This window comes from Anser anser (assembly GCF_964211835.1).
Source record: "Anser anser genome assembly, chromosome: 2".
Lineage (NCBI taxonomy): Eukaryota > Metazoa > Chordata > Aves > Anseriformes > Anatidae > Anser > Anser anser.
The window spans coordinates 46190100-46478457 of record NC_139721.1 but is presented as its reverse complement, the minus strand read 5'-3'; the positions used below and the strand labels follow the sequence as shown (position 1 = coordinate 46478457).

General features: G+C 38.2%; 4 protein-coding genes, 3 long non-coding RNA genes and 1 pseudogene across 20 annotated transcripts; 3 read left to right on the top strand and 5 right to left on the bottom strand.

Moving 5' to 3' along the window:
- Nucleotides 1-33035: 33035 nt before the first annotated feature.
- On the bottom strand, nucleotides 33036-57534 carry LOC310894928 (desmocollin-1-like). Of its 2 annotated transcripts, XM_083825605.1 has the most exons (17): nucleotides 57279-57534; nucleotides 54956-55040; nucleotides 51975-52177; nucleotides 51401-51526; nucleotides 50051-50206; nucleotides 48987-49131; nucleotides 47732-47898; nucleotides 45977-46111; nucleotides 44842-45027; nucleotides 43210-43469; nucleotides 42859-43001; nucleotides 40589-40804; nucleotides 38964-39191; nucleotides 38407-38528; nucleotides 36876-37115; nucleotides 36201-36246; nucleotides 35979-36116 (listed from the first exon to the last, which is right to left on the bottom strand). In XM_083825605.1, the coding sequence occupies exons 1-16, from the start codon at nucleotides 57315-57317 to the stop codon at nucleotides 36211-36213; spliced, it is 2487 nt and encodes an 828-aa protein (XP_083681731.1). In that variant the 5' UTR covers nucleotides 57318-57534; the 3' UTR covers nucleotides 35979-36116; nucleotides 36201-36210. The 2 variants fall into 2 exon arrangements, with proteins under 2 accessions (XP_083681730.1, XP_083681731.1); XM_083825604.1 differs by lacking the exon at nucleotides 36201-36246 and having other exon boundaries at nucleotides 33036-36116; nucleotides 57279-57532.
- A 22955-nt stretch (nucleotides 57535-80489) lies between these two features.
- LOC310894763 lies at nucleotides 80490-83139 on the bottom strand. 2 transcript variants are annotated; one of them, XR_014580144.1, is made up of 3 exons: nucleotides 82951-83139; nucleotides 82055-82114; nucleotides 80490-80625 (listed from the first exon to the last, which is right to left on the bottom strand). It is a non-coding gene; the product is annotated as an uncharacterized lncRNA (long non-coding RNA). The 2 variants fall into 2 exon arrangements; XR_014580145.1 differs by lacking the exon at nucleotides 80490-80625 and adding an exon at nucleotides 81871-81959.
- Nucleotides 83140-88465: 5326 nt separating this feature from the next.
- On the bottom strand, nucleotides 88466-102032 carry LOC310894764. The gene is made up of 3 exons (XR_014580146.1): nucleotides 101677-102032; nucleotides 90851-90893; nucleotides 88466-89922 (listed from the first exon to the last, which is right to left on the bottom strand). It is a non-coding gene; the product is annotated as an uncharacterized lncRNA (long non-coding RNA).
- Nucleotides 102033-160014: 57982 nt separating this feature from the next.
- On the top strand, nucleotides 160015-222995 carry LOC310894085 (uncharacterized protein). Its single transcript, XM_083823788.1, has 32 exons — nucleotides 160015-160227; nucleotides 166971-167006; nucleotides 167430-167558; nucleotides 168763-168918; nucleotides 169072-169219; nucleotides 170062-170225; nucleotides 170493-170627; nucleotides 170914-171099; nucleotides 171279-171538; nucleotides 172554-172696; nucleotides 172859-173077; nucleotides 174227-174640; nucleotides 176497-176645; nucleotides 177141-177201; nucleotides 178827-179035; nucleotides 180929-181890; nucleotides 189461-189564; nucleotides 195773-196185; nucleotides 202928-202963; nucleotides 203930-204064; nucleotides 205370-205528; nucleotides 208066-208210; nucleotides 209996-210156; nucleotides 210984-211118; nucleotides 211265-211450; nucleotides 212333-212592; nucleotides 213483-213625; nucleotides 214471-214698; nucleotides 215186-215416; nucleotides 216428-216552; nucleotides 217654-218022; nucleotides 220219-222995. Exons 1-32 carry the CDS (start codon nucleotides 160180-160182, stop codon nucleotides 221233-221235), a joined length of 7266 nt encoding a protein of 2421 aa, XP_083679914.1. The 5' UTR covers nucleotides 160015-160179; the 3' UTR covers nucleotides 221236-222995.
- On the bottom strand, nucleotides 182699-196029 carry LOC310893542. 9 transcript variants are annotated; one of them, XR_014579071.1, is made up of 4 exons: nucleotides 195757-196029; nucleotides 192353-195636; nucleotides 186629-191338; nucleotides 182699-185639 (listed from the first exon to the last, which is right to left on the bottom strand). It is a non-coding gene; the product is annotated as an uncharacterized lncRNA (long non-coding RNA). The 9 variants fall into 9 exon arrangements; XR_014579072.1 differs by having other exon boundaries at nucleotides 182699-186950; nucleotides 191057-191338; XR_014579073.1 differs by having other exon boundaries at nucleotides 191057-191338.
- A 19915-nt stretch (nucleotides 222996-242910) lies between the features above and the next one.
- Nucleotides 242911-250633, top strand: LOC310893540 (transthyretin). Its single transcript, XM_083822683.1, has 4 exons — nucleotides 242911-243068; nucleotides 243851-243990; nucleotides 248304-248439; nucleotides 250340-250633. The coding sequence occupies exons 1-4, from the start codon at nucleotides 243000-243002 to the stop codon at nucleotides 250445-250447; spliced, it is 453 nt and encodes a 150-aa protein (XP_083678809.1). The 5' UTR covers nucleotides 242911-242999; the 3' UTR covers nucleotides 250448-250633.
- Nucleotides 250634-250770: 137 nt separating this feature from the next.
- On the top strand, nucleotides 250771-259122 carry LOC310893541 (transthyretin-like; annotated as a pseudogene). The gene is made up of 4 exons (XR_014589221.1): nucleotides 250771-252764; nucleotides 254585-254715; nucleotides 257304-257439; nucleotides 259007-259122. The product of XR_014589221.1 is annotated as a transthyretin-like (transcript).
- A 381-nt stretch (nucleotides 259123-259503) lies between these two features.
- Nucleotides 259504-287544, bottom strand: B4GALT6 (beta-1,4-galactosyltransferase 6). Of its 3 annotated transcripts, none has more exons than XM_083822682.1 (9): nucleotides 286963-287543; nucleotides 275903-276019; nucleotides 275428-275541; nucleotides 269704-269828; nucleotides 269117-269233; nucleotides 267632-267819; nucleotides 266264-266386; nucleotides 265255-265356; nucleotides 259504-259872 (listed from the first exon to the last, which is right to left on the bottom strand). In XM_083822682.1, exons 1-9 carry the CDS (start codon nucleotides 287075-287077, stop codon nucleotides 259866-259868), a joined length of 1008 nt encoding a protein of 335 aa, XP_083678808.1. In that variant the 5' UTR covers nucleotides 287078-287543; the 3' UTR covers nucleotides 259504-259865. The 3 variants fall into 3 exon arrangements, with proteins under 3 accessions (XP_083678808.1, XP_083678807.1, XP_083678806.1); XM_083822681.1 differs by lacking the exon at nucleotides 259504-259872 and adding an exon at nucleotides 260371-262218 and having other exon boundaries at nucleotides 286963-287544; XM_083822680.1 differs by lacking the exon at nucleotides 259504-259872 and adding an exon at nucleotides 260371-263994 and having other exon boundaries at nucleotides 286963-287541.
- Nucleotides 287545-288358: the final 814 nt, after the last annotated feature.

Genomic DNA, 288358 nt, shown 5'->3' with positions numbered 1-288358 from the left:
AATTAAGAAAAATTACTTCAGCTATGTGAGGTTTACTATAAATATTCAGGATGTCCAATAACTCCTTCTGTTCCCAAATGTGCTGCTTCTTTACTGGAAAAAAACTGCAAATCTCTCTTCTGTGGAAGCACTCAGACCTCAGCCGTAAGAGTAGATTCCATTTTTGTATGTTTTTTTTCTGTACTTTACTTTACTTTTAGAGGCCAATTTCATCAAACTTTTTCAAGGACTTCAAATATATTCAGTCCTTATAGATTTTAGGAAAAGGATAGATATGAGAAACATAACTGAATCATTGAGAGAAGCCTGTTGCTTAGCTCAGGTATGTATGAATCATGTTTGCTGAATAATTCTTTGAATAGCTCTTTGAACGGCGAATCTTATTTGTAAGTGACCCATATTCTTAGTTGTGAGGTTTTGCATTTTTTTTTCTGAACAGTTTTATTGCTGGAAATAATATCTACTTGAGTGAAATAACTATGCAGCTTTTTATTATTATTTTAATTAAGAAAATTGTACTGGACATCAGTTTCTCTCAGTGATATAGCCCCACTCTAACAATGCATTGCCTTGGCTCTGGCTATAGAAGATTACTGCTTTAAACAATTTAAATGGAATAAAAGCCATCACTTCTGTGTGAAGCATCTTTATATGCTCACAGAGTGAACTGCGTATGTGCTGCAAACCGAGGCAAGTGGAAGCTTACAGTAAACTTCACAGAACATTTTGCTTCTACATTAGCTTTTCAACAAAAAGGCAACACCAGAAATAGGAAGCTACTGAACTGAGTTATTAACTTTGTACCAAATTCAAGTTGTTAAAATTTGCTGCAAACTTGGTAGTATAAAAATGGTCCTACTTCCCAAATGCAAGGCAAGCAGTGATTATATTTTTTCCACTCTGCTGCGTGAGACTGTTTGCACCCTCTTCCCAGTTTCTGATCAAAGTGTTCAATAACTTCAGTAAATACGTGACGGTATCCAGAAATACAGATTGAGATTCTGTATGTGGAAAAGAGCTTAAGTGATTAGGAAATTGGATTAAAAAGTTGAATTCAGCTTGCCATTTTGTGGCAATATTACAAAATATTTTTCAAGTGTTACTTATGGTCTTATGGACAGAAAGATATCAAGAACCACACTGAAACATAATTGATGGGCATTGTAGTTTTATTCATAACAACAAGTTTAAAGAAGTAAATCAAACAAGAGTTAAGAAATCACACACACACACACAGGGCTGAATTTTCCCTGTTTTAATGAACCTACAATTTTCCAGATGATTTTGTCTCAAGACTGATTTGTCCAAGGGAGGTAGAAAGATGACATCTTAGTTTTAAACACTGTTAAAAATATGAAAAACCCCTTTATAGGTGTAATGCAAACATTCTTGGTTACAGGGTCAGTAAATTGCTTCAAGGAGCCTTTGCCCTGATGATACGTTTGAATTACAGCTAAAGATGCAACTAAAGTTTAAAGGAATCCTGTAAAAAAAAAAAAGTCAAATATCTATATGTATTAGCCTCCTAGTCTTATTGTTGCTAGCAGATGCTATTAGGATATGTTTTAATTCAGCTGTTTGTAAAAGATTAGTGATATCTTTATCATCGAGAAAAATAAGACGATGCAGTGATTACACAAAGGAGTAAACACTGGCTAAAAGTGTAATGCACTCAGTATGTAAACTACATCACAGATTGTGGACATAGTTTAAAAATTCCAGGTTTATCTGTAGTGTTAGCCTGCACTGGTTCCCTTGCTAAACATTTTCCTTTCCATATTACTTAAGACATAATTAAACAGTCATGAATTCTTCTGCCTTCAGCCACACATTACCTGGTATCTGAAGGGCCATTTCTTTCTCTTAGGCTGTGATTCTTTGCTGCAGAAATGAAACAAAAGCTATAATCTAGTTTTGAGTAGATCTCAGACAAATAAGCTATTTACTACCTTCCAGCATTCCTTTGCTATGCATCATTATCATAAAAGCAGAGCTATTTCTCCTACCACTTGTGTACAGAACTAATGTGATTTCTTGATGCTAGCACTCACAATCACTATATACATTATTTAACCTTCTTCTTGACTTTTCCTGAAAGTCTTTTCTTTTCAGATTTCTGGATTTCCCCAACCCTCCCAGCTGAGATCAGTGAGACTATGTCAACATAAAAGCCATCCCTTTCAGAAGATCCCAGTTTCTCACACCAGTGCCTTCTCCTGTAATATCTCTCCAAATTATTTAAATAAATCTGTTAGAAATGTTCAGAACTGCAGGTCTCTCCTGTTTTGTTTGTTGTTGTTGTTTTTTGTGGTTTTTGTTTGTTTGTTTGTTTGTTTCTCTCCAGCTTTTCATCTAACATCCTTATTCAAAGCATCCTGGTGATAGTAGGAATGGGCTAATAGCAATGAGTCAATTTAAAGATTATAGCTCTAACCAAATAATTTTACTTGCTTTCAGAAAACAATAACACAGATGTAAAGGGACACAATCGACATAAGAAGTCTAATAAATTTTCCTCTGTTAAAAGGAATTCCTTTCTCTGGAATTTATTCCTGCAGGAAGCTGAGGTGAACAAATCTGCAACAGGTTTAAACATTTTTTTTACTTTTCAGTGTTCTAGACACAAATATTAAAGGAATACTAATTCACCTTAAAACCATTCAATTTATATGGTATCTCTGTTGTAGTCTGCGACCTTTTCTGTATCTGGTATTGGAATAAAATTGGACTAAATGGCCAGTGGGATGAACAGAATATGGGGGTGTTGTATTAGGAATCTAACCTAGATTAGAGCTATGAGTGTAAATACCTCTCCAACACTTTGCTGTCGTGGACTGTAACTAATAAAGCTCTCCAGATTGTTCAGCAGTTTGCTGTTATCTCAACAGTCTTTGGGATATAACTTCCTTGCCCATCCTCCTCCCTGCACAGATCTGCACCCTGCTTTAACTCAACATAAAATAAACCCTTTCTTCTCTGAACTTTCCAATCAGGTGATCTCCCATAACTCCCAAAATGGTGACTGCAGATCATCTATTCTTCTTTCTCTGTGACCACAACATGACAAAATTACACTTGAATGATATGCTGGTTACAGTAAGACATTACAGAGAGAGGTCAGAACATTTGCTTTAGCTTCACACAGGTGAATAACTAGTTTGAAATGGATCCAGCTAATCTAAAAATGATAAATTTTACTTGGACTCTGTTGATAAAATCTTGGTAAAAAATAAATAAAAATCTTTTGGTAAGGGTGGTAAGGGTGTTTCCAGCCAGACAAACACAAAATAACTTTAATATGAGAGGCAAGAATAAGTTATTTGTTATGTCTTGTGGATTGAACATTAAGTTCAAATGTCTCAGAAATAAGTTCATCCACTCAAACTGGCTCAAAAATCACTTGTAAGAATTGCAGAAATCAATAAGCAATTTGTAGACTGTCCTATTTGTAATTATTTTTAGATTCAGAAAAATGTCTTCAAAGCTAAGGTCTGCCACTAAACCCTGATTTACACTGCCCCCCCCAGATTTCCCACGGGGATATGTTCAAGACTGAGGCAGGCCTGCGGCTGCAAACACCAGACAGAAACCAGTAAAGAATAAGGATAAATTTGATTTGACTGAGCTAACACTTAACATTTATCAGAGAGGCATAGATTTTAAAGTAATTATAGAGAAATGGGAGCAATGAAGAAAATCAACCTTAGAATATAAACTAGGTTAGTCTGTAACAACTGGAAAAAGGATTGTCTCATATCGTCTTTGATATCCCTGACACGTCCCACCTATTCTGGGATAATAACTGACATTAGATGTCCAGACTGTGCTTGTCTCTGAAGTCCAACCACTAAGTTCAAGTCTGTGCAAAAGTTCATCCATGTGATATTCTTCTAAAATACAGCAGTTCCTCTTGTAGAATCAAATCAGTTTTCCCTTCATGAGTTTCCTTTGTTTATTTTAAACTGGTGGGAATACCCAAGGTTTGTTTCAGGCAAATTTGCTGCCCTTACTTTGACATGGTTTTCATAATTTCTGTTTGCTTCTTCATAGGGCATATTGTATGGGAGTAAATGCTCACTGCACTTTTTAAATGCAATATTTAGCTTGAAACTCCTGAATAACTTTTCCTCTGTAAAACTGTGACTTGTTTTCACTTTATTTTCCCATCATATGGTCAGTCATGAGGTTCATATGCTCTGAGGCCAAGTAACAGTCAATGGCTTGTTCGTGTCTGTTTAACCAAGCTTCAGTTCACAAGACAATAGCCATTTTCTATATAAACCTGAAAAATCGCCAAGTAGAAATAGCTGAAATACATACATAAAAAATATAGAAATCACTAGACCTAAAGGGAAACTGTTGCTTTTATAGTTAGGTCATTCAAAAAGAAATTAAGAGATTCTCCCTTAAGGGAAGAACCTTCTACACAGTGAACTTCAAAAAAGATGATCTATAAGAAGCGTTTTATTACAGTGGCTCAGTGAAATCTAGTTTCTTGATTTCACAATGTAGCTCTGAGCAATAGTTCAAATTGGTTCCTGCCTCAAAGGTTCTGTAACCTCTCCTGATGCTATTGAATATTAGAATTCTCTGACACAAACTTTCGAAAGGGTTCCCAAAGGCAACAAACTTCTATAAAATAACATTGTTCAAAAAACGTGGAGTACCTTAGTTTTCTTTTTTCATACAACTCACGATAAATTATTATATCGAAAGGAATATAATTTCCCAACATAGTAGGCAACAATAAAATCCCAAGATATAGTATTCTGTATAATAATCGATCTTAGGAGATTGTTTTCTTAGCTGCCTGCTATAGACTTTGAAGTCCTTTCTCCTAAAAATCTGTGGTTTAAAACAAACAAACAAACAGCAACAAAACAGAAAAGTATAACTTTGACTTGCTTGTGATTCTTGCTTCTTTTTCAGCTTGATTCTGCTCAACACTGGCCTCATCTGCTACTGATGATTTCTCCTCAAAAAACATTTATTTTGGGGTGGGATATAGAAGAATGTGAGTTGATTACCTTTTCAGACAATTTTTAATCATTATTCAGAGGAAATACTTTTACATAAGTTACCTCCTCACTCCACATGTCCTCCTTTTCTATAGTGTAATAAAATGAACAATGGTACTTAACCATTTATTCTGCATGTTACAGAGACCCATCAGAAACCCTGATGCTTATTTGACAGGGTTGATGAGCAGCAATAGTTACAACTGAAGTCAGTGAGAACTGTGCTGTAGACCACCAAGTGGCTAAATGAGGAATAGTACTACAGAAAGGTTAGTTCTTACTTGTCATTGATTGGTCACAAAAGTTACGAGTTTTCATGGGTTTTAGTAGGTGCTCCTGTACTTCTTCATCTCTACTAATTTCAATTAACCCTTCTGAATTCTGATTGCATTGTATACAGTTCTACTATATAACTATATAGTATACTGTTATACTATATAACCATATAGTATAACACATATATAAGCACGTTATATACATAGCACATTATACATTAGTTTTAATTTGAATGTGTTCAATTATCTTATTCTAACTGCATTTTTATGCCTGCCACTGTAGATCACTTTTAAAGTCACTATCTATGACAGTCTAGAACGACTTGCTTTTATTGAGCAAAGTTGAAAAGGCACGAAAAAAGCAGTGATATTCTTTAATATTTGTTGAAAAAAGTACCAGAAGGAAGATTTAACATTTTTCCACGTGTCTGCTTTGAAATGCAAATTAATCTCTATAGACATTGCTTTCCAGAGGAATTAAATTTGAGCAAAGACTGTACAGTTAAGTTGGCTACTGAAAGTAGTATGAGATATGAAAATAAACATATAATAGTATATAAATTTACATGATTTTAAATTTTAAATTGAAAGTCTGTGCCAGGTTCTCTCTGACCATGTAATAACAAAATCCTTTGGAGCTGTTCCATAACTATAGGTATGTCCTTAATGGCTTTCTTTTTTTCACTGATAAATCAATAAATTTCTGAAAAATTTTGAGTTGCTGAAGGTCCAAAACCAATAATGTTTTATTTCAGCTGTAATTGCAAACACAATAATGTAATGTTTAGCCTTTGAAACTACCTCTTTTCTGACAATCTGACTCTCTCAAGTTTTGTTTGTGTTTTTTTTTTTTAAGTTCCTATCATCATAGGTATGGAATACTGAAGTGGGTCTGTGTTGGCCTGAACCTTATTTTTAAATACGAATCAAGCTTCTGAACATACTTAATCCCATGTGGATTTTTTTTAAGAGGTGCAGAGGTGGCATCTATTACAATAGTTGTCAATTTAGAGGCCAAATTTCAGCAATGTGTTTTGAAGTAAGCAGATGATTTTTATTTTTTTTTTTATATGCAGTGTTTCTCTAAGAAATTATACAGAACATGATTCTTCTAGCATGTCCTAACACCTCCAGGTTTTCCAACTTTATAGACAAAGTTATCTAGCTTGCTTCCTTAAACTCTGTAACTTTACTTTTTTATGTTGATGATAAAGGTTTTCAGGGCTGACAAGCTCACAAGGTTACTGATATGGCATCTGCAAATATGTCTTTGGAGCTTAACAAAATATGCCTTCTTTGCAGAGTGTGGTGCAGATAAATACCTCTGCTGAGGAGCTGGCTTCTTACAGCTTCTTGAATACAAACTGGGAAACAGGGTCTGAGAAGTGTGTAGAAAGGGAAAAGGGAGAAATGGCATTTTCCCTCAAACAACAGATAGTGGACTTTGTAAACAGGGAAACAATGAATGGAGCTAGAATAACCATTGAGCAATTCATCCTGAATTCTATTACTCAGAGAAGCTTTTTTCAAAATGGATGGGATTTGTTCATCAGATGGGTGCCTTTCACTTCAGGTGGAAAGCTGTGACATGAGCGCACTCATGTCAGGCCATAAATATCTAATTGTTTTCTTCCTTGAATTACAGAAGTAGAATTATTGGGACACCTGTTTCTGAAGGCCAATTACCTCTATTGTGTCCTGTTGCCTTGGGAGAATGATTGTTCCTTAGATACTCACTCATTAGAAATGTTTTGTCTGGAAATTCAATTTGACTTTGGCCTACAGCTCAGAAAAGGAGGGAAAAAAAAAAAAAAAAAGAAAAAAAAAAGAAAAAAAAAGAGCATTCATTAAGGTTACAAAGGATGAAGTTTTAATTTTGAGAATTTCTCAATACCTGTCTTATTAGATGGAAGTGTCACTTCTGTAGTGTAAAATGCATCACATTTGAGATCATCTTGTTGGTAATTTGAGCCTACAGGGATACTGATTGTCTGGTTCAAATGCCATCATCCTGGATAGATGAGATTTATTACACTGTAAAACTTTTAGCAAGAAACAGGGACGAAAAATAATTTATCATGCTGCTTTTCAGTGATATCATTTAGATGCATCATTCCTTCTTTGTGCATGGTGAGTTCTAGCATTGTTTCTCATAATTCTACCCATATAATGAAAAAGAAGCCTTTTTATCTTTTTATCTTTTTGTCTTGTTTTTCTTTGTAAGTGATCAAACATCCAGTGATATTTGATGGTTTTCCTTTATTGTTCTTAATGTGAATACTTCAACAAATGTTGTTCTTGTTGTTGTTGTCTTTTATAACATTTCATGTAATAGTTTTTAAATACAAATAAGCATACCAACTCAAAGGAACTACTATTTAAGATTTTATGAACTTAAAGTACATTATATAAATATTATCCATTGTATTGAGTGTTTAATTAAATAATAGAATCGTAACTATGTATACCACAGATCTGAGGTCTTACTGAACTGATGTTGTACCTTCAATAGTTTAGGTTTTAATTTTTCAAGTGCCAATTACTTTAAGTTGCTTAAAATGATGAGTCCAAAAATAATAAAAAAATGACTATTGATTGCAACCATTACTGTGCAGTACAGGCTAATAGAGATAGCAGATCTAATAACTAATAGGCAATTACAACTTAAGGTGCTTATTTTGAGAGAAAAAAAAAGAAAATATATATATATATGAAAACCTGTTCTCTATTTCATTCAAGTCAGGAATGGAGCCATCAAATCAAATTTAGTGTGAAGAAAATCAGAACAAAATGAAATGATTCTTCATGCAAAATAAAGAAAATCTCTGAAATATCTCACTAAGAGATGGTAAGGAGATATATATATATAAATATGGCTTCAACATAAAACTTCATAAGTTTTTAGAAGAAAGATCATTAAAGGTTATACAGTAGACAAACTACTCAGAAATGTCAACAGAGGTGATCTGTTTTCCCAGAAATAATGAAAATGTTTTTTTCCTTAGTAAAGCAAACCTATGAAATACATTTAGGTTTTCAGCCAAATATTAAAATCTTTTTGTCATAAAATAATTCAGAGGTGCAGGAGAGTATTTCAGATGCACAGTCACAATGCTTTGAGAAAATTCATGATCCAGTGTTGTTTGACTTATCTGGGACTCAAGCTTTTTGGCTGACCTGTCTCTTATGATCCATCACAGTACTTCTTTACAAAACACAATAATAGGAGAACATAAAGGCTTTCTTCAAACTAGTTTTCCAGAGGGCATTGCCAAAACAAGGGACATTGAAGTGTATTTCTTTTTCTATAAAATATGTATTTATGTTAATTTCAGTTTTCTGAATTTTGTGTGAAAAATTTTGACTTACATTGTTTAAATCCTTGAAGGGAGCTAAAGAGGAACATGAGCATGGCTGCCACTTCCAGCCCCAGACCACTCCTGTCCATCTGCTGGGACCCATCCCAGTGCCTGGGGTCACTGTCTGGCTGGGTCCCTGTCAGGATGAGTCCCCTTCTACAATTGCAATTATTTCTCCAGGTATCGGTGTTGTAGTTGGAACCTAATTAGACTGCCTTTTTGGATATTCATTTTTCCAATTTCCCTTCTACTTACAGTAGGTGTGCTGATTTTTTGTCAGGGAGATCCTAACATCTGATCTCCTTCCTATTCCTCGACCTCTTCCTTGTTCTGGCATCTCCCTGAAGCCTTGATTCCTAAATGGTGCTTAAGCCCTTACATGAGCAGCTGCCAATGTTGCTGCATTTTGTTTCCTTGTTCTCAGTTTCTCCTGTTCATTCTCTTTCTTTACAATCTCCTCCCTATAGTTGTATACTTTATACGTAATCTCAATCAATTGAGATATGGTCATCCCTGACATCCCATCTACCTTCTGGAACTTTCTTCTAATATCAGGAGCTGATTACCCCACAAATAAGGTGATAGACGCCACGCTATTAGCCTCATCCCTTGGGTTCAGATCTGTCCATTTTCAAGCCACCTCACACAATCTTTCATAGAAAACAGATGGATCCTCAGTTTTACCTTGCAACACTTGGTATAACTTGGCAAGGTTCTTCGGTCGAGATATTCCATACTTAATTACATGCAAGATTAGCTGCTGATATTGCTTAACCATTAATCTCCCTTCATTCGTATTTGGGTTCCAGTTGGATTCCTGTGTTGGCATAAATTGCCTGGGACCATCTCTAGCATTCTGCTTCTTATTCTCTTCCCTTCCTTTTTCCTTAACCATTCTCTTTTCTTCTGGATTGAATAAATTATTCAACAATACTTGAATATCCTGCCAATCTGGGTTATGGTTTTCAATAATCATCCTAAAGGATAGATACATTTTATCAGGGTTATCCCAATATTATTATCCCTGTAGATTCCCTCCAGTTCATTAGATCTGATGTTGTAAATGGTACTTTTACGTATACTAGTGATCCATCTGGCCCTACTGCCAGACGAAAAGAGGCTGAGATTACAGGACGCTGTTGTGCTCGAGTCCTTCGTGACACTAGGCTAAAGGTTGCATTACCCTCATCTAAACCACTCGTAACACCTTCTCCATCAGGAGCCACCAGCATCCAAACATCCTCCTCTTCATCCTGTAGCTTTACACATCTTTTTCCTATGCCACATATGGAACAACACTGTGAAGGCTTCTTTATATCATCCATCATCATCATTACATTAGAATCTGAAGTCAATAATATACATTTCTTTTGAGTCTCATGATCATTTCTCAAAGTAAAGAATACATCCACATAAGGTACCTCATCCCATTTATCTAACCTTTGACGAAACAACATCAGCTGCAAATAAATCAAAGTCCTGTTTTCAGGCCACTTTTCTTCTTTGTCCAGTTTGTACATCAGCCACCAACAATTACAATATTCAATCATTTTTCTTTTTGTCAGGGGATCCCCTCAAAACTCGTTTCAATGTTTTAAAACACAACCCAAAGAGGAGTGAGGGGGTATTATAGATCCTTGGACACCCCTATCTTTCTTCAAAAAGAATATTTTCAACCAAAATTTCATATCATCACAATACCTATTCCCAAAATTTACCTGTGCATGCATATATACACATACCATATACTCCAGTCATCACTGTCTAGCGCATATGATTACCAATTAACCAAGCAATATCTGCCACAAGCATTGCACCATTGTGTCGCTTATCCACTGTGGCTCAGGGAGAATATTCAGAGTCCCTGATCAAAAGGTCAGTGCACACTGAAGTCTGGAGAGCAGAGTCTCCCTGACAGCAGCTGGTAAGTTGATCCCGGTAAGGCCTTACAGCTGTCCCATCTGGGTCACCAAAAACTGTTATATGAAAAAGTGGATCCTTTTACCTAATGTACAATAATCCAATTCATACACTCTGGAGAGATATTGTTTTTATTGAAGCCTGGGTGCTCGGTGGATTCTCCTCAAATTAAGCACACCCAATGCCGGCTTCTTTGTTACATTTATACATTGTATTCATGCATATTCTATCTATCTAATATATTTTCATGGTAATCTACATGGGTTGTATAATTGTGTTGCATCATTCTTCTTGGCTGTTGTGTTTTGATGGATTTCTCCATTGTCATTGGATGCATCCATCATTAACACACAGACACAGAGCAAGTAAAAATTTATTTCACATATGATATGTAATTACAAATCATCAAACTAGATTTAAATAGAAATTCCATAATAATTTTTAAGTAAGTCAAAATGAAAATTCAGTCAATACATTTAAGATTTTTTTTTTTTAAGATGTGTTTCAAATCATGAACAATTAACCTTCATATAAAAAAGAAATGGTAAGCAAAAATATCCCTCACAATGCATAGCTAACCCTTACTTAAGACTTGCATACAACAGCATTTCACAAATTGTAAGTCAGGCAAATCAAAGATAACTATTGTAAAGTAAACTAGCAATGAGATGAGTTGTAATGTAATTTTCTGTTGGCTTCGATACATCAACAGATTTAGTTGAATTTTTACATAGACAATACTTGGAGGTAAAGGCCAGAACTTTTATATGAAATTGCTTGTCACAGAAGTGTAACAAGAAATACAGGATGAAAATCCATGTTTTTTATTAAACATACGCTCCTTCTCCTTTTTACCTCCTCTCACTACTGTATTTCCCACTGCCAGAAGCAGAATGGCTGACATGTCTATAGCTAGTAGGATTTTCTTCTGTGGGCTTGCTCTTTAGAACAAAAGAACCACAAGGCAGAAAACAGAGAAAGTAAAATAGTTGACTGAGCAATTTGTTGTGCCAGAAGAACCCACAGTTGAGCTCTATTACTGTAGGTACATTCACTAAATACCCTTACAGTCTCTAACTGAAAATGCATAAACACGTAAATAGTGAAATGTGGCATTTGTATGATTCTTCTGAAAGATTTGATGTGGAAATTAATAAATAGAAATGGGTATGGAAGCTAATAAATAGAAATTAGCAAATGGAGAATAATTTATATCTGCCCATCACCTGAAAATGCATCATCAGCTATGTATAACTTTGATTGATTAAACCTCCACAGCTGTGATGTGACTCACCAAATAAATGCCTACAGTAGAGGAAGGCTCAGTGGGGATGTGAACATGAATAATCACATCATAATAATTCAGGGTGTAACTGACCACATCTGTTGCAATGAAGCTGACTTTATCAATACAAAGGGAAAGTGAGGGGAAGCTTCATTTCAGGCGAACAGCTATGAACAACTGAACGGATCAGCTACAGGTGTAAACATTTCTCCTTGAGATCAGTAGGAGAATATGATTATCTCCCTGAGTATAGGGGAAATGACTATGTGGCTCAGCCCAACAGTATAAAAACTAAACTAACTAAAAGTATTCTATGTGGCGGAGTGCAGCAGCAGGCTTCAGTCCAGGGATGCATTGCTGATCATTGGAATGCCTGGCATCATGATGGTGAGTATATAGAGACCATACTTGTGCTGGGATATAACTATGTATTTTGATTGCTGTATTGCCTTTGTATAGTGATTTCAGTATACTACTTTGCCACTCCCCTAAATGGAAAAAAAATTCTTCTAAAGGATAAATTTGGTATCACTGATTACATCCTCTATGAATGACATATCTAAAAAAACCTGGTCAGAGGAGATTGGACTCTGACAATTATTAATATTTTACAGTGTTCTTTGAGTTGAAAGACTATCTCTTATGGATTGAGAGACTATCATCTATGTGCTCAAAAAACTATTTTAAAGACACACATGGTATCAAGTAAGATAACTTGGTTATGAAGAATGACTGGTATCACAGGCTATATCCACAGCTAATAGTATTTAGTTCCGGGAAATACTGAAAATTGTATTTAAAAAACATCTAATCAAGAATCTGATTCTGTAGTCAGTGACCCTGAGTATTAGGGTGCACACCACAGAACTAGACAAAGCTTTTTCTAGAATGCAGTAAGGTGTTGAAGTTCTATTTGTCCTACCTGAAATCAGTGCCCTATGAGAGGGAGAGCCTATACACTATCACAGTTCTGTGTTTCCCTGGTTTAAAAAACATGTTTATTGTGGATACTTTCTCCCTTAGAAAGACAGATATTGGAGCACAAAACACCACTTTAGATAAAAACGCTGTCCTGGATCATGGCATTAAGTGCATAGGATTAATGGGATGAAAGACGTTGAAGGATGGCTTCAGGAAGGGAATCTTGCTGAAGCTGTCCATGGACTTCAGTGGACACTGGCTCAGATGCTGACACACGTAATGTCGTGCTGCATACTCTCTCAATCAACTAAAACAAGCTACATTTTCTAATGGATCTCTTCCTCAATAGATCTTAATTTTTTCAAAAAAAATAAGGGCTTACCTAGCTTGAAAAGGATCCAGTACAGAAATAAATAGTCTTTATTACTTTCCTGGAGAGAAAAAAAAAAAAAAAAGGCTTTTTTAAGTGTAGTCTGGTCACACTAATTTTGTTCTATCTTCTTCCATGAGGCTGTCAAGCATTTTATACCAGGCCCATACGAGTCAGCAGCACTGACTCTGGTTAAGAACATTACATGCTCCTAAGTTGTATTTTTTTTTTTTTTTTAAGGGGAGAGAGGAGCCTGACCGTTCATGTTTTATCATACAGCTCTGTTTTTATTGACATCCCAATGTGTTTTTTAATGCTTCTCTTCAAATAGGAAATTGCTTACATAAATCATTATACCTTTAGAAGGCTACTAACTGGTACAACTCACTTGTATGTGTGTTACAGGTATAAGCACATGGCAGCCTACTGTGTTAGTGTCTGATCTGACAAGAGAAGCTTTGAGTCTCTGAAGCAGCTGCTTGTTAGGAACAACCATGGCAAGAAGGAAACTTTCCAAATGCTCACAGTGCTGCAGTCAAAAATGTGGATTGAGGAGAGAGCTGGAGATCAGCTTTAACACAAGCTTCGGAATGCGCCTTCCCATCATGCCCTAAGAAGTTACAACACCAATGTAACAGAGAAATTCTGGGCTGTGGACATGTTAAAGGGAGAATGGTGTGCATAGCAAGAACAGGGCAAAACAACTGCACTGAAGGTCAATGGGATGAATACTGAAGCTTTCTCCCTCCTGATGAACTACGCTGCTACGCCAGTGATCTTGCAGTAACTGAAAAATGAAAGACAAACATGAGAAGAACCCATGTTAGCTTTAGGTTCATGCTTGGTGTGCCTAGCCAATAAGCAGACTGTTGGAATCCACAAAGAAGGCCTTTTAATTCTGTGCAGAATCAGGTGCTTGGCGATCTGTGAAGCAAGCATACCTCTGACTTGAAGTACAGCTATTTATACACAACTAACTTGTGAAACTATCTCTCTAGCTACTTCTGATGGGGTTTTCTAACTTGTCTAGCTTATCTCATATTGTTCATTGCATGCTGTGAATCACAGAATAACCAAGTTGGAAGGGACCCACGCGGATCATTGAGTCTAATTCCTGAGTCCCCGAAGGAAGACACAAAAAATAAGATCATGTGTCCGAGAGCATTGTCCAAATGCTTCTTGAACTCCGGCAGGTTCAGGGCTGTGACCACTGCCCAGGGGAGCCTGTTCCAGGCCTGACCACCCTCAGGGTGAAGAATCATTTCCTGATAGCCAGCCTGAACCATGGGGCCCATCCGTCAGGAGGAAACTGCTCCAACACTGGTCCCCCACGGGCGGCAGCTCCCCCCAGACCCCCTGCTCCTGCGTGGGCTCCTCTCCACGGGCTGCAGCTCCGGCCCAGGGCGTGCTCCTGCGGGGGCTCTCCATGGGCCGCAGCCTCCTCCAGGCCACATCCACCTGCTCCACCGGGGGCTCCTCCACGGGCTGCAGCGTGGAGATCTGCTCCGTGTGGGACCCATGGGCTGCAGGGGGACAGCCTGCTCCACCAGGGGGCTCTCCACAGGCCGCAGGGGAACTGCTGCTGTCTTGCCTGGAGCACCTCCTGCCCTCCTGCTGTGCTGACCTTCTTGGAATAGAATTAAAGACATTCAACCTTGGGGGCTGCTTCTCACTCCTCACTCACTCAGCTGCTGCTGCACAGCAATATTTTTTTTCCCTTTCTTAAATATGCTCTCAGAGGTGCAAACAACATCACTTACGGGCTCAGCTCTAGGCAGCAGCAGGTCTCTTTGGAGCTGGCTAAAACTGGCCCTTATCTAACAGGGGGCAGCTTCTGGATTCTTCTCACAGAATTTATGTGACAAACATTGTTATGTGACTAACATTATGTGGTGTTTCTTTTATCCAGTTTTCATATGGCACTGCCAGATTTTTGAAGACGTGCACGTGTTGTCAGTCATGTCACAAGTTAAGTGGTGGTGTACTTATGCACAGATGTGAGAGCTGCAAGGAATACTTTGAGTTATAGAAAATAACTGATCGGGATGCACCACACCGTCCTATTTTGAGTCAAAGATAGTAGTTGGATAGTTTGAGACACTGTTCTTGGCAGTTTAGGATAAATTTATACAAATTAAAAGAAGTATTCTAGTTGGAGGGTTAAAATTTACCCAACAACATTTCCTTCCTACTTTCAAATATATGTGGAGGTATTTTCTGCCAATAAGTATTTGCAGTACTACATTACTACTCTTTTAGCTTCTGCAGTGGAAATCAGAAATAGCTATGCTTCAATGATGGTAGATGACACGATGTTTGAGTTTTGTAAGCTGCCTTGGGGTCCTGTGAATGAAAACTTTATAAAATGTCAAAAAAAAAAAAGTAAAATTCTACTAACTATTTGGGCATTTAAAAGTAATAGGACTTTATTTTTTACTTTTTATTTTTTATTTTTTTAGGGCTTCTGCTACTACTATTCACCCCACAGAAATATTAAAATTATCCATTAGTGAAACAGTAATATCCTCTGTGATCTACTATGTATCAGAAGAAATGGATGGCTGTGATTATAGTAGAAACATTACATGGAAAAATTTCCATTAAGATGCAATGCAAAATTAAAAAAAAAAAAGTCATAATAAGAAAAACTAATGAAACATAATAATATGTAATTACTACAAACTATTTTTGTACAAAAAGTTTGTATACCTGGATAGTTATATTACTGTGATAAAAATATGTTAATATACTAATTCTGAGTTATGTTCCAGAATTCTTTGAAGATAAATGTATTTTTTTTTTGTCTGTAAGACTTTTGTCTGGACTAGAAAGAGAGGCATCACAAAGTTGTAAGTATATTTTAATTGAGGGATGTTTTTAAAAGTGTTAGCATCTACTATGATAAATATTGAAACCTTCAAAAGCAATTTCAGTGCCTACTGGAACAGACTCTAATGTTTATTCTGATTGTATTGGGATGAGAGGGGATGCTTGCAAAAGGAAACTTAATAGATCTAAGAAAATAAAGTGAAGTTTCAACATGAACAGGCAAAGTAAAAGCAATGCTATTTCAACAAGTGTAAATACATTAACAGTTGTTATTCAACCCTTTTGCTGTTCTGTCATGTATTTTCTTTATTTAAAATTGCTTATAGTATTACATCATGTGAATAGTTTTTATCTGCTGATTTTGGATGAATCATTTACTGAGACTATTAGAAAGCAGAATTTGTAGATACTGATGATAGTATTTTTATTCTCCTGAACAGATCACTGTGAATTTTAGAATCAAGTTTTAAATACTTATTCCTCAGTATGTTTTCCAGTCTGGATGAGGCAGATAGGGCTATAAGTAATATGGAGATCACAGAATCATTTAGGTTGGAAGAGACCTCCGAGATCACCGAGTCCAACCTCTGACCTAACACTAACAAGTCCTCCACTAAACCATATCATTAAGTTCAACATCTAAACGTCTCTTAAAGACCTCCAGGGATGGTGACTCAACCACTTCCCTGGGCAGCCCATTCCAATGCCTAACAACCCTTTCCATAAAGAAGTTCTTCCTAATGTCCAACCTAAACCTACCCTGGCGCAACTTTAGCCTATTCCCCCTCGTCCCGTCAGCAGGCATGTGGGAGACTAGACCAACCCCTACCTCACTACAGCCTCCTTTAATGTACCTACAGAGAGCGATAAGGTCGCCCCTGAGCCTCCTCTTCTCCAGACTGAACAATCCCAGCTCCCTCAGCCGCTCCTCGTAAGACTTGTTCTCCAGACCCCTCACCAGCTTCGTCGCCCTTCTCTGGAATCTCTCAAGCACCTCCATGTCCTTCTTGTAGCGAGGGGCCCAAAACTGAACACAGTACTCGAGCTGTGGCAAAATACTCAAGATGACCAAATAACTCCTTGCAACTGATCATTATGTTGTACCAAAGGAGCGCTGTCACTGTGGAGTAATTTTAAGGAGTTCTTTACCTTAGAAAGCTTTAAGAGATCTTCACTGTGTGGCCAGGACCAATATAAGATACCTATAGTCATTTTACTTATTTATTTATTTATGAAGAAAGAGGGGGGAAAAAAACAACTATTCTGTTCTATACTGTTAAAGTGATGTAGTTAAAGCTACATTCAAGACCTTAATCATTTCTTTCTATGGTTACACAGATGGGCATTTCATACATAAGGGCTGTCTCACTGGAAGACTGGAAGAAAGTTCTGATTAGCCATGATGGAGCTGGTCCAGGTAGAATTTAATTTCCTGAAGACTAGGCACTGTAATGGAATGGTGAAAAACAGTGGTAATGGCCAGCAAAGAGGATATGAGTTTAATGTCAAATAATATCATTCTACTATTTGTTTTTGGAAGCACTATTTATTTATATATAGAAACTCATGAAACTGTTGCTCACAGGTAAAATGATCTTTCGTTAGACAAAGAGTAAAGATTGGATGGAATAGAATTAAAGACATTCAACACCTGCTTTACTACCAAAGCGTAAATAGCTGTAGCATTAGTCTTTGCTACTTTGGGCAAAGGAAGAAGATTTGTTAATTCATTTAATATATGCCAGTCAATATGGAGCTGCTCCAGTGAGTGATGTTGCATTCAATTTGTAGGGTTTTTAGGAAAAGAAAAAAAAAAAAAAAAAGATTTGTGGTGAGATTTTTGATACAGGCCCTTGAGCTTTGCATCTCTGGAAAGATATAAATGAAGAGAAAGCTGACACTTAAAAGCACTGAAGATGTAAGGCAGGTTAGTAGCTATGAAGAGGGTAAGTGAAGACGAATATTTAATGCAGTTCGGGGCCACATTGATACTAGACTAAAAAAAGCACTTTTACTCTGTTCTGAAATGGCCTCAAGTAATGCCCAATTTGCTGGCTGTCTATACTGTCTAAGGCTTGTGCTAAGCAGACTTGTGACTATTATTGAAGTAGCCTTATGAGTATGGCCTTGGTATGGGTTGTAAGCTTGATTCTTGTATCTTTGTAGTTCTTCAGAGTTTGCTGCCTTCATCAATATTCTGATTGTACACTTGTGTGCTTCATATCCTGGTATGCCCAAGACATAGCCCAGAAAGCAATGTGGTGGAGCTTACCTTTACTGTATCATAGTAAATAGTAAATACTGTATCATAGTTTATAGTGCACCATGCTCTCCTTCTCTTCTCTCATCTCTCACTCCTTCTCTTCCCTCATCTTCCCTCATCTCTAACCGTATCACGATATCAGCATTACAAATTTGCAACCAGACTCAGCTGTCTTGAGCTATCTTTTGATGACGGATTTCAAAATCTGAGTTTTTGAGAACTGTCTAAACAGGAAAATGGATTGTATTCCATGCATTACAAGATTTATGCCTAGGGAGTTAAAATTATTTAAGATGATTGTCCATTGCACTCAGCGCAGAGAGACCCCACACGTCTCTTTTGAAATGTATCCAAAATGAGCCCCATATAATCCTGGCTGTGCTGACTGAGGGGGCTGAGAGCTGGAAAAGGATGGTGATTTAGAATAGAGGCCATCTAGAGTCCTAATCTTTTGGGGGGTAAGAAGGAGGAAAGAGGATTTCTTTAGAGGTGGGGCTTTCCTTTGTTCTAATCATGTCATTTGATGGAGAAATATGGCAGAGGCTCTTTAGTCTTGATTTGGAAACTATTCTGGAAGGATCTCAGTTAACTGCATAGTCAGATTTGTCCTAACACATTTGTGCCAGATCATAAGGAATCAAAAGATGTAGCCTGCAATGTGAATGGTGTTGGTAGTTCACAGATGTATGCACATACTTGTCTTCATGGGGAAAAAAAAAAACAAAACCTCTGTTAAAACAGATAAAGCTTTCACTGTGTTAATTTATCTCATCTATTTAGTTGAGCTCTGCCTTAACAGGACCTGTTTTTCTGATTTAAAAAAAAAAAAAACTTTTTTTATTTTAATTTATTCAAAACAAAGGGTTTACTGCAGATGACAAGCTTTTGTCATGAAACATGAAGAAGGAAAGGAAGAACAGGAGGTTGTATTTCCTTGTAATAGGTATGTCATTCATAGGAAAACAGAATTATTTTGTTATACTACTGGCAACCTAGAGAAAATATTGCAGAACAGGCATGTTACACAACCTAGATTTATGAGCAATGCTCTAGCTTTTTTCAAATAACAAGGGATGCAAAATTTTGTTGTTGAAGGCAAAGAGCAAAGTTTGCTGGATTGGTATGGGAAGGAGTCATAGCTTAATACAGAGAAGCCCAAAGCTAAATGTGGTAAAAGAGAAAAAGTGCACTGATCTTTCCTTTATCTAGATTATACAGAGGACAAATGAAAATAAATATGCTTTCAGTTCTTGATCTTTTTAAAAGTATTACGTGAGAATATCTAGCTATACTGATTTTGGTCAGTTTTTCAGTCAGTGAAAACCTTACATACATACCAGAAATCTTTGGAAAGACAGTTAACTTTCCTCGTAAAGAAGAGCTAAAATATTTCCTTGCATTTAGTAAATCTCTATTTCTTTCTCTTCATAGATCTAGAACTTTGCTGTCAGGGACAAAATTGGAAAATGTCTAACTCTCTCTGTTCTAACAATTGCTAAATATACTATTCTACCAAATAGTTTATTACCTGAGGCAACTACAACGTGAACTTTGCGTACAGATTTACTTCTCTATTATTATTTTTAATACAATAGAAGTCATCTGAAGGAGTAAAGTTTAGATCTAGCAAATTATATTGTGTACATTGTGTTTTTCAGAATTTGTGAATTTTGGCTTGATGACTGAAAAAGTTTCAATGTTCTTCTGAGAACTTTGCCTAAAACTTTGAAAATCTTTAGAGGAGCTGTACAGGCAGCTCTCCCTCTCTAGGAGAAAAAAGGAAAAGAGAAAAGAAAAGGAAAGAGGAGAAAAGGAGAGAAAAAAAAAGGAAGAAGAAGAGAGGAGAGGAGAGATAAGACAAGACAACAGGGTTTCAGTTTTTGAGATTCCTGAAAATTATTGGTTAAGGGCTGTATGCTCAAAACTATTACTCCAACTATGTTTTTTGTTTTAGTTTTGCTTTTTAGCTATTAGGCTGTTTAACAGGTTTGGTGTGCCTTAAAAAATGTTTATTGGAAGAATAAACAAATGAGACAATTTTTTTTTTTTCAATATCAGGGAGATTTTATGAGACTTCTTCCACCAGAGGAATACTTAATGAAGACATCATGGTCTTTATAACACTACCTTGTCAAAGGAAATTATTAAGCTCTTAGAAAAAGATCAGACATTACTTAAAGAACTAGAGGGGTTCTGTCATTGTTTGCCTGTAGTGTAAGCATGTAGCCAATGTGCCAAAGTTTGCTTTCTATTTTAGAGACTACTAATGATCATTTTTTTCTAAAGAGGAAATGAGGAGATACTTCATGAAATTTAATCGAGCGATTTATTGTGACAGTAGTTGAAATACAGTGGAGTTTAGACTTCATGCATGAAGGTATATTCATGCATTGGATATATCTACGTAGTGTTGTTATAAACACAAAATATATTATGGTTCCTCAGGTTTAAATAAAGGCTACATCAATGTGAAGCAAATCAAATAGAATCTGATAGCAAACATATTTTTAATTTATTTTTGAATAAGTGAGATTGTTAGTGGCTGTAAAATGTTATTTGTATTTGAAAGGATACATAGGTGTGTTTCCTTATACTAAGGATGAGCTGGACTATGTTCTTGTCCTGAATTTATGGAATAAACTACAATTTTGATGTAGTCCTCAGCTGGTTTATATTAAAATAAATATTAGTAGGATAAACCTTCTGCGCACATGTACATTGGATTTCTAACACAAGTCAAGGCGTGAAGTGAAGTCTACTCTAATTTTTTGGATGCTGAATAATTCTGTCTTTATATTTTCTATCTTCTAAAAAGTTGTGAACAACCCCAAACAATTTCAGAGTAAGCTAATGACTATTAAAGTACAGTAATAAATTTCTCATATGGAAACCTAAATTGAAACATGAAATTTAAAAAGGAATGTTACAATCAAATTTCTATATCAAAGCTTTCTTCCCACTCCCTGCCATTTCTGCATTAAAAAAAAAAAAAAGGCAAAGAAAAATTACTTTATTTAGTATATGAGAATGATGTGAGATGCCTAAGATCATAGCTGGTTGTGAATGCATAATTACCCTAAGTAAAGTACAGACGAACTATAAATTATATGTTCATACCACAGAACAGCTTGTGGTTTTGCTGTTTAAGATGGGTGTGTGCCTGTGAAAAGGTGACTGGCAGCTGTAAAACTGAACATTATTTCCCACTAAATCCATGAAGCTAGTGAGGTGCCAGTAATCTTTGAGCAAAACCAACCCACATTGTTTTGTCCCTGCAAAAAGGCCTTTGTCCACAGCTGACAGCACAACTGACACCTGTCAGATCTGTCGTGGGATCTGTGGTCTGCACCGGGTGAAGTTGCTCCTGGTACTTCACCCTCCTGTTCTTACTGATGCAGATTCTTTGGCAGTCAGCCCAAGAGATGAATGCTGCAAGCCTGAAAGGGCACAAAACTTAAGAGAAGTACTGCCAACTTGCTCCTGCCTGCATTTGTATTTTAGATGGCAGCAAAGTCTGTGCAGTCCATCTTGGTTCACTTCTCTGTGGAACCTCAAGGGTTATTACTTAGCCCCAAGGGCTGTTTTTCCTAATGTTTCTTTTGTTTCTAGTCTTTGCTTCTCCTCTGATAACTACTATACTACAATCTTATTATTTTCCATGAACATCATAAGGCATTTGGGTTGGCAGATGATAAAAAGTGCAATGAAAAAATTGTGATACGGCAGCTCCATCTGCATAGCACAGTGAAGAAGAACAAGAACAGATGTGTAGCACAAGCCCATTGATGCTGAGGACCCAGCGTCCATGCTGTGTGTGTCTCAGGGGAATTTATACTGAACTATGTCAATTCTGATCCTGTGGACTGTATGTTCGTATGTCTCACTCGCCAAGGTGAGTAGCAAAAATAGGATGATGAAAAAGAAGATTCAATGGAAGAACAAAGAGCTTTCACAAGAAACAGATTATGTTGATGACGTGTAGCTAAGCATGCTAAAGATCCACACCTCAGCTTCTGAACTCCTGCTTCCAGGCATTCGCTGATCACATTTATAATTGGGTTTCCTGTAATAGATTATTCACTTTGAAGAGTTTATTTTTTCCTTATAGTGTAATCTTCATTTCAAATATCGTTTTCTGACTACTATGCTGGTCCAGTTTCCTCACAGGCCATTTTAATGTTAATTTCCAGGAGAGTAAACTAAAGAGTCTTTCCTATTTTGGCAAAATAGTTTTACTGTCTCGTGGCAGGAGTCAGCTTTAATTGCTCAACATCTCTCTTCTTCTATTGTAGTTATGTTCAAGCTTGTCCATGCCTGAGTCATTGTAGAGAGAAATTTTGCAATCATTGTTCTTTCAGAATTCTTATTGTCATAGCAATTTTGATGAGAACCAATTAAATCATGTTGGTAAAACATGTTTGGACAGTAAGAGGAGACTGCCTTGTAGCAGCAGAGCAATATTCAGTAATAGTGATGATAGTAATTCCAATGAAGTAGGAAACCTCATGAACAGCTTTATGAAGCTCAGCTTCCTTTTCAAAACAGGTTGCATTACCAAAATAGAGACTGAAAATCAAGTCAATATAAATCAGATGTTTGTACATCTTCTGATGGATGTATAGGTGGAAGCAATACTTTTAAATGTATTTCTCTTCTCTTCCCCTTTTTCAGAAATTTTCTTCATCTATGAAATTTTAGCATTTTGAAGAAGTTGCTGAAATATGTGTTGTCTCTGCTCATTCTCTCTCGTAGCCTTTCTCTTTCCTGTGTTTGCCTGGAAGGGAAATTGGAGTCTTATTAAAACCTAAACGAAAAACAAATTGGAAATACTGCTTTGAGAAATGGAAAGTGTTTATTTCAGAACACAAATAAGATTAAATTAATTCTGTAAATATGAAGAATTTCTTTCTGAATGCATTTTAATTGTAAGGATTTTTTATATAAACTCAAAGATGTGGTCAGTGTAATATTATTTTTTTTCCTTTTAATTTGGCTTGAAAATTGTTTAGAACAACTCACATTCACATAACCATTATCTACATTTAAGCTAACCACTTTTGATATGTGCCTTCTGCCTTGATCTTAACTACTTTTAATATTCTCTTCATTCTTCATATGATGCTATCAGTTGCCCCAGATTCTGCACCTACAATGTCATCAAAATTTTTCTGTGCTTCCCTAGTAAGATGTTTAAAAGTTCCTGCACAGCTATAGACTTACAAGTTGATCCAGACAAACAAATCCTCTTTTCCATGTTCATTTGAGTTTCACAGCCTGGGGTGGATATGACCTTGACTTAAATGATATCAACAATTTGTCACTTGTTCATTTTATAATATTAAACCTGTCTCCATTCTGCTTTACTGCAATGAACCTGTCTTTCTATGTGGAAGCCACAGACAAATATGGTAGCTGTTGCTGAATGCAACTAGAAAAATATTAAATCACCATGTAGCCATTCTAAATTTAGTGAAATGTGGCAAGAATCCCTTGAAGAACCAGTCTCCAGGTGGAGACCAGTGATGAGTGGCATCCCTCATCTTTGTCACCGACATGGACATGGACAGTGAGACTGAGTGCACCCTCAGCAAATTTGCTGACAACAACAAGGTGGGTAGTGTGGTCGACGCTGCAGGGAAGGGATGCCATCCAGAGCGACCTGGACAGGCTTGGACCCCTGTGAACATCATGAAGTTCAACAAGGCCAAGTGTAAGGTCCTGCACCTCAGTAAGGGCAATCCCAAACAGAAATGGGAGGAGAATGGATTGAGAGCAGCCCTGAGGAGAAGTGGGTATGGTGGTTGAAAAATTGGACATGAACTGGCAATGTGCATTTGAAGCCCAGGAAGCAAATTGTGTACTAGGCAGCATCAGAAGAAGTGTGACCAGCAGGCCAAGGGAGGTGATTCTTTCCCCCTACTCTGCTCTTGTGAGACCCCATATAGAGTACTGTATTCAGCTCTGGGACCCCCACCACAAGAAGGACATGGATCTTTCCATGAGTCCAGAGGAGGGTCACAGGGATGATCGGAGGGCTGGAGCACCTCTCCTATGAAGACAGACTGAAAAAGTTGGGGTTGTTCAGCCTGGAGAAGAGAAGGCCCTGAGGAGACCTTATAGCAGCCTTCCAGCACCCAAGGGGGGCCTACAGGAAAGCTGAGGAGGGACTCTTTGTCAGGGAGTGTAGGGATGGGACAAGGGGGAATGGCTTTAAACTAGAAGAGGTTAGATTTAAATTAGATATAAGGAAGAAATTCCTTTCTATGAGGGTAGTGAAGCACTGGAACCAGTTGCTCAGAAAAGTTGTGAGTGCCCCGTTCCTGGAAGTGTTCAAGGCCAGGTTGGATGGGGCCCTGTGCAACTTGGTCTAGTGGTAGGTGACCCTGCCCATGGTAGGGGGGTTGGAACTAGATGGGTCCCTTCCAACCCAAAGCATCCTATGATTCTATGATTCTGTGCAATCTTCATGTAGAGATAACTTCTTGCTGTGTCAGGCAGAAGAAAATGGTTTATAGTAGATCCCAGATCTTTCATTCCTTAGACAAGTTGCTGGGTCATAGAGTTCCTACATTGGGCAACAGTGGCACAGTCATAGGAGCAGTGTCTACGTCGACATTTTGCTCTGGAGCATTTTGAAGTGAATGTCCCAGTCATCCCCACTTACTGCATACTGATGCAGTTCTCAGACCAGTTTTGGTACCAACAGACTGGATTTGTTTAGGAGGAAACTCAATCCAAAGCTCTGCTCTCTGTGTTCATCAAATGTGCTCATCACCCCTAATGGCAATAGGAAGCTTCAACCACAGAGCAGCCCTTTGAATAGCAACTAATCACAGGAAAGGAGGGTACATTCAGGTCAAGCTACCAGGCTAAATCTTTACTGAGGTCACCTGAAACCACCCTAACCATCTTCAATGTACAAGCAGAAGCCTCGGTACCAAGTGCTTTAAGCTGCTGATTCCGTATTAGTGTGCCATGTTATTTGGTAGCATAGATGTAGTCTGAGATTCCTACAGACCCTTCTGGATTAGTCTTCTGGGCTCTGGTCTTCCTGTTGTGGAGTGAGAAAGGAGATTCTAGAAAATGCACCTTTGCTAGCAATTTCCAGTGCTGTCTTGCAATGGCCTAGCTGCTGGATTTTAAATGAGATTTAAAAAGGGAGGGATTGTTTGTAACCAAACAGATTTATGCAGAAGACAAATAATTTCCACACTCCACTTTTACTCCACTTGAGCTTTGTCCTGCAGTAATTAACTTGTTCCATGTTTCGTTTGTGCAAAAATGTTTTTTCTCATTACGATGTTTATTGATCAATGTTCTCTCTGACTCATTCTCTCTAAACCAGATTGTATGGAGATTCTTTTTAAGGCATAAACGTAGAATGATTTGCCTAGTTATGTTGCAATGTCCATCACAGTGCAGAGCACAGACAGAGAATAAATATTCTACATAGTCCAGGATGGATTTGTTGACAATCAGTTGTTATTCCAATGCTGAAAAGAATCAATTAATATGTTTATCTTTTATCTAAATTTCAATGCATCATAACACATTGATACACTGTGATTTGATCAATGTCTAAATAATGGTATGTTTCTTTTCTTGTAGACTGGCTTTTACAGTGTTTCTATTCTAGTCATGTTCCTACCATTAATGAAACCAGCTGGCAGTTGTAGTTGTGGTCCTTGTAAACAATAGCAGGGCTACATTAATGGTTTCATTCACAAATAACAGGGTGGGGAGTTTTTGGTCAGTCAAGTCTCTGTACTCACAGATCTTTATGTACATTAATGCGTGTGAAACTGATAGTCACTGCCTGACGCCTTGTTACAAGTCTGCAGTGGGAAACATAACCACCGCTTCCAGGATCAGCTGTTTAGACAGATTATCTCCTTAAATCAGATTGTGTGATTGTGCTTTTCCACTGCAATAAGAAGTAATCAACTGTAGTTTATTTTGTTATTTTGTTACAGTGCCTACCCTGCTTTCTTTCTAACAAAAGCAAATGCCTTGGAACTACTCAGCTGGCCGAAAGCTTACAGGAAGGTTCATCCTCCCTGCTAAACTCACATCAAGCAAGTTTCATCCTGTCTACCTATTTTCCTCCTCTTTTGCATAGCTATCAAGATGTGTGTGTATATCTCCCCACACATGCACACACAAAAATAGGAAGGTGTAGAAAACGTGTTCCAAAATTTGTGTTTGTCAGAAGAGTGGAATTGTGGTTTACTCCAGCAAACTGTCAAAGGAGACTTCAGTGTCAAATGACATTCAGAAATGAGTTCCAGCCTTATAGTAACTACCAAATTTCAGAAAATGTAGTGCTGCATTTCTGGCAGGCATGCAGTGCATTGCTGGCTGGCCCTGCTCTTCCTTGGGCAGTATTGCCCTTCCCTAAAAACCCATTTCCAGAAACACAATGCAGGCCTGGCATGTTCTCCTGGACTTTGCACCTCTCGCAGTGGATCAGCATCCAGAGCTAGCTTGCCAGGACACTGAGCTGAGAATGGTGTGGAGATGCACACCCTTGCTGCAGGGAAGGATGCAAGAAATGAGCCAGATATTGCTGCCAGAAACTCTCATTCCTGCCAACAGGTTGTACTTGAATGAGAGTTTCAATTGACCTGTTCTCTCACACACTTCCTATTTGAACGGATGAATACTATCAAAGGAGTAGTTAGGAGCACTTTTGTAAGCACTCGATGAGATACTTAGAAAGAAATGCGTGTTTATCCAAAAGTGACGTCTCAGAGATCTTTTATGTTCTGTTTATACTTTATTCTGATACAGGAAAATAAAATAACAAAAGAAGGGCATCAATCCAAACAGAAATCAAAATAAACTTTGGCTAAATTAAATAATTTCAAGGAGAATTGTTAGGCATCTCTCAGTGTTTACACCTGACCATTCAATGATGAGCAAGCCTTATAAATGAACAAAGAAGTCACATCTATTTGTAACATCATCTGATCACCATTTTTCTGGTAAGAGAACCGGGCTTTATTTTTTTCCCAATAGTCACATTACAGACTGGTGTGATCCATCCTATACAGTCATCAGTACACAAATAGTTAAGATTGAATATAGCTGTCTTAGGAAACAATCTCATTAGGCAGAAAAACATCATTAGTTAAATAGTTGTCTTTTTTGTACTGAATCTATACTGCACACAAAGCTTCATCTTTATCAATATATTTTTTTCTCCCATAAAACTTCTGTAGGATAGATAAAAACGAAAAATGCTAACACTGCAGAGTTTATAGCTGTCTTATTATGCTAACTCACATAATGCTATGATCTTTAAATTTTCATTTTGATATTTTTATTTTCTTCATCATTTTTAAAGTGTAAAAGATTAAGTGTTGTATAAATGCTTTCTGGCTTTTTAAAGCACTGTGACTCTGTAGATCTAGCTGTCATCAGGTTATTTCAAGTTGTGAAATAACAACTAAAAATTTAGTTTCGGTGACATATACAGCCACCGATCATCAGCAAAGGCCCTTTTGTGTTACTAGAGAATTTAATAGTGGCATGGGAAAATTATGTATCCTTTGACTATCATCTAAAGGCTTTCTGTGTTTGCTGCATGTTAGTGTTGAATGTTTTTCCCCCTTTTTGTTGCTGATGTAGTGACAGCTTGAGCTGTGTACAAAACAAAACGCAAGTTATGAGGTGATCTAAAAAACACGTGTTAGGGTGGCAAGGAAAAGTTGCCAGCTGCTTTTGTGTTCCAGAGCAGAGGTGGAGCATAAAAATTCATCACATACTCCTTGATCTGGTCAAATTATAGCCTCCTTAAAGTGGGAAGAAAGACTTTGGTCTTTATGGATCTATTTGATCTGTTAAAACATTTATGTGATAAGTTTGTAGTGGCTTGGTTGTAGTTATTTGAAATGGCTTAATTACAGGTTGATCCAGCAAAGCTACCTGTACTTAAAGAGTTGCACAATGCTTCCTTGTTTGCCCAAGAATGCTTCCAGCCACTCAGAAGAATTTTAGCAGATGAAGATTGTGTGCGTTGAAAATGTAAATTGTTGGGATCAGGTAGAGGCTGTTTTGTTTGTTTGGTTGGTTGGTTTTTGGTTGTTGTTGTTTTTCCCTAAGAGCCTAATTACTTTTAGTTCAAAAATATAATGCTTTCCTAGAAAGTGATAATTAAAAATAAATAAAAAACTGTCCCCTCACACACGCGCAATCAGCCTGTTCAAAAGATATCTGTAGGTTTTTTTAACAAAATCTTGTCTATCTACTAGGGATTAGTCTGCTGACAGTTGTGTGTTTGGATATTAGATAAAACATGGTCATGCCTGTCATATTTGATCAAATTGTGTCTGATTTCCACTCTGCAGATAACTTGTTCATTTCTGATGGGTAATATGTAAAGGATGATTTGTGAAGCATATTTCCTGTAATAGTCTTTGAGGCTGAACAGGGCTTTTTCCTTTCAGTTGTCACTGTAACCATGGGCCTCATAACTGAAGTTAGATACATGGGTGAGAACCATCCAACCAATGAGAAGCCTTTGTCTCCAGTTTAAATGAATCAAGGCCAAAACTCTCTTAGGAGTCTAAATCTCTGCTAACTATACATTCACTGCAGGATAATTAATTACTTCATTTGCTTATACTAAGTTACTCGTTTTTTGCTTAAAGTCCCTGCACTGCCTTTCCTGGTAGTCCACACAGATGAAGATAGCACAGGAGCTGAACTGGAATACAAGTAGAAGAAGAGCGGGTAAACTGCAACAGAAATGTTTGACATATGAAAAGGACAAGCCTTTTGGGAGATAAGAGATTATACTAATATTTACACAGAGGCATATCCCGGGGCAAGAGCTAAGAACAAAGAAAGCAAGGGGGAAGGGAGAACTAAGGTAAGAGGGGAATCTAGAGGCTAAAGCTAAAGAGAACAAGTCCTAAATTAGTGTGGGGAGTCTGTGCTCAGAGAACAGAACAAATTATTCTGGGAGTTGTTTGAAACTAGTAGTTTGGGCTTGCAGATTTCTTTAAGGCACTTGCTGATGGAAAGCCATTGTGTACAGAGTTTTCAATGTATTCCAGCTAACACAAGACCAGCAGACGTTTGAAAACTGTACAAAACAGTATATTGCTTCTGTAGATCTCCTTGCTTAGTTTTGCTCACCATCAGTATTACATGGGCAGTTTTAATCTGGCAAATCTGACTTCTACATATACACTTTCTGTGTGTGTGTGTATGTCTGTGTTTGGTATTTAGTGCCACAAATTTGTCTGAAGACATTACAGATTTCAGAGCCTTAAGTGAATATTCGTGTTGTTCCACCTGAAGTGCCACATGATAGTCCAACAGATGTCAAATGACATGCCACATGCTGGTCCAATAGATATACTGAAGGATAATAGTCAATTAATATTTGGGTGGAAATCAGTAATACTTCATGGGAAATCACATACTCTCCTCTAAGAAAGATAAATCTATTAATATTGTAAGGCCAAAACAAAAAACATGGCACAAGATAGATTTAATGGTAAGTCTAACTGCATTAGACAGGTTGGCCCCCTTTTCATCTCGGGTACCTCACTGTTCTAGTAACACAATGTTTTGAATAAAAATAAAAATTAAAAAAAAAAGACCCAACCCTTGCCTTGTATGCATTCAGAAGACACTGAATAGGATTAAAATAGCAAGAACAAAACCTTCTTCTGATAGAAGAAATATTTTCCACATTCCCCTCTAGGGAAAATCATTAAATCCAGGAAAAAAGAAAGGGGGGGGGGGGGGGGGGGGAGGGAGGGGGGGGAAGCAAGATCCAGGTATCAGTAGGATACACTGAATCCCATTTACATTGTAGTGCTTAGGTATAGCCTCAATTTAAATGACCCAACTCAGTTTCAGGCCTTTCTTCTCTCATCTCCCGAAAGTTTTTCCCCAGCTTAATTGCACTGGCAGTCAGCATTGTGGATGTATCAACTGTCCATCCCACAGGTGTGGCCAGCATACAAATGCTGAGCTCGGTGCTCTGATCACTGCTGCTCAGTGGTGTATCATGGAGTGCCAGTACACAAAGACCTGCTGCAGACTGTCTGTGTACCCACACTCCTCCTCCCTTTACAGGCCTTGGCTGAAGTGACCGTGAGATGGTGGACTTCAGCATCCTGACAGGAGGGTAAAAAGCAAGAACATAACCCTGCACTTCAGGAGAGTAGACTTTGGCTTCTTCAACAATCTGCTTTGTAGAGTCCCATGCATGGGATAAGGCCCTGGAGCAGGGTTCAGGAAAGCTGGATTCATATTCAAGGATTACCCACCCAAGTCCATGCCAGTGAGTAGAAAGTCAGGCAAAAACAACTGGAGGCCTGCAAGGATAAACAAGGAGCTCCTAGAAAAAAAAAAGAAAAAGAAAAAAAAAAAAAGAAAAAAAAATCAAATACAAAAAGGAAGCATACAGGGAGTGGAAGCAAGGACAGGTAACCTGGGATGAGTACAAAAACACTGACTGAGCATGCAGGCGTGTAGTTAGGAAAGTCAAAGCCCTAATGGAATTGAATCTGGCAGGAGATGTCAAAGACAACAAAAAAGGTCTTCTTTCAGTCCATAGATGACAAAAGGAAAAATAGGGAAAATGTGGGCCATTTGCTGAATGAGTCAGGGGCCCTGGTGACACAGGACATGCAAAAGGCTGAGGTACTGTATCCCTCCTTTGCCTCGGTCTTTACTAGCAAGGCTGGCCTTCAGGATTCCCAGGTCCCAGCGGGAAATCTGGAGTGAGACAGATGTACCCTTTATGACAGAGGATGACATCAGGGAATACTTTAGCAAGCAGGACATACACAAGTCCTGGGACCCTGACAAGATATGTTCATGATTGCTGAGGGAGCTGACATGTCATTGAAAGGCTATTCTCAGTATCCTTTAACTGATCTTGATGACTAGAAGTGCCTGAGCACTGGAAGAAAGCAAATGTAACTCCTATCTTAAGAAAAGAGCAAGGACAACCCAGGGAACTACTGGTTGATCAGTCTCACCTTGAATCCTGTGAAGGTGATGGAGCACCTAATCCTGGAAACCATCTCCAGACACACAAAGAACAAGTTACCAGAAGCAGCCAGTATAGATTCACCAAGGGGAATTCATGCTTGACCAACCTGATGAGCTTCTACTATTAAATGATTGGCTTGGTAGAAGAGGGGACAGCAGCGGATATTGTCTGTGTTGTCTTTGGTAAGACTTTTGATACCATCTCCCTTAAGACCCTCAAGGAGAAGCTGATGATGCTGATGAAGTATGGACTGGATGAGCAGATATTGAGGTGGATTGAAAACTGGCTGAACTACTGGGTCCAGAGGCCAATGTTCAGTGGTTCAAAGTCTAGTTGAAGGCCAGTAACTAGCAGTGTACCCCAGGGATCAATACTGTGTCCAGTCCTGTTCAGCATCTTCAGTAAAGATCTGGATGATGGGTCAGAGCATACCATTAGCAAGTTTGCTGATGACACAAAACTGGAAGGAGTGAGTGGTGCATGAGAAAGTTGTGCTGCCAGTGAGAGGGGCCTGGAGAGACTGGAGAAATGGGTTGAGAGGAACCTCATAAAGCTTATTAAGGAGAAGTGCAGAATCCTGCGAGAGTGAAACAGTACCAGGCACCACTACGCACTGGGGTCCAACCAGCTAGAAATCAACTTTGCAGAAAAATAGCTGGGTGTTCTGGTGGACACCAATTTGAACATGAGACAGCAACGTGTCCTTTCCACAAAGAAGGTTCATAGTATGCTGAGCAGCATTAGAAGATTGCTAACAGGTTGAGGGAGGTGATCATTCCATTCTACTCAGCACTAGTGAGGTGGTGCATGTGGTGCCAGGTCCACTTCCAGGCTCCCCATTACAGCAGATACATGGGCATCTTGGAGAGTCCAACACAGGGTCACAGACATGACGAAGGGACTGGAGCACCTTTCCTGTGAGGAAAGGCTGAGAGAGCTGGGACTGTTTAGCCTGAAAAGTTTTGGGGGGATCTTACTAGTAGATATAAATACCTGAAGGGAGTGTGCAAAGAAGTCAATCTCTTTGACACACAAGTCAAACTCTTTGACACACAAGTGGTGTTCAGTAAGAAAGACAGGAGGCAATGGCCCCAACTGAAACACCAGAGGGTTCCTCTGAACATCAGGAGACACTCTTTTGTGGCAAGAGTGATCAACTAGCACCTGTGACCTACTAGCACAGGTTACTCAGGGATTTTGTGGAGTCTCCATCACTGCAGATACTCAAAAGCCATCTGGACATGGTCCTGGGCAAGCAGCTCTAAGTGGTCCTGTTTGAGCAGGAAGAATTGGACCAGGTAACCTCCAGAGGCCCCTTCCAACCTATACCATTCTGTGAATAGACCCCTTCCCCTGAATCCAGGTAACAAAAGCTGATAGTCCACTGTTCTTACAAGACCTACAATAGAATACCCTATACCTTTACAACTGCTGAACATTAAAGTATGGGTTATCTGCTGCCATTACAGTTCCTGAAGAGGTTTTGAAAACAGGCACTGTGTATTTTTGCAATTCATCAGTGAGATAACAAGACTAACACTTCGTGGTTTTCAGATCTTGAATTCACCCTGTGTTCTGTGATTTTATAAGCATTAAGAAAGCCACACAAAACAACTGGACAGCTGAAATTCACCACTACTCATGCTGCAAGGACAAATACTCCTAGTGTTACAGTAGTATAACATCATAAAAACACATGAAAATTTAAAAATCCAATCTTCTGGAGAAATCTGCATGTTTATCTTGTACATGAACTAGTTTATGAAGAAATGAACAGTTTTTGTAGAAGTTCCTTTTATTTTGCAAAAAAAATTATTAATCACTGTTGTACAAAATATTCCTAGAACATGATGTTAAGATATTGTTTACACAACTACATGGTTTGGATGTGATCTAGTTGAAGAGAACAAATTTTCACAATTTTTAAGGTGATTCAAGACAACAAACAGTGAATTATACAAATGAAATATTTCAAAATGTAAGTTTTATACAAATGTTATTTGGTACTTAGTATTTATAAACTGTAATGCTTTATGCCAAGTTTCCATTCACAGGATTAGAAGATAACACGGAAAATAGTATTTTTACAGCTCGCTTTTTAAAGCATCTCAATTACCTTTCTACTCTTAGTTTTACAAAAATAGATAGTTAATTTTTAAGACAGACAAACAAGTGGGTTATTCCAACTTTTTGCTTTGTTTAAAAATGGACAAAAAATGAATATAACTAATTATTCTTGTTGAAATGTAAAAGAAAAAAAATATATTGAATGTAAATTCGAGTAGAAAACATTATTTTGCTTTCAATAAATTACTGCAACTCCAGAGCTGGAAAGCTGGCAACCATCTACTTAAAATAGCCCATTAAAGCTCAAATAAATGTAGTCTATTCCTTTCAAATAGCACTACTAGTATATTTTATAAGGAAAGAAAACATATTTCTAGAGGTTTCTCTATACCACCCCCCAAGTAATTTTCAAAAGGAGTGCATTTCTGTTATTTATCTCAGGTCCTTCTGAATTACAGGACGTTTATAACTAAAAAAATAATAATAATAAAAAGGGGGGAAAAAGGATATTAACATTACCTTAAAAAGTGTATAGCCAATAACTGAAGATACAAGACAAGAAAGAATTAAGGAAATCAGTAGGGGACAGATCTTCACCCGGAATGAATCAGCACAGCTTCACTGACATCAGCAAGGCCATCCTGACTTGCACCAGCCACAGGTCTGCCTAAACGTACAGCAAAACTCATTTATGTTAGTGATAAAGAAGAAGAGTGTGCATAAAAAGCGTTAACGTTTTTTTCATAATGTAAGTTCATAACACCTTGTTTCTCATCTAAAATTTTGCTCTTGGTGACCATCACTCTTACCACTCGCTGGCAGTGAATGTAGTTCATTTCCAGTTTCAAATAATAGACTAAAATACATTTAACGTTAATAACCATAGCTAATTCTTACCATAAATAGTCTGAAGCCCATTTACAGTGTAAGGAAGAAGGTTTTAATATCTTATAACTTTAACTTTTTATACTGTTATGGGTTTTCACTGACCATAATCTGGAATGAACTTCAATCACTGGAAGTCAACAACAGCTGTGCACTGGACTTGAGGGTAGTGTGACTCTTTGTTGCTACAAAATAATTTCTTTTACAAAGAATAAGCTACAGTACATTTTTAAGAGTATCTCCCAAAGGCTCACGTTTACAAAGCAAATCCTAAAAGCAGAAATACAGATACAGAAATAAGTGATTGCACAAGTTTGTCTTTCTCATAGGCAGGAAGACGTTCTTCTAAGGCACAAGAGAATTCCCAGAGTGCAGAGTACTTAACCAGGAGTGCAAATATTAAAAACATACAAAACGGGGGAAGCAGAGGCTGAATTCCAGAAATAGCTTATGACAATACTCAGGTCACACTACTGTCATTTGCAATATATATTACAGAGTTTTGTATATATATATAGTGTATATGTATGCTTGATCTAGTAAAACAACAAATGGGATTCAGATAATTTCTGCCAGAGATCTGTGAAAATGCATACCTCTACAACCACCACATAACAGGCTTTAAACAGACATTTTATCCTGGTGCTATTTTTGTGTCTCAAATAGAGCTATCTTTGAAACATGCTATTATGCAGTACATGCTCAATCCATTTGGGCTGTATCTTCTGTCAGTTCTATTTATGGAAAGAAAGTCTCATGACATCCACAGCTAAAAGAAGTAAAAAAGGTAGTGGTAGCTATGCTGGACAAAACTCTTGGCAATGTTCATTTCTATAATGATGCCACGTTAAAACTCACAAGAAACTGAGGTACAAACTTATGTCAAGTAAGCATGAGATTTGTCTTGTATTCATTTAAAGTACAATAGTTACCCCTGTTTCCTGATTTTTTTCATTTCTCATTTCCTTATAAGAAAAATATATACTCGCATACAATGCTGATATCCTATGTGTTGTTGCCATAAATCCCTTAGGATAGCAAGTTTGATGGGTAGCAACCCATTAGGAGAAAAATATATTTTTGAATATTATTTTACATATATACAATATATATATATATTTAATTTTCAATCAAAATATAAAATTTTCTAATGTAGTCATTGGTATTTTTTATGTGAAAAATGAGAAGTATCTCATATACATTTCATTCATATATGCTGAAAATTAACAAGGTATTTGATATCCACCAGTAATATTTTTGGTTTTATTTCTACAGAATTAAAAGAAAACAAAGGAACAGTGAGTGAAAAAAGCTTTCCTTCTCCAAAGCCAAATACAAGAAAATTTTGAAGCTGAATCAATCATTAACAGCACTAAGTTTTGCATTTTAAGCAATCACAGAGAATAGGAAATGTAATCTAAAAAGAAACTAGCATTACTATATGAACATAGTCTAAAGAAAAAACGGTTTGAATCCCTTACTTTTGATGGAACGTGTCTAGTAGAGACTAAAAAAATCTGCTATACATTTAATGTAAGAGTTACTTACACTCTCACCACTCTAAATTAGTTTTGATAAACCCCTCCCCCAGAAAACAAGCAGTGGAAGAATCTGTTGCATTCAATTCCAAAATACCCAGTGTCACAAAAGTAGGACAGCCACTTATTTACAGTGTGGTGTTTTTTTTTCAGCACTGTGAAAGGCACATTTATCTTTTAACACATGTTTCTGCTAATGTCCTAAACTTAGGTTCCAGCTGATCTAAGAAGTCAAGTGCCTCTTCTTCATGCTGATCACTGCAGCAGCCTACAGAACCAGCCAAGGATCCTTTTCCTTCATAGTTATATGTAAGGAGATAATCTTCAGAATGCTTCTGTTCTTCATCCTGTCTGCATAGGTGCACCTTCTGCATAGGAAGAGAATGCACCTTATTATTTTCTTAAATTGTTATCCTAAACATATTGCATAAAAATAATTTCTTTTGATTTACCTTTCATTGATTAATTTTTAATCAGAGTGTGTCCTCTAATGGATTCCTATATACAAAAAATGCACATGATTGGTCTATATCAGTAAGACTATAAAATATAAATATTTAATAAAGAAATAATTTCTACTAATCACATATGTAACAACAATAGAGGAAGAACCTGTTTAAATAACCTGTCAAACAACTAAAATCCACTCAAAATTGAACGACTGACTTACATGTAACCAGTTAGGCAAGTAGAGTTTCTGATCTCCAAAGCATGGAGTAACTATATTTCTAATGCTGTACATACATTCCTACACCATTGCTAAGATAAATATCAGGTCTTAAATTAGTACAGAGCAAGCAGTTAGAATAAAAGCAAACTAAACTCACAAAAGCTTGAGTAAGGTTAATATTATTAATGAAAGTAAATACTCTAATGTAAAATAGCATACTGCTTATAGTTTAAGCCAAGAGAAAGTCATTTATGCTTATGTCTCAAAATATTTAAAGGATGACTTTTTGAAAGTCATATTCCAAAATGGGAGGCAGAGAATCAAAAGAAAAAAAGGAAAAAGAAAAAAAAAAAAACAGCAAAAAAACACCTTTCTAGCCCAAACACATCTTCCTTGAGAAGTCTGCATACATTTATCATAACCTACACTGCAGGAAACTTAGAGTCAGAATACTTACTTCACCTAAACGAGGATGTGTGAAATTATGCCATTCTGAGTAAGAGTATCTACATGTGTCCATCACAGGCTGTCCTCCTCCTCCTTCTTTGACTGATCCCAGAGTCTGATGTCCACCTCCCCTGACTGATTCCAGGGTATGACCTCTTCCTTTTACCATTTCAAATGTTTGTTGATCTCCTGTTTTTATTCCACATCCTACTTGATCAGCTGTATTTTGTAGAGGAATTATATTGTGATCCTAAAAAAAATAAAGTAAAATAAAATAAAATAAAAACAGTAATAGTGGAGAAACCTTTAATTTGTTTTTATTTCTATTGCATTTGTAAAATTCAGCAATTGGGAACTGTCAATACTGAAAACTCAAGTTTTCAGTCTTGCACAGTGACATTTTGAACAAAAAGCCATCCTTAGCACTTCATACATAAAAATCAATGGGTGGTCTTTGGAGAGGGATATTAGGACAAGTGGAAAACAATAATCTGCAATTAGATATGATACGAGATCCAACAACTGAATCTTTATCCTGACGAAAGATGCACTATAATCCATATACGTTAGTTTCTCAAAATATCACATAAAATAATGCTTGGTTTCCAAAGTTAACAACCTGTGACCCATTAAACCAGATATATAGTCATATTCATAAATTTCATTCTATTTTATTCTACGTTAAATCTGCATACCAGATGAAAAATGGAAAAACTAGTACGGGATCATATAAATTAAAGATTATGCATCAATTTATAATGGCACTACATTTTATGCTTCATAGGCAATAACAAATATGACATTTGTCACAATTAGTATAGTTTGTCTTGGTTTCTAATGTAAGTAAGCTAAATATTTTTAAAGTAACCTTTTTCTGAGGAGGCAAAAGTCAAGGGGTGAGGGAAAGAGAAGGGAAACAGTATGAAGAGGTAAGTCCTTGTATAAGAATGCAGACCTGGGCCCGACTATGTTCATGACAGACTGAATCTTGAAATAGTTTAGTCACCAAAGGCAAGAACATATTTTGTGAACATGGACTGTTCAATACTTTTGCCACTGACTCAAAAATCAACTACACTTGGGTTCATTTTTTACGGAAAAAGTATAAATTGTACTTGTGACACCTAAAGTAATTATTGGCTAAATTAAAAATTTTTTCTCCAAGGAACAGCAACAATGTTTTGCTATAAGCACATATTCAACGTGGGCTAAAGAGTAAACTTCCATCTAATCTCATTGTTGAAAATTACAAGACCGATTAAAATATCCACCTGAAACTTCCAACCAATCAGTTAAAGTCTGGAAGAATTATTAACAGCTGAGAAGAGGCTCCTGGAATAACAGCCACAGGATATCTTTAAATATATATGGTACAAACAATCACCTAAAGTAAGAGCTTTCAAAGTCTTGTAAAATAGCAAAGCACATCAATGATTCCTGCGTTCATTGCATGTTCATTGCATATTTCCTTTACTAAATCACTTATTTGCAAATGCAGAATCTTCATTATATTACTACATTGAAGTAAACAGACAACTTACCATCACCTCTTCTCCTGGAGCTTCCGTATTTGAAATGATTAAGTTGTGATTGGCACAATCGTCAGTCACATGCCTGCGCATTACCCCAGAGCCACAACAACCACAGATTGTAATCAGGATTACTGGAGAGGAAATAAGGGATGAAGATACTCTGAACTTTACCTCAAAATGGTATCTAATTTTGTTTGAAAATTAATTTTCTTATATTAGTCTTTTTAAATGCTTAAGCATGAAGTATCTTTAAAAAAGATAACCCACAACACTTCACTCAAGAGGGTGGTGAGGCACTGAATGGGCTCTCGGAGAAGCTGTGGATGCCCCATCCCTGGAGGTGTTCAAAGCCAGGTTGGATGGTGCCCTGGGCAGCCCACCACCCAATGCCACCCAGCAGGTGGCATCCCTGCCCATGGCAGATGGTTAGAACTAGGTGATCGTTAAGGTCCTTTCCAACCCAAGCCATTCTATGATTATATGAATCAAGTTTGAGTTGGGCATTCTCAGCTAATTGTAAAAATGAAGTGTTTTGCACTCAACGTTAAAATAAAAAGTATACTTACACAGCAAGAGTAGTGATCCTAAGATCATAGCAAGGATGGCCCATACACCAAGAGTAACACTGCTGGAGGCATAAGACATCCTTTCACATTCGCTTGGAATAACACAGTTACAGTAGTTAACTGTTATTTGGGTGACTCCTTGCTTTCCTGATTTATCAGACACGGTTACAGGAATAGTGTATATTCCAAATGGAATATCACCCCTTGGTGAAAGATACACAGACTTCTCTGTAAAAAGACAAAAACAAATATACCGTTAACAATGCCTGAAACTCCATTTACATTTACTAATAAAGACTGTCAATGACGTTTATTAGAAGCACTTCCAGTAGTGTGATTGGAAAAATTAATCCAAACCTCAATGCATATCCCCTTCCATTCTTTAGCTCTGTTGCTATATCCAATGGGAATAACTATATTCAGTGGGAAGTGAAATCCATTTAGTGTGCTGCTCTGCTTAGTAAAATACCTGGTCACTGGTCATTGTTAAAGGGGAAAATATATCATTTGTAAAAATACATACATCAATGATTATCTTGTACATAATGGTTATTTTATGTTGAGGTGCATGAAACTGTATGTCCCTTTTAATTTCTTTTTTTTGTTGTTTTTAAATTTGCCTAGTATAAACCTTGAAACTCTCAGATGTCTTCAGTCTCAGACTTTGCTGTCTTTTGCCTTTCACTAGTGCATGTTTGTCTAGACACTTCAGAATCAGATCCTTTTCAGGCTAATTACCTACACATGACAACTTGGTAGTAAACATATATGCTGCTCTTGATACAGCACCCACCAGGAAACCACCACCAGCTATAACTTTTTGTATCAGCAAATTTTAGAGAACAGGTACTTCTTTTCTAGCAAATCCTTTATCTACTTCTATGAAAATATTTAAAATTAACATAAGTATATAAAGAGAGGTAGTAATGTTTGGAGGTTGTTGTGGTGTTTTTTTTTGTTGTTTTGTTTTTTTTTTTTTTATCCATCTCTGTTTCACCTAAAATGTGCTGGCTGTCAGCAGTAGTTAAAAAAGAAAAACCTGCCTCTAATCAATTTGAGGTAAAGTTTCAGTTTTCCAGTCCTTCACCATAACAGCAGCCTCAAAAAAGTTGTACTTTTATTTGGAGTATTGGCTATTTCATTGTTAAATTCTGTACAAATTATGAAATTATGAACGTATACTTTCTACTCCAGAGGTGTTGATCCAATTTAATACACTGATTTTTGTTCTCACACACAATCTTTTTACATCACAATTTCAGACAGCAGCTGATTTCTGACCCAAGTAAACTGAGGACAAATTCTTGTTTATGCTACAAGAGGCAGAATATAGTAGCCATCTCCTTGCCTCTGTGATGCCAACAGTACCACCCTGCTAACTTTTGCAAACCCAGGACAGCTAAGACCTCTTCTCTTCAGTGTTTTCCCTTTATTCATGTTATACTTTTGATCTCCCATACAGCAAATGAAACTGAGGGACTGTTATAGATGATCAAGTCTACCTCATCAGCTCTACTGACCAGTTTCCAATGTGTATTTATCAAGGTATCTCACAGTCCACCCAAGGCAGCTGTCCCACAGCTGCCTCTGGCAACCTACAGCTAACTGAGGAGGAAGTCTCATACCATTGTGTCGTGTTATCTTCCATGAGGAAGCCAAGTTACGGTCAGTCACGCGATACACAAAAGGCATACTGTAAGAAGAAATATCACCATCCTCTGCAGTGAGGCAGATAGGTTTTCTGTCTCTGCACATTATATAATCAGTTTTAAGTATTCGTGGGAAATTCCTGTTGCAAGGCTGGATGACAACTTGCAGAGTTCCAGTGCCTGTTTTGCCATCTATAAAATAAAAGAGAATTAAATGGTAAAAATAGTCAAACATTCATTCATTTCTTTATTTCTAGTCCCAATTTTCATGAATATCATCAACTGTAATATCCAGGTTGAGAATTAAGGTGGAAAGAAGCTATTGGTTTAGCCAAAAGCAGATAGGAACTTCTCATAGGTTTCTTTTGGCTGCTTCTGCAGAGTTCTTATATTTGCTTAGGAATGAACTCATCTTTTCGGGCAACAGGGAAGAAAGTGCTGCAGTCTGTTTCCTCCTATTCATGTGCTGTCCTCAAGTAAGACTGCAACAATGAGTAAAGGAAGGAAAAGAAACAGAAAAGACAAAGCAGGTAGAAGAAAGTCTGCAGCTGCAGGTTCATGAAGTGCGTGCTTTTATGCAGTTCAGGATCCCATACAGAAACTCCTTGACTTGCTTTGAAAATCATTTACTCTCAGCAGTGTGATCTGGTCATAGTTAAATGCACCAATGTGTATTGGTACAAAGAAAAGAAAGAGCTATACAGAAGAAAAAGGTTCCAAAGCTCCACATTTTGTGTATATGGACAGAACATATTTTATTGTTCTTACATATCTATGTGGGTACACATACTGTCTAACAGGAGGATGAGAGGACAAGGAGCCTAAAAATCCGGGGTAAAGGAGGCTAAGCCAAACTGAGAGTCAACAGCAGAAAGGTAAAGACTCCAGAATTTTTACTCCTGGAAGGAGAAAATACATTACACTTTCCCTAGAGCATACTTCCCCTTCCCCTGGGAAGGCAAACACTTTGGGATACAGTGTACTTTTTTCTGTCCTCTTCCTTCTGTCACCATGCAGTAGCAGGATTCAGCCATGAAACACACTACAACATCAAAGCCTACATGTAAGAACTGAATGGGCTCTCCCTCCTAATTTGACTTTTTCCAATATAGGAATGGTCATTGCTAGTATATACATTACAGTGAAATTACATCAAAACAGCTTTTTAAAACTGTCTCTAGAAATGCCTAATTGCAGACGCTTGTATCACACTTATTTTAGATACAAGAGATGCTCTAAACAATTCAATTGTTGTAATATACATGTAATTTTTATATCCAAGCTTTGGACAGAGTTGTATTATTCAACTGTAAAGCTACTTCAAGGTCTGCTCTTTATTCCAACTGCTCTAAATTTATTCCAAAAATTTAGTCAGGAAATAAAAGGAATACAATCCTGCTTTAGCACAGAAGGGCTAAAAATAAATCCTGCCATTGGACTTACAAAAGCAATCTATTTTTTTTTGATCATATTTTAAAATTAAAAGCATGATAATCTATTTGCTACATTTTTTGCATTTAGATGTGAAAAGTGTATTTAGTCATCTTGACTACGTGATATTGAGGAATACAGGGAAACCATGTCTTTCCCTGCAATAAGCACATATACCTAAATTGATCAGAAAGAATAAACACTCAGTTTAAGTCAGGACCAAAATCTGTTTCAGAATAAGAACCTGAGTGTGCAATTCCTCCTTATAATGAGAGTAATTTGTAAGAGCTCTGTACCTCAGCAATACATAATGTGAACACTATTACAGAACATAGACCTACTGAGGATAAGTGCACAGTAACACATATCAGTGAATACAGCTATTCTTACAGGTTCTTTTAACTTAAAGGTTTCCGGAAACAAGACACCAAAAAGAGGAGAAAACAGTCAGAGTTTCAAGGACAACTTATTTTTGAAAAATTCTCTCTATTTTCTCTGTTGTCAACTTCATGGCTGTTACATGACATCACTTAAAACAAAAATTTAGTCAGGAAATAAAAGGAATACAATCCTGTTACTGCAACCCTGCTTTAAATGGGAGCAGATAACTTTTGAAAATACTGAGAATTCGCCCTGTTTTCTTATATGCATGCCCTGCCGTATAATATTCCTTAAGCATTTGATAGTCATCCCAAAGGCAAGACAATGCACTGGATGCACCTCTGGCCTGAACCAGTATAGTTGCCCCTAAGTTAAAATTGCACATAAATATCTTTCATAGACTACATATAAAGGTGACAACATTTAGTACTCACTTCTGTCTATTGCGAGGACTGTGATATTGCATTGACCTCGTTTCATTTCTCCTAGATCTCGGTCCAAGGCTCTAATGGTTCTGACTTCACCTGATTTTTCATCTATGTTGATCCAATTACACTGTCCAGGTGCTATCTTGTAGCTGTTAAGAGTATTTTTTTGTGTTTAGGTAAGGATCTCAAATACGTACTCATGCATATATTTATGCCTATATACACATACACACATAGATACAGGTATTTATGTTCACACACACACACACACACACACACACACAGCATCAACATTCCCCTTTCTTGTATCCCTCCATGCTTTACTCCAAATAAACTAGAGATAACATTGTTTCATACCAGATGCCTTCACTATTTCCAGTTTCTGGATCTTCTGCTAGGTATTTCCCAATACTTGTCCCAACCTCATCACATTCACTAGCGTCCATGCGGAAGAAACAGGGTTTAAACACCGGCCCCTCATCCACGTCTAAGACATTCACTATGACAGTGCTGGTGCTCTGGACAACTTGTTGTGAATGTGGTGCCAGCATGTAGGGTGCCTCATTGTTGACTGCAATCACAAGGATCCTTTGCTTGGCGCCTTCATAGTCCAGACCCTGAAACACAGGTTTTTGTGTGTGTTTTTTCCCTCTTTCAAGCTAATACAAAGTTGGGCATTGTTTTCACAGAACAGTTATTAAATAGGTAAAACTGTATGACATTTGTTTACAAAACACAACAGCTTCTGGAACATCCAGCTAGAGACACAGTAAAGAGATAAGATTTAAACAAGCAAAGAAACCCCAAAATGTTAAGTTCTAAATCAGTCAAAGAAAAGGACCAGAGGAACTATCCCTAATAAGGTAAGCAGCATCACTAGATATTTTCAGATTAATACTCTGCTAGTGAATCACAAATAGAATTGACATAAAAATTAAATGTGGCCTGAGACTTTTTCCTCCCATACCTAACTGACCATTATTTTAGGCTATGAATATCTTCCTTCCAGCACAAGTCAATCACTCTTCTTGTTAGCACCTACATTTATTTCCTAGTAAGAGTTCACCCACTTCAAATGTGTCTTAACTTGTGGGGCTGATCAGTCTGTATCTACACATGCAATTCTCCAGACACCTTCTCAAAGGACATCTTATGCCAGTAAAGCTATTTATATCCTGAAATTACAATACTCTCTGGTCTACTACAGAGTTACACTAAATACATGAAATTTCAGCTGGATTAGTATACCACGGACATAGCTTAGCCTTCTGACTTACATCCTCAAATGTTAATATTAATTTTCTCTGCTCCTTAGAAGTTACCTGCTATTGCACGGTTTTAGCAGATAACGAACAAGAGGCACTAAAAGACAAAAGGATGTGCCGGAGTCCAGGTAGAGTGGTCCTTCTGTCTCACACCTGCAAAGTACCAGTTATAAGAGTAACTTCTTACATGTACATGGACTCCCTTGCAACCCAGAAAAGCACACCTAAACTCACTATCTAAACTCATTCAAAATAAAGCCTGGATAGTTTTAAGACAAGGTAATAAGTTTAATCAACTCCCAGAAAGAACAAGGCTGGAGGAGGTGCTCATCACTCTCCTCTTCGGCCATGCTCCCACTTCTGTTAAAATCCCAGCTGTGAAGCGTTCTTCAGTTACATCCCTAAGTATCAACAATTCAAACTGTGGAATCAGGAAAAAGCACCAAGCTCTGCTGGATGATAAAGCAAATGGAGACTCTTGAATTCTGAACACACAAAGGAGGAGTAGTCTGGAAGATGAGCTATGCAAATTCTGTCAGTTATGCATTACACATGAGCCTCATTTGCAGTGTGTTAGTCTGCTTAGAAATAGAGTTCAGAATAAGAATAAAGTATGATGTGCTTGATAGAGATTTTTTTGAATAAAAACTAGGCCTAGGTTATTGGTTTTAAAAGTAACACCTGAAGACACAAATTTTGCTCTAGCAGTCCCATTTTCGCTTACCTTAACAACACACAGTATTCCTTCATTTGTGTTTCTGTCTGTTGTAATTTCAAAGGAGCGATCGTCATTTCCTCTTATGATTTCATACACAGCTGTGGAGCCAGGCGCACCAAGTTCATCAAGATCAACAACAGAAACTCTCAGTATTTCTACATTCACTCTGTTTTCCTCCACTTGTGTTTCGTACTTGGAAGTATCAAAAGAACAAAAAAATCAACCTAAATCAGAAAATGCTGTTCTACAATTCAAGAGTGAAGACAACTGTACTTAAACCCTGATTGAAACAGGAACCCTGTCCAGGCAGCAAAGCTCCCTTTTACTTCCCAGCAATCAATGACATAATGAAGTCTGGAATTCTCCTTCCAGGAATGGTAAATTAGCACAGCTCCCTTATTTAACATCAGCTGCAGATGCTAATTTGCATACAATGTCATCAAGGCACAGCATTAAAAAGAGGCCATGGGTTATGGTTGATACCAGTGTCCCACAGCACTTTAGCTGTATATATGCTTATTGAGATATAATCTGTCCTAAAAAGGGAAATTTTAAAGGCCCTTGTTTCCGTGAAAAAAAAAAAAAAGAAAAAAAAGTTAGAGCCAGCAATTTTTAAGTTAAAATGTGAACAAAGGGAAGATAATTTAGATGGCTGCAGTAAACAAAGACATAAGGCTGATTTATAGCTATTGGTGAAGAAGTGGTTTAAATACTACTCATGTATAGAAGAAGAATAACAAAGAAATTCTCAGTGAAATCCTTGCATCTACTTCACTGACACTAACAACACACAACTAGCCAAAAGCTGGTCAAAGATAACTGGCTCATGGAAATGCTTCAGAGTGAATATGTCCCCACCCTAAAAATGGTTACATTACAGGATTTCTGAGATAACGTATTGCAGAAGTGAACGAATTAATAACGTTCGTTTTCTCCCAATAAGGCCATTGACTCACAACAACTAATATAGCAATAAGTCTAACTACCAAATAACACAACAACCATGTTCACAAAGGTCTATGTTGGTATGAACTGTCTTGGGGCACTAGGCATCATACTTGATGGCGCGCCCTTGGGAATATTAGAAAGGTGGTATGTTTTTATCTATTTTACTCTTTACAGACAATTTATGAAAACTTACTTGTATCTGTTTAAAAGTTGGTGCATTGTCATTTGTATCTTCAATTTTAATGATAGCTGTTCCTGTAGTGCACAAACCAAAAGGTTGACCTCCCATATCTCTCACTTCAATTAATAAAGTGTATGTGGACACCAGCTGCAAAGAATACAAGCATACAGAAGTTTTAACACACTTTTTTTTTAATCAGTTGCACACATCAATAAATGTTTTATTCCTGTTCCCCAACTCTGCTCCAAACTCATCACTGTCCTCTACAAAATATGACAGTTTGCTTTGGAGCTATTTTCGTTTACTTCCAAAAGGAAAAAGAGTAAAATATATTTCAGTGGCTAAGTAGCACTGAGTTCGGCATCTGTCAGTAATTTGTAAGCTATACCCAGTATCAAAGCTCCCCACAATGGCCACAGACACCTTTGTTTTCCAGTATCTGATGTTTTGGAAGACACAGATGATGTGCTTTGATCCCCTAATCCATCCTCACAATCCCTCTCCCCTCGCCCTCCCCATTGGAGTGGCAGTTTTCTTTTGCATTTCCAGCTGATAAAGTGCTTCGGTCCATGGCTACTTTTTATTAAGCTTCATTTCTCACCCTGTTATTTCAATGAACGTTCCTGCAATCAGCCTTTGTTTGGGATATATGATGTAGAAAGAGGGTGCCCTCAGCAGTTCCTACAGAACCATCAATAAGTAACCCACTCAAATCAGTGACTGGAATGGCAACAGCAGAATGCTTTTTCTTAGCCTTACAAATACCTGAACAACCTAGGGAAGCTGGAGCTGGGCACAAAAGAGGGAGCTTGAAAATGAAGAGAGTAAACCCAGTTCTGAATAACTGCATTAGGTTGCATTAGGTTTCCTGGGTGGAGAAAAGAAAGCTCCTGTTCCACTTCATAAGTTTCTCTTTAAAAGACAGGTAGTGGACTCATTTTTCAAGCTTTTCTTCCCTCAGTGGTCTCTGTGACCCTAGTAGTCGTGGTGATACTCAGTCACTGCATTTTTCTCTTGCTGAAGAAGCTTAGTGATGTACCTCTGAGCATACAATTTTGCTGCTCACCACTAGGGCGTATTTTCAGCCATTAAGTGACTAAGTGTTCCAGAATGCAATTATTTTTATCCTAAAAAATATGTGCCTGCAGCCATTTTCTAGTATGTCTTATCCAAGAAATATTGTTTTGAATTACACATGCCTGTCAGTTTTTCTAATGTAAACACTCTCGCATGACCTTTTATCCAAAAAACATTGAACATGTTAAAAAGTAAAATCTCCTCGATCTTCTTACTTGAAAGATATCCGATAACAATAAATGGTTTGTGCATAAGTTTTGAGAAACACTGTATTATTGTTCAGGTTTTATATATTGGAGATATTTCTGCTGAGTGCAGAATGACTGACTACTTCCAGTAAAGTTGGTTCATCTTCCCTGTAAAGAATCAGGGAACACCTCAAGTAGATCTTGACTGGGAGGAAACAGCGGCCATGGGATTCATGAACAGAGAAAGAGTAGGAATCCAGAGAAAACTGTTTGGTGTCAAACAGGAGTAGCAGGCAGTCTCCCTGCCAAGTTTAGCTAGAGTATGGTAGACCTATGCAGAAACATTTTGGACAAACTCTGTTGTAAGCTTTGGAAGCTCCTCAGAGAGAGAAATACAAGTGGTAACAAATGTTTTGTCTGATGATTCCCATGACAGGAATTCAGTTAGGAAGTTATCTGTGTGCACTAGATCACAGCTAAATAAGCTTCAAGGAAAGATCACCTCTCTATCCAGCTGTGGCGATAACACACTAATGACACCCGTTTCACCATGTAAAGAAAATGCTGGGATTATTGGTGGGTTTTGTGACACAATGCGGTATCTCAACAGAGTATGCAGAGTTAAAGGCTCATCTCTGTCTTCTGCAGTCACCGTTCCAACGATTACACCTGTAAATACAACATAGCAATTTTAAATTCCAGAAAAATCTATAAATAGGCAACAATTATTTGAACAGATATTTCTGTTTAAATAATATCACAATTGTCAAATGAACAGAAAGAATAATCAAGAGAAATATTAGAAGTCTTGATTTCAGCTAGAGTTTCTGCCAATGACTTCTAACTGAACATCCCAAATACAGATGAAGAGGAGCTGCCAGGGAAAATGAGGAGGAACTTCAGTGATCTCTGACACAGCCCATATTGTAGCACCGCCCCTTGGGGCTTGCTGCTGTCCTGCATCCCCAGCCTGAGTGGTTCTAGACTTCACTTTGAAACCATAACTCACCCAGTCGAAAGTGGAGGAACTCAGAGAACGAAACGCAACTGGTGCTTCGGGGGTGAATGTGAAGGCAGTTTGCCGCCTTGTCTGTGAAGCAAATTAGACCCCCCTTCACTCTGCACCCCTAGTCTAAGAGATGGTAAGGAATGGCAAACCACTGTTTTTCCATTACTTGTTCTCTATACCCCACCTGTCTCTCCACTCTTCTCCTCTGTTACACTGACGTGAACTCAGCAACAGGCAAATCCCTACCTGTCCATGGGTATGGGCAGAAACAAGCCTTTCATGTGTTATCTTGCCTTCCCTAACCAGGAAACGTCCTACCTTAATTCAACACCTTGGACACACACTGTAGGCTTAATCAACAGTGTTTTAGACCTCAGAATACTGCCAACTTAGTTTTCAGGAAACTTACCTGTTAAGAACTGCTGTTTTGTGCTTTGCGATCTAAACATTTAATGCAGATAAGTGATTCTGGATAAAATGAAATGTTTTGAATTTCTTAAACTGCTTTAAGAACACCGAATCATCTCAGTTTTAAAACATTTGTTTTACACATTATTTTTCACTATTACTGAGATGACATTCTGAAATTCCTAATTGTTAAGAAATCTTGGGCTGCCCTTTGAAAACTCAGCCTTTGATGTAAAGAAACACTACTCAGGAAATCCCACTGAAAAATGTCAGGATCACATCGGTACTTAACTGAGCTGAGTAACAGTAAATGTGTTCACCAGTTTGAAACAATTCTTACCAGGCTTGGAGTTCTCAGGAACACAAAACTCAAAAACTTCCTGTGTAAAATATGGAGCATTATCATTGTCATCCTCTATCCTGATTGTATGCACAAGTGGTACCTCTGGTGAATAACCATCTGGAGTACTTGCAAAGCAAATGATCTGTAAGACAGAAATTCAGTACTTCACTTCATACTTGAGCACCATGTGGTATTATTATACTTTCAGTTCGGCGGAGGAGTCAACAAAATGAAATACAGAGTGTCAAGCACACAATTCTCAAGACGAGACTTTTCACCCACATTGAAGGAGAAGTGACCGCTATCTAATGATGACAGCTACACAAAAACTGTGACTGCTTCCCAATCTTTCCCCTTACTAGAAGTATTTGAATCACTTTGCTTTTTTCTGTCAACTTTGTCAAACATCTTTCCCAAGTCTCCCGAACACAATTTTTTGAGGTGTCTATGAAACAACATCAGCGTTACCAAAAATTTAGATGCAATTACTACTATTTAGAATAAAATCAAGAATAGTAATAAAACTATCTGGCTGTTATAACATAATTTGATGAAATTAAATAGCAGGTATTGCAAGTTACCTCGCTATTCAGGAGCTGTTTATTTTTATTATCTGCCTTCTTACACTTCTCAGCCAGTAGAGAGAGCAGTGTACCTTGTTAACAAAATACAAAGATTGAGCAGCTTGAGAAAAACAGGCTCGAAAAATATAGCTGGCTGGAGTTTGTCATGATCGGTTTCTTATGCAGACCTTTCCGACCCTCCCTGAAAAACTCTGGGATAACTTCAAATTCTTCCTAGAAGTGATGTAAATTCAGTAGCTCACTGCCATTACTGTTGTAATTAGAGTTTAAGCAGTGAAAAACAAAATTCCTCTCAAGATCTACATGACCAGGTATTTCTTTGTCACTGGTTTCATCTCTCGAAGACCAGAGATACTACTCTAAACAGACAGCTGACTATAGATCTTGTCTGCTTCCTTTCTCCCCTGTAACCCAACTTTCAAATGTGTGCATGACAGAAATAAAAAAAAATATACTTAACACAATTTAGGCCTGTACCTGGAAGCTTGGATACTGTTCACGGTCTACTGCACGAGTAGCAAAGATATTTCCAGTTTCTCTTTCTATGTAAAACAAACCCTTTGGATCTTGATCAATTCCTGGTCCACTTGCAGAATAATAAATGGTGTAGTTCTGAGCCGTGTCTGACTGGACCTACAAAGAATGAATTTTTAAGCCCAAAGGAAAGCGTCAGCATCATTCTCATATATTCTTCCGCCTTTTCATGATCACACATAGCAGAAGCATGAACTCTTCAAAAACAAAAATAAAACTCAATTTACTTCTACTTCTTTACCATCTTAAGATTCACAGCTCACCTTGTGACTGCATTCCTTTATAATGTGGGTGCATGAGAAGGGATAATTAATTCAAACTTAGAAATTGTTTAGCATTATTGAACAACTAAATAAACGAGAGTGTGCCTAGAAAAGTTTAATTTTAAAATTTACTCTCTCTAGAATACTGCATGCACAAGGTACATTCAGATACAGACTGCTTCTTACTTTGTTCAAAAGATTTTGGTTTCAGTGCACTCACTGAGAATACGGCTTGTAATTACTGAAGAAAAAGCAAGGGAGAAATAAAGAAAAAGAAAACAACCTATAGCACAGTCCAGAGACATGCCAATTCAGATAGCCTCTTTGCATCTCATTACAGGCACTAAGGAGGTAACATCAGCAGTTATCTACTTATAAACAACCCCCTCCCCAAATACTTTCCTTACCTACCAAATGCCAGAAGTTAGGAAGATAAGATTAGTAGAATGATTGCTCTGTACAGACTATGTTATTACACTTGTCTCTACACATCTGCTACCAGCCACTCTGTAATCTAGTGAAGGCTAGATGCATCCATGATAACTGTAGTTCTTGCATTTCTCTTCCACGCCTACTTGTTTTCTTACTGTAAGAACTTTTCCTAATAACATAGGCCATACTAAGTCTTCAATTTTACAGGTATACACCACAAACACCTAAAAGGATATAGACAAGTAGGTAAAATTTTACCCCCCACGTCTATGCAATCTTTTTCTAAGCAATGTTTTGGGATATTTTTTTCTTTAAATTACACACTTCATTGACCTCCATGCAGAATAGCTCTCTTCTCATAGTATGCCTCCTCCTTGTTACAACTTTTACAGGTTTCCAGTTCATCCCAACTATTATGGTCATAAGTTATTTAACGTATGAGATCAGAAGATACATAATGAACAGAACAAGATAGGTATAATAGCAAGAATGGCATCAGTGGAGAACACAAGAGAGCTCACTTTCATTCTTCATATATCATGAAAGTCACATAGAAAAGTAGCTTGTGCCATAAAATTAGGATCCATATAAAATATACCTGCTGAATTTGTAGTGGGAAAGGTCCAAGAGAGTTCTCCATCATAACAGATGGAATAGGGCCCCATCTTCTTTTGGTTCGCTTGAGAACTGTATCTCTAGCCTGCCTGGTCTTCTGTGCCTGGGTCTAGAAGATAAAGATATATGAATATACTTTTAACTGTGTACATTTTTGATCAACTATTGTCCTTGCTTTTTCCATCTCCCCACCATTTTTCCCACTGACCATTTGTTTTTCCAAGATCTTCATTCCCGATTATACTTCCTATAGCATTCTAAGAGGGTTTTCATTCATTGTAGTAATTTGCATAAATAAAATCTGCTTGGATGCCTCATATATGGCTTTTAAAATTCTTGACATTCCTGATTAAGCTCCTTGCTAGCATCTCCCATTTCAGAATGGAAGTCTGCTGATTTAACGCACACTGTAATCACAACTGCTACAAAAAAAAAAAAACACTACAGAAAAGTACTCTGCCTGAATTCTAACAATTCATCTAGAGCTACCCAATGTCAAACTGTATTCTGTAAAACTGCACCCAAATAAGGAAGGTACCTTGGAATCAGAGGCCCACCTTTTTTTCATCTGTCACCAAACTGACTTGTATTTTCTTTTCTACATGTTCTTGAATATCTTTAAGTACTATGGTAAAAGTCCTTTCCTCATCAGACAAAGAAACAGCAGATGTGGTATATACAGAGCCATCTTCCAGAACTTTAAAGTTCCCATCACTGGAACTGATAAGTTCTGCAGACTGAAGACACTCGTTCAAATTAACTGTAAGAAAAAAAGATGTAAACAATAAATGAAACAATAACATACCTCTCAAAGTGAAAAATCATTCACTAATTAAAACTTAAAATGATATTTATTGGCATTTGGAGTTTTTTAGAATCAGTCATTTGATAAGTAAGCTCCTCAAATATAGATTCTCGTACCCAATTATGCACTCAGACTTGACCGAGTTTACTTGAATTTCCACTACTGCGTTCATAAAAGTATCTCCTAAAGGACATGGATGCTTCATGCCTATCTTTCAAAAAAGACTCTATTCCACTGGTGAAATTATTGAAGCATCAGAGACAAACTTATAAGTTTAAATGCAATAAGCACTGCAGACACGCTCATTATTGGATCAGTAGGCATTATCTTGTGCTCCATGGCCCACAAAATCAGTGAATATGATTAATTAATGCAAATTCCCAATGGAGCTATTACTTCTTGGAAGCTTTGCCCTCAGGAGGAAAGCACTGACTGGTTTTATGTGATTTAGAAGTCCTGGGAGGACAAAGGCCTTTAAATTATGAGGCAGACTGATCAGAGAGATACAGACTAACTCTAGAACAAATGATTGACATTTTTTAAATATATACATGACAGAGTCCCACAGGGTTGACAGGAAGTACCAAGTAAGGTCAATTTACATGCTTCCTCTTTTTTTTTTTTCCCCCTAAGTATTTTTACTGTATTTGGTATAAACTTGTGGCTTAAATAAATTTTAATACACTTCGCTCTTTACTCAAATTGGTTCATCAGTGAGTAATTCTTCACTACAGTTGGGGGAAAAAAAAAGGCAAAATCAGGATAATCATAATGAACTGCAACAGCACCATCACACTAAGAAAGAATTATTTGACACCCTGAAAAAGATGCAGGCCAGAGGTCCAAACTCTACACAAATCACCCTTGCAGAGTACATGGAGGTGTTAGCGTCATGTTTTCAAAGTCAAATATCCTTTTTCTTGTCTTAATAAATTCCAAAATGCTGTGTGTGTGTACAAAATCAAAAGGCTTTAAAATAAAGAGAACTATGTACTAGCATGCTTCAATACTTTTTTAATGGTATCATAGTATACTGGGTCTTGCTACGAAAAAAATAAAAAATAAAAAAAAATGGCTACTAAAGCCAAGTGCAAAATTCCAGATTAGATTCAAAATTTTGCCCCACGTATGCAGATGATATCTTTAATAAAAGAAATTTAATTTATCTTCCAACAATGTAAAGACTGATAGGAAGTATAATTTTAAATATGGCTTTTTTTCTTCCTCCCTCTTCTTAAGCCCTTCTTTTAACTGCACAATTAAACATTTAATAGACTTCCTATAGTATTGCAGTGACTCCTCACCTTTGCCAATCTGTGAACAAAAAAAATTAGTACTGCACAGAATTATAACCTCCTCACTTTAAGGTGCATATTATAGCACTGCTGCATATTAGAACACTGTATTTCCAAAAATACCAGAATGGAGATCTCGTTTGCGATCATTATGTGAGTCAACATTATGCTCAGTATGTCACAGCTTTGTGGGATCTTTTTCTTTACAGTTTCTCGTCCATATCACGTAAGTCAGAAATATATAAAACCTCTTAACAACAAGGAAAATCATGACTCATTTCGTTGTCATGCTGTGATCCCTGATATCAATGCAAAATGTATTACCCTTTCTCAATAAATGTTTAAGGAATGCCACCCAAGCTACACAACCTTCGTTAAATGTTTGGAAAGTTTAAGTTCAGTGTTATGCAATTTCTTTCATGGCACTGTAATAACAAGAAGTTTTACTTTAAATAAATGAAAATTGATTTATATAAACAGAGAAGTATTGAGAATGCACAAAAACTTAAACAGCTGTAACCTTTCACTGTAAAGTTTAACAGGAAGGTCAATGAGCTTTCAATTTTAGAGTTAGATTTTCTGAGCACTGGTATTATGAATAATTACAAATCTCCTGGCTTTGTTCATTCTGTAGAAATTTGGGGAATGCACCTCTGCTGCCCTGGGACTGACACAGGGCACCTCTGAAGCCTCAAATTCAGTCTCAGGCAGCACAGGAGATAGCAGCTCCCACACCCTGCCTTTAAAAGCTGCTTTTCAAAGACAGGAAAAAAAGGAGATGGGGTGTTTTTTGGTCTCCCCTTTGCCTGTCTATCAACCTAACTGAGACAGGTCAGCTTAAAGTGAGACAGACACCCAGCCAGCCAGGAGCACTCTCCCAGCCGGGTGTGCATGCAGGATGCCTTTCCAGCTCGTCTCCTCGTGTGTCCTGAGCACCCCAGCACAGCCGAGAAGTCACAGACGTATTTCACACTGGTCACACAGCAGCAGCTTCTGGGTGCTTTGGTTGTGTGGGTTGTTTTATTTTTTCCTTTCCCATTATCCAAATGACTTATTGACTTCTTCGTATGACTCCGTGGTTTATAGGTATGCTTTGGAATATTAAGCCACATATTTAAATACTAAGCCTTAGAACTCCGAACTTTGAGAACATTAAACTCTGTCATTCTAGTTTTAAAGCACATACTGAAAGCTGACGATAGCTGTTTACGCAAAAGTCAAATGGATGCAAAGAGTCAGTGTTCAAATCCGTAACAAATACAGGGCGTATCCTTCTTAAAAAAGGCTGATCCAGCTATTTAACTGGCTGTCCAGTCATCCATTCATTCCATTAAAATAAGAAAAAAAAAAAAAAAAAAAGGTCTCCTCTACTGTGAACAGCATCTCCAGAAAAGGTACAATGCTTTATTGTTATGATGGGCATCCTGCAGTTTCTCACCTCTGCCAACTAACGTGCCAGCCTCTAATGCAGAAGGAACAAGAAAAATGACTTTCTTGCAAGCATCACAGCACAAACTCAATACCTAGAAAACAAATAATGCAGTTAGGAAAAAGAAATAATTACATGATATTTTGAATAATAGCTACTGTTACTGAAGCTGTCTTTGTTTTGTTTGTTGTTGTTCTGTTGTTGTTTGTTTTTATAATTATTTTTTTTGAAAGAGTAGCTAGTCAAAAGATCCAGAAAACACCCTTCAGCCAAAAAGACAGGTACTGTGCAACACAATGTGTGTTTTTTTCTGAAATCACAGCAGCACTGACATCAGCAGTGAGACTTTGACTTTTCTTAGACAAGATGTCGCCTACACTACTACTTTCCTGTAAACATGAAGTACAGCTCCACAGTATGCTTCCTCCAATAGCACTCCTGGTCAATTTAGGTTCAAAGCCCCCGAGAGTTAAGGTTCAACCCATCTAATTCAATCTGGTAAAACCTTGGCGATGCCTAACATTAAAGGGACAAGTGTCTTATTAAAACCACATGACAACACTTGCACTTACATATCGCTTTGCATCTTCAAAGTACATTCTCAACTGGTTAAATCTAGCTTCAGCAATTAGATATGACATAAATAAAACGTTGTGCATGACAGCAGTCCACTCCCATAAAACCAGTTACAAAACGAGGTCCTTCTCAAAATTCAAATGATGCATTAACCAGATAACCAGAACTTCTTATAAGAATCATAGAGGTACAAAGATACTACTCAGCACACACTAATTTAGTCCTGACCTCAGATTCCGTGTGTGTGGATGTATATCTTCTGTCTAGTTTTTATCCATATGTTTAAAATTTTAATCCAAAAATCACACAACCAATTCAACAAAGAAACAGAGAATGTGAATAAATGTATTCATCCTTTTAAGTACATTTATTCTTTCAGGATGAAAGTCTAGCAAAAAGGAAAGTCAACTTTATTTTGCACATCTCCTTAGGATTAAAGGTATAAAGAAGTAAATAGCTAATGGAAATTCTAAAAATGACTTATTAACTTATTTAAATTAACTTATATATTAACTTATTTAAATAAAATACTTTAAAATTTTTAAAGGCATTATCAATCTTTATAAAAACTAAGATCAGCTAAAAATTGAGTTGAAATGTGGAGTGTAATGATTGCATTAAAGCAATTTAAATGCTGTGTCTGTATAATAAAAGCAGTTCATACTGTTTCTTACATATATACGCACAGATAAAAACATGTATACACAAAACACTTTAAACATCCTTGCTTATGTCTTAAAAGGCATTTTCCTTATTGAAAGATACTTAATAAAACCTTCTCTCCTGATAGTTACTGTATAAATTTATAAACTATTGAAGTCATACAACTTTGCTGCATTGTTCTAAGATATTTTCTGAATCAGTAGCATGTAATTCTGAATTAGTAATACCAAGCTAACCTGATGTCAGTATGAGGAGCTACTGGAGTTAAACAAACTTAAGAAATAGGTATTTGTGAATATCAAGACATAAGGAGGTGCAAGGTAAAAATAAGTTTTTGTCCATTCACTTTATATGAAGACGACACCTTAGGTTTTTTTTTTTTAGGTCTGGGTGTGTGCAGGCTTTTTTTCCCCTACTTGACAGGGGAATTTCGTCTTCTTTTTAATTAGATGAATTAATAAACTCATTTGGGATTCTCTGGGTTTTATTATGAATATCTTAGCAAAGGCAAGAACGCATAGCGCATCTGGAATAGTACCACTCTCATTAAAATGTACATATCTAATGACGCAAAAATAATGAAATCAGTGATTCAATGCTACTGATTTTTTTTTTCCTGAGCTCAAAGTACCATCTGCCTTCTTTCTAAGAACGCGGTGATAATAAAGGGGAAGGGGGCAAGAAACCAACGACAAATTACTTCCACTCATCCATAAAATAAAGACCGTAATAAAAATGAAATAAAAATTAACTCCGCCACTCTCTGCCCGACAACAGCCTCTCGGCAGCCGATTCCTGCGCACCAACCCCCGCAGAGCAGGGGGAAGGCAGGCAGGGGAAAGCGCTGGCTTCCTCCAGCCCGCAGCCAGCCCCGGTGGGGCGCTGGGGGTCCCGGAGGAGGGTACGCACGAACCAAACCGGGCCGTGCTCGGCTTTCCCCCCCACGAACCGGCGGCACCAGCGCCTGCCACCGGAGCCCGGTCCCCAGCGCTCCCCTCTTCCGACGGGACCCCCAGCCCCATCTCAACCCCGCAAGGGGGCTTTCGGAGCCGGAGCCATCGCAAAGCCCCGTGCCAGCCCTTAACCCACTCACCAGGAGGCCGAGGACGAGGCGGGGGGCGGCGGGGGCCATGCTGCGCTGCGCTGCGCTGCGCGGCGGGGCGAGGAGTGCGCGGCGGCGGCGGTGTGTCTGCGCGGAAAGCCGTCTCCCTCGGTCCCCTCCCGTCTGCCAGAGGAGCCGGCCGGTGGGGAGGGTGGGACCGCGCGCGGCAGCGGCGACTTTAATTACCTTTTTTTTTTTTTATCCCTCCCTCCCTCTCTTTGGGTAATGCCCGTCCCGGGCACGGCGCTGGGACACCCCGCCCGGCCCCGCCCGCCTACCTGCGCGGCGTTACGCGGTCTTGTCCGCGCCCCTTCCCTTCCCTTCCCTTCCCTTCCCTTCCCTTCCCTGCCTTTCTTCCCTCCGCGCTCGGCCTCGCCTGGCCGCGGAGCAGCGCGGAGACGCGCCCCGGGGAGGCTGAGCCCCGCGCGGGGGGACGCGCAAGTTGCGCACAGGTTGCGCGCACGCGGCTTCCTGCAGGGCGGCCCGAGGATGGTTAATTTTTTTCCTTTCCAGACGGATTTGGCTTTCTGCTCTCTCTCTCTCCCTCTCTTTTTTCTTTTTCTTTTTTTTTTTTTTGGTCTCTTTCAAACCACATGCGCTCACCTGTTGCAGGCGTCTTTTCCGAGCGGCAGTTTCAGAGAATCACGGAATGGCCGAGTTCGGAAGGGACCTCTGAAGATCACCTAGCCCAACCCCCCTGCTGAGCAGGATCACCTATTTTCACCACTTTTTTCACTAGTTTCAGATGAGTGAAAGAAATTTGGTTGCACACTGCTCTCCAAGCAGTATGGATTTGAAGACTTGTCAGCCTGAGCAGGAAGTTGTGTTTCGTTTTATTTATTTATTTATTTATTTTAATTACCAGTAATAAAGCACTTCAAGAAGGTGGATCAATAGAAATGTATGAATACTTTTTTACATTCAAATGCACAATTGAGAAGCAAAAAAATCCATAAAATCTTTATGCAGCCTTTGCACCTTACAGTTTCTCACTAATTCAAGCTAAATAAGGGGGATCAATGACCTGATAGAGTCAGGAAGTGTAAGAGACCACTGATAATGTAAGTGGCAAGAAGGTATAGAGGGACATAACCATCAGGGGGTTGCAGTGGGACACTTGTACAGCTGCCTGGGCATGAGAAGTGCTGGAGTGGCTGAAACAGTGGCATTGTTCCCCTTTAGTCGTGTGGGTAATCCATAGGGTACATGCCTATGTATTGGTTACAAACAAGTATATCCCACTGGCACACAGGGAAGGTATGAGATGGATTACAACAGTTCCGTGGGTGTGGGGTGCTGTGATAGCCAATTCATGATGCTCACAACTGTGTGCTGCAGTACCCCATGGCACGGTGACGTTGCAGCCTGGCCTTGCTGATGGTTGCACCATAAACACACAGCATTGCACCAGGCTTCGTCATACAGACTCAGGGGAAGCAGGGAAAAAAATGGCTGTGATGTTTTTATTTATTTATTATTTTTATTTTGTGTGTGAGAACTGGTAATGCCAGATCTGTCTTTAGAAGCAACCTTGTGTCCCTGGCCTTCAGTTAGCTTCACCTGCTGCATCCCCACCCCAGGTATTCCCATAAGCACATGATAAGAGCTGGCAGCCCCCTGCAATCCAGAGCACTGCACGCAGCCATTCGCTTTTCCGTGGCGGGTTTTGCAGCTAGGTAGGAAGTGCTGGGCTGTGAAGATTGCTAAGCATTTTAATTTATTATGCTCCATTCAAGTAATTGTGAACATAGAAAGGGAGTGAATGTGTCTGGACCTGCAATCATTTCCAAACATAGTAATTGGGAATACCAGCCTTGTGGTCAGAAATTAGTTTCTTGAGCTTTCAAATTCTTTCTTTAGTGTCAGTGTGGGACAAACCCACATCTGTCAGAGTAAGTACCTGGAGTCAGATGACCCAGACTGTCTTTTCCAAAGCCCTAATTAACAGTCTTAAAACTCTGTCCTGGCTTCGTAGCACTCTTGCTTTTGTGCTGCCATGTACAGTTCTGCCCTTGCAGTAACACACTGGACATAGAGCTCCTGCTGCGGTTGTCAGATGTCTGTGGGAGTTCAAGGGAAGAGTGGGCAAATGCCAGCAGGAGAGATACTGGCAGGACTAGCAACGAGGTGGGTCATGGTACCCTCAGCCCAAAGCTGTTGGAAATGTCAGATATGACTGCCTCATTCTTACTTTTCTTCAGCATCATCTTACGGCCACTGCTGGAGAAAGCGCAGCTGGGTTGGGTAGGCCTTTGGGCCTGTCACAACATGGCCATTCATGTGCTCCTGTAATTCTGAGAGCTTCTCCCTGAAAATCTGGAGCCTTCCTCAGTGTCGGTAACGTCAAAGTTTCTCTGCTGTTCAAAAATCCAGTTGGAAAATCCACCCAAGGGAGTAAATGTCTTTTTGTCACAGCACTTGCAGAGTCATTCATCCCTTCTTCATCTCCAGGAAGCATCTGTGCAGTAGAAAGGTTATTTGAAAATGGGCTGACCTGCCCATCAGAAGAGCTGTATTGCGTAACTGCAGTAAATCCCTGCCCCATTTGCTAAGTGCCTGTGAGTTTATGGGCACATTTCAAGGCTTTGGTTTGAACGTGAGGAATCCGGCATAGCTGGAGTGCTGAATTACCTTTCTTCCTCTGCAGAGCTTTTGACCATGGATGTGCATGGACGTGCTTGTATTTAAAACTCCCTGAGTACATTCTTAGGGCTAGAGTCAAGAACACAAGGGGAAAGGTGATCCTCATTTCAAGCTACTTTGGATGCAGAGGCCCTACAGATACAGATGTCTACAATCACATTACTGCAGAATGACTCCTCCAACAGTGAAGTCGAACTTTAGCACTTTGATAGCATTATGAGTCATAGATTGGGAGAAAAAAAAATAAAGAGGGGAAAAAAGATATGACATAATTTGGATTGCTTGGAGCTCCTCTTGCGGTGTGGGGAATACTTATTAAAGGGTAGACTCAGTAGTCACATGGATATATATGAAATAGTGGAGAATAATCAGAATGGCTTTTGTAGAGGAAAGACATATCTCACAAATAAAATGGAATGTAATGCTGCAGCTAGTAAGTGAATTGCTAAGTTTTGCCTAATTAGCACTGGAGGGTTCAAAAATTTGATAAAACCCAACACCAAACATGCAAGTGAAAATTACAATAGGAGGAAAAGTCTTGCTATGAATGGTAGTTGGTTTAAAATGGGGAAAAGAAGAATTAGGGAAGTTCAGGCAGTAGGAAAACATTGTCAAGTGGAACCTGAGCTTTTCCACATATTCATAAACAATGTGGAAAAGAAAATTAATAGTAACACAATAACAGTAGAAAATTAGCCATATTAATGACTGCCTAATATCAGGCTGACTACACAAAGTTACAGAAGAATATTACCATACTGAATGAACAGGTGATAAATTGATAACTGAAATTTTAAATTCACTAAGAATATATTTTGGGTAGTTCTCTGGAGATACCCTGAGCTCAGTGACCAATGTCAATTAAAAGGAAATAGAAGGAATTATTTGGAAAGACACAACAGAAATGTTTTTTATGCTCTTTTATATATTCTCTGTGACCACAGGTACCTTTATGTACTAAAAATAGTTTGCAATTCTAGTTATTCATTTCATAAAAAAGAGTAGTAGAACCTTAAAAGATACAAAAAAGCAGCAAGAAAATATTGCAGTTATAAAGACTAAGTAGAGCAGTATTCTTCGTCTCTGAAAGAAGTGGATATGATGTTGTATTCAATTTGTAAAGATACAGGGAAGGTAAGTTAGGAATGACGGCCTACTGTTTCTTACAGTCCAAGTACAAAATTAATTAGACCATGGGTATTAAAAGCAGTGCCACCTTTGGTTCAGAAAGTCATGATTGTTGGAAGCTGGCAGGGTACATATGATGTGAAGAAACATTCAGTATACTCTGATTTCTACTCTTTTGCCAAATACCAGCTACTTTCTGCTGCTGAGAGCAGCAGACCATTGGGCCAGACGAGCAAGCCAGTTCTCATTATTTCCTTATGTAGTTTAAAATACTTTCATGGCTGGCTGTGGTCAACTTTCAGTGCTTGGAGAAACAAAGGACTGGGAGAGCACAGAGGTCACTTTTCCCTTTACAGCAAGATAGTGAAATTGGCTAGCCAGGTAAGCTAGGACCTGCAGTGAGATGTTCATGTTGGAAACACCCTTAGATATGAAATTTGCCTCTGCTGTGGAACACCACAGGAGAGGTCCAGTATGTATTTTGGTCGAGGGGGTCTGTTATTATGCATAGTCAACAAAATGTGCTAAGTGTTCTTAATTTAGGTCAGGCATGCTAATTACCCTAAAGGTGTCTGAACAATAAACAACAATGATCCTAACTAAGAAACTAATTAGCTTTGAAAATTTGGCTTTCTTAATCATCAAAGAAGATTGGACAGAGCTCATCCTTAATTTAGAGAATAATTACTATCAGTGGTCTGAAGCTTTACACGTTAGTCATTCCCACACAAGGGCTGGACTGAAAGAAATTGCTCTCTGGAGCCTACAGTCCCATGCTTTTACACTTATCTTTTTCTTATAATAAAATGCAAACCCTCTGAAAGTTTAGATGAAATCTCCTATTTTGAAATTGCTAAGTTTGTCTAAATTTTAAGTTATATCAGCTTTACATCTCAGAATAATAAAATGCATCTTCTGTGCTTAAACTAGCTTTTCTTGTTTGCACTTCTCATTATTATTCTTATACGAAAAACACCATTTGCCTAACAAAAGGTACACTTTTTATGATCTTGAGTGTACCCATTGTCACAGCAGATCTTGATTTTCAGCTGCTTTTTTTGGAACTGGGAAATAATCAGATATTTAATTGTACTATTTCAAACAAAAGCTACGTAATTTATTTATTTGCCATTTAAATACCTCTACTTCCAGATCTATAAGTAAAAAATATTTTTAGAAATTGATACATTTTATTAAATACCTTTTGTTTTAATAAAATAAGCTTAAATAAAGATAATGCATGCTTAATTTACATTGAAATAATTTACTTAAAATTGCATGGATGTATCTAATACTTGGATTCAGAACGTCCCTTCAGGTGAAATCCAAGAAGAATAGTGCCTCCCATGTTTTGAAGGTCAGTTCAATTGGAAGTGAGGAACACTTCCAATTCCTCCAAACTACCTCGAAGTGACAACAAAGGGAACAATCAAGGTGGTTCGTTTTTTTGTTTGTTTGTTTTTTGATTTGCTTTGTTTTTTGTCCCTCATGTTCAGGCCAAAACCAAGAAGAAAAGGAAACAAAGAATTAATGTTGCAAGTAGCTTCTTCTAAATTATAATCAAAACCTTGGACCAAATCAAATTAATTTAGATGGTATGATCTAGACAGTCAAAGACAAATAGTAGCTATCATAAGAATTAATGTTATTTATAACAAAGTAATCTTCACTATTAACAAAGTAATCTTCACTATTATCAAAGCATAAGTATTTGTTTTCCAGAAGTGTACACACTCTGTCCCAAACTGCAGGAGAAAGCATAAACAGCTTTCAGCACAGAAACACCTCACTGTGAAACTTACTGTTGTTTCCCAGAAAATCTTAAGCCATTATTCACGGGCATTTGAAAAATGAGTGGAATCTTAAAAATTGTTGGGAAAGGAAGAAAGATCTCAAAATAGAAATCTCAATATGTCACTGCATATATCCATGAATTTACACTTTGAATACTCTATACTCTTCAAGTCATCTCAAAAAGCAGCTACTAGAGGCAGAGAAGATACCAAGAATGGAAATAAAAATGATTGGTTTTCATGTAATGAAACTAAAAGTAGTATCAGCTGTGGGAGACAGTGGGTGGAACAGGAGACAGATCTGCAGTTTCACAAATGACATATAGAGAAAAACAGGGAAAGATTAGTCACAGTTTCTCACAAGCTGAAAATTTGGAAGGTACTGAATGAAATGATCAGGCAATTGAAATAAATGAATGCAGACACTGTTTGAACAGCAAATAATCAAATGGTGCTATTCAGAGCTGTGTCGTATTATGGAGGACAAAACCATATATACATCAGGAAAAGAATAAGAAAAAATAACACGGAACATTGGTGGTTGCTAGAGACACTGACTTTGAAAGTCAGTGAAATACTGATTGGCAGAGTTGGAGAGCATACAGGGAAAAGACCACACCAGTCATGCTTTGCTTCTTATACTGTCTCCCTAAATATCAGTTACAATCTGCTGCTGGAGATAAGATGGATTTTATGGACTTTCAATGGGATGTGGTAGAGCAGTTTAATTTTCTCTCTTCTCATAAAATTTGTCTGCTGAACTTTCCTAGAGATTTGACAAAGATGAGAGTGTTAAGACACAAATGGGATTTCTTGCTTTTTGAAAGACTCCTAAGACATATGCAAAGTATGGATTTAGTTGTGTATCATGCTTTCTTCTCTATTTGCCTAGTTATATACTAAGAAAATTATTTAAGGAAGTAGTATATCTAGGTGGAAAAAAAAAATGAAGCATAGCAGAACGAAAACAGGTCTTTAAACGTTTTTTTAAACAGGAATTATTTGTTCTGCATGGCTTTATTTAGTGTTACATCAAAGATGTGTAATAAAACTGCATAGGAACTACTGATGGGAGTTGCTTGAGTATTACTCATCACACATTTTTTTCACGTACTGTGTTTACTAATCCTATTTTACTCATTCCTTTTTACTCATGTCAGGTATCAAAACTGAAATTTTCTGTATCCATATTCACTGTGTGTAAGAGAATGATTAAGTAGAAATCACACGGAGAAGAGGTTATTTTAAAAGAATAAGAGCATTCCGTAATGCAAGAGAGATTTTATAATATCCTATTCAGATTTGAGTATGGATAGAAACCTCTGTGGAACTATAAGAAAAATACATAACGGTCTGAGTTATGGGGAATTTTAATTATCCTGGATACAGTTTTGAGCCCAAATGCTAACAGATTAGAGTAGTAATCAACAATACAGTGATAGCAGGTCAGGTATTTTTAGGAAATACCAGACAGATTTCATTACTAAAGTATCACTGAACTATAAATACTGCTGTGTTATGTTTACTTTAAAAGTTGTGAATCTTATTTTTTTTTTTGAGCAGGGAGTAAGCAGGGAGTGAAGCTGTTTGAGAAAGGAGTCTTGGGCTGAGTGATCACAGATAGGCTCAAAACTGCCACAGTAGTTTCAAGTGCAGGGTAGACAACAGGTGGATAAATAAAGCTTCAGTTTTCAGAGGACCAAACTTTGACACTGCGAAGCAACTAAGAGGCATCCATGGATTGAAATGTGAAAGAGATGAAGAGAAAATTCCAATAATCTGGCCTTGAGTGGCAATTTCCTGTTACTTGCAAGGCACTGTAAGAAATCAGGGTATTTGCAGAAATGAGAAGGTTATGGTCTTCAGCTAGAAAGTGCACAAATACAAAAGTACAGTGAGAGTAGTAAAATGTCTGTCTGAATGAGGTATTCTGAAGACACGGATGGAATTAATAATAAGGTTTCTAAGCATGATACTATTCAGGCAAGCAGGGCCATATCCTGAGGATCAGGTGGAGATTAAGGGACAGTATACACCACAGATCACAATACTTTGCTCCAGTTTTAATAGGAGAAATTATGTGTAGGATTAAGGAAAGATTATACAACGAAGATAGGAAATAGAAATTGTCACATGCATACTGAATACAAAAATAAGCATGTGTTGTGTGAAATCTGAACATCCTGGACAATGTCCAGTAGCAGTGATTTTAAAAGAACCTGCAGCCTGGGGAGTGATACTTTACTTATTCCCATTAAAGAACAGTAAGTATGATAGACATATCTGAAAAGAAAAAGTGGGCTATCTGAAAAAAAATCATTTATCCTTAATACCCTACAATAAACTATAATGGATTTTGAAAGGAAGAGTAATCAAGAATGTGGAGATTAAATAATGTAAATTCAAAGTGATTTTGGTAAAAGTAAATTATGCCGTCTAATAATATATCTTTCTTTGATGTCATTTAGATGGGGTCAGCACAGTGGATTTAGTAACCTAGATTTAAGCTAAACATCGATTCAAGGGAATTAAAATTAATATCAAAAGAAGAGAAATTAAAGTGGAAATTAAAATGAGGAATATTTAATGATTAACATGATAGCTAAAGGGAAGACTATGATGAGATACATTGAAAAGAGAGTTGTCCAAATGAACATAGGAGAGCAATGATGTTTTCCAAGAACCAGTTTTGCTTAATATTGTTATTCATGATACTGCTTTAAAATAATGATGATGATAATAATAATAAAATTAGATTGTTTGCGTTAACAATCTATGGTATGGATGATGCAACACTTGAAAAGTCCTGCTAGTGATGATAGGAACAGGTGGGTCGTACATTGTGAACTAGAATTACAGAAGCAGAATAAAAATGACATAGTAGAAAGTAATGTACATAGAAACTTAATCTAGAATTTTTATTCTAAATTGAAGGCTTATCAACCAAAGTTGGCACTTCAAGAGTGGGCACTGGATTTACTGGCAGGTCACATGAGGACTATTCTATCTAGAATATCAGGAGGTCATTTTAAGATGAACTTTTTCCAGTAAAAAACAGGGAATTTTAGTATTGTGGTACATAATATTAGCAAGACGTTCTTTAAAAATATCATGTTAAGTTCTTACATCTATGCTCATAGAATGATATAAATTCGAAAAGATGTAGAGAAAGGCTAATATAAAATAGGATAAGGTATTTCAGAATGTTCAAAGTCTATTTAAGTTATCAAAGTGGAAGTTTCAGAGGTGTTAGTGTTTCTCTTAAAATTTCACCTGGATAAACATTGGAGCTGGAGAGAAATGTTTACCCATAATAAACTTATGAAAGGCATTAGATGTACAAGGTCTGTAACTATTAAATGACTGAAACTGAAGGTGTTTTTCAAATGAAGTAAAACAGGCAAGAAACCTTAATTGTTTAAATATGACGCTTGTGAATTTTATGAAGTGTTTTATGGACGGTTACTTGCTTTTAATATTCTGCCAGTATTTGTTGCACTTGATTTTATTGTATTCAATTAATCCCATGGATCTTGTATTCACTTCATTTTTGCACGAGACAGGAAGAATCTTTTACAAGTTTTGATGCACAGTTTTGACTCCAGGGGACTTATAATTCTCTTCCTTTGTAGATTGGAATGTATAAAAGACTAGCAACAGGCAGGTATAAGATATTATCAGTCATTAGATTTCGAAGCAGAAATCAACTTTCCCTCAGATTCCAGTATCATAAAGCCTTGTTTTGGAATTCTTCCTTTATTTTTTGCATATTTTTTCTAGATATTTCCTGATATTTTATTTCTTTGGATCATTTAAGTCTATTTCATGCTCTCAATCTTTATTGTGTCAGACGCCAAAGCAATATTTTCTCTCTCCCCTAGTACAGAGAATATGCCCCGAGACATGGCTTTATACTAAAAATCTAAATTTTTATTAACAAATTTCAGGAATTTTCCGATGTCCTCCAGTGGAAGAGCAAGAAGGGTAGATGAAATACAGTTTCTAATAGATTCTTCTGGAATTAATATTGTAACTACAGACAGTAATGGTGTTTTCCACTGTGATACCGGTTAGCTAATTAGAGTTTACAATACAAATGGGACTCTGCAATGCTCTACTGCATTTTGAGGCAAACACAGCTTTGCTTTGTACACCATAGACAGATTTTGCATGGTTTTGATTATTTTTATGTAACTTTGAACAAATATATATGTCATATAATATTTTATCAATTTCACATCTGATATTGATACTTTTTAATATGTAGATACCTCATTCTACTTAATGCTGAAGTTTTGGATCACTACTAATCCTGTCTTACACTACATTGTTTCATTTATTTAATTATTAACAAAATCTTTGTTTGCCAGTTTTGTGCAGAGAGATAAGTTTACAAATTGCTGTTTTCATGACTGGCTCCTGAGAAAAGCAGCACTCTTCTTCATGCTACTTTGGAAGGTTTTTTGCAGTCCTGCCCTGGGATGCTCAGGGTGCCAAACCTAGATGTGATGGTGGGCTGTGCTGCAAGACGAGCCCTCAGGCTGACTGAGGTGGCTGGGGGCACCTGGTTGCCTTCTGCAGTATGCCCTTTGTTGCTGCCCTTTGTTCTGATCTAGCTAAAACTCCTGTCCCTTGTTGCTTCCCTCAGAGGAAGTATGACTTTTTTGCTTCCTGGCTAGCTAGGAGCAGCTGCAGCAGGCAGAAGGCTAGAAGTGGAAAGCTGCTGTAGTGGTGTGGTCTTGCTCCACAGCTGTGGTTATAGAAAAGGCAAGAGGTTGGATGCCTAAGCTCTCTGCTCTTTGAAGTCTGGCTGTGCAGGTCTCGATGGTTAGGACTCTGCATGGCTTCAGGTATGAAAACCTGTCCCTGCAGCAGTCACTGGCAAAAGCCCAGGATTTTACACCTGGACTTCAACTGCAGCATTCATTTGGTGAAACACAGTGATATGATGGAGCAACTCAAGAGTTTTCTTATCTCCCAAAGCCACAGAAAGTCAAGCCCGAACAGGACAGATTAAGAAGGCAACCAAAACAGGGGAATGGGATTGTGTGAATGTGATATTACGGCCATAATACAAATATTGCTGTGCTGTTCTTTAAAATGATACTGCTCATTTTCTTCTAATATTCCTTACTGACTAAATCATATTCTTGCCTCCTGATTGTTCTTTCCCTTTGTCTCCCACCCCTTCCCTTTTACCTTTATCTTCTTTCTGATTTGCTGGTGGTACCACATCAGGCAGGGTATGTCCTCAACCCTCTAGTAAACCAGGTTTTGCTAATATTTTTACAACCAGCATATGAGAGTCTTGTATTCATGGCACTATATGTATTCTGGACATTGCTTAAAACTTTATTAGATGCCTTAGAATAATAATAATGATAAATAAGTAAATAAATAAAGGACGTAATTCATCTGTCTTTTAGTCTGGTGCAATTTCATAGAATCACAGAATGGTTTGGGTTGGAAGGAACCTCAAAGATCACCCAGTTCCAACCCCACTGCCATGGACAAGGGCACCTCCCACCAGACCAGGTTGCCCAAAGCCCCGTCCAGCCTGGCCTTGAACACCTCCAGGGATGGGGCATCCACAGCTTCTACGGACAACTTGTTCCACTGCCTCACCACCCTCAGAGTAAAGAATTTCTTCCTTATATCTAATCTAAATCTACCCTCTTTTAGCTTAAAGCCATTCCCGCTTGTCCTAGCACTTCACTTCCTGACAAAGAGTCCCTCCCCAGCTTTCCTGTAGGTCCCCTTTGGGCACTGGAAGACTACTATAAGGTCTCCTCAGGGCCTTCTCTTCTCCAGGGTGAAAAATTCCAACTTCTTCAGCCTGTCTTCGTAAGAGAGGTGCTCCAACCCCTTGATCATCTTCATGTCCCTCCTCTGGACTCGCTCGAATATGTCCAATACATAAGGAGTGTATTTATGTATACGTGAGATATATACATTTATAGATACACACATTCATTTAAGATTAGCAAATAGTGGATGATTATTTGAACATACAATATAGAATTAATAATGTGTTGTTAAGGGAGCTTTTAGAATGTGGATGATTGTAGAATAATTTCCAGCTGAAACATTACAGTGAATATTAGGGCATTATTTTTAACAGGAAAAATGATTAACCTATAAACTTCTCTTATAATATTTTTTTTGCTTTCAATACACTCAGTATAGCAATGTGGTAACTAATATGGTACATCAATAAAATAGAAGAATATACAAAGAAGGTAATAGAATAGCAAAATTATGATGTGGACAGGGAAGGTTAAGAGAATTTAATATCATAGACCTAAATCTAAAAATGTATTTTAACAATACAGAATTTATATCAAAATATATGAGACAAGTAAAACAAAAGTGTAATAAAGAACACTGCTGAAATACAACAAAAGGCTAAAATGACAGTTTGACATTGAAAGCTTGCCAAAACAACTATTGTTTAACTCCAATTAATGAATCAAATACAATTTGTTCAGGCAAATGAGGGACTCTAGTTCAAAGCTGCATGTTATTATTTTTCTGGTAAAAGATTTGGCTATGTTCCTACTACATTAGTCTATCTTTCAGACTGGTTTGTGGGGAAGACAGAACTATAATCTATGCGCATATCATTGAACTGTAGACATGATCTCCAGTTCTCTTTCCTTCAGCATCAGGTCAAAACTTTTCCTTTAAGGTAAAGTTTCCTAGAAAGAGAGCTCTCTAAGAGAAATTTCTGTATTTTTTTATATGTTGGTAATATCATAAACAAAACTAAACAAACAAACAAAAAACCTTAGCAATTACAAATGAAAGCCAAAATGAAAATAAGACAAAAACATTTGGAATTCTCTCTGGAAACAGAGAATTGCCCAAGAATGTTTTATTTTGTTCTCCTTTCCATTTCTGTGTGAATTGATTCTTTATATCATATGATTATTTGGACGAAATTACAGAGTTAATTTTACAAATTAATTTAAAAATGCAAGCATGTGTTCAAATCTCTTTTTTTATTATTATTTTAATATTATCAAAACATAATCATTTGGAGGCTTTTATATACATGTCAGAAAAATAAACAAATATTACAGACGCAAGGAAGAAAGTAGAATGACTAAAGATGTTTTGAAAATATTACTACATCTAGTACTAGTTTTGTAGCTGTATTGTTTTGTAATTATTTTACTACATCTAGTACTACTCCCTCTAATACTGCTACATCTGGTCTGTTTCTGTGCTCTGCCAGGTACAAATATCCTAGGGAAGGGTATCTATAGCTGTATTAGAGAGAGGTGTGCAAATAGTATACAGAAAATTCAATTAAGTGTTGTAGAAGTGTAATGCTCCAACTAGTCCTAGAATCATAGAATGGCTTGGGTTAGAAGGGACCTTAAAGATCATCTAGTTCCAATCCCCCTGCCATAGGCAGGGACACCATCAGGTTGCTCAGGGCCTCATCTAACCTGGTCTTGAACACCTCCAGGGATGGGGCATCCACAACCTCTTTGGGTAACCTGTTCCAGTGCCTCACCACCCTCAGAGTGAAGAATTTCCTCCTAACCTCTAATCTAAATCTCCTCTCTTTTAGTTTAATACAATTCCCCCTTGTTCTGTCATTATCTGATTTAGCAAAAAGTCACTCTCCATCTTTTTTATAAGCCCCCTTCAAGTACCGAAAAGTTGCAATGAGAACGCATAACATCCATTAAACAAGCCCCAAGAGTCTAAAAATAGTCATTTACATTGGTTACTAAAAAAGGCCTTTCCTTCAGCAACTGTGCCTTGACATTTTCATTCTATGAAATTCATGTATTTTGGAGTCTTTTTTTCTCATAGGTGAAGGTAGCAAATTGAGAGGTTGGTGGTCCTGCTTTTGAAGTGCATTGTATTACAGCATTTTATTTTTGGTTAAGAAAGAAACAATTCATGAGATTCCTGTAGCTGATGCTGGGAAATCTGTGGAACACTGACATGCTTCTTAATTTTTTTCTCAGATAAATAATTAGAATTTAATCAGTTTCCAAGGACGTTCTCTAAAATGTCCTTGAATATGCGCTCCAATTGGGAACAACATAAATGCCAAGGGCTTACTTTCTCCCCAGCCTGCCTCTCCACCCTACCCCCTTACCCCCGTCCCTCCCCACCAAAAAAAAAAAAAAAAGTAAAATATGCAGATACGTATGAAGGATTTCTGAGAAATATAAAATCTGGAAAAATCTCTGTGCAGGGGACTGGGAGTTTTGAAGGGGCAAGGAAATGAGGATAAATAAACAGATCACTGTTGAGCTCAAGGAGAAGAAGGAGGGAACAGAGAGTTTTGAGACCAAAATTCTGATGTTGTCCTACTGAAACAGTGCAATATGGTTTTCTATTTCATGTATTCTGTAGCAGAAGGTTGCACATGCTCCTAAACTGGTAATTTTGTGATCTACTGGTGGTGTGAAAGATCCAAAATATACAGACCTTTCATTTCACAAGTACAGTTTTGACTTCTTACAAAATGTGCCTTGCTTTCTAACATTTTTTTGTTTTTTACTCTTAGCTTTTGTGAACTTCTATAAATGTGTTAATACTACTGTCATTAGGTCGATCCAATTACTGTAAATAAGAATGTAGGCAAAGTGCCTGTGCCCTATGTGTTTTAATCAAATGGCATTTGGAGCTGCTGTGAGTACAGTTGAACAAAATAATGGCACCAATGCAGATGACAGCTTGAAATACTACTAGTACTTTGGCTGTCATGGTATTACTGTTCTGTGGGCATCTAGAATTGTTGAAATGTCATCTATGTGTGCCAAAAGTATTCAGAGTCAATCAAATGGAGTCTTGAAACCTATATACATTCTTAGTGATGTACGTAAAAATGTAATCTGCTACATAGCTTGCAGGGAATGCCGTGTAATGTTCCGGCATCCACGCAGTCATATGGGTGACTTCATTGGTGTTTAGGACATCTTAATCTCTTACCAAATTTTGTTACACACAGGAGTAGATGTATGATATTTTTTATCCAATTATTATTATTTTTTTAATTGCATATGTTTCTAAGTTTTACAAATAATTACTGGGCAGCTGGCTTTAAGAAAGAACAAAATAAGCAGGTATTTAGGGTGAAAAACTTCTGGGACAGTGTAAAACAGCCCTTGTAAGGAGCAGAGGAAATGAGTGACTGTTCAACACTGCATATCTGTCCACCCCATATATAACTCCATATGTGAGGATATGAGAAAGGGCTTTCCAGATTTTTAATCCAACCATCTGATAAATGAAAAATTTTCAAGAAAAAATAATGGAAGAGAAAAATAAGGTTCCGGGCCTCTCTGACACTTTCTACAGCCTCCTGAATCTTCCACGGCCTGTCCCAGGCCTCTCCCCAGCTTCACAGCCTGGACAGTCACTGAGTTATTCCAGTCCCAGAATCCACATAGGCCTTTCCTCTTTCCTTTGACATGGCTCCCTGAGTAACTCATGTATCTCAACTCTATCTCATCATACACAGGTGATGAAGCCCTCTGAGCCTTCCTACCCTGCCAGATCTCCCATGCCCCACCAAACTCCCATTTTCCCCTATCGTATTCCACTTGCATTTGACATGTCCTGTGCCACCACCAGGTTTTGCTTCCATTGCTGAGGTGCCCCAGGCCAGTTCTGAGATTAGTTTTGAGATATATGTGCCCAGAAATTCGTTAATATCCAGTCTTTACCCTGCTGTAAGGAAGATAATTTATTATCTCAAAACAGCATTCATGGAACCATGAATGATTCTTTTTTTTTTTTTTTCTTTTCCAGTTACCTGACAGTTATGAAAAGCTTTTAACTCTGCTGTGTGTTGATTTGAAAGACTGGCCAAGAGACTTTCTACACTATAGATACTGAGGTCTCATTAAGACCTGAACACAGTGTCACAAGTTTCTTCCTGCAGAAGGGTTTAGTGGTGAGGGGATTCACCTTTGTGGGATGCACTTCTTTGCTCCCAATTACTACTAGCCTTTCCTAGCAGTCTCAGATTATTGTCCTAAATTAGATGTGATGAAACCAGGTCATTATGTCTCCTGCTTTGGAAAAAAAAAAAATACTTTTACTTCCAAATTTGCTTTTTAGTAGCATCGCTTTTACTCCTCCTGTCACTTTAAATGAAAGTGTATTGTATCCAGCTTTGAAGCTCTTTTAATGTTCTACTTCATCATTGTATTTATTGCTGCCCTATTATTTACTCCGACCATAATATGATCTAATATTTACATTTTTGCACTACTCCATGCATTTCTGTGACAATTTCATGTGGGGCTGGAATACCATCTTCAAATTAGTAGAAAACAGCCTTTTCTGTTGTGAAGGGAATTGACCGCTAGTAAGGGCCATGGGAAAAGCCTTTCTCTCTTCTCTCTGGTAACAGCGACAGGACCCAAGGGAACAGCATGGAGCTGGGACAGGGGAGGGTCAGGCTGGGTGTTAGGGAAAGGTTCTGCACCCAGAGGGTGGTCGGGCACTGGGACAGGCTCCCCAGGGCAGTGGTCACAGCACCGAGCCTGATGGAGTTCAAGAAGCGTTTGGACAACGCTCCCAGACATGTCATCTGATTTTGGGGTGGTTCTGTGCAGAGTCAGGAGTTGGACTCAATGGTCCTTGTGGGTCACTTCCAACTTAGAATATTCTATGGTTCTATAATTCTAGGTAAATTACCCCTGAAGACTTAAAGTTTTCTTTAATGTGAACCATATCAAAACCGTATGTGAAGGAGAAAAAAAATTACATGAAAATAGAAGGTGCCCATTTGTTGAAAAAATATGCTTCAACTGCACTTGTGATGTCATACTATTTCCTGTCAAGTGATGATTTACAGAAAAAAATCACAGAATGGCTGAAGTTGAAAGGCACCTCTAGGGATCATCTGATCCAACCCCTATATTCAGAGTTTTCAGTTTATATTCAGAGTATTCATACCTAGAGCACGTTGCTCAGGACTGCATCCAGTTGGATTTGAATATCCCCAAGAATGGAGACTCCACAACCTTTCTGGACAACTTGTTCCAGTGTTTGACTACCCCCAGAGCAAAAATAAATAAATAAATAAATAAATAAATTTAAGTAAGAAACTCCTGTGTTTCAGTTTCTGTTCATTGTGTTTTATCCTGTAAGTGGATATCACAGAGCTAGCTTGGCCTAGCTTCACTGTCTTTCTTCCTGACATCAGTTATTTACACACATTGATAAGATCCCACCTGGGAATTCTTCAGGCTGAAGTCACATATCTCTCAACCTCTGATTGCATGTCAGATGCTCCCAGCCCTTAATCAACTTTGTGGCCCTTTGCTGGACTCTTTGACCTTTGGCCCATTTCTCCGGCCTGTCCATGCCACTCTAAGGGCAGCATGACCCTCTAAGAGTGCATCAGTCACTCCTACTAGTTTTATGTCATCTGCAAAATTGTGGCAGGTATGCTCTGTTCCATCAACCAGGTAAGTAACGAAGATGTTAAAGAGCATCAGACTCAGTGTAGTCAGCTGAGGTACTCCACCAGGTACTGGTTTCCAACTGGACTTTGTGCAGCTGGTTGCAACCCTTTAAGCCTAACTGTTCAGGTAGTTTTCAGTCCACCTCACTGTCCACTTAGCTAGCCCATACTTCATCGTTTTGTCTGAGGATGTTGTGGGAAACAGTGTCAAAAACCTTACTAAAGTCAAAGCAAACAACATCCACTGTTTTTTTTTTTTTTTGCTGGTCAGTTGGTTGGTTTTCCTTCCTTGTCCAACGAGCTGGTCACTTCATCATAGTAGTCTACCAGGTTGGTCAGGCAGGATTTCTCTTTCATGAATCCATGCTGACTACTCCCAGTTACCTTCTTGTCCTTAATATGTTTGGAAATGGCTTTCAGGATTATATGATCAGTCACCCTCCCAGGCATCAAGGTTAGTCTGACCAGCTTCTAGCTTCTTGGATCCTCCTTCTTGCCCTTCCTGAAGATAGGAGTAACAGTTGCTTTCCTCCAGGCCTCAGGAACCCCCCACAATAGCCACAACTTTTTAAAGATAATCAGGTGTGGCTTCACAGTGACATCAACCAGCTCCCTCAGCACTTGGTCCCATGCATATGTCCATGTTCAGTTTAAATATTTAAATGTCCCCTAACCTGCTTGTCTTCCACTGAGTATCAGTGGCCTCAGACTCCCTCTGGTCTCAGGGATGTGTGATTGTTGAATACAGGACCAAAGAAAGAAAGGAAAGAATAGGAAAGAAACTATTGAGTACCTTGGCCTTTTTCATGTCCTGGTGTAGGAATTACACTAGAAGAAGCAGGTGAACAGAATTTTCCAGTGCAACAAGTCAACATAGCAGAGTTAATTTGAACCTCAGACATACAGAAACTGTGAAGAAAACACAATCAATTATATATATATATATTTACTTTTGTAAAAAATATTGATGCATTAGAACAAAGTGCTTGATTCTTATGGTTACGTTTTAATGAAAACACTTTAAAAACTCCAATAATTATTTGAGACATGGCAGATACTCTGCATTATGAAAGATTTATAAATATCAGCATGTTAAAAAACAAAAATGTTTGGAGACAGTCTCCTAAATCAAGACCATAGACTTTTCAAAACATGTTTAAGCATTAATTAAGCACAAATTACTGGGCCTACTGATAGTCAGTAAAAGACACAATCTATGATATAAAAAAGTCAAAAGAGCAGATGATGTAACAGCTCTTTCTGGCATTAAGTTCTCTGAATATTGAGAGGAGATTGCCTGTTCCTTTCTGTGTACCATTATACAAAAGAAACCAACCTTGAATGAAAATTTTAGTGGCAATTGAAGAAGAAACATTTTTATGCTTGGCATAATTTTAGTAGTATTTAGCAGCACATTCTCCATATTGTTGAATAAAATTTGTGCAATTCTACAGGCATCGATAATGCTTAAGGCTGCTTTTAATCAATGAGCTTGAATGTCCACAGTAATTCCTGCAGTTTTGGCCTGTTGCTTGCCCAAACAGACGAATATGTAGCATAAGAACATATAAAGGGCTGTTCACATACACAGGTTCCAGTCCAGTCAAAGTCAAGACACAGAGAAAAAGGGATAATAGGATGATTTTGATTTCCATCAGGACATGGTTGGGGTTTTCTCTTTGATGTGGTAGCTCTCCAGAGCCTCACAATATGTGCTAGCATGTACATAGAATTGTCTTACTACTGAAAACTGTTTTCAAATTGCAATATAAGTATTTATTTATTAATAAGGAGTAGGAGGAGATTTTAAATAAGCTCATATATTTCACCTTGTCTATTACCTCCAGACTGCTTACATATGGTCATTTTTTCCCTCAATTTACTTTATAATGCTAAAAAAAAAAAAAAAAAAAACCAAACAAACAAAAAAAACCCTACAAATATACGTTTGAAGATAAATAAATAAATAAATAAGCAAGCCTTGCACTGCTAGGGCAACACTTTGAATTTGGAATCTCAGTTCCTGGCTGATAATTTTACAGGTGGTGGACACCACATATACTAAGTTACTGCTGACATCAATTTCCAGTTCCATAGAAATTTCCACAAAAGACTCTGTGATTTCTAAAATGTGTTGTGTACCATTTAGGTAAAATTATAACCCCAGAAGTAATTTTTTAGAATGTCATAGTCCTGGCTTTACCCAGCATTAAAATCTTGTAGTTCTAGCAGTTTAACACCATAAGGATTTTTTCCTGTAGAATCTGAAGATTATAGGTTGCATTCACAAGAAATGTCAAAACTCTTACAATAACAAAGTGATTAACAGATGAAGTGCTTGTTTAATCACTGCGTTGATCAAATCTTAGTCTGTAACAGGGAGAGGAAGCTGACCAGGTCCACCTCATCCACCCTGTGTTGGTGATACGTTAATTTAATATCACCACCTTAAGTAGCTTATACACACGCACAGACAATTTTCTTTCACTCAGTGCTGCTCTTTAACGTTACTCAGTTTTACATGCTTTAAATGGATAGGTGTGGTTGTTTCTTTCATTTTTGCTAATTCCCTTGCTATGTTCTGTTTAAATTATTCCATTTGTAAGCATAGACAAGTTCATACACGCATGTTAGTTTCAGCACACATTTAATATTTATTAGTTTAGATGGAAGATGGCCGCCAGCTGAAATATATTCCAGTGTAATTAATTCATACCCTTTCTTATAATCAGTTTGGTTTTATGTATTTTTGCCCTTTCTCTCATTTGATCTCTACTTTTTTTCTGATATTCAAAAAATGAACATCTTATTTCAAAAAATAATAATTTTCTTCTCGTGTTACTATAAGCAAATGGCATTAAGAATCTTTTATCTTTGTTGTATTATTGCATTGACTACACAGAATAAAACAGTGTTAGCTCATTATGTGTAAATTAAGCAGACCTGAGTTCCCATTATATCAGAATATCATATACTATCTATAATACTGCCAGCATAGTACCTGTCATTGACCTATACATACAGAGACCAGCATTATGAGAGTGCACAACTGTATTAATAGCATGTGCTCTCCATGACAAGACAAACCTTCCTGGGTTCTTATTCACCTTGAAGCTTGTCCTTGAGTCCTTGTGTAGAGAATTAAACTGTACAATAGACGAAACAATTATTCCTTGACGTTTCAAACTGTAGCATAAACCACCATTTTCAGTTCAACTCAGAAATGGAAATTAAATATTTAACTCATAACAGTCCTACTTACATGGCCGACTCTACTCCTTGGAACTTGTAATTGAAATTTAAATATCTGCAAATTAAATGCAAATTAGCCTATGATCTTGTTTTGTGTCTTTGTGCTCACTTTCTAGAAGTGTAAATAAAAACACAAAGACCATTGCAGAAGAGTACAATCCTGTCATGCATGTTTCTTTCTCATTATATAATCAATAACAGCTTACAGGGAGACATTTTTCATAATTTTCTATTATAAGGAGCTATGATGAAACTATGCTAATCAGAATGCATGGAGGGAAAAAGGAAAGAAAAAGTGAGTAACTGATAATATGGAGTTGGATTTATGGAACTACACAAACAACTGACATTAGAATAATTAAAAAGGAAGAAAGACAAATACAAAAGCCAAATTCATTGCACATATTGTAGCATTCAAATGTACAAGTAGACATCCCTAAAGTGACTTACCAGCATTGCTGTTATATTTTTATACAACATATAGGAAATACATTTTTTCACTTACCCATCTATAATAACTAAGCCTATATCTGTAGCCAATAAGTTTATAACTCATTAATTTAAGTATAAAGAAGACCTCTTTCAGTTAAGCTTACATGAAGTGTGCATCTAATATACATTTTTTTTGTGTGTTTTGCATACTGATAGGGATATTCTATATGAAAACAATCTCAGTGAAATCTGCTGAGGCACCTATACTGAAACTGAAATTAAAATCTAGTAGTCAGTACCTTTAGAAAGATTAGTAATTCTTTCTAACCTCTCAGTGAAATGAATTCATGAATACTTTTAAATGTCATTAAATATCTTGAAACTGGTATTTATTATAGAATTCATAGCATCGGACTTATTCAGACACACAGAAACAAAACAATGGACTCCACCAGCCTCACCAGTTGATGGTCAATGGAGGCCAAAACGTTTATAATGTCAACTTAGTCAATTGTTGATATTCATGGTGCTTGAATTCCTCACTTTTATCTATGTTCATCTTTACTCTCCAGCCCTCCAGTCTTTCCACATCCTTTGTGCTCCACCCAATGGCTTTGGGGAAGTCCTCTTTCATGTTTTCATTCTTCAGGGAACCACCATCCCTCTGAGGCTCTCATTATCATAGGAGAGGAGGTTGCTACTCAGTATGGCATACAGTGAGTCAGTTAAACTGTGTTTACAGACTTTGCAAAGATAGCATTTTTATTTATTTATTTATTTATTTTTTACCTATAGGACAACAGTGTGTTTAATTCAGCCTCCTTCCTCATTTTCTCCCCTCCCAGTCCTCTCCCTTCCAATCCCCAGGGCTTAAAAGGCTGACCAAGCTTTACAGGACACTGCCTGAAAGTTATGCAGAAAATACCTAAGGAATTAGAGTAGGGATAACAAGTGTAAAACAGGAACAGGAGGGTAGAACTGAACTGACAAATGAGAAAGAAATTCAGAGAGGAGAGAAGAAGAGTAAATGCAAAGAGGAAAGAAGATAACAAGATTGGGCAAGATGAAGTGAAAAAAAAATAATGAAAAAATGAAAGAAGACTGAAAAGAATATGAAAATACAAAAATAACTAGGAAGCAGGAGAAAGGAACCATAGAAAAATAAATCTACATTGTCAAGTCAGTTTGTAAAAAAATTGTTTTCAGTGATGGAAAAGAAATAAGTATTACTTTCAGAAACATCCTTTGGCATAAGCTAGGGGGCATGATTCACATAACCAGAGATATGAAAACAATGAGGAAAGATGGAAAAGACAACCCCCCACCCTGAAAGAAAAAAAAATTAAAATGGAAAATAGAGGAGGAGTAGCATAGGCCTTTCTAATGTTTGTTCTCATCTCCTTTCCTTACTAATGAGCAGTCGCTCCCTGAGCAGGGAGTGTTTGGCTAATGGCGTCTGAGCCCCAGGGCAGACAGGAGTGCCTCACCTCACCCAGTAGCCAGCACCTCTCCCCATTTCGGGAGTGGTATTCACAAGCTGGAAAAAGGCTTCAGGAGAATACCAGTGCACTTCCAGCAAGAAGGGGTGGACAATTCCATACCAAAACTTGTGTCGCTTTCCTCTTCCAAATGAGGAAGAAGGAAAAAAAAAGTGGCTGCAGTGTCAGTGATACAGATCAAAAAAATCTAAGCGCTCCTTTCCAGTGTGTGGAAAACACAAACACCCCCCACCCTCCCCAATATTGTACCAGATGGGTTGTCTCGTATCATTGCTTGATCTTCTTGTGAACATAGTCACATGACAAAGTCAAAATCAAAGTGTACCTCAGATATATATGGATGTGAGTGAATCAGTTATCTCAGCACTGGGAAGATATATATTGGTGGTTCACATAAACTTATCTTTTTTGAATAAGCTATACCAGTTCTAAATATTCAGTTCTTTAACAGCAGAACACCTTGACAAAATTTTATAAGTGTATGGCATCATTTATTCAAATGAATTCTAAAATACATCATTTTAAAACAATAGGATGTATTGTGTACAAATGCATTCGATTGATGGAGAGATGTTTTGAACCAATTTAAGAGAGTTGCAGCAAGTGATATTGTTTCTGATGAGTTCAGCAACGCAAGCTCAGTCATGCCAGTTTGGTGAGAAAGCTGAACCTCACCCAGCTGTGAGATTTTTCACTGGAACCTCAAAGCATCATGAGCAATTACATCTGAATGTGGGCAACAATTATAGCTAAAGCAGCAAAATACTTGGTATGGGTGAAAAACAATCAACATAGAGTTAGCTTAACTGTTGTGTTGTTTGTATTTTTCTCCCCAAAATGAGTCGTTTCTGTGTATGTGAAACAAGCCCAGCCATTGCACAGGGTTGCTCCTCCATGTCAGAGCCGCCCTAGCTTCCCCTTCCAGGGGAGGCAGAGGAGGGCCAGCACAGCTTGTGGTGATGGAGGCAAACGCATCTCTGCTGCAAGAACAGCTGACTCCTTAAAAGAGATCCTGCTTGCATGTAAACAGTCTGCACCACTAATATTTTCAAGAGCTAACCTTCTGCAAAACACTAAGAAGGCAGAGTTGCCAAGTTTTCCCGGTTCCAAGGCTGATTCTGATGTGGTTCAGTGGTAGAGTCTTCCTGCAGGAAAAAAAAAAAAAAAAAAGTGAAACTTCTAGTTATGGTTTTTACAGCACTTAGAAGTGACATTTAGAAGAGACTTCCTGCAAATGCTGAGTAATGCAACTCAAGCAGATCTTTGAGGGCTGCCACATTTCCAGTGATTAATGATTTCAATAGAGTGATTACCTACTGTGACCAGGTAAGTCCTTCCTTCAAGGTGTAGCTAGGATATTTGTGGGAAATTCCCAAACACCTGTAATACACTTGGCTGTCTGCCAGGGGAATCATGTAGGTACGTAAAACAAATGCTTACAGGTCAGCATCACCAAAATAACCAAGTAATGTTAATGAGAAGAGTAAGAGCAAAGTAGTTATGATTTTGACTCTATATTTAAGAAGTGTGGACGGAATTAAGCTGACTCAGTGTCTAGTTGGTTTACAAAAATCATCCAACTTTCACTTTGTTGGGTCACCTTTCATATTTTTGGGTACATCATCTTTTCTTTTTTGTTTTCTGTGTAAATACGTAGTATCATACATACTTGTCTGACAATAAACTCAGTATATTTGTAATAAGAATGATTCATTTGTAATATATGTTCATAATAAGAAGCATTAAGTTATATTACTTTGAAATTTGGAACTGTTCAGTGTACATTCACTTGAATGTCTTACAAACGTGAGTAGTATCAAATATCATAGTATTATCAAAATCTCCAGATAAGGTCAAAACTCTTAGACTCCAGTTATATATAAACATCTCAAACGTCACTTCAAAATCATAAGGTATTTCCTGCTATTTAGTTGCAGGAAGAAGGTGAACAAAAATGATTAAAGATTAGAATTATAACAAAAAGCTTCATTTAAAAAGACCTCATTATTTATTTCATGTTTTTTATTATTATTATTGTTTACTACTGCCATTATTTTAACTTGCTGTCGTTATGCAACATTACTTGGTAGTAATATGCTTCAGTGCAAAAATAGACTTCCCAGTATGTATTTTTGGAAGATGTCTTCTATGTTATATGTTCAGGTAGCTATCATTACAGTATTCATGCATCATTTGACACTTATCAGTAGAATAAATATTTATAGACTTAAAAATAGACAGTTTCTCCTTAAATTATAAATTATCTTTTAATGAAAGAAAAAATTGCATATGCAATTTATGATATGTATAGAAAGAGAATAGTTAGGATCTGACACTGAATAAAAAATATTCTGATTATATATTCACATCAGATACACCACAACCACTTGCCTTTCAACCATCTCATCAACTTCCATTCCTGTCAACTTTTCATCGCTGCATCACTGAATAGCTTTCCATTGTTTTTTTTCTTTTTCTCCTAACTGACAAAATAAATAAGCTTTCTTACCCCCCCCAAAAAATAGTTATATAATATATATATGTATTATAATAGTCATTCAAATGTGTTCATACTTATACTGTAGACAGTAACAAAGTAGAAAAGCAGATTAAATACATTTGGCAAGTCTTTTCCTAAAAAAAAAAAATCAGTATTATTATTATTATTACTTATTGCGGTTCCTACAACATTATTTATGTTATAATGATGATATTAAGCATTTTACCTCCACAGAAATCTCTCTGCTATAGTTCAAGATTAAAGGGATGATGAGAAAACGTGCATGAATTTATATTATTTTAACACATAATGCAAAATTCTATTTTTTTATATTAATTGGTTAATCACTATTTGCTTTCTCCAACTACCTTTTGTTTATGCTTGTAAATTAAGTAACTCGTCTTTAATATTCTGAAAATGTTAGCATCCTGAAAAAAATTTATGAGGACTAAATTATTACTTTTGCATACCCTAAGGAGAGTTTTCTGTTTACAAACGATGAAGCTCAAATAAATAAATAAATAAATAAATAAATGAAGTTGAATATTAAATTTCTTATATTCAGTATTTTCTGAAAACAAAATGATGTGTTATTATTATTTGACACCCAATGACCAATTCAAAGCACTCATAACAAGCCACTGCTAAATCTGCTGGCTATTGATGTTTCAAGAGTGTGTACATCTTCTGAAGTCACACTTCATTTTTTGGACATGGTTTACAACTTCAATTTTCACAAGACAATGTTTTTCATACCCCTAAAGTTCTTTAAAAGATTTTGCCAAGGAACACTTGAACAATTAACAGTGATCAACTAAAGAAAAAGGACTTAAAAAAATATCCATCATTGCTAGTCTCTAAGAAATATGAATTAGGTAATTATACACTGGTTAGATGAACATTGGACTTGCTGTTTTCCAGAGGTACCCAAGCCCACCATACCAAAGTGAACTCAAAACAGGTACATTACCTGCTCTGTGGAGCACTGACCTAAACAGGACTGACCACATGCCGTGTCCACAGCAGGAGACCAAGGCAAGAAGGCATGTGCCTACCTGAAATAAATGTGGAGGACTCTAGATCAATGTCTTTCTCTGCCTTAGGAATTTCAAATCATGTTTTTCCCTTTCCTCTGCAATTGCCCTAAATATTCCCTGCAGCTCCCTAAAATTCACCTGCAATTGCCTTTGCTATTGAGGTTGTGCCGCTGCTTGGCAGGAATAGGTCATGTAAGGAAACATAAAGGAGCTTAATGGTTAAAGCACTCAGAGTGCCCTAGTTTAAGGTGTTCTGTGCTTTTAACTAAGGATTATTTGCAACTAATATATTTCAAGTAGTAGTTATGAGCTTGATGTGGATTACAGAGCTTGACCTTTGAGAGATAATGACCCTCTCTGACCTTAAAATCTGTGCTAGGTTGATAACTTTGAATGAGATTCATACTCCTGAATTTCTAGAACCCTGTTTTATAAACAATGTGAAAATGTAGTATAATAATTCATGTTTTAATGCCTTGTTGTTGGGACTGTTCTTGATTGAAATGGATCAATGACAGATTGCCACTTTCTTCCTATTTAGTTGGGTTTTAAAACTGCAATGTAAATAAATTGAAATTGTGAAGGAGTTTTAGATTTTTTTTTCCTCCTGTCAACAGAAGTCCCATTTCTTATATTTTCCTTTTCTTGAAAGAAATGTGCCCAGCAACTGAGTTTACATAGTGAATCTACCATGCCAAGACATATTGAGATAAAATTTGTCCTTACAAATTCTATAGAGTTAAAAAATCTCATAAGAAATTTTATTTTTTAATAAAGTATAAAAGAAGTTTATTAAAATTTTGGAGAACTGACATTTCCCCAGTTTTCAGTAGGTTAATTGTTTTGGAACAGGAGAGAAGACAATGTAAAAAAATATGTATGCTTTTTATTGGGTAAGAGGGAGCAATAATGTATAATTACATGCTCATATATACTACATGCTTTCTTTGAAAGCTTGTTCCAGTGTCGTGTATAGTTTCAAAATCTAAGAAGTCAAAGCCATTTTCTTGCAAATAACCAGCCCACTGCTATGGAAATAAGTTTGTTATTGATGTTTCACATAGACTTCAAGCCTGCACACATGCAAACTTATACATAGTCCATTGTATAATTTATACTTTTTATATGTTATATGTGATGAATATTAATGTAATTTAAATTTAAGCACACTCTTGTCCTCTAGCTTTGAAAGCATTTCTTCACATGCTGAACTCTAAATCATTGAGATTACTGGTAGTCATGTTATGCATATCATCTAATGTTCTCAAGATTAGGTCAATTTTTTTGGTTAGAGAATTTAAAAAGATTATTTACATATACTTAGCAAATATTCCTATACTGCAAAACATACAAAGATGCATATTAGAATACCTTGTGTACATAGTGACAGGGAGAATCCATGCTGAAATATCTGCCTTTCTCATTCTGTCCTGAATCAAAAAATGAGTAGTGATGAAAAAGTAAATGACTGTTTTTTGGAACATAAAACCAGAGTACCTGAAGGTCACAAACGGTCTAAGGAATTTTGAAATTAATTGTACTTCATGTTCATATGGGTAGTGATAACAAAAGTTAAGGAATGTTAAACAATATTCTGAAATCAGGCATATAGCTCTAAGCTGTGTCTTTCTTTGTATTTCTTTTTTCACTATTAGAGAAATGTGAATATGTGAAGAAGTTTATGGGTATCTGCCATGTTACGGTCATTTACATATTAAAGATTACAGGCAGGAAGTGGCAATTTTTAATAGATTTTCAATTAAAAATAGGCAAGTAGTTAGACATCCAATGCAATACTGAGGGGAGTATTTAATCAATAATCCAGTAGCTTTATTTGATTGGCAAGAACTTTCTAATGGTGGTTGCATTTTAGAAAACTATTGTCACATTTTCGGAGTATGGTAAATTAAGCAGATAGTTTTGTTGTTAATATAAGCCAGGTCGTTGGAGATGTTATGTACAGCACAAAACTTAGAATTTCCCTTTCCTCTAACAATGAAGTCTGGATACTGGAACAGATAAATGAAAGATATTTTAAACATTCATGAAAACAAATAATTAAGTATCCAAGCTGTTAATTTTTGTAGCAGACTCCTTTATTTTCCATTAGCTTGTAATGAGAAAAATATCTCTTACTACACTGCTGACACACACTGGTTCTGCATTTAGTCAAATCACCGGAGTTCAGGAAATGAATTTGTCATTTTACTCTTTTTACAGTCAGATTACTGTTTTACATTGTTCTTTCTCTTCATAAGAACTCATATACTTGGTTGTAGAACAAGTAAGCAGTTATCAGTATACTAGTTTGGATCTTTTTTTAAAAGCAAACAAACAAACAAACAAGTTTTCCTATACAAAAGTAGTCTCATATGTTCCCTGATCTCTGCATGGTAGGAAGTAAAAATGGCCTTTGGGTTCTTCACTCACCGCAGGAGAGAAGACATGTATGTGTCAAATACTAAAATGAGGTATGTTAGAAGTTGTTACGATAACAGTTTTGGGGAAGTAATGATCACAAGCATGAAACAGAACCACACAGGAATATCTGCTCTACCCCCTAGGACAATTTCAGTTTACTCCCTGTTTTTACAGCAATGTTGTAGCATGTTATGTATTGAACAATTAAATGTGTGTCATCATGTTATGTAGCTGTATTCTTGGGACAGATTATTGTTCATCTCAGCAGGTGTACAGGAATTATATTTGAAAAGATGTCACCTTTGACAAAGGTGTCCTGTCCTTATAAAAGACATCCTTCAAGATGAAAGAAGGCTCTACCTGTGACTGTAATGAAAAATATGTTTTTTATTGTATATTCACACATAACTGTTTATCTTGGCAATTAAAGTTATTGTGGCCATAGTATATAGTCCATTTACATCAACACTCACATGTACATATCAACATATTCACATGCATGAGACTTATACATATAGAGCAGAGTCACTAGAAATTGGTATACGAAATTGTCACATTATCCATCAACATGCATGTTAAGACTAGTTTGTGACACATCTACCAGAATTGTTAAATGGCTATTTTATCCAATATCTGTTAAATATTGGATTCAATTAACTCAAATCTGTTAGAATATCTGCATGTATAAGTCAATTTAATAAATTACAAATCTATATGAGAAGTGTACTGTAGTTTGGGGAGTAATAACATCAGATTGCAAGAAAAACAATCTTATTTTTTTTTTAATTTTGAATCTTAAGTATAATAAATACAGATTTTTTTGACAGATATTCAATAAGAACTTTACCTAAGAAAGAGATAAAAATCAAATTTAATGATTTGCCCTGTTTCTTGAATTTTTGGTTAGTAGTTGGTTTCCATTTACATTTTCCTCGTCATATGTTTAGCTGTTTGTTGTGTACAAATCTACTGTCTCATCTGGATCTAGGATTTTTTCCTAGATCCTAGGATCTAGGAAAGCAACTAGAATTGTGACACTAAATTCAGAAAGCGTAGTCCATTCTTTCCATCATACTAACAGTGGCTATTTAAGTTTTAGATTAAAGAATGTATTGTTTCATCTGCTTAAATGTGTACAATTTTCTGTCTTTTTTCCCCCAATTCTCTCTCGTTCACCACACTAATTTTGTTGCACTTCTTACTTCCTGCTCTGGCATGCTCTGTCTCCTTGCAGGTGTAAGTCTGTAAGCAGTAGACTTGTAGTCATTCTGGTTTTTTTTAATAAATTTAATACGATATCAGTGGAAAGAGAAAATAAGGCCAAGACATGATGGTAGGACTTGTTGATTTAGAAGGTCTCTTACAACCTAAATGATTCTATGATTCTGTGATTCTATGACATTTTAAAGGCTAAATTATTTTGGCAAACACTTGTTCCTCTAAATTGTTGCTGGGAAATGATTTATTTTCACTGAGTAGAGTCTGTCAATGGACTTGTGCTTTATCCAAGAGATTGGCTCTGTGAAGTTCTTTCAGAGGCTGTCAGAGAGCCAGTCTTCTCCTCACTGAAATTTATTGACATTGTCTTTGACTTTGCCCACATCCTTCAGCTGAAGGAGTATGAGTTCTCCTTTCACTTGATACCAGATGTGATATTTCCTTTCACTGGAAAATTAAGATCCAGCTTCTGCAGACATCCAATACCCATCTATCTTTGCTGGTGCTCAGGGTAATTGCTCCATATATTTCAGTGAGACTAATTATAGTTCCAAACAGCTGTTTGGGAATGTTCTTTTTATATTTCATAATACAATTCTGTAGTATTCCCTAAAAGGAAATTTGTTCCAGAGGTCCATTATAGTTAGAACCAAGCTCATTAATTAAACCAGACTGCATCAATGCATTTATATAAAAACAAAGGCAGCAGCCACACCTTCTCCTGGGTAGCAGTGCATCTTCCAGAGCCCCTGTTTCAGGGAAGAGGCATTCAGGTGAAATCTGAACATGACTCACGTGCTCTTGCAACTAACTGGATTATTCACCATAGGTGTAGTCACTGTGCAGAGGCTTGCCTTGCTTCTCACTTCTGCAAGACCAGATTTGGAAATAGTAATGGTAGTACATACATGCCAGAAATACTTTATCAGATATTTCAGATTTGTACAAAAATTTCAAATGTTGTAATATTTGCTAATTGGGTTCAATACTTCAAAGGCTTTGATCTTTTTGTTTCACAGCAAAGTTCAGAAAAATAACTAGCTAACTGCTGTGTGGTTTCAAATATTAGATCTGCAAACTCTCACACATCTCTGCTTAAAAGGACGAAGAGACAAAGCAGAATCAGTGACTCCTATATTACTTTCATTAACTCTCACAAATCCAATTTTATTCACAGACTGGTAGGGTCTATCTAGACCTACTTACACAAGACTAGCAGTACAGTTGTTTTCCTGTTTAATATGACTCTTTGGACAAACTACAAACCTTTTACAATGTATGCATGAGATTAAGGGAGATAAGTGCTTTGGAAAAGCTGCCATAAAATTCCCATTTAAATTACAATCTTATTTCCCAAATGCTAACTGTGAAGTTGCTACTCATTAATCAACAGAATCACACAATCTAGTAAACAATCTGTGTAAACAACTTCTTAGCTAGAAAACAAATATTCTGGTAACAGGGTTTGCTTAAGATAGAAATCCTTTTTTAAATCTTATTTATACATTTTCTTACTCAAGTAAGATTCTTAAAGCATCTTTAAATCATGCACATTGAAGTACAATACTTTTAAAATAGCAGATGTTTTCATCTAATTCAGATAGAAGAAATATTTCCTAAATATTTTGTATTTTCGAAAATAACAATATATGTATATATATATATTTAAATGCTTATTAGTTTCTATCTCCTATTCTCTTATGGCTTTCAGCATATCAAGCCTATAATCCTGATTCCACATCTATCAGGCCTGAAGGCATGCCTTTATTTTTTGACTTTGTGAAGATGCCTCAAAGTTAACTTCTGACAAAGATACAAATTAAATATATTGTATTGGTACCCTTAAGGACATGTAGAAAGACAACTTCCCTTAAAAGGTCTGGTGATATATGTAATGGTATTTCCAACATTTTCAGGCAAAGTTTGTTTTTCAATGCTTAAATTCACAGCCAACAACCCCCCAAACCTAAACCCAGTTTTCCTATATTGTTATAAAATTGCACAGAGGAAAAAAATAATGGGTAACAGAAATCTCAAGGTTTTTTTTGTGTAACAGTAGTCCAGGGGCTCTTTGTCCCTCATCTTCCTCCCTGCTTGCAGGGTCGTGTGTTCATCTGCTCGTACCTGTGGACTCCCCCAGCCCCATGTGTCCCCAGCTCTCTGGAAATGCACCCTGAGGTCCTTGTTTTGGCTGTCATCAGACACCCCTCTAGTGAGCCTCAAAAGAGGTGACAGAAAGTGATGCCATCTCCTGGCTTTCTCCTATATGCCTGTTCCCCCAGTCACTGTGGTGGAAATTGTGCATCACTCTATGCTTAGTGGGTGTGCTTAAAAAAAAAAGGGGGGGGGGAGGGGGCAGGCGTATGGGAAAATCCTTTGTATGTGTGGGTTCACCATGCTAAGATTTTTGCTTTAATGGAGGGAGCCCAGAGTGCTGCAGGGCTTTTTGAGGCCTGTAAGAAGTGTCTCTGACCATGGAGACTTGGCATATTTCCACTGTCAAAGAAACAGTCGGTTTCAGCCTTGTTTAATTAACAAAGAGTCTCTGCAGGGTCACATAAAGCACATTATTTATACATAAGTATGAAATCAAAATTTGGACTGGGTTAGAAAGTGACCTGGAGAAACTGCATGTGCAGGCAAGGGTTGTGTTTCTTGGCACAGAGCTGACCTCAGTGTAGAAGGTGACCCTTCCACTGGTGATTTTCATTTTCATTAACTGCAAAAATGAGAAATAGGTATGAGCCCATTTAACTTTATTTTTAAAACAGCTCATGTGGTTAAACAAAATACAGAATGTGCGTGAGTATCTGCTTTTATGGATATTTTATCAATGACGGAGTGATTTATTCAACTGTTTGCTATTGCTTTACCACTACAGCCTTGCAGAAAGAGCTTTGGTTCTTGAGGGACAGATCCAGGCCCAGCTGGAGAGCAGTAATGATGTTTAAGGTCACTTGTCAGAACTGGGGCGTATGCTGCAGCTGTGCTTGCTCCTCCTTAGCTCTGTATTTGAAGCACTGTCTCTGCCAGGTTCATAGCTTCATGGGATTATGCTCTGGGGCTGTCTTAGCTTGTTTCAGTTTGCTCAGGGGAAGAGACTGTACTTGTCATTTGGCAAAATGGTTATTGTTTGTCTTTATTTCCAGATACTTTAATTGAATCCTGTGTTTTCTTCAGCATTTCTTCTACACTTTTCATCATTTTTTAGTTTTTTTTTTTTTTTCTGGTCTGATTTAAAATACCAACACAGCTCCTTTGAAAATCTGTAAAAAAGAAATATATATATATACATATAAATTATCATAATCATGTCCACTCCACAATTCCATTTTTTTTTCCTACAGCCACAGTAAAGACTGCAAAGTATTTAGTATGTTATATTCCCTTCCTTTCATTGGCTGCAGCGTGAAGTAAACACAATGTATTTAATGCGTCTTTGTGTATCCTCTGTAGTATATGGACTAAGTGATGTGCTGTTGGTTGTTCTAAATTATTTCTTTGTGGTTTTGTTTTTCACATAAATACCAAAGTCTATTAGACAATGAGCCTCTTTAATTATTAGCTGAAATATCACCTTTCCAACCACGGTCTGAGTAGCAGCAGAGAGGCACAACTTAAACGGTGTCTTTGTAATTTTTACTTTTTTTCTTCTTCTTCTGTTTTCACAGATTATTTTATATTCTTTTCATCTGCACCTTTCTGAAGACTGCTTTGTTAAAATTTATAATATAACAGGTTTCTACTTGCTTCCACGATAATAACTGCATTTTGACCATGACAGGTTTTTTTTAAGGGTTATGCTTTATACTGAAGTCCAGTCATGATTTACAGTTATGTTATTTCGTAATTTATTTCACATAAAGTATCTAAAGAAAGTAATAAAATAGTGAAAAACAAAAGAACACATTGCAAGTGTATCTTATAATCTAATACACTGTAGAGCATTGCGTACCCTTTACTCAGCCTGTAAAAGTAACAGGATAGGTATGTGCTTCTGAGTTCATTTCTTCCATTTCTCCTGTTTCCAACAAAATAAATGTCAGGATATTGCTAATTATAGTTCAATATTTCTCATAACTAAGGGATTTCCTTTCTTATGCACTCTTAAAATTAACCTGAAATGATACTGTCAAACTAGCAAGCTATATATTTTGTTTCTTATGTTGCACAACACTTTTGGCACTGACTCACCTGACAAGTTAGGTGCTGCTACCACAAGTATCTTGAAGATAATCTAAAAAAATAATTGAAATCAGTTGCTAATCCTGAGAAAGTATGAGACTGTAACCAGAAAGAAATCACAGAGGCAGGTTTTCTTAAAATCATTTTATTTTACGGGGTTATAAAGCAAAGCTCTAAAGTGATACTTTAAAGTCAGAAATGCTCTTACACCATACATACCAAAAAAAAAAAAAAAAAAAAAAAAAAAAACCTAGAAATGTGATCAGTGATAGATCTTGAGCTGAAAAAATTTGATTTATGGCTGCTGCATAAGCTAGCAGTGCTCTAAATGCTCAGGAACAAGTTCTAGCTGCCACAGCAGGCAGCTGGTGGCTGTGCATGTCACACTGGAGCCTGGGTGGCCCTGCAAGCAGGGGCAGGGTTGCAGAGTCCCACAGCCAAGGTGTTTGGCAGATCCTCTGTGGCAAAACCCAGCAATGCTGGAGGCAACCCCTGGCCCTTGGGACAGTGGTGTGCTTGTTACTCTCTGATGTGTGGTCCAGACACAGCCTCTAAGCACACTTGCCCTCTTCTAGGTAGGGATAGAGCATGGATTCACAGAAGATAGGGCTCACGCTGGGGCTAGGCAGCACGCAAGCCCCACAATGCACTTACTGGGACTTGCGTATTACTACTGCAATTTAAAGTCCTTCCGAGGGGAAGGGATAGAAAAGTGTGGTTTGTCTGCAATTACCACAATTTGGCCTGAAGGTTGTAAATAGAAATGGTTAGATTAGAACAAATTAAAACTTGAGTCATGCACTCCTTTCTAGTTTTTAGCATGGTAAAAGCTATAAACTCAGGAACTAATTTGCCAGCCCAGTTGCAAACAAAAAATGAAAGAAATTTAGGGCATAGGAAATTGTTGGGCTTTTTTTTTTTTTTTTTAGATGCGAAGAGCTCACTCCTTGCCTTCCTTGTTTTGTGAAGATCATTAGAACTGGCCTCCCCAAACCTTCCAGACACTCAGAACTCCAAATTCTTTCAGAATAAGATTTTGAAGAAATTTTCAAGCTAATATTTTTCCTTGGAAGAAGCTCACTCTACCTGTTAATCAAGTGATCTTTAAATCTCTTAGTAAATCCCACCTCTGTCAGTTAACCTTTTTGACCTCTTCTGTCTCTTTGCATCTATTCCTGTGCTTAATCCTTAAATTGTCAGTGTTGCGGTTGTTCAAACTAGGTTGCAAATTTCTCAGGGAGGGAACCTTGTCTAAATTTGTATTCGTAAGACACCGTTCACATACTCTTCACCTAGGGCACTGTATGGGTAGTAATGACTTTTCTGAGTGAATAAGAGATTTATGTAAAACTCTTTTTCAGAATACTTGTTTGGAGAAAAAAAAAAAAATTGAAGTTTACAATAAAAGTTATGATTAGAACATGTATGTTTCTGGTACTAAAGATATTTGAATGTTACTTTTCTGTCAGTAATAAATGGAATTCAAATTTAATAACTGGAAGTACGTTCATTGTAATTAGCATTTATCTTTCAAAAGCATTTATTTTACTAATTGTGTTGCTATTGCCATAAAGCAAAGTGTTATTGTCATAAAAATAAGTCATTTTTAAACATAATATGAACTTTACAGGGACAGGAAGGTATTTAAATTAAGTGCCTTGCTTGGGTCCACAGAAAAAAAATGCACTTACTGTTGTTGGTTTTATACGCATGTAATTCCACAAAATTTCAATGCAATTACTCTGAACTTGCACTCTGTTGTAAGACAGAAGCATGTCATATTTTTTCTTAGGAAGTCTCTATGCCAAAGATTGCTGTAGGCTGTGTGAGCTCACTAGGAAAGCACCAGTATATACCTGCCATGTTCGTATGCGCTTCCCTTGATCCATTATTGGCCACTATCAGAGAGGCAGGGAGCTGGGCCAGCTGGACCTGCGGTTTTGTTTGGTACAGTTGCTTTTATAGCTTTAGATGTCTGTGGAGGACTTAAGCTCATCCTATGTGAGGCAGACCAAACAAATTAAGGCAATACAACTGTTGTTTAAAAATCATTCCTGATATTTTTGCAAGAAGCAACATGATTTAAAAGACTTGTTTCCATAGGAAAAAGCCTGGAGATACTTTTTCAGTCTTATCTGACCTTCTGTAGCAAACCTCACTGGATCTGACTCTAATCTCACTTACTTTGCAAATGAGAAACAAACTTCACTGAAATGAATGGAATGTAATAAAACTGGATTTTAAATTAGAATTGGGCCAGTAACACCACTTTAGAGGATTGTCACACAGCTGACTACAAAGACCTCTCCTTGACCTAACTGTGAAGATATGGAAAACCTGGTGTGCTGGCTTCATTTGAGATTTTAGCTTGAAATTACTGAGAATTCAGTTTCTTATTCTTACTTTTAATTCAGATTTTAATGCAACCTAATTTACAATAAAGACATACAAACTCCAATGAAAATCACAACAGAGGAACAGAGAGGGAAAGCCAAGTTTCTCTCTTGCTGTTAGAAGCCAGAGATCCTGTATTTCATGTATTTACCAGTTTGTACAGAGCTTGGCAAAGTTTACATAGTGTTGGTGAAGATCTGCTGTGAGCTGTAATATGGGGACAATGCGACTGCCAGAGCTGTTTCCAACTTGTCCTGAGGGCTTTTTGTGCTTATATATGCCCCACCTGCAAATGTGCTTAACTAAAAGGCTAGTACTTACAAATGACATTCAGTCAGCATTTTCACACGATTAACTTGCCAATTAAAAATGGGCTTGGTACTGAGTTTAGAAGTTAACTTAGATACTCCTAGCTTGGGCAGAGAGTTGCTTTCAGGCAGGGTGAGGCCAAGTCTGATTTTGTAGGAGGTGTCATGCCTGTCTTGAGAGAGACGCTGTGACTCACTGGGGAGCTGGCGCAGCCTCGGCTGAGGACTTGCTGCCCTTGGCCCTTTTCCCGACATCACAGGCAGAAGCAAGAGCACTGCTGGCAGATAGGAGCGTGACTTGTCCCCAGTGAATGGCTGCGTCTTTGCCTGGAACCTCTACTGTGTTTACTGGGGTTTCTTTCACTTCCCCTGCCCTTACTTAATGCTACATACAATGAGTTCAGAAAAAAAAATAATAAAAATAAAAAAATAATAAAAAATAATAATTTCCGTCATCATTTTAAAATCTTTAAAATAATTACTCTGAGTATAGCCTAATTATATGTTGGTTCCACTGCAAGAGGAAAAGTATATGTGTCTGGAATTTGATGACTGTACAGCTCAAGAAAAAAGATTTACAGTGTTTTAAGTATATTAATTACATACTTTTATATTAAGAGAAGAGATAGAAGGTAACACAAGATGTTTTTCCTCTAGGTGACATAAAGGCAGAATGAAACAGCTACTTGTCCTTGGAAAAGTACATCTGTGGTGGTTTTAGATGTGTTGTTCTTGGATTGTGAATTTTTTGTGTTTTTTTGTTTGTGTGTGTGTGTGTTTTTAAGGGGAAAATGCTTATCTTGGAGATTATAAGCATGAACATATCTGGAAAAAAATAAATTGTTTTGGTGTGATGAACATATAAAATACACGTCAGTATGGGAACAAATTGGATATTAATTAAATCTAGGTAGGCTTATGCACATGACATTATTCAATTTGTGTAAATAATTGTGATAACTGTAAATACAAATTAGATGTTTGTCCTTTACACCTTATGTCTGACATTTGTTTTATGCATTTACACATTAACATGTGAGATGTTGTGACATAGGGGCTTACCTTCTTGACTTCCCCACATCATAATGAAAATTAAAATTTCAGGATAATCATAAAAGAAAGCTTGATTGTTTTAAACAATTGCAACAATTAATTTTGGTCTGTACTAATATTCTGAATTAGTCTGAATAATAATGAGGAAAATTATATTTCCCTATCACTGTCCAAATCAAATAGCAATACAAGTTCTCCCAGTGGCACCTGTGTAGATATCACTCATCAACACCTCCTACTGTTTGTGATAGCTGTTAGGGCCTTATCTTCTGTACAAGATGAAACTTGATTCATTTACATTTTCTCTTTTTGAAGTAACAAGTAGTAAAAGCCAGAAAATCTCTGAGATTTATTTTTTTTTTTTTTACATGTTCCCTGTCACTGTCATTCATGCCTTTCTACTTTAAGTCAACATAAAAAGCAGATTTTTTTAAAGGAAATACATAGTGCTGCGAAGGAACTCCCCGCTGACTTGTCTCTGACCATATGACTGCCTTTGCTTTGCTTTGCTTTGCTTTGCTTAACAACATTCTCCAGACCTTTTCAGTGGAGGGATTACATTTTTTTATGGTTTTGTAGCATCTTCGGCACTATTGGTGCTCTTGTAATACAAATAATCAATAATACTTATGTGAGTCAAATATCAACAACTATATTTTAATATATATTCTATAATATAATATATTCTAATCTATATTCTAATAGATATTCCAGACAGTAATTTTACTACTCCCATATGATATTTTACCCCTAAAGGTTACATCAAACTGTGGAAAAGGTCCATACCATAGAGCTTTAAAGTACCTCTTTGGCTTCTTAGGGAAATGGTAACTCTTTTGTTTACATGGAATTTTCATTCTGCATATCCTGCTTTGCTGTATTTGCCATTTTAAAATAATGTAAATAATTCACAGAGACAGAGGTCTAATAGCAGCAAGTAACATTCAGTGTCAACTAACACAGATTAACTCATGTAGAAAGAAAGAAAAATGAAAAAGTACATGTAAAACCTGCTATGGTGAGGGGGTTCCTGCATACCAGCTTTCTCAGCTCTGAAGTTGTTATGATGATTAAATCAAAAATGAGGTCCTTTAATTTTATCTTTCTTGATGACAAAATTCAGAAGCTGAATTCTGACAACTCATTACATTGACCCTCAGTAAACTGAGCCAGCAATGTGCACTTGCAGCCCATAAAGCCAACCATATCCTGAGCTGCATCAAAAGGAGCATGGCCAGCAGGTCAAGGGAGGTGATTCTCGCCCTCTACTCTGCTCTTGTGAGACCCCACCTGGAGTGTTGTGTTCAGCTCTGGGGCCACCAGCACAAGAAGGACATGGACCTATTAGAGTAACTCCAGAGGAGGGCCATGAGGGTGATCAAAAGGGCTGGAGCACCTCTCTTATGAAGACAGGCTGAAGGAGTTGGAATTATTCACCCTGGAGAAGAAAAGGCTCTGGGGAGACCTTACAGTGACCTTCCAGTACCTACAGGGGGACTACAGGAAAGCTGAGGAGGGACTCTGTGTCAGGGAGTGTAGGGATAGGATAAGGGGGAGTGGCTTTAAACTAAAAAGAGAAAGTTTCCAAGAGAAACTGTGGATGCCTCACTCCTGGAGGTGTTCAAGGTCAGGCTGGATGGGGCCTTGCCCAACCTGATCTAGTGGGTGGCATCCCTGCCTAAGGCAGGGGGTTTGGAGTTAGATGATCTTTAAGGTCCCTTCCAACATAAGCCATTCAATGATTCTTTTATTCTCTAAGAGTGTAGTTTTAGATTAGGTATTAAGAAGAAATTCTTCACTCAGAGGGCACTGGAACAGGTTGCCCAGAGAAGCTGTGGATGCCCCTTCCCTGGAAATGTTCAAGGCCAGGTTGAGTGGGGCTTTGGGCAACCTGGTCTGGTGGGAGGTGACCCTGCTCATGGCGGGGCGGGGGGGGTGGAACAAGGTGATCTTTAAAATCCGTTCCAACGCAGACCATTCTATGATTATTCTATGATGATGAACTGCAGTTGGCAAAAGCACACCCATAGGATGCTTGTTCTTCAGTTAGCGCCTGTTGGCAGAGGTCTCTAAGTGAATAGTGCTGAGCCTATTGTGTCTTAGCATAAATGTTTTACCAGATTTCTTCAGAGAGCAGGATTTTTAAATCAGTCGCAGGCTTCTTTGTTAACCATTCCTTCCTGCAGGAAATTTCTCCTTCTGTCAATAGCTGTGACACTGTCTTTCTACAGTCAGTCTCCGTGAAAAACCTGTTTACTGACCACTGTCAACGATGTGTCTTTGGTTTGTGTATCCAATGATGTAGACTCTATGTTGTCTTGAATATTTGATTTGTTTGCAAGACTATGTAGCTAATGCTATCTCAGAGTCATAGACTGGTTTGGAATGATATTTAGATTGCCTCGTGCTTCAACATTTTCAGGTTCACTTAAAATAGGAACCTCATTCTGGTAAACCATCCTATGCTAGCTACAGACCCTTGACTCACTGTGAAGGAGCACCTGTTTTACTCCTTTTATATGTAACAAATGTGACTTCAAGATCATACAAACTTGACTATTAACTTTTGTTTTGAAAATGTATCGGTAAGCCTGGAAATGAACAATAATAGGGGAAAAAGAGATCACAATTAATTTAAGATAACACAGGGTAGCAGCAATATATTTCTAGCAATGTTGATTAAATAAGATTACTGAATTGTTTTTGTACGAGCAAAAGAGTGTCAGGTATTTAAAAAGCACTCAGCATCTGCCTGACGTTCAAAAGGCTGACACACTCAAGGAAATCTTTGTCCTTATTGTCTCCAGACTGAGTAAATGGCATTAAAATGGTCAGCCCAGAACTGACTGTCGTAATATAAGGCTACAAAAGACCTTGACAGGGTCAATGAGTCAAGCTCCTTGTTGTTGTAAGCAAAAACGTCAGAGATGTCTTTTCTCCAAAGTTATCAAGTTCCCATCTCCTAATAATTAGATGTGTTGGCTGCTGTCCTTTAATTATAACCTCATTGACACTGCAGAAAACTGATCCATTCTTTGTTTACATTGTTTTAATTCACTGGAAAGTAGTACAACTTTGGGTGGAACATGCACAGGTTCCTCTCCTTCAGTTACTGTAATAATCCTCTCCTAGTACTAACTGTAAGAAAATGTTGTTAAAATGTGTGTTACAAGACCAGAGGATTTCTGTTATAATTTGTGGAAATAGTATACAATCACCAGATTGAATATTTTTGTAATAGGAATCAGATGTGTTGAAATACAGCTTTATAAGACTTTGAGTTTTTGTTCTTAATATTAAATAACTTCTTCACAAATCACTGGTGATATTTATGAGACATAGTCAAAAAACATCCTTGAGCCTAGATATAAAACAGTTGTGTTTAATGTGAGGCTATCTTTCCAGGCTGGAGAAGGTGTTTCTCAGGGGATCTCTGTCACACAAATAGGCATGGCAGCTCTTGAAGAGCTTCAGCCCTCCTGGCTAATGTTAGGGAAAAGTGAGATTTACAGTATATAAGCACCTTTTTTTCATCTCTTTGATTTTCCTGTAAAAATATAGTTTCTGACTGCGAGGGTAAATAGAAGTCTGAATTTAAGAAATCAGAGTTTCCAAAGGGAAATAAATGTCAGTTCTGATTTCAATGAGATCGGTTTGTTAAGTGTGTTATATCCCAAAGATTTACTGGCCTGCAGTAGTACTGGACTCGTGGACTTCAACTATGTGATGGAAAGGGTATAAAGCCTGACAGCCACGAGGTGCTTCAAAGTGACCAGAAAAAGACAGAGGCAAAGATTTTCCACTTTTGGTTTCCATGATTTAGTGCTCTTTCAGGGAACTTTCTAAAACAGAAGTTCAATAATCTGGCTTATTTTTCAGGCAATAACACTTAGCTTTGAGTTTAATTCTTCCTTTTCTCCTTACTCCATCTGAGGGGAGTGGGAGTTTCCATCCCAATACTATTATTTTTTATATACTCAGGCACATTTTCCTCATTTCAAACTTTCAGGCAGGTTTGGTCACCTATTTCCCTACTTTCAAAAGTCCTCTTCCTAAATCATTCTCACCGTTTTTCTTTCTCTCAACATTTTTCTATGGTTCCCTTTACCTTTTTATGTTAAACTCAGGCTCCTTCAGTGCTAACAAGATTTACCCATCCATTTACATGTCTGGTTCCCTTCACTCCCTTCCATGCACTTGCTCTACTTCACTTAATCATCTGTTCCCTAACTGATTGCTTTGTCTCTTTTTGATGTCTTGCTGGAAACTTCTCTTACTCTTTTCCACCAAACTTCCTCTTGTAGAGAGAAAGGTTCACATCTGACTTTGAATGACACCTTCTCTTTCTCCCTTTTCCCAAAGTCACTAATATCATATAAACTACCGTTTTCATTGGTTTACCTTGTGAGTTATTTAAAATAATGAAACATCTTACTTGGTTGAAAAAAATAATTGGATGTTGTAACATTTGGTAGGAGAATATACTTAAAATAAGAGATACTTCTGTGGCTGGGTTTATTTGATGACAGCATTTTTTTTCTGCTGAGAGTTTAAGGCAATGTACTGTATTACAGCTGGTCAATTGTTGCTTTTCATTAATTCTGACATGATGAAAGACCACAGAAAATGGTGAGGTAATATAGAAAAAAAAAAAAGAAAAAAAAAAGAAAAAAAAAAAAAAGAAAAAAAAAAAGGATTTTATTAGAAAATATAATTATTTAGATTTTTTCTTTTAAACACCCTGAGAGTGTTTTTCACTGAGAGTGGATCCCCCACTCTATCTAGTGTATCAATCTGTCACTCTGCATGGGATATAAAGTATTACTGCTGAAGCTAAAACAAAGGCTATTTTCTGAGCTGCACAGGTCACTCAGTCAAGCACTAAAATTAAAAAGTAACTCTAAGTTATGGCTGTATACGTGTATAAATAACAAAGCAAACCACCTGTATCTCAGAAATTCATAGCTGCATTTTTTATCTTATCATGAAAGTTGTTGGACAAATCTTCATGCAAGTTGAAGTAGATTACAACCTTCCAAATAAAGGTACTCAGAAGTTTTGATTCTCTTTCTTGTTAGTTTATGTTATTCCATAGTAAATGGGTTGGATCTTAACTTATGCTTTCTTGTTAGTTGCGTAATATGAATGAACTACTAGAAAAGAAAGGAAGTGACTCCATATTAGTGTGTAATTTCTTTGGGCAGTGAAAAGCCCTTCCCCTCCAGAGCTTTCCAAAGAGGTTGATACAGGATTTTGTTTCATTTATTGCCCTCTGGAGCAGTCAGGAGTCTCTGATTAGCCAAGCCATATTTCTTTGATAGTTCATACTATTCATATTTGTATTAATATGATAGTTCATACTGGGGCTCCATGCTATGTAGCCAAATGACAGAATAAGTGCCAAGAAAGGAAATGACATTGGTAGCATAGCAAAGCGGTAGAAAGCTCGGTTAACTTCTCAAGTCATAGATTCCATTAATATTGAATAGACATCCATGTATGTTTGCTACTGTTGAGTTTTAGTCACCATTACTGGGGCAAACACTTCCCTCTTCCGCAAAAAAAAAAATAAGACATAAGCCCTTTGCTTTCATTTATGCCAAAGTGTCATAACTTTCCTTTTGACATCTGCTTGTTTTGCTGGTTAGATTCACATTTGCTCACACAAACTTGCTTAGCATGAACCCACAACAATAACCCAGTTATATTACCCAGAAAACACCCATGTATTTTGTCCCTTTTTCCATCCCAAATCTTCTATATATATATATATATTGATATATATATTATTTCATATATATATATATATATGAGATCTGACCACAGAGATGAAGGTAACCATTAGTTTAAAAGTGCTATCAATTTTGTAGTCTGTCTGAGCAGTACAGCTTTCTGCTTGGAACTGAGGATTGTTTTCACCTGCTAGATAAGTAAAGAAGATCTACAAGGCCCAAATAAATACTTCCTCATTCATTGTCTCATTGGGATCTGTCAAGAAATTGCCAAGTGAAACATGTACTTAACTAGTGTATTCAATGATTCACACACTGCTCAGTTGCAGAGTATATTTAACTAAGATTTCAGGTAGACTAATACTGTAAAAGAGGTCTATATAAAAATTAACAATACTACCTGTATTACAGGTCAGGTTCTTCAACCTATAATTGTCTGTCTTCCCAATCCTTATTACATACATTTTGCATTTTCTTTCTGTTTTAAATGTATGGTAAGTGCATGGTTATAACAATTTAATGACTTTTAAAAATATATTTTAGCATTTAATGTCATTGATGGCAAAAGATAATCCTGTAACATATTTTCATAGAAATCTTAAAGTCTCTTAAATATTTTGTATCATAATGGAAGATGTGGTGAAAATATATATTTAAGCTACAAATATTTTTCCTACTTTTTTATGTTTTCTTTTTTATGCAGATCACACTGTATTTATTTATAGTTTATTTATACTCTGTCAGACTTGCTGCAATGTTCTTTGGAAATTAATCTTGAAAGACAAGTTTATAGTTATTGGGTAAGTACCCCGAAAGTATAGATGCACTATTTGAATATTTGCAATGGTCAGGTAATAAACAAATAGCATAAGATGACTGTGCTGGAACAGACCAAGATAACAGACAGAACAGGATACCAAGTAAAAATTATAAAAGCAGGTAGGTAGGTAATGATTTTCCCAAGCATTTTAACAGGCTGATTATTTGCAACTTGGGGAGTACATGAACTCAGTATATCCTGTGACCCTATAGATTTTACTTCCATGAAATTCTTCAGTTTGTCCTTCAATCTGTGCAAACTTCTAGCTTCTAAAAAATACTGTCACTATCGTGTTTATTCTTAATACATTCTGCATGAAACAAAAAAAAAAAATCCTCGTGTTTTGAACCAACAATCTGCAGATTCATCTGATGTCACTACTACTATTGAGAGAGACAATGAACAACTGATGCCTATTCACCCTTCCCATGCCACTCCCCATATTTTATGGCTTTATCATATATCCCCTCAATTGCCTGTTTGCCAAGCTGAAGTCTCCTAAACTGTGTAATTGGAAGTTGTTCATACCTTTGATCATCTTTTCTGCTTTTCTCTGGATCATCTACAGCTCTTCCATACTCTTTTTTGAAGTGGGAGGATGAGGACTGCATCAAACACTCATTCTGCGTGGATCAAGTGGGACCCTGATACTTAGATACTGATACTTAGAGCAAATATTTCTCACATGAACTTGGGGTTTACATTTATTAAAACATTTAATTCTCTTGATTTCCTATTACAAGTCAGGATTTGAAATTCAAGATTGACTAATGAATACTGCTTTTGGCATAGCAAATTAAAGTTTGTTTTTAAGTGATACAGCTCCCGGCAACCATATGTTTGCAAGCTGTTTGCCTATGCTGAAACCAGACAACATAGATCCAGTTCTACCTTTGAATGTTTAGATAATAATGAGTCATGCTAATATAGGCTGTCTAGAACAGTTCAACTGCAGCATACTAAAGAATTTATTATAAAATATATTAAAAAGGAGCATATACACAAGTGAGTCACAGACCAGAGCAGTCCAACATGCTAACAAGCAATGCAAGTGAGATGTGTCATCCTAAAAGTGTACATGCTCTGGTGATAGCCCAGCTGGGACCACTTGTCATATAGTATAGAAAAAGCAAGGCATACAGTGAAAGAGCATGTGCTGAACAAGGATACCAACCCCATCTCTTTTCCATATTTGATGCAGTTATTCAAAAAGTTATTTAGTGGAATTTCATCCCACAGTTGTGGCAGACCATTTATGAATGTAAACAGTGAAAAACTGGCCTGAGTCAGCTCTTTGTGTATGTAAGCAATGGAAGAAACTGACTCATTTTTCTTTCTATTAAATTTAATATAGTTCTAGTAGAATTACAATATTATTTTAAAATTGAATATTTCATAAGGTTCTCCTAAGCATGATGCTCCAGTCAATTTAGTCAATTCATTCATGATCATAGTATCACATGACCTTTGCAGCAGTACAGAGAATTTTCGACAGCTAGGCTCCTCTTTCTTGAATAAAACTAGTTGCTGCTTATATTTTACATGTGTGTTTTTACTTCAGGCATTACTGTGTTTCTGGGATTTATTACTGGATATTTTGCAAAATTAAAGCTGTGGCATGTATTTTTTACTACTTTCCTTCAATAGTGCATAAGTTGCTGTTCCATAACAAACTTAAAAAAATCATTCAGAGAGTCCAAAGTGAACACATATTTTAATGAGCATTCATTTATTTCTGTGCATCACTCAGAAAATGAAAGCAATGAGAAAAAAAAAAAAAAAAGAAAGAAAAAGAAAACGACATTTCAACATTATGACTGAAAATATGAATAACACAGTGTAAGGATGCTTGAAGTTCACATTTCCTATCATACGAATTTCTAATTTGGAGCATTTGTTTCTTTTATTATGCTGCTATGACAACTAGAATATTTCCCCCAACTTCTGCATTCAGCAAGAAAGAAATTAATTGCACAGTTCAGCAAAAGCTTAGTTTTCCTTATTTTGGACTGGTGAATTATCTATTGCTTTGTTTAGGACTGTTGACACAACCATCTCCTTATGAGACTGTATCCTGTGCCTGAGAAAATTTTACCAAATTGGCACATTTCTTCAAAAATATCTAGTGCCAACTAGAAAGTTTTTTTCTGAATAACTGTATAATAATTAAAAAAAAAAAACTCTTGAAATCACACTGAAATTCGAGAATATGTAATCACTTAAATTTTTAAATGTGTAATGGAGTTTTACACATCTTCTATGCTGCAGTTTATTTCTTGCAAAACAGGTTTGAGTTGTTATGAGTACTCCACCCATGCATATATGAAAGATTAGCAATGAAAAAAATGTTGAAAAATATAAGCTAGGAATGAATTAGTAAGTATAAGTCATAAAAGTCCAATTTGCCTTGACAGTACAGAGTCATGCTGCTTGAGCAGAGACAATGGAAAATACTTTGCTTTGAATCAGCAAAAAAACCTACTGATTTTCCCTATGCACTTTGAGGATGGGGTTATTTGTTGTACAGAGTTCAGCAGCTACATTACACTAAGGTATTTCTGGCCTCCCAAGAGAGACATAAGTTGACTGAATGGAGTCAAGATTACATTTACTTCCCAACTCATGTACAAGTTACATGCCTTTAGAAGAACGTAAATAACACTGCACTAAGAAGAGCTGTTGAATGTGTTGCAAGCAGATTTTGCAAGATACAGGAGTCATGCTGGAAAAGCTTGTGATGAGACAGGACCTACGCAGAGAGTTGTTCCTGGGGGAAGAGCAGATAATAGTTGCCAACTGCATGTGACGCCTGGGGTCAACAAAGAGAGAAGCCATGTTGACGTGCTACAAAACTTGAGACATCTCCATGAGGGGACAGACTGAGAGGGGAACCAAAAGAATGAGTGAGCCCTTACTCAACACTTGTGATCTGACAGGTTTGGACAGGCTGTAGATAAATCTTTTGAAACTGTAGCATCCTTTTAAGGAATGAACAAGTGACAATGAATGTATGGGAGGTACCATGTTGGAATCACACATCTGTTTCTTGCAATCAGTTCAATGCAGTGTGGCACAAGGAAGGGCTACCCATAGCCCAGTTCTGTCTAATGAGCTGGACATTGTCTCTTGAAGTTATCCAACAGTGTACAATATGAGAGCTATGAGGATATTTCCAATCAGACCTGTAGCATAAAACACAGTAATAATGACAAGATATACTGATACTGCACCAAGGGCCCCTATGCTGCAGTTTTGCTTCACATAGTCCAGTTATGATCTGCGTGATCATCCATAACAGGATCATAAATGGTGCCATCACTCTGACCAAATAGGAGATGAGCTTAAGTGGGGAAATAAAAGCTTCTTCAAAGGTCTATAGCTTGCAGTGTAGCCCCTAGGTTTACAGATTGCTGTTCTGTGTCACAGTCAAGGTGACAGCAGTGCTACATCTACTGGAAGTAAAACTGAGTTGATGACACCTTTGAACTGTTCTGACCCATGAAGTTGTCCTGTGGGAATCTTATTTTTTTTGTCAATAATTAATGATGTAATGATGCCCTTTAGTTATAAAATCAAAATGTTTAACTTTTTTTGTACCGCTTTTTGTTTTCCTCCAATTATTATTCTATAGTGATTGACAATCACCTGTTTTACCCAGCTATAACTTACTTTATCGAGAAGGGATCAATTCAGGTAACAGCAAATATAGTCAACAATCATAGCAATTTATTTGAAGCTAAATAGACCTTTCCTGCCTTCTGGGTGATATAGCTAGCACACAATCTGTAATAAAGTTTTTAGTCAAATGAGGCTCAACTAGCCCTCTCATTACAAAGAAGCGCTTGATGAGTGAAGTTCTTTCACTCTTTCTTTACTTTGTTATCTGTGTTGGCTAAACCCTTGAGACTCCATGTGCCCTGAGCCCTCTGTTCTACTTATTTATTCATAAACTCCATGTAAGTACCTTCCCTCTCAGGATATGCTCCACCAATGCGAAGCTCAGACCAGCATGACCCTGGGACTTGACTGTACCACTGAAGTCCATGTGGGTTTGGCAACTGACTTAGCAGAGTTAGGAACAGTTCCTAACCACCAGAAGTAGAAGAAATAAGGTCAAATAATACAAACTGTGTAAAATGTGGTTGCATTAATTTTTTAGCCACTTCACCAGCAACAGACCACACAGTCCTTAAGGTCAATACCTAATCTTCCCATAGCATGTAGAAATAAAGCTTAAGATCTTATGCAAGGGTCCTGAAGAACCAGCACTAAAACTGGGGAGTAATCTAAACTGCCTACTCAGCAGTGTTTAGGAGGGAAACGTAGCAGTTCATCCATGGCTGCGAAGAGGATTAAGAAGCCATTTATCTGCTATTTGAAACTCATGTTCAAGGCAGATGATTAAATCAGTCCTTTCTCATAAAATGTGGGAAGGCAGAATTTAATCCAGACATCTGTAGTACTCAGGCTGTAGTACTTCCGCTATTTATGGTACATATGTATTTAAATTCATCTTCTGCCTCATTTCTTCACCTCTCATAAGAGTATCCAAGTTTATTAGGGGTTAACTATCTGCCAAGAGAAGTTAAGAATGGCTCTCCAAGAGCCTGTTGTCTTTCCCAAAATGCTGGGAGTTGAGAAAACTAACTTTGAATCCCCATTCCAAAGAACACAATATAAACTATAAAAGTGTTTATTGGTAAATGGAGACAACCAACTCGTCCTGTAAATCTCTGTTTTGTGTGCCAAGAAATCTCTTACAGAGACTTCAAGTAGTACCTCACAAAGCTGACTCAGGGTTTCTCAGGGCTGGATCTTGTCCTAATAACTTGTCTTTCCATATCCAGACTATCTTTCCTCAGTCTCAGTGACAAGGGTGCAACTTTTCATCACATATATTTGTAACACTGTAGACTGAATACTTTAAAAATATTGATCTATACACAATTATTTATTTTTACTGAGTGATTTCCAATGCCTTGAGCATATCAAAGCTATTGCGCTCTTGCTGCTCCTTCACAAACTCCTGGATAAACACAGACCTCGGCAGGGGCACTTTGTAATATGAACCATGGTTCAGCAGTTTTCTTTTGGGGAAAAGAAAACAATAACAAGGCTATGCTGTTTCTGTTGTTTGAGTTAGCACATGGGGCCCATTAACAAAAGAAAAGAAGGGGAAGGATGGTGATGACAAGAAGAATCTGCTCCTATTGTTATTTTGCTAGCTATCATACAGCTCTGTGCAAACCAGTTGTAAGAGATTTGAAATCTCTGAATCGTCTCTTGCTTTCTATTCCATAATGTCTTTATGGGCTTGTAGGCCTGTCCCTAGAGGAAGAACCTGCACTGATTACAGTTCATGTATCAGCTGAGACGCTCTCCAGGACTTCTGAAATTGTTGTCTAAACCCTAGGGAGCTTCCTTTAAAGGGGAGATTCCACTAGTGTCTTACCTCCAGGAAGACTTAGGCCTGACCTTAGCAATTCATATAAATGGGACATATGGAAATACATCTTTGTTAACCTTTTGCCCTCCAGTGCACAACATAATGAATGCCGCAAGAAGGACTATGGATTTGTCTACACTGAAACTTGTTATTGACTCTTAGAGCCAAGGCACATCAACAGCGACTGCCTGTCTCTACCTTGTCTAGAAAGCAGTCTCATCACATCTTCTCAGTTTTGCTTCTCATGGAAAACAGAAACAGAAGCATGTGTATGCAGAGAAGGGAAGGGAGTGAAGAAGTCTGGGCAAGAAAGTGATGAATCGCTGATGGTGGATTTCCTATTTGTTAGGTATGTCCTTGCAATGATTTTTCTATGAGCCCTGAAGGTTAGAGCTGAGCAAGGATTACACTAAAATTCACCGGTGCTTCTAAGCTCAGACTAGGTGGTTACTAGTGTGAGAGGAAGGAGAACAAGACAGTGTGTGGGTTTTTGTTGGTGTTGTTGCTGTTGTTTATTAATACAGATATATATAGGAAGTCTGTGAGAACTGATCAGAAGTGTCAGTTAAATTTCTTTTTGCTGGTCATAAGAAATCTGGAATTCCTTAGGAAAAAAAATATTTTCTGTCCTCCCTTCCTTCTGTCTGTTGATTATTATTTGTCCATAATTTTAAACATTTACACAAAATTGGTACTATTTACCATGTTTTTGTCGGTTTTCATTCACTAAGTCTGAAATCGGTGTACTGGGCACTCATGCTTTTAGATAAAGGAAGTTGCATCCTAGCTACACTGGCAAATTACTTACGGCTACAACCAAAAAAGGCTGTAGGGGAATAATTGATGATTTATGTGTCTACACGGGATCTCCAAAGCTTCCGTCACTTGCTGTCTGCCCTGACGGTAGCCGCATTCCTCCGTCATTACATTACCATCAGTAAAGACCTGTCGGCACCTAAAAGTCTGATGTGAGGACTGCCTGTAATGCCACTAAGCTTTTGTCACATCTGTGTCTCCTGTCGTTTGCCATACAGTGAATTTGGATCCAGGGATGGCTTTAGGCTTAGGCAAAACAGGAAACTGTCTAGGTCAGTAGGCTGCCAAGTAATCACAGTGCTGGTGGAGGCACTACTGCCAGCAGCAGTTTTGTGTGGGCGCCAGAGGAAGGGCATCAACATTTCCAGAAGTTGGTATGGCTCAAGTGGCTGATCATTGCTTTTTGCTTAGAGCATCTCATATTGTTGCTCCAGTTTATGATGTCTTAGAAGGAGAGCGATTGCCTGACCCTTTTCCCCATGAGCCATTAAGGTTTAACACCTGAATTCCAGGATTCTTTTCCAGTTTTTCTAATGGTAAGAAAGATAATGCCACAATAAATACCCCAAGAAAATATGTTAGTCACTGATATATCAGAAACACTCAAAAAATTAGTCTCTATAGTGAAATATTGGATAGAAATTAATGACCAGTTAGAAGATTGTGTCACATTTATGGAGGATATCAGTAATGATCAGAAGACCTTTAAAGGAATACTAAGAAGATCTGCAGAAGAACTATAGAACTAACTCAGTGGATGAAGAATATTGTAAGGAAGTGTTTTCACTGTGAGGTAGGATATTTTACCTGTACAGTCCTTTGTTGTACTGTTAGACAAACAGAAGGCCAAGAGTTTGTTAATGTTTACCGTAGCTTGGTAGACATAGAGCAGACAGAAAAATTCATTAGTATATAAGGGGCAGAAAACAATGCCTTGAGCATGTGACTGAGATGACAAAAGAGACCAGCTAAATGATTTCTGTGGATTTCAAGCTCATTGCCACAAGGAGAGAAGACTGAGGATAGTACTGAGATCTAAGGGCTTTGGATTATTACCAATGTAGTATTACCAGTACTATGAAAATAAATGTGTCCTTCTCAGAAAGGTTTGCAGGGAGCTGACTTGGAAAACAACCAATATTTCACGTTTGTAGAGAAAAGAATGCACTGCCTGAAATATATATACATATATATATATATATAAATTTCTCACAGATCTTAACAGCACAAAAATCAAATTCCACATACTACCATTTGGTTTACTTGATATAATAGATATTATACGATACATTTATTACTTACAATATTCCACAAGCAAGTAAGTTTTCATGTTCTAAATATATGGTGTTAGATATAATTCCCCTAAGTAGCTTTTTCTTCCTTGTGTGCTAAATAAATATAACCCTAAAGAAATAGCATGTTACTACAGAATAAACAACCGTGTGGTCAGTTTCAAAAACTAGTTTTAGCTAATGCCACTATTTTTTGTCTCTCTCTATATATATTGCTATTACTGAGCAATTTAATGTTAAATAAAAGAACATTTGTATTTTTCTGTCATCTCTTCAATGGACAAAAAATAATTCTGAATGTATGTACACAGATAAATATTTAGGATATATATTAAAAATAGCTGTTTTTTTTAACATTTCTTCAGTTGTGAATAGAACCTGATTCACAGATAACTACTATTTGTGCAAATTTGGAAAAAACATAATGATAATACCCTTCAAAAAATCACACTGCAAAGAAAAAAAAAAGGAAAAAAGAAAAAGAAAAAATAAACAAAATTTCAATATTAATATCAAGAAAAAAGTTAAATACACAGTCTTTTGATAGGCAATGAGCTTGTATTTGTTTCTTACATGGAAAGGTGGTAGTCTCTTTTACAGTAGGATGAATTAAAGCAATGCTTTTTTAAAAAAAGTCTGAGGTGAGAACTCACTCAAGTTACTAATATAAATACAAATACAAATAGAAAAATTAAAACTTAAAACAAATTATTAAAATAAATTTAAATGAATGGTAGAAAAAAGAAGAAATCTAAAAGAAATTGTATTATTGACTTGCAGATAATAATCCAGTTTGCATTTAGCTCCCCTTGGGCCAGTCTTCTTGGTAAGCAAAACCACATATACCTGTGAATGCATTTTTAAGAAAACAATGTTTCTGTCCCATTATCTTTAAGCAGAGCAATAGCAATTAATCTCATTCCTTTGCCAAGAGTTATACCATGACAATTTTCATTCCACATAGCAGATTTTTACACCTTTTCTGTTCCTTTCATGTCTCTTACTTTCATTGCAAGATGATTTTGGAAGTTTGTTTTATATTCAATGGTGCAATGTTTATTTCATCTCTCTCTCTAGGGACAACATACTTTTAATTATTCTTCTGGTGTTGTTATGGTCGATAACTACTGGTAATACAACACCACACCCTCTAAAATATCTCTTCTTATTTGATGCTTTGCAGTATCTCCACAGTTGTTTAACAGGGTAATTTTGCTAACTTTTCCCAGCCACTATATCTCTCAGAAAGCTTGGAAGCATATGGGACAGCCATCTAGCTCCCACTTGAAGGCACGTAAACACTCAAAACAGCATTTTTGTATGGTCAGAATCATACATCCTTATGAGACAACCTTGTTCTTTGTGTTCTTTCCATAGCTTATCTGAGTTTCCTATTTTTATGTGCAAGTGCCTTATCCCTTGCTCTGGACCCTATCTGTCCAGCTTGGCTGATTACAGTGTCATGCTGGGACCATCACAGCCGCTGGAGAAGCTGTAGGACCATGGGAACATACAAGCCTTTCCACCACATCAAGGTCAAGCACTCACTAAATGTTTGTTTTCTTGTTTGGGTAGAATTTTGTTATTGTTTCTGGTATCATTAAGTTACTTTTGAACTTGAACTGCTTACTGTTAAGCTCATGGGTAGATCACAGAAAAGTCACTAACTCATAGATATTTATATAATAAATGTATATATAGGAGAGGCAGATAGGGGTAGAACATTATAAGCAAATGAAGCAGTGTGCAGATACAGTAAGACGCACACATACTACAGCTGGTTTTATTGGAAAGGAAGCAGAGAGCAAACTGTTGATCAACATCAAGAAAGCTTGCGTGTTTTCTCACTTGTGTGTTCCCAGACCCCAAATCAACTGTCAGTAGATCACATTTGTTTGTTTCACTTTTATACCCAAGTAGACCGAATAAAAATGGCAACTGTTTTGAACAAAGAATTGTTAAAAATGCCAAGTTAATGCATTTTTCATGAAAGGAGAGTGAAAGTAATTCTAAAGACAAAGATTACTGGATCTTCTTCATATGGTAATGCTGATAGCTGTTATACTGATTGACCGGCAGCCATTAATCTCAATATGAGGTTAATTGCTGTTTTGTGTCTCAGTTCATATGTAACATCCTTCATCTGAAATTTCCTTGAAGTATCTCACAGGATAGAAATGTCTATAGCCAGTTCTACAGGAAAGGAGAGCAAAGTACAGAGCTCTGATTTGTCCAAGGTTGCAGATTCTGCTGGAAGAGCCCAGAAATAGATACAGGTCAATTGGTTCCTAGTCCCTCCTTCAACCCTTGGCTCATTTGCCTTATTAAAATATTGATTCAAGATTAACTCAAGCCAAATAACTTGGCTGTGTTGTATATGGCAGTATTCATTAAAACTTACTTTTCAGAGAGTGCTAGAGAGAGAAACCCTGCTGAGAGTTTGACAGGGAAGTGTAGCATTAGCTGAGTCATCAAGGAAAGCATTTAAAAAGTCAGCATCAAGAAACTGTTGTGATGGTATGGTTATAGTCAGCATTCACTTCCTGGATTACTTCTCACCCACAGTCCACAGTGCTGTCCCTTTTGGAAACTCCATCCCTGCTCTTTTGGTTTCTGTATCAGGGATGGCCGGGAACGTAGCTTTTTTGATTTGATTGCAATTCACATGCTAGGGCTGCTCTACCAAAGAGCAAGATGGTGTTGCTGTGGTAGTTGCTGCGTACCCAAAAACCCTGGTAAATGAAAAAAGAAAGGAGTCATTGCTGCTGGGGCAGTTCACCTGTGGCCCTGCCTCATCCAGCAGTGGGGCAAGGTGCTTTTAGGAAACCCCTGTACTCTCCACCTTGAGCTGATCCTTCAATTCTCTCACTCATACACTCAAAGCTGTGTGGATCTGGTATAGTTTGTGGGGCCAGAAGAAAAGGCTACCAGTACTTGAGTCCCTGCTGGGCCTTGTCCAAGGCACCTCTGGCAAGGGTACCGACTGGTAAAGTTGGACTTTCAGGGTCCCATCTCAAGGCACAAGAGAGTATGCTTAGCCTGCCCATGCTCAAACCAAGGAGGGTAACAGGAAATTTCTTTTCTTCTATTCCTTCCACCTTCCATCCTACCTCCAATGAAGGAGGAAGGGGTACAAAAAAATGATTGCCTGGGGTTATGATCCCTCTCCTAAAACCTTGCTCACAAACAACCTTGATTAGACCAAGAAACAAGATCTAGCATTAACTTTATTTTGCACATATTCCAGATGCTTTACACAAAACCTATTTCACATATCATTCAATATGAATCTGCTTGAAATGCAATTGTATACACAACCAGGAAACTTGTAGAAATACCTAAATAATGTAACATATGCATAACATTTAAGGGGAGTCTGTACTGTGCAGCTGAGCAGAAATCCAAGGACTAGTACCGAGCTACCAGTGTTAACTGCAGCAGTGGCACATTGTGTTCAGATTAAGTAGCTGAAGAGAAGCTATGCTGTTTCAAAACCGTAGTGCTTCTTCATGGTGGTATTATGTACCCATGAACACATGTAGAGCAGGCATTAATGCACATGCTGCATAGCATCATAGATGTACTTTTAAGTAGTTTGGGTTTGTTTATTGTTTTTGTTTTTTTGATTGTTTGTTTAGTTTTTAATTTTAAACAATACACTGTCCATGTGCTAAACAGACTTTGTGGAACATTCTGATACATAAAGCAAAGCAGTTATTCATTTCTGTCAGGACTGATTCTTTATTCTGTAGCCTAGGTACAGAATATTTTAAACAATTAGCATCAGCAGTTATTTCTATGGCAGATTATGGGTATTTCAGCTGTCATATATTCAGAACATAAGGAGAATGCTTAGAAGTGAGAATTTGATCTTTTGGAAGTACTGTGCAGTTATTTGTGGCACGAATAAAACAGTAATGATAAAAACTAGTAGACACTTTCTGAGATGTTTTTCTGAATGTCAAATGTGACCTTGTTTTGATTTCGGTTTCCTTTTTATGTTTGTCAAGGACAATGAATTTATCCGACTCAGATAATCCAACTCAGGACTCTCCAACTAAGAAAGCTTTGGTTTCAAGGTGCGATAGAGCTGCAAAGGTTCATTGTTGTGTCTTTTTCTTTTTTTTTTTTTCATGATCTTATTTGTTTGAAACAATAAATTGTTCCTGTTCTTCCTCTTCATTACAACCTTCCCATTCCTTCTTCAACCAGTAACAAATATTTGAATCACTGCAATTCTTTAATAATTTCTATCAAATTTGGGCCCAAAAGTGAAGGAGGAAGAAATGGGCTTAAATCAGTGTGATGACTGGGGTGGAAGCAAGCCAGCAGGGACTTTGGGTGACCTTGCAGCTCAGGTGGACACCCACACCAGCTGTGTCCAAAATGGGAGGTTGGACAGCTGGGATGTACAGTAACATCCTGAATTCTTCCATCTCTCAGCTACTCAGGCTTCATTATGTGTGTCCTATGGCCATTAGCCACACGGCAATTTTAGAAAGTCATCAGTAGAATCTGTGTCTTACTGCTGAGTATAAATCTGAATAATTTTCTAAGTATGTGTAGAGGTACTTTCATAGTTAAAATATTTATCCAGAAAGAATGTCAGATGGTATTTTCTGTGTACTTTGACAGGGTAGATGATACATCCTTCCTAAAATCCACCTATAATTTCCAATCTTACAGAAAGTTAAGTCAAATAGATAATAGATCCAATAGCAGCACGAAGTTATGTTTTCTTGATAAAGTAAAACAACTAGGATAATACTATGTCCTGGGCAACCTGCTCTAGGTGGCCCTGCTTGAGCCTTGTTGGACTAGACAGTCACCTGAAGTCCCTTCCCACTTCAACTGTTTTGTATTTCTGTGGCTAGAAAAAGGTTCTGCTTTTAATGGATTTATCATTTTGGCATGTATCTCTTTCTCTCTTCTTTTTTCAATCTCAATTTTAATAACTTGCTTATTAAAACAATTAATAAAATTCAAATAACTCTCATATGTCTTTGCATAGGACCCGAGGAAATGGCTTGAAGCTATGATGGGGGCAGTTCAGGCTGGATGTCAGGAAAAAGTTCTTCACTGAGAGGGTGGTTGGGCACTGAAACAGGCTCCCCAGGGCAGTGGTCACAGAACCAGGCCTGCCAGTGTTCGAGAAGTATTTGTACAATGCTCTCAGAGAGTTTGATTTTTCGGATGGTCCTCTGGGGACCCAGGAATTGGGCTCGATGACCCTTGTGGGTCCCTTCCAAATCAGAATATTCTATGATTCTATGATATCTTCCTCAAGAAAATACTTGTCTCCTAGGGAAGCCAAGCTGAAATACCTATACAAGTGCATGCTATTAAAAGTATGATTTATAGCCTCCAGAACAGAAATATCACTGATTTAAGTACTGACTCCATTTTATTTTGATATTCTTACAATATTAGGCCAGCAATGTTCCAATGGTAAGAACACTTAACAGTCACCTTCTTCCCATAATATAAGCCTTACTATTCTCTTGGGATAATAAATTTGAGGTGGAGTCTGTCATGTAATGTCTATGGGTTCTCACTGTGACCTGCAAATACAAAGACAGAATCCATAAAATGGATTCTAAAATCACTGTTATGTTTATCTTCTAGTTAAGTGGGAATAATAAACGTGTGCATGAATACATTATTCTTTTCCTTTGTTGAAATATGACCTTTGATCTTTGGTAACTACTCCCACATGCACACCACAGTGCAATCATGTCACAGAGGATGGTGTAAGGTTTCTCCCTCCTACTGCTTTGATGCCTATAAAGCCCCTTATTTGCCTGCACAAATATTTTTTGCATGTTTCATAATTTGTTTTGGCATGCATTTTGCATATTTTTAGTAGTAATTTGACTCCTTGTCCTTACGCTTTATGAATGTTTATTCAGAACTTGTTTAGGGTACCTCCAGCACACCAGCACAAGGAAAGGAAATAAAAAGCAATTTCTGCTACCCATGCCTTTCACAGGAGAGACCACAGACTTCAACTGATATACCTCTGGGTAGGTAGACAGCAGATGATTGGAAAGGTTGAGATATAGGAAGGCAAAAGCATGTGACAGAAGGGGAAAAGTGGGGTAGTTCTTTTCTGAAGTGATGCAGAAACCAGGCAGAGGATCGTGCATCTAGCCATGGAGTCATACTGTCTTTCCGGGGCTGATCCATTGCAATAGAGCTGACAGATAGTAAATGATACTACATGCACATATAAATTAAGAAAGTACTCCAGTATACTCTAGACAGATTGCTACACATCAAATTATTTAACCCTGTCCAGGGATAACTGATGGATGAGGGTAATCCCAAAACTTTTTATACCAAGTCACTCTGCATGGTCCTCTGGTGTCCACCAGGTTCCTCGGCATCTGCTCAGCTGAGCAGTCCTCAGGGCCTTACTGTGGTTACCTACGGTGTCCAGGCTTCTGTCCACTGTAGATTTATGGATATGTGACTGTCCAGCCCCACCAGATTAAGCTGGATTCAGTTCCCAAACTCTTTTTTTTCTCACAGCCTCAAAATCAAAGGCTGTGTAAATCACAGAATCACAGAATCGTAGGGGTTGGAAGGGACCTCCAGAGATCATTGGGTCCAACCCTCCTGCCAAAGCAGGTTCCCTAGAGCAGGTTGCCCAGGTAGGCGTCCAGATGGGTCTTGAATATTTCCAGAGAAGGAGTCTCAACAACCTCCCCAGGCAGCCTGTTCCAGTGCTCCGTCACTCTCACTGTGAAGAAGTTCTTTCGCATGTTGGTGCGGAACTTCCTGTGATCCATTTTGTGGCCATTGCCCCTTTTTCTGTCCCCACAAACCGCTGAAAAGATGTTGGCCATATCCCTCTGTCTCCCACAATTCAGCTATTTATAAACACTGATAAGATCCCCTCTCAGTCTTCTTTTCTCAACGCTGAACAGACCCAGGTCCTTCAGCCTTTCCTCATAGGGGAGATGCTCCAGGCCCCGTATCATCTTTGCGGCCCTCCGTTGGACTCTTTCCAGGAGATCCCTGTCTTTTTTGTATCAGGGAGCCCAGAACTGGACACAGTACTCCAGGTGAAGCCTGACCATGGCAGAGTAGAGGGGGAGGATCACCTCCTTTGACCTGCTGGCCACACTCCTTTTAATGCATGCCAGGACCCCATTGGCCTTCTTGGCCACCAGGGCACACAGCTGGCTCATGGCCAACCTGTTGTAAATCATATTTCCAAGGGGAAGCTTGATTTGGATCAAACAGGTATACTTTTCACGAGCATTCAAAACTCATCAATCCTTATCAAGAATAATAAATCTATACATATCCAGATAAACTAAACTGCCAGCTGCATGTGCTTTCATGTCTTGGCTGGTTGCTAGGCAGTCGCATTTAGGTCCAAGACCCAGGAGATGTAAAAACACTTTCCCCTTTCTCTTTTACAGATGCTTCCCAAAACAAAGAGCCCAGTCTCATTTCAGCAGGAGATATTAAGTTCTCTTACCCTCAGCTACTGGTGAGACACCACCAATACAGTCACTTTACAGTGATACTCCAGAATCAGTCTTCTTGGAAACCTCCCCCAGGTAAATGTATTGAATTTCCTTTGCTAGGGTACAAACTAGAGAAAAGTGAGTATCCCATTCAGAAGTCCAGTCATTAAAGGCATTCTTCTTTGGCTTCTGACAAATAAAAGCATTAGCATTAGCAGAATGTAAAGAAAAAAATATAATTTCCCCTGAGGAAAAGTATAGACAAAGGAGCCACACGTGAGCCTGGTAGTCATGTTGCCTAATGTGACTTTGGAAAACAATTAGACAGGCACAGTACTTAAGCACAAGAAGAATAGAATCATTTTATTTTATTTTATTTGAATTCCAAGTGTATTGAATGCAAAAGATGTTTTAATTTTAATGTAATTAACTTTTCTGGAGTTGGTGTATTGGAAGCAGATTTATTCTAGTTCCAGTGGGAAAAAAAAAAATAAAATTGTCAGTTTTACTTAGAAAGACACTCCCTAATTTATCATACCATAACCAAATTAAGCTTGAGAACTACTAATCAGTAGGTGTCTATTATACAGCAAAGCATTAGCCTTAGCATGTACAATGCCTTCGGCATTCAACAGGGCATATACTGGAAATAAGAATTCCTTTGTCATTTGGCCAGGAAAGCAATTATCTTCATAGTTCATGGTTTGAATAATAATCAGTTAAAATAAGGTGTGTCATCTGCAGAAGCTCATGAAAACATTAACTTTCTGGTTCTTATTTACCAGCTTTAGCTCCTTAAATACTTCCAAAGTTCCTGAAAACACCGTGTATTTATATAGCCCACAGTTTTTCTTTCTGAAGTGTTTCTTTTTTACCTCCTCTCCCCTCTGAAACACACAACTTTTAAAGAAAACTGGAAATTTCCAGTTACAGTTGAAGACTTCAGTCTACAGTATTTCTCCCATTCTGATCTTCTGTCTCTAATTTCATGTATGCATTGATGAACTACATGTTCCAATGTTTTCACATGAGATCTGCTACTTGCTCCTATTTCCATACTAGTTTGACAGACATTTCAGGTCATATCTCTGAGCCAGGCATGGCAGTGAGCTCTAGCTCACCTTAGGGTACCCTCAGGAGGCACTGTGTCCCTGAGAAGTTCTCTGCAGCCTCTTCCTCTCCCTGCTTTCCCTTTTTGCAGAGGAAAGAATGATTTATGTGCTGTGTACAACAACAGTAGCAAATTGTCTCATCTTGTTTTGCTGTTTTATATGCTGTTTATTTAGAGTTATTTACACTAAATAATATATAGGCTATTATAAACACTACTTATTTAGCATTTACTTTATCCACACCCATCCAAATGGAATTACCAGGCATGCAATTTACTGTAGTCCACATGTATTAGAGCCCAAGGTCAGGAAAGTTATATCTAACCTCCTTACTTAACATATGCTACAGATTAGTCTAGCCTTTTACTACTGGATATTTGCAACAAAAAAAAAAAAAAAAAGTATCACTAAAGGTAGGATACCAAGTGACATACTACTTCTATACATGTATATTTTTCAGTGACTTGGTTTTACTGAGCAGAAAAGAGCTAATAATTAATGTAGAATACCTAATAGTCTGTGATTAATTTTCAGACCACCATCCATATAAAGTCTCATAACGCTTTGCATTTTAGCTAATGGAGATTGCAGGTTGTCATCAAAATCTATATTAAAAGCCCAGTTGATAGGAGACCTCCTAATCCTTCTTGTTAAAACTATCTCAAGCATCTTTCACAAATCTTACATCACGTGCAAAACCCAAATACTTAAAATCAATTAAATGACATCAAAAACAAGTATTTAAAGTATTTAAAGTTCTTATTTATTTCAGATAACATTATTTCTCTATCTATGACAAGACTCTGATCAGATGAACCCTTGGTCTGATGGTTCAAGCCACTCTCATGCATCTGTTCCTCAGATTCCAGGTAACTCCTTTCTTCTCCAAGCTGATGTCACTTTAAACAGTTGTTTTGACAAAATGATGAAGAATCTTTTTGAACTTATTGTTTTCTGTAGAATTTCAAGAAAACTGTACTCTTGCAGAAAATCCATCTGTAGCATAATGAGGAAAGCATGTACATAAAAACTGAAGGAAAATTAAATTAATAGGGCTATTATTATTTGAATTATTTTTATATCATACTGTTGAACTGAAAAAGTAACATAAAGATAGATTAGTCTTCTAAAAAATTATGGAAAGTGCCATCCAAAAGGTAGTAACATAATATTTTCGCAATTGCATAGTGCATAGATCTCAAGCTTTGGAAACTGAGGAAGAAATGAATTAATCACTGAAAAGGCAGGAAGAGTTCTTTGTGACCTTATTATCTGATACAAATAGCCAAGATCATGCACAAGCTGAACAAAGGGGAAAATCACACCTGGAATCAGAATTGGCTTAAAAAGTGTTACTTATTTTATTTCAACTTTTTTTTCACTCTCTTAAATATATATATATATATATAATCATACAAAGCTTTCTTATTGGTATCAAAAGTATTAAGTGCATTGGTATTCCAGCACAGATTCTATCTTCCCAAATGGCTGAATAATCCTGTGAAGCCACAAAACACAGAAACAGTTTCTGTTTTCCTATTCATGGGTGTTATAACCACCTAATAAAGTTAAGTGGCTAAATATTGTTTTTACTGAGAGAGAGAGGATACTTCCCTGCCTAAAGAGGAAGACAGTCTTTGGTGGCCTGTAGCCATACGAGAGCATCCTGTCCAGTGACCCAGTCAACCTGTCTCTGTGTAGGGATAGCCCTTAATAACCAGACACAATATTTTATGGCAGGTGTAGTTTAGTGGACTAAACACAGTATTAAAAGTCCAGCCTTCCTGATCCTAATAAGAGCTCACGTAATTGCTCATATATATTTCTCTTTCCTGTAATAAAGTATCTGCATCATGAAACAGGCACAATGACACCTTCCTTAAACACATATTTAATTGATTTGTTGATGTTTGCAATGCTATTTGAGGATGAAAAGTTCTTCAGATGTCCTCTTGTGTGAAATCATTACTCATTCCTGATTCAGACTGAAATTGTATTATCTTCCAGGAGAATTTTCACTAAGAATTTCATATTGTGTTGCTAAATTCAAATATTCATTCAAATTGACTGGTTAGATTTTTTATATCTTGAAAACACTATGTGACAGATGCTGGTACTTTCCAGTACAGTGAAGTGATTTCTAACAGGTAGATATACAAACACCAGAGCAGAGAAGAGAAAAATGTCAGTATTTCAAATGAGAGCAGAGGCAGGCAGAACCAGTATCCCCATAATTTCTACTGCCTGAAAAAAATAATCTATTTAAATTTATTATTGAAAACTGATTTAATAAATGGGCTGCTACTACTGAGAAATAAGGTTAGTGTTTTCTACCAAGTTCTTGCTCAAATAATTGAGTAAAGATCCTGAATGGTCCAGCTGTACAATTAAATATATATATATATCCAGAAGAAAACGTTGAATTGATTCAGAGCACTGTAACAAGAAATAAGATTGTCCCTGATACTTCAGCTTTAAGTTGCTGCCCATTACAGAGTTTTTGTCTCTGTAAAAGTGCTATTATTTTTGTTTCCTAATCTTCCTTGTAGCTATGACAAGGATAGATGTTTACAATAAATCTTTTTTTTTTTCTTTTTTTGACAGACTGGAGCAGTCTTGATTGTGGTTGGTGACTCATAAACAAAACAAGGTAATTCTCTCTTTAAAAAAGGTCTCTAAAAGACATAGTTTTTAAGCTATGGTGATAGTTGGTGCATTCCTAAATGAATTACCTTATATTATTGTAAGCAGTGTAATGTTTCACATATTGTGGTCATGTTCAGAAAAAATGTTTTTAGTAGGTTTGCCCTTCATAAAGTTAAAAGTTTCAGCAGTGTCTACAATATTGTGCTTTTTGCCTGTTCACTGAAATTGGCTTTAAATAGAGCTCAATGTAAGCTAAGGTTGTGGAAACTCCTGTCTGTTTCTGGTAGAGAAAACTACATTCACATGTAACTGCAGTTGGTCAAATATCTCATAAAACTGGTGAAATTGTTTTGGGTGCTGTAGTATGTCATACAAAATAGCTGAGCTTAGGTAGTGTCTTCTTTAAAATGTCTACAAGCCAAAAGATAAACCTGCTAGACAACTTTCTAAGGTGGGGACTTTTTGTGAATAATTAGCCCTGAGCAATGAAACTCGGGAGCCACACCTGGGTTGAATCTTTGATCTGTCTTTATACAGCTAGAACCACATTATAGAGTTTATGTATTATCCTGATGTTGCAGGCGATAAAATCCTTACTCTTGCATCCACACTGCAAAATATATATGTGTGTGTCTTATGTGTGTATGTGCATGCCTGTATCTCTCATATATATATATATGTATATATATATATGGTAACAGTGGATACTAAGGCTCCCTATTCAATGTAATGTTTCTTCATTGTTCATTCTGGTGTGGTTTAATCACTTATATGATTTGTTATTTTTTCTTTCATGTAAAAGATGAAACTCGATGACACATTCTTTCTTGATAGCATCAGTTTTAAGAACAATATGTACAATAATCAGTGTGCTGACAGGGAAGGATCTGCACCTGACCTATTTAGCAGCTACACTTATCAAAGACTGTAAAATGAAATAAATTAATAATTTATAATTTATATATATATATATTTAAATGCCATCCTTTGTTTTTAGACAGGTTTTGTTAAATAAGAGAAAGGATCAGGTATTCTCATGCAACTGATCAAGCTATTTATGGTCTTTACTGGACACTCTACATGAAATGTGAGCTGAATGATAATCAGTTTCTCCTCTGTTTTAATCCTTGATGCACTTCCAGCTCTATCTGTGGCCTTGGGCAAATCCCTGAGCTCCTCTGTCTATCTTATACACGCAATAAGAATTATAATAATATGGAATTAATTGGTTATGTGTTTTCCATTTTGAAGATTATTAACCTGATTCTTCTCTTGTTTACACCAATGTAATATCTCAATTGAAGGAATTTGTGGCTGTACAAATTAGAGAAATTCAAGCCCAGCTTCTACCATCATACTTCATGCTTCAGTAGCTCTCTTGTATAATTAAGTTCTGCAAATACACTGAGGAAACACCAATGTTACAAAAATTGTCAAGAATAAAATACTTTGCTTATTCCCTATCTGTCTGTCATGGGGCTGGTGCTTTTCAATATCTTCATCAATGACATAGATGATGGGATTGAGTGCACCCTCAGATGACACCAAGCTGAGTAGTGCAGTTCATACCAAAGAAGGAAGATATGCCATTCAAAGGGACCTGGACTGGCTGGAGAAGTGGGCCCATGTGAACTTCATGAGGTTCAACAAGTCCAAATGCAAGGTGCTACAGCTGAGTCACGGCAATCCCAGACATGAGCACAGAATGGGAGAATAACTCATTGAGAGCAGTCCTTCAGAGAAGGACTTGGGGATTCTGGTGGATGAAAGGCTTGACACAAGCCAGCAGTGTGTGCTTGCAGCCCAGAAGGCCAACTGCATCCTGGGCTGCATCAAAAGAGGAGTGGCCAGAAGGTCAAGGGAGGTGATTGTGCCCCTCTGCTCTGCCTTTATGAGGTCCCACCTGGAATACTGCATCCAGGATTGGGACTCCCAGCACAAGAAGGATGTGGACCTGTTAGAGCAGGTCCAGAGGAGGTGCACAGAAATGATCAGAGGGCTCCTATGAAGAAAGACAGAAAGAGCTGGGGATGTTCAGCCTGGAGAAGAGAAGGCTCCGGAGAGACCTCATTGCAGCCCTTCAATACTTAAAGGGGTCTTATAAAAAGGATGGAGAAGGACTCTTTACTTGGGTAGATAATGATAGGGCAATGGGGGGATGGTTTTAAACTAAAAGGGGATAGATTTAGATTAGACATTAGGGGAAAATTCTTCACTGTAAGGGTAGTAAAGCACTGGAACATGTTGCCAAGAGAGGCTGTGGATGCCCCATCCCTGAAGGTGTTCAAGGCCAGGCTGGATGGAGCCTTGGCCAACCTGATCTAGTGGGTGGCATCCCTGCTTATGGCAGGGGGGTTAGAACTTGATGATCCTTAAGGTCCCTTCCAACCCAAGCCATTCTATGATTCTATGACTTTATAAATACCTGATGGGAGGGTGTCGAGAGAATGGAGCTGTTCTCTTCTTGGTTGGGCCCAGCAACAGGATGAGAGACAACGGGCACAAACTGAAGCACAGGAAATTCACTTTGAATATGAGGGGGCACTTCTTTACTGTGAGTGTGTCAGATCACTGGGACAGGTTGCCCAGAGGCTGTGGAGTCTCCTCTGGAGATATTCAAAACCCATCTGGATACCATCCTGCACAACATGCTCTAGGTGATCCTGCTCAGGTTTGGACTAGATGATCTTCAGACGTCCCTTCCAACCTCAGCCATTCTGTGATTCTGCGATTCCCTCCTGTGTAGTAATCACTACTTCTATTGAAAACAAAATAGAATTAAATTGCATGTTAAATATGTATTAAAGCTCTAGAAAAATTAGAAAAATAATTCTTATACAAAATTACTAGAAACTCACCCACTTAACTCAAAAGTTCACCAGACCATTCTGCATTCAGCTAATAAAATAAGCCTACTTCAGTGGAAACACATTGCTGTAAATACTAATTTTTTGCTCTCTGTAGTTTTTTAGTGTACCTGTGCACCTGTATGGTTGGGCTGTTGAACTTGCTTCGGTCACACTCCTCACGTGAATATTCACCTTTACTGAACTGATGCTGCAGGTGCTTCTGAGAAGTAACCACCTGAGTAGTGGATAAATTATCAGGCAAGTATCTGTGAGTTGTAGTTCTTTCACCTCTTTTAGATTGTTTAAGCAGTCAGGCTAACTTGCACACTCAAATAGAAATTCAAGATGAGGAAACTAATTTCATTTTGTTTTCACTACTGGCATATTCAAAGAAGAAGTTTTAAACATTCTGGCATTCTTTTGAAATTAAACCAAAAATAAAATGTTTTTGAGCTACAATAATTTAGAATAATAAATAGCACCGCCCTTCTATATTACTCAGGAATTTCTTATACTTCTATCCCAATATAAATTATGAATATTCACATATTACTCTTTACTTAAGCTTTTATGAAGCCATATCGTATTCACAGTGTAGGTTATTCTCTATCATCAGGTCTAGGGAATTCCATATTAGGACTGGACTAAATATCTAAAAAGGAATTAAAAAAAATAAGACATTAAATTTCACCTTTGTTTGATCATTTTTAAGTAAACTAAGCAGTTTTGTCCATTTTTATCTCAAAAATCCTCCACATTCCCAAGGACAAAAACTGATCTTCTGATCCTGTTGATGCCAGGAGGCCCTGAATAGAAGACCTTCCTTATTTTCAAGCTGGAGAACATGGTAAACCCTTCTCCTTGCACCCTCTGCTCAGCAGTGATGGCTCCACCACACAGCATCCCAGGTGTAGTCCTGCCCAAGGAGTAGCAGGGCCAACCTGGGATGCCCCTGGTGGGGGGCAGCCCCAGGTCCCCCTGCAGAAATGGCACACAGGAGTAGCACCTGTGGCTTTGCAGCTCCAGCAGTGTAATGCTTGCACTCTGCCATTGCCTGGGCTTGTTGTCAGGACTTGGGCTCACAGCTGATTCTCTGAAAACGTCCAAGAAATTTTGCATCTGAGTGAGGTTTCAGTCAAAACCTCAAGTAGCATTTGTTAACATAAGTGCTGTGGTTTCAAATTCAGGCTGAGAAAACAAACACTTAATGGGAAATAATTTTAAGAGACTTGTAGGAGAACGTGGTTTTATTTGGCTACGTGCTGCCTCTCAGTCTAAGATGTATCGAGTAACGTGTTCAGTGTGTGGTTTCTTTTTAAGACCTACAAAAAATGTTTTCAGTCAACTGTTACAGTGCTAAAATAATCCACTTCAGTTAGCATTTTAGGTTGGGATTCATGTATTCAAGAGCTCTAAAAATTTTGCTAACAGGGCTGGTGGCCATGGAAATGGAGGACTGGCTGATCTGTCCAAGGTATAGCTCAGAGCTAGGGTGCTGCCTGTCTCCTCATTAGGCTTGTTTCCAATCACAACAAACAACTTTTTTTTACTCTTTTTTTTTTTAAAAAAAAAAAAAAAAAGTCTCTTGTTTATCCTGTGGGTATGGAGTGCTTCCCCATACGTCAAGAATGGTTTTTAAAAGCTGTGACTATTTTTTTTTTTTCTTTCTTCCTCATTTGCCCCATTCTGTTAAATCTCCGTCCTATACAGCTAGGCATTAGCATGGCACATGCTCCAGCAAGAGCCCTGAATGAAACACAGTTTACACATACGTACAGGCTGGAGAATGATGGTGCCTGTCAGAAAAAAAAAAAAAAGAAAAAAAAATCCTAGTGGGAAAAAATGAGAAACCTCCACCATCAGAGCAGATGAACAAGGCAGTAGAACATGCACAAATTTCTTCCCCCTCAGATTTCTCACAGAGTCAGCAAGATCAGGCCAGCATTTGGCCGTTGTAATTTGCGGTTGAGTGCATTAAGTGAGGCCGACATCGGTTTTGGTGTAAGTTAACGTGCCGGGCTGTGGCCTACCGTGCTTGAGGAACTGGTTCACGCTCACTGCGGTGAGCTGTCTGCCACGAGCAGTGAGGTGGGGCCAGCCACCCTAGTGCCGGCTTTCTAAAATGTCTCCACACTTATTTTCCTGTGTCTCACACTTATTTAGCACTTCCAGAACTGGCTAAAACTAGAAAGCACAATGGGACTGAGAAAATACAGGAAGAGGAGATTAGGCTTTCCGATCTCCGAGTAAACTTTACTTTTCATTCTAAACAGAATGGAACTAGTTAAACAAGCAAAGCTGTTGTTTTGTCCCAGCCGGTTTGCCTGTCTGCAGGATTCCCTGTCGAGGTGTGGCTGTAGGCAGCGTGCTGTGGTTAACTAGGCCACACGCTTCACGGCCCCGCTGTATGTGCTAAGCCTGGCTGCATGCTGTGGTCACTTCACGAAAGCACAGAGAGACAACCCCCAGGCCACACTTGAGGTTGCAGACATGGGCTTCTCAGCATTCACAGGAGGCTCAGATTTCAGCCCCGTGCTGTTGGAACAGATCAGGCATGCCAGGGGTGAAATATTTTAGCATCGTGCCATGTTTGGTTTCCTTATGTGGTTATAACCTTCAGACATTAAATACAGTATGCTCTTCACCTAGGTTACTTGAAAGAAGAAAATATTTTTTGTTTGGTTTGTTGGAAAGCATGTGTTTTGTACATGGATTTTGTATGCCAGTGTACAAAAGAAATGCAATATATATGCAATATATATGTGTATAAATATTAAAATCGCTATTATTGTTTTAAGTGTAAGGATTCCTATCAAATGTCCATTAGAAAAAATAAAATTAAAAATCTTTATCTATTACTAAGCATGAATGATTTCTTCTAGCAATATATCTAAGTCTTTTTGGTACTGAACAGAAATCCTTTCTTCCAGAAATATTTCTATGTAATCAGAAGAACAAACGGCCATAATGTTTTATTGGGTCATTTAGCTCTGATAAAGGAGGACCCCACCCACCCCATTCCCCAGGGTAGACTCAGCCTCCGTGCTTTTCTTCACCAGGGAGGCACGCAGACCCATAGCAGCTCCTAGTAGTACTGGGCTTGTCCCAGCCCACTGGAACACCTGGGCAGGGCTCAGGGCACATTACACCTGCACTGTGTCCCCAGGCGTCATCAGTCAAGTGAGGACTGCAGCCCTGCGTCAGACGTGCAGCGGGTTGGACGTTTGGGGTGACAGCTATGGAAAAACAGTGCTCAGCAAAAACACACCAGCAGGTTGCTTCCCTCGTCAGCATGATGCCAGCTTGGGCAAAAATGGAAATTCACAGGAATAATTATGAAAGCCTCTAGTTACTGCTGATGTGATGAGTAATATAGAGAAGGTGATCATATCCTTTTGGCCAGCATGTGAAATTTCTACAAATGCTAAATTGATAACATTGTGACATTTTTTACGGCCTTTTGGATTGTGCATGTAATCCACTAATGTGTGGTGTTTTAGTCTTTATTTTTTGCCTTGATACATGTAATGTGAAAGCCCATCAGATTCTTTGGGCTTTTCTTCTTCGAAAGCAAATGGAATGCGTCTTCAATTTATTGTTGATAACAAAAACAGTTGACAAAAACCTATTCTCTTTCTCTTTCTAAATAGGTAGTGAACTGAAAAACAGGTTCACAATTGCTGTCCTTTGTGTAGCCTTTACATTGCTTTGTACACTGTTTTATGGTGTGGTTAATACTAATATTTGACAATTTGGAGTAGATAGTTCTTCTTTGATCTATATTACCATTTCAAGTCTTTTTGTTGTTGTATGAGACTGTATTTGCTTCAGAAAACTTGTCAGCTTCTTTCTATTTGACATATGTCTACTGCCAGGTATTGAAAAGATAAACATGTTTGTAAAAAATTGACTTTAGTGTTTATCTGGTTACCACCCAATAGTATCTCAGTCTTTATCTATTGTTTGTTTTTTTTTTGTCAGTCTTTAATTGCAGTTGTTTCTAGTCTCAGTCTCATGGGACAGTTCTGAGGCTCAGGATGCTCTCTTTCAGCTCCAATCATACTATTCAACAAAAGATTTTACTCCAAGTGTTGCATGGCATTCTCTATAATCTGAAGCTAAAAATGGCTGATGTCACAAACATGATTAAAGAAGACTCTCAAGATATGACTGATCTTAGGAGATAATAAACTGTCAAAATATTATATCATGAATTTAGAATTCCATTTAATTATGGAAAAAAAAATGTTTTATTTCTACCTAAGAAGACACTCTCAGGAAAGAGTTAATTACCGTTAAGGCTTCAGTAACACAATTTACATGAGAAATATTAGCTATTTTTCTCTTTATTATAATTAGTCACATTTATGCATAATAAACAATTTTGAGCCAAGCAGGACACTATCATTCACACCTACTATATAAGTATGATCACGTAATATGTCATTTTCTGTATTAGTCATTTAGACAGGAAATTCTTTGGAAAATAAGAAGAAAGATGTCTCCAGGACAATTTAACTCCACTTGCAGTCCTTCAAAATGTTTTGATCAACAGGCAAGTACTGCAGCCTTTATTCAGACAAAATGACCATCAAAATTAAACACTCTAGCTTCTGTAGTCATTTTTCCCTGTGGAAAGCAAGCAGAAAATAATTGTTGTCATAAAGACATATATAATAATATATAAATATATGATTGCTACTTCTCACTTTATAAATGATTATAAAAGGAAAGATGTGGTAGAGAGTAATGAAATAGATAGTAACTACTTAATGGCACCTCCTGTGAACACCTGTAAGCACAGTGGGCCTTGTTTACTCATCAATTACACCTTTTTACATCTGCATAATACTATTGATTTTTTTTTTGAAACAGCTCTTGATAATGAAGTGAATTGAGAAACAAGCCGACTCACTGTTCTTGAAAAATATTAATATGCATAATGAAACACTTTGGATTGTGTACCAATTAAGTAGAGAGTAACTTGTCAAGACTATTTTTTTGGCATTTTCTTGGACTGCTTTATTCAGTCAAAGCTAAGCAACAGGTAATCTTGCTCTCGACTTAAAGTGTGTATGCCATAAGGTTATGCAAAATCTCTGCAGTTCTCTAGAACTTGATGATACACTTCATAATTTACCATATTTACAACATATAAAACCACATCAAACCTAATGAAGACAACTTACCCTTGTCACTGCTTATGTTTTTCTGATGTGTGTATCATTTTCCTGATAACAATTCCCTCAAAGATCATATAAAATACAACTCAGATCTGAAACACTCAATTGCCCTTTGTGCAATAAAATGAAATCCAGGAGGAATGATCTAGCAAAGCAAATCTACCTCCAGCCAGTTTTGCCCACCCTTATTTATCTCCTTTTTTTTTTTTCAAAGAGACCAATGAAAATCATACTCTGTAAATGAACGTTAAACAGTAAATGTATTTCACCTTCAGAAAACTGTATGAACTAAAAGCTTTCTTACCAGTTTAGGCTTCCTTTTCCATTTTTTTTTTCTTCTCCCTCCTCCTCCCCCCCCCCCACCTCCCCTTTAACAAGATATGCAGATGTGTTGTGCTCCTAAACAAGGCTAATAGGTGCTGAAAAGAGCAAGGAATGCTCTGATCCATGTTAGTGGAATGCTATGAAAACCAAGACACAACATGCATGGTGATATATAAATGCTAGTAGTGATTTATTGATGTGATTTCCACATACACAAATAGTCCATTCAACCCACATCAACACATACAAGCACAAAATGCACGTTCAATTTTATTACTAGAAAACTTGTCTCTATGGGAACAAATTCTATTCAGTGTAACAACAGTTAAGTTTGGCTTTAATGTTATTCACCAATATATGTAGACTTTAAATTTTAAAGGAGCAAGGAATTCCACCTGTATGAGTTATGTCAAAAATATACTGCTTCTGGATAAAAATACTTAGCTTCACAAAAATGAGACATAACCAGGCAACAAATATGCAAAATAAGCTGTAAGTTTTTGAAGATCACAAGCTGAATTGGATCCAAGGATTTCAACTACTGCAGAAAAACAACAAATAGAAATAGGAACAACAAAATTATTATCCTGATAACCCTGATTTATAAAGAGAAGCACTGTCTGCAATATGTACAACACAACTTTCTGACCTCCTAATCTCTGATAAGGCTTCATTTCATGTGGTCATTTGAAAGATGCCTATAGGAGAGCTACAAGGATGATCAAAGGCCTGAGAAACTTGGCCTATGATAACAGTTTGAAAGAACTGGTATTGCTTTGTATGAAGGAGAGGAGACACAGAAAAAGCACCATAACATTCCAAGATGCCGCAGGAAGAAGGAGGAAGTTGAAGTCTAAGTTGAAGTTGAAGTCAAAGTAGAAGAGGAGGGAAGTAGTTTCAAAAAAAGTGAAAGGATATGTGGGAGAATCTCTATAGAAAAGTAAAGTGGTCTGTGACAAAACAGAGGAAGACCCTTTTCCATGCCACTTATGAGCTTCCCCCAGTCCCTCAGCATGGGTGGTGTGCCTGCTTAGCCTTCCTTCCTTACCTTTACTCTCCTGAACAACCTCTCCCATCCCTTCTGGAGAGGCAGAGCTCTCTGAGAGCACCACTGGCCTCCCTCTGGTCCCCTCCACACAGGAACAGCCCAAACTACCATGGCCCTTCCTACCACTAGTCCCTTGCCTTACATCACCCTGAATTAAGGATATATTTTCAAAGAGCCTTGAATTGGCTCTCTGTGAAGGCCCTGAAGGACTTAAATAGTGAAGTTGCTTTACTCATAGGACACCATAACTTGCAAGTATGTTTTTGGGGAAGCCTAAAGCATTATAGAAACATTAAGTACTTTACCAGTTACATACTTAACTGTTGTACCAGTACAACAGCATTTTGAATACAGTTATATGGTCAGTTTGGTTTTCAGAAGGAAAACATATCATGGGTACTGGTGCACCTTACCACACTTCTTCAGTCACAGAAGCAATTAAAATTGAGAGAGAGAATAAAAGGTGGAAACTCCAGGGCTTTGAGCCTCAACTTCTAAACTCCTAACAGTAAATTCATCTGTCTAGGAAAAGAAAAGAAAAAAAGAAAAAAAAAAAAGAAAGAATAAAAAAGATTCATTTTATTATTTGGCAGATTTACTCTCCAAATGTGTATGAAAAAGAGACTTACTTCAAGTACTTCCACATTTGGACTGACTGATTTCAGTGACAACTTTTTTCTCTCATTTCTAACTAAGCTTACATTACCTGTTCATAATAAATTATTTTCTCCCTACTGAAACACAGTTTCATTCTCTACTTCATGAACTCATTACTTATTTTTTAAAGACTCAAAACCAGGCCCCACATTCCTCTGTTATCAAATGCTTGTTAAACTCTTCCACATTTTCTGAGATTCATAAACTTAAAGAACCTTTCCTCTTATCTGTGAATATAATTTTTAATGTGATATAATTTTTTTAATTTTGCTTTCTTTTAACCAGGCCAAATTACTAAACTACATCATGTTTGAATCCTTTTTCTAGCTTTCTGAGAGATACATAGTGGCCAAAAAGCAAAATTGTGAGAAACTTATTTGTTTATTTATTTATTTATTATTATTATTATTTGTTTTGTTTGAATTTGTTTGCTTGACTGTTTAGTGGATGCGAGAATCAGTATTACTCCACATTTTGAATAAATCACACATTTCAATCATGACAGCAACTATCTATACTTTAAACTTGAATTGCTGTGCTGTACAAAATGAAACTTCCTCTGACAAAATTCTTCATTCTTCATTATATATATATATATATATATATTATTTTTTAAGTGACAATGATTGCTCCTCTTCTTGCAAAGTGAAAGAACTAAAGGGGAAAAAATATTTACATCCTGAAGATGATGGACTGGAGATAAAATTTCACCAAACCCTTCATACATTGGTTATTAGATATAGTGGCAGTATTGAGATGATTAAATGATGTTGTTGAGTTAATCCACTGTACTGTGTAGAACAAGACAAATACTGTTAGCCTTTCACAGTTTCTTCATAGAATTTGGAGTAGTCACTGTTATCATCAGAAACTGATTCATAAGATATTTATATCTAGCTACCTAGTTTAAATGCTGTTTGTTTGTGTGTTTGTTTTCCTGTCTTTTGTTTATAACTCAGAATGCATTCATTTTATGAATTTGTCCTAAATTTATCTCAGTGTAGATAGCCTCCTGATTTATGTAAATTGAAATGAAAGCAGAAGAACAAATACTTTTTTATCTGCATTTAAATTAGGGAATTAATGGTTTTCATAATTTATTTTTTTAACTATATTTATCTATCCAAACCCAGTAGAGTAGTTGGATTAGAGTATAAATATTTTCATGGGACAGTATTTTCAAATATGTCTCTTGATTCATTTCTGTATCACAAAGTACCTTGCAGGGATCTCTCATTTTCTGTTGGACATAGAAATTAGCCCTTACCATTGTAAAATTATTATTATTGCATGTAATTGTGAAACCAGAGAGCCATATTCCATGAGTTAAGTCACATCCAAGATTTTAGCACAACTTTCACATTCTCTATATAAATAAAAATAACCATTTATGAAAATGCACGTAACTTTTGGGTTAAAATTTTGGGGTTTTGTGTCTTTGGCATACACTTCCCATGAATTCTTGTATAAAATATGGTAACTTAGAAATAATTATCTCTAGGTTTTGAGAAGTCAAAAACATTGCATATTAACAACAAATGTTTCCTACTGTGAAAAGATACTAAAATAAATATTACCATTCCACAGGTTTTCCAGCTGAACACATTCCATTTCCATCTTCATTCATACTCTTTCTTAAATTTGCACATCAAAAAGAAAGAAAAATGCTGTTACACCTGAGGTGTAATACTGCCACAACAGAAGTGGTGGTCAAATGATAAAATAAATAAATAAATAAATAAAAGCAATATTTGAAAACTTATACTGCAGCCCTTTTGCTTCAGATCTAGAAGGAATCTTTAGTGAAGATGTGGCATGCATGTATTTACACCATCAAGGCTCTTTGCTTGCCCTTGAAACTAACTCTTCAAACAGATATGTGTCTCAGGTTCCTATCAAGGCAGAGCGGTTGATGCCTGATAACATCCTCCCTTTCTTTTCTGGATCCAGTCCAATTCTACTGAAGTCATCAGAAAAAAAAAAAATATATATATATATATATATATATAAAATCAAAAACCTCTGGCTTGAGCAAGAAGTTAAATTGGTCTTTCTTGGGTTTGTGGTATAGGGTGAGACTGAAGCCCTCTGTCCCATAATTAATTTACCTGCATTCTACTTTCCAATATTATAGAAAGCCAAGCTAATACTGCATCTGGAGTGTGCAATTCTTTTATGTTGTATTTCAAGCAGTTCAAAGCAAAGTCTTATTTTATGTACCTGTGTGTAATTATAAAACTGAGATCATCGTATGTTAAAAGCAGATAAAATCTGTGTGGTACACAAGGATATAACAAAGGTGTTTTTTTTGTTTTTGTTTTTGTTTTTCTTCTCTTTTTTTTTCCTTCCTACTGAATAATAGACTTTCTGTTTACTATATTATCTGGAATAAGGACTGTGTAAGATAGTGACCGGCTAACAAAGAGTTATGATAGTATTCATGATGCTTACATTTTTTCCCTTATGTTAATAACTTCAAAGTTATGATACACTGATGTCATAATACTGTATTAAAAGATTTGTTTTAAAAATAATAAAAGGAAGAATTAATTGTACTTCTGATATGAGGAAAAACATCTTTCATAAGCTGAAATGTTTTTCTTATGGTTTATACTCATTTTTAGGCAGGAAACTTTAAATTTTTAAGCAAATTTGAAGGAAAATTACATAATAAAATACAAGTTTTTAGTTCAGCTGGAACATGGCTTAAAGAATAGCAAAAGAATTGGGACATTTTTTGTTGGATATGTTTTTCTATGTCAAATACACAGTCACTAATAGCACTGAAGGAATTGATCAGATTCAGTCACCAGTTCAACAGTCATCAGATATGGACAGTAAATAAAATGTAAAAACAAGTAATAAATTAGGTTTTCTCACATTCTGAATCATGTCTGGACCATTTTATCTGTGCTTTAATGGAAGAATATTTAATACAATCTTAACACGAAGATTAGCATACTCATCAAGTCAGAAGCCAAATATTTAATAACAGTTTTTGAATGTCTATCCTCTTCATGTAAAGATCATGAATGATGCAAATTTTGATATCCAGAAAGGATTTTACTACTTCACAAACTTTTTCATCAGGAGGAAATTTCTCATTAAAGTAAGATTTATAGGATAGATGTCAGCCTGTTGATCAGGGTCATCTCTACAAAGATCAGATCAGTCATAGAACCAGGCTTGGTGACCAGCAAGTTTTTAATTGTTTTTACAATGTGGACCAGGTCAGATAGGTTAGAAGGGTGTGAAAAAAATTAGTAAAGGAAACATTCAACTATTATTTCTAAACACCAAGGTAACTGACAGCCAATCCTTGAGATTTATTAATGTGGGAAACTGTGTGAGATACAGCTGAATAAATGTGTGTTTACTACACAGACACAAAACATCTGAGCTTAGCCTTTTTTTTATAGTCAGCAGAGATCTGGCCAACAGTTGGTGCATGTGTCTTATCCTAAACTAGATGCCTACATTTGGTCAGATTAATTTTGCCCTGTGTGGCATTGATCATATTTACTGTACTTCCACTGAATACAAAAGTTGACTGGGTGACCCTAGTTTTCTTGTGTGACTAGCTCAGGTGCAGATATCTACATCACAGACACCAAAAGATGGATAAATTAATATTGGCCCTTGTGATATTGTGAACAGAGTTTTTGTGAGATTCATTCATATGTTATGTAGATCTAATTAAAGAGCCTGAGCAAGGCACAGTATAAAATAAACAGTTCAGGTTGTTTTCTTGGAATATGAAAAACTTTGGGACATATCTTTCTTCTTAATTATTCAAAGAAGCAACTGAAATCACAATACATTCTTGCAAACTGTATTAATTACAGGGCTACTGTAATCCATATTTGATATGAATGGTACTTAAAACATTGGAAGATCCTCTCTTCATTCCAGTGCAGCAGTGCAGGATTTATTTGAAAAATCTCTGATAGTTCAAAGAGATGGAAAAAATATTTTGCCCATTTCAGTTCCACATTTTTTGCTATAGCTGTGCCTCTAAGGCACATTTGAATATCTAACCCTTTTGATCCATCTGGGGGAATATATAAACAGAGCCAGAGTAATTTAAAAGGGGAGTTGACTTACTTTCCATTACACATTCATAGAGCTTTTTGTTATCTGCTTAACATGGCACACCCTTATCTGGTCCCTTGGCACTTCACTTGAACCAGCCTTAAATTGCCATAGAATTGTCTTAGCCTTAGACTATAAAGGCTAAATTCAGAGATGATCTGTCAGATGTAAAGGGAATCCACCGTGAATCTTGAGTGGTTTACCCTGGCAAATTACATAAATTTTGATTACCTCTAGTGTTATTTCATCTCACAACTACAGTTGTTTCAAATTTACATAAAATTTAATTCCTGAAGGTGGCAGTATCATAAGCAAATCTATATATAGCCTTCAATGCATACAGAAATCCAGAACATGACCATGCAATTATAAGCGTTAATTTAATAGTAGTGCTGAGTAGTAGTAATGCTGAGTACTTACAGTGTGTTTCCCCTGAGCTGTAAAATGTAAAAAGTACATCCTTTCCCTTTGATATCTTTTATCGGTTCATGCTACTGTTCTTCATGAATTATCATAAATATTGCATGCCAGAAATAGTGATTTTTTAAACATTTTTGGCCTGTTTCTTTGTTTCACAAAGGTCATTTTACATAAAACACATATAGAAAAAGGAGTCACAATGCCTCTTCAGAATGTAAAATGAGATCTGTAGGGAGTCCCCATTTGTCTGGAAGTGGTTTTATTTGACTTTATTATTCATAGTTGCTAGCTATGTCTGCATAGACTGGCTGGTTAGACAACAATGTGGGGAATAAGTTGTTTCACCTACCCATGTCCCTCTATATACAGAAGCATGAATCACCCTTTTCTACATAAACAATTTTTTAAAAATAAATAAATTTAAAAAAAAATGTCTTTGATAGCAAACACTTGAGATTGTACTGAAATCAGGGGGAAAAAATGCATTAAACTTAATGATTGTGTGAGAAACCTTTGATTTAAGTAGACTGAAAAGGGAAAAAAGCAGAGAAGAGGTACAGGCCACTCTTGCAAAGTCCCTAGGACAGTCAAAAAGTCTCACTCTGCTCCCGGAGGAATGTAAGCTTGAATCCATCCCCATCTCCTCAGAAAAAGCAAGCTCTTCAGTGAGGGTAAGTCCAGCCTTTCACACTTGGGTAAAGCAGGGCAAACCACCCCATGCAATGTGCCATTGCCACAGAGAGGTAAAGCAGTATGCAGGCATGTTCCCTGGTGCTTCCTCCTGGAAGAAAGAATTTGCATCATTTCTTAATAATGGCTACACCTGAATGTTGCAAACTAGCCCTCAGTTCTTCCTTACCATTATCTAGAGCACACAGCTCATTTTCTGGTTTAACAGGACTCCTTCCCCACTGTAGCACAGGCCTCTCGTTTTGAGGCCCCTGGAGCAGAAACCTCCAGGTCTATGCCATGTTGAGGGACCTGGTGCCCCCCACCTCTCCCACATCCTGCTCTCTTGGGGCAACCAGGAACTGGCTGGCTCCACAGAGCACGTACTTTTTTAACTAGAAAAAGGAGAAAATATATCTAAAAATGTTGAAATAGCATGAATAATACTTACCTGCTTGTCACATGGTTTCCACATCAAAATCCTTTGGAGGGTTTACCCCTGTCTTGCTCAGCTTTACATCTGTCAGTGATCAGACGGGTGGCGTGCTTTTTCCCTCATGTCAGAACCCAGATTCTCTGCATTTTCACATCCTCCGTCTTCTAATGCTTCCCAAACCTGACCGAACTAGTCTAAGCAAGTCCCACAGGGCAATACTTCAAAAGACTTTTTTCTCCTTCATTTTAGCATTACAATTTACCCTCATTATTTTTAGTTCCTACAGCAAGCATTCCCTGGTTTAACAGATAAGACAGGAAGACTTTAGCTAGCTCTGTAAAAATGTGTATGTAACCTCAGTAAAGTCAGGATTGTTGCTACTGAATCTTATATGCTGCTGTAGCATCTGCAAAATTAGCATAATTGAAATGAAACAGTTGAAATGCTAACAGCCTGTTACTTTTATTGGGGAGTTCCTGATGCAGCTTCTTTAGAATTTCACTTAAAAAAAAAAAAAATCTGGCTCAAATGCAAATGTTAGAGGTCTACTGAATTGCCTGTGGTTCCGATACCTCCAAGGCAGAATTAGCTCATCTCTGGTGCGGTTACACTATAGCCAGTATTACATCTGGGGGATTGTTTTCACCAGAGACACTTTGCACTCCAGAGATGCTTGCAGACTGAGAAAATAGGACGTGTTGCAGTGTATCACAAAGAAAACTGGGGTGGCTAAGCAGTATTGCTTCAGCTAATGGCACGCATTACTTACCTGTCATTCTGAATAATCATCAGCATAAAAAATAATAATTAGACTTAGAAATATATATAAAATGAAGGGCAAAATTTGAATGAAGTGGAAATGATGCCTATGACCCTCTAGTTTCTCCGAAATGAACTCAGACTTCTAGAAGAGCCATGGGTGTATCAGCTGTCTAAACGGGACTGTGTCCACCTGAGGCAGGCTCCCTCAAGCCTCTTCTGAAGCACAGCTCTTCCTAGGCACCTGTCTTGCAGTGGCATTTTGTCACCTGCTGCTGTAGCCATTCATCTCTGGTGACTGTCACACAACAAAGGTGGGAATACCAGCTCCCTATACCTCCTTCTTTCTCTTTTTCTCTAAAAACCCATTTTATCTAAAAAGCAATACTCTCAGAAGCCATAACTGCTTTGCAGACCATTCAGATCTGGGTGAATGATAAAAAAAATAAAAGGAAAGAAAAAAAAAAAAGGAAGAAATAAAAAACATTAACTAATTAGTTGCCGTACAAAAGCTTTTCCAATGGTTGATTTTGATCGTTGTATTTTTAACTTAATATAATGCTTTACCTTTTTAGAGATGACAGATGAAAGCACATCACATATAGAATGGAAATTAATCTGTATTTGGGAGGGAAAAAAAAAGTCAATGCAAATTTTATACCAAGAGCCTTGGAGCCTTTCCAGCATTGCCAAGTTAAAGATAAAAAGGTAAAAGGTTTTATGAAAAGGTAAACAGAAATGTACAAAATCTTTTAGTCATAAGTAGAAAGTTTCACCATTACATCTCATTGCTATGCCTCCAAAATATGTTGTTAATATTTTTCTGACAATGTCAAAGTAGCTGGAATTCATCAGAGAGATTTTCTCCAGTCAAAATTATAAACAGCACCTGATGTTCAAAGACATTGGAAGTACAATGCAGTCTTCATATCAAAAATCTTTTTAATGCACGTCTGTGCTTGATGACCTAATGGATGTAAACAGATACTTTCAATTTATAAATATTTCATTTTAGTAACCTACAAAAAACCAGTGTGTGCTACACATAGGTTCATGTGTCCTAAAGCATATTTGTACTTCTGCTCTTACGGACTTTACTCAGACAAAGCCTCCAAATGAAGCATTTCAAATATATCTGAATTTCCAATTATAAAATAGATACTTCATGGGAACCAAGAGCTTCAGAAAAATGGTTTTTAAAACAGGGTGACTTGGCTTGGGAGTTTACTTTGGCTTCTGTCCAAGGAGAAAGATTCAAAAGAGCCAATTACACCTCCACGCCCAGTTAGAAAGTCTGCAGGTATTAAGTTGTTTGTTAACTAGAGTCATTGCGTTAGTAATTTTAGCAGCGTTTGTTCTTTGTGGAAGGCAACAGGCTCTTCCAGATAGTTTCAAAACATGGCAGGGCAAAACTTGATCTTATTAAAGCTAAGTTTCTACACAAGCTATTTTTTCTTACTTTGCAGGTCTCCCCTACACTTTTCAGCCAAAATTGTTGTTAATATATCATTATCTGTGAAATATCTTTTTGACAATTTTTTTATTTTATATATTAGATAAAAATAATTTATTTTAGGGAAAACAAAGAAACTCACAGTGTTCACAGCAGACTCCAAGGCCTCATGGGCCTGTCTTCTTATGATTATTATTTTATTTTCTGCTCACTGGGGAAAAAAAAAAAAAAAGTACCTCTCTCTTGCAGAAAAGTTCTGCTACCTTTTTTTTTTTTTTTTTTTTTTTACGAAAGAGAAACATGCTTGCACAAGATCAGTAAATCAGATAAATGCTCAGTAAGCTTCCTTAGACTTCCAAACCAAACGTTTCGGGATTACTTGAAGCTGAAGCCCAGTTCTGTACAGAGAATGCCTTACTATGTTTGTGTGGTCAGAAAGCAAGGATGACCAAATGATTATGGTAATAATCATATGTTTCATTTGGTCCTATAGCTGGTTTACTAGGAAAATGCTTTTGGAACTCCAGAATGAGTGAAAAGGTCTAGAGCTGTCATCTTTCCTCTGTAATGAAACATCCCAACTGGTGTCACTGAAGGGCAAGGCTTGCTCCAGCTCACGGACGTGTAACTGAGGGTAGAGTTTAGTTCAAAGGTGGTTATACATGTACCCTACAAGCCCAGCCTGTTCCTCTGGCTCAGTGAGACTGCTCAGATGAGGAGGAAAAGCAGGATTTGGTTTTGCAGAGGGAAACATTGCTTCAACTCTTACCATATTAAACCACAACACAACCCAGAGGAAGTCTGCTACGCAGGTGTATGCAGTTCCTAGCAAGGGTAATCTTCCTAGCAGAGGACTCCCGTGCAATGCAGTGCCCTCAGTCTCCCATATATTATGGTGTCTGCAGACAGCTGGCATAAGAGGTGTAGCAGTGGCAACTGGATATGCAGGAATTGCAGGCACAACTCTCTCAGGCTTCCTTTGCCTTGCTTACTGCTGTGAGGTTGCTGTGAAGACTCCTAGCCCCTCTCGAGGAGCTTGGCTGTCCCTCGGGCTCCATCACCACTGCCAACACTGGCTAGGGCAGTTTGAATTATGCCAGCTCTCAGAGATGACTCAACCTTCTCACGTCCATGTCTCCAAGCATGCTCAAAATCAGCATATTTTGACTCACGTATGTTTCCTAGGCCTAAAAAGGCTCTTCTGCCATTGCTGTGGATTGTGCGATTAGTTTCCAAGTTTGACAGAGATGAATGCCTCTTTGTTGGCTAAATTTGTAATCTGCAAATGATAAGATTTCTTTTGCCTTGTCATAGCTCTGTGGAATTTCTTGTGAATTCAGCCACAGCTTAGATACTAACTTGTTTTGCAAGCTATACAGAAGTGGGCTGGTAACATATCCAAATGGAGCATAAGCCTTGAGGCTTCTTTTCCAGCCAGCTTTGAAACTATCATATGTTTAAGGCACTAAAAGGCCTGTGGAACGTGAACCTGATGGAATGTGTGGTATTCGTTATCTCTGGAAGTTTACATGTCCTTCTTGATGAATCAGAGCTACAAAGTGACAAAGTCCTGGACTCCAGTAAAAGACAAAAGAAACTGAAGAGGAGGAAGAGCCTCTGCAGTTAAACAAGTTGCTCAAAATCTTGAGTTCACCAAGCAAAGATTTGGTCCTTCATTGAAAATAGTTTCAGGGATGAACAATTTATTGGGCTTCTTGACTCCAGAATGGTTTATAATAACTGCTGTATAAAAGGACAGTATTTCCCATTTAATGGATAGGTCAAGCACAGAAGCCAAAATGTAAGTAGATGTCTGATCCTATGTCAAAGAAGAGTGTAAAGAGAGGGAGCAAGCCACATGTACACCCTAACCACAGAATCATCCTTCTCTCTTTTTAGGAGTCAGCTTTACTTTTGTGTTAAATGTCCACAGAGATCTACAAATTACTTTGAAGAGAAGACAGGAATGACCAATTGTTGCTAATACAGTTTTATTTGCAAACTATTTAAGAGTTAAGAACAATTTGTTGATTTATATATTTAATTTTAATATAGTCAAAATGGCAATGGGATACAGGTCACTGCAAAGGCTGCTGAAGAATTCATTTAAATATGCCAAAGACAAAGTTTAGAGTGGGACCTACTATGCAGCTTGCCTAAATCATGCAACGTTGTTTCTATAGTCATACGATGTGGAATAACTTCTATAACTGGAGAAATATCTGTACAGTGGATTTCTTCAGAGGTATGCAAAGCCACCTCACCGTAGGCCTCTAACTGATGTTCTGACTTGCTGAGTGTTGTCATCCTGCACTCCCTCTGTAGTCACTGGGAGGAGATAAGTATGTCCAACAAGTAATTCAGATCTTGGACGCTCTGATTCATCCTCTAGAAGTGATTTCCTCTCTGCTGACTTAACAAGGAGGATGTGCTCCTGTTTGATTTTCCAGAGTTGGGTGCATAAAGCTAAGTGAACTAAATATTACTTCAGACTAGCCAGGGGGATTCTAGTGTATTTTTCCCTCTTTGTTTTCTCTTTTCTTCTGGAAAACAAATTACACGGGATTTGTATTCCAAAAACCTTTATTCCTTTCTGCAAATGAGATAGATCCCCACAGATACAGGCAGGGGATGATATCGTTTTCTCATAGTAGGGAGACAATAAGGATTTTTTTATTGTTATTTTCAACTGCACCAAGACTTTACCCCAAAGATTTTAGGAATGGTTGGAGCCAGCCAGCCCATTTTCTCTTTAGCCATAAATCTCATGCTTCTAAAACTGGATTTTCCAGCCTTAATGATGGACCCAGTTTAGATGGTGGAAAGAGAGAAAAACCCTCTTCCACCTCAGGTGCACTTGTTGCCTTTCTGGGTACTTCCTTCAGGGAGCAGTATGTTCTTCTAGGGATTGCTCTCATGATGAAATTTTGCACAATGAGGAAAGGAGAAGGAGAGCAAAGCAGACTGTAGCCTGGCATGTGTGGGAATTACAGAAGGTAGAAAACAAATGGCACAGGTCTGTTTGGACACAGAGACTAATGTCCCCTCATCAATCACTCTAACAAAGACAAAAAGTTGCTAAGAGTTTTCGAATGGTTGTTGCCCACATCTCACACTTCTGCCTTCTCGACGTCTGCTGTTGATATAATATAATCAGCAATATATATATTTAAATCTAATTGCACAGTTCAGATGCAAATAAAAGGAAAACAGGGCGTTCTTGATTAAAAGATGGAGACTGCTTAAGTAACCAGAGACTGATGAAAAGGTTTTGCATCTGGGGATGTCTTTTTCTAGGAAGAAAAGAGAGTTGAAATGAAAAGAGAAAAAAAAAAGAAAGGATAAAAAAAAGAATAACTGTTGGAAGGGCTGCTGATACCACGTATAATAGGGATCAGAGAGGTCCACAGGTATTTTCGTGTGCCATAATTGCACGCATGAGGGGGAGATGTTGACATTAGCAGGCTCTTTAACTTCAGTAAAAAAAAAAAAAGCCAAAGCAAGACTAAGAATCTGAAATCTGTATTCTAGAGAAATACGAGCTGTAAGCACTGTGCAAATTTTTCATGTGGAAGTGTAACAAATATTAAACAAACAACCAGGGGAAGTGATGGGATCTCCACCTACAAAAGCTTATGTCAAGACCACACATATCTCTGAATTATGTACGCCAGGTATACTTTTGAAGTATGTACTCTGTGTCTAATCCATGGTAAATGAAATTATTATAATGGTCCCCTCTAGCCTTAAAGTACATGAACCACTTGCTCTAGTGTAGCAACCTAAAACAGCGGGCTGAGGGGAGAAGGAGTTTATTATACCAGCTATTGCCGCTGTTCTTAAAACCACACCCTAAAGGAAAGGTGCTTGAGAGGAAATTGGTGCAGTAGGTTAATGAAAGGCAACAGTGACCAATACAAATAGAGGATTCAACTACACTGCTATCTGTACTCATACTATTTGCACCAGCAGTGGCGGGATGAGCAGTAGAAGAAGCATCTGAGAAATCACAAAGGATGAGGACAAAAGGATCTGAGGACAAAACCTGGGGTTTAGGAAAGTTCTTCCAGTGGAGCTAGAGATTTTTGTTTTGCTTGCTGTGTCTGCCCAGAGTCACTAGCCCAAATATTGCCATTCTTGTAGGACACAGGAAAACATATCAAGCAGAAAAGCTTGTACAAATCAAATGCAAAGCTTATACACTACAAAATACTTATCTGTGGATACTTCAAACTTTTCCGTATCTCCTCCTCATATATAAAAACTAGTTGAACCTGCAATGCATACCTTTCAGAGAAAAATAATCAAATCTGAAGACATTTAGGAAACTGTGAAGGTTTCCATGACCTTTCTTCAAATCATTTTGAATTTATAGCAAAACTAACTTGAGAATGTTAATTTTCTTCCAGAAAATCTAAAGTTCCAAGTTTATGACAATTATATCAGTAATGTCTTCCATAGATTTATAGTGGTCAACAGCAAAAAAGATCAGAAATAGTTATTTTTTTCTACCGAAGGATTGGCTTTTTATACATTGTAAATCATGACTGAATTTTAACAGGATTCTTAAAAAAACTGTTTCAGCTCCTAATCTGTGCATTTTCTGTAAACTGAAAAAACTATGTTCACTGAGGAGACTGACAGCCTGCTTTTTGCTTTCATAGCAATTTCTATACCAAACTACTGGCTGTGTCACTGTCTTTCTCAGCAGTTTCTTAAATCAAGTTGTACGAGTAGAGTGAGGTTGCTTTATTACCCTTCTTGTAACATTTTTGACAACTGTTAAGAAGAAGGATATTAGGTTGTTTTAAAAGGTCTACTTCATGCAGAAAGAACCAATACTGTTTATAACATCCAAAGTTCTCATATTAATTTATAGGTGCCTAGTCCCATTATCTGAAACATTCAGCATCATTTATTTTAATATAGTTTTCTTCTTCTTTTATTTCCTATAGATTTTTTACATGTCTTGTTTTGTCTGTTGTTACTTTCAGGACTGAAGTATTTGAGCTTAGAGGAGTAAAAACGTATTTATTTTCAAGAAAGCCTCTGTTGCACACTTCACAGAAGTTGGAGAATTTTTTGTTTGTTTTCCCAGTTTGCTATTACCCTTATTAATACCATTACTACCAATACAAAACGTTTATACAGCGCTGTAATTTTTATAAACAAGGCTAAACCCAAATTCTCTTTACTAAAGAGGTTTGACATCAATTAACAAAAGGATAAATTCGGATCACAGTCCAAGGGGATTTGGGGGGCGGCAGAGGGGAATATCTATTGTTAGCAGAGTGGCGGAGCAGCATCCCGTGCATTCCTGCCCCACTCCCAGTCGACCTGAAGGCAGTGCTTCACTGCAGCGTGCCTATGGCTCATGCCCCTTTTAAAGTTAGTTTGGCAGATTTGCACGTCTCATTACGCAGCTGAAATGGTGGATGAGGCATTCTGACTTGCTGGAGTGCTGCTTATCGCCTTGGATGTGAGGTACTGAAACTGTTTATCAGTTTCCTGAGTGACTGGCTGTTTTCTTAGGTGTGTGCCTGTACTCAGTGCGCTATAAGGCCGCACCTCTCCGTTCTCACCACTCTCATTCCCTGTATAATTATATGTGCGTCGTCATACTCTTGAGAAACCAAAGGGACAACTTGCTAATATCATGACAACTTTTTTTTTTTTTTTTAAGGTTGAGGCATCAATTTTATATCTAACAATGACTAAGACATTTTGACTGTTTAATCTTTCCTTCTTCTGACAACACCAGAAGTTATTATTCATTACAGTCAGAAAGGCATAAACTGCCAGTAATGATCATAATAATGAATTTTGTTTTCAGAGTAAACTGATTGAGTGAAATCCAATATTTGAAAACTTATAATTGTTCTTAACATCTGTCTTTTCCTTGGCTTCACTTTCTCATCCTATGTGTATGAAGAAACCCAAATGGTTTTAAAGCATTTTTGAAACCCAAAGAGCACAATCATTGGTCAGTGGTTTTTGTTGTTGTTGTTGTTGCTGTTTTGTTTGTTTGTTTTTAATTTAGAATGAGAGTCACTATTCTATCCAGGTCCAGGTTCAGTACATCCCTTGTTGAGGGGTATCCTAGCTAACTGAACTGATGTATGGAGCAGGAGGAACGATGGGGGAATGACCTCATGTGAATTCAGTGAAATAGTAAACAGTTTAATGTTGTCTGATGTTACACAGGTGTCTCACTCATTGTTTGGCAGGTGCAAGCTGTTTATACATTCTTATTATATTCACTAATTTGTGAATGTATGTTGATGAATGTATGTCATGTATTATGCATGCATTAGATATACCAGATGATCAGGAATAGCACCTGAAATAACTTGTGTGTCTTCCACAGCAGCGAGGAAGCCCTCCTAGACAGGATACCAGAACAGGAAGCTCAAAAGTGTTGTAGAGGTCTAAGGGGTGAAGATCCCAGGGAATGGCACCTGTCAGAGGAGGACCTACACAGCACCTATCCATCTGGAATAAACCTCCAAGAGACCCCTGAGAAACCACTTGGCTCATCACCAGTCCATGCCACTGGGAGTGCATTGGAGGTGCTAATGAATAAGGGTCAGTTTTAGATTTGAATGGCTTTAGTATGAACCTCTTTATCCAAAATGCTGTGCAAACAAAATTAGAATAGTATGTATCTGCAGGTTTAAAATGGTTTTCTAGAGGCAATTTTCCTGTGTAAATCACCAGAAAGGGGAAAATAAGAGGAAATAGTAGATAAGGAGGATACCTATTTTAGATTTTCTAACATACTTAGAGTGAATTTTCAAGAAACTTAAAGTAAGCATGAAAATGAAGTGTGTCCTTTAGACAAAATACACAGGCAGAGTGATCAAATGACATCAGTTATTGTCATCCCACTGGCTCCATTAGAGCAAAGCTCCCCTACTGCTATAAGTCTTCATGCAATATTATGGACAACTTTGTGTTGGCAGGGATGGGTCTTCTGTTTTCTGTGAGTTTGGAGTTCAGAATTACATAGAAAGGTGTATTTCCTGTGTAATTTACACATTTTCAATGTTTTTAAACATTGAAACATTTTGTAACAAACTACAATGTTTTTCTACTCTAAAAATAAAAACATTGAAGTCTTTAAAGGGGAAAAATGACTATAGGAAAAAAAATATATATTAATCCTTATTGAGGGCTAATCACTGTTTTTATTATGTGAATGAGAGTCTCTTTAAAAGTGCAAGAAGGCAAGCTGCTCAGAACTGGAAATGAATGAAATATTTGAAAATGACTGAAAGTTATAATATAGATATTGTCTCTAATTTGGATCCAATTTGGAACTTTTTTTTTTTTTTTAACCAATTAGTTCTGACAACCTGACAACTGTTTTTTGTTAGTTAGTTAGTTAGTTAGTTTGTTAGAATCAAGTTGTGAGATTGCAAAACTTCAGGAGAACACTTTGGAAAACATTTACCACTCATGACTGAAAACACTAGGTGACCCCAAGAGCAAACATGAGCAACTGCTGACTATCTTCAGCAATAGTCAGCAGAGTTTCGGCCATGGCAGACTGCTGAATTTCCCCACACCAGTGGACCTGGGCAGAGCTCTGGTACTCCATGCTGGTGGAGGGATTCTGAGAGCTGCTATGAAAGGAAGGAGCTCTATTCCCCCACAGCTTCCACCTGTTTCATACCACGTGTCTCTAAGCAGGAAAAGAGCTGCATGGATCCAGGGTGACTGGGGGCTGCATGGATCCAAACCCACTGAAATCAGGGAGGTAGGCTGTAGAGCTGAGATTTGGAACAGGGCTCAGCTGAGAAGCCCTGTTGCAAAACCTTAGGAGAAGACTAAGCTTGGAAACAGCCAAGATAAATAAGTCACCTGGAACAGCCATCTTATTTGAAAGAAGGATCTTTCCAGATAGTGCACAAGTCCTGCTTGTTTCTCACCCATCTCCACAGAACAGAGGAGTGACCCCTGCTGTGGGCACAACAGATTCCCCAATTATCCAGACTGGTAGGTAGAAATGTATTTCTGCCATGCTTCAGGGGAGCACGTTTTCAGTTCCCATCGCATCCATGTGAGCAAAGGAAGTGAGGCGAGAGGAACATCCCACTCAGTCTGCAGAAGCAGGCCATCGTCAGCGAGAGCACTGGAAGCTGTGGCTGCCGTGGTAGGTGTTATCTGGGAAAACGGAGAGTACACAACAAGGAGTTTCAAGAAGCACAGTACAAAAAAAAAACAAAAACAAAACAAAAAAAAAATTAATCACACTGGAGAGCGATAGAACAGAAACTTTGCCAGAGGGGCAATGCCTTTCTTCCACGTTATGTTGACCAAACTAGAAAATTAGTCTCTTGAGATTCAAGAAGAAATAAAAAAAGGATTTATTTTGGAATGCAAGACAGATACATGGATAACACAGAACTTTATAACAAACCTAAATCTCTGCATTTTATACACAGTTAATGGAAGCTAATAGACAAATCAGTATGTAAGGAGTATTTAAAAAGAGAAGCTTTAATAAATGCCAAAGCTGCTGTTTGCTTGCATGGAATTTCAATTGCACCATGTAATGCTGGTAATTGTTTCCTTCTAATTAGACATGTAATAGGTACCCAACCCAGTCTAGATGTTCTTCAGCAACTTGTCTGAGATGTCCATGAGCCAGATTGCAACAGGAGCTGACACAGGAACGATGGAACAACACACACAGTAAGCCTGTCCATAATTAAGTGACCACTGCAGTACCTGCCACATCTTCAGTTCCTGCACAGTTGTAACTCAGGCCTGAATGAAACCCATCCGCCTGACTAAAAGTCCACCAAATTAAAGCACCAGGGCAAGAAGTGTAAGGTTAAAAGCACATTAAATTTGATGTCCTAAATAACTGAAAAGAGCCATCTCTGGAGGCTCATTTTTGAATTGTCTTGAGCACATGACACATTACTGGCTATGTATATATTTGTGCTGCTTAAACTAGGCAGGTGATATGAATCTAGGCTTTGGATGAATATAAAGGAAAGCTGATCCAGAAAGCAGGCCTGGTAGGTTATGGGAAATGGGCTGCATCAGTACCAACAGCAGACGCACAGCCAAACTTACTAAATGCTATTTAGTCACTGGTGATCCACTTCAGGTTCCATGGGGATTTATTTATAGCATTTAGAAATTTAAGTAGTCTCCACCATCTGTTCTCTGTGAAGCATTTGCAAGACCTAGCTAGGGTGACTGTTCCAGGTCTGCTGCTACAGTGTTCAGCTGTGGCAGCTCGGAAGAATAAATTGAAAGCATGATTCACATAACTTAGGATTCGATCTTCATGAATCTGTATTCAGTCCTCTTGTAAAGAACCTTCTTGCTCTTCTTGATTACATGACTTTGGGACACCCACCTCACCTACAGAAACAGATTTTCTCTCATGGGACCTGTTCCAAAGTTCAGCAAACACAAAGAGATCCTTTCTTGTGAATTCAATCCTCTGGGTCGGTCACTTCCCAGAGATGAAAGACGGAATCCAGAATGACTGGGAAGATAAAACAAGCCAATCTTTATTTCCAGCAGCACACCATATTCAGCCTTAATGGTGCATAATGACTGTCATTTACAGGGAAGGATGAATCTTGATTAAAAGTAAAGTTTAGCAGCCATTCTTAGAAGGTATGCATTTCATTTTGTTGTGTAAGTCCCTGTCATTCAGTAGAATGCCAGTGAGTGACATGGAGAAGGTGACTAATGAACGACTACTTGCTGCTTCTCATAACAGGGTACATTCAGTGAAATAATCAGTCCTCATGTTTAAAACAACAGAAGGAAGGACTTTTTCACATTGCACCTAACATTACATAAATCTATGGAACTCGTTGCCAGAGGATGTTTTGGTGGCATAAAAGTGTTAAAACAAATTAATGGAAGAAAGGTGTATCAAATACAATTAGACATAGCCATATGGATGCAATTTCCAGCTCATGAAGTTCCTAACCACCAATGACCCTTTTCTGGGAGTTCCTTTCTGAGCTGGACTATTACACTAAACTACTGCTGTTGGCCACTCTTGAAGGCAAGCTGTTAGGCTAGAGGGAAACTTGGTCTGATTTCTACAGGTAGTGATGTGATGCATACTCATGTCATTATCTCTACTTAATACTTTTTATTCAGACATCTTACAAATTCAGCATAAAAGCACTGAAAATGCAAAGATCCCTGGCCAGATATAATAATTTATAGGCCTTGTTTGAGGCACCAGAAGAGTTTGGATGCCGGTGTTACTAGTGCTCATATAAAAACAGAAACTAACAATGCTATTGCATTAAGGAAGATGATGTGTAATACGTTATATAAATAAAATGTAAAATGGGTATTACATTATGGAAAAAAATATATTTATATATATATACATTGTCTTTTTCCCAATAAATTAAATAAAAATTCTGACATCTTAAAATATTTTTGGTGGATGATGTGGAAATTTGTGATCATTTCACAAGAGCTAGTTGCTAAAATTAACACTACTTAGGAATTTGGTATTTTCCATTGGTCACAATATATTGAGATACCACCATTCTCGCTCTTCAGAGGCAAAAGAAAATAATCTTAATGTTACTCAGTCATTTCATGTCTAATGTCTAATTTTAAATAAACCACTGTATTAGAGAGATGTTTTTGCTTTACAAAATATCAGGCAATGCTGATACTTTATTGATGTTTGCTGAGCCATATGATTTCCACTTTCTCATTGCCTCAACATTCAGGTGCAAGCTACGCCACAAAGATCTGCTCTTAATAAAAGACATAATTTTAACATTTAAAGTGTAAAAATTTAACATCCATCTGCTCCAAAATAATTTGGAGGGGCAGGGCAGAACCTGAAGTTATTATCAACGCAGTAATGACTAAGACAGCAAAAACATCTAAGCAAACAGCTACTTCTTGAGGGACCCAGTTCATACTTGAATGAAGATGGATTCAGAATGGCTTTTTGCTATTAGTCATGCAATCCGCACAACAATCACTGCCTGAGCAGTCAGATTAGACAAGAAACTGCATGCTTTGCTTGTGGCTCATCTACCTGCTCTATACAATCAGTTGAAAAGAAGTGATCACACTCCCAGTAGTGTCATGATAGCTGGTTAGCTAGTTCTATGGATGTGTAAATGCCTCTTGAGCCTCAGCAAAGCAGGTACATGAAGACTGCTGACCATGCCCTGCAGCAGTGTGTACAAATATCGGGTTGTTTCTATCTGAAGCCTCTGTTGAGATTTCTGTAATCACTTGCAAGCATTACAGAAAGGTTTCCTTTCCCTCCTCCCTCCTTTCTTTCCTCTTCCCAGGAAGAAAGGGCAGTCAAGGGATTAGCTGTCCTCCCACCACATGTGAAGGCATTGCATTTCACCCAATGAAAGTTCCTGCTCTCTCTCCTCTATCTCCGTAGCAGTGTGATAAGGAGGAAGAGCATGCCTGTCTATGTCTCATGCGCACAGAGCTTGAGGGTGGAAACAGACAACCAGAGCTGTATGTAGGCTTGGAGGAAGAGATATTATCAAATGGTGCTAGAAACAGAGGCAGGACACAACATCATACCAGGTAGCCTGAGCAAAAATTTCATTGCTAATTAAAAACAGAAAAACATGTGAATGTGTATGAAGTGATAAGTTTAAAAGCAATGTGTTCTGAGATATGTCTGGTGCAAGCCAATGCAGATTAGCATGGGACAAGTTTGTTAAAATGCCTTTTAAAACCTACAGGTAAAAATCCTGAAGATGTCTCCTCCAATGTGCCATCCAGAGCTAATGCTCCTGTAAGAAAAAGCATGCCAGTGTCATTGTAGATGCCTGGCTTTAGTGCCACTCCTAATACACAGCCCTCCTCACACTCATCACCTTCATCAGTTCCTGCCTTCAGCACCCTCTCATCTGCCCATCCTGCTCAGCAGCTTTCCTATGGTAAAAGTGAAAAAAAATAAAAAGAATAAAAGAATAAAAGAATAAAAGAATAAATAAATAAATAAATAAATAAATAAATGGGAGCACTGTGCTACAGGGAGGTTGTTTGCCTTTAGGTATGTTAAACAGCAAGGCTGGATAAAAATATAACATTGTTCAGTGTTTTAGACACCATGGATGTTTTAGTACAATATATTTTAATTAAGATGGAATGTTTGCTTGTGTGAGTTTAGAGATTCTTTCCTGGCTCATTTGGAGCTGATCGTGGGCTTAGAAAATATATATAAATATACATATATAATTCACATTCCTGGGATTGGAGTGTATATATATATTCCTATAAACACGCGTTTTAGAATATATATCTAAAAAATCCAAAGTATCCTGTCACGTTTTTCAATTTTTCAAGCTTATAACACACCTTATCCTTGCTGTTTAGTTCTCTGGTTCTTAAGTGATATGAATCTTTGCATGCCCTCCACCTTTGAAGACAGAACTTCAGCAGGGTATGTGAGGTAACGCTGCCATCCAGAAAGCAGCTTATTTTGAGGTAAGATGAGAATTTTTATCTGCAACTGATATCAAAAGGGTAAATGCACATTCTTGAGGTCTTACTAGCATCATCACTGTAGGAGTGTAAAATGTCAGCATAGATTTTACTTTTTTATGTGAGAGAATAAAGTGCAAAATTGAAGCAAATACCCCACATCTCAACAACACTAGTGTTCATTGGAATTATTCCAAAAGCCTAGAAAAAAAAAAAACCTCTTTACTATGTACAAAAGGTTAGCAAGTAGCTGAGAGGCATGATGGCAGAGTGAGGAAGTTAAATTTTTCCTTTATACCCAGGTACACTCTTGCTCTTCCACTTGCCAACAGTCAAACCTGTTGAATGTGATACCTAAATCTGCGCCCTCTATAGAAGATTCACCTTTAAATCATGTAAGTGCAGGGGTTCATGCTTTAGATTATCAAGCCAACATTTTCTTTATTCTTTCTCATGGCTGATGAACCTAGATGCTTAAAATCATCTTATTCCTTTTGAAGTGATGCTGTGATGTTGTTACCCAGTATGGTTTTCTAATTAGCAGGTCTGATTTTTAGCAACACTAATCTGGTGATGCTTGGCACGCTTGATAGTTATGCCATTTACTTAGATGCTTGAATGTGATTTTACAAGCCTATTACTTGGCAAGAGCTTTTAGAAATTTTGATTGAAGCTGAGCCTTGACTTATCACAGAATCAGTCCTGGGTAGGTCCAGATTGCTCCTATACCTTCTGGAGCTTCTTTCTTTTCTTGCTTCTTTGGCTTCTTTTCTCCATCAAATCTAGGATCATAGCCATTCTTTGTTCCAGCATGTAAGCTCTCTCCTTTATCTGTATGCAGGATAGCTCATGAGATTTCTAATGGAATTTCAGTTAAACAAAATACACAAAAAGAGCATGTTTTCTAAATGAATATTGGTGTTTCACTCTTCAGCCACTGAAGAAATGATCAGAAATAATTCACTATTCAGCCTAATCGAAATGATAGAACATATTTCATTAGAACAGACTCTTCTTTATCCACATTGGTTTAGCCAGCCTACTATTCCCAAAGCCTAGCTTTAATTTCCCTTGCACACACATACCTCCTGATTTGGCGTCTGTGTATATAATATAAACCTTTGACATTATTTAAATTCCAGAAATGGAATTAGATACCACTAATTATCTTTCATGTGATACTGATGTTTCAAGAAACTGGAATAAATAATTGAATAGATAGGAATGATAAAACTGTTGTAATTTAATATAAATAGTAGGCTTTTTTGTTTAATGAGCTATAATGGCTGCAAGATGTCTGGAACCAAATGTGTATGCATATTATATTTTAAAGATAAGGAAAAAGCCTTTGGAAAGTACTACATCCTCTCTGAGGGAAGCGAAGGGGCAATGTTTCTGAAACACATTTCCTTCTCTGCTCTGCGTCTTTGTACATACCAAGTACATAGCCATGCATATATATAGAATCATAGAATCATTAAGGTTGGAAAAGACCTTCAAGATCATCTGGTCCAACCATCACCCTACTACCAATGCCACCCACTAACCCATGTCCCTAAGTGCCAGGTCCAACCTTTCCTTGAACACCCCCAGGGATGGTGATGCCACCACCTCCCTGGGCAACCCGTCCCAATGCCTGACTGCTCTTTCTGAGAAGAAATGTCTCCTCATTTCCAACCTGAACCTCCCCTGGCACAACTTGAGGCCATTCTCTCTAGTCCTATCGCTAGTTACCTGTGAGAAGAGGCCAACACGCCTTCCTTCCAGATAGCTGTAGAGAGCAATAAGGTCTCCCCTGAGCGTCCTCTTCTCCAGACTGAACAACCCCAACTCCATCAGCCACTCCTCACAGGACTTGTGTTCCAGGCCCTTCACCAGCTTCGTAGCCCGTCTCTGGACACATTGGATATGGATACATGGGACATAATATCACCTGAATAATTAAGTTTTACATCATTCATATGGCTGAATAAATAATTTGTTCAGAAACTGTGGTACTATACTGAGCTATATAATTTGAAGTGGAGAAGAAAGTGAAGCAGGATTAGAAGAGGAGAAGTGGATTTTAACTGCTTTCAAATATTGACTTGGGATTGCAAACTACTTTCTAAACTTGTGAATTCCTTTTCTGTATTGTGAGCTCCTAGGAATGGAGATGCTGTTAATATGATTTTTTTAGCAATGAACACAATGGAGCCTGTTGCCAAGAGCAGCCTGTGGGCATTCTCTGTGTGCTGCTGCAGCACACAGATTCAATCATACATGTTATGGCAGTGATTTCACTTTGGTTTGTATGCTCAGTGTAATGACAAATAGAGCATTGGCCTTTAATAAAAGGCACACTTAGTGGCTTCTGATGGACATTTCAACTAACGTTAGTCTCTTCAATTCTGGTAATCCTTCATTATTTATGTAGCTCTCTACACTTGTGTCGCAGGTAACACAAACTTCCCAATAGATTTTAATGAAGTAAGATGTTTTGTAAGATAATTCCAGAACCATGATGTTTTTCCTTCACATTTTTCTACAAACCTATGTTTTACTTTTTCATTCATTTTAAGTGGAGAGACTGATTGCTCTCCAGTACTTCTGAAGTCAAACATATCGGTGTCACCTTTACTTCTGAATCTTTCCTCTGCAGCGTGAGTTTGTTTTTTTGTCTCCATTTCTACATCAAAATAGAAACTTCTGGTGAATTATGTCCAGAAGCTTCAAACTGCTGAGGAGACATTGGCACAGCAGAGGAAGTTACATCAACTTCACCCATTACCAAAAAAAGTCAGACAAGTTATGAGAAAATAATAGTGTTATGAAATGACACTTCTTCAGATAAAATGGTTAAGCCAATACGCTTGATTAACAAGAAGGAAGTTAATTATACATTGCAAACAATGCTTAAACATTGTGAATATTAAAAAAGAATATTAATATAAACCATCTATTTTGCGCTCATATAACCTCTACCTACTGTCCAAATTGTACAGGTTTACTTTCTCCTGTTTTATCAGAACATCTGAGTGTTACATACATAATGGGGCTACACATACACAAATGGGGCTACTTCAGAGACCCAGGTTGCCAAACAGCCTTGGGTCTCGCTGAAGAGAGTGGGAGGCCCTGTGTCTGGGGCATTAAAAAATGGTAGTGTCTGGGCCTAGACACTACTGCAAATTCTAGAATCATTCAATTGGACTTCACCAGAAGACAAAATTCACTAGTAATATAAATAGATTAATAAAATCATATAAATAAATAAATATAAAAATAAAATTTAAAATAGTATATAAATAAAAGGAAAATTTTACTCCAGACTGGGAGAAGAAGAATAAGAAGACAGCCAGGACATGTTAACTGCTTGAAAAAGTAGCAGGTGACTGTTTCCCAGGTCACCTTAAACATTTTTCCATTGCTAGTCACTCCAAAGTTTTCATGGAGAAGATAGGCATCATCTGAGTGAGATTTCATGACTGCATTGCTCTAATCAGTCTAATTTCCACATACTTCATTTTTCTTTCTCACCTCCTACTCTTTGGATCATGTTTAATTTTTCTACTTTTGTTGTAAGGCTGTCTTTCTGATTGTGCTCATAGGCTTGACCCACACATCTTCAGCAACTCAGAAATGACCGTGTTATCACCACGATTACTATAATAACAGATATGAGCATCAACAGTAAGCTGAAGCGAATAGGCTGCAAAAATCATCTATTCTGAGGAAGTTGAGAAATTGCCTCTTACACAATCCTGTCTAAATCAATTTTAACATCCAATTTCATTATCCACAGAGAAGGACTGATAATATAACGCAAGATGTTGTTAATCAGTCTGATAACAAGAGATACTTACCCATCCTAGCAACTATTTTTGTCAGAGAGAACTTCTTTTGGACTGAAATGGATACTTAGCAGTTGTAAGTAATCTTAACAGAAGTCCATACTCCAGAAAAATTTTATCACCAACAAAAGTGATCCTGATGATATTCAAATCAGATTCCCAAATCACATCGTAATATAAAGTATATAACACAATATAGACCCATATATCATAAGGATTGCAAAGTCTGTCTGTGTCTTATGTTTCAAGCAATTCCCAAAATCTCCAGCTCCATAAATTTAAAGTAAGGTGTATCAGAGGTAAGTACACTGCCATATGCCACTTGTCATATATCCTAAAATGCAACAGGTGAGACAGATTTCTGTACCTGTTTTGCTGAGTTGTTTCAGACAAGTCACTTCATCTTTCCATGCCTCAGGTTCCTCATATTAAAATAAGGCTAATGGAGCTGCCTTCCTCATACACTGCTTTGACAGAGCTAATGATATTTCTCATTTGCCTTCTCTTGGGCATATATATGCTATTACAGAAACTCTCTTCTTTGACCTTCCATATAGATCTGAATATAGCATTGATAAAATAATTTAAATCTATGTTCCTGCTTGCTTCCCAGAAAACAGATAGTTTAGAAAAGTCCTAGGCTGGCTTGCTTTTTCAAAATGGATGTCTGTATGGACTTAGGAATGACAGATCCTCCAGGTAACTGCTGGAGAAACACGTCCTTTAATCAAGAAGATAAGACTGTAGCAGAAAAGTTTAATTATATAAGTATTTTTTTCTTTTCTTTTTTTTTTTTTTCTTCCCACACAGGAGACTCACTCAAGGCTATGTCTAAGAGCCATTTCAAACTTCAATTTTAGGGTGTGTTTTTGTGGTTATCTCAGGTAGATCCAAGCCCTTTCTACAGCTCAAAGGCCATCCTCTTCCCCTGGTTTGGCACCATTAACCCTTCCTCCTTACCATCATATGTTCTGTAGGTGTAGTATCATTAGAAAGTGCAGGTTTTAAGCCACTTAGGAAATCTGAAAATTGTACACAGCCTCTCAAACAAAAAGAGTATACGCATGTTCTTTACAGTCAAGGGTATTGTAAAATTGTATAAATACATACACTTAGTTCAGACAGAAAAATTGTGAAAACATTTAATGAAAACATGTTAAGTTTTAACATAAACTTCTAGGAAAAAAAATCAGACTGAATCAAAGCAAAGTAAAACAAAAACAAACAAAATAAAGTTAAACTGAAAAATGCATATTAATAAAAAATAAAAACTTTACAAGATTTGATCAATATAATGAAACTGGAGAAATAAAGCGAATAAACTAAAAGTGGTAAAGAAAGCTAAATATTTTATTTTAAAAATTCAGTTAAGATGTCCACATTAGTCTGCTCTGTAACAGTTTAATAAAGTCATAATGAATTTATAACTGTCAGTTCAGCATTAGCATTCCATATCATACTATGTTTGCTTTTAAAGACACTTCATGTTCTTTTCGTGTATTTTCTTTTTGTAGTAGAACTCACGAGTTAAGATTGTGAGCTTGAGCCTAAAAACACAGAAACATTAACATCAGGCATGTGCAAAAACACTACAACATAGGCTGAGACTCACGAGTGTCTGCTGGCCTTATGAGGTGATGAGCAGAAGGAAATATTTTGTGCTCCAGAGGAAAAGTGCTATTGTCTTGGAGTTGTGGTTTGCCTTACTTAAATGCTCTATGAAAAGAAAATATAGGAAGATCACTAGCTGCCACCTCATTTTTCAGAGTCCTTTAACACTTGCAACAGGTAACCTCATCACTTGGCCTGAAGGTAAGGAGCTGGCGAGCAACTCTCCTTGAGAAAGGCTTTTTGCCAGCCTCCAAACTGAAACAAGTGCTGGCAATGGATTTATGCCAGCAGGAATTTCTTATTTGTAATTCAGTTATCTCTTCATCAATGGTGACTCCCTTCTCCTTCATCTGTGACACAAACAAGCTAAAAAAGATTCATATAGCCTTTTCTTTTGTAGTCATATTACACTGTAGAATAATACTGATTCTTCAACCCAACTGTAGGGAGAACAGGCTCATGGATAACTTCAGATCGTATTAATTTGATTTTCACGCATTTTGCAAATGACTGGTTACGTTAATCAGTCTTTTTCAATTGAGAGCACTAACATAGAGACGCTGTTAACAATCACAGAATATTGTCATAAATTTTGTCAAGCGAAAATTTTTATCCCGTTTTGCCATCCAGATGAGACACAAACTGTTGTACTTGTAACCGTCTAAAATTTCTGTTGAAATGCACTGGTGCAGAGCAAAATCACATTACTGTTGTTTCTGCTTTTATATATATATATCTTACAACACTAATTTACAACTTTCAACTTTTTTTGAGCATCTCCCTCTCAGTGGACATCTTACAGCTTCTGAGAAAAAAATCTGCCTTTTTTTAATGAGACCTGGCCAGTTTACAAAAGATCTACCCCACCAGATTAAATTGCTATCAAAATATCCAAGGTTCAAAAATACCAATGTTTTATCAGAATAAGAGAATATCTCTAGCTTTTCCATGACAAAGGCATTTCTTGTTACTTCATCATCTAACTTTTGTTATTTCACGTTCTTTTTTTCTAAGTGGTGCTTTTTTTTTTTTTTTTCCTCCTGTACCATGGAAAATTTAAAAAAAAAAAATGGTTCTCCAATGTCTTTGGGTATGAAAATAAATTCTATTTCTGGGCAGGAAGTAGAGAAGTCCTTCTGACTGTGGAGAAAGGTGCAGAGTGGGTGATGAAATAGTGAGAACAGTGACTGACCCTTGACTGGAGGACTAGGTCACTGCTGGTCTGGGGCAAGAACCCCCTGAGCCACAGCAGAAGGACATGCATAAATCATATTGAAGACTGTGCCAGGAGGTGTTCGGGAACAAAATTTTTTTCCTGTGAGATAATCAGAAAGTCAATTCCAATGTGTGTATACATCTATGTGATAGAAGGCTGTATCAAATATAGATAAAGTGAGTTTAAAATTGTCTGTAGGCTTGGGCTGATGTTGTAGCCATCATGTTTAAGAGCTTACACCTTATTTTCAAAAGTGTCTCAAGAACAGTCTTAAAAGTAATGAGACCACCATAGTAGGAAAAATATGCTTTCTAAAGCACCTGAACATGTTAGCTACCTTGTGCAAATGGAGGTCAGTAGAAACTGGGCCAATTTGCAATATCAACAGGCTGAATTTTTAGACACCAAAACATGTTTGAAAATCTTTCTGTGAAAAGTGAAATTTTAACTTAGTACATTATATGCTGGTTGTATTTTGAATTATGCGGTTCAGTGATCCCATTGATCCACATTGATCCACATTGATCCCAGGCCCTTCCCTCTGCTGTTCTGTAAGGTGCTGAGAGGGGTGACAGGAAGAAAAAAATATTCTTCATAGAAAATATAATGGAGGGAAAGCCTCCCAGAGCACAATATGTCTGTTAGGTGGATGCCACCAATTCTGTCATATCAACCCCAATGTTCGCAAAGGATAATGTCAATGGTTTAGGAGTTCTTCTTCAAGCTAAATCAAATCATTGTAACTTTTTTTGGTCATTTTGCTTGGACTAAACCATTATTAGTAATTGTTAATATGCAAACAATCATTTTCAAAGTTTGACCATTTGTTTTGAAAACCCATCTGAAATTTCATGCAACAAGTTTTCCCATTGAACAATTGTTCTTATTTATCCTCTCTGATAAGTCCATGTGCACTGTACTTCATAATAAGATATGTAACAGAGAGAGACAGTGTAATAGCTGGTGGGGGCGGTGGGTTGTTTTCACTGTTGCTGGGACTATTGCTATTGTTTGAGGAATTTTATCATCTTTCATACGTCAAATTGTTTTTTCTTGTAATAAAAATATTGACACAGCCAACATGAGATACTTTTGTCTGGAAAAGAATATGCATATTTGACATTTGCAGGAAATAACTTCTATTCAGTGGTCAAAATGGAAATACAGAACTAGCAGAAGCATTTTTGCATAACACTTTCAACCCTTCTTGTTTTCTGAAGTTTTCTTACCAAGTCTCCTATATAATTTTCACATGCTGTGATATATTGATAATGTAAATAAAATAGTTTTTATCTATCTTCTTTCAAGGATACTCAAAAAACAGTCTACTGAGCCTTCCCTCCAATGATCTGTAGAGAAGTTTGAGAAGACTACTCGTTTTGAAGCTGTGTTTGCCCTTCTTCTATGTATTTCCCCTATATAGAAAGTATAGACCTAACTCTGAACTGCCAGAACATTGGCTCACTTCACCTACTACTGCAATAGTAACACAAATATTTTTCATGTTATTGCACTAATGATGATATCATTGGGATATGAAATATTAAAAACATATAGAAAACAACGCTAAGAATTCTGTTAAATGAAATAAAACTCTGAACCAAACAGATGAAAAACACAGAAAGGAAAATGTTTTTAAAATGATATCTTTTGGAATATGTAACTCAGCAAAAGTTCTGAAATAAGCTATTTTGTTCCATAAGGAATATGTACATTCTACATGTGCAACAAATAACTTTTCATTTTGTCTTTATCCAAAAGAAAATTTCAGATGGTTGAGAATTTCCCAGAAAAAGGAAAACTCCAGGTGGTATCTGTTTAACATTTCCTGTCCCAGTTCCCTCACCAACTCACTGCCAGGCACGTTGTGCTCAGTGGCAAAGGCTGAGTGGCAGCAGGGAGGTGTGTGATAGGCTTTGGCAGCCCCAGCCAGATGCAAGGCTGCAAGGCACCCATGCAAAGAGGCATGTAGATATGGCATGCTCCCAGCAGAAGCATGGGGCTTCATCCTGATAGCAGCTGCATAGCCCCAGAAGAGCTGAGACCTCTTTTCCCAGCTTAAGATTAGTCCTGGGACATGCCCAGCACCTTGGTGGGTTCAAGGAGCAAGAGAATGCCAGTTGTATTGCACTTTTGGGGGACAGAGCTTGCACCCTTCTCACAGGTCCACCAGCACAGCAGATGCCCACCTTTATCTTTCCTGTCATGGAGCAATTCCCAAAGATGCAAGGAAGCACTTAAAAAGCCTCCAGTGCAGAGCAAAGGGGTACACTGATGAGCAACGATTTCTCCATCCCACACATATTTGTTCTCGTGACATCCAAAAAGAGGCCAGAAATGAACTGTGCAGCACATCCTTCTTTTGCACTCCACGGCCTGTCAGTTTGAGCAGCTCTCCAGTTTCTCTGGAGGCATGTGTACATTTCCATGCCGGCTGTGTCAGCAACAGCACAACCCATAGGAAGGGAGAGGTATGGCATGAGGAGACTTTGCAGGTAGTGAAAGCAGAGTCTCCTTTCTCTGCTTCTGAATACTCTTGTGGGGCAATGAAGAAAACACTTTTTTTTTTTTTCTTTTTCTCAAATTAATAAGTTACTTTTTTTAATGGCAACCTGTTCTGTTCTGAGTACTGCACTTCCGTTGACAATGTGAATAGAGCTGACTTCTCACCTACAGTAAACAAATGGACGTGTATTTTAACTCAGACTAATCATTTCTTCAAGTCCATGATCTTCACAGCAATATTCATGAAGTTCCTCTATTATACTTGGTGTAAGGAGAAAACTGGCAACTGCATTTAAAGCAATGATAAGTTACCATTTTAATGATTCCTTATGTTGTGAGTAATTTATAAATCACTCAGTATCTTCCGAGCAAAGCTTGCCTTCTGTTTTTAAAACGTACCCTTTTGTATCCAACAAAGGGTTTCAGTGCAATAAGCATTAAGGTGTGTCTCCTAGCTTTTACCTGCAAGCAATAATGATGTTGTCAAGCGTTTCAGGTGAGACCAGCCCAGGATTTTGGGGTGGGGAAAGACACTCTGTTATACAGCATCTTCAGTTCTTCCCTCAGAGGGAGGCAGAGACACCTTGAAAGGCTGAGTATAAGGACATCTACCGAGTGTCTTTTTACATAGACATCAGAGCTGGGGGGGGGGAGGGAAAAGGAATAGACCTGTAACCATAACTCAGTTGGACTTGTATCCGAGAAGTCAGATGCAATGGATTGGCTCCCTCACCGAACAGCTGCTTTTCTGTTCCTTTTATTGGTAAGTCAAATTTTAAAACAATATTTGTAAACTTTATGATTATGCCAGCTGAATCTCCTCAGCAGACCATTACTTTTCACAGTGTAAACTAACCTGACCTTCTCACACCCCCCGTAGAAAAAAAATAAATAAATAAACGTGAATTTAACACAAAGAAATAAAGCTGAGATTGTTTTAAACTCAGTTTCTGAAGATAGTAGCTTAGGTTTTCATTAAATGCTGGCAAACATTTCTTCTGATTATGACTTTGCAGTCTTTTGATGCTTAATATATGACTTTCTGTTTAATGCATGAATTTTCAGATTAATATTGCTTATGGGGACAGTTTAAGGAGTTGCTTTTATTAATAAAAATCTTATGTATTTTTTAAAAGCCCCAAAAAAACTGATTGGATAATATTTGCTTCTATGTCTTTATTTTTCTGATTGATTGAGGGAAGATGGAGAGCAAATATTATTTCGTAAACTGATTAGCTTCAGAGCTGAATGAGTTTTATGGCTACATTCAAGAAAAAAAAAAAAAAAAAAAAAAACATGAAATTTAGTGAAGATTGTAGCCAAGCAAAAATCAAGACTTGGCCCATGATTTCACATTACAAAGAATTCCTACCTTGTAGTGTGCATTTGTGTCAGAGCAGCCATGTGCTCAGCGAGTGAATGCGTGATGAAAGTGTTGCACTTTGGGTTTGTTATTCTTACTGTAAAAGGAAAGTTGTGGGTACGGTCAAGTGGAATAGTTGTACAGTGTGTTCATCAAGGCACAGAAATTACTGAGAACGGACTTAAAAGAATTATGGATGCCCTTCTACTCCTGCTTTGTGATTTTCACACGGATTCTTCTCACTCATCTGTGCTGCTCTTTTAAAATTATGTAGAGGTTTAAGGCCCTGAAGATTGATAAAGTTAGAATTTAGAGTATAGTTGTACCCTTTAGTGTATTTCACTTTACACAATGTATTAGTAAGCGCAAATGTTTGTTAAATCCTTATTATTGTCACCTCTGGAAATGCGGTAGTCAGGGAAGAAGGGTTTGTTGTTAGAGCGTATGAAATCCCAAGGCTTAAACAGTCACAGTTTGGCAATCACTAAAGTAGAACTAAGCAGCGCAGGGCAGCTGCCAAGCAAACAATGTCAAAACTTGGCAAAAGCAAGTTATGGTTCGGATGAGTTTCTGCTTGTTTAATGCAGCATGCAGATCTGTGGGACTGGCCTGTCGTGCATGATGCTACCAGTGCTGGATTTTTATATAACATTACTGACTATTTGTTTTATTCTGTTACTTGGTGATGCATAGTCCTGATGAGTTGAAGTTCAAAAAAAAATTAAAAAAAAAAAAAAAAGGAAAAAGTGAAAAAGTTTGCTGTACTGTATTTAAAATCTGTCTGTTCAAAAGGGCTTTTACTGCTTTATCTTCTCTTGTCAACTCTGGAGCAATTTTCATTCTTTCAGTATATTATCATTATGATTGTGACTGAACTAGGGCATGTCAAGAAAAAGGAGTGACTATGAAAACTGCCACTACATTTTGATGATTACCAAATATCTGAACTTTTACTACCCAGAGGAAACAACTGTTGTTCTTGTTGTGTGCTTTCCTGCACAGCAGCGTTTATGGTGGCCTGTACAGCCTAACTGCATCTTTCAGCACTGTACAGAAAGCTGATGGGCAAACCGTAGAGAATAACTACATTATAAATTATGTATATGATTTTAGTGCATTCTCAGAAACACTCTTGGCTTTCAGCTTGGTTAATCTTTCATGAAAATCACCTGTCTCAATAGTGCGTCTGATTAGTATATTGTTAATAAGTTTTATCAAATAAAATGGCTGTGGAATTATACATATTTTAGCACACTAGCACACTTTCAGAAAAAGAAAACTTACGAGCTCTGAAACTAATAATTTTCCATATGCATTTCACCATTGGTGGGACTGATTCTGCAACCCTTGCTCATGTGACTTCAAAGGTGTTATTCTCATGAGTAAGGGAGTTCTGCTTGTGGTACTTGCACAGACACGTTTTATGGAAATAACCTGTTTGATCAGGTATGACTCTCCACCTCCCAGCCATCAGGTGACTGTTAATAATTTTAAATTCACCACATCTCTCATATGCACTTTTGTCTGGCTACATTTTCCCATGTGTTATCTACTTTTTTTTTTCCAGTTGTTAGGCTCTGGTTACACCTCCTACTTGTAACTTGGTTGCATATAAAAATATTAAGGGGCTAAATAATCTACTTGCACTTGCATACCAAATATCTGCAAGGATTTAGCCAGAAAACTGCAGGCCCTTCTGCAGAAGAAAAAATATATATTATAGAAACAGAAACTAAAGCAATTCTGCACCAGAAATTATCACACAAGATGAGTTTCTTAAGTTTGCAGTTACATTCCTGAGTAAAAATGGCCCCTAAGCAAATGTGTATTTGCAGCTGGAGCACTCTAAGCCATATTAGAACTCAGGTTTTATTGAGGATATTTATTGAGGAGAGCACAATTAGAGCACGTCTAATTTGAAAAACTAAAATTTGAATGATAATGGCTTACACCCTGTATTGAAATTACTTTTCTATTCATTTTTCTAACGGTTAAGCTCAGATAATGTATGGAAATTCATTATTTCTGTATGACTTGTCCTCTATTTCTCAGTAGAAAAGAAACAATCTCAGTGGAAACATTGCCAAAGTGGTTAGTTCTTTGAGTAAATATATTTTAAAATAAATACAACTTTAGAATTTATTCTTCTGACTGACATGAACATTATTATATTTCTGTTGAAATAGTAGTGTGTCCTCCATCCCAGGTGCAATACAAAATATTGACTTCACTTCCTAAGACAGGAAGCAGCAGAAGCACCTAACTTTTGCAGAATTACAAAAACAATTGACAGAAAAATGAAAAATTACCCTGAAAAAAATCCCCTTAAAAGTGAAAGCACATTCATTAGTGACCTGCAAAAATGAAAAGTACAGACAAAAACTTATCCTTGTTTTGATTTAAATGTGATCATACTGCTTCTTTTTAAAATATGAGTTTGTGTCTTATATTTCAGGTGTGCTTCTTATTATTTAATGCACTGATTTATCTTTTCTCAAAGAGGTGCAGAAAGCATGAAGAGAAGGGTTAATTATTTCAACCTTTTGCTAGACAGAGCTTGGCTGAGTAAGATGTAAAAGTCCCGAAACGCTGACACAACCAGAGCTACCATGGCACCCTGATGACTCATATAATATATGTGAGTTCTCAGCACTCCTCCCATCATGGCCAATAACAATACCGCTGTTGACTTCAAAGAGTGAGAAGCAGATCCAATATGAATAATGCTGGGAAGATGTTACAGGCGTGTTCAGTCATTTAGATATGAGTAGGTGGAGGAGGGAGGATTCCATAATTGCGTATAATATTGCTTAGCAGTCAATTAATGATTAGTTAATTTTTGTTTGCAAATTGCTTTGAAGGTGCAAAGAACTATACACATCCTATGGGCCTAATTCTCTTCCCAGTTACATCAGAGTAAATCCAGCATAAATCCAGTGTGATTCTAAGGCATCATTTTATACACAAGGTTCATAGAAAAAAATACAAGCTTTCAGACAGGCTACTGTGAGAGTGACAGTAACAATAAATATGTTTTCTGCTTGCACCTCTCTTAGTCCACACCAGAAACAGATTGTGCAACTAGCTTCTAGCTTCTCAGCAGAGTTTCCATTTTTTCACGATCTCTCAGAGACTAACAGGACAGGAAATTTTGGTTTCATTCTGATCAGCTTGCCTGCCCCAACGTCCTTAAGATGCATCTCACATGTTTCAGTGCTTTCTATTGCTTTAATTATCATTAAGCACTGAATCTATGGAAAGTATTGCATGCAGGCACTCAGATACTAGTTTAGAAAGGAAATTTGTTCATTATCTACAAGAATACCAAAGTTAGCTGCTAGCAGACAGATGACAAAATGTACTTCTCCACTCAAAATAGCACTAGATAAAGAGTTTGCATCACACAGATGTTAAAAATAGACAGCTGGGGTTGGGGGGGAGCCTTCTAACTGTTGATATTAGTGGAGAACTAGAAAACATTAGGAAGGCAGAGGACTTTTCATCCCTGTGTCATGTTGGATAGATGTCACTTCAAAATTGTCTAGGTTTATCTGGTGAATGAGACAATTTCATATGGTGTATGCCTGCCCTCCTTCCTATAATACAGCAGTAACTGAGAAAGACTTGTTGAATGCAGACCTCAAGTTCATTAGATCAGCATTTTCAAGAAGCATCACAAACTGTACTAAGGACTTTGGATTCAAAACCATCAAGATTTCTTTAAAGAGCTTCCATTAGCAGCATGTAGCAGCAGGGTCCTTTGTCAATAAGGGACAAATGTGGAAATACTGGGCCTTAATTTACAATTCCCAACATCACTGATGAACAAATTCTTGGCATTCCCATTATCTGTGCTCCAGTGGATGAAACTCCAGTGTAAAAAGGATATTTTCATTGCTTGGAAGCAGAACTCCCTGTAGACTGAAATCAAGTTTTTTAATGAATATTTATGTCCTTAAAGAACAGAATTCTCCACAAGTTTTTTCTTTACAGAGATGCCCAACACAGTTTTTCAGGTAGCCTTGTTAAACACAAGAGTGGCATGACCAGATGTGATGTGTTAGTTTCACTGTTAAATGACAGAATAGGCCATAGGATACAGTCAGCAGACAAGATTCACTGGTATTGCATTAGGAGGTGTATACCCATACTTTTCTAGGTCAAGACAATTCCTTGCTTGCATACCAGAAGAGATTTCTGCCTAAGGGTGGAGAGAATTTCACTGTACTTGCCAAAGGAGTCTCTGTTGTGCAGGTGGGATCAACTGATAAGAAACATTGAATCAGTGCCATTTCTGGTGGACCTCCTCAGTCAGTCTCTCTGGTGAGGGTGTAATCTGCAACTTCTACTCTGCCATGTTTTCCCAAGCCACAAGGGGTTTAATAAAAGCACAGGGTTTAAGTTCTGCTGAGGTGAAACCACTCCACAGTTTAAATGAGTCTGATATTGCAGATTGCCTTCTCTGAGGTGAGTAATGACTCATATGAATCGCATTCTGCAGCCAAAGATTCAAACAGTCGCCAAGACATAAACTCAGATTAAAAACTGTATTGATGTTTTGAATGCAATATGAACATATCTATTTCCTTTCCAAAGACCTAATGCAACTTTGTAGTGATTTTCCTGCAGACAACTTTTCTTAACAATTTGTGTCAACAACTTGCTCAAAGAAACAAACAGAAAAAAACCTTACTCTTACTTCAGTATTTCAGTATAGTTACTGAAGTACTATATGAGTAAGTACTTCATATTACTTATGAATTGTCCCTTAAATTTAAATGTAATATTTATAAAAAAGAGGTAGATCCACAGTCCAAACACCCTCCTTCACAGACATTAAAGCAGCTTTTACATGAGGTTTCAATGAATGTTCTTGGGAAGATCAGTTCACTAGAGACATTGTTTAAATGAAGTTGAAGGTGCTGTTCAATTATCTTTTGTATGTAAGAGATTGTTTTAATATGAAATAAGTGGGAAAAAGTCTGTGCTCATCTTCTGGCCTTGATAAAACAACAATGCAGTACGTTTAAAGTGTGGAAAGTCCCATGAGGTAAAGATTCTACAAACGGAAAAGTCATCTCACTTTATATCCATGCAATATCTGTCATAAAATCTACCAGGCAAAAGACATCAGACCAAGAAACAAAACAAAACAAAACTTGAACTGTACTGGGAAATTACAAAAACATGGAAAATTGAAAACTACAACCATTCATCACGTTTGGTGAGAAAAGACAAACTGCATTGCTTTTTGAGTCACCTAGATATTTCGTTTTCTCCCAATTATGAATGAAGCCAGAATCCAGTCATGCAGATCCCATGTTCTTCAACCTTTATATCTGAAGAGAGCAAAGGTAGATCCTAAATCAAAAGCAGTGCTCTGAAAAGGTACATTGACCAAGTGAGCTTTATTGTCACAATTTATCTAGCAAGAAAATTAAACCGTGCCTCCTTTTAAATTGTGCTAATCAAGAAATTGATGAATCTCTATGATTTTAAAGTACTTACTCATTGCATCTGATTCTGTAAACAATATTTACTTGAGTCTTTAGCTGCATAGTTAGACTTCAAATTAAAGCCCACTGAACTCCAAGAAAATCTGCCTGATTGCAGTTGGTTTTCCATTAGACCTGGAATCTCTTTAACCTCAGTGAGATGTTTGAAGAAAACTTTTTGTTCCTTTTGGTTAAACTGTATATTGAAGTATTACAGGTCTACTGTGGACTCTCTAAATAAGATACAACAACAATAACAAAGAATAAAATACACATTCTTGAGAACAGATATTGCAATCATTTCTTTCTTCAGGTGAGATGGTACAATGTAAAAGTCTGTGTGAAAGCTGCATTTTGATATAGGTATAACTTGTATGGCACATCTCTTCAAACTGAAAGTGCCTTGAAAGACAGAAATAATTTTAAAAGCATTAACTTTCAAAAATTAGTGATATATATAGAAAAATAAAGGAATGGTGCAACGTAATTTATGGAAATCCTTCAGCTACAACCTAGATATGTTATTACAATAGATTTCAGAAAACATACTGCTCCTGCTCTGCAATTTAGTAATGTATAGCAGCCAAGTTTTGGTTATTGAATTATGTCCTGTGTGTTTATATGCTGATCATCTTATCATTCTTGCAGGTATTCTTGGATTTCAGCGCAGGATTTCATGTAGAGGTAATATATATTTCTTTAGAAACCAATTTTCTGATAAAATGTAATGTAACCAATGTAAAAATGACATGGAAAATACTCAAGTTTTATTTCTGAACTTGAAGATTGAAAACATATTTACATAATAAACAGTTACAGGTAATAGTAACCTGCTCATCGTCTCAGAAATTCTCCTAAACCTATATGAATATCTCATATGCAGAAATATTTTTAAAGTACACATGTACAATGTTAGAGTTTGGGATGTATTAAAATGTAGATGTATTAAAAATACAGTATTAATACTGTATTAAAATGCAGATGTATTAAAAAACATGTTCTATAAATATCTCTTCTCCTCCCTATTGTGAGAAATTCTATATGTCTGAATTAATTTCAAATGTATTGAGGTTGGTGGTCATATGATACTGGTACTCTATGTCGAAGGTAAAAGAATGGAGTGAAAATGGAACAGCAAGATGGAAAACCTTCAGAAGACAAAAACGTGAATGGATAAAATTTGCTGCAGCTTGTAGAGAAGGAGAAGATAATTCTAAGAGGAATCCAATTGCCAGAGTAAGTAGAAAGCAGAGCAGAATTGTTCACTGACAAGGAAGCTTTTTCTGAAGTAAGATAAAAGCAGAGAAATTTAAGAGCACATTTGCTTAGACTAGTCAAGGCAAGGAATGTAGAATAAAAGAAAAATGGTACAGTATTTCCAGCTCTGCTGACAGTCTTATATGTGAAACCACAAAACTGCTGAGGAGTGATCAAAGGCTTCCTAGAACATTGCAATCAGGCCCCTTCCTGGAGAGCTCCAACCATAGTCTCTTTATTGTGTAGTGTCTGTACTAGATTGAGATATTTTTCTTTTCCCTCTCACTTTGAGAAATGCCTGAACAAGCGCAAGTTAAGGATGATGCCTGACTCCTGTAGACAACAGAGCAAAGAGTTTGAGTGCCACAATACAACAAAGACATAAAACTATTAGAGAGTGTCCAAAGGAGGGCTACGAAGATGGTAAAGGGTCTGGAGGGGAAGACGTACGAGGAGCAGCTGAGGTCCCTTGGTTTGTTTGGCCCAGAGCAGAGCAGGCTGAGGGGAGGCCTCATGGTGGCCTGCAGCTTCCTCACGAGGGGAGCGGAGGGGCAATGGCTCTGCTCTGTGGTGACCAGGGACAGGATCTGAGGGAATGGCATGGAGCTGGGACAGGGGAGGGTCAGGCTGGGTGTTAGGAAAAGGTTCTGCACCCAGAGGGTGGTCGGGCACTGGGACAGGCTCCCCAGGGCAGTGGTCACGGCACCAAGTCTGCTGGGGTTCAAGAAGCGTTTGGACAATGCTCTCAGACACATGGTCAGATTTTGGGTAGTCCTGTGTGGAGCCAGGAGTTGGACTCAATGATCTTTGTGTGTCCCTTCCACCTCAGGATATTCTGTGATTTTATGATTATTCTTCTCCCCCCGTCCATACCCCTTCAGCCACAGCGTAATACTCCTGGAAGTTTCTCTCCCCTAACATCCTCACTTCACCACCAGAAGATTTAAAGGAAAGAGAAAACCTGTCCAGTATTTAAGGGCAGACATAGCTATAGGCTGCCTGTTTTTTAGAAGAGCCTTCAATTTGTTCTATAAATTGAATCTTGTGAAATGTGTTTAGGAGGAAGACTAAACTTATACAGATTTTTTTAAGGAGACTAATTATAGAAAAAAGAAAACACTGCAGATGTTCTCAGTAAACTGGTATAAATCATATTATGTAATAATATTTTGTATTATTGTAGATTCGATCAGATTGTGAAGAAAACAATCCAATCACATACAGCATCTCTGGAGTTGGAATTGATCGTGCCCCATATGGAATATTTGTTATTAACCCGAGAACAGGAGACATTAATATAACAGCAATAGTAGATAGGGAAGTGACCCCAGTATTTGTTGTAAGTACTCCCATTTTATCTTTCCTTTAAAATGATGAATGCAGGGTGGTGCAGGGGGAGCACAAGGAGAAAAATGCTCTAATTCATTTGTTTCAGATTGTAGCTTTGCTTCCTTCAATTCTGGTTTTAAAATGAGTAAATCTCTTTATCTAGATACGCTGCTTTGCTAAACACTCAGTGACGGGTATAGATTTGGAACCACCTCTTGAACTTCGAGTCAGAGTTCTGGATATAAATGATAATCCTCCTATATTTGCACAATCTGTATTTACAGGAGCTGTTGAAGAATGCAGTATGGACAGTAAGTAACTATGTTATTGCCTATCATAGTAAAGTTAGTGAAGATCCCATAGTACAGTTAATATAAACCTGGGGTGTTCATTCGACTTTTTTTTTTTTAGGCAATGACGTACTTTTCCCAAGGCTACTGCAGAGGAAGGAGCAGGAGATGCTTCTCAGAGTGTTATTGGAGTAGGGCCCAAGATCGTTGCTTAAAATTAAACAGCAGTGCTTCCCCCTTCCTCCCACACACCAATGCTGAATATTCTAGTTCCTAACTGTACCATCATGAAATTCATTTAGATGTGACAACTTAAAATTGGTCCATTTCTTCTCATTAAATAATAATAATAACATTACAACTACATTTATTTCCTGTGAAGGTATATAAATTACTTTTTTTTTTTTTCAGCCTGAGTATTGAAGTTGCAGTAGAATATTACTAAACAAGCCCTTTCTTAAACACCTAAAATGGTTCTTTTTACCAAAAGCATTGCAAGCATCATTAAACATGAGAATAACACTGAGTGTGTTACACTCATGTCCTACCTTCTAGAAATTCTCATTTAAAACTGTGGAGATATCTTCTGTGAATATCTTCAGGCTCAAAACTTACAATTTTTACATATTCCCTATGGTGACTTTAAAAAGTTCATTGAAAATCTACCTTACTCCATCTGACTTTAATTTGTAATGCATTTTACAGTCACTCACGTTCAGTCATAATTAGTACAAGGAAATTAAACTTCCATTTTCTTTATAAATGTCAACAAACAGATAGCTTTCTGTCATTTTTATACACCAGGTATTTCTGATTTCAGAACAGTTTTTTTCTGATTTTCTTTTTTTAATTGTTATTCTTAGACACACTGGTGATGAAAATAATTGCATCAGATGCAGATGAACCTAATAACTTGAATTCTAAAATTGCCTTCAAGATAGAGAGTCAGGAACCTTCAGGCCCACCAATGTTTGTTATGAAAAAGGCTACTGGAGAACTCCATCTGGCAAATTATCTTGACAGAGAGGTAACATTTCCAAAGTCAAATAACATGATGTCATGGTGTGTGTATGTTATGAGAGTGACAAAAAATAGAGAGAAAGAGAGAGTGAGGAGAGAGTGAGAAGGTGTGTTTTCTTTTTCTTTTTCTTTTTTTAAGAGTAAATGCATTTCTTTATATATGTTAAAATAAAAGGCAAATTCCCGTATTAGGAAACAGTAGCACGACATAAGTATTTGTAGTTTATAAGATGTGCAGATGCTTGTAACATGGTCATTTCTCTTTCTGTGACAGCAACACAGTAGCTACACTCTGGTTGTGAAGGCATCAGATCGGGATGGAGCTGGAGATGGAATTTCGTCCCTTTGTAGCTGTCATGTGAAAGTTATTGATGTCAATGACAACTTCCCAACTCTTGCTCAAAGCTCTGTAAGTGTTTAATATCAAAAGCAACATTATCATTAGAAAGCACTAATCCATTTCTGCTAAGCTGCATCTGCAAAAATTTGAGGTGACGTAGCTCTTCAGATCTGCAACCAGAATCACAATTTACACAGAACACATATTTATTTATTTATTTATTTATTTATTTATTTTACTGTTATAGTTTTAACTGAGGGAAGAGCACTTTTCAAAGAATTCTCTGTGGTCAGCTGTATCTCCCTCACACTACATACATCAGTGTTTGCTAATAGATATTTATCTGTCATTACAGTTTTCAGCAGCTATTTCAGAAAATTCACTCAGTTCCGAACTGCTACGAATACAAGCTCTGGATGCTGATGAAGAGTTTACTGACAATTGGTTAGCGGAGTTTTTCTTTATATCTGGTAATGAAGATAATTGCTTTGAAATTGTTACAGATCCAGCTACAAATCAAGGAATCCTTAAAGTAATTAAGGTATGGATAAATAATATGATTCAGCTGTTGAAATAATCATCTTAAAATAATTTTAATTGTTAAATATATATATATCACTAACAACAATGACACTCAACCATTTAAAATAAAATATTTAAATAAGATTAAAGTCCAGGAAGTTTTATTTATTTTCTGATTTTCCATGTTTTATCTTTTAGGAACTGAATTATGAACATATCCGAACCCACTCACTGAGTATCGGTGTCAGGAACAGAGCTGAATTCCACCACTCTGTTATGTCTCAGTACCAAGTCATCGGAACACCCCTCATAGTAGAAGTAAAAAATGTGATTGAACCTCCAAGGTTTAATCCATCTTCAATTATCTTTTTTGTATCACAAAGAACGAGGGCAAACTATGTTGTGGGAACATACACGGCATTCGATGAGGACACAGGGACTACTGCAACCAATGTTGTGTAAGCTCTGATCTGCTTAACCTACTGGATGGAATAATTCTTTTAATTGAGATTTCAATGAGATTAGGAAGAGGTATTCTCTATTCCAGACAAAGAAGTAGAAAAGGAGCTTGCAGAGGGTACTGTAAAATAACAGGAAAATAATAATAATAATAATAGCAATAGAATAATAGAAATAGAATACTAAGTTCTTATGCTATGATTGCTTTTGTTTCCTGACCTACTTTCCTTAGCCTTGTGCACAATGCAAACAAGATACCATTCTTCTCTCAATCTGTAATTTAAATAAATCAAAACAGATTTTTTATAAACCAACTTAAGAACACAGAAAGAGAATCTGCCTGCATATCTAAAAAAGCAAGCAGAAAACCACAATAAAGGGGAATATTATACAATCAAAACAGAAGAGGTCACTAATAGGTCATTCTATAGTTTAAAAAAAATGGTTTGACATTTATTTCTGATGAAATTCATGGAAGTTAATTAATAAGAATAATTTGTTTTATTAACATATGTAGAAATAAATGCACCCAATTTAACAAGGTTTGAAAAGCTTTCATAAAACAGACAAAAATATTAGCAAATACAACCATATACAAGCACAGTATGTTGTAGGAAGAGCTGTAGATTTAACTACTGATGTTATCAAAGGTTCTGTTAAAGCTTTACAGGGACCAGACAGATTTTATTTACTTTCAGACTATGATAGCACTTTCAAAATATAATGAACTTTATGCATTTCGTTTGTTGACAATTATTTTTTATGGTGTATATCTTTGGACATCTACAAGAATTTTGTTTGAAAAGGCTAAAATACAATGGCATCTAGCATAATCTAAAGAAAAAATATTCCAAAGTGACAAACATTACTTGCAAAATGAATATATAGCAGATCACTATACCATATGGAGTTCACATTAATTGGAATAATTTATTCCACCCACATAACTAGGTCTGCATTTGTACTGTTTCATATTCAACATAATTCTGAATACTTTTCTTTAAACAAATACAGGTATAGTATAGGACGTGATCCAGGTGCCTGGTTCAGAATCAATCAAAACACCGGTGAAATCACACTGAACAAAGTTATTGACTGGGAATCCTCCTATGTATCCCATGGGCAGTACAGAGCAGAGGTTCTGGCTATTACTAGAGGTAAGAAAACAGTTGTCTGTTGGAGAAATGGAGAAATTAAGTTGTCTGAAATAAAATACTCTTTGTACATTTTTTTTTTTCCCGTTCCATCTTTTCCCACCTGAACTGCATTATTTATAGTATCAATATTGCCTCCTGATTACAAATACCTTCTTTTTACAGGGGTTCCTCAGTATACTGCTACTGGCACCATTGTGCTTACAATGCAAGGCGTCAATGACAATTGCCCAACTATTAATACAGCATTAAGGAAAGTATGTATGCATTCCCCATCAGTGGTCATCACAGCAAAGAGCATGAATGGTGATCTATACGGGCTCCCCTTTACATTCAGCATACATGGTGAACCTCAAACTACATGGATTATCAGATCAATAAATGGTAAATTAAACTACTTTTTATAACAGAATAAATCATAGTAAGATTACAGAGTAGGATACGTTTTCATAAGAAACAATACAAAACAGTCATTAAAATCCATTCTTCTCACTTAAATATGATTTTATATTCAGTTGAATCCAAAGAGTTGCTCTCTATATATATGTTAGCACTGAATGAGAATTATTACATGCATTTTATCTAGTTATCTTTTAAAGGAAACTAAAAATATGTTGATAAAAATAGAGCAGCAAAACTGTATGTGAGCGTGATAACTACGATAAGCAGCTTTATTGGTCTAAACCTAATGAGGTAATTCAAAAGCAAGTTGATATTTTTTTATTTCTATATTATTTAATTCTATTAATTATTTTTATTCTAAGTATATGACAAAGCTCTTATATTTATACGAGACCAAAAGTTCTTTGTAAATTTTATTTTTATGAGAGCCTTATGAAAATGGTAAATAAAGATTACATCTTTTGCAATGTATGGTACAAATTCTGCTTGCTTTTTGATTAATCAAATCTCATACATTTCTAAATGATGGAATTTGCATAATTTACTGTATGTATAGAAGGCTTTATTAAACAGTAAATATCAGATTTGCAAGTACCTTTGTAACTCCCATTTGTCCTAAACAGACATAAATTCATAATTTTAAATATTTTGAAAGAATTGAAATACCTTTTGAAAAAAATAAAAAATAAAAAAAATAAGAAACAGAAAGCATAACTAGCATGTAAATTTCTAGTGAGAGAAAAGAAAATGTGTAAAGCTTGCAAATTATGTGTTAACAATTTTGGGAACAAAAATGAGGAAAACCAGCAGTAGATATAAAAAACTGCATTTGCCCCTTTTATATTTCTCAAGTTAAAAAGTGATAACTAGATTGATCTGGCTCAGGTTCTCCAAATACAAAATAAATAAATAAATAAATAAAAATAAGAATCGAACAAACAAATAAAAACCACCAGTATAGATCATGCTTCAGCTTTGAATAAGTACTGTAGTTGCATAAGTAACTGAAGATCTAATCCAAACACTTAGTCTGTACTATTAACATTATTCACCAAAATTATAGATTTGAGCAGTTTTTAAAGTCAACACCTTAATCTAAATATTTTTCTCTTTTTTTTTTTTCCCCTAAAGCTACCTCTGCAGAATTAGTGAGTCAAAACATGGACTTCTACCTTTATAAGATCTATATTAGAGTAAGAGATAGCCAAGGCCGAAGCTGCCTACAACCATACATAATTCCTCTACAAGCTTGTCGCTGTGACAGTCGCAATTATTGCAGCAGTGGGGCCACAAAAATAATCATCATCGGTGGTGGCGGTGGTGGCGGTAGTCCTGATGGTGACAGAATTACTTGGACTGATAGGCCTGTTACTGACAGATATGACTACAGAGACGTGACAGAGTGGTACACTAACGTTGAAACTCATGAAACATATACATCTGTTGGTGAGGAAAATGGTTATCCTATCACATATGGCCAATCTCCTACTACACTTAGCGGTGCTGCCATTGGCCTGATGTTTCTCGGTGGCTTAATATTTGTTCGTAAGTATTAAATTTATAATATATATATATATTTTAACCTTTACAAAGTGTATTTTTTATTCTTCTAAGTAAGGTGGCTTTTTGGTCAGTTGTTAACCCATGGGCTCCCATGTGCAACTTGGCAAAACAAAAACACAAACAAAACCAAAAACTATAGGAATTGTATGGATACATATAGGATATATGTACATGTATGTAAACATATGTATGTATCCTATATTCTACATATATATCCATGTTTCATTCAGAAATAACTCTCTCCATCCTAAGAGCTAGGATATTCTTCCTTAGGTATTCAGTTCTCAGACTACCATGAAGAGTTGAAATGTTTAGTAGAAGATTCAGAAGATTCTGGCAAAAGCTGCCTCTATTAGATTACAATTTACACTTTGCAATTTGAACTTCAGTTAAATTACTAAAACAAATGGGCAACTATCAAATTGGATATGAAAAGATGTAAGGAAAGAACGAGTTTCCTTTGAACTGTAAGACAGATTTCAGTGGTGGGATGAAGAAGACCATCATCTTAACTTTTGGCCATTGCTGCTAAATATGACATCTGTTAAAAAACAATACTGTATACAATAAAGGATCAATATGTGATTTTCAATATATGAGCTTCAGCAATTACTTCTCTGACTGCTGCAGTCAGATGTGATTGCTCTTCTTTCGTGGCATTGGCATCAAGCAGTCAACATCTGAAACTGTCCAGTGCAGAAGTACTGACTACAATAACTATGAGAACCTGACTCTTGAGGAGGGTGATCGTATTGGTTTTTGGTCTCTGATTAACTGGGAATCAACAAAGACAAAATTTTGAAGCTGCAAAGAAGACTGTTTTGTTTCTAGTTCCCATTTGGTTAATTCTCCAGGAAAGGCCATCTTTCTGCCTTCAGAAATCTCCTTTCCTAGTTGGTGGTCTGGATTCGATATGTCCTTACTCATGTAATGTGAGGTAGCACTGTATACACTTAATTGCCCTTTCTCTTTTTCTCTTTGTTTCACTTTGATGTTAAATTGGGAGTTTTAGATACTTTGGCTAGTCTGCTGTAAGCAAGTGTGTCTCCCCAGTAACTCTGCAGCAATATTAGGTTTTTAACTTAATTATCTAGGTTAATAGCCTAAATACAGCCAGAATGAATATTGCAGCCCCTTCCTAAAATGAGCAATGCTTTTTTTTTCCAGTAATTTCCAACACTGAATTCTTGAAAGAAATAAGCATTATGCACCACACTGCAAAACCTGACTCACTATCTAATCATTTTTTAAAGCCAGGTGTTGAGGGTTTGACTCTTGCTTTTCCAATAAGCATCATATATAGGTGATGGGAATATTGCAACTGGAGTGTTAGCTAAAGATCACTGTAGCCACATGAATAGTACCCTATTGATTCTTATAAGTTTATTGTTACTAATGTGTATTTCTGAAAATAAATTACAATGTCTGAAGAGAAAAATATATGCTTATGTGTCAAGAATGAATATCACTGAATGCTATATATAGCAAGACTGGTTCTGTTTGTTTAATTTTCTTAAATCAACATCTTATATTCATTCAGTTGAGGTAGATCAAAGTCTGTTCCTGGATGTATAGCCATAAATTTAGAGTAACAGCAGCCCTACTCCACCCCAACTTTACTCTGCTATAACTGAAGGTACAAATTATTCCGAATATCCAAATGTAAACATTTTCAAAAGCAGATGATTCTGAAAGGCAGACTTGCAGCCTGATTGGTTTGAAACATTTCAAAAGACCTTATTTCTAAAGTTCTTGAGCACCTGCCCTCTGGGTAAAACAGCTATTCCTATGAAGAAAGGATGTCCTAAATCCCTATTTCTTGTTTCTTCCCTGTTAAGTGATTCCAATTCTGATGTCAATGAGTGACTGTTGTGGCTGTGGACCTGGAGCTGCAGCTGGAGTTGGAACTGGATTTGAACCTGTACCTGAATGCACAGAAGGGGCGATTCATCCATGGGGAATAGAAGGTGCACAGCCTGAAGATAGGGTCAGTACATCCCATATTTCAAAACCCTGCAGTAATTTCTGTTTACAGAAAAGACTTCATTTGTCTAGAAGCCAGAAAGTGATCATATTACTATGTCATCCTGTAAAAGAAGCCTGGCGTTGTCAGCCATTGCCAGGCTGGTATGAAAGGTGATTCTTATTTAAGATTTGCAGATGGAGCTTGTGTGCCTTAAGTTGTTTTCGGTTATCTTGGCCCAACAGTCTGATTTTACTATTCCCTCAGCTGAAGCGTAATTTGCAAGCTTTTCCAGTGCAAGCTAGGGCAAGATAATACAAACCATCTTCACTGATCACCTTTTACCTTGAAAATGAAAAATCTTTTTTTTTTTTCTTTTTTTTTTTTTTGTGGGAGTGGTAACTCTTAGCTGTCATTAACACTTTAAAGTGGTAATTCCTTAGCATGATTCACAAAGTCTTGACCTTCATAAAGGAATTTCAAAGTTATCATTCAAGGAATCAAAATGTTGTTTTCCAGGATGTCTCACACATTCTTGCCCCAACAACAGCTGCTGGAGGTGATTTTGGTGAACCTTCTGGTAAGAATATCCAAAGATTTTCTATGCATGCTATCATAAAGCTGTCTTTCAGCACTTCATATCTTCTGGTTCAGGGAGCACATTGGTTTCTCAGCTACAGCACAACCCTTCCAACTGTACCTCTGCAGATAGTCAAACTGATGCCAGTAGGACTTCCAGCATGAGTGAAGGGTCTGAGGCTTGAGCCTTGAAAATGGGCAGATACATTTCTTTTGAAATATTTGCTGAGACTTTCAAATCTCAGGCATTTTTTCTTAATCATTCCAGGTAGTGGATGGAGGCTTTTTTCAAGATACCAGTTTTAGCAGAAATGAATCTGAAGACCAAAATAAGGAAATTTTCTTTCATAACTTGGTGGTGGAAGGTTTGTCCCTTCCCAATTTCAAGGCTTTCCTTAGCACGAGGGAGAATAGGACTTACCAAGTAGCTAGTTAATTACTGCCCATTTGTGCACCAACCTAGATAGAAAGCTGGCACACAATATAAAAAATATATGTTTCTGTGATAAGGTTCCCCCAAGAATTAGATGGCCATAGAGTGCAAGTCTAGCTCTGCAGTTCCGCTTTCTCTTTTTCCCCATTCCTCACTCCACAACAGGAAGTAAGGATGCTGGCACAGATCCATTTCCTCTAGCTTCTGACAGGAAGAAATGTCACTGTGCAAGCAACAACTTCTCAGATGAGCACTGATTAGCCAAAAATGTTCTTATCCTTAGACAAAAAGATAAGAGAACATTTTGGGTCATAAATATGAATGTGTCTTTGTTCTCAGGGAAGTTCTGATGCCATGGCAATAGAAATGTTTAAGACTTTCGCCTGTGATTTAGTTATTTCCACTGTTCAGTAGTGCTACAGTGAGAGCCCAAGGTTCAAATTCTATCACCTGAGACCAACAAGATTAAATAGAAAAACAACGGAATTTGGCCTATATTTCTTAACGTAATCATAGGTTGTCAAAAAGACTACTACATGTAATTGTTTTATTATATTACATGCTAATATTTAAGACCACACATTCATTGCTATAATATATGAAAAAACGTGGAGAAGATAAAACTCTGTGTATAATTTTATAATTTAATATAAAGGTTATTTTCATTCTGTATTATTAACACCAGCAGTTATTATGATCAGCTATTGTTCTCCTGAATCCCCCTTAACAATCTAAGAACTAGAAAATTTGAAAGGAGTTAAAAAGCTATTTCTTTTAGTTAACAGTTTCAGACAAAACAATATAACCGCAGTGGGGTTATAAATATGCATCCATGCATTTGCGTAAATATCCATAAGCATTACCTTATTTGCCAATGCAAATCCCATGGGAGCATATGCATGCACCAGACAGAAATCTCTCCAATTAAACAAGCCAAACACTGATATTTTGAAGCATGTATGTCTAGCTTTATCATCACAAATAAAATCAAAGTTTTAGATGTCTGCTAGCATGCACTTAATTTTTATTGCAGTTTTAGTGTTTGGTATGTGTGTGGATCTGTGCCTGCAACTAATCTAAAATATCTTCAGAATTTCAGCAGTTTCATTATACTATTTGCAAAAACAACTGGCAAATTCTGTGAAAATTTTCAGAGAACACAGGAGAGAGAATTTTTCTTTTCTTGTTCTCAGATATATATACAAACACATATGGAGGAGGAGGAGGAGTATGTCATGGTGTTGAAGAAACTACAGGGGTTGGCTATGCCACTGGTACTGGTTATGGAACAGCTGGAGGAGTTTCTGGAACAGGGGAAGTAAAAGGGTCAACGGGAGGAACGATAAAAGAGTATCGAGAAGGAGGGGTGAACATGGCCTTCCTAGACAACTACTTCTCTGAGGTAATTATGTGGTCTTCTTTGTGTTGTATCTATGAGTCTGATGTTACACTATCCTCCCCAAGTGACACTGTGAGAATACAAAATCACAGAGTCATGGAATCTTAGGATCTATAGTTTGGAAAAGAGCCTTAAGATCATCAAGTCCAGCCATCACCTAACAGTACCAAGTCCACCATGAAACAATGTCCACAATGCTCCTAAGCACCACATCCTAAGCACCACCTCTTAAATACGTCTAGGGATGGTGACTCCCCACTTTTCTGGGCAGCCTGTTCCAATGTCTAAATACAAATAACTCCGCTCAACTGAAACTCCCATGATACAAGACTGGTGTAAGAGCAAAGCTCACTGTACTAGTTGGAAAAAGCAGGACATTGATAATACTGCTTTTGAGCTGTTGGCATAGAAGTTTTGATAGTTCAATTCTGTAATTCTGTTCATTTCTGTAAAACTGATGGACACACTGTAGGTATGGGCAGTAACTAAATTATTTCAGATTAATAAGTGACCATCACATGTATCCATTTTCCACTGTTTTCAGTGTATAGATATATAATAACATCGTGAAGTTGTTCACAAATACTTTTTTAGAGATTGTTAAATGTAGTAATTTTAAGTCTTAAGGAACTCTGAATACCAGTTCACTTTCTTCCATATTTTTATTGCCTTTTTTGTTCTGTAAAAGACTTGTGAGATGCAAATGACATAAACACACAGTTTTGAACTGGGAAAATATTAAGTAGACTTTACATATGGGATAAAATCCTATGGAGTTTACATGATTAACGGATTTATTGGATATAAATTGGATTTAATGGATATATTTTTATAAGTATCATGAACTGTGATGCATAATACTACAATTGCATATGTCTTCAAAAACAAAATCAATTAATTTGTGAGGATTGCTATATTTCAAAATCTACTCAAGATTCAGTGAGGAAGAGCACAGAGCAGTACTGAAGACCTGAACGTGGTTTTCTCCCAGATTGTGATCTCCCTGCCTGGTCCACGAGCACTATGTATTAATTGTCTGCCTGCCATACCACCACCCAGATTACCCCTTCTATTGACTATCTCAGTCTCCAAACCCTCCGCCTCTCCCTCCTGGGCCTCCTCTTCTGTTCTTTCCTGCATCCTCCAACCTCATCCCTCCTTAAATTTCTCTCTTTCTTGCCTTGTTCCTCCTCATTGACCACTCCATCCCCAACTCCATCCCAAATCATTGATCCCTATCCTACTCAAAATGGATTCTCCTCTGGACATACCAAGCCTTCCCTGCTGTGGCCAACCCATAGTCCCTTTCCTTCTGTCCTGGTTCCTCTGCCATCCTGCTTCAGTCTTCTTCCTACTGCTTTGTCTGACTACCGCTGCCCAAAGAGTATGTTCGTTCCCGTTTACCCTACAATCAGACCCACTGATGGCAGACAGATACCACTATTCCTTCGCTGTCTTGGCCAGCTGTGTTTGTGCTGTCCCCTTGCCCACTTTGCTAACAATTTCAAAATTTTAACATAGGGTTCTTTTATCACAATAAATCACTTTGGATGAGATTCTCAAGACAGGAAGGCAGGAAATACCTAGGAAAATTATTGCCAGGATATGCCACATTTATAAAAGTCTCAAGTCTCTGCAGTATTTGTCTTAACCAAACCTGAGATGCTAAATGTTTGCAGAAACAATAATAAAATATTAGTAACATTTGAATAAAGCTTATGTTGAGGTCACACAAATTTTGATTTTTTATTATTTTTTTTGGTCTTGAGATGTTCTGTTTTTCAAGTCATCTGGGCCTTACTGTGGTTGGGGAGACCTTACTATGGCTTGAGTCGTCACGGTTAACAACCTGACAAAAAGTCACTCTGTTCACCTTTCTGTTTTTGCAACCTACAGAAAGCATTTGTGTATGCAGATGAAGATGAAGGTCGGCCAGCAAATGACTGCCTATTAATATATGATCACGAAGGAATAGGTACTCCTGTCGGCTCTGTTGGATGCTGCAGCTTTATTGGAGAAGATACAGATGAAACGTATTTGGATACATTAGGACCAAAATTTAAGACCCTAGCAGAGATATGTCTGGGCAAGGAGATCGAACCTTTCCCTGATGCCAACCCACCTTGGCCAGGCATTAACGTCACCTTTCCCAACCCTGAATGTGACCTGAACCTCCCGCCACCTGGAACCACCATCCTTGTCAACGGCTCTGCACCAATGGCTCCCCCGGTCGGCACTACCACGGTTGTTACCGAAAACACCTACACGTCTGCATCTACCATACAGCCCCCACGGCCCATGCCTGATCCTTTGCTCCACGGCAACGTGACGGTGACAGAGACCTACACCTCCAGCTCTCCTTGTGTTGACCCACTGCGCGCATCCAACGTTGTTGTAACAGAAAGGGTTGTTGGTCCCGCGTCTGCCTCTGATCTGCGTGGCATGCTAGATATTCCCGATCTCACAGATGGGTCCAACGTTATCGTCACAGAAAGAGTCATTGCACCTAACTCCCGGCTTCCGACATCTCTGAGCATTCCTGATTTGGTAGATGGGTCAAATGTGGTGGTGACAGAAAGGGTGTTCAGGCCTGCCTCTGGCATGCCAGGCAGCTTAATAAATATTCCCTCAGAGTTATCCAACGCCCACAATGTGGTGGTCACTGAGAGGGTAGTGTCAGGGTCTGGGATGAGCGGCCTAGCGGGGGGAAGCCTGGGAGGGGCAAACCTGGGGGGCCTGAGCAGCACAGGTCAGATGCTCAGCGCTGACTGCCACCTCGGCCAGGCAATGGGCACAGCGTCCCCTGGCACCTCCCGGAGAAGAGTGACAAAGTACAGCACCGTGCAGTACTCCAGCCAGTAAGGCTTCTGCCAGCGCACCTCCCCACTGAAATTGGCACTTGCATCGACATTTGTTAGCTGCCACCCAACAAGAATATCATCATTATTTATAACTAGCAAACAGCACTGAAATTTCAGGGATTCCTCCTTGAGTGAGGATCTCAGAAGGGTGCCCCATTTCAAGGTCAAAAACTTTGTCAGTGAAGGGAAAGCTGAGGTGAGCTCTAAATTTCTCTCTTTCTTTCCACAGAGCAATAAACTTGTACAAACAGACACTAATGATTTTAGAGAGATCTGATTAGTAAGCAGAGCAGTGAGAAGGGATCCACATACAGTATCAGCATGAATTAATGTCAGACGAAAGAGTGTTAAAATACTATATTGGTGAATGATCTCCCAAGACAAGCAGATTTGGGTTAATGGCCCCTCACTGGCAAGACAGGAAAAGAATGCAATTAGCAATTAGTCAACGTAAGACTAAATAAGCACTTTCAAACACATCACTTTACTTTGCATGTAATTTCAGGTGCGCTGCAAAACAGCACTTTGAATCATTTCTGCTATCACCAGCAACAGTTATAAATAATAATCATATAAACACAATGCGTTTTCATAGCTTTCTGAAGTTCTTAGTAAAACGTGCTCTTTCATGACCTGCCATGTTGCTATGCTCATGGCCAAGAGTGTGGCTAGGAATTTGCCACAGCTGGAGCTGCAGCATTGATGCTGCAAACCAAGAAGCTGTTGGCTTCATCTTTTTTCCAATACCACTACAGCTTTACTTAAATCTAGAAGGACGTTGGTGAAAACCAGGAGCAGATAATCAGATTTTTGTGCCAAAATATGCCTACCAGTTAAGTCTCCAACATCAGGTTACTTTACGAGAACTGTAATATAACATGCCGGTTCTCTTCTCAAATACTGCCAAGAAAACAAAGTCTTAGAAGCTTTGTGATGTGGGGAGGCAATAGCAAGTATTATAATACTGACAGTGGTAGCTGAAGGCCTTCGTGAAAAGAAAAAACCCTTGGGAACAATATAAATTTGCTAATACTGAGCATGGAGAATTGTTATTTCATATGTCAATGTATTTTGCATTGATATTTTGAAAGTTTATTTGAATGTGTTAATTGAAAAAGTCTTTATGATTCTATAATCTTAATTAAATCTGGCTTTTATTTTCCCACAAAAACAGCTCTACTGGATTCTGTTATTCTAATAATACTTTAGCATGCTTTAGATTATGATCTGAAGGAGCAAAATGCTGAAAAGTAGTAGCTATTTCATTTTACTTCTGTATCATATGTATAGTAAGCATAGTGTATACAACAACATCACGTTGATGTAAATACAATAGAGTTATATGGAGGGATTGTTTGTTGTTGTTGCTGTTGTTTTGCTAGATGACCAGATCAGTAGCTTTCCCTCAAATTTTGCTTCTTCAGCGTTGATGGACAGGTTAGTGAAAAGTTTAAGAGTTGTCTGTGAAATTCCCACTCAGTAAAAAGGAGAAGAAACCTTCAAATCCAAATTAATTCATTTAAGTGCTCCCCAGGATTAATTGACAAATTCAAGGCTACCTTGAAAAAGGTCCTTCCATGCCTTCAAGCTTTTTCTGAAGCGACTGAGCATGCTAGATGCACTCCCCTGGTAGCACTCTAAAGCAATCTGAAGTATTATTGCTACTTGTACTTCATCCTGTAGCCTTGATTATCTTAAGTATCACTAAAATTGTGTTGACTTCAGTGGAATTATTCTCTATTTATGTTAGATAACTACTTTAAGTATGGTTTCTAGAATCATTCTTTAAAGAAGGTAAATAGATATAATATATAAAGTTTTATGCTTTTATATGTCTGATTTTAGATCCAGATATTACTTACTGAAATTCACTAAAACCCTGACAAGCTCCTTTTCATTTCACTAACCACCTATTTATATATTAAAAAAAGCAAGTATTTGCAATATGTAGGGCTCTCTGTGCATTTAGAGAGCGTATGCAATTCCATTAGAGATATTTTTAATGTAAAAAAAAAAAGTTTTTTGTAAATATTTAAATAATCATCTTATGCAAATCACAAATATTTTCCCTAATTGTGCTCCAAGGTTATAAAACCAGACTGCAGGAGCATGTGCTGAATCCTTTCTGCCCCCCCTCAAACAGGAATGCTGTGTGAAGTATGGGTGCTCAAGCTGAGTCTGGGCTCTCACATGTCTAGAAGTAGAAAGTGGAAGAACTAATAGTGAAAAAATAAAATAATTTAAAAAATCTTTTTAAAAACACAACTTTAGGTTATGTAGTGGTTCTCTATTTTGCTAGCACTGTCTTTTGGTAACTTTTTAACATAGTTTAAGAGCAATAGTTTTTTATGTTACATTTCTCAAAAGCTTTCTGCACTTTCTTAATACTGGTTTCTCATGATCAGCAATCAAACAGCAACCACAGCATTATTCCTCAGCGCACTTCCAGTGCATTTCTGATTATTAATCTTTATTGCTGTGTGATTTTTACAAACTTTCTTACAATTGCTTTCTTAGTGAGATATTGAAATTTTTAGGTTATTACAAAATTGTGGAACAAAAATGTATCTGAAGATGTGAGTGAACAAATACTCGGTTCATTAAAATTCAGTGAAAATTCTTTTCCTTGCTTTATTATTAAAAAATAGCATATAGGTTAATCCTGACTAACAGATATTACTTCTGCTTTTTTTTTTTTTTTTTTTCTTCAGCTATATCTTAGAAACCCACTTGCTGCCTGGCTTTAATCCTGTTGTTTAGTAAGGAAGCATGAATGGTTTTCAAGAAAGAAAAATAACTCTAAATAGTGATCTTAATCCTGCTATATGCCATTCAAGCCAAAAGCTCCTGAAGTGTCAGCAGTGTGCAACATCAAGTCTATAACTTTCTTTACTTACTTGGATTTTGGAGAGCAGGATCCTACAGTCTTCCACAGGCTTATTGAGTTCTTGGCAGCATGAAAACCATGCTGTCATATGGAAGTGAATAGAGCCACAAGCAGGGGATCTTGTTAAATTACTGTCTTGGGAACACTGTCTGAATTTGTACTGCAGGTTTCAATTCTTTTTGCTCAGTCCTGATTTTGTGGTAATAAATAACACATTTAAACTGCTGTGAGTAGCATATTGTACTATTTGCAATATGAAAAGAGTACTAAATTTAAGCAAAAATCCGAAAGAGCCTAGCATTTTGCCTGAATTGAAGCATTTTGCTTTGCCTTCCTAACACGTAACCAAATGAAGCATTTTCATTCTATTTAAAATACAAGTAATAGCATAGTGTTAGCGTGTTTTCATAAATAAAAATCTAAGGGTTTTGCTTGTAATAATTTCTGAATGGCTCTGAAAAAAATACAATAAATGATCATTTGGAACATTGTGTTTTAAGTAGACTGACTCAGGATTCTTTTTTTTTTTTTTTATCTATCAGTGAAAAATGTGGTTTCCTTTAAAACTGATGGTTTGTACAGGAAAAATCCAGTTTTTGTTTTCTATCACAGAAAAAAAAAAAAAGTTGACTTAAGTCATTGCATCCCAGTGTGAAATTATTTCATGTGTAAAAATTACTAAGATACTTTGTTTTAGGTTGGCACAACAGAACTTTGTGTCAGGTCCCATGGGAATTACAGTACAATTTCCTCAAGTCATCAGTCTCTGCGTTGTTCTCTCCCATTAGATGGCCTTTTCTGTGATACCCTTCTGTCCTGCAGCTCTGAATCAGTGCTTCAGAGGATCTGTAGGTTAATGCTGGAGTACAAGCCACAGAGAAGAAAGAACAAAAGACACTTGAATTACAATATTTGGGCAGCACAGGCATCTCAGGTACACTCACTGCACACAGTTCAAACTGAGCCTATCCAAGCAACAAGAATTTGATTCTAAAAGTAAAAACAGCACATTTTAACATTTCTGAATCAACTTTCTAAGGTCACAGGCAAGTATTCATGATAACAACTAATTTTATACAGAGATTTTTCCAAAAAAAAAAAGGGGGGGGGATTTATTTGAAGACAGTAAAATATTGCTTTTAAAAAAGAATAACGTATTTACCGTTAAGTGTAATTTATCATTTTATATTGCATTAACATTTTAACATACTTTTTGTCAATATTTCATACAGCATGACTTTTGGTACTCACATACCTCAGGTAATGATTTAAATATTTTTTTCAGGAAGTTAACTCAGTTAAAAAACATTGTCCATCTTCAAACATACATCAATGAAATTGAATCAATCAATTGAAACAGATGGCACTACTCATTCCAATAGAGATAAATTATCACTTATCTTCTGTGTATTTAGAAAGAAAACCATTTGTTATGCACAAACAACTTTTACTGAAATCTATGAGAGTGCATGTACAAGTGGGTCATCGGACACAAAGTTCCTTCATATTCCAAGCACACCAAAATTTAACAAAAAGGAGAACAAGGACAAAATTACAGTTGGTGATAGTTTTGAATGCACTTTTGTACAATGCTAAATTCTTGTTGGCTCCGGTAGCTAAGGAGCATGTTGGAGTTCAGGATACAGCATAATAAGGTATGAAATAGAAGTTATGAAAAGCCAATTTAGGATTTTTATTATTTTTTTTACAGCTGCTTAACAGACATCCATCATGTACCCTGACCTCTGATATTCATCGCACACTGTTGGGCCTACCTGCAAATTTAGTTAGCAAACTGCTTGGGCCTTTTATTTTTTGTAAGCTAAGTAGCCTTGTCTGTGTGAGTACCTGCGAATGGAGTGCCGGCAGGGGCTAGGCTTGCGTGCACTTTCTAGATGGCATCTCCCATTGCCATTGCCAGAGACAGAGTGCAAAGACATATATCCATTTTACTTGTAAGTTTTATCAGTCACGTTTCAAAGTAATGGAGGGGATGTCTTCAATTTTATTATGCTCAAGTTCAGTGTCTAATACAAGAATTCCACAGGAGCTTTTTTTTTTCTTTTTTTTTCTTTTTTTAGTTTTTCACTTTTGAAATGCTGGCTAGTCTCTGTCCTAGGAGATTTTCTGAGATTTGCACTTTTTGTAGAGGAATGATGTATCAAAGAATCTGAAATAGACAAGTATTAATGGAAAGCTGTCAGTCTTAGCACTGATGTTAACCAATAAGCTTTGCACTTTCTCACATTCATAGCTGTGTAACCATTAAAGAAAAAAAAAAAAATGAATACAGCCCTTCAGCCCTTAAGCTTTTTTTTTTTTTGATATGTCTGTGGTTGTGGTTTGGTGATGTTTTTGTTTGTTTTGTCCTTTGCATTTTGGCAGCAAAATCAGCATGTATTTGCATTCAACAGAGTAATAGTGGTCTCAAGGTGGTGAGATGAACTTACTATAACCATCCTATGCAGAAATAACCATTTTCCCAACAGACAGAAAACTCCCTGAAGACAGCTCTTATTTTGTTCTATCTCCATTTGTGATTCACGGAGTAATTCTGTAATCACTTTTAACAATACAATGTTACACTTAAAAATGAATTTATTAATAAGGTAAGTATATGATAACTACTTTGGCATCATCCTTAACATTTTGCTTCTCTAAGAAAATGAATGGCTCTATGTATGGCTGGAATTTAATAGTTTCATGAGCCCATTGCGTAATGAAAATGACAGGTCCAATGTGTGACAGACTTGCAGGACTTTGCAGTACTTCATGTGTGTGCTTTTCAGTGTAACATATCACCAGCTGCGCCATCACACCATAAATGTCAGGCAAAAACAAAAGCAAAAGTTTAATCTCAAAACTTCCATTACCTTCATTACATATACCATGAATGAAGAGCTTGCAGGACAAACTTAGCATATATAGTGAATATCTGAGTACAATATATCCTGATTTCCCTCACGTTGAGGTAACAAAACTTTTAAATATGTACAGAACAGATCTTTCTTCCCCAGAAGTGAACTGTGGCTGAATGTTTAACATTAGGTTGATTCATTAATATCCTCATAAGGATATTAAGCTCCTGAAACTATGGATTAGGTTTCTTCCTCATTTATCCTTAAAATAATTTCTTTGATTAAATTTAGCTAAGATTAAAGTATGCAAAACAGGAAAACCTTTTGACACAGCCACTATCAACTGTGGCACATGTTTGGCACTCATATTTAATGACAGGCAGGAGACTTCTTCATGGTATTACTTCTTTATTCTTTTGTCATTGGTGAGTACTTTTAAAGAAGGTCAGCCATTTGAAATCCGTACAGTACCAACATAACAAAGTGAAGAGTGAATCTAGGTTCACAGTCAAATGCACATGCAATATTTGAGAGAACAGGGGCTAAGGTGCAACATTCATCTAACGCTAGGCAATATGGGAAATTCATGGCAACATATATTCTTGTTTGGATTTGTAGGTGAAAAGAGAATAAAAAGAGGATGAAAGAATATCTAGACCTTTTTTATTGGTAGTGTTTGGGCAGGGAGAGGAAAAAAAAAAGAAAACTTATTCTGGGAAATATTTTAACCATCAGCATGATACATTCAAGTCATTGCAAGAAATGCTGAGTGTACACAGAGTTATAGGATCAATCTCTGTATCCACTGCTCATGAATGGACAGCACCTGACTGCATCAGATCAGCAGGAGATGCTGAATAGGAAAGCCTGGAGGTGTCAAGGGGTCACAGTGTTTTATTCAGAATCCAGTTGATGCTAATGAAAATAGGAATGGAAGGGACTCAACACAGGATCAGCTCTACTGCTATCTTGCAGCAGATGCCCAATGAATGGCCATCCTGATCTTAAGATCTTCCACTAACGAGATTTATCAGCCTCCTGGCTGATACAACTCCTTTAATCACTACTGGAAAGTTTACCTGATAGCTTACTTAAATCTTCTTTTTTGCAATTTAAATCTATCATTGTCTTCCTATCTCTGCAGAGGTATAGAGCACGAGCCTTTTTTAATGTACCTTTTAAAAATCTGAGACAATTACCAACTCTGTGAGGATATGAAAACCAAGTTTGCCTTTATCTTCAGATTGACAGGTTTATCTTTATTAGGTTCAATCATGTGACTCCCTCTGAGTGCACTTTTCATTTTTTAAATCTAGGATTTAGAAAATTTAAGAATTTGCATAGAGACTGTGTTCTGAGGTATTTTGCTTTTCCAGCTAACTTGGAATTGTTTTTATTAGTATGTTATTATGTTATTACTATTAATATGAACCTCAGATAAAATTTGTTTCACCCAATACACATTCTCATTTATGCTGCATTAAATTATTAGGGAACTATAGTTTTTTTTACTGTAAACACCACTAAAGACATTGTATTCCAAAGCATTTCTTTTGAATATTTAGCTATGCAAAGTGCCTCCGTGAAAAGAACCACACAGCTAACTCCATAAGAGTGGTTAATATAAAACCCAATGCATAAAGTCCTACAACAACAATCCTTTAGGAAATCTTACAACTAATGATGGAATTAATTTCTATCCCATACATATATTTTCAGGTTTAATTTTATATTAATTGATTTCTCTCTCATAAATATTTTACTTTTTTATGTACTATATCTTTCTAGATTGGTTATACTATTTGTCCAAATATTCTAACAGAGCTATGATGACAGAGGAAAAAACAAGTTGGGCAGATGACTTTGAAAGGGCAGTGTTGCAGAGTGATCTGGACTTCATGACTATGCGCAGAGGTGAAAAACAATGTAAGTTAATTTTTTCAAAATCTGTACCAATATAAAATGTGAAAACAATGATGAAACTTAACAGCTAGTTAAGGACAGACAATGCTTAAATTCTCCCTTAAGTCTGTGTGATAGAAAATCATTTGTAGAAAGATAATGGACATCCCATTTAACATATTCTATCTATGCCTACTCTAGATCGTGGCATTATTGTTATTTTCACTCTCTAAGAGACACAAATTAAAAAAAAAAAAAAGCTAAAACTGTCTCCATGCCATTAGAGAGATAAGCAATTTGTTGCACCTAGCTTTTAGCAGGACAGTAAGCAAAATTACTGGTCAAGCTGGTTTTGTTATCCGTGTTTCAATGTAATTTAGTTATCTTAGAAAGGCAAAGGGCTGAATCCTCTCATTCTCCCCTTCCTAAAAGAAACTACGGAGATCCCACACCTTCCTGGAAGGGAAAGGTGTTCCTCCTACTTTCCTGAGAAAGCTGTTTCCAAGGAGCTGCATGCACCCTTGAGGACCTGTGGGAGGACTAAACACAACCAAGCAGACCCAATTCCTCCATGCTGTCACTGTGGCTCCCAGTGATGCCACATAATGCCACCAGATTTTTTCAGAAAACAATCTGTGAAACCAAAGATTGTTCCCCAAGGCCCATCAACTGAAAATAAATAAATGGAAGATGGGCTTTCTCAGGAAGTATATATATGGCTGAAGGAGAGATGTGTGTGCTCCTCCGGCCTACACATTCTCCACTGGAAAACATGTATTTTCCAGTAATTCAGAAGATGGATTAAAAAAAAACGCCCTGACAGCAAATTAATATGCTCTGGCTGGGAAGAGGTAGGGAGATTTAATTCAGGCCAATGTGGACATTAGCCCAACTGAAAAAGCAAGTGGAGACTACTGAAAAGAGTTTATCTATTCTAGCTCTGAGTTCCAAATGAAGACCAGATACAACCTGCAGTACAGAATCTGGACAATGAGTTATTTGGGGTGATTTTTTAACTCACAGTTTTCTGTGGCAAAATTCTAATTATGGGTACATTTTCCCTGGCTGAATTTCTCCTGCCTAATGACTCTTTTGCATATCTGCACTTTCTGACCCTCCATGTACAAAGAGGAGGAAGGAGGAGTTTTTTAATTTAGTGCACAACGCTGAACATTATTACTCTTTTCCTTGTGTTCATATGCACTTAAGTAATGTTATCCTCACTTTCTTGTTTTTCTCCTGATGTAGAAATAGTAGGAAATGCTCAGGCAGTTTTTAGGTCTTGAATGTAAATACTTACGCCAGTATATTGGCATCAACCAGTTTTGTAATTTATTTCTCACCAAAGAATTATCAGCTATTTCTGTACTGCCAAGGGAACAAAAAGAAATAAAAAGGCCAAGCCCATTCTCCTTTCATCTCTTTGAATAATATTTATCCAAACTGTAGAGGATTGTGTTGTTTAAGGAGTGTCTTAAAATAGGAACATAAAAATGAAAGGCCAGTTCTGTCTTACCATGAAATACAGACAGTCCACTTGCATAGGCTCTAGTATTTCCCCCTCTTAGATGGAAAACACTTCAATGAACACATCACCAAATTAACCGTGATGATCACCGTCATGGGTATGTGCGAGGTAAAGTCCACGTGAAAGGAGAGGGCAGTTACTTTTGCTCCAAGGCTTTTCAGGTGGTCATAGCTCTTCGGAACTGGCATGAGCTGAGTTGCTGTAGGGCTCTTTTTTCCTGGAGAGTTGTGAGGTGACTCGTGGACTCAGGTCACTAATTCAGGGCAGGCACTAGAAAAGCATCAGCACTGAACAGGTCAGTCTGCAGTGCAGAAAAATTACCAGCACAAATAAAAGAAGAGCCAGAGGTCAGAGCTATCCTCTCCGCTATAGCACCACTACCATAACTTAATGAGAGGTCTTCACACATGGATGGATGTTGTGGTGACTGTAAACTAAGAAACTGTTAAATGTAGTGAAAACATATCCTAACACTTCAGCCAGCTCCTATGCTTATCGATTTGACAGACTTGCACGCTCCAACAAGCTAGACAGTGCTTGCAAAGAGTGTATTTTCCAACAAGGTACTCTGGGGAAACAACTGAGGGTGAAGTTCTAGTTAGCATTCAGACGGATCTATTGCACACCAACATCACTTTCAAATAGTCTTTAAAAAATAAGATTTAAAGGAACCTTCTCTATTACTACATCCAGTCTATTGACAACCAGCACCCACGTTACAGAATCTCTTCTGTTAGCTGACCATAATCTGCACAAAAAAAAGCAGTTGAGTTCTTTTCCTTACACCTCCAACTGAGAGTCACCCTGTTGATTTGAGGGCTTGCTTTTCTTCTGATTTCCAGACTAAACTTCAGATCAGTTGATACTTGGTTTTGTGCCTGTATTGTTCTTCTCTTTTAAAATTGACACTTTTTTTTTTTTTTTGCTAAGCCAGCCCCTTCTAAGGTTACCTGTTGATTTAGTGTAATGGCATACACAATAATTTTAAGTGTATTAGCTCATGTACCTGAATTGTGACATGAGGAAAAAAATAAGAGATTAATACTCTTTTTTCCTGATCAGGGAATGCCACATCCCTATATCTACAGTCCCTGAAATCTTATGTCCTATTGCACTACAGCAGCTGATACTGAACTTAACAAATTGCAGTAAGACCGGTAGGGATTACTTCCACAATTCAAGCGAAACTTTCCAAAAGAGTGTTCCTTGTCAAAAAAAAAAAAAAAAAAAAAGCTATTTTTTCTCCGAGCTACATGGGAGGATCGTGAGCTAGCTTGTACTTACCTAAATGCTTTCTCTTACGCAAGTTTCCTCAGAAAGGTAAGTCACGCTGCCCTGAAAGCAAGGTCTACAGGCAGCTTCAGAGCAGCTTGGGTTGCTACGCAGCAAGAAACAACACGAGAGTTGTTCTGCCACTCCTTGTTTCACACACATAAAAGACCTTGTATTTCATTGCTGTCAGACAGTAACAAAACGCCCGCGATAAAGGCAAGAGTCTGGTCCGAGCTTTTACAGCTCCACCAATCCCACAGCTCAACGGGTTTACTCATTGCCACGGCTGCAGCTGCACCTGAAAGGTTGGCCAGCCTGGCTGCATGGAAAAGAGGAGGCAGAAAATAGGAGAGGGAGTACAGGGGAAAGGGCTGAAGAGAGAACAGATAAAGAGAAAGCTGCCGAGGGAGAGAGGAAAGGTAAAACCAGAGAAAGGGAAAGATTACTTCTGGTGGCTACCGGGGAATAAACAGCATAAATGTGTTTGAAGAGCATGCATGGGGAATCAGAAACAGGGTTAACGCACACAGAGAAAACAATGGCTCCATTCTGAGAGTGTGAATGTTTACTTAAAGCACCAAACCCTGGCGCTAGTATATTTCTGTCCCTTTTTTTATTTTTTCCTTCACCCAAGGGCCCTGGGCTGCAAGCATATAGGAGATAGTAGCAGTAGCAGATGGAACTACTCTGATGCCATGAGTCAGCCAGGGTTTTAGGACCCTTCTCTGCAATATGTACATTTCTTCACAGAATCTACAATATCCATTACAAAATCTGAGTAACTAAACGTAATTGTGATATATTTATGCACAGCCTTGATGCACTGCTTTCTACTGGTATCTCTTTTCCAAAAGCAGAGTGGTAGCTGGGGTCATCTTTAAACAATGAAGAAAATTCTAAAGAAATAATTTCAAGCAATAAGAAATATTTGTATAATAGCTAAATATGAACCATGATGAGATTCCAGCATTTCTTTCCTGAGGATATATACTGTATTTCCATCTTAATCCCACTTGCTAAGCACAGCACTCATTTGATTGAATTGCATGACTAAAAGAAAAAACACTACTTTCCTAGGAAAAGGAAAAAAAAAAAAAAAAAGCCTACATTTCAACTGCAACAGTAAGGTTACCTTAGCTTTTGTAAGAAATGCCCTTGTCCTCCACCCCAGCAAACCCAGGGGCTGCCTTGCACGGCTGTACAGCATTACTCAGCTCGAAGAGGGAGTGGCAGCAGAGCTGGGGACAAGGCAGGGTTCCCGTGAGTCACCAAGCCCCTTTCACAGAGGCCACCAGGTGAGACCATAACTCCCTAGAATACTTGTGCTGACAATTATCATCGCTGAAAGCAAACACCTTCCCTCCCCAAACACCCTCCCTCCCCAGGAAAGTTATGTTGTTTTAGAAGATAATTTATTTGCTGTTCAAAGCTTATCAAGAGAATGTAGACAGATGTTTGTACTTTGAGAAAACAGCAACCTGGTGCATGCTGCACACCATGGAGAGCCCCTTTCCTGAGCTGAAGAAGGGCAGGACTGCTTTTAAGGTTTTAAAAGCGAAGAAGAATTTTCTCTTTGTTCTCTGGAGCCTGTGAACTTTGAACTGCTGGTATCTCCAGAGGGAAAATAAAGATCTAACGCTCCACGGATCCTCCCATGCAAGCTGGTTTTAGGGTCAGAACAGTTGTGGGAGGAGGAGGGTTTTGTAGCCGCCAGTTTAAAACAGAGAAAAGGCAGAAAGAAATTCAGCTTCAGGGGATGGTGACATAGCTAGGAGCTGTGTTAGAAACACATTGATAGTTTGATACTTATTTCATAACATCAGGCAAACTATTTTTGTAAAATATGAATAATAGTAGTTTCCCATGCAAGGAAACTGAGGAACTTCCACAATAATTATTCCTGCTTTGACTTGTTAAACAAGTCAAAAAAAAAAAAAAAAAGAAAAAAAAAAGAAAAAAAAAGCCCCAAACATTTTTTTGATGACTGAGAGCCCTGAGAATGTGCAGGACATGTAGCTCACCCATATGACTGTTATAAGCAACACAAGAACAGATGCCTAAGTTTCAGCAAAATAGCCTGTAGAAAAGCTTCTGGTTTTGCTGTGGTTATTGAGCTCCTTGAAATAGAGATGATTCTACTCCTTCTTCCTATGAAAGCATAAGCTTCTTGAAAATTAAAACAGTGCTAAGAATTTTTCAAAGGAAATAAAATAAGTTTTTTACTCCGTCATACCAGCATAAGAAAGGGAAAATTATTGTAAACATGCGTATTTGCTAACACCTTACTGGCAGTGCATTGGATAGGCAAGTAAAAGCTGTTTCAGAATACCATGGAACTGATTTCCAGCTTAAGACAAATGTTGCAAATCAAGGTTCTCTTACACCCATTTGATGTAAAGAAATGCTTTCCAGTTATGCTTCATCATCAGGCTAGGAAATGTAATGTACAGCTAGAATCAGAATTTACTTCTAAATCACCAAATTAAAAGTACCATAATATGAAGGCTCTCCAAGTCATGTTCTACCTTATTTATGTTAAACAAGAATTCCCGAAAGAGAATTTCAGTGTTTTGAGCAACATTAGCTGCACCTATTGCTGTCAAATCTGCACAAAACTACACGGTTGCCCCCAACACCCTGAAGAAGATCCTCAGAGAACCTCAGGGTGCATTCTTGTGCAAACGTACACATTTCTGTGCTGTTACAAAGCAACCCATCTAGCTCAGTGACAGAAACAACAAAGAATAAAGAAATCCTTGATACTATGCATTTTGAGCTTATTGACTGCTTTGTTTCTGCCTTTTGTTTTTGTTAAAAAAGAAAATGATTTTGATGTAACTATATCAGCAAACTGCATTGATAGCAATTTTTTTTAAATAATTACAAATAGATATACACAACTTCAGAATGAATTGTGAGGTAATGCTGTTTTCCATATAGTGGTCCCCACGTATACTGTAATTGTTGCAACTGACATCGAGGATAACATGCAATTATTTATCACACATTGTTACAGCATGTAACTGGGGAACGCTGTATAACTGGGAAGGCTCCAACAAGGCATGTTCCCTCAGTGAGCATCACTCCTGGTATCACAACCAGCCTCTTCAGAAATTATTTTACAACAGTTGAGTGCAATCTTAGATTAATTAGGTAAGTAGCACATATAACAGGATGTATGGAAAGTGTATTTAATTGTTTCGCCATCGTGAAGAATCAGTTATGCCTTTGTCAGCGTCAGTTAATCAGGTGTATCCAGGAAAGATCTCCGCCAGATAGCAGCAGGAAGGACGTGGCTGGAAGCAAATTAAAAAAAGACGATTACAGGAAAAGGTTGGAAGGCTATGCTAAAACAACTCCTGACTCTATTTTCCCACGAGTCTCTTTCCCCCCCCACCAATTACTCATTAATTTACCGTTTTGTTGCCACAGGTACTTTGCACGCCTCCTACACGCCCCGACTCGCTCCTCTCGCCGGGTGGGGGGACAAAGCCCCGACTTGGAGGGCCGCAGGGGGCAGCCGGCACCCCCCGGCCGGCCGAGGCCCACACAGCCCCCGGGGGGAACCTCCCGACCGCCCCCCCGGGCCACCCGACGCCGGTCCGGGCCGGGCCGAGCCAAGCCGGGCCGGGAGGTGCCGGGGCGGGGCTGCCCGGGCGCCACCTGCCCCCTCCCCGCCGCCTCTCTCCACCCACCCGCGGCTACTTCGGGCGCCCCTCGGCGGGCCGCCTCCATTTTACCCCGCCGGGCGGCCGGAGGAGGTGACCCCGCGGCGGAGGGCGGTGGTGGAGGTGGCGGCCATGTCGCGGGGCAGCGGCGCGGTGGCGCGGCTGATGGCGCTGCTGGTGAGTGCGGGCCGCGACGGCGGGTCCCCTCCCTGCCGACCGGGGCAGGGCCGGGGGCTGCGCGGTGCTCGGAGGGACCAAGGGAGGGAAGAAGGAGGGACGAAGATCGACCGCGGTGCCACGGGGGCTCGGGTGCGGGCTTGGGGCGAGTTCCGCCCCCCCCCCCCCGTCGGGGCTTGGCAGCCCTCCCGCCGTCTGTCGCGGGTTCCCTTCCCCGGCTTGTGCTGTTGGGTGAGGGCGATCCCCCGGAGGAGGGAAAAGTAGAGAAACCCCGTGGAAACGAAGCGGGTGGGTTTTGTCGGGGCTCCGGGAGGGCAGCGAGGAGTTCGTGTTGCTGTCGTCTTCTCGTTCATCGTGCTGTCTGCGTTTGTAAGTTGCGTTACTTGTTTGAAGGGATCGTGCCCAGAGGGAATCATAAGTATCACTTACTGGAAATCTTCACTTCCTTAGAGGAAAAGACAGCAAATTCTTAAAAGTCCGGGACACGTAGGTTTTCCCCTGCCCTCATTCCTTGTTGGCTATCAGCCTGTAGACCTGCCATTCATTGCGGGCTAAAATCAAGGAGCATTTCATAATGAACTGAGCCCAAAGAAAGCTTGATTATTTTAATTTGGAATGAAGGCTTCTAACTGTTTCCCTTCCTTGACATGCGAGGCACTGCTGCTCAGCCAGTCGCCTGCCCAGCCTGGCAAAATGCCTGCGGAAGTCGGGCAGCCACTGCCCAGGCGAAGGCGAGGCTGGAGAGCAAACCATGGGCCAAGCTGGGAGCTGGGGATGGGGATCAAGGATCAGGGATCAAGGAAGGCTGGCTGCATGGTCAGGCTGGCCAGAGCTGTGTATCGGGACCTCGCTCCCTGAGCTCGAGATCCTACAAAATCAAACTAGGCGGGAAATCTGTTGTCCACTAACCTTGATGCAGACTTAGCGTTGGCTGCAGGTCAGCCAGCAGGACCCTGTTGGCTTTGCCTGAAGAAAAGGTTTTTCTTCAAGAAGGTTTTTCATAAGGTTTTTCTTAATCCACATTATCCTCAATTGCAGCTAAAGCCGAGGCAAGGTGCGGTGTGCTAAAAGTCCTGCTTGGTGCCTCAATGCGGGATGGAATATCCCAGCAAATAAAGCTGCCTTGCTCGGTTGGTGTCAGGAGAAGGGGGCACTGTTGGGTTTTGCCTTTCCGTGTGTGTGTTGGTTTTTTATTTTTTTCCTTGATCTGGACAAAGCCATTAATGTGGGTGAAAGTAGCTGCTTGTGTGAGCGTCACTTTTGTCATAAAGCATGCCAAGAAGGCACCGATAATTTCAAAACCTTAAGAAATCATTGAAAAGCAAAACCATTCGAAAGACGATGTGATCTGATTGCATCTTCCACATCAGAAGTGTTGAGAACTGCAAGTTCTTTCTCTCCCTGCTTTTCCTAGAAGCATCTGTTGGTTGGCCATACTTCCTCCCTGCCTGTGGGCTATGTCCCCACAGCGCTGGTCCCAGGGGCCTTGCAGAGGTCCCAGCAGCTTTCCCCCTGTCCTTGCTTCCAACCCTTTACCAGGAAAGTCCAGGTGTGCCGGGCGATGTCCCATAGGGTTGGGACTAACTTGGATCATGTCCAGGGCACACGCCCAGAGCTGTGGCCCTGCTGTGTAGACACAGCTATCAAGGGTCATTAGATTGGTAGGTGGCGGGTGACCATCATGTCTTCAAGAGAGGACGTCTTAGAAAGCTTTCTGTATTTGAGAGAAGTTGAGAGAGATGTGCGAGTTTAATTGGGCAAGTGTTTTTTTCCTTTGAATGTCTTCTCAGATTGTACCTCATGATATTTGGGATGTTTCACGTTACGCTGTATATGATGAAGTTCAGTCCAGAATACGTGCAATTGCTGTTGTAATATCACTGCCAGTTGCAATTACTTTTCAAAAGTCAAGTTAAATAAAGAAAAAAACAAACACGAGATTCTTCGTTTTAGAAAGAGCAAAGGTGTGGTAATTTCAAGCGGCATAGTTTCTATTCCCAAAAACATGCTAAAACATTGCAAAAATATTTGCAAGCATCTGTGCACTGATTAAACAGCATAACATTGTTCAAAAAAAAAAAGGCGCTATGGTGAATTATGACAGAAGGTGTGAAATATAAAAGATCTGATATTTTATCCATCCTGTTCAGCTAAAGAGGTGTATTGTTTTGGAGTCCATCCATCAGCAGAAAATGAATGATCCAAGAGAGACTGAAGGAAAACAAAACAAATGTAATCTAAATTCAAGAAATCCTGCTTTATGATTCTTGAAGTGAGACCAAAGAACTGGGATTCTTTAGTCTAACGAAAAGAAAGTAAGATGCATGTTAAGTTTTCCGATATATGAAAGATAATTGTGATGAAAGGGGAATTGCATTGTTCCCAGAGTGGGGAGAACACAGCAAAGAGGGAGATTCAGTTTTAGGTTACAAAATCTCAGTATAGATGTTTGAGTTTCTGTTAGAGTAAATGGACACGCAGTGGATGCAGAGTGCACCTACTTGGTTGGATCAAATTGTGTTTTTGAAGCAAGTCTCCAGAGTGTGTCAATCTGATTCGTTTGGGTTGAAATTGTGCTGGGAGATGCCTCCATGTACTCTATCAGTGTTTGTTCTGTGGTGTCAGGCTAATTCTAGTCTGAAGTAAAACCCGCCAAGTGTCTGTTATATACTGTTAAGTTCTTTCCATCACTAGTTCTTAGGAATAGGTTAAACAGTTGTCAGGAAGCAGGTGGGTGTAGCTCATTCTGCCCCAGAGCAGGGAGATGGATCAGGAGATAACCTTCTGCTTCGGTAAGTATTCATGATCTCCGCTTGCCCATGGTCTTCAGCACCAAACTGACTGACGGAATGTGCAAGATCCAAATCTCGTAACACCCAACATACATGACAGGACCACATTTATAGGACTCCATGCTTCACAGCAAAGCAAATACAGGCACATACCTTCTTGCTTACTCAGTCTGCACCTTTACTCTATAAATGAAGCTGCATGTTCAAAATCTGTCCCGTTAGTCACTTCCTTGACTATACACGAACATACGTTTGTGCAAGAGCAGCCTTTCGCTCCCTATACATGTCCGTCACTCCCTTTTTTTCCCCTATCCCCTCTCCCATTCCAGCTGCTTTCCTGTTGTGTTTCATTCCATTTTTGTTACTTCAGGCCTCGGGTTTTCTGACTCATTCTTTTTTTAATAATCCAGTTGTCTTTTGCCAATACCTTCTCAGGTCTGTGTCATCAACAGATTTCATCAGTAGATGTCTGCTTTTTATGTGCTGAGGCTATGATTGACACCAAGTGACAGACAGGGTTTTCCTAATAAGCCATTTAATAGAAGGCAGCTCTAGGATATTAAAAAAGGGAAATCCAAAATTCAGCACCTGTTGGTTATGTGACTTTTCAATTTTTCTTGAAAAGAAAATCATTTAAAAATGCTTTTCCACATTTTAAAAATCATGAATCTTTTACAAATTTTCAATAAAAGATTTTTGTAGCTCTCTTTGAAGTTCCTGAGGAGGTTCTCCATGGACTGTGGACCATAGATTGAAAATCACAAAAGCAAAAGTATCTTTTAGTCCCTTAACAATAAAGCAGAATACTTTGAGACTGTTTTATTCCTAAGCAAGCATATTGATTTTTACCTTGAGTTATCTTAATGAAAGGCTTTCTGTTTCTAATGACTAATGTGATTTTCTCCGCTTTCTTGGTATGCTATGCTTTAAAGTTATCTCAGTGGAAGACCTGCTTATTTGTAAACTTCAGACACTTCATTTTACACAGTGATTCTCAAGCTTCTGGTACAACGAAACTTCTTGCCTGGTGCCTCTTGTCTCTGTTCAGCCTCTCTCCTGCAATTTATCTGTAAGAGCAAACAAGGATGTTCAAGTTGACATCTTGACAACCTTCCAAAAGAGTTATAGCTCCTGTTGGAAAACCTTGACTAGAAAACAAAGTTCTCTTGTCACCCATTGTCTTGCTGGTAATACTCTCATTAATCATAAATTTTAAAAACTCGTATGACTAATAAACAAGATTAAGAGTATTCATGGAAACAATGTGATTGAAGGTGTGAGATCCTTACAATTCGTTACGGAGTTTACTACTTGCTGATTTTTGTCTTCAGGATATATGGGAATATACATTGGGAAAATTGCCATTTTAAAAATAGATTTATTGTGCAAGTTGAAACAGCAGTCTGCTGCTTTTCCCACTTTGTCGACTGCTGTGCTGCATGGTGTGGGAACGGGATAACATCAAGGCTATCATCAAGGTAGCAATCAGGGTGAGTCAGAAGGGATGAACAGTCAGCAGTCTGGAAACCAGTCAAAGAGAAAAAGAAATATTCACTGACTTACTTCAGTAGAAAGTCACCTTTTATGAGCCTGCTTTTCCTTAGGCCTTAAGATCAATAAAAATCAATTGAAGAAATTGCAAAAAGTAGGTAGATACAATAGTACTGAGGACAATAAAAGTAGTCGCTTGTCTAGTTGGAGGCCTGTACTGAGCAGAGTACCCCAGGGGTCAGTACTGGGTCCAGTCGTGTTCAACATCTTCAGTAATAGTCTGGATGATGGGGTAGAGCGCACCCTCAGTAAATTTACAGAGGGCACAAATCTGGGGGGAGCAGCTGACTCAGCAGAGAGCCATGCTGCTGTCCAGGGGGGACCTCAGCAGGCTGGAGCAGTGGGCTGACAGGAACCTCCTGCAGTTCAGCAAGGAGAAGTGCAGAGTCCTGCAGCTGGGGAGGAACAGCCCCAGGCACCAGGACGTGCTGAGGGCACCCAGCTGGAAAGCAGCTCTGCAGAGAAGGACCTGGGAGTCCTGGTGGACACCAAGTTGAAGGTGAGCCAGCAGTGTGCCCTTGCTGCTAACAAGGCTAGCAGTACTCTTGGCTGCAGCAGGCAAAGCATTGGCAGCGGGTTGAAGGAGGTGATTCTTCCCTTCTGCTCGGCACTGGTGAGGCTGCACCTGGAGTGCTGCATCCAGTTCTGGGTTTCTTAGTTCGAGAGAGACCTGGACACATATACTGGGTAGAGTCCAGTGCCGGGACACAAAGATGGTGAAGGCACTCGAGCATTTCTCCTATGAGAGGCTGAGAGAGCTGGACTTCAGCCAGGAGAAGAGGAGACTCGGGGGGGGATCTCATCAATGTCTGTAAATACTTGAAAGGAGGGTGCAATGGTGATGGAGCCAGGCTCCTTTCACTGGTGCTCCCTGCCAGGACAAGAGACAGTGGGCATCAGCTGGAACAGAAGCGGTTCCATCTAAACATCAAGAAGCATTTCTGGGCTACATGGGTGATGGAGCACTGGCACAGGTTGCCCAGAGCAGCTGTGGAGATCCACCTGGATATGGTCCCAGGCAACCTGCTTCTGGTCTTGGGTGGCCCTGCTTGGGCCGGGGGGGTTGGTTCAGGTGACTTCCAGAGGTTCCTTCCAGCCTTGGCCATTCTGTGATGCTGTGATCTACTTACACAAAGCTCAAAAGCCGTTCATTGGTTTCATCTGCCATAATAACCTACTTTTTGTCCTTGCTGTTTCTAAATGCTACATTTTTGCCCTATTCAAAAATTTTTGTAGCTTGCAGAGAGTCATCCGTCACGAATGGATGTAAGCACAGGGGCTCTGATAATTCAGCTAAGGCTCTAGTTGCTTACATCTAACGTGAGGCAGCTAACTGAGGTGTTTGAGGGTGGGTGTAGCTATCCTGGACTCTTAGTGGATGAAGAGGTGGTTACTGCCAGTACTGAATGTTGTCACATAATGTTTTGTATTTGCTTGCTAGCATGCACACCTCTGTGCTGGTTATGTAAGAGATGTATGTATGCCATTTATTCTCCCAAATTAGGTGCTTAAAGCCTAATTGGGGTGAATCTAGACCATACTCTGTTAGGAAAATTACCACTGGAAAAATTATCATCTGACATCTGATCACAGGCTGTCAGAAGTTCTTTTGTTCTCTGTCTCTCAGACTCAGTACGCCAAAAGATATCAGTGCTGGCATGCAGATAATGCAACAGGAGAAAAGCAAAGTCTGTGCTAGCAATTTAACTATAGCTGCAAAATATGTCCTGCTGTCATGATTTACACAGAACTTGCAGTGATCTTAGGCAAGCAAGGGATTTTAAAACTTGCATAAAAACTACACTAACTCAATTAATCTGTTTCTTGATCCCTTACACAGACAGGTGTTTGGCAAACTGTATAATGTGTTTTATAATGCACAATGTTATAGCAAGAGAAGTTCTGACTAAAGAGCTGCTTCTGTCATTGATAATTCAGCAGATATTTTGTTATGTCCTTGCTTTTAAATATTTAACCCATTTTGTTCTTGTATGTGGGTGGTAACCCACCACAGCCTGGACTGCTGGCAACCACCACTCACTTCAATCTATGGAAAATTGCCATCGTTTTGAAATGCTGAAGGATTACTCAATGTTAAAAAAAAAAAAAAAAAGTTGTTGTTTAAAAAAGTCTACATTTATTGAAAAAGCCTCACTGCTTGTCTGCTTCCTGCTGGGAGAAAAGTGCAAAACATTTATTTGTGCTGAATTTTATAATTCTAGTGCATGCTTTTAATGGGAGTGCTTATGGATACATTTTTCAGAAGCTATCATTAGTCAATAGTAATTGATAGAGGTCAGATATCTTATTCTTTATGGCTTTGCTTAGGTTATAAGTTAGGTTTTACTACTACTAAAGTGACATTGAATTAATAATGGTTATTGTAACTTTCTTTTCAGATCTGTTTGAATTATGGAAGTGGACTCCATTGGGAGGTAGGAAATAATGAAAACCTGCTTTTCTTTATCAGTGCCTGAAAAAGTATTCTCTGATCAAAGAGCAAGGGTCAAAGATGTGCTTTACTTCAGTTGCTAGGTACCTGAAGTTTTACCATTTTCTGAAAAATGAAAGCTGTGTGAGGGGTAGCGAAATGAAAGCAGTAATGTAAGAATAAGACCAGTCCTACATCCATCAAATTGAGTGAAATTCAACTTCATGAAACTTTCCCTAAAATGTTACATCTGTAGATACCTTTTTTTTTTTTTTTTTTTTTTTTAACTTTCCGTAAATGAAATCAACTGCTATGGTATGGAAGGTGTTCACTATGGATCTGAAAACCAACAAATACAGCCAGGACTAAGGACTAAGCTGGGCATAAAGAAGAGTTTCAGTGACAATGAAGGGTAGCTGAGAAAGGATAGCTGAGACAGTGGGTGGTGGCATGTTGTATGATCCTGTATTAGAGAGGAGGCTAAGTCTATATTGATAGGATGTCAAATAAGGTATAATAAGGCAGAAGTGGTGGTTTATAGCAGCCTTAATGGCAAATCTCTTCCTACATCTGGTGACAAGCACTTAAATTGACTAGAACAGTTTATTTTCACTAAACCCTGGCCATGGGAATATGGAATATACTCATGTATTTAAAGCCTGTTTTTTTATACATCTGTGTTGATGAAAAGATTACTGTACTTTTTCTATTCAAACAACTTGAGGAACATACACCTTTTAAATTGTGGCTCAGGAGGCTAATTTTGCTCCATGATTCCAAAGGTGCTAGCTATTGAAAGAGTCTATAGTCTCCTCGGAAGAAAATGAATGGTAAGGTCAGCATGTGTTTTGGGCAGGCAGAATGCCCAGGTTATGTAAAAGCTATTCATAACTCTGGGCTACAGCAGCAACAAAACATTCATCATAAATGGCTAGATGCTATGCTGACATTCGACCTTGTTTTTTCACAGGTTTATGATCGAAGTGGCCGGAGTGGCATGTTGTCTCATCCCAACAGCCTCATTAGACAGAAGCGAGAATGGACAGTTCCTCCAGCTTTCATACGGGAAGAGGAAGACAATTCATACAGGAATCCAATTGCTAGAGTAAGCCCGGAAAAGAGAGAAACAGAATACACATGAAAATAGAGATGAAAATATAAAATAAGGATGTGACTGTCCTAAACACAGACCCGAATATTTCTTGAATTTTAATGAACTATTGAATATCAGTAGAATGTTGGCACATTTCCTTCTGTTTCCTTCCTTCAGATGAGTTACTCTGAAGCCTGATTTGGCTCAGCCTCTCATCTCTTCCTAGCCAACAATTTTCATAATACTTTTGGGAATGCAGAATCTTTGAGGTTTTTTTCACTCTATCACCCCTACTCAGCTATGGTTGAAGTTGGCAGGTGGTTCCCAAAACTGCTAGAGTACATGGTTGGATAGAAATCATGTACATGATTGGACAGAAAGCTGTACATGGAGCATGATTATATATGTATAATGTTTTAAGGAACTGTGCTAAAAATAGCTAAGGTGTTAATCCTGTAGTGTCAGACTGATATGCATTTGGTCTAGCACTAGTGTTGAAACCTGAATTCACCACACCAGTCACTTCAGCATATATATTCACTGCAGATGGTAGTAGGCTGTTATCCTCTGTGTGGACTGACCGTTGATGGTGATGCAGGTGCAATGAAATGTGCTTCTCCAGATGTTTCATGTAGTCCAAATATTTGGTGACAGCAGAGAAAAAAGGATAATCTCTAGTCTATGCAGCCCGTTTCATCTGTTCCTCTACAGGTCTGGCCTTCTTTCCTCTGTTATATCACTTCTTCAGTCCTGGTCCCACTCAATAGCCTAGGACTAATCTTCTTAAATAGATGCCATGTTTCATTTTCAGGCTTTGCTCAAATAACTTTAAACTTCTCTGCTGAACTCATTGTTCCAGACTCTTAATATTTTTTGTTTATTTTTTTTCCTCCATGGTCTTTCTCCATGTTTTATTTGTCCCCATCCATTTAAGCAGCCAGTTTCCTTCCTTTTCCTTCACTCCAGCTCTTCATCTTAGCTCAGTGTTTTTCTAGCCTTTCCAGTCAGAGTCCTCCTTATGCTTGTATGCTGTCCAGCTCTCTTTTGTCCAAGCAGTCCCAATTTTCTCCTACAGACCTCTCCACTCCATGGTTCCCAGCTGTTGCCACACCCATTGTGCTCCTCATCTCCCCAAACTAGTCCCTCAAACAGACCAGTTAACTCTTCCTGCATTCATCTCAACATCTTCACCCTCAAAGGAATGTAGGAAAACTGCATTTAATGTTAATTTTTGATTGTTATGAAAATAGCCAAAATATTTTGTCTGTGTTTTCCAGTGTGGTTTTATTTATCAAAGGCTATTTATGTTCCTCCTAGATACATTCTGATCGTGAAGATACAGGGATAGTGGTAACTTATACTATATCCGGTCAAGGAGTAACAGAACCTCCTTATGGATTATTTGTTATCGATGGGAAGACTGGGAACCTGAACATAACAGGAAGGGTTGACAGAGAAAAGACTCCAATGCTGTTTGTAAGTTGAATAGCAACCTTTTCCTTATAAGTGCTCTCTGAGCCATTTTTTAATTTATTTTGTTAACTTCAAGTAGTTTTAATGTTTCTGAACATTTACATATGTGCATATATGTATGTTAGTGCTAATATTTTTGTTATATATAGTATATATTGCTTTATATTTATCTTCCGTATATGTATTCAGTGCAGAAGAGCTCATTAAAGAGGTCAAGATTGGAGGCTGTCTGGGCTGCTGTGACCATGCCCTTGTTGAGTTTGTGATCTTGGTGAATATGGGCCTGGCAAAGAGCAAAGTCAGGACCCTGAACTTTTGAAGAATGAACTTCAAGCTATTTAAAGACCTAGTGGATGAGTTCCCCTGTTACACTGTCCTCTGAGACAAAGGAGCTGAACAGAGCTGGCAACTCTTTAAGGATGTTTTCCTTAGAGCACAAGAACTTCCCATCCCCCTGCGTAAGAAAGAGGGCAGGGAGGGCAGATAGCCAGTGTGTCTGAGCAAGGACCTGCTGGACAGACGGAGGTGCAAGAAGGAAATGCACAGGCAGTGGAAGCAGGGACATGTGGCCTGGGAAGAGCAGAGGGATACTGTGTGGATATGCAGGGATGGGATCAGGAAAGCCAAGGCACAGATGGAACTGAGCTTGGCAAGTGATGCCAGTAACAGGAAGGGATGCTATAGGTACATTGCTCAGAAAAGAAACGCCAAGGAGAGTGTACCCCCTCTGATGGATGTGAAGGGTGAACTTGCAACGACAAACATGGAGAAGGCTGAGGTACTCAACAACTTCTTTGCCTTAGTCTTCACTGACAGTCAGGCTTCCCATGTCTTTCATTTCCCTGAACCCGTAGGTGGAGGCTGGGGGAGCAAAGTCCCACCCACTGTAAGCAAAGAGCAGGTTCAAGACCACCTGATGAAACTGAACAAGTGCAAGCCTATGGGGCCTGATGACATGCATCGCAGTGTCCTGAAGAAATTGGCTGATCCAGTTTCCGAGCCTCTCTCCTTCATATTTGAAAAGTCCTGGCAGTGAGGCAAAGTCCCTGGTGACTGGATAAAGGGAAATATCACTCCCATTTTTAAAAAGGGTAGAAAGGAGGACCTGGGGAACTACAGACTGGTGATCCTCACCCCTGTGCCTGGGAAGATCATGGAACAGATCCTCCTAGAAGCAATGTCAAGACACATGCAAGACAAAGAGATGATCCAAGACAGCCAGCATGGCTTCACCAAGGGTAAATCGTGCCTGACCAGTCTGGTGGCCTTCTGTGATGGAGTGACTGCATCAGTTGACAAGGGAAGACTGACTGATGTCATCTACCTGGACTTCCGTAAGGCCTTTGACAGGGTTCCACATGACATCCTGGTCTCCAGATTGGAGAGACAGGGTTTGATGGGTGGACCATTCAGTGACTAAGCAGTTGGTGTGACGATTGGACCCAGAGAGTGGTAGTCAATAGCTCTATGTCTAAGTGGAGGCCGGTAATGAGCGGTTTACCTCAGGGATCTGTCTTGGGACTCCTGCTGTTTAATATCTTCATCAATGACATAGACAGTGGGATCGAGTACACCCTCAGCAAGTTTGCAGATGACACCGAGCTGAGTAGTGCAGTCAATACAACAGAAGGAAGGGATGCCATCCAAAGGGATCTGGACAAGCTTGAGAAGTGGGCCCATGTGAACCTCATGAAGCTCAACAAGTCCAAGTACAGGGTGCTGCATTTGGGTGAGGGCCATCCCAGACATGAGCACAGACTGGGAGAAGAACTCACTGAGAGCAGCCCTGCAGAGAAGGACTTGGGGGTTCTGGTGGATGAAAAGCTTGACATGAGCCAGCAGTGTGTGCTTGCAGCCCAGAAGGCCAGCTGCGTCCTGGGCTGCATCAACAGAGGAGTGGCCAGCAGGGCAAGGGAGGTGATCGAGCCCCTCTGCTCTGCCCTTATGAGGCCCCACTTGGAGTGTTGTGTCCAGGTCTGGGGCCCCCAGCACAAGAAGGATGTGGACCTGTAAGAGCAGGCTCAGAGGAGAGCTACAAAGGTGATCAGAGCGCTGGAGCACCTCTCCAGCTGAGAAAGGCTGAGAGAGCTGGGGCTGTTTAGCCTGGGAAAGAGAAGGCTTCGAGGTGACCGCATTGTGGCTTTTCAGTACTTAAAAGGGGGCTTATAAAAAAGATGGAGAGTGACTTTTTGCTCAATCAGATAATGACAGGACAAGAGGGAATTGTATTAAACTAAAAGAGAGGAGATTTAGATTAGAGGTTAGAAGGAAATTCTTCACTCTGAGGGTTGTGGGGCACTGGAACAGCTTGCCCAGAGAGGTTGTGGATGCCTCATCCCTGGAGGTGTTCAAGACCAGGTTAGATGAGGCTCTGAGCAACCTGATCTAGTGGGTGGTGTCCCTGCCTATGGCAGGGGTGTTGGAACTAGATATCTTTGAGGTCCCTTTCAACCCTAGACATTCTGAAAAAAAAATATATCTATAAATAAATAAATACAGTCACTTATATTTCCTTATTGTTTATCTCTGTATTATTTCAGCTCAGAGGTCATGCATTAGATAAGAATGGAGCAAAACTGGAAGATCCAATAGACCTCCCAATTAAAATTGTGGATATAAATGACAATCCTCCAGTGTTTTCACATGAAGTTTTTGTTGGTTCAGTTGAAGAATTAAGTGAAACAGGTAACATGATAAACATGAAAATGTTTTTTTTCTAATTACTTATTTTTTCCCAACATACACAAGGACACAAGTGAATGTAATTTTTGCAGCAGCATATCGGCAGTAACAACAATGCGTTCTGTGGCTTGTGTAGGACAGGTTATCCAAGTGTGAATACGAGCTTTTATTCAGGGCTAAGCTGTGTGGTGTGATGAAGGGGAAGTGTATGCATAAAGGCAACAGAGAACAAGACTTCCTCTTACGGCAACTTTGGTTTTGTATCAAAGCTACCACTAACCAGGGACTTGAATCCTTAAGCAGAAACTGCATGGGAAATGCCATCTGGCCTGGCAATTCTAGCCTATTTGGGATAGGATGCTAGCTTCAGCTCTGGGGGGCCCCAGCACAAGAAGGACATAGACCTATTAGAAATATTAGACCTATTAGGCCACAAAGATGATCAGAGGGCTGGAGCACCTCTCCTATGAAGACAGGCTGAGGGAGTTGGGATTCTTCAGCCTGAAGAAGAGAAGGCTCTGGGGAGACCTTATAGCGGCCTTCTAGTACCTAAAGGGGGCCTACAGAAACACTGGGGAGGGACTCTTTGACAGGGTGTGTAGTGATGAGACAAGGAGTAATGGGTTTAAACTAAAGAAGGGTAGATTTAGATGAGATATATGGAAGTAATTCTTCACTGTAAGGGTGGTGAGGCACTGGCACAGGTTGCCCAGAGAAGCTGTGGATGCCCCATCCCTGGAGGTGCTCAAGGCCAGGCTGGATGGGGCTTTGGGCAACCTGGTCTGGTGGGAGGTGTCCCTGTCCATGACAAGGGTGTTGGAATTAGACGATCTTTAAGGTCTCTTCCAGTCCAATGAATCTATGTTTCTATGACTCAGCTCTGCTGTGCTTAAAAAGAAGCCCCCCTTTATCTATGGGCTGGAGAAGTACTTTGCTGTTCAGAGCATATGACAGTGACCCAAACCTCAGAGAACAAGTTGCAATTTTCCTGTTAATGACAGTAAACATAAGAGCAGATCTTGAAGCAACAGACTGTTTCCCAGAGTAAAACATCCTAATAAATACCTGACATTGTGTCCATTTCAATGCCATGGTAATCTGAAGACAGAAATTACTGACCATCCATTTATGTGAGGTATTGAGTATCCTTGGCTCTCTTTCAAGTCAGTAGTAGTAGCCATATGGTAATCATCTCTCTGCCTGAATTCTTGTTAACATTCAAACCCAAGTACTGGCACTGGACACTGAAGTAGACCCCTTCCAAGAGGACAGTATCCTGTGCCGTGACTTATAAGGGGGTTACAGCATGGTGGCCACCGTTCATTTTGAGTGAAGCTATTGGAGAACATCAGTCAATACAGAGCAATTGTTTTTATTGGTGTTGAGGTACAAAAGTCAGTACTGCTCCCTTTAGAATGATGTGAGGGAAAATGCAACTTACTGTCTAAAATGTTTCTCTCTTCTCTGTAAAGTATTTACACTTTTCTGTCACATTTCTTAATCAGAACTCTATCAGAGTTCAACTTACTAAATAGTTCTGGTGCATTGAATTCTGTGGGTTGCAGGTGTGTGTTGATAGTGCGCTTTTGTTTGCTGAGTGATATACTTTAAGCATGTTGGATTTCAAGAATGCTTCTTCAGCTCTATTAATTAAATAAGTAAAGGTAAGGGCATTAGAAAATTGTGCAGGGCGTCTGACAGTGCTCTCTTATCTGTGACATTATAGTTAAATACTTGCCAGTGCAGTGCAGCATAACCAAATAATGTATTTTGTTTGCTTTTTTTCAGGTACAATTGTATTGAAGATAAATGCAACAGATGCAGATGAACCAAATAACCTGAATTCCAAAATTGCTTTCAGGATCATATCCCAAAGCCCTAGTTCTGCATTCAGCATGAATAAAGATACTGGAGAGGTTCAAGTAGCTTCAATAAACCTTGACAGAGAGGTAAAAAAATAATACAAAAAAAAAAGTATCAGTTAACAGCATTCTTTTGCTATCTGTTGTCACTTTTTTTTTTTTTTTTTAACCTTCCTTCCCCCCACTTGGGATTAAAGGACCATTTCTTGCCTGGCTGATGCATATTTTCCAGGGACTGTGGGAGCTGGATGAGAGAAAGATTGCATTCACCTTGTCACGTCCCTAGCACAGTTCCAGTCCAATGGCTGTTGCTTTCTTTCCCTCCTGTGTATCTAGGCAGCAATTAAATGAAACAAGGGATCATTTTGTTGCTGGTGAATGTGTGGCAAGGACAGTCCAGATCACCACCTGCAGAGCTGCTGATTGCATGTAGACTTCTGTAGCCTGCTATGCAAATTTTGGCACAAAGAATAAGGATGTGTGCAGCTGTGAAACGGTGTTGAAAGCCACATATTACCAGCAGTTTTCCTTATGCTCGCATGTATTTTCACTGGCCAGCAGATGGTGATGTTTATGCTAGCATTCTGTGTCTGAGGACAACATCTCTGAATCTAGCCCAGTCCTAACATGTAGATATCACTGTTCCTGTCCCTGTTCATGGCCGCTGAAATTTTTCATTCTCCATTTGAGCACAGTCTAATTCTTTGAGGAAAATGCAGAACTCACAAATCCTTTTCTAAGCCTCAGCTCTCCTCCAATAGAGATGTACATGAGACTTAATACTGGCTAGAGAGATATTATAACTGGCTATTGCATGAGAGGGATGACCAAAATATGATGGAAATAATACATCAAAGAAAAAAAAGCCTAGTTTAAGCACTTTTTATTTTCTTTTTTTTTTTTTTTTATGACAGACACAAAGTAGCTATTCTTTGATGGTAGAAGCAAAAGATCGTGGTGGTGCATCTGATGGAAATGGTGCAACATGTTCTTTAGAAATCAAGATTTTGGATGTCAATGACAACCTGCCTGTGGTTGAAGGTCAAACAGTAAGTACATTTATCATGATACTTGTATTGTTCCTACACCTGCTGGTATCTCATTACTTAATAAGATGTTATGCAAACTTTTTTGCATTGATGAAATGAGGTAAATTGTGACATCTTTTTAAAGAGGAGCATTTTTTTGATTGCAGTTTGAAGGAAGCATTGAAGAAAACAGAGCAAATGTGGAAATTATGCGAATAAAAGTGTTTGACAGAGATGAAGAGTTTTCTGATAACTGGCTGGCAAATTTTTCGTTTGTTTCTGGTAATGAAGGAGGCTTTTTTCGTATAGTAACAGATACCAAAACAAATGAAGGAATTCTGACTCTTGTAAAGGTTAGTATATTCTTCAGAAAGTTTTCTACATAATAAAATAAATGATTCTCTTTAGTATAAATTTACACACAATTTATATTCAGTAAGTAAACTGTAAATTTACATGGCAGATATTCTTCCTTTGTCATATCTTTTGGTGCTGTATTCGATAATTCTGTACAAAATAATGATTTTGTCCAGCTTTGCCATTAATTTTCTGTGAGATGGCAGATATATCCAGTGGGACAGAAGTCCCCAGACTTCCCTTGTTGGGTAACAGTGCTAGCACATACTGTGTAAGCTTTCTCACGTTCTTGCTATCCTTGCTGGTCTCACTTTAATTTTCTTTATTTCCCATGGCCACAGATAGACTATTTATTTTATGGATTTCCATGGAATTTTTCACTGCCTTTTAATCCACAGGGACTGAAGATGCATAGTGCCCTATGTTTTCTTTTTTGCTGTTCTGGTTTTGTTACCTGAAAATTGATAATTATTTTAAATGTGTATATGTGTGTGTGTATATATATATATATATATATAAAAAGCATTACTAAAGTAACTGCATTGGTTGAAAAAAATTGGAAGAGCAGAGTAATTCTGAGTACTGATTCACTGAAGGCAAAGACAGAATATACATGTAGGACTCGTTGCACCTTCCCTAAGTTAGTTAAAATTGAATAACATCAAGTCATAACTATGGTGCCATCCATGAAAAATAAGATGTGCACTCTTCAAGAGTTAAAGCTTTGTATATTGACAGTAACATGTTAAACAACAGTTCTTTTCACTGTAGCGTCCTTCACCAGTATTATTTAAATATTAAATATCTGAATGTTTTCTGGGTATCAAATACTATCAAATTCTGAGGTGTTTTGTTTTATTTTTTTCTGATTGCTCTAGGAACTAAACTATGAAGAAATGCAAAGCTTAAACTTGGGTGTTGTTGTTACAAACAAAGCAGAATTCCACAAGTCAATTAAAAACAGTTATAAAGCACAAACTATTCCAATCAAAATTAAAGTGATTAATGTGCGGGAAGGCCCTGTATTCCCCGGTGGCACAAAAATTATTACGGCAAGTGAGAGCCTGCGTGTAACCCAGGTTATTGGACAGTATCAAGCACTTGATGAAGACACAGGAAAAGTAGCAACGAACATAAAGTAAGAGTCTTTTTATAACCATCATAACTGAGCATGTCACATCTTACTGGAAAAGCTGGGTACTGAACTGAGATAATTTCCAAGGCAATCTGTTTTCTACTATGCACAATTTACACCTCAGATAACACCTTCACCATGAGTATTCTATTATGCAGAAAATGGTTGGCTTGAAAATCCTATTTGTTTTGTCATATATGGCGAGACAAGAGTGTGTACTGAAATTATCTGTGCTTGCTTGCCATTTGTCATGCCTTTCTGTTTTTGAGAGCAGGTTTGCTCATTTGACTTCATCGTCTGCAGAAACATTAGGAAGGAATAGGCAGAAACACACAGAAATTGGACAAAAAGGGTGTTAGGGTAGATAAGTCCGCATGCACATGCATGCGGCTGTGTTTAGATTTTTGAATCACAGCTCTGCAGCAAAAATCTTGTTGAACTGCCACCGTGGTGGCATTTAGAAATGGTGTGGACTGGCAGAGGTGCATACCTAGCCCTGGGTCCCTTTCCCCCATGCCTCTAATGCTGCCTTTCTGGGGTGGCTGCTGCTCTTCCAGTGCTGGGAGCAAGGTTGGGGGAAGGGGACCACCATGGGCAGCAGCAGGGATCCCTCTCCTGCTCAGTTCTTGCTCCCTGAACCTACCTTTTATAACACTGCCACACCTACATCCTGGCTCCCTTGAGAGGGAAAAGCAGGTTTCAACATTCAGGGGAGGTTTATAATCTTAGGTTAATAGTTCAAACCAATTACAGTGGCAGGAGCATTAGGCCTCAGCCTAGGGGGTTGGTCTCTGCTCTAAATGAAGAACGAGCATACCGTGAAGCTGCTTTTTCTGCTGATGGTTGTTTTGATCTTTATAAATGTGTACATCTTTATATGTGATTTTAATCAGATACTTCAAAGGAAGAGACGCAGCAAACTGGATCAAGATAAATCCAGTTACAGGTGAAATCCAGCTTGCCAAAAGCCTTGATTATGAATCACAATATGTAGTAAACGGCACCTACACTTTCACCATGTTGGGTGTAACTACTGGTAAGTTTAGAGGGTTTTGTTTTTGTGCTGCCTGGTCAGATGTATTTTGTTAATTTCCTGTTCATCTAGGGCTTAGTTTGTCTTTCTATAACTATGGTTGGCTTAACCTCCCTATCTTTAATTGCCTAAAAGTTAGGCACCTAGTGCAGTTTGTCATAGGCTCTGTATTTGGAGGAGAGACATGGGCAACTCTGTGAAATGGGATGAACCCTGGACAGGGTTCTTGGGATGTCCATTTCTCTTCTTTGGCTGTATGGAGGTGAACTGTTACAAGAAGTTCCATGAAGACCTCGTTTGACAGGAAAATCCCCTGTTAAGATGGAAAATACCTGCTTCTCGCTATGATAATGGGCAGATTTCAGAGTCCTAAATTTTCTGGAAAGCTAAGCGAGAAAGACTCTTCGAACTTCTTGTACATCTAATAAGAATTCTCTTCATAATCTGCATGTTACTGTGCTGATGTTATTTAGACGTAGAGCTTAGTGATATGGCTTAGTGGAGGACTTGTTAGTGTTAGGTCAGAGGTTGGACTAGGTGATCTTGGAGGTCTCTTCCAACCTAAATAATTCTGTGATTCTGTAACTATACAAAAAAAAATACGTTTTTTAAGATAGTAAAACAAATTGCCTTCAGAAGAATTTTGTCAACATGTTTCTTGACATTAGGAATGAAATACTGCTCCCATAAAATCCAGTGAGAGCACTTCCAGCTTGTTTCTTGTTTCTAAACTTATTTCAGAAGTGTTTGTGTTTTGGAAAATAACTTTTTTTTTTTTTTTAAATTTTAAGATGAAATTTCTGTACTTGTCAAATATTGATTTCGTTTTTCGTATTTTCTAATCTTAGATCTTCCTGCGAAAACAGTCACTGGCACAGTTGTTATTGAAGTTAAAGATGAGAATGATAACTGCCCAATTATCAAGAATCCTGTGCAGACTGTGTGTTCAGATGCAAAACTAATTAATGTAACAGCTAGTGATTTGGATAGTTACCCCAACAGTGCTCCCTTCACCTTCACTATCATTGATGAGCCAGAAGGGACAGCAAAAGATTGGATAATTGCATACAGAAATGGTAAGAAAATGTATTTTGAATTACTTTCAGTTCTCTGGAGTTGCATACGAATGTTGCACTTCGCTAATTACAATCAAACTGACACTTTGCCTGATCCAGACACACACACAATTTAAAAAAAAAAAACAAAAACAAAAACATGGAGCCAGATGAGAAGATTCATTGCTTATGTTCTGCTCCCTTTTCTTTAATATCTGTAAAAGCAGTCGTGTTCTGGGGCCTCATCTGCGTGATGGGTCTGCTGGTGTGAAGCTCTTCCATAGTTATCTGAGACTGCAAGTGAGCAGAGCTGCTTTGTTACCATCATGAATTACTTGGTAAAAGCACACATGCTGTAGCAGCAGCTCTGAATTTAAGGTGATTGCATTGGCTAGTCCTAACTGGAGGGGACTTACTGGGATTTTGAGAATGTTTACAGGACTTAACTTTCTGTCTACTTTTTTCTTGTTGTTTTTTTTTTTTCTTTAACCACGCCATTCTGCCTCAGACACCAGCGTGCAGCTGGTCCCCCAAAACCTGAAGGTGGGCAGATCTGAAGTTCCCTTCTTAATACAGGATTTGCAAGGGTTCAGCTGTGCTCAGTCGCAGTCCCTGCAATTGACTGTTTGTACGTGTGCAGCTGATGGCGGATGCAAAGAGAAGCTTATTGCCAGTCCGTCAGTGGGCCTGGGACCAGGAGCGATTGCACTAATCATCTTGGCGTTTTTACTTTTGCTACGTAAGTAATTGTTTCATGTTATCTCAGAAGAACTATGAGTATATTGTGCAAGGCACCAAGGAAGAAACTGTCCTGCTCCCAGATTTATTATCTTGTGTAAACTCCTAGTCTATGTGAAGTCATGGCAAATCTCCAGTTAATTTTGGTAACATCAGCATTTCACACTCAAAGCATTTCAAGCTGTGCATGTTGAAATGAATATGTATGACTTTAATATTTGTTTATGATGCCATAAATAACAAGGGGGGAAGCCCTAAGGAATCCTTTCAGTGTTTCCCACACTTCCCTCTGTGAACCCTAACTTCCCACTCAAACGCAAGCACTATCTCAATGCTCATTGCCCTCATTACAGACCCAGATCTGGTTCCTTACCCTGAGTAGCAAAGGAAGTTGTTCTTTGGTAAGACAACACAGAAGCTCAAAAATAAGAGAAATACTTGTAGTCAGGTTATGGCCATATATACCAGTGCTGCACTTGAAATGGCAATAGTTCGTTGCTTGTAGTAGCAGCAATCTAGCTGTGGTAAGACAAAGCTAATTCCACAGGAGGATGTTTTCCTCTTGAAATTGGATTGTTTTGAGCCCCTCAGGTAATGCTGAAGACATGTCATAGGATTGGTGAGGTGAAATGCGTATGAAGTTTTGTCTCAATCTAGCAGTAACAGAACAGGAGGAGTTGGAAATGCTGAGGTTGTACAATGATATTTAGGGGCTGGTTTTGCTATATGAGATCTTCAATAGAAGTATAGATAAATACCTGCACGTGGTTATCTGTGGGAGTGACAGGATAATTAACAGTTTACTGTTTAGGAAAACATCCTGGCACATGTTTCTATGAAATAACCTTGAATGTTTAGGATCTTGTCTGCAGTCTTTATTAGCCCTCATGATCATTAACTTATTAAAGATAGACTTCTATATAGGAGCTGGCCAGCTCCTTTAGCATTGGCTGTTACTGTGCTTTGACCCTAATCTTCCCATAAGTAATGGCAAACTGATGTTTCCCTGCAGTTCTTCCACTGTTACTGCTGTTGTGTCCATGTGGCTCGGGAGCAAAGGGATTTGCTGCAATACCAGACTGCAGCGAAGAGATGTTGCGTAAATGGAACAGCGAAGGAGCAGCTCCTGAAGAGAAGGCATGTTTCCCTAATAGCATTTCTCTTTGATTTCCATCCAACTGTTCAGTTTTGCACTTGTCATCTCCTCCACATTACGGGCTGATGTTTCAAACCTGCACAGCAGATTTTAACTACATGTGAATGTTAATTAAAGTTAACCCTGTCAGGCTCGATGAAGGATGCTTGGAAGGTTAATTCCCACAGCAGCTCTAGAAACACCAACTGTAGTGTTTAAATTCCAAAGTAAAGGCAAAGCAATCAAGTAAATGCTGATAGTATCTGAGCGTAAGATAGAAGTGTGGGAAAAGCATCCATGCTATAAAGAGTAAAGTATTTACATCTGCAAGCCTGGAATGTTTTGTGCCTATTTGGGAGTAAAGCAGTGAAAGAACAGGCTGTAAAACTTAGCTTCCCATCACTAGTTTAAGGTTGCAGGTTGCATTTTAAATTACTTCCTTGTGTGTTTCTCTTCTTAAACAAGGCAGAACTCTTACTGAAAAAAAGTTTGGGGGGGGGGCATGGATAGAAAAAACTTCAAATATACAGAGAGAACAGTGAATGCAAAAGATGTTTGCTCTTTCTTGTTATCCTACACAACCCCCAGAAAAGGGCATGACACTGTCCTGCTTTTGCACAATAATGAAGAAACAAGTACGGCAAAAGACTTTGATTTAGGCACATAAAATTCATGATGAAAAATGACAAACTTAACAGGGAAGCCAAACTGTTGGAAAAGAAGAAAGGGCCAGGTAGCTCCGTAGACGAAGCAGGCAGTGCACACTCCCCCAAATCTGGGCATAGTCTTTTGGAACAGCTGAGTGCCCTGGAGTTTTGCAACCTTCCCCCCCACCCCTTTTCACTCTCAACCCTTTAAGTTTTAAGAAAACAAAGACCTTTAGAAACACTTCTGTGATCCTCCTTGGGAACACAGTCATGGAAGCTGCACCCTCTTTCGGGAGGCCCTTTACTCTTTGCAGCAACACGTATAAGTGCGAATTCAAACATGTTGTAAGACAGCACCCTCCCAGGTCCCACCCAGCCCCGCTGCTGGTTTGGTGAGTTCCGTGTGCTAGACAGCCCAGCTTTCATGTCACATCCTAATTTGTGTTGTTCCTGCAGCCACTGCAAAGCATCATCACACCCACTGCACTGGGGAACTCTAGAGGAGTGACCGCTGGAGCAGCAGCAGCAGCAGGAGCAGCAACAACAGCAGCAGCAGCAGGAGGAATGAGTGCAGAGGAAGCTGCAGCATGCGGAGGCAGCTCTGCCTCTAACGTAAGAGGGCATTGCAGCATCGTTACCAGGGAAGGATGGGAAGAGCAAAGACATCTCCTTTCTGGTGCTGATTACCATGCCAGAGCTGCAGCAGCTGGAGGTGTTGAAGGCATGGCAGCTGGAGAAGGCAACGTGGTAGCAGCTGGAAGAGGTGTGGCAATGGGAACTGCAGGAGCCATGAATGAAGAATTTTTAAGAGACTACTTCAATGACGTAAGCATATGACCTGAGAATAACAGTATATTGAGATGTACACTTAGCATTGTGAAATGCCATTTGTGTTATTGCAAACACAGACAAATAGGTTTGTGTATGTGTAAACAATCCCAATAATGGTCAGTGTTGCATGCATGTGGGTGGGGGCATAAAGGATTTGAGGGTTAGGCTCCCATGTAGGATATAGGTATAGACCTTGGATAAAGGACATAGGATATAGACCTTGACAATGCTCGGTTTTGTAGCATCTTAGGTTGTTCACCAGATCTCTGATGACAAGACCCTTCTCTCAAGGTTTGAGATCCAGAATATTCACCAGTGACCGAGGAGCTCTTTGTCCAGGAAGGAGCCGTGAGGCAAATAATGTGATAGAAACCTCAGGGACTTGAGCACATGAAACTGTCCTGTAGGGAGGCACCGATGACTCTTCATGAGTCACAGCTGCGGATCTTATCATGGAGCAAGTTTTTGAAAGATAAGCCACAAAAGTCAAATGGTAGAGGGTGGGTCTGCGTATTCAAAATAGCTGATGGATGAAGCGGTGCTGGATTTGTCTGCACAGTAGCTTGGGTGAAAGAAGCTTCATCAGCTTTATCAGAAGCGTATGAGCACATGTTGCAATCCCTTTTCTGAGTTATTTTTTTGTTGTAATCATTGAACAATAGGATAATCCTACTCGATGCAGCTATGCTTCTTTCGTAACACCCATCGTTAGTCCTTAGGCTGGTGAGCTCGCTATAGGGAAAGCTCCACTTCCATATGCCAGAGAGTGTACAGATCATTCATCACCTCTACAAATAAAACACCTTCACTCTCTACAGCTGGCTGACAGTGGGGCTGTGCAGGGGAGTAGCTGTACAGGTTCAAATCACATCTAGGTGATTAGTCTTGGGAAGGGCTTGTGCATCTCCTTAGTGCTCCAACTACTGGTCTTCTGGGTGAACAGACACAATAGTAACAATTCTGCTTTCCTTCTGCACTTTTTGCTTCTGAATGTTAAGGCGTACTTTGAGCATAGCTGCCTGCTGAATTCCTGTAGGGGGGCTTAGGAAAGGTTATACGGTGAGAAGCTAAAAGGTTAGTTGAGATTATACTCCTCTATAAAGTACCGTCTAAAGATGGTAAGGCTAAAGTACCTCAGAAACAGAAGAAAAATTAAAAAAAAAAAAAAAAGAAAAACAACTAGACAAATATCCAAACCATGTAGTTCCAGGTGTGTGCTGATTTATGTCAAAGCATCTCTGGTTATGTGCCTACTTCCAGAATCAAATGCAGATAAACATACTGAATCAATTTGGGTCTGGATATGTACCCCATTACACAGATGCCTGAGCTGATATGCACTCCAGAATTTCAAATGTAGCAGAAGAGTGGTTCTGAGCACAAGCCAGTAACCATATTACGTAAAGCTGGTTCAGCAGGCCCAGAGGATTTGGCTGTCTTCACTCCTGGAACCGCAGCTGGTGCAAGAGCATATGAAGATAATTGTGCTAGCACCAGCAGCAGCCCTATTGCAGACACTGCTCTCAGACTGAGCTGGCCCTGGAAGCAATAAAGTCTGAACCCAAAAGCCCTCCTTGTTCCAAAATGGTCTGCGTAGAGCCAGTTTATATGCTGGACTGTGTAAAACCATTTAACTTGGTGATTTGTTTGCTGTTTGACTCCTTGGGTGTGATCCTACAGGCTACACAAGTGAAAAGAGCCGTGGCAGGTGATGACATGTCAGCACGTACTTAGTAAATGTGTGTTTAAATGTGAGGATACTCTCAGGCATGGTTTTGGTACTCTCACACAAAGACCTAGTTACAGATGAAGTTCATTCACTGAACCAAAATGCACATAATCTCATCGTCTGTTTGTGAGGATGGAGTAGTATCATAAATGGTGGTCTGGGAGGAAATAGTAGCAGATGGTGATACACCTGAGGCTTTCCATTTAATTCCAAAGTGCTCTGTGTTTGTTTGTTTTGTTTTGTTTTGTTTTGTTTTTCTCATTAAGTTACTAATAAGTTCAGGCTAACTTCAAAAAAGCAAAAAGCAGTTCTAGTACTGTCCTTAGTTTGTTGACAGTTGCTGTGGGTTCAGTTAAATTTTATTATGATCCTTTTGACCAAACGTGCCTGATTTTTTTTCAAATTTACTTTCTGAAAGTGCCATTAATGATCTTTTGCTTGCTTTTGCTTCCTGTCTCTAGAAAGCTGTCTCTTTTGCGGAAGAAGATGAAGCCCAAGCTGCAAGGGACTGTCTCCTGGTTTATTCCCAGGGGGAGTCTGGCTCTCCCCATGGCTCCATCGGCTGCTGCAGCTTCATTGAGGGTGACTTTGATGACCGCTTTCTTGATGATTTAGGAGATAAATTTAAGACTCTAGCAGAAATATGCATAGGTAGACACATCGACATGAAAGATGGTAGCTCCAGGAATGAATCTGGTTTCGGCGTTCATGACGCAAGCTCACGGCTCTTAAATCAGCAAAAAGCTTTCAGCTCCAAACAAGCGTTCACCTCGGGCAGCCACTTCTCATCCGCCCCACCGGCGCAGGCAGGCGGTGGCGTGGGACAAGAGGCCATGTCCCAAGAGGTGGTCACGGAGACAACCTTCTCGTCACAGCAGCATGATGCCCGTCCCCATCCCACATCCTACGCGGAGACCAATGTCACCGTGACGGAAACATCCTACTCTGCGGGGGGCCCTCCCCACTCAGCTGCCGTTTTTCTAGATCCCCAGTTTTCAGAGAACGTGGTGGTGACAGAGAGGGTGCTGGCGCCTGCATCGAGCTTGCAGGGAATGGTGGAAATCCCCGACCTGCCCTCTGGAAGCAATGTGGTGGTTACGGAAAGGATGGTGAAGTCGGAGGGCGCTAGGGCAGGAGCCGTGACGGTTCAGGACCTCACCGACTCGAAGTACGTGGTGGTGAGGGAGCGGGAGAGGGTGCTCGTGCCTGCTGCTGAGCAGGGCTCGTTGAGCTACCCCACCTTGTCTGACGGGCAGAGTATAGTGGTGAACGAGAAGGTCCTCACAGCTTCGGGGGGGACGGGCAGAGCCGAGCAGGCAAACAGTGCCGGCGCAGGAAGGCAAGAGCACGTGCTGATCACGGACTCCCTGATGAACCAGGTAGGCTCAGCTGTGGACGGGGCACCTCCTTCCAGCTCCACACTGAGCAAGTCCTCCAGGGTCACCAAGTACAGCACAGTGCAGTACACCCGCTCCTAAGTGCGGTGCCTGTATTTCAGCATGCATCTCACTTCGGGCTTTTTCTTGAGACCTGGATTTGTTGGTGCTTTAAGAATGGCATGGACGTGGGTGTGGTGGCTTCTATCAATGATTGCAACCAAGAAGATAGCAAAGAAATCTGCTGTTAGCACGGAACATTGGCGACGAAGCTTTTGAAGTGCGAAGGTGCAGGAAATGTTTCTTTTTCTTGTTTGCTATTTTTATAACTATTTTGCTATATACTATTTTTATTATGCAGTTAGTGTAATAATACCACAGAACAAAGCTGCATATTATGGGAAAGCAGAAAAAGTCTAAAATCTAGCAAAGCACAAGTTAGGTTTCTAAGATGTCGTTTAGGCTATGCTGAAGTCCCCCCCAGAGGGGCACCAAATTCTCACTATGTTTTTCACCATGTTTTCCATCTGTTACCTTGTGGGGCAGGGCACCTCCCCTAAGCTGCAGCTGCGGGTCTCTGCACCCTCGTGAATTCATAGGAAATTTAAGAAACTTCTCCTTCCTGACAAGCCCAAATCACCAAAGTCATTACAGCAGTGGTGTGCTATCTCCCGGAGGGTTGTCCAAACTTCAGGTTATCATCATCTGTACCTTAAGCAATCAGTTCTTGCTGTCTTTAACCTCTGTGCTAACATGCAAGTAGCAAAAAGAGCTGAGAACTGTCCTTTTCTTTTTTTTGGTACCTCTGTAAAAATTCCATTACGTGGTGTAGATGTAGACTGACATGGAAAAGTAAGCATTCGTATCATACATATTTTTCACCGACTCTAATTTAGTCATTTAATAATGCATGAGAAATGGCCAAAACTTATTTTGGCTTTAGAGACAGATTCAGTGGCTTCTGCTAGCAGAGTTTATGGGCCTTAGGAATCTGTTGGATCTGATTTACAAGTGCAATTAATTGATTTTAATTCTATCTGTGGACTTCCAGATAGAAGCAGAGGAATGCAGCCTAATGCATGTTTCTGCAGTTGTGCTGACTCCAGCATCAGAACTCCTGTGGCCTTTGGAGTGCCATGTAATGGTAGCTTTCATTAGCTTCAACAAGAAAATAGAAATCTTTAAATAATTCTGCAACACTTAATTGTCTTTCCATGGAGTCTGCGTGGTGAAATGGAAAGAGAGTACTGTACTGTTTGGCACTATGTATATATGCACATGTAAATATTTATTTTTATGCAGTTTGAAACATTTTAAAGTTACTTTTATAGGAAAAAAAATGAGCATACACAAGTTCATATTTTGTCAGAGTGGAAAGAAGTGTATTAGATCAGATACTAGTACTGTGTATATCTCATACCTGTAAAATCAGCAAGCTAGTCATGTGGTAATGCAAAGCCCATGGACCTGCGGAGCTTTCTGGTTGTCTCCATCTCTGCTGCAGTTTTCACGTAGCTGCAGGCTACATTTTCCACTGATATGTTTTGCCTTTGATTAGAAACACTTTCAGTGTATTTTGTTTGAGGGGTAAGGTGATTCAAACACATAAACATAAGAAACATGGCTCAGCAGGGTGCACATAAGTATGGGCTGTTACAGTACATGGAGGAGTACTTACAAGCAAATCAAATGATGAGCTTGCTTAGACCTGTTGCTTATTTCTCTCTCAAACTTCATTTTTAAAGTATATGTCTTTACTTTTAGACAAGCATGCAGTTTTAAGTGGTGACCATTTTTTCCTACAATTAGAGGAAGTGAACTTCTGTATTTTTATGCAATCTGAAATAAAGAACTCTACTGCATTTTTTCTATTCTTCATTCAGTGTTAAGACAGCTACCTAGGTGAAAACAATGACTTTTCCACTGCAAATTAAAAGTTTAAAGATATAACTAAGTTTGGAATTTCCTAAATAGCCTGAAGGACTACCTTAAAGATACAGATACAATAAATGTTTCTTTCTTGCTAACTTCTGAAAAAAAAAAAAAAAGAAAGAAAGCAAGAAAAACAAACCACACATGAATTCTGCCTGCTGATTAAAAGCACTAAATTCTTTAAGTCTTCAAGCAAGATACCAACAGCTCATGCACCAATTTACTGGGCTTTTGAGTCAAACTCTTTTACGCTTCCAAAGCATGTTACAAACCACATGGCATTAGACAGTGTCTCTGTTTTATAGTTGTTAAAACTCAGGCCCAGAAGAGGCTTTAACAGTTGTGACTGCATCACAAGTCTTGCCTTTGCTAAGTATTGTTTATTCACAACTTCTCTTGCTCAGTAATCATCACAGATTTGCTAGTGCTGTAATAAATCTATTGAGGTAGAGTCATTAAACAGTGAATCTCCATTGACAAGAGATTATTGATTAAAAACAAATAGACTTTTGTTACTAATAGTTAATTTTCAGTGTTATCTTGGGGCTAGGTTACAGCATTCTCCTATCACTTTTTCATTTGTTCAGACTTCTACCTTTTCATAAAAAAAAAAAAATCAGTATGTGGGACAGATGGTACAGAAGAGTGGTAATTGCAGGTGAATTAATATCACATAGTGAAGACATTAATATTTAGCACTTATTCAACATTTCAACCAAGGATTTTGAGTGACTTCATAAAAGAAATCTGTTTTCTCTGTCACTGCCATGAGCACAGAGAGCAGTGGCATCATGCCTGCCACATCTGATGCCTTTTGAGGGAAAAGAAAACACACAAAATCCCTACCTTTTATCAACACTTAGATGTTATCAGCATGTGCTAGTGCTGGCAAAGCATCCATCAGATTAAATGCATCGCTTCTAGTGAAGCTGTGTTTTGAAAATGGTCGTGGGAGGAATGCACAGACCCAAACTAATGGAAATGCCTGGTTAGCATCCAACCACTAGGTAACCCTGGGACTGGGACTGGCCCTAGACACTTATCTTCTAGCTTCAAAAGGAAAAACGAAGTCTGTAATTTTCTTATCTAAAAATAACAGACCATGGTTATGCTTGGGCTGAAATACCAGAGTGACAGGGACTGTATCCACACTGCTCTGCGGTGAGTTATGGTTCCTTCAAATCCTCCCTGAGTACACAAGACTTGACAAGCATGACCCAGCAGGCTGCAAGCAGGACGTGGCCGTCCCCAGCAGGATTGCCAAGGAGGGCATGTGGAGTGCAGGTCCCCAGCACCCAGGAGAAAGCATTTCCTGGGCCATGCCTCAACATGTGTGTGGAGCCATCCTGGAGTTTTGCAAGATGGGGCGTTTTCTTCCAGCCTCCATTCTTTCCTGGGCGTTTGACCATCATCCACCATCAAAAGCTTAAAGTTTGGTGGGGTTATCAGCAGTAAATCAGTTTAAAAAACAGAAAACAGCTGCTCTCCCCAGGAGGCTGGCCATGCAGGGAAGTGCTTATGGCCTTGAAGAATCCCAACAATCCGTCATTCCCTCTGCTTGCGCTTTGGTAGCTGAGCTACAGATACTGGCTATCTCCTTCTCTGGCCCCTTTGGCTTCCTGGTGGCCTTTGTGGTCACTCTGAGCTCAAAACACATTCACAAACTGCTCTTCCTGCCTGATGGATAATAAAAGAGGTCCTGTGCCTGCTCCTCCAGCTGAACCAAGTTGGGTGAAAACCCTTTTTACCTGGGCCTGGTTGCGAGCTGCCTTGCCTTGCTCTGCCTGCCCTGACCTCAGCCGGAGCCTGGTGGTGGGGCTGGGATGGCGTGGCGTGATAGCTGAATGGGGATCTTTGGCCTTTCCTCGAGGGATTTGAATTCCCTGCTTCCCCAGCCTGGGGTGCTCCATGGCACTGCTTCTGCTGAGATCCTCACCTTCAGCTGAAGCACAAGCAATGTTAAAAAAGCTACTATGAATGGTGCAGTGGGTTTTGCACTCCAAGAGGATTTGGACAAAAATAAATTGTACCAGTGTTTGGTAGCAGTGGCCCATGCCATCCCCCACACCGTACTTTGTCTTTATTTCTGCAGCCTGAAAAAAAGACCAAAGTAGGCAAGGCTGCAAATGTAATTTTGAAGCAGAGCAGGGCTGGGTGTCTGCTCACCTATTGCATGGGTGTAGTCTGTGGGGAGGTTAGCCTCCTTTTTACAACCCCCCATTCACTCAGTCACTGAGGCGGTAATGAAAGGGTCATGAGGATAGGGGCCAAAGCAGAAAAAGTGTATTTTTATTTAATAGCATTTAATAGTATAATTAGTATTTAATACTAAGCAAATTTTTTGACTTGCCACAGACTGAAGGAAACTTACAGTTACTGTACTATGTGTACAAAGACATAGCACTGGTATTAAAATTCCCCTGGAATTCATTTCCTTGGAATATATAACAGAAAGCGTCCAGCTGAACAGTGGGAATGTCTCCAGAAGGTGCTGGGACGGCTCTGGGGAAAAAAAAAGTGCCTGGCAAACAGTTTGTGCAGGGTGCTGGGGGCTGGTTTATAACCCCTCCTACCTCAGCGCCACGCTGGTTCCTGACCTACGATTCAAATGTTTCATCAGATTATTTCTCTTAGATCTGTTATCTCTAGCAAATAAAACTCAGAGACGAGCTATCTCCTCCCGGTGATTTAGCAACGAACTCGACTGATTTTCTGGCTAATGATTATCTTCGGTCTCCCGCAGGCCTTGAGTTCGGCCTCCCCAGGCACCTGGCTTCTGCGGCTGGGGCAGGCCAGCGGGGCTGCAGGCCAACATGGGTGCCAGTGAGGTGGTGCTGGGCACCGAGCCGTGCCATGGTGGGGCTACCTGCCTGGGCAGGGTGGTGATGGCCTCCCTGGGTGACCTCCGGCCTTCACTGCCTTCTCCTGTCGCCCACACAGGTCGGATCGGGGCCTTCCTCGCTTCCCTTGACTTCTGCCCTCCCTGAAAAAAACTCCAAGGGTTGCCTCTCTAACACGAGCCAGGTTATTTTTTGTAAACTGCGAGCGTTGCCAACTACTCCTTTCTTCTTTTCTCGAGACAAAAACTAAAGGCAGAGCTTCCAAGTAGAAGGAACATGGTACTTATGGCTTCTGTTTTAGGTTGTGCCAGACCACGTCTCCCAAATGATTCATTGCGCCTGACGTAACCCACATCGACAGCACAGCTCATGCTGGCAGGGGGAGATCTGCTCTGTGTGCAAGGGCGCTCACCCTTTGCCATTTGTCATCCTGTGATACACCTAACATTTTGTCCTGTAGGTGACAAGCTTGACTTTTGCAACTACAAGAAGTACAGAAAGCTTCTTCACTCTCAAATCTGGGCCCCAGACAGGTACTGCCAAAACAATAGTGCCATTAAAGAAGAGCTTTCTTGTAATCCATCCTGCCTTTGTCTTGTTCCTGTGAACAAGATGTGGGCAAGCTGAATTACGGATCCATACAAATATTTGATTTTCTGTATTCCTGGTAAACTAGAGAGGAACTACTTCTCCTCCTCATATTCTGTCTAGGAGGAATAAAATACTTTTCTCTGACACAAACAAAACTATATCCGTTCGGATTTCTGTTTGTACTTTTTCAGGCATCTCTTAAAGCAAACATGCAAATTAATCTGTGTCAGGTGGCTAGGATTCTGGTGGTCCCCTTACCCACCTCTTTCCAGCTTAGAAACCATGCTAATAGCTAGTGCTAGTGGCATCTCTCACTGAGCTCACTGTGCTCAAACAGCTGTCAGCTGGGGCACATAAAACAGAGACTAACACAGGCGAAAAGCTGGAGCAGATCTCAAGGACGTGTCCTAACCAAGGGGCAGAGGATTGTTCTCACACTCCTGTTCTTTGAATTAATGAGCACTTAAATATTTGATGCTACATGAACCACATGTGTTTCACACACTAGCATCCAAGCAGAGTGACCTTACAGCAAGCTTAAAGCTCTTAGGAGGTTCTTGTCAAAGAAAGGGAAGATGGAGTTGAACTGAACACAGGTGTTCTTCCCTCACATGAAAATTTCCCTTATGATTTGAATAGAAGCAACCAGCATTATATACGCTGCTAAATTTTCTGGCTCACTCTGTTCATGTTACTCCATAAAATAATTAGTTCAAATACTAATGGTAAGACTGGTGAGACATTCAGAATCTTTTTAAAAACCTCTCATATGCCTTTAAATCCTCACTCTCTCCAGTTGTGTCCTCCTCCTCCTTTTAAATCCAATAAAAATCTTGCAAAATGGTTTAAAATTAAAAGAGGCAAGTACCTTGCACCTGTTGAGCATAAAATCCGTGATATTAGGTGTTGAGAAGGCAGCCACAGAAATACTGGCCTCAGTTTTTTCCGGGACACCAGAGAAATACAGTTAGTTCTCCAATGATTAAGGAACTCTTTTAAAGGAGTTTTTTAAGTAAACATTCTGCTAAAATAAATAAAAACCCAACTAAATAGATAAAGCATGAAATGCCCCCACTAACACACCTATAAGGGATGTTTCAGTGTATAACCTACCAAAGATCTCACCATTTTATTGTGATTCCCTCCTTTCAAATCTCACTGGAAATTTCCTAGTGCAGGCTGGCAATGCCAGAGTGCCAAATACTAAAGGAAAGGCAGAACATGGTGCTGTCCTGCCATGTCTTTAAATATTTTCCCGGTATAGTGTTCAAGTTTTTCACTGAGAAGGAGTATTTTGCTATATGACAAAACAGAATACCTTTGAAGGATGTGACTGGAATAGAAATATTCTTGAGGTGAATTTGGTGCTAGGAGTAAATTGCAACCTTAGCCAAGATAATAATTTGGAATAGAAAGCTCCACAGTAGTGATGTTCTGCTGTAAACATGATTTTATGCTCTTAAAAGTTGATTTACTGTATCAGCTGAAGTTTGGGATTTGTGGAAAAGGACAATATGACATAACTTGTGATTGCACAGAAGGACAGAATCTGTTCTTTTAAAAATCATTTCTGGAAGAGAAAGTGCTCAATGTACCTCTAAATATGAGTTTATGAAATTATCATCTGCTGCATGTTAGAGAGAACCTGTGAGGAATGCGTGCTGCCCTGGGAGGAATTTCTACCACAAATAATAGCACTTAGTGCCACTAGGGCTCCTTTCAGAGAGAGCCTCCCCTGGAAAGCCTCGCGGCTCAGATAGCCTCTTTGTTTCTCTCTCACATGTACCTTTTCCTGCTGTGCTCCAGCCAGATTAAGGGATCAGCAGGAACTGAAATATTCCCCTGTGCCACCCACTTGTCCAGCAGGCTCTGTGCAGTTTTGTTTAGAGGAGTTTGACAGCCTGACCTATCTGAGTGCATTACCCTTGTTTGTGGAGCGTTAGGAAAGAAATCCAGGCCTTCAGAGGGAAGGGGAAAATGCCTTCAGCATTTATTTTTCTTTTTTTTCACCTTGGCGACAGAGCGATTGCTAGTTTTTATGGCTGGCTTGATGACACAACAGATAAGCTTCTGAATCACGGTAATAAAGGAATGCCAGGCCTGTTCCCTGGCGTAATTGGAAAGAGAATTGTTTTATTGTATTTATTACCAATGGATGACCAGCTGCTTCCTTAGAGACACCAACAGTTCAATATATTTCTTGAAACAGAACCATTAACATCTTTCCTTCTGTATAGAAACGCAAGAAGCCTGAAGACAATAGGATTATGAAGCCCAAAGCCAATATTTCCCAATACGTTAAAATGCATTTTCTGATGTAAGGCTCACCACACACATCCACTGTAGCCACAAGACACGAGCGGCTGCTCTCAGCAGTTCCCCAGATGCCACTACTTGTGAAGGAACCCCAGGCTTGGTTTTCTGCCCCTGTGAAACCAGGGTGCAGAGCATTTTTCCGTGGCTTTTGCCCACCAGACCCAGCATCAGCCCCCAGCAGCCGGGAGCTCCCTCGGGAGCCTGCAGGCAGGCTCAGAGCCCAGCACGCTTCCCAGCTCTGGCCTGCCCCGGCAGAAATTTTGGAGAAAAGGCATTTATTTCCCTGAGCAAAAAATAGCAGCAGGAACCTGAGGCAGCAGGGTGGCTCAGCCCAGCAGGTGGCAGCCTGCTGCTGTGCTTGTCGGCCCGCAGTGCTTGGTGCCACTACAGGGGCTGAGAGGAGCAGCCAAACCAGAGCTATGGCCCAGGTCACAAAGTGATGCTGGAAAACCAAAAAGCAAGGTCCCGGACTGCGATACAGCCTCTCTGTTCTAGTGTTTCATGTCGGTAACAGAGAGGAATGACTTCCCAAGCTTTGTCATTGATCTCTTAAACATTATCCAGCAACACACCAAGTCCTTTTTTATTCTCAAAGGACAAATCTCTTAGGATGAATTCACAGCATTTTTCTTTCAAAAATTCTGAGATTTTCTCAAGTGCAAAAAAAAAAAAAAAATCAACCTGATTAATAGAAGTGCAGCTAACAAAAGCTCTGGGGGAGTAGTAAATTTTCTTATCAATCTTGTCATCAAATAACGTTGGAGGCAAGTCTCTTCCAACAGCTCTCCATCCCCCTTACCTTCACTCTTCTTCTTCTTGACTTTTCATGGTTTTATACTGAGGCAGAACTACAAGCATGATGGGTTTATACAGGTGATGAGCAAAGCTACAGAGGGAAAAAAAAGAGACATCCCAGCATCTGGAGTCATTGCATGATGGTTTCTGTGCAACTCTCACCCTGACTTAAAAGCAACAACCTATCAGTGACACCTTTACAAGAGACCTATCGTGGTCAGGCTTTTGTTTTTACAGCAAAAACTAAGAAGGGGTCAGAGCAAAAAGTTACACAGAGCAGCACAGGAAGTCCCCTCCTCAGAACCTGAATGGTCTGTTATGTGCTATGCAACACAGTACTTTTTTCACCCCTTTCTCTGTAGGTTTTCCACACAAAGCTGCTTTTCTCCTCTCAGCGCTTATTTCTTTTGTGTCCAATCACTTCCACCCCGCTGGTACTGGAAGTGTTGTATGAGGAGAGCAGACTATATGCCACGGAGGTACTGTTGAGTTTGCTTCATCAGGGTTCACTTGGTATTTCCCTCAGCATCTAGTATAAGGAAGTGTCACTACAAGGTCAGGGACAGACTGCTCACCCTGTCAGAACCGGATATGCTGACAAACAGCGAGGCTGCAGTGGTCCTAGTCATTTAGATTTCTTGGGTCCAAAAAATTTAGATTTTGACTGCTTTGGTCAAAGACAGAGTTCAGACTGCAGATGACTAATCACAAAGAATGCAGGATGTCTCTAAGAGTGAAAAGAGAAGGCACTATTTTTTGCAGGGTATTTTTCCTCATTCCAGAATGACTTGAGATAAAGGGCCCTACCTGATAATAGGCAAAAGGTTTTTTTGTTTGTTTGTTTTTTCTCCCCAAACCAGACTATTCACATGGGCAGCAGCCAAAAGCAGAGGCTGTACACCACTCAGAAGTACTCACCAGTCCCACTACCTGCTCTCCTCCTTGCTTTCCAGCATCTCTGTGTTGCAAGCTCTCCCAGACCACTGCTTCTGGAGTGCTCCCTTAACACTGCTGTTCTGAGGTCAATTCTATCCATTAAGACTGAAAGCCCCCCCAAAAAAACTGTATCAGAGGTGGACATCAAGAAGGGACACTGACCAGAAGGGAAGACAGGGAGGTACCTCCTGTCCTCATTTAGGGTGCTGTGCAGAGAGCTACTAGGAGTCTGCAACATCTTCTGTAGCTTGCTGATAAGAGAAATGAAAACTGATTCTGCAAGTCTGAAGGAGGCCCATAACACACATGGAAAAAAAAAACTGTTCTGGGGTAGGAACTGCAAAGTGAATGTTTGTGTTGTGCTTGATCAGCTGAATTACCACCAAAGAGAAATTACGTGCGAAGCTAAGGTAGAGTGGGATGGATGGCAGAATTACACAAGCTGTTGAGGAAGGACAGAAGGACGGAAGGATGGACGGGAAAGGTGTTTTCACTCACTCTAAAATTTCACACACACAGTGCCTCCTTTGCAAGGTGCTCCATAAAGCAGGATGTCTATAAAGGACTAGGACTTGAGCAGGCACATGAGCAGCACACATGCTGAATGTCAGCTACAGCTTAAAACACAGAGACTGCCTTGGAAAAGATTTCATCAGCTTTGGTATTTCTTGAGTTCCCATTTCCCTGGGAGGCTTGAGCATAAGGACACAGAAAATGCCTGTCTCCCTGGAAAACATGTATATTGGACTGCCCTCAGAACTGCTTTTTTATACATTGCTACATCCTGTTTCTCTGTTTATTTGTGTGACACTACCTACACCACCTCCTGAAAGGGTATCTTCTTTACCTTTCTCCTTCCACCCATTTTTCATCCTTCCCCTCCATTGTTTTTGCAGCTCCTGTTTCTCACCATTCGTCCAAGTCAATCCTACATTTTACTTCCGTTTTAGCCAAGCCATTCTCCTTCTCCCCTGCTTTCATTAAATGTTTGGCTCCTGTTTTTTCCTCCTCCTTAGTCCCAAGGATGGGTCTGTGCACAGCTCTGCCCATCTTTCTCTCCTCTTCCTCACATTGTTCTCCTCTTTGCAGCTTTTCCACTTAAAATAATCTAAACCAATTTTTGACTCTCTCCTACATGAAGAGGACTTTGCTCCTCAAACTTCTGTGAACGCAAGTGCTGTGCATGACCCCCACCCTCCCACCTGACAAATTAAATCTCCTCCCCAGCCTCCCTTTCTGTCTGCATCACCAATACTGTCCAGCTGCACTGTTTTCTGAATTTTCCATGCACCTTTCACTGGTTCTCTCTCAAAGCCCCCTCTAAGCAATTTCTGCCAGAGGTTCACCCATAACGTTAAGTAAATAGCTCGGTCACTTGGCTTTGTTCCCTCCTCCACACTCTGAAGTTGCTTGACCACATTTGCTTGAGAGAGTGGAACTGTGTTGGCTGGGAAAAATGAAATAGAAATGGGGAATCTCTAGACAATGGAAGAAAGTGGGAGACCTCTGAAAGACCTGAGCTCTCTAAACCATTTTACTCACTCATTCCCATTTTCTCCTGAAATAAACCATTCAGAAGGACTAGGGTAGGACCTTAGTTTCTGAGACCTGACAGGAGCAGAGATCCTCCATATACCCCAGCAGGCTGAGCCATGCTTGGGCTCTGAGGCTGCTTAGGATCTGGGCCAGTCCCCAAGAACAACAGATTTCTGTAGGGATGAGGGTGGGGTAGGAGTGCAGAACCTAAAAATCATTTCTCAAGTGAGTAAATGAAATGTATAATTACACAAGAGAACTGAATAGAGGTTTCTGTTAATCTGTGATCCGATAATCTGCTTTGGTTGCCACTTAGCAACAGAATTGCACATTGAGGACAGAAAGCCAGGGTGACTTAAAATTCCTCTCTTTGGCAGAGAGGAGAAAAGGTCCCTCAGCAGGCAGAGCAGGTTTCCCAGGTGCAGGTTATATTGTGCCTTTCAGCACTGTTATGCAGCCACCTGACTTTCAATGTGCCCAAAGTCCAGCTCTGCTGGGCAAATAAAATTGTTTATAAAAATCAGGAAACACAGGATTTATCCAAACAAATATATCCATGGACTAGTGTTAAGGTCATACACTGTAAGCAGGAGGAAGGTGGACGAAGAGACCTGTGGGCTAAAATTGCTGTACCAGAAATTACACTTAACTGGAGGATACAAACAACACTTCTCTCACCTTCTGGGGGATGCACGGTGTCACAGGGATGCCAGGAGAAAGGAGCAGGAAAGCATTATCCTGCAGCAGCAGTCCCTACCCAGAGCCACTAGCCTTCATCGTCCTGTCTTTGAGAGGCACCCTACATCCAACAGAGAGTACTAGCCCACCTCAGCCCTCTCCTAGCTTCAGCTATCTTCTTCAATGCCACAAAAATTGATAGATAAGTGTAAAGAGGTGCCTACCTCTTTACATCTCAGTCTGTTTTTTTTTTTCCCTTTTTCTTACCATTTTTTCCTTCTTCTTAATTTTTTTTTCTTTCTCTTTTGCTTTTTTACTAGTGATTCTAGAGCAGCCAGACAAGTTGACATCTTTTGTAATGTTGCTATGAATCTGGGGCCAAAGAGGTGGTTAAAAGACATGGTAAGAGCTGCCTGGCAGCCAGGCTCAGCTGCATTTCAGAACATCTGATAAGACTGCAGCCTCTGCTTGACATTCAAACAGAAGCAGATTCTCCCTCATGGTCTGGTTTGGATGCCTTTCTCTTAGCATGTGTCCTGGTACTCAGAGAGAAGACTCCAGCAATGTCAGCTTCTTCCCACCTCGAGCATTGTGCTCCCTGTGCTCTGGGAGGGATGGGTTTCCACCCCAGCAGTGCTGCCCAACAGCAGAGGAGAAAGGGGAGGTATCCCAGCCAAAGGGCAACAGAACCAACAGTGCAGTTAAAATGAAAGTTTCATTTAATATTTACATTGTAAAAGGATTAAATTTGTTTTGCCAGGTTTGTTTATCTTCAGTCAAGGACATGCTTTTTTTTTTTTTTTTCAAATTTTTACAGTGAAGTTTTGTTCCAAAACTGAGCAGCCAAGACCTGTCCATGCCAGATGCATGAACCTTGTTTAACACAAAACACGACACTGCTCCAGATTTCTGGAGCTGTTTATTCCTAGGCCAAACTAACCGTGGTGGTATGTGTCTGGCCATTGGGGCAGGGTCCCCTTGGGAAGGAGATGAGGGGCCGGTGAATGTGAAGGGCAGAAACAGGCCCTCTGCTCCCTTGCCTCTACAGTTTTTTGGGGGGACTGGGAAGTTGGCCAAAAGGGACAGCCAAAGGAAATCTGGCTTATAAAAGTGTGTGTGTGGATAGCTAATGATGCGTGTATAGCTCTGGGTTTTCACAAGTTGAGTTTTTTCCCAATTTCTGCATGCCAACACTGGGTTAAAAAAAAAAATAATAATTACGCAACAGAAAGGAGTGTGATTAGCGATTACACACTTCTGCTATTTACAGCCTTCCTCACATAATGGTACAAAGAAGGAGTAAAAATAGCATGTGTTCTTTTTATGTGACTCTTTGTACTTTGCGGAGGAACTTCAATAGACTCATCAAGATGATGCTAATAAGGAAAAGATCTACAATTCTCTCTGTAGTCATATATTCCCCAGATAATACTCGTGGGATGGTGCTATTTGCTGTTGTGTTTTTTTTTGTTTGTTCGTTTGTTTTGTTTTTTTCCCCATCTTAGGCCATGCTACTTTCATCATTAAAAAAAAAAAAATACCTACTGCAGATTATCATCTTTAATGAAGAATCTCGAATTTGCTTCTTCCCCTTCACAGAAGCCCAATATCTAATGATGTCAAGCTCAGAGGAAATCGTCAGTGTAAAGCAATAGGCAATAGTGAAGAGAAGTCTAATGCTGAGGTCAGCAGGAATCTTTTGGATTGCATGTGGAAAAGTAAAGTAAAGAAATCATCCAGAGTTGAATAAGCCTTTTGCCCTCTGTTGAAGGAGAATGCTAACTAGCAAGGGTGGCTAAGGATTTCAGTCTGATATTTCAACACTTTTTGAGGGACCCAAGTGATCCAGAGGACTTGTCTCTTTGGCTACGCTTGACAGTTACTTAGGGCAGTACGTGAATGCCAAGCGTGCTAACTACTCTGCTAGGTGCGCACAAGCTTCCAGCCCCCATGTTTTTCTCCGGCCTACATGAAAGAAGATTAAAATTCCTTTGAAACATGCTCAGAGAGGAAAATCACAGAGATGAAGGGGATTAAACAAACTTATTTTACCTGTATGTATCTCTCAGAGCTAGTTTCCAGTGGCTGCAATGCTGTGGGCTTGTGATGCAGGTTCAGGAAGGCATGGGGTGCTGTGCACTGTCACATCATAGCAAAGGGACAAAGAGAGGGGCAGCACTTGGCAGATGGATGGCTTTGGGCAGGTGGCCTAGTGCTGCCCCCAGAGCAGCTCTGCAGGAACACTGGGGAGATCCTGACCAGGAGTGGTCCACGAGCAGTGCTCTGATCTGAGCTGTTAGACGGGCCAGAACAACAACCACAGTACATACTAGAAGGACTTCCAGATTTTCCCGGATGACTTTATTCAAGCAACACTGAATTCCTCAGAGATTTTAAAAGAATAAGGCCAACCTCTGAAGGAAAAAATGTCCCAAACAGGAAAACAGGAAAACCTAGGCATGTTTCACTGGTAGGTTCCACAACATACCCTGCATTATAGAACTTTATCAATTTTAGATCCAAGCAGTGAGTGCTTAGACTAATTGCCTGAATGTGAGAGACATGTGGCCTTATACTGAAGTCAAGTCATTGGCATATAGCATTCAGTGCACAAACATCCAACATCAAATGATCTTTTGGACAGCTCGCCTACTAGCTTGAATTGCTGCAAGCAAGGAAAAGGAGCCTTCACAGAAAATTACTTGAGATCTACATGTCCCATGAGAGTGGTCAGTGGGAATAACTCCCTGAGATATTCCCCATGCTCATCCAGTGCTGTGGATCACGCTGCTTGCACTGTGCTTTTTTACACAATATTTAATATCACCATGTGGACTCTGGGTTTCTAAAACAAGCTTTTGGAGCCAGGAACTAAAACTGCCTGCCTCTCTGACTTGACTACAGGCCATCGTCTCTTTTCATACCTCAAGTGGAGATTGGATGAGCTGCTTTACACCAACTACCATTTTACCCCCTGGGCACTACATACTGCATGATACATAAAGGGTCTGGTAGATGAGGTGGCTGCAGTTCTGTTTGAGTCACCTTGAACACAGATCATACCTCTGCTTCATTATTGTTATTGATAAAGCATGCCTGGATGTAACACAAGTCTAATGATTGAACAGTCTCTCAGCAATGGTATGTGGCAGGACTGTGCCCTGTGCAGACCAAGAAAGAGAAGGTATACACCCCACAAAATAATCCCCATTTTATCCCAGGGGTAAAATAAATATTCCAAGTGCAAAAAACATATTTATAGTCACTGTGATTGCGGGTCTAGAGCAGTGATGCAACGGCCATACCTACAGCTAAGCTGCAGCCTCAGCAGCTGTATACTTTATTTATGTGTTACAAGATATGTTCTGAACATAGTTTAGAGATGGTAAACAATTAAACTTATTTTTGTCCTTAGCAAGTGTTGCATTGAACTATTGACAGGTTTGCACTCTATAAACCTGAGCATGTACCTGTTACCTGATTAGAATTCAATTTCCCAGATTGGCTGGCAGTAGGTAAAGGGGTTATAAGCACAGGGACTTAATCAGAAAAAATATTTACATGTAGCTTCTGTTTGTCCATTTAAAGCAGCAATCCGTGTTTGCAATTATGTAAGGCAGGCAGCACTTCATACAGAATGCATATGGGAAAAATATTGTGTTTACGTACATGAAAACATACACACGCTATATTTTCCCTTACAATATACCACACCATGTTTTCACTCAACCTCCAGCTAACTCATGTAACCCACGATATTTCAAAGTGTACAAATGAATTTTGTCCCTCATAGTACAAAACTAGCTCTACTTACTGGCAATGTGGCGAGAAGCATTAGGAATCCCAGAGCTACTCAACATTTTTGTAGTATTCCTTCACCCTATATTTCCTACTTTGCTCACAGAGTTAGCTTGAACATTTGCTATCGACATAATGAGTGACAGCTTTTGGCTCAGGTAACCTTGTCTAGGAGCGGTGGCTGGTCTACAGCAGCTCTTAGCTCTTTTCGTTTGCTTTTCTTCTGCTGTTGCTGGTTCTACAGCACATAATAGTATCTAGTCCTTCTCCAGGAGTTTTTCTCCTTGAAATGTTATAGTATACTTTATTCTTGTTCTTAAAAGTTGAGTAAGAGCAAAAAAAAAAAAAAAAGGAAAAAAAAAAAGAAAGGAAAATCCAGTAGTTTTTACTGTCCCAAACATAAGGTTCCTAATCTGCCCTGTTACTGCCCTTCTGAGAACCTTTTTTCATTCCCCTCCCCCCCAAAAAAAGAGATACAGGGTTGCTTCCTCTCAGACCCATTTCAATGTTGTGCACATCTGCTTTTGCCAGACCAGTAAATCTGGTAAACATACTTGGAAGCTGATGTAAACGTTCGGTGAAACCCATGAAAGATACAGACACACAGTTTGTGAGATAAAATGATTAGTAAAGCATTTCCCCAAAGCTTTTGGCAGGAAGCAGACACTGGTTCAATTAGTAAAATGAAAGGTATGGATGTGTGATGGGCATGCACATGACAATCTCTGTAACTTGGTAGCTCCCTGATCAACAGTATGCCAAGTGGATTTTAGTCCAGGGCAGATGATGATCTTATGCCAAGATGGGGCAGCTCTGCGGATGAACTAAAGGGGCTGGGCACCTCTGGGCACAAGATAGAGCATAAATGCAAACACAGGCTTTCCAGCTACAGTTCACTTCAAAGCTGCATCCAGACGAGTCCATGTGGAGATCTCCCTATATTGACCTCCACTGAAGAAAGAACTGAGTCATTTAAATAACATTGGAGGATGATTAGTCGTTAACCAATGGATACTTCTGGCACTGTGTAAATTTGAAGAAGCTTTTGAAAAGACTACCCAGCTGGACCTGCATGCTGGAAAAACAGGTGTTTCCACACACCTATTTGTATTAGGTACCAGAATTAAGTGTCTGGAAACAAAGCCTTAGACTCAGCATTTTACAATCTTAAACAGCAAGATGCTGAGCAAAGTACGTAGCTGCATTAGCTGACACAAGACCTTCAGCAAATACATATGTAACTTAAGAAAAGATTATAATTTAACCCTACCGAACCTTTTTAATGGTCATAACAGCTGGGGGAAGATTTTCAATGTCAACAGTGTCTGATCTAATTATTCATTTGACATCTGCAGTCCGCTGAGAATATATCAAGTATATGTGGAGATTGCCTTAAAAACTTTGCCTAGACAAAGCCCACTGAAAATTGTGTTTTCTGTTATATTTTTATGCTAATATAAATATTTGCATCACATTGTGGATTTACTGTGTACCTCTTACTGTAAGAAGGGAGCAAAATTAAATCAATAACCTTCACTACCTCGTCATTTTGCTAACAAGGAAATTGACCTTTAAAAAACTTTGATTACCTGGCAAGTTCAAAGCATTTTTCAGCAATATGAAAAGTTAAGACACCAGGACTGCCACAGGGGTTATTCACTTAGCTTTGTGTATACATTTATTTATTTGTGCATTCGCTTGTCTAGACTGATGGATTAGTATGTAGAAATGAATACATACTGAAGTTGAAGAACAGAATTTTGTTTTAGAGGGATGAGGGGGCTACAGGGATAGGTAATGAAGTAGAGTTGAAATACTTCAACATGAAAGTCTGCAAAGATGAGAAGGTGCCAGGTGAATTCATAGATTACAAAAAGTCCATAGTAACAATCATTTATTTAGATGTTTCATTCTTTTGCAATTTAGGCTATGTCTCAGGATGCTCCTTGAACATGGCCTTGAAATGATCAAAAACTGCAATTTTGTACCTGAAGCCCAGCCCAACCCACCTGTCTTCTAAATTGTTTGTTAACAGTTTACACTTCCTCTTTATCAGATTAACCGTTCTTGATATAGTGTACAAGATAAGGATGATTCTCTTATTTTTCTATGTCAGAACAGTAACGTTTCCTTATTTCCCATTAAAATACCCAGTGTTAGTCCTATGAACAAGGCAATTTGAGAATGGTGATTAAAACTCTAAATGCAGACATTCTCTCTATACAAAATCAAAATGCACGGCTGACTGACAAACATGCACTCAGCACACACCCCTGAAGTGCCACTTTTTTTTAAGGCGATTCTTTGCAATCTGAAATTCAAGTTCAGACATGAATTTCCCTGGGCACATTTTTAATTAGAAAAGTATTATCTCCAGCTGTGCAGAGAGGGAAAATGGTACATAATCAGCAAATTGCTGAATCAACAGAAAACCTCTCACTGACTTCAGCAGTGCCCTAATGTGCCAGAGGTCTGCCACAGCAATTCAGTGGCAGATGCCTGGACTAAAACTCAGAGTTCTTGACTCTAGTTCAGAAAGTTCGGGCAAACTTTGTCAAGAAGAAATCTCAAGTCTTTTCCTCTAAGTCCTAATGGAATGTAATTCCAGAAAAGTGAAAAAAAAAAAAATCACTTTGACATCTACATACTATAAGAAAGTTATGGTTTTGTTTGTTTGTTTGTTTTCTCAGAAATTCATTAATTCTTTAGAAGTGTAAGGAAATTTATTCAAATAACTGAATGGCTTATCATCGATCAGCCTCTTTCCTGCTGATGTCAAATGAATAGCTTACAGGGTTTTATGGTCAAAGTCATATATTCCAACATGTCTGAGCATTTTGCCATGTGAAATTGTTGGTTTTCTAAATAAAATCAAATAGAAGAGAAGAGGGGAGAGAGTAAAGAGCTTATCTATGTAAAATAAACTTAAGTGTTTGAGACTATATGGAAGAGAAAGAAAGATACACTGTAAAGCAGTTGGAAAAAAATTCGACATAAACGAGAGTATTAGTGGGACATGTTTATTCTTGACCTGAACACTGTAATGCTTCCAAGCAAAGAATATGCTTTCAGTAAAAATAAGCTTTAATTCTAATTCTTCAGCGATGAACTTCAACTGATTTGGAATTCAGATAAGCCTTAAAGTATTTACATATTTGAGGATTATCTAATTTTTTCCATACCTGGGGGGTCTCATATTTCTTGGCTTCCATAAGGCTGTGGTTACTGTTCACACCAGGGACTCTTTGCCTTTCTGTTCTCCATCCCTCTAACCCCCCCGGATGTTACTCCCTTCTTCTGGGTTTTGCATGTTGCCCAGGCCCCCAGGCCCAAATGGCCTCTTTCTATTTCTGTGTTAGCAGTATAACTCTACCTTTTCTTCCACACCAGGGTTCCTAAATATCTTTTTTTTTTTTTTTTTTTTTTTGAGGTGTTTGCAGTGATCCTGTTAACTATTTCTTTACATTGGTTTTTATGGTACTACCCTGTGCCTGATGCTCTGTGTTGCATTACTTTCCTTGTAGCACGTACCCTCCCAGCAGACTCTCTGGGAACTGCCCAGTTCCCTGCTCTTTATGGCAGCTTCCTTACTGCTTCAGAAGGCTGAGTTCCCCAACTCCATTTGCTCTTCAGTGCTCAGTCCCTTTTCATTTACCTTTCCCATATTTTATTTTATTTTTTCACCTGGGATAAATTATTTAGTTTAAAAGCTTCAGACTCCCATTACAAAGAAAGTGTTTAAAAATGACAGACAACAGTCAATCAATCATCACTTGCTACATGCTCAGCAGTTACTCATCTCCTGTCTCCTTCTTCCTCCTACAGTCACGTGTTTTGATTCTTGCTCAAAATAGTAAGATTTCATTCACCGAGGCTGGTACATTCTGTAAAATTTTAGAGTTTATTTGGATGCAAATGTCCAAAACTCTCACAGTACAAACACACACAATCCAGATGATAACCATGCCCTTCTAGAACCACCGCATCCTTCTCTATTTAAAGCCAGCCAAATAGGAGCCTCTACCTTCTCTTTGGTGCCACCATTTCTTCTGAATCCAAGCAGATGCCTTTTTCTTTCAGCTAAAATTCCACTCCTTGTTCTCCTCAGCCAGCTATTCCAAATTCCTGGACCCTCTTATGTATTTTAACAAAAGCATTTCACTGGCAATATTTGTGATAGTAAGTTGAGACTGACAATGGAAGGAGAATGGTCTAACTATCATTAATTTTATTAGGCTATAATAATTCTAAACTAGATTTCCATGGGATTTTAATAGAATTCAGTATAAATATAATAAATAGATATCCTATGGCCTCTGAGACTGAAGAAATAATGAAGACTTTTACCTTCTCAGAGAGTCCATTCATATCTTATAATTTACAGCAATAATCTAGTTACCTGCAAAATGTGTGAAAAAAGATTCACAAAAACACAGAGTCTATTTACTTTCCAAAATGGTTACCCTGCTAATAGTCAAAGAATCCCTATTTAGATTATGTTTGGGAGGGGGAGAGTCCAAAAAAATTGTAAGGGAAGGAAGAGAAAAAAAAAAACAAAACACATTTGGGGGTAGAATTTTCCATGCTTCATATTCACTTCGGAAGCCACCTACCAAAAGATCAATGTTATAAAAGAGGAAAGTAAACTAGTAATACAGACAGATGAAACATACTGTCACTGTAGACTTGATTTTTCAAAAACACTTATCTTGCAGAAAAGCTAGGGAAAAAAAAATATTTTTTTTGAAGTCTTGCTCCCATATGAGGGCAATTCCAGGTGCAGGCAGACTCATTAGCTCCTTAGCATTATCTCCTTGCAGACCAGCTGACAGAAAATGAGAGGAATGTCTACTTGCACTAAAATGCAGATAATTTCTTTTCCTGGCATACAAAGCCTTACTGCTTCAGAGAAATATTTATAAACAATGAGAGCAAAATAAGGAAATAAAACATTGATGCACTGATCTAAAAGCAGTGTTTACCTCTCCAAGATCTGAATAGAACCCACAAGCACTAGATTGCAGCATGAATTGTTACTGCTGGGAACCTCAAATTGACTTTTACGTGCATGCAAAATGAGTATAGAATGCTACTTACGTATTAGCCTGCTTTGCTGTAAGTTCAAAGGGCACTGTGATCCCAGTTCAGGAGATTACTGTAATATAGATTTTTTCCAACCCACAACTTTGCCAAAAGAGAACAGACTACATAGCTTCTGGAGAATACTGTCTGTAACCTCTAAGACCTTCACCATAATCCCACCCAAGAGGCAAAATTGCATTTTTTTTAAATACTGTGAAAACAGTAAAAACTAAGTTTACCACCGTCAAAGAACAGAAGTATAAAGTCAGGGTTATTCAGGACATGGGAAGAAAGAAAAGCCAAAGGACTGTTTCTTTCTCACTCAACTAGCACAGGGTGCAGTACAGTTTTTATGTGATGCAGCTGGAGAAGCCCAGCTATACCATGCCATTCCTCCAAGAGACATCTTCTCCCTTCCAACTTAGGTTAGGACTGGATTCACCCCTGAAATTACTTATATGTAAATGTACATTTCAGAGCATAACAATAACTCTACCAGGATGATAAGAGTTTGACAACTAGACTGTTAGCCAGATCTTATCTTAAGCTACCAGTCTGTTGATTTGGCTTCTGCTGGTGTCCATGGAGCAAGAGAGGACTCATTTCACTTCTCTTAGACCTCTGCCTTCCCAAGGGGACAGAACTTACTAGGTGTCTTTCCAGTGACTAAGAGGAAGACTCAGTGTCTAGCTGAAAGTCAGGCATGATGAATCCTAGTCTTGGGAACTTCTGGTGAGAGTCAGCATGTTGTCAGATCCTATCTAAATTAGGTTTCAAAAAGAAACATTTCTCTTCTTAAAAAAGCAAATGCAGACATGGGAATCTGTCTCTAAGCATGGACCATTAGTGCTGCCTCAGACAGAAAATGAACAAACTCCATCACTTTATACAGAGTCCACCTCTATATTTGGGAATTAGTCTTCAGAGAGCATTAAATTCATCAAGATGAAACATGGAGCACATGTAGAGAAAACATTGGGGCATTATCATGCACAACCTGAGGCCAAGGGAATGAAGATCTTCTAGAACTGGTTGGAATTCTGGGCAAAGAAAGGTTGTTTACATTACTCTTTGGAGGGCTTTCTACGAGTCTAATCTCCCCAGGCAAGGGTCATGTTTGTGTCCGTTACTTATTCTCTTTACTCTAGTGATCCCGCAGTCCTTCCATTGACTGCAATGGCTGTGCTATTCATGGACCGACTCTAGGATTGGACTGTTTACTAAGCAAATAATCAGAATCAGCAGATTTGGAGTCATATGGGCACCCAATAAGCAGCCTGTTTTGTTGTAGGATTGGGTATAAAATCCCAAATCTCATCAGCTCCTAGCTGTTGGCACCAGGACTCACTAACAGCAAGCAGAATGGCCTTTCACTCTGCTCTTTTTGTTTTCTTTGCTGGACTGGTATTTCTTGCTGAAGCTGCACCACTGGTGAGTCTTTTTTTTATTCAACCTCAATCATTACAGGAATGACAATCTATATTTTCTAGACAACTAGCATCTTCCTCAACCATGAAATGCTGAAACCATTAGACTTCCCTAAAATGTTATTTTACTACCATTTTTGATGTATCTTCTTCATAATTCTTTAAACTTTTCTTTCACCATTTATCCATCTATTTCAGGACACTATGAAAGGGTATGGGATATAGATGTGACCTTTTATTTTTCTCTGTTTCTGTCAGTTTGTGACTCACATCCCATACCTTCAATATAGAGATAGCTTTGCTTTTTTCACCAAACAAGTGCTTCTCTAAAGCACTAAAAGGAAAAAAATAAAATAAATAAATAAATAAATAAATAAATAACAACAACAACAACAACAACAAAACCAATATTCTTTCATTCTTTCACCCCTAGTGATGTTGTAGGTATTTCTTTGTTGGTTGCCCAGGCTAACGTTCCCGATTAAAATTTACTATTTTCTTATTTTTGATCTCACTAAAAAGGTGTATTTTATAACATCTTCCCAGGGACACATGCAACTCTAAATATTTATCAAACTGTGTATACGTATGTATGTAAAATAAAGTGATCTGTATAAAGATCAAAGATTCTGCTGTAAGCCATAAACTTTTGTGAACTAGCTTTGAATACTATTTTGCAAAGAACTTGCTTTTAAGCCAATGTTAATTCTGAAATCTTCTCTTTGAAGGAAAGCTTTTGCAGGGCTAGTGAACAGCTCCTGTATAACCTCTCCTGCTTTCCCCAAGGTCTCCCATGGCTCTGTTGATTCCAAATGCCCTCTCATGGTGAAAGTGCTGGATGCAGTCAGAGGAAGTCCTGCAGCTAACGTAGCTGTTAAAGTCTTTAAAAAGGCCGCAGATGGAAGCTGGCAGGACTTTGCCAATGGGTAAGTTATGTGGTCTTACTGAAACAATTTCAAGGCGCCTTGGGCAAACAAATGTGAAATAAAGGGAATGGAGCTCTGATGAAAAAAAAAAAAAAAAAAACAACTTTGTTTTTCACATGTCACACTATAACCAGCATTAGACACACTATAACCACACTATAACAGCACATGGCTTTTGTTCCAGAATTCATAAGATTCAAGTGGAACATACCTGCTACTTAAATTGAAACTCATATTAATTAAAAAAAAAAAAAAGATTTTTGCCTTACCTACTTGTCTAAGTAGGTTTAATAAATACATATTGTTTTTCTCCTAACTCCAATAATACCTGTCTTTCTATAAAAGGAAAAAAAAAAATAAAGCCTATTTGCCAGAATTTTGTAGGCAATCCAGACTAACCTTTTATCTTCATGTGAAATGGATATAGATCTTAATTTTCAACAGTCACATACAAAATCCTTCCTGTAAGCTCCATCTGTACACACACAAATAACAAGTGTATTAGTTCTCTTCTGTGCAATAAACTTGCTTGTTGTATGAAACTCCTTAACATGAAGGATTTTAAGAGTCCCACTGTAACAAAACACAGAAGCATGGCCACAGCATTTTTTTGTTGTCATATCTACAGATTCGCATGGCTTTTGCTATTATGACAGCTTGATTCTTACAAAGCATCCTCAGAACATCACTGAAAGTAGGCAAATACTATTATCTTCAGCCTGCTGGAAAAATATGTGGAACAGAGGGATACAGTTTTCTAAAATTTAAATAGGTGAGGTATTCAGGCATTTAAGTTTCATTGTAACAACACACTGATTCAGATTTTTAACTAAGAGAAATCTCTAGCAGCAGGAGGATATTCAAGTACAGACCAACAAGCGTAAGCATGGACAGGAACTACTACAGCATCCAACTGTCTTTTACTCGAACTTTTATAGCATGATTTATATAAAAGCTGTAGAGAGAAAAAGAGAACACTACAAGCAGAGACATACCTTTCTTTATCTGAAGGGTTTCTTTTTATAAAACTCAAAACAGACAAATGAAAAACAAAACCTTTCCCCATTGAAAAGGAACAAGGAGGTTAAGAGATAAAAACAGACATCTCCACTCCCAAAGGGTGAGTGTCAATCTAGGAAAAAAATGACTCTTGGAATGGATTTACATCCTTCAAGCAACAAAGTACCTCTTTAAAAATTGACAGGGTGCTTTCAAGAGAAGTGGAGACTGATAATGTCTTGTTGTTAACAAGTATTTGTGCCATGATCAGGAAATCCAGGTTATTTTAAATGTTTCATCAATTGGTCTTGAATGTGTAATATAAAGTACAACTTACACTGGAATAAGATAAATATAACATAAGTGTTTAATGTCACCTTTTGAGCATACTAGTGTTTTCTTGTTCAGTTTGCAACACTGCTCTTAACAAGCCCAAGGAAACAAATCTTGTGGTTCTTCTTAGCCAAGTTCTTTTGACACTTAATACCACAGAGAAAGTCTGAGAAAATCATTTATTTAAATTATTTAAATAAATAAATGAGGAAAATAGCCTTAGGCAAAGGAGAAGTATTTTGCTGGGGGAACATTAAACCACCATTTTTACTGCAGGTAAAGATTATGACCTTTCCTTTGGCTTGCATCTTAACCAAGGCTGCCTTCAGTGACAACACTGACTTAGGTTGAGCACACTTGTTTAAAATATTTTTTCACACATGATTGCAATTTTCTTCCTTTGGGAAAACCAGAGTTTATCTGTGATAAATCTGTTGAAAATCTGAATGCAATCAAGGAGCACAATCTGTAACTACACCCAGCATGTTAATATTTTGAATTTCCATATGCCTCTGCTGTGTACTGTAAACGTGTCATTTTGTACAGATGTTTATAAAAGCTTTTTGTTTTGTTTGGCTGTTTTAGTTTAGTTAGATGGTAGTTGTTTAGCCTTGCTAACACATTTTAGGGAACTTAGCAAACACATCTTGTAACTGTAGAATTTCAAATATTAATATTTAAAAGGCAGAGAAGAAGTTAGCATAATAACATCTGATTTTATTAAGAGGCTTATTTCAAAATAAATCTGGCCAAAAATATGCAAGGAAAGCTTAACTACAGCTGAGAGGCACTCTGAGGAAGGCCCTAGGGCTAGGAAGCCCACGATATGGGTTCTCCATGAGCTCTTCCCATGACTAGCTTTGACCTTCTCACTGCTCACATGTTTTTGGAAATCTAGGCCTCGTAGTTCAAGAGCTGTATTCACTAAACATTGTGACCTTGGGTGTGAATCATCATCAAAGAAAAATAAAAAGTCACAGCACATTTGATAGAAATACAAGTGCTCATACAGAAATACAAGTACTGCTCAGAAAGAATCACTTGTACCATTTTGCTACCAGGGCTGAATGCAGGAAATCCTCTGCCTTGTGCTAATTCTATCCAGAATATGAATCACACACTGTCCTGTTGGATGTCACCACAACAGTGGTACTTAAGGGTTTGCTTATGAGCAAACCACTAACGCTGAATGGCTATCACTTAATAGCTAAAGTAGAGAAAGTGCCATTAACTCTTGGTGGTGAACAGAAGGCTTCAAGTGAACCCTTGTTTCCAGTTTCCCAGCTGTTCTGGATGGTTAACATCTGCAGCTCTGGATCAGATAATTACAGAAAGCACCATTCAAGCTGCATCCACGTCTTTCTTAAACTAAAATTTCTTTATGTGAACAAAGATTTTGGGTCACACACCATTTTTTCCTTTTAAATGGTTTGTGTCAAAACCATCTAGCTTCTAAGCAGATACGTGTGAATTGCTAACTTGCAGCCTGAACAGTTCTGCAGAATCTCAGCAATTGCCTCACGTTTTCAAGGACACATGAGCACTTGTCAATGAGATCTTCAGCCTTTTGCCTATTGCCTTTTCTAAAGGCAAGAGAGGTTAAGCGAGGAAATACTAACGCTCCTTCAAAGACTGCCTGTGAGACATGTTTCAATCATGGCTTGGATTCTCTACAGGTATGGAAAGAATACCTGGATATTGCTGATTTCACCTGTACTAGACCTGTGAGACTTTTGTTAGTCTTCAAAGTGCTAGAGTTGAAATGTAAGAAAACCTGAACACTACCACAGCATTTTTGATTTTGTAACTTCTTAATTTAAGCAAAAGATCATCATTCAGACTTTTGTCATTCACTATCGTTAACCAAAGAAGACAAGCAAGATGGAGTAGTAGGAGGAGGCTGGGAAAGAAAAGCTGTAATAGCACAACTGATTCTTTCTCTGATAAGAAGCAGTAGATCGTTGCATTCTCTCCTCCCTCTATTCCTCTTCATGCTTTTCTATTTTCTGCGTAGGCAGCTATCCTTGTCATAGGCTGGGCAAGTCCTACTAGTTCTTCAAGTCAAAGTTTTCTTTATTTTTCCTTCAGATACACCAAATGGTTATGAAATGCTATAAAAATATTTTCAGTAGAAAAAAATAAAATCAGATAAAAAGATTGAAATAAAAATAAAATAAAACAGTGAGGGAAAGGGTATATAAAGGAGTTAGGAGCCAAATATGTAAATATTTAAACAGTTGTCAAACAAAGCTTGGTCTTTTTCAGACTAATAGGGTGCAATGCCAACTATATTTCCTCCTTGCTTCTGGATTCCATTCGCCCAGCATTTTGTTACAAGCTGAATATATAATCTCTCTGAGCTGGCAATTCCTATTGCTCATTTACATGGCACCCAGTGGAAGAGGACCCTGCTCTTTGACCAAGACATGGCAATTTGGATTAATAAAATCTTGTGAGGCTAAATTGCTGTTCCAAGACACTACCATTCAGGGTTACATAAAAACACATCAGTGTTTAGATGTAAAACCTATAGTCTCAGTGCTAATAACTACTGAATAAAATCATTTGCCACTAAAATCTCTTTTTTCTAATTATAATTTGAGAATTGGCATCTTGCCTTTCATCATGACAATCCTTTTCCTAAGCCACTAACATTTGGTTCCAGAGGGCACTTGGTACAAGTTTAACATGATATTAAAACAGGGGTCTTAAATATAATCCCTGCCATAGCAACAAAAATGACCAAAGAAAGCCAGTCAGCTTTAATTTGTGATGTATGTGGATAAGCTGGTAGCAGGGACAGGTTCTGCAATACGGAAGCATACACTACACAGGAGAGAATTATTTCAGATTATTAGAAATCATTCAATGTTGAATTTGGCTATACAGCACCTGTGCTATTTAACACTCCACATTGACTGTTTCCGTTTAACAATTAAATGACAGTATAAAATATTTATATAGGTATTTTATCATTACAGGAAAACCACAGAATATGGTGAGATCCATGAGCTCACAACAGAAGAACAGTTTGTAGAAGGAACATACAGGGTTGAGTTTGACACCAGCTCTTACTGGAAAGGACTTGGCCTTTCCCCATTCCATGAATATGCTGATGTAAGTATTTGCAAATATACCTAATAACCTATATACCATGCAGCAGCATGAGCTGGACAGAATAAATGTAGTCCTTTGATATTGAAAATGCAATAAAATGGTTCACTGCCACCTAACATTGTGCAAATAAAGACAGTAAACAGTCAGCTAAGCCAGAGGAAGTAGCCAAATTACCTGCAAGTACAAATTGGCACAGCTCTTCAAAGAGGAGCTGTGCCCATTTAGTTTAGTAGAGACCTTTGTCCAAAAAGAGCTACTTTATTCAAAACCATGCAGCGTTTTAAAACTAAACAAACAAACCAAAACAAACCAAAACAAAAACACACAAAAAGAACATAGTCTCCTTTAATTTAATTTGCTGAAGGAATATACAGATTTGGAAGCCTTAATTTTATAGAACATTAACTCTTACTTAATCAGGGGGATATCCTTCATACCAGGCACCTGAATTCTTGTATGATTGGTAATTACAGGCAAAAAAAAATGTTCTTTTTGGTGTGCATTTTTTATGATGCTCAGTACTGATATATACAATAGAAAAAAAAATAGATAAAAGAAAAAAAGAGGCATAAAAAGATAAAGAAATAACCATAGCGGGAAAATAAAAATAGGTTGTTTCATTGATACCCAAATTCCATAGTCAGGTTTTTTTTCATGTCACATGCTCCTCTTTGCTTTTAGTCCGACATTGATTTATAGTGTGCTCTTTTCTATGACATTTACTTAGTACTTCCAAAAATTTTGTTTACATTCTTGAGGCTTACACTGCCATTTAACTTAAGTTTCTCTAAACATTCTGTTCAGTGGTCTGGAATGACTATGGAATTATTCTGTAGAACATTTTAAATTGTTAATTTATGGAGACCTGTGGAAGACTAAAACAAATGACTAAGGCCCAGATCCATAAAAGCCTGAGGTGCAGCTTGAGTGATTTAGGCCAAACAGATAATCCTCATAAATATTCCCTAACCATTTGGATGTCTGAAAATTGCTGGGACCTAAGAATTTCACCTCAAAAGGTGTTTAAAAGCACATAGTTGAGACTGTTCCAGCTAGGCTGTTAAGATGCCTTCCTTTGACGTAATGGTCTACATTACCCTAGGAAGTGGGCAAAGTTCAGTGACCATCTGTGTACAAGGTAATTCTAGCCTTCAGTTCTCATGTCTTGGCAGCTTAGACTTTGGCAGGACTAGGGTGGAGGACCGAACTCTCTAGTCCTGACAGTTCAGAAAACAGTTCAAGTATTAGACTAAAGAGAGCCATAGAAAGGGGCTCAACTGAAGGCACTTTTCCTGGGAGCTGCGTGTCTCACCTTCCAAGAACTGATTTGGAGAGCAGCAAATGTGAATTCTTTTAGAACAAGGGTCTTTTCCTTTTCTTGCAAGTCTAGTAACTCAGCTCTCCCATTAAGAACTGACTCATCATCAGCTGTGTTAAAAACAGCACTGAGGCACCGAAGTATTGAAAGTGGCTTTGGGCTCCAACTGCCTGCCTTGCTTGGAGCTTGGACACCTCACACAGATGTTGTATTGAAGTTAACAGAGGATTTCACCTCTCTGTCTTTCTTACTGGTTGTTTGAGGTACCTCCCTCTCCTCCTCCCACTCCACATCACAGACTAGAAATAGGCATGCCTGACTCAGGTGTTAAGTGTCTTCACCGCACGTCACCACAGGTGAGGCTTTTGTGGACATTGGTCCAAATCACACTAATTTCTCCGTCTTCAGCAGGTGTAATAAATTAATGGGGAGCATGACCCTTTGCAAAGGAGTTTGACCGTTGACTGAAAAGAACTATCAAAATAGTCTACACAGGAACTAGAGCATGCTTCCTGATTTTAAACATTAAGGTAGTTTTGAATGTGTGCTGTTCATCGTGATCACAAGTTTTCTCTTTTCCAGGTGGTGTTCACTGCTAATGATTCTGGTCACCGCCATTATACCATTGCCGCTCTCCTCAGTCCTTTCTCTTATTCAACCACTGCTGTTGTCAGTGATCCCCAGGAATAAACGTGTACTGTCATTACACAAGCACCTTCCTCTGCTAGGACTATTGTAGGCTTTTAGGAGGAAGGGTTTTTCTATTGCTAATGCATATCTTTTTGCTATATTAGTTTTTGTGGTTTTTTTTTTTTTTCATTTTGTAACCTGGCAAAAATTCAAACAAGTCAATAAAATGTTACTTCTTTAAAACAATTTCTACTCTATTGGTGAAGTTTTATTGTGTTATAAAGTGCCATGATTTGTGTTCAAGTGCAAAGGGCATCTGGAAACTGTGTGTGGCATATGGAAGTAAACTAACACTTGATTTGGTTCTGTTATCTTTCTCCAGTACTTTAAACAAAATCTCACCAAATGAACGGGCTTAGAATAAGAAAGTTAGAGTTCTGCTACTTCAAAAAAAAAAAATCAACCAAACGTACTCAAAATAATAAAATCATCTATGTTATTCATAGTTTGCACACAGAAGAGACAGTCCCACAATCAACCAGGTCACAGGGTAAACAGGAGAAATTCTGAATATCTAGCAGCAAACGATGTAGAAAGATTGTTAAAATATATAGATGTAGAGAGCTGGATAAAATCTATGTAGCTTTACTTGAAACTTTAAGGCATACTTTGTTGATTTCAAGAGGAAGAGTTGCTACTCACTGAATCTAGAAAGTTCTGAAGTAATTTCAATTACCACCACTTTTAACAACTCTGATCTTTAACCCAGTTGGCTACCATATTCAGGTGCATTCCAATTAAATCTCTAATAAGTCAAATCTCTAGCCATTACCCATTAAAAAAAAAAAAAAGTCCTAAATTAGAAGCATCACCTGAATATGCTCTTCAAAATTTTAGAAGCAGAACAAGGCAAACTTTAGAGTAACTGTGATTCAAGTAACATTGTTGATAAATGGGCACAAGAGTGTGAGGGCTTTAGCAGTGATTTCTGTAGACTTATGGCCTATTGTATTTAAAAATATCCCGAAGCAGAGGAATTATTGTTTAATGGGATTATGGAAATGACAGAGGTCATTACTGAACTCATGCCATTCAGAAACTATCAGTACTCATCTGCACTGACCTTGGAGCTGATCTCTACACTGAGAGCCTACTGGGATGACTGCATACCAAGAGAATTCACAAGCTATTTAGTTAATTTTCTCCCTGATTTCTGGACTCCAACAAAGTTACACAATTCTAGTAAACAGTGCAAATAGTTTCAAAATAACACCCATGTTGAAGCATGCATGCCATTTCATGTGAACCTGCTATTCCTAAAGCTTGAAAATCAGTAGGTTTGATTTGCAGAAGTCTATGCCTAGCCATTTAATTAGAATGTAAATATGTTCCTAAAGTCATGTGTTGTCATCAAAAATAAAAAATAATAATAAAAAATAAAAACAATAACAAGGAAAAAAGAAAAAAAAAGGAAAAAAGAAAAAGAAAAAAGAGGCTAACATCCCTACTCTGCATGTAGTCATCCACCTGAGGACAGGGTAAATATAGTAAGAGTGTATTTGCATAGGCCTAGCCAAAGATCAGAAAGAGTTTCATTTCAGGAAATAACATTTTCCAAAAATGAAATAGAGACTTCTGGTGGGGGCTGACTTGCAGCTGTAAAAGTAAAGTCCCGAAGTTGTACTGAATCTAAGGAACAACTAAAGTGACAGGATTTAAAATGCTATTTAGCTGTACTTTCAGAAATGGGTATGTATGTACCTAATTAACATGCTGGAAACCAAAGATGGTATTTTCCCTCCAGGGGAATACATAAGAAAACTAGATAGTTCACACATTATACACTTACCACAGGGAGAAATCCCTTAACAGATAAACATGGATGAGTCAATTATGCCCCACTGTAACCACAGTGAGATTCTCATAGAAACTGAAATTGCCGAGTTGACAAGAAATTTCTATATCTCTTAAGTATATGACAACTATATGGCACTATTACTCAGCAAAAAGAAAAACAAAACAGAATAGACATTTTTTTCCAAGAAAACAGATCACTGAAGGTAGGTAACATTTACTATATTCCCACAAACAATAATAGAATAGACTTATTTTCACAGACAAGGTTCATGTTTGTATGGGTTACTTATTTTCTCAATATTTACTAAGTAAATAGTAAGAATCAGCAGCATGTTGAAAGTCATATGTTGTTTTTTTGATAAGTAGCTTCAGTTTAGAGGCCTTGATATAAAAATCACAGACCCTGTCAGTTTGTACTTGCTGACACTGAGACTTCCTACTGATAAGCAAAATGGCTTTTCACTCTGTATTTCTTATTTTCTTAGCTGGCCTGGTATTTTTCTCTGAAGCTGCGCCACGGGTAAGTGTCTTAGGATTGAAGCCCTTCATATTGATGTAGTCCCAGATTTTTTTTTTCTTTAATACAATTTGTGTAAGTGAAAAATAGAATATTCCATTTTATTGCAATTATTTTGATTTTGTGGTATGTATTGACTGTAGTTCTCTCCTACTGCTCTTTTTCTGGTCCTTCTTTCTCCTTCTGCAGTGATAACCGAGAGTTTTCTGGTTAGAGAAGCAGCACTTGCTATCAGACTCACCAACTACATGAAAAAGGGTGCTAGAGAAGAGAAGTGAAAAAATACCATAGTCACTACACAAAAGCCTTGGACCACTCAAAAAGCAACTAAAGCCCTTATAACACAATGAACAGGTCATGAGGAATTTCAAGGCAGTTCTGGCAAGGTCCTGCAGTCCTAGTATTCCTTATGGTCCCCAGCACTTCCTCCCATGTTGGTTTTAGCTGCATTGGCTGAGTAGATCCATGCTGGAGTGATGTCTTTTCTAGTCTTCTCCCTTACTGCTCCCATGAACTCATTAATGCAATCAATGAGCAGAGACAAAGCCAGGATCCCATTTCTCCTCTCCCCACTTACAGAGGACTCATTTACTCCAACAAAGCAAGCTAGAGATCCAGACTTCTTCAGCCTATAAATCTCCTAGAATGGACTTGTCTCTCTCTCCTCCTACTCATTCTTCCTCTCAATCTCTGATCTTTGGGAAAGTGAATATCTGACCAACCTTGTGAAAAAAACAGGACTTCCATTGAGTTCACAGGGTGAAAAAGCCAGGAAAATAGCTGGTGGCATTACATACCCCATCGCCATTACCTCAAAAGAAATGGTAGAAAGGAGCATGTGCATTCCAGAAAGTGAGCCTGAAGATTCAGAGCATATGGGTGGTATAGATACATGCTGATAGATTTGTCTGAAACAGGGCAGGGTTATTGGCCCGTGGGATATTTGATACATCACAGACTGTAAGAGGGGATGTATGAGAGAACTTGCAAATTTCACCATCTACATCACAATCCATTTCGCAATGACTAAATGGAGATCAATTATTGCTATTTTGAGCTCATCCCTGATTAGCACCTTCCACGTAGCTCTATTTTCTCACTTTTCATCTGAAGAATTAGGCAATGGAAAGTCAAAGCCCTAATTCAACTCTACCTTTGAGTATGTAAAACATCAAGGCATGACCACCATTTTTAATGAACGTATGCAGAGGGAAATTACAGCCATCCCATGTTTGAAGAAAGGTTTTTTTCTTCTTCCTGTGCATAGATGTCAGGGGATAATAAATCTTATCTAAAATGGTGTTAGGAAAGACTCAGTATGTGGTGCTTACCAAGTTCACTGCAGAATTAAGATAACTTTAGGGCAAGAAGACTACATCAGAAGCCCTCAAATTTAGAAGGCTTTGCTCAAACTGCCACCCCAAAATATGAAGGAAGAGTTATAAGATTTTTAAACATTTCTAGTACTTCTGTTAACTTAATTATTTTCTGTTTAGGTCACAACTTATTTAAAAATTTATGCTGTAGATGATGTGTAGAAGAGCCATCCCAAAGGGAAAACAAAAAGGCATTCTCACACACAGCTGCAGTGTCTCTACAGCATACATGACTACTCTCCTCCCTACAACCCCTGACATCTTCCTGCCTGGTTCCATTGTCTCTAGCCCCCCTGAAACCTTCAGGCTATATTTCTGCAGTGCACAGTGATCTTGTTGAGGAGATGGTATATTCAGTATAGCTAAAGAATAAGGTCCCTTACTGCTTTATTATGACCGATGACTTACCTTTCTTACAACATAAAAATCCTCTCTTCCTACCTGAAGGACTCTTCTGATTCCATGCATCCTCTTGTTGTAAAAATTCTGGATTCAGTCTGAGGAAGTCCAGCACCAAATGTTCCAGTTAAATTATATAAAGCAGCTGCAGATGGATCTTGGGAACTGTTAAATTCAAAGTAAGTCATACCAAAGTAATGAGTGGGAGAAGAGAAAGGTAATGGGAAAGCCAGAGTTGAAAAAACTTCACGTTCTCTAATGAACGACTTTTTTAGTCAGAGAAAAGATACACTATTGAATGAACAGCATTTTACTTGCTGCAGGTTGTCTTTTAACTGTACTACAGTTTCAACTACCAAAATAGCTTTATAATGTTAATTCATTACAAAAGGTCATTTTTCATTTTAATACCCACCAATGAACTGCTGCTTTATTACCAGAGGAGTCAGGCGGACTCTAGTTTGTTTGAAACTGACTCTGGTTGAGAATTCCACCTTTATTGACTGTTTTTCTTCTTTCAAAAAGGATTTTCGTTTTCTACAACAGTACAGCTTTAAAAATAAAATGTGGAATTGTTCAGAACATATACTACATCATAATTGATAGCCTCTTTTTTTTTTTTTTTTTGAGGAAAAGGAATTAGCCAAAATGAGAAGGTGTTGATATAAAGATTTCTTACCATCTTTCCCACAAATAAGAATTTATATCTAACAGGAAAAAAAATCTTAAATATTTAAACTTGCCATGTCTTTTAAAAAATATCATTGTGTAATTTAAAATATAGATAGCTTTTTTTTTAGGGGGGGGGGTAATTGATCAATTTTTAGTATATACTAACACTTTAAAAACTCAAAAGCATTTTTTTCCTTAGAAGTATATAATATGAAATTCAAAAAATTATTAGGGGTTACCCAAAATTAACATTCCTTCTCTATTCAACAAGCAATATCTCTCTTCTACAATTCTCTCTCCAAGATATTTGTAGTCTCACCCAAGACCTTATTCCCAGGATTCTGTTAACACTATATTCCATCTAAAAAAAAAAAAAAGTGAGATGGGGAGATAGGAATTTCTCTAGCATGATTCCAGACTCAGATGCATTTGTAGAAAGTCCATGAAAAACTGTACATAACTGGCTCTTTGGTGTAGTAGGGCAGTGCGCTGGCAGAAGCAACAGGGATTTCATGTGTCCTTGAAAAACACAGCTACAGTGAAGGCTGCACATTTCTGCATAAGCAAACCAAACTAAAAAAGAATGATGTATTCATGTTGTCCTACTTAAACAATTTGCCTCCTGCTCCACAAATAAGATAGCTTCACAAATACTCTGTCACTAGAAATGTATGTAATTTTCCATTAAGAGGGTGTTCAGATTAGATATCTTGAAATTTGAGCTTAGAGGCTTTCTATAGAGATACTAGGATACTGGGCTGAACAACTGGATGTTGATCATAGCCTTAAAACATACTTTGGGTTTGAATCAAAGAACAAAGTAACCTTAAGATGAGGTATATGAAAGATGTGATAATACTAAATCAACCTCTCCAGTCTTATTAATTTATAAATAATGGAAGGTTAGGAAGGGATTCTAAAATAGCTCTTCTTAATTAAAAATATGTTTGGTTTTAGCTGAGAAGTCTTATTAGAGAAACAGTTATCTAAAAATAATCAAGCCATGACGAAGGAAAAGTAGAGACATTTGAATGGATAAAAATAAATAAATAAATAAATAAATAAAACACAAACAAACAAACAAAAAACCTGCTAACTGACAGCATCTTGCAAGATGCAAATGACTTCATAGTTCTACGCGATATTAAAGCACAAATCCTAAATAGTGTACTGGACAAAGACATAAATAACATTCTAATCTTTATTTTTCTCTGCATGTAAGTTGAATATAAAGTATGTTCAGAAAAGGATTTGGCAGCTGGAATACAAAATAGTGGTTTGTGACTACTAAATGCAGATACAAGCAGCAGTTATTTGTGAATAACCTACCCAATTAAATACTTAATTTTATATAACTTATTCCACAAAAATAGGTTTCAACCAAGAGATGTGTTTCAGAGACAATATGCAATATTGTATCTAGAGCCCCATATTTTGGTTTGTGTTCAAAAGTCTATTGTTTCAAGCTAGTACTATACCCTTGGGTAGTATTGATAACACCTTTAAGTCAAACGAAAGCATCTATTTTTTGAGGATGCAAAACCAACTAGTTAGTACATATACCAAGGAATTCCATAAGGCTACACTGTTGGCTGACATACAATCACTTCAAACAGTAGATTTCAAATAGCTGACTGTAAAAAATATTCCTACTGATAAAACAACTCAACATATTTAAAAAAGAAAGCAAGCTATGGAAAAGTTGAGTTGACCCTATTTACTTACATAGTTAAGCACATCATACAGCTTTCACATTGCTTACAGCAATGGTGAAGTTTTCCATGTGAGTTCGTTTAATTAACTCTAAGACTCTGCCAAGAGCCCACAAACAATAATGTCAACATTTGGCTCACCCCCAAACCATGCCTAGTAGTGACATGGCAGGCAGCCATCCACTGTGGTGATCATGGGAGTAGCAAATGCCAAGATAAGCTCTGTGAGGCATCCGTAATACAGATGGACATAAACCATTCCAGATCAGTAGAGGTATTAATCACATTACTTAAGCTATGCACTTGAGTTCAATTGTTAAGAACTACATTTTTATAGGGCTTTTAACCAAAATATGAAAGTGCATTCTTCTCCCACTGTACAGACAAACCAATAAAAATCGAGAGCTCCGAGAGCTCACAACTAAAGAACAATTTGTAACAGGGACATACAAGATCGAGCTTGATATAGCCTCTTAATGGAAGAAACTGGTCTTGAACCCCTTCCATCAACATGCTGATGTGAGTATTCATTTTACTCTGTACATTAATTGCAAAGGATATATTAGATATGTGGGATTCAATTAATAATTTCACATATTGAACTTACTTTTCACTTTAAAATATTTTAGTATTAACACTTCAAATCTACAGTCTCAAAGCACTGTGACAATGCACTCATGACAGAATCTACCTACTAGCTTTCCCATAACTCTCAATGAGATCTTTGATGCATTACCGATGAAGAAGTTTTCCATCCTTCTGGCTACAGTTACCTATGATTCTGAGACTAGACTTGAGAGAACAGGTAGACTACTCTATTAAGTTTCCTGGGAAAATAATATTTCTGCCTTTTGGATCTAATATTTCTTTAGGTGCATACAAAGTTTATAATTTAGATTTCTAAATAAATGGAAGTGTGAATTGTTTTCTAGATACCTGGATCCTCAATTCACAACAGAATGAAATATAACAAGTTTTTTTTAATTTGCATGGGACAGACAAACTGGTTAGATGATGGTGGTCCAAACCAGGTATTAACTGAGGCCAGCTCCAGGGTTTAGAACTCATTGGGAACTGTGTTCTTCCCCTTCACAATGTCAGAGCCTTCATGTGAACTTTCAGTAACAACAGCAGTCCTGTATTAGTTGTTTGCTGGACTGTGACAGATCAGTGAGCACCAACACAGCTGTACAGTTTGCAACTGCTGCCATTCCTCATCTCCTTAGAGAAAAAGTGGCAAGCACCTGGCCTAAATTTTGCTTTGGCCTCCCTGAAATGGGTAAGAGATGACAATTCTTATTCTAGATGACAACGAAGGTTAACACTGGACAATCTTGCTTTCTGTGATAACTGAAACAAGAGATAAGATGCAAGATTCATAATGTTCAAGAGAATTGATTATACCTCAAGAAAGTGTTCACGTCTATATTCCCGACTATCATCTTTCCTCTCTCAATAAAAAATAATCTACTAATCTATAGGGAGGAATTGAAGGAACATGAGCTGATGGAGCAAAACCTAAAAGGGCTGTTGTAAATAACTGTCCTATGGAAGGTCATTATTGAGTCATGGCCAAATGCAGCACTTCTGTACCTACAAGATACTCAAGCAGGATTAAAGAAATGCATTGCTTCATATTTTGGAGTAAAGATAGTTGCTGTAACACTGTTTCCTTTCCTCAACATTTAGGACTTTATAAGAACAACAAAAACTAATAAAATACTTGAAAGAGTAGCTTAAAAAAAAAAAAGAATCAGAGTGTTCACGGAAAAAAAAAATAATATTGTAGTCATTTATCAATACCAACAAATAAATTACTATTTTAATAATAAGAATTATTATTTGGATAATAAATGTGTGATAAAACCATAAATAATATACTTTAAGTAGCATGTATGCTTTTAATAAAGGACATTTAACCAGTGATATGTGTGTGACAGATCACTGGCCACATCACCACAAGAGAAGATATTTCCAAATTTTTTTGGGAGGTCAAATTAAACAATCACAATGTTTCCATCTAGGTGTAGGTTTATAACTAGAGATCAATTCTTATTTGTCTTGTGTTTGTTTCTTCTTTTTCCAGGTGGTGTTCACGGCTAATGATGCTGATTATCGATATTACTCCATTGCTACTCTCCTCAGTCCCTTTTCTTACTCAACTACAGCAGTAGCTAGTGAGCCAGTGGAATAGAAATTGATATTAAGCATGAAAATTTAGATATGTAAATTAAATTTTCCATAAACGGTAAGAGTAAAAACATAGTTTCTGACCATAGTAACAATTTTAGAATTTGCATAGCAACTTTCATAGTAAATCACTAACAATAACCATCAAGTTGTTTATTCCCTTTGTTAACTTTAGGAAGATGTACTGACTTTGTTTTCAATTACTCTGCTGAATAAAACTATTTAGAGAAACACATTCAGTTTAGAAAAAAACATATTGACTGAAGTCTTCCATGAAGTTAATAAACTACGTTCCTTGACAACAAAGTGAACAAAATACACATGAAAGATGTCTCATGGTAATTAAGTGCACAGGAAATGCAAACCACCACCTGCCATCTATGTATTCCTGAAGCCCACGATGGATGAGGTCACATGGAACTCAAGGTCCCACATATTAATCAAATAATCTCACCTCCCAGTTTTGCTTTTGAAAATACGGAAGCAAAAGCAGCATTTGAGTGACAGCAGGGTACAATAACATGTAAGGATACTATGTGTACTTAAAAAGTCTCCTTTCCTACTTCTAAATATAGTATAACCAGTAAAACTTCCAAGGACAGTCCATATCCAGTACTGCAGAAAAGCGTATCTATAAAACATACTTGAAGATGTATGTGTGTTCTCATAAAACTCAAAGTTCTGCAAATAACTTTGTCCTCAGTTTAATTATTCCTCTCAGAAGACTTGCATACTTCTAACCTTCAGACACTTTTCTAATAACTGTAAGATAAAAAAGAAAAGGTACGAATGAAAATTGCTAGTTCCTGAGAAAACCATCTCTACACTTAATGCCAAGAGAAATATTGATGAATCCTATTTCATATTCTTGTAATCCATATATAAGGAAAATTATTTCTAAACAAGAGAAAAGCCATTATGAAATTGAACAAAATAGCAATGCTTTCTTGGAAAAGTATGTAAAAATGCTGAGTCATTTAGCCCAGGAAAACAAAAACAAAAGCTGAAAGCATATAAATACCATTAAATTACCAAGGAATTACATTAAATACCATGGAATATAAATTTCCCTTTATGGGAAAACAATTGGTTAGGGCTAGGGCTCAATCCCACCACGGCTTAGCCTGATTTATTTGATGGCCAAACTCCCTTTCATGTTGTTGTCCTTTTGAGGAATTATGCACTAGAAAAATGAGCCCTTTGCAAAAAAAACACAAAAGATACCTCTCCACAGAACCTCAGAATAAACAAGCCAACACAATCTTTAGAACATTATATTTCATAAAAGACAATGATAAAAAAGTACAAACATTTTCATGAACAACAACAAAAAAAATGATAGTACACAGGAAATTCCCAGCATTTGTTTCAGTGCATTTTTCTTTAAGCCTAGCATACATACCTCTACAAATAAAATAATCTTAAGTACACTTCCTCTTGCTGATAAGCAATGGGTGCTTTTAATATTTTTAAGTAACTGGCTCATTAATAACTCATTACAACATAGTCATTAGTAAACATAATAGAAAAATAGACTGGCAAGATCCAAGAAAAAGGACATTTTGCACTTTCTTTTCAATATATTCTCTAGTTTGAAATGGATTTTATATTTTATATTCTCCTATTTAAATTTAAAATACAGAAATGGGCTTAAGAGTATCGTAGTATATTGACCAGATTCCAGTGTTAATATTTCTGTAATATTTTTACTTTTTAATTTGCAAAACTTTCAGAATCTTGTAAAAATACTTTCTCTTTCTTCTCCCTCCAACTCCTCTAAGAGAATACGTCCTTAATTTGCCTGGTCAGCAAAACCATTAGAAAAAGCCAATGTGACCAGCTTCTCTCTATGTTTTACAAGAATTATGAAAATATCAAAAGGAATGTGCACAACTCTTAGTTCTGCATCACTTTTATTTTGTTTGAAGGCACTGTCTATGTTAAAATTCACTAAAGAATAATACTGAGTTCAAGCAGGTAGCATACAAACACTGTTTTGATATAATTTAAGATAGTGACTTTTAAAGTTTCCCAACAAAGTGATCAAAGTTATTTAGAGAGGAGTTTTAGTATTAATATTTCATAATATAACATCCATCACTTTGGGGCATCAAAATGTAAACTTTTTAAGAACTCAGCTATATTTCATAATCCTTTCACATCCTGGTTTAAAATCAAATTTTTCCTAAGACCAGACATGATTAATCACTTGCAGCTGTAAAGTTATATTAGTTTAGCCACAGCATATGTGTAATATAGTATGTATATATATATGCATCTATACATATATATGCATTAGATTTTTTTTTTTAAATTGCACATTAATTTCACAGAATGCCTAACAAATGGGCACCAAAGCATACGTCAGAAAATGGTAAAGACCTACAGTACCAAAGGATGTTTAATAATCGCAAGTGTTAAACCGTAAGTGAACTTGTACTGAAAACCAGATATCACTTCAAAATTATATGAAGGATTTAAAAATTTATTCAACAGTTCTTGAAGAATTGTGTTATTGTTATGAAATAAGACCGGTTTTATTTTGAAGATGTAGTTGTTCATACATTATATTATCTACCCTTATCCATATTCTTCAGAATATTCTATATACCCAGTTATAGAAAAATACACCAGGAGGTGATCAAACCACTTAAGCATGCTTTTGAAGGATGTTCTGTTCACTTTATGCTTTTTTTTTTTTATTTTCATTGCATCATTGCTAAAGGATACTATATTAACTGGCAGATTTTAGGGTAATTCTCATAAGGTTTAAAATATCCCTTTACGATTGTTCTCAACTACTTCCATTATATCTTATATTTCTACAAAATATTTGGGATATCTACAACTAAGATTGTAACTTTACTTAAAAATGACTAAGGGTAAAATTTGCTGCTGGGATGTCAAAGAGATAAAAGGTGTTTATGGCAAACAAACTCAAATATACACAGCACCACACTATCTGTGGCAGTAACACATAGAAATGAGTTAGTATTCTTTGTCAACACTATTACAGAACACTCTATGGATAAACAATCCTTATTATATACTGCTTTCCATTCTTCATGGGAGCAGAAGTCAGTCTTTGGTTCCTAAAGAGTTGAATAACTGTCACAAACAAAACAGTTTAGGAGATCTTGGTCAGTATTCTTTGCATTGACATAGAAAATAAATGATTCAGCATTTTTCCTTAGTATTAACTAGGGATGTAAAAAAAAAAATAGGAAAAGATAATACTTAGAAGTGAGATAGCATTAGGTAGCTTAACATTACAAGCAAACAGAAAATAAGAAGATATGTTTTTTGTTCTAAGCTAAGGAGAGAGGCTAGTTACTCGTACATTTAACACCACAAAAATAGAGAAACAGACAGGACCGATCCTTACTGGGACTGTGCAACCTCAATCTCATTCAAAGTCATAGACTTGAGGATACTTAGTGCATCATAAAAGCATTCAGCACTCTACCAGAATAGGCCCTTAAATAGCTATATTGATATATTATGGGTGGAATTTTAAAAAGCACTTGGGACTGGCCTATTTTCAGTTCCACTTATGCCTTTGTAAGTGGAACAATTTGGCCCACACTGTGCTTCTGAAAATCCCACACTGCAAGCATTAGAACTATGTTTTATTATTTTCTTAAAAATCTAGCTTTAATATTCTTCCAATGAAGACACATTTTTGGCTCTTCTGATTTTGGAGGAATAAAAGTGCTGTTTACTAGGATTTGAAAAAAAAAAGAAAAAAAAAAAAGAACAATACCAAAATACTGTATGCACCCAGACACATTGTTTTAGGCATTAAAATCCCTGACATTGACACTAGTGGCACACGTAGAAACAGTTAGAGTTTGTGTAGATCATAATACGCAACAACCGCAAGATTTTCCATAATACACATGCAATACGTATATAAATATGATTTAGATGGCAGGCAGGGTATCATATAGTTTTGCTGGCAATAAATAAAATTAAAAGCTTTCTTTCGAGCAAGTTCATATATGAAATTGATTCTTCTATATAGATACGCAGGAGGCCTAGAGCTCAAAACTAGTATAACAGTTTACAGTCATAGCTGGCCAACAATTAATATTTCCTTCATTTCACATAAGGTATAACCTTTTTTTAAGCATACTTACATTTTACACTTGTTCTTTCATGCTAATAAAAACATTCCTATAGAATTCAAATGAGAACACCCTCAAATACATACTGAAGCATACTGAGCAATTTAAAAGCAATGTACACACATTAATTTACATCACATATTTACAAAACATATTTTAAAAAGGAACAAAAGCATTCATTTAAATATGGGGGGGTGGGAAGGGAGCGATTTAGTATAAAATAAAATCTTGGAAGAAGGATCCGTCTCTACTTCCAGTGAAGCTAGAAGTCTGTTTTCTGCAATTTATTTAGTTGTGTGGTTATTATAGAGAATATGAAGGAAGAAGGCTTGAACAGTTGTCTCATGCTGTAAACATCTGAGTGGTAGCTGCTGGCTTTTCTTTCAGAACAAAATGCATGGTGCATACAATAATTTTATTTCTCATCCCAAATATGCATCATACCATCCAATGGTCAAAATCCCTAATTCTAAGCTGCTGTTTGTTGTGAGGGTTTTTTTGTTGTTCTTGTTTTTGTTTTGTTTTGTTTTACAGTGTCTATACTGTCTATTAGTATCTTCCAGTGTTAAAAGTTTGCTCCAGTAGTGTTGCTTTGTCATTCCATTTCCATCAATAGTCTCTAACAGGAGCAAGTTCTGGTATGAGATTAACAGTTATATTTTTATACAATCTACTGACAAGTATTTTAGGAGTATATATTAAATTGTTCAACCCATCAATATACTGACGTTCTCTGGAATACCTCAGAAGTTTATATCTGTAGAGGGAGTTGGAAGAAGAAAACATGAGAAAGATTTGCAAGAAACCATTCCACTGATGTTAGGCATGACACTGTAACAGTTAGTTCATTTTGAAATGGTACATTCTTTAAACCCTGAAAGTACCTCTCAGTCATTTGAAATTACTAAATTACTTACCTTAACTTTAAAAGCCAGCCACTTTCACCAGTTTTTTTAATACAATTACATCGTATGTTCATGTACCTAAGTTCATCTTAAGACTAGATAACAAGTTGGGCAATTTATATATATTCTTCTTGTGGACCCAAATTAAAATAATTTTTAAAGAATATTCAATTTCTTCCTCTTTTTTTTTTTCCTATAAAAACTCACTATAGAGATAAGAGAAGATTCAGGTGCTTTTGCAGTGTATCACCACACATGCAAAATGTCTGATCTTCTCTTCATTTCATCCTTGAGACAACTGCATTTGCAAACATCCAAATTGGAGGTGATTAAAAAGCAGTTTTCCCTCACGGATTACTAATATATATATTAGCTTCATATCACTTATTTACTCTTGTCTACAGTACACATCGATTTTCTGCTTTATTCTTAACTGTTAAATAATGATGCTCCCAGAAAAAGAGATACACATTTATAGAACAATTGAACAGTATTTCTAGTTACTTGAAAACTACACAACTTACAAAAACCCTCTATTTTGTTCTTCACATTACATTACAACACTAGCTCATCTGCTGCATTCTGGTTGCTATTCTACTCTAGGGCAGTGAAAGTGTTTTGCATTTTTGTAGCAAAAGAAAGGCACCATAAAATAAAAAATTCAGCTCAATATAATTAGGAAACAAGAAGACCTGTTATCTCAGAAAACAATGAAATATGATGGAAGAACCAATCCTTGAGAAGTTCTAAAGTTTGTTTTCACACTGGAGTCATTTTCCCCAGCTGTACTGCTTCCTTTTGCAGAATATTTAATTTAAGAGACTAGTGGAGCCCTCCCAGTGCTAATGCCCAAGCTATTAAAGAATGGTAACTTTCTTCACCAGAGACCAAAGAGAATGACGATAATATCTTTTGACATACAAACTCTATCACTTTCATGGTTAAAAAAAAATAATAATAATAAAAAGTATGTTTAAGAAAATACAGAGTTTAGCCCTAAAGAGGGAGTAACAGAAGCACTAACTGCTCGTTTTATGTGCAGAAGATATATATATGTGAAAAATCTTTACTTCTTTAGCTGTAGTGTTTGATTAGTTTTCAGTTTTTCTTACCGTCCTAAAAACTGGACTTCACCTCTGTGATGATGAGGAATGGATTTGTACTTCCCTAAATCTCCCTCTGGTCTTGTTACGTTGTATCCAGCATAATGAACCCTACAGTAAAATAAACAAACATTTTTATAAAGAATATCATAAAATTATAGAATCACTTAGGTTGGAAAAGACGTCCAAGATCATCAAGCCCAACTGTTAAAAGATGTTTTTATAAGTTACAACAAAAATGAAAATTACATAGTAGATCTCTTAAAGCTAAGTCTTTGCATTTACTGACATTATCTCCATTAAAAACAAAAACAAAACTTCTAGCCTAATAACTAATAAAGCAGACAAAACCAATATCCTGCTTTATTGCACAACAGGATGAAAAAAAAAATGAAAATACCAAGGAAAACAGAAAAACATACAAACTCCTACTTTAAAACCTCTCTCTTTATTTTTGAACTCATGCAGACACCCGTTCTAAGAACTCCACTGGAATGTTTTACAATTGTTTACTGTGTGCAGTTAGTAATACAACAAACAGTGCTGTCCGTTATCCAATTCATGACTACCAATATAGCTACAAATTAAACTATCACTCAGACACTGCTCCTGTGATATTAAAGATTAAATAAATACATGCTTGCCCTACAAACTGTAAAATGTTATTCTGTAATGCTAACAGCAACAGAAATATAAATTAAAATCAAAAAGCAACATACAGAGGGCTAGAAGAATGAGACTAAATATGCTTAATACTGTTATCTCTTTTTATATCTGCTATGTTTTAAGAGACCTCCCTCTTAAAAGACTGTTAACTGTCCCCAGGCCAAAAGAGGTGAAGGAAGAACGAATGTCGTACTTACTCTTTTACACAGTATTTTCTGATATTCCTAAACTGAATTCTTTAGAAATGACAAAAATTTTTCATTTAAAACAAACAAAAAAAACCACCTAATTGCTCTCAAATGGTGGATATAAGAGAACAATAAGAAAGACATAATAAGCATCGAACACTCACCTGTTCCAAAGATCATCGTCTTCTCCACCCCATCCCCAAAAGGCATTAGGAAATCCATTGATCTTCTTGAATTGCTCCACTGTCAGTCCACTTACCCCACCAAAGAACTCATTGTATGGAAGACTGAAAAATAAGACAAATTTTGTCTTATTATCTGGACTTACGTAAGTAGCCCTCTCTTTGAGCAATACCTTTCAATAAAACAAGAACTCTAAATTAAGGACAGATGTGGAACGTATCCATTAAGGGAAACTGGTTCACAGATAACAGGCATTAAGTAATACAAATGGAAGTTGAATAAAATATTTGCAGTAGTGTTTGATTTGCATGAAAGGTATTCTTAGACTGTAGCTCATGTTAGTATCATCACACGAAACATGTCTACCACATATTTCAGATGGCTGATTTAGACTCAAAGCTGAAAGAACTGTGAAGCAAAGCCTTCAAACTGCTGTACTTTGACACTATTCAACTGGAAAAATCCCTCTTTATCCATTTGTAAAAAAAAAAAAATCAACAATCAGTAATGCATCAATTTATTTATATATATTTTTAATACATCTAAAATCCTGAAAATTTTGACAGCTAATTGGTTGCCAACCTGAAGTACAAACACACAGCTGTGCTTTCAATGCATTGCTTTTGATCTGTCCAACTGAGCAGGTTGTCAAGTTGGCTGACTTCCTGCCATAAATTTTAAGGATGGCAAATACAGTTTTCTGTGAAGTGATTAAGACAGTGTCATATGATAGCATTCACAGAGTACTAAAAAATCATTAATGTAAAATCACAGAAGGCAAAGAGGTAACAAAACTGTAGGATGCTTTGCATTTATCAAGTTTCAGTAAAGATTGAAAGCAAGATATGAAATGGTCTAGCAGTAAGAAAATCTTTTGTTTAAGAAGCAATACAAAACAGATTTATGTTGTACGTTTATGAGAAAATTAAGACTTTTTTCCTGTGGTGTTTTGTTGCAGATTATCTATTTGTCTTTGTTAACAGCCACCACAAAGTCTTATGTAACCAAAAAAACTTTCTAATATGACAAGGTAAGGTTTTTTTCCCTTGGCTCACATAGTGTTTTTGTTTGTTTGTTTGTTTGTTTAATATCAACCTCACCGCAACGAGTACAATACTGAAAATTATAAATAATATCTTTACTATGACAACATATCAAATGTAACCAGTAAACTTAAATCCTTTTTTTTTTTTAATAATCACAAATGATTATTTTTCATTTATACAAATAGCGTGGTAAGAGGCTGTTTTATTTGTTTCATCTGCTGGATATACTGTCAGAAAATTATACACTATTCAAGAATGTTTCCGGGTCCTTAAGAAACAATGTGGATAAAGTTAATTACTTACATGTACATGTATTTGTCCAGCTTTGCTGCAAAATGACGTGGCATTTCTCCACACCCATAATAATTACGGTCATTTTCAGGTAAGTGATCTACATCATGAAATATAATGCAGTCCCAGACAACATCCTTCATAGCCTCCTTGAAGCCAACATTAAAGAGCATTGCACGATTAAAAGGTTGTGTACCTGTCTTCAAACAGAAAACAAAAAAGAAATTATAAGAGTCAAGAAGAAAGAGACATAATTTCAATACTATGAGAAATACATCATCTTCCACACTAAAAAAGTATTGACAAAGATGTCTGTTATTCCTCTAGTTAAACAGAGTAATAGTTCTGGCTAACACCAACTACATTAATTCTTATTTTGTGATTTAAAAGTCTACACAACCTTCTACCTTGCACAAAACTTAACAGCACTAGTAACTTACAGCACTAGATCAATACAGCATATTACCAGTTAAAGAAATACTGATAAAAACTAAAAAGAAATATTAAGTTTTGTTTCTTAAAACAGTTGACTCTTTAGTCAAGCTGTAATCGTTGTTTTCTTAACATTTACATATATACATTAATTGACAACCTTATATTAGAACTTCCAATTTCTTAGAAACTTTTATGAAGTTAAATTCAAGTTATTTTTATTTCTAGCACAATTTAAATCTCCACATTTCAATTTTGAACTAACAAGACAGTATAATTTACAAGACCTTTTGATACAGCAAATGCATTTTAAATGACTTTTTCATGACAATTTAGTGGATCTTTTTATTTGTTTTCTGCTATGTTTCACTTTGTCACCTGAAAATATCACATAAGATAAACCATGAAAACTAAGTCCAGCAATTTCTTTGGGAGGTTATTTATCTACTACAGCCAACAACAGTGCAAATTCCTCTATTAATCTGAACTATTTTGTTCCTTCACTGTGACTTGCAAACACTTCTAGTTGGCTGTTTTTGTGGTATTTTTTCATTTTTTTTTCTTTCTTTTTTTTTTTTCCCCTACATAATCATTCCTCTCTGTTTATGAAGAGTCTCTTAGTCTCTAGCTGGTACTAGCTGGTAATTTTTTAGGATCAACACCACCACTATATTTCACATATATTAACTGGAAAGCATAGACTTTAAAGTTATTGTCTTTGATTGGATTCCAGTGAGCACGTACTGTAAAATAGCTTTCTCTAAACAACCATTCCCAATTCTTATCCTTAAAATGTGTATTTCTTGTTGTTGTTTTACCTTGAAAACTTACAAAGACAACAGATTCAAAGAGGCCATGTTATCGCCCATAAAATACCAGACTGTATTTGAAAAAAGGCCATAGGCTAATCCTGGGAATGGAGCTGACCTTTCCTTTTTCACTCAAAGGATTAGAACGGCAGTGAAACAATTTTTAAATTCTGGATTTATCCAAATCTTAGTAAGCATATCAAATCCCCCTTAGTAAGGAATCCCAAAGAGTCACTTTTCAGATAAGTGTTGTTACCTGTTCAACAACATAGAAGGCAAATTCCAGCCGCTGCTTCTGCAACATAGGTATCAGATGCCGGAAAAAAATTGGAAGATGCTCATGGCGATTCCGAAAAGGAATGAGGATTGCCACCTTCAAAAAATTATTTATAGTAAGCTATTATATTAACATTTTTAAATTGTAATGTTTTAATACAAATTAAGTCTTCCATGGCTTACACAAGCTTTTTAATTTTTACTTTAAAATTGTCTCAGTGTTCTACAATATGTCATTTCCACTAAGAAAGCAGGTTGGAATTTTGCTCAAGCAGTTAAAAAAAGAAGAAAAAGTTCTTATGTAAAAGTTAAATATGATTTTCCTTCTATGATCATTTGCTTCTAATTACATTTTAAGCAATACAAACATTGGAAAAGTTTATATCTACAAGGCAATCCATTTCATGTTTTTCTACAAGCTCTAGTGTCTTCTTGAGCACAGCACAATAGATACACTGTAGTATACTACATGTTATATAAAACTGTAGCGGTAAAAGGTTGAGTGCGTACAATGGTAAACTATTGTTGAATACAAACAGGAAAAAAAAAAGCAAAGAAACATCTCACCTTCCATCGTGGCTTACAGTCTTTTGGTTTCCAGTGTCCTCCTGGTTTAATGTCTAAGTCTTTTGAAAATAGCTGCTGAATTTCATCAAAACTAATTTCACTCATATTGACATCAATAAGGCCTCCTAAATAGAGGAAAAATTTATATTTATTAATTTCAATTAAGACAATAGATCTAACTTTAAAAGGTATATCACAGGCAAATAGAATCAGGAAATTTGATTTACATTACAATATAGATAAAAGGAAAAAAAAATCATGGAGTCCTCTTAATGTTCAGCTTTTACACCTTTGCTACACTCTAAATCCAGCAATTTAAATTCTAGAAATTTATTTCATATGCAGACTTCACCCATTAATTCACCATTGACTGTATCAGACCAATTTATAGCAAATGGACAGACTTGAAAACTACCATTGACAGAACTGATTAGCCCAACAGGGAAAGTATTTGCAAATGGATACTGATCAGAGAAGAATTCAGCAAGATATTAAATACAGACTACAATATGGTAGCAAAAAAATCAGGTTAGTACTTATTACAAGAAAATACTAGATCATCAAATAAAGATTTTACAGTAACTATCTGACAGACACCATAAAACATTCTTTATTTTTTGTCTTTAAACTCAAGTCTTTGGTAAAGGTTGAAATTTTAAAGACAATGAAAGAAATTCCTACCATTTTCTTCCCTGTAACCACATGCAAGAGATCTTTTTGTGTCCAGAATGAAAGCATTTTGTAATTGCTTGACGTTGTGACACTGAATTGACTAGCTACCTAGACCTTTTTGAAAGACTGAAATTTTTGGAGAATACCAGAAATAACTGTTTGTTTGTTATGTGGCAAGGTTTTCGTAGTGGCAGGGGATGCAGGGGGGACCTCTGTGAGCTGAGCCCAGCAGCTGCCCAGTGTCAGATCAGAGCCAGCTCCAGCCGGCTCCAAAGGGACCCGCTGCTGGCCAGAGCCAGGCCAGGGAGAGACGCTGGTTGGGCTTCTAGGAGAGCAGATTAAAGAAAGGGGAAAAAAACAAAACACACAACAGTGCAACTGCACAACAGAGGCTGGGAGAAAGGGGTGAGAAAAAGTAGAAACGGCCCTGCAGATGCCGAAGTCAGTGCAGAAGAAGGGCAGGAGGTGCTCCAGGCACCGCAACATAAGTTCCCCTGTGGCCTGTGGAGAGGCCCCTGGTGGAGCAGGCTGTCCCCCTGCAGCCCATGGGTCCCACACGGAGCAGATCTCCACGCTGCAGCCCGTGGAGGAGCCCCCGGTGGAGCAGGTGGATGTGGCCTGGAGGAGGCTGCGGCCCATGGAGAGCCCCCGCAGGAGCAGGCCCCGGGCCGGAGCTGCAGCCCGTGGAGAGGAGCCCACGCAGGAGCAGGGGGTCTGGGGGGAGCTGCCGCTCGTGGGGGACCTGTGTTGGAGCAGGTTGCTCCTGGGGGATGGACCCCATGGTACGGAGCCATGTGGGAGCAGTTCTTGAAGAGCTGCTGCCTGTGGGAAGCTCCCTCAGGATCAGTTTGGGAAGGACGGCATCCTGTGGGAGGGACCCCGTGGGAGTGACTGTGAAGGAGCAGCAGAGACAAAGTGTTATGGACTGACTGCAGCCCCCATTTCCCATATTTTCTCTCCCTGTCCTTTTGAGGAGGGTGAGTGAGAGAGCAGCATGGTAGAACTTAGCTAGCTGTCAGTGTGAAATCACCACAAAAAGCAGAAGATACTGCAAGAGCCATTTTAGTTTTTGATATGATAACACAGAACTGAAAAAATAAATAAATAAATAAAAACAGAAAGGATAGAAAGGAAAAAGGAATCAAGAACAGCACAATAAGGAAATCTTTTAAAAGCAGATCTAAAACAATTTTTTTTTTTTTAAAGGAAAAAGGCAAGCTGGCAGTTCCTGAAAATAACTGTGTGGATTCATACAATCATCTGGGTTGGAAAATACCTGCAAGATCATCAAGTTCACCCATCAACCTGACCTACTGAGTACTATCACTAAACCACATCCCTTAGGACCACGTCCACACATCTCTTGAATACCTCCTGGGATGGAGACTCCACCACTTCCCCGGACAGTCCATTTCAATGGTTGACCACCTCCTCTATGAAGAAATTCTTCCTAATATCGAACCCTAAACCTCCCCTGGTGCAACTTGAGACCATTTCCTTGCATCATATCACCTGTCACCTGAGAAAAGAGACCCCTCTTTGCACCCTCCTTGCTGCAACTTCCTTTCAGGTAGTTGGAGAGAGCGATGGGGTCTCCCCTCAGCCTCCTCTTCTCCAGACTAAATAACCCCAATTCCCTCAGTCACTCTTCATAATTCTTGTTTTCTAGTCCCTTCACCTGCTTCATAGCTCTTCTCTGCACACACTGGAGCAACTCAACATACTTCTTGTAGTGAGGGGCCCAAAACTGAACACACTATCCAAGGCATGTTCTCACCAGTGCCACGAACAAGGGGACAATCACTTCCTCGTGGCCAGGCTATTTCTGATGCAGGCCAGGATGCCACTGGCCTTCCTGGCTCGCTGGGCACACTGTCAGCTCATGTTCAGTCAGCAGCCCCCCAGGTCCTTTGCTGTTGGGAAACTCTCCAGCCACTCCTTCCCAAGCCTATACCACTCCTCTCCTTCCCTGCCTGTGTCTCCTGTAGAGCCTGTAACCATCTATCCCTGCACTCCAGGCATGCAGGTCATCTCACCATGTCTCACTGAGGCCAATGATATCACAGCCCTGAGATTTAACCAGAACTTCCAGTTCCCCTTGTTTATTTCCCATGCTGACTGAGTTCATGTAGAGGCACTTAAGTTGGGACCCTAATGAAAGTGTTTTATTGGATGACATGGTTGCAATTCCTTTGTACTGTTCTTCAGGTGCTCTTCAGCCGACCTCTGATCCTCTGGGTATAAAAATACTGCAGAACAAGCTAAACCTACAGTCTACAAAAAAAAAAAAAAAAAAACCACCTAGATAATCATTATGGTTGTAACTGACACTCTTCAATAACCTGAAAAAGAAATCATACAAGAAGTAGAAACACGAGCAAGTAACAAAGGACCGATACACAGAATATAAACATGTACAAATTAAATTTAAAAAAAAAAACTAAATCAATTTCAATTACCAAGAGACAGAGAAGCATCAAGAACCATGCAATTGATTTAAAGAATCTAACAGAAAAAATAAAGATAAATAAATATCAATTGTTACACCACAAAAGGAATCAAACAATACACAAAATACACAATGTGAAGTACTAAGATGTGAAGTACTAAGATCTTAGTCTTAGACGTGACTAGATGCTTACAAATATTTAAATGTAAAAAAAAAAAGTAGGAGCCAGGGCCAGGACCAGTTAAACAATATTTAGATATGGCAGACACTCTTAATTTGATAGAAGATGATGAAATTCCCTCCAGATTGCTTAAAAAGTATAGTAAACTATCAAAGTACGCAGGAAAGGGGTGAATAGGTATCTGTAGTTTTTCACTGCCGTTGGTAGGGCAGGCAGAAGAAGGAAGTATCTGCATTTAATATTCACTACTTCCATTACTGTCAAGCTACAATAAAAAACAGATTTATTTATAAAACCTAAAAAGAAATAAAACGAGAAAGCAAAGGAAGGAGAAACCATTTTGAAGAACAGAAGCAGAAAACAAAAATAATTTCAACAAATTACAGATACATATTGTAACCAACAGAGTGAAATTAAATGTATACATGTATATATGGATTGTTACTTTAGGAGAAATGAAATATGCACACACAAAACAGGAAATACTTGACTACACTACAGTATGCATAAAGAGATTTTGATGGTTTATAATGGATTGCATATTAATATGAGACAATAAACTGTAATGCAGTTGCACAAAAATGGCAAACCTCATTCTGGAATACATTAACAGCTGTTGTATGAAAGACAGAGAAGGTAATTACTGGTTTGTGTTGTTTCCTTAGTCCTACCAGGGCTTTAGCTGGGTATGATATTTCAAAAGGAAATCAAATTAGAGAAAGTCTATGCTACAAAATCAAGAATGACAAGAGTTTTAAAACTACACACTCTAGAAAGGCTGAAAGAATTGGTTTATCTACCAATGAGAAGACAGACAAAAACTTTGTCTTTTCCAAAACACAGTATTTTGTTGTACAGATGGCAACCAACTCTTTTCCAAGCATCAAGGAGAAGCACAAGGAGAAATCCAACTTTTTTTTTTTTTTTGGGGGGGGGGTAGGTAGAATGAGTCAGAGGGGAGTAAATGCTGGTTGAATATTAGGAAAAGCTCAACCATTCACTTGATGGAACGCTAGAAACTATAAGTTCTGGAGAACTTCCACTGAAGATTATTTTTTAAATACTACTAGATTTTTCTAATATTTATTATAACCGTTAAGGTACATTTAATCCCAGGGTACTGAAGTGATCATATTAAAGATCTGTATATTTCTTATAGCTCACTAAGAGCCACTTCTACTTGCAGTGATTTTTGCAAACTAGTATAAAGTTGAGATGACCTTAACATAAGAGTTTTATTTCGTATAACTGAAACAACTCATCTGCATTCCATTTACATATCAAGCCAGTATTCAAATTATGCTGGTTCTGAATTACGGAACACATGAAAAATTCTTTCATACTGCTTTTATCTTGAAGTAGAGGTATCTTGTTGCAGTTATGAAGCAGCATAGCAGTGCTCAACCCGTGCATGGTAACCTTAAAGACTGAGTCGTACAGAAGCCACTAGCTGCTCATATTTTAAGAGCACAGGTACTTGGGACAAAATATGATTTTACCGTACTCATTCCAGGATACAAATTTTGCAAATTGAATTTAGTCGTGTGAAGAAATATAGTTGACTTCTGTAACAACCACAGACTACTGAGTAGGTCAAAATATATGTGATTCAAGAAGCTCTTTTCTTCAACCATCTCAGGACCATTTGCAACATTTCATTGTATTACATAATCTTGAAAGGAGTTCTATTTATAAATACACAGATACATATTAAAAAGGGATGCATGAAAACCAAAGGGTGGGATATATATCTCCTTGCTGAATGGTAACTTATCCAGTGAATTACTTTCTATTAAAAGTATGATTTTTCATTAAATTCAGCACAACTCAGTAAGTACAAATGAAGAGATCACCATCAAAAATGATGGAAAAGTGAGCAGTAATAAGAACACCCAAAAGCAAATTCTGGTAGAATTACATACAGCCAATGACGTTGATAGGAAGGATGCCAAAGTAGAATGCAAGTCCCTATTCTGGCAATTCCAAATACACTTCAGTGCAAACACATTTGCATTAGTGATTTAAGATTATGTGATAAAATGAGACTCATCAACACCTGACTTGCCTTATCCCTCCACTTCTGGACAGTAAACTAACACTCAAGAGGAACAGTTTAGCAGAAGCCAGTACAATTTTGAATTAACTAATTTGGCAGAATTCATCTGCCAGAGTCCTTGAAAGTGTCCCTAGAAATACTAATTTATACGCGTTTTTCAACTGGTACAATCACCATCCTCTTTCTTTGGTTACTCAGTTGATATTGTCAGAACTTTTTATTTGATTCCCAAAGTTGAGTAACTAAAATACTTACTGTTGAAATAATTTAGTTTTGTTACATACTTTTATTATTTTAAGTAATTACATTTTGTTTTAAGTACAATCCAATTTACCAGATAAACATTAAGGTCAATTTAAAACTTACTCATGTAAGGCAGCTTCTCTGGACAAGCCTGGTAAGGAGAGTAAGTGAAGTTTTCTGGAAGATACATTGTTGTTTGAGCGACACAGTCACTAGAATTGTTTCCTTCAGGATAATCTTAAAAAGAAGAATTTATTTTTGTAAAAACCTACGTTATCCACTGATTTTGTAACATATCATCAGGCAGGTGACAATGCTGACTTTGTAAGTAGCCAATTCCAGGCAGCATGATTAAATAACTTTTTACCACATTAACAGTAATTCAATTAAGGTATCGTTGTTACAGCTATGACATTTTTCCTACTAAAGTGAACTGAAATACAGTAACTCTTTGGTCTTCTCTCCAGTTACTGAAAAGTAGTGCTTGGGTCTAGGCTTTCATGATCAAGCTATGCCTTTAAGGTTTGTTTTCTGCAGGTTTCCCCCCTGCACCCCAAAAAGCTCTTCTGAAATGAAATTAAAGAAGAAATATTCTTACCTGTTCCGTTCAATGTAGTGTTTTTGTTAGTGTACAATCTGATCATGTGTCCTATTGTTTTTACATTTTCTCTCAACATGATACCACGAGCTTGCACCATAAAGAGATACGTGTTTGCTGATAAAACAAAAAGCAATTTTGAATTTGAATTAAAATAAGGTATTTCCAAATTATTCTAACATCCATTTATAACATGTTCAGTATTTACTACTCAGTCTGAATTCATGGCTAGTGAACATTAATACTCCAAGATTCACAAAGAGTGAAATGTAACAGCAACAAAATGAGAATACAATAAACTCAGTCACAGGTCTATATAAAAAATAAAATTATAAAAAGTCAATATAAACTTTATATGATGCCTTCATTTCTCTTTAGCTTACCAAAAGCAACTACCAGTGCAGGGAATCAACTGAATTTACCAATAAAAAAGTGTTCATGTGGAGACGCTTATCCATCCATCTCTCATACATGCATAAATATATACATCAGAGAAATACTGGATAGAAAAAACAAATATTCAGAAATTCTTTAGTCCCAGAGAACTGTCCCCCTTTTACTCACTAGTTAACATAACTTTCAATCAAAATGCGCTGCTATTTATTCACCCCCCAACAGCTGTTTCAGTATACAACTGCTACAAATCACTGCCAATCTTAAAGTATTAATGCTTGATAATTATATGTGAAATATTTATTACAGGCATCAAGCGTGAGTAAATCAACATTCTGACTAACTATGATACTCATAGCAACATTATGAAATATTCCTCTGTCTTAGCCCTTTATTCAAAGCTCCAAATCTGATCTCAATACAACTCTCAGTCCTAAACAGAGAGAAAGTTGGAAGACTTCCTAACACTACAGAATAGCAGGTTTACAGAGACATAACATTAACTCCCATTTATCAGGTGTAGTGTGTTGACCTTGGCTGGCAGGTAAGCCCCCACCAGCGGCTCGCTCACTATCCCTCAGTGGGATGGGGAAAAAAAAAATGGAAGGACAAAAGCAAGGAAGGTGTGGAACAAAACCTCACGGGCTAAGATTAAGATAGTTTAATAAACTGAAGAGATTAAAAAAAAAAAAAAAGTGATGCAAAAACAGTAACTCACCAATGTCCTGTCAGCAACCACTACTTTGGGGGGAGGGGGGGGGACACGACACAATTTTGTTTGCTGAGCATAGCACTGTATAGTATGGGATCTCTCTTTGGTCACTATGGGTTCTCTGTCCCAGCTACATTTCCTCCCAACTTCTTACCCACCCCAAACTTAATTGGCTGGGGGTAGGACAGCATGGGAATCAGAAAAGGCCTAGATGCTGTACAAATGCTGTTCAGCAACAGCTAAAACACACTGGTGTTCAGCAACATTGTTTTGGTCACAAATCCAAAAGATAGCACCATATGAGCTGCTAGGAAACAAATTAACTCCACCCAAGCTGGACCCGGAACATCAGGATACATCTAACTTTGTTCTTTGCACAATTTTAACCTGAATTAGAGTACGACCTGACCCACATCAGGGTGTATTTCTGCTATTAAGACACAAACACTTCTAGACAAAACATTTTTTGTTGCAAGTAGGAAACTGTTCACTTAAATATATTTTGGGCAACAGGAAAAAAAAAGAATATATATATATATATATATAAGCTAGATCTACACCTCTGAAAGATACAAGAATAGACAACTCAACAACTCAACAACTTCAAGAGTTCTTGACATTCAAACTTTTGGTGAGTTCTGCCTTCAGAAGTGTCCATTCCCAGAATTATTCCCCAAAGTCAAACTCGTGTTTTTCTCCACAGCAGTTACTGTGCAACCTTATACCTCTTTATACAATGAAACACAGATTATGATTTTACAAGAGAAAAAGTATTTTCATACACCTATGACCACTGTCTGAACATAAGCAGCATGGCAACGTAGTATTAACTGTGACACCCATTTACTAAGCCGTGACAAAATGAAGAGCCTTTTTATAGGTGTATATTAGCCTCGGTATTGTTTGTCCCCGGAGTTCTATGCTTAGACCTTTTCAGACAGCCCATAAGTCATTTCACTATCTTCTTCTTGTTCCTTTTTTCATTAGCAACACTACAAGTCTCTACCTTCAAGCTTCCTAAGAATGATATTACCTTTCCTAACAGGAATGTTTGGTGCTTTTCCTTCTACTTACATGTTCATTAGCCTTAGGAATTTTTTTTTCTGGCTGCTACCAAACCTATTGACTGCATGCACTTCAGCTGTTATACAGATGGATGTCACTTATTATACACACAGTGACAGAAATTATTGACACCGTGTAGTCAGCAAGCATATTCTCCAGCATTGCTCCTGTTTGAAAGGAAATATTTACTCCAGAAGTCACTGGAAGGAATATTTTCCTAACAGACTACTGCTGTAGTTTTAGGAACCTGACACAGTACTAAGGACAGAACTAAGACTAAGACCTTGAAAGAAGTCCACAGAAAAGTCAAGAGGGCCATAATAACTGCCCTCAATTCCTATAGAAACTTTATTCTAGACCAGATGAGAAGGCAGGCATAAACCTTGATAGAACAGATTTTCTGCAAAATCACCTACAGCTCCCCTTTTTGAAAGCTGCTTTTTGAAGGAAAATTTGCTGCTTCTGAGGAAAAGGAGATAAATGAGAACAAACACATCAGACCTTTGTGACAGACAAAGCTAGAAAAGACATTTCTCTAAAAAATAGGCATCACAAAAAGATAAGAATCCAAAAAATGACCAGACAAAGCCTGCTGCCACCTTGGCCTAAGCTGCACTTGCTAATCAGAAGATCTAACCTTGCCATGTTTGAATCAAGCTATTCTTGGAGTCCGTGCCAATTGAACACCTCATCTTCCTGGCTGATCTGTTTGCCAAACCACCATAAACTTGTACCCAAATATATAAACACAATGCAGTATCTTCCTTTCTATGCACTTACTCTACACCTTTTGTAGCAGCTACCTGGGACTCTACCACAAATAATAAAGATAACACTACTTGAAAGATAATACTCCAGCAGTTGTGCTTTATACCAGAGAATTCCTTGCAACAAATCTGGGCAGGGCCCATAGTTTCCACTATCAAATTTATGATCACACTTAGTCTTCCACAACTGTAACCTCTCTCTCACATCCTCATGTGACAGGAGGTTCTTCTATTGAAAAATGAAGTTGTGTGTCAGCGTACCTTTCATAATTCAGTCCTCCTGAATGGCATAGCTGGTCTGCAGTAGACAGCAACACCTTATCTTAGCATAATATCCCAGCTGTCTCTCTTTTATGCTAATCTATTCATAGATGCACTGGAGCACAGAGCAGGGAAAAGAAAACTTACACAGTATCCAGCCTCATAACTGATAAAGCACTGCACCTTGCCACTGCCTGACCGACTTTATATTCTTTTGCTGTTCAATAGCTGCTCAAGTGATAGCAGATGCTTGAGTTGCCAATTAATTACTTTAGAAGCTAAGAGCATCATGTGAAATCAAAGATACTAACTTAGTCATAAAAATAAATCTGATCTATTAGCACAGGTTTGTCAGCAAAGACCTGCGTAAAAGAGCATAGCTTACGTGTCAGATCACCCAGCTGTGACAGCAAAGCATTCCAGATAAACTACAACAGCAAGAAATGTCAGAGAAAAATAAGTCTTTCCTGCAAGAATGTTAAGGGAACAAGACCGAGAGCAGAATACCGAGGACTACAGTTTGAGAACTTCCACGGCAATCCTCTTCAATTGCCAGTAGTACTTGAATATGGGTTATCTCCCTGAGCTTGGCACAGGCTTCCAGAAACACTGCCTTTGCTGTCATGAAGATTTCCTTCTGCTATTATCTTGCTGCATTTGTACCAATCACCACGCCTGTTACAATGAAATACAATGCACAAAACGGGAAGTAAAATTTTCAGTTTTAATCAAACAAAACACTTCACAATGTAACCACTCACAACTAGTTTTCTTCGTATTCTCCTTATTTCACTGCACATGGTCCATAGTAAACAAGAAACAGCACTCCTAACTCAAGAAATGTATAGAATCCAGGCTGTCACATAATGTACAAGGTAAGCAGAAGTGCAGTGCCCATACAGGATACCTTGGAACAAATACTGTACAAAATGCTCCACCTAATCCAACTGCAGTCTGAGCATGAACTCATACCTAGTTCAGATAAAGATTTCACTGACAATTGATCCAGATCTACATCAGTGATCAGCGATGCACCTCCACAGGTCAGTCATCAAAAGTTCTGGACAAATGACTGACATTCTGAAGAACAGTCGGATGAAGATAGAGCTGTGATTATTTCAACAAGACAGTCAGAAAAGCATTAATGAGACCACAAACTATGACTTTCGAGATACCAAAGAAGAAAAGATGAACAGATTTGGAGATTACACATTTCATTTTGAAATCATAAACTTGATCATAAATTGATCATTCATTTAAAATAATAAAAAAGCCTTATTTCAAGTACAATTCCAAAAGTTAACACTCAATACTTAAAATACAATAAGATCATGTTCTTCTCATGATACAAGATGATCAGAGCAACCCCAGCAACGTTATACCCTGATCTTCAGAAAAAAAAAAAAAATACTGATAAGCTCAGATGGGTATACTTTATACAGAATCCAGAAACACTGCAAAAATTAAAATGTTATAAACACTGCTTTATGAAAACAGATCTTGCCAAATGACCATTTCCTGCAAAGTTACACATCTGCTAGTCAACACCTGTTTTCATAGGGCTTCCAAAAAGCACACTCAACACACTGCAAAAAAAATGAGATGGATTCAAACTGGTTAACAGAAAGATCTCAACTAGTAACGGTAAATGGGAAATCATTTCATGGCAACATTTCTAGAACAAGTCTCATGTGGATCTCTTCTCATCTCAAGGTTCACATTAAATTCTAAATACTAATCTAAATATATAGTAAGGAGAATTCAACTTAAGATGGCTTCTAAAACATCACAGTCAAGAATTTAGGTTCTAGGATTATTTTTTACAACTACAAAGTAGAGACTTTAAAGCAGATTTAATAAATAACTTTGCAGTAAAGGAGGATAACCAAAGTAAGCTAAGACTGTTGGAAACTAGTTCCTGTTCACAAACTGAAATCTACAGAGCATAGGTAAATTCTATAGAAGTGTTCAACTTAGACTAAATGCTTCATAAGATTTTATTTATTGTTACAAGTTTGTTGCTACATGTGTTTTTAAAGCACACGAAACAATCAGAAAAATGCAAAAATGTGTATACCTTGAAACCAATTTTTGACTTATTGCTGAATCTTTAAAACCAATTTTGCATTATTTGTATCACAGAATCACAGAATAAATCCAAACTTATTTCATGGGTATGGGGAGACTGCTTTTGAGTCTGTGTATGTATACCTCCTTGTAGGGAAAACGTATTAGAAAGGTGCAGATCACCTCAATCTGTCAGAAATATGAACAACTACAGATGTTTCTGGATGTTAACAGGGATCATTCATATGGTGCAGATGAACAAGTCTGCATCAGCTACAACAGAGGGGCTTCAAAATTGTTTTTAGTGGCAGTGTTTTTTTAATACTCTAGACAATGTCTGTATACTCACTGCCATGAAGAATATGCCCGATGGATGAGTCCTCTGGCTGTGAGGGACTGAATAGCTGTCAGTTTAACCGCTTATTAGAGCCAGTAAGAGGAAATCTCATTGGTCAAGTTGCCACTTATGGGTGAAGAACAAACAATAATTAAGCTTTCTCTAGCAATATTTTAAGTGTGACACCTGATACAATCTTCAACATAACTTCTAACACTTCTAACATATTTGCTATAGAGCTGGACTTGATGATCCTCGTGGTTCCCTTCCAACTCAGGATACTTTGTTCTGTTGTTGTTCTACTCTCCAATCTGATACTATTAGTCGATTATACAGCACGTCAAAAATAATTCAATAGCTAATTCTGAAATAATTTCTTCCAAATGAAACCTTTGATAACAGATGAACCTACATAAAGCCAAAAATAGCTTCCAAACAATCAGGTTTGTAGCACAGACATTTTCCTGCAGAAACTATGAAGAAAAGGGATAGACAAGTTTCACTCACTCAAGAAACTTGTAAGAGACCCATGAGAAGGATTTCCTAGAAAGCAGTAAAAGGAGCCAGCAGCAAAGAAAAGGAAATCTGAACATCTACCACATCCTGCAACACCCATCATCCGTTTATCAGATGACGCTTTCACACAGCATAAACAGAGAAGACAAAGGATTTATTCTGTTTTAAACACACTAGCTGTATTATTCCTGTTTCAGTGCAGCCCTTGAGCTGTATTAAACTTATTGCCTTGAAGACACATGCTCTATTAAAAAAGTCAGAATCATCTGTGCATGATTGTAGCAAACACAGTCAACAGCATGCTGCCCTGTATTAGAAACAACAGCATAGCCCCGAGTTCAAGAGCAGCAATTCTCCTCTATTTGGCTACTTGTGAAGCCATATTTAGGCATTCCAGCTACTTTGGGGATTCCAGTAAAAGAAAGACATTAACATACCAGAGTAAGCCCAGAGGAAAGCATGTGATATACAAGTAGAAACTGAAAGAAATGGGTTTGTTCAGTCGTGAGTAGAAATGGCTACGGGGAGGGTGAATTTTTTGGTGTCTTCAGCTCTGTAGTGGAAACGCATACAGAAGATGAAACTGAACACTTCTTGAAGCTACAGAGAGCAAAGAGACAAAGCAATGAACACAAGATACAAGATGGGAAATTCCAGTTACGTGTTACAATTTTCTCTGAGTTGTCAAACACTGGAACAAGTTGCTCAGAGGTAGTGCAGAATCTCCATTCCTAGAGATATGCAAAACTCAACTGGGCATGGTCCTGAGCAACCCGATATAATAGGATCTGCTTTCAGCAGGAGGCTGGATCAGATCACTTCCAGAGGTCCCTGCCGATCTAAATTGTTCCATGATCAAACAGAAAGCCTTTGGAAACATCAAAAAAAAAAACCCACAGATGCCAGGAAAAAGAACATTAGCACGGAGACTGTGCCCATATCTATGGGCTGTGCACCTGGACGCACTGGCTACCAATTATCTTGCAGAAAATGTTTTCAGCTCTTTCCTCCATTTCTGCTTAAGTTCAAAAGGAGTGATATCATATTTTCTACTAGAAAAATGATTTCCTAATACAGAATAGAAGAAAAAATTTATATCAAATGTATCAATTTGTGAGCTGAAACTGATGGAGATGTTTCAAAGTTCCACCTAGCCAACACGGCTGCCCCTTGGTTAAGATTGCCAGAGAAGGAGTAAGGTTTCAGTAAGATAAGCAGAAGACCAAGAAAGAGAAAACAGTAGCTGTTTTTTCATCCTCAGTCTCATTCTACTGTTCAGGATTTCTGGTTACTGATGCCAAAACCAGACTGCATCTTCCCTGATCCCTGCACTGCTTCCTAACTAGTCCTCACAAGCACTACCGCGTGCACTTGGCCAAGCAAGACTGCAGTTCACTACAATATTGAGAGCTGTAAGGTGCTGGTAAAAGTCCCCTGCTGGAGTCAGATGGAAAAAAACAACCCAGTAACGAGAGATTGTTTTCTGAAACCAATTATATTGTCCAGTGTGATTTCAGTTACGATGCTGATAGAAATGTTGAAAAGCATAGTAAGAAAAAAAAAAATCTCTGGGAATTCTCAGATTGCCTTGGCAGTGAAATAAGATCAGTAAATGCTCTCTCTTAATGCTCTCACCATGGCCTTCCACCATTGTCCAATTCTCCTCATCTTTGGGGACATTCCATGGTGTAAATGTGAAGCTAAATGTGTTTTGAATAACTGTCAGCACCACACATTGACTATTCAAGATGCTTTTATCGGTACCAGTATCTGCAGCACTGAATAAGAATTGATTGCTGCCAAAGATTCCTGCTCTCAGCTAGGTTCCTCAGACTACTTGCAATATGTAGAGATAATTGGAACTTCCAAGGAAGTTTCAGAATCACATGCCATCTTCATTAATTAATTCAAAATCAGTGACTTCAGCTTGTATCTTCTATTTCAAGTACTGGAGAAGGAGCACCAGATGAAACACTGTCAGAAAAACGGTCCTTCCGGAGAAGCAATGCTTCCTTCCATCAGATACATGAGACTAACACACAGACATCTCAATTACACATTAAAAGGAAATTTTTAACTTTTAAACATATTTTTTCTACCATTTCATTTTGCTATCTAATGCTTTTTTTTTTTTTTAACATTCATTTGGAAAAAGTAGTTTTCTTCTCTAATCAGCACTCACAGATCAATCTGCTTTAGTGTTCAAGCTCCTCTGATTACCAAAACGAGAGGTGGTGCTGAGATAAGGTTGCAGCCATCTCTACCCCACCCCATCTTCTGTTCTTGGGGAAGAGGAGAAGGAAGGTGCAGGAACAACATAGCACATGAATTCTTCTCAACCATGTAAGCCCTGTATTGTATTATGTGGAATATTATATGTCTTAGTCTCAAAACCAACACTGCATCTGAAAACCTGAACTTTGAATGCTTTTCCTCTCCCCATAGTCTGAAATATACAGGATAATAAACATTTCTATTTCCCAAAGAACTAATGTTCTGCGAACCTTCTCCAAAAAAAAAAAATGTGATATACATATAATTACTGTGCAAATATTTACAATTTAAAATAATTAAAAACATTAAAATAAGCAGTTGAGATTTTTCCCTCTAAAGAAATTAGCAGTATTTCAAATTCACAAAACCTGCAGTTTCATTACAAAACGCAGCAATACTATCTTCTAATGAGCATGAAGGACAGAGACAATGTGCTAGCCTCTTTGAAAACTCTCCTAGTGCTAAGGACTTTCTTCCGCAGACATCTTCTCCCTTTGAAAAGCCACGAACTGCATGCTAGGAGGGAATTCCACTCCAGCAGCCCAGTAAGAATTCAAATTTTCACTCAGTTTTGTCATTTCAGGAAGCCATTCTGCTCCATAACCCACTTATACTTCTCCCACTTTCCAACACACTGCTGACCCACACAATTCCCCTCCAAGGATATTGCCAGGATGGCTGTTGGTTTTATTTTAAGACAGTATTTGATGTTGTTTCCCTCTATTGTGCAATTTCAAGGAGCAAATTCCGGGGAAATCATCACATCTGCAAACTGACACGCTTAGATTACCAGCGTAAGATTTTCCTGTTGCCCTTTCCTGTACCATTTTATACATCCACTACCCCAGTAAGAACAGCTCAGGACAGCAGCATTCTGAACTGTATTTGAGAAGTATCAGAGACAAAATGTTGTAGGGTTTTTATTTGTTTAAGCTGGATGAGTTCACAACTGCATACACGGGGCAGCACACCATTGAACAGTAGCTGGAAAGAGCTGTAATCTCACAAACGCATCTAACTACTGAAGATTTTTGTATTGTAAAACTACAGCTTGTAAGGGCTGACCACTGTATATACATCTCAGAGAGCAAGAGAGACCTTTTTAAGTGAGTATGTTGTATTTTGTTTTTAAATGTTGACCAGGCCCAAGTAACTGACCCCAAGAATTCCGTTGGTGCGTTCTGTTGATTTCATTTCACTGCTGGTACAAAGAAAACTAAACAAACATCTAATACGATAGCAAGATGAAGTCAGTTAAGAGAGTCTTGTTATTAGAGGCTCTGATTCTGAACAAGGTACTGTACAAATGCTGCTAAGACAATATCCAGTGAAGAAGAAATATTAAAATGATTCTGCAGTAAAACGCCAGCTACACCTATTATGTTAATAGTTTTATTACAAAAATGTGGAAATGGCACTTTGCTTTCTAAATCATAAGCCAAGTGCTTGTATTTACAGTCTATTATGATATTACGCAAGTGTCTCAGAGAACTGATACGTCTAAATGGACCCTGGTGGCATCATTCCATCACAGGAATGAATTAGGTAAGTATGGGTAAAGTAGCTGCACCCTGAAGTGGTTTACAAACTACACAGACTATGAACATGAGGAAGCTAAACAGCAGTCAGCAGGAAACAACTACTGCAGGGATTCAGCCACCTAATTAGTGTGGACATTTCGTTACAATGACTGCAGAGAGGAGTTTTAAGCACTGAGGAAATACAGTGAGATGGCTATACAGATACTTTGGGAGTCAGACGTGCAGGAGAAAGTGTCAACATTCCCTGGGAAAAAGGGGAAACACAGCCTAGCCAACAGACACACAACACAGTGAAACATGGAGCACCACACAGAATACTTGAGATAATCTCAGGGCTAACACTAACTTGTTCTGAAAGGATCATTCAGAGAGAAAAAGCCCGATGCCCTCCCAGAAACAACATAAGAGTGACCTAAGAAAACAGCACATTGACTAGTGCTTTGTGATGTGTGTTTTTTTTCAAATCTGACCCAGACTTCCAGTTATTTTATGTAGCATTTCTTACACAGCTCGTCTCCCCACTGCAGCAGTGCTTTCAGAAGCGGAAGCTAAGCAACTGTAAAGCCTGTGAAGAGAGATCCCACTGACAGACGAAAATGACAAGTATTCTAATTGATTCCCAATTTCCATTCACGTGTGCTTTATTATGAACGCAGTCACTCATGACTTAAAAGACGCATTCACGCGGCTCCAGCAGGCAATTCCGCAGCTCTTCCCTGGCTTCTGCCATTAATTCCTAACACGGTGAAACGGCGAGCAGCTTTTTTTTACGCCTCAATTTTCCGGCCTGGGGGAGGGCAAGAGCAGCACCAACCTACCTCTCGCCGGCAGCTGAATCTTCTAGAGCGTTGGAAACCGACAGAACAAAGATGCAAGGTTAACACCGGCCGGCAGCGCCGCGCTGGCCGCTCGCAGCCTTCCCCCGCCCCGGAGCCCCCCTCAGCGGCCGCAGGGGGCCGCGCTTCGCCCCGAGGGCCGCGGGGTGGGCACGGGAGGGACGGGGGAGGCGGCCGGGGATGCCCGGGGGTGCCCAGGGGCTGCTGAGGGGCTGCTGAGGGACCGCGGACCACCCCCCCCCCCCGCCCCTCGCCTCGTCCCCTCAGAGGGGACCAGCCCCGCGGACTCACCTATGCCGGGGGCCACATAGATGAAGTAGAGGCAGGAGGAGGAGAAGGAGAAGAAGAAGATGAAGGCGAGCATGGAGCGATTGGAGACGCGCAGCGCCTTGCGGAGCACGGGCATCCTCCCTCCGTGGGGCAGAGCCGGCCGCCCCCTTCGCGATGCCGGCGGCGCCTCGCAGGGGCTCGGGCGAGGACGGGGGCGGGGGGGGCTCCGCGCTCCCCCTCCCTGCCGCCGCCTCCCCGCCAGCGGGGGCCGGTGCCCAGCGCCCGGCCCGGAGGAGGAGGAAGAGGAGGAGGAGGAGGAGGAAGGGCAGCGGCCCTTTGCGGCCGGCCCGGCCGCCCCCGCCTTGGCGCTGCGCCTCCGCTGCCGAGCAGGTGGCGGCCGGAGCCGCCCACCCCCCCCCACGCACACACCCCCCGGCCCTAGCGCTGCCAAGGGGCTCCTCGGGGGCCGCTCACGCCGCCGGGCGCCGCGGCCGCCCGCCGTCCCCTCACGGGCAGCGGCGGCAGCATCCCCGCCGCGGGCGGGCACCGCACCGCCTCCGCGCCCCGCCCCGCCGAGACGCGGCCACTGCGGCGGTTGGAGCGTGCGCGAGCCCCGGCGCGGCGGCGGCGGCGGCGGCAGCAGACTGCAGAGCTGCGGCGGCGGGAAGCGCGCGCCCGCCCGCCCGCCCGCCCCGCGCTCCAGCGGAGGGGGGCCGGGAGGGCGCCGGCGGGGCCGCCGCGATGCTGCTGCTGCCGCTGCCGCCGCTGCCGCCGCTGCTTGCTGCGGCCCAATGGGAAGGCAGGGAGATGCTAATCCCGCCCTCCCCATTGGCTGGGGAGAGAGCGGGGCGCGGGGCGGCCTGGATGGGGCCGGACGGGGGCCGCCAGGGTACCCCTCCCACACACACCGGGCGTCACGTGATGGCGCGGCGGGAAAAGCCGTTGGAGCCTTGAGGGGGCTGTGAGGGGCCGGCGGCGGCCGGGGGGGGATGGGGGGGGGGGGCGTCCCTAGGTGCCCGGCGAGGCGGGCGGTACCGCCCTGCCCCTCCGTCTCGGCCTGAGGGGTCGGGGGTATTGTCGTATGTGATAATTCATACTCGGAGAACATGAGCAGCTTACCGTGCAGCCAATTTAATAGCAGATGTGTGTTAAGAAGTGTGAGGCCAGCTCCACGTCAAGTAATGGCTCCTGCAGCATCAACCGACGCTGGCCACCATGGGTTGGGTCCGCTCAGGGTCCGTCCAGGGATCTCCCCGTTCCTCCCCAGCCCGCTCGCGGTGACGGGAAGATGGGTGCCAAGGGCTTGGCAGGCAGCCAGGACGTGCCCGAGTGCACCTGAGACAGCAGCAGCGGGTTCCACGAGAATCCGTCTCTATCGTTAAAATATGTTCAGCTTATTCAGGCATAGGATAAAAAG

Coding starts and splice junctions, on each gene's coding strand:
- LOC310894928 (XM_083825604.1), bottom strand. CDS start 57,317: ATGGCCCCCGCCGCCCCCCGCCTCGTCCTCGGCCTCCTG. Junction 49,132..50,050: donor AACAGTATCCAAGCTTCCAG/GTACAGGCCTAA, acceptor TCTGTCTTACAG/ATCATTTGCTTTGCAAGTAC. Junction 46,112..47,731: donor CGCCACAGCTGGATAGAGAG/GTGATCTTTCCT, acceptor TATTCTTTGCAG/CTGGTGTCCACATACACTTT.
- LOC310894085 (XM_083823788.1), top strand. CDS start 160,180: ATGGATTGGCTCCCTCACCGAACAGCTGCTTTTCTGTTCCTTTTATTG. Junction 173,078..174,226: donor GATTATCAGATCAATAAATG/GTAAATTAAACT, acceptor TTTCCCCTAAAG/CTACCTCTGCAGAATTAGTG. Junction 205,529..208,065: donor AAAAGACTCCAATGCTGTTT/GTAAGTTGAATA, acceptor GTATTATTTCAG/CTCAGAGGTCATGCATTAGA.
- LOC310893540 (XM_083822683.1), top strand. CDS start 243,000: ATGGCCTTTCACTCTGCTCTTTTTGTTTTCTTTGCTGGACTGGTATTT. Junction 243,991..248,303: donor TGGCAGGACTTTGCCAATGG/GTAAGTTATGTG, acceptor TTATCATTACAG/GAAAACCACAGAATATGGTG. Junction 248,440..250,339: donor CATTCCATGAATATGCTGAT/GTAAGTATTTGC, acceptor TCTCTTTTCCAG/GTGGTGTTCACTGCTAATGA.
- B4GALT6 (XM_083822680.1), bottom strand. CDS start 287,077: ATGCCCGTGCTCCGCAAGGCGCTGCGCGTCTCCAATCGCTCCATGCTC. Junction 266,387..267,631: donor CTGGACAAATACATGTACAT/GTAAGTAATTAA, acceptor CTTATTTTTCAG/TCTTCCATACAATGAGTTCT. Junction 265,357..266,263: donor GACGATGATCTTTGGAACAG/GTGAGTGTTCGA, acceptor ATTTTACTGTAG/GGTTCATTATGCTGGATACA.